This window comes from Pristis pectinata, chromosome 1 (assembly GCF_009764475.1).
Source record: "Pristis pectinata isolate sPriPec2 chromosome 1, sPriPec2.1.pri, whole genome shotgun sequence".
NCBI classification, from domain to species: domain Eukaryota; kingdom Metazoa; phylum Chordata; class Chondrichthyes; order Rhinopristiformes; family Pristidae; genus Pristis; species Pristis pectinata.
The window spans coordinates 94,696,648-94,985,005 of NC_067405.1; the positions used below are offsets into that span (position 1 = coordinate 94,696,648).

General features: G+C 43.3%; 1 protein-coding gene across 5 annotated transcripts; it reads right to left on the reverse strand.

Annotated features, from left to right (window-relative positions):
- Window positions 1-11,280: 11,280 nt before the first annotated feature.
- smoc1 (SPARC related modular calcium binding 1) lies at window positions 11,281-241,622 on the reverse strand. Of its 5 annotated transcripts, none has more exons than XM_052016872.1 (13): window positions 241,254-241,622; window positions 210,279-210,450; window positions 200,818-200,933; window positions 186,532-186,631; window positions 184,863-184,910; window positions 169,536-169,592; window positions 162,056-162,136; window positions 132,833-133,022; window positions 119,468-119,550; window positions 73,451-73,556; window positions 43,733-43,977; window positions 22,642-22,695; window positions 11,281-11,898 (listed from the first exon to the last, which is right to left on the reverse strand). In XM_052016872.1, exons 1-13 carry the CDS (start codon window positions 241,347-241,349, stop codon window positions 11,882-11,884), a joined length of 1,365 nt encoding a protein of 454 aa, XP_051872832.1. In that variant the 5' UTR covers window positions 241,350-241,622; the 3' UTR covers window positions 11,281-11,881. The 5 variants fall into 5 exon arrangements, with proteins under 5 accessions (XP_051872832.1, XP_051872824.1, XP_051872814.1 ...); XM_052016864.1 differs by having other exon boundaries at window positions 11,292-11,898; window positions 169,536-169,589; window positions 241,254-241,605; XM_052016854.1 differs by having other exon boundaries at window positions 11,292-11,895; window positions 169,536-169,625; window positions 241,254-241,605.
- Between the last annotated feature and the right edge of the window lie 46,736 nt (window positions 241,623-288,358).

Genomic DNA, 288,358 nt, shown 5'->3' on the forward strand with positions numbered 1-288,358 from the left:
GGGGCCATGACGCAGCAGCTCCAAAAGCTGCACCACTGTGCCGCATGAAGTGGCCATTCATGGCCCTGAGGCAGTGAAGAGAAGGGTTATCCCTTGGGTCAAAGATCTGAGTTATGAGGAACCATGAGAGACGTTTTTCGGCTTGGAACACAACTACTGCAGAGGAGAGCTTTGGTGCCTATGAGCCTAGGGAATGGTAAAAGTCTCCTGCAAGACACAACATTTGTTAACACAAGGGGCTTAGATGCTATGAAAACTAGACAACTTGTACGTCACAGTTGGTTTCAGTGCAACGACTTTCATTTAATCTGATAAATATTTAATCTTGTGTACTGCTCCAAGACACTTAACCACAGTATGAAAAACATCTGCATAAACGTGGTGTTTACAACCTCCTACTTAGCTGCCATAGTTTCCCTATTGGGTGGGTTAGTTTAAAGAAAAAGTTATTGCTGAAATATTGGGAGTGGTGGGAGGAAACTGGGGATGTGGACTCTTCATTTTAGTCTCTGGTCATTTATGAAAATTACCAAGGTTCCAGCAACTTGCACCTGAACTTGAATCTTAGGCCAGAGTGGATGCTTGAACGTCCGATCTCGGGTGTCACCAAATGGAACCTGCAATGAGGAAGGTCTTGGGCTGAGTAAGCTTGAAGTGTTCTTGGCTGGGGTTGGGGGGAGAGTAAGATAAGTGGTACTTTCTGCTTCCAGCAGTGTTTCTATTATCAATGAGGCCAGCTAACCCATGCTTCCAAAAGCAACGTCCTTCTTGTTGGTCACTGAACCATCAGCGGCAGCCATGCTGCCTTGTTTATCTTGCTTCCAAGCTCAACCATTCATCAGTGGCTACTGGAAAGCAATTGCACCATTGGAATAAATTGCCAGCAGGTGACAAATGTTCATGCAAGACAAATAGAGTGTCGTATCTGTTTCACTTTCCAAACAAAAATATTTGCATTCAAGCAAGACTTAAACAAATTGTCAAGTAATGGAGTAAAACAAAATATAAAGCAAATCCACACTGGTCGGACTGGTCTGACGCAACAGTTCTGTAGGACATGTTGTGCCTGAGAATAAGAAACTGAGCTGAAAGGTAATGATTCTCATTTGTACATAACGTACAACGTGCTGAGCAATTACTTAACTTGTAAAATAATTGCTTAATGTAATATTTATGAGTAAATTAGAAGACACAAGAAGGTATTTTTCATAATTTTTAGGTAAGTTAGCTTCAACTGCCTGCATAGAATTTTATATTCCAATACCACATGCCACTTCTATTATATTCCATTTCACATCTGTAAAACAGCTTGTCTACTTTGTTGAGTGCTGCTCCAGGAGATGTACTGTATCTGATTGAAGGTGTGTACAACCAGCATCTTCTGATTATTTTTATTGGTGTGGTATGAAATCTTGATGCTGCGGGATCAAAGCAGTACCTTGTTTTCTGTATTGGAGTGCTTTCAAGTCTATTTGTAATGGTTCATTAAATAGTAAGATTCCCTTAATTCCAATTTCAGGTTATAGGTCACTACTGCACTGAACATTGCCATTTCCCACATCAGCCATTGTTTTGGTGGACTATCTAAAGGCAAAGGCTGCTTCACTAACAAATTCTCACAGAAGTAAGAGACAAGCTGCTGGAGGAAATCAGCAGGCCGAGCAGTATCTGTGGAGGATCTTCCCTTGTGTCTTCAAAGCCCCACAGACATCTGCATTGACTGTCCAATTGGTGTAGTTTGGCATCTTCAGTTAATTGCGAGAAAAAATTTCAGCAACTCCTACTAGGCAAGTTCAGATCAGGATTTGCTGTTCCTGATTCTTCCTTACTGTCAATTCTCATATCCAAACTTCCTTGTTTGTCAACATGCCTCTGATCACTTGTGCCTTAAGCTTTTGGACCAGCCTGCCATGTGGGACTTTGTCAAAAGCCTTATTGAAGTCCATATAAACCATATCTACTGAGCTGCCTTCATCAAACTTAGTTAACTCCTCGAAAAACTCAATCATATTTAAGAGATATGATCTCCCCTGCTCAAAACCATGCTAATTCCTAATCAGTCCTTTCCTTTCCAAATGAACATAAATCATGCCTTTCAGAATCTTCTCCAACAACTTCCCTACCATGATGTAAGGGTCACTGGCCTGTAGTTTCCAGGCTTACCCCTACTGCCCTTTATGAATAAAGAAGCAACATAAGTTATCCTCCAATCTTCTGGCACCTTGCCCACGGTCAATGAAGGTGCAAAGATCTCCATCAGAGCCTAAGAAATATCTTCCCTTGCTACCCTTAGCATCCCAGGATAGATCCCATCAGGCCCTGGGGATTATCCACCCTAAGGTTCTCCAATATTTCTAACACTTAATCCTTCCTGATACAGACATTCTACACAATGTCAGTATATCCCTCCCTTAACTCTCCAGCATCACATCCTTCTTGGTGAAAACAAATGAGAAGTATTCATTTAGGATCTCGCATATATCCCCTGGCTCCACAAGAATACCCCTGATGGGACCTACTCTTTCCTTAGCTACCCTCTTGCTTCTAATATGCTTATTAAAGGTTTTAGGAATGTCCTTAATCCTACTTGCCAAGGTCATTTCATAGACCCTTTTTTCTTCTAATTTCTTTCTTAAGTTCTCTCCTATATCCTCTATAAGCCTCAAAGGACTCATTCGATACCAAATTCCTACACCTGACATCCGCATCCTTCTTTTCCTTGATCAAATTTTCAATATCCTTTGTTAACAAGGTTATCTTAGCATCTTTGCTGCTTACTCTTACTGGGACATGCTAACACTGAACTCTTACTGTCTCACTTTTATATCCCTCCCACATTGGAAGTTGATTTCCCCTCCAGTGGCTGCTCCCAATCTACTTCCACCAGGTCGTGTCTTACACTATTGAAATTCACAACCTAGGGCCCTATCTTGAGAACCAACCTTATCTTGTTCTATGACTATCTTGAAGCTTACCAAACTGTGGTCACTGTTCCCGAAGGGTGCCTGCACGTACACTTCTATCACTAGCCCATCCTTATTTCCTAAGATAAGGTCTAGTACAGCCTCCTCCCTAATAGGACTCTCTATATACTCTTCAAAACAAAACATCTTGGATGTGTTTTACAAATTTCACCCCACCTCAGTCCCTTGGACTGAGAGGAGGGCATATTGATAGGCTGAAAGAGATTACTGTGACGGGCAGGGGAAGCACAAAGGAATTTGAATACAAGAATTTAACCTGGAGGCCAAGAGTAGATGATGTTTGATTACAACCATAGGAAACTACAGCACAGAAAACAGGCCATTCGGCCCTTCTAGTCTGTGCCGAAACATTATTCTGCTAGTCCCATTTACCTGCCCCCAGCACATACCCCTCCAGACCTCTCTCGTCCATGTATCTATCCAATTTACTCTTAAAAGTTAAGAGCAAGCCTGCATTTACCACATCAGATCGCAGCCCATTCCATACTCCCACCACTCTTTGAGTGAAGAAGTTCCCTCTAATGTTCCCCCTAAACCTTTCCCCTTTCACCCTAAATCCATATCCTCTCATACTTATCTCTCCTAATCTAGGTGGAAAGAGCCTACTTGCATTAACTCTGTCTATGCCCCTCAGCATTTTGTAAACGTCTATCATATCTCCCCTCATTCTTCCCCGCTCCAAGGAATAAAGTCCTAACATGCTCAGTCTTTCCCTGTAACTCAACTCCTGAAGACCCGGCAACATTCTTGTAAATCTCCTCTGCACCCTTTCAATCTTACTGATATCCTTCCTGTAGTTCGGCGACCAGAACTGCACACAATATTCTAAATTTGGTCTCACCAATGACTTATACAACCTCACCAAAACATTCCAACTCCTATACTCAATACTTTGATTTATAAATGCCAGGATGCCAAAAGCCTTTTTTACAACCCTGTCTACCTGTGACTACTTTCAGGGAATTATGTATCTGAACTCCCAGATCCCTTTGTTCCTCTGCACTCCTCAGTGCCCTACCATTTACTTTGTGCGTCCTCCCTTGATTTGTCCTTCCAAAATGCAACACCTCACACTTGTCTGCATTAAATTCCATCTGCCATTTTCTGGACTATTTTTCCATTTGGTCCAGATCCCTCTGCAAGCTTTGAAAGCCTTCCTCGCTGTCCACTACACCTCCAATCTTAGTGTCATCCGCAAATTTACTAATCCAATTTACCACATTATCTTCTAGATTGTTGATATATACAACAAACAACAATGGCCCCAACACAGATTCCTGAGGCACACCACTAGTCACAGGCCTCCAATCTGAGAAACAACCATCCACAACCACTCTCTGTCTTCTCCCACTCAGCCAATTTCGAATCCAGTTTACAACCTTTCCATGGATACCCATTGACTGAACCTTCTGAACTAATCTCCCATGTGGGACCTTGTCAAAGGCCTTACTGAAGTCCATGTAGACAACATCCACAGCCTTACCTTCATCTACTTTCTTAGTGACCTCCTCAAAAAAAAACTCCACAAGATTCGTTAAACACGATCTACCACGCACAAAGCCATGCTGACTATCCTTAATCAACCCTTGGCTGTCCAAATACTTATATGTCCTATCTCTCAGAACACCTTCCAATAATTTACCCACTACTGATGTCAGGCTCACTGGCCTGTAATTACCTGGTTTACTCTTCGAGCCTTTCTTAAACAATGGAACAACATGAGCTATCCTCCAGTCCTCTGGCACCGCACCCGTGGCTAAGGACATTTTAAATATATCTGCCAGGGCCCCTGCAATTTCTACACTAGTCTCTCTCAAGGTCCGAGGAAATATCTTGTCAGGCCCTGGGGATTTATCTACCTTTATTCACTGTAAAGCATCAAGTACCTCCTCCTTTTTAATCTCTATATGTTCCATGACACTAGTGCTTGTCTCCCTTCCTTCCATATCCACGCTGCCAGTTTCCTGAGTAAATACTGATGCAAAAAAACTGTTTAAGACCTCCCCCATCTCCTGAGGCTCCACACATATACGACCACTGTGATCTTCTAGGGGATCAATTCTGTCTCTTACTATCCTTTTGCTCTTAATATACCAGTAGAAACCCTTTGGATTTACCTTCACATTATCTGCCAAAGCAGCCTCATGTCTTCTTTTTGCCTTCCTGATTTCCTTTTTTAGTATTTTCTCACATTTCCTATACTCTTCAAGTACCTCATCAGTTCCTAGTTGCCTATACCTGCTATACACCTCTCTCTTTTTCTTAACCAGCTCACCAATATCCCTTGAAAACCAAGGTTCCCTGTGCTTGTTACCCTTGCCTTTGACCCTGACAGGGACATACAAACTCTGCACTCTCAAAATTTCGTCTTTGAAGGCTTTCCATTTACTGAGTACATCCTTGCCAGAAAATAACTTATCCCAATCCACCCTACCTAGATCCTTTCTAATTTCCACAAAATTGGCCTTTCTCCAATTTAGAACCTCCACTCGAGGACCAGACCTATCCTTATCCATAATTATCTTGAAACTAATTGCATTATGGTCACTGGACCCAAAATGCTCACCTACACATACTTTTGTCACCTGACCTGCCTGGTTCCCTAATGGGAGATCAAGTATTGCATTCTCTCTCGTTGGTACCTCTATATATTGATTTAGAAAACTTTCCTGAACACATTTGACAAATTCCAAGCCATCCAACCCTTTCGCAGTGTGGGAGTCCCAGTCAATATGTGGAAAGTTAAAATCCCCTACTATCACAACTTTCTGTTTCTTACATCGGTCTGCTATCTCCCTACAGATTTGTTCCTCCAATTCTCTCTGACTATTGGGCGGTCTATAATACAACCCAGTAGTGTGGCCACACCTTTCCTGTTCCTCAGTTCCACCCATATGGCCTCTGTAGACGAGCCCTCCGGGTTGTCCTGTCTACGCACAGCCGTGATCTGTTCCCTGAGCAGTAATGCCACTCCACCCCCTTTCATCCCTCCCCCTCTATCACGTCTGAAACAACGGAAGCCCGGAACATTAAGCTGCCAGTCCTGCCCCTCCTTCAACCATGCCTCACTAATAGCAATAACATCGTAATCCCACATGCCAATCCACGCCCTAAGCTCATCCGCCTTACCTACAATACTCCTTGCATTGAAATAGATGCACCTGAGAACATTACTATCATGTACAAACCTTTGATTTCTGTCCATACCTGCAGACTTCGCATGATCATTTTCCTCCTCACTTTCTTCTCTGACTCTCTGGTTCCCCTCCCCCTGCAAATCTAGTTTAAACCCACCGGAGCAGCACTAGCAAACCTACCCGCAAGTATGTTAGTCCCCTTCCAGTTCAGGTGTAAACCGTCCCTTTGGAACAGATCCCACCTTCCCTGGAACAAAGCCCAATTATCCAGAAACCTGAAGCCCTCCCTCCTGCACCAACTCCTTAGCCACGTATTTAGCTGCATGATCCTCCTATTTGTAGCCTCACTAGCACATGGGACTGGTAGCAATCCTGAGATTGCAACCTTGGAGGTCCTGTCCTTTAACTTTGAACCTAATTCCCTAAACTCTCTTTGCAGGACCTCCTCCTTCTTCCTATCCACGTCATTGGTCCCAACATGGACCACGACATCTGGCTGCTCACCCTCCCTCCTGAGAACATCAAGAACTCGATCTGAGATATCACGGACCCTGGCACCAGGGAGGCAACAGACCATCCGGGATTCTCGATCTCTCCCACAGAATCTCCTATCTGTCCCCCTAACTATGGAATCCCCATCACTACTGCTCTCCTCTTTACCCTCCCTCCTATCTGAGATGAGGGTCCCGCCCCGGTGCCAGAGACTTGACCACTACAACTTGTCCCTGGTAGGTCATCCCCACCAGCAGTATCCAGAACAGTATACTTATTGTTGATGGGAACGGCCACAGGGGTGCTCTGCTCCTTCTGTCTAATCCCCTTCACTTTCCTAACAGTCACCCAGCTACCTGCCTCCTGACTTTTAGGTGTAACTGTCTCCCTGAAACTCCTATCTATGTCTGCCTCCACCTCCCGAATGATCCGAAGTTCATCCAGCTCCAGCTCCAGTTCCCTAACATTGCATTGGGATAGTGTAACGAAGAACATGGGCAGCAGAGTTTTGGAGAAGGCAGAATGGGACATTTCAGCACAACAAACATGGGTGACAATCCAGTGCTGTACTTGAAAGCCATCCTTTGGATGAATCATTTGAAATGAAGGCCACATCTGCTCTCTGGAGTGGTTGTAAAAGACTCGTAGCTCTACTGTGAAAAAGAGGAGAGGTCTCCCTAGTGGACTGGCCAATAATTATCCCTCAACCAACATAGTTAAAACATATCATCCATTCATTGAGTCATGCAGCAGGGAAACAGGAGCTTTGACCCATCGAATCTGTGCCAACCATCATGCACCCATTTACGCTAATTCTGCATTAATCCCGTTTTACTCTTCCCATCAACTTCCCCCTAGATTCTATCACTCGCCTACACACTGGGAGCAATTTACAGTGGCCAATTAACCCACCAACCCGCATGTCTTTGGGATGTGGGAGGTAACTGGAGCACCCAGAGGACACTCGTGGTCACTGGGAAAAGGTGCAAACTCCACAGACAGCACCAGAGGTGAGAATTAAACCCAAGTAGCTGAAGGTGTGAGGGAGAAGCTGCCCATTCAGATTATTCGCCAATTTCAAAATTGGTTAGGCAGGTTTTCCTATTTTAATTTCACAATTGGAAATATTCAGAACTGACTTCAGTGGCAATAAAGGAATGAATAATTTATCAGTCTCCAAACTCCAACACACTACTGCACCATTGTGCCATATGATCATTTCCTGTTTGCGGGAGCTTGCTGTGCATAAACTGGCTGCTCCTTTCCTACATTTATAACAGGTAGTGCTTCTTGGATTGTACAGCACTGGCAGATATCCTGAAGGCATGGGAAGTGTTAGATAAATCTATCTTTTGCCGAGATGCCTGCACGAAAGCTGTATGAAACTCCAACACTTTTATTTGAGTTTGGTGGCTACTTCATAAAGCAGCTAGAATGTCTAAGAGGCTTACAGCCACGTGGCACCCAGTCAGAATTGGCACCAATGGGAAGGAGATGCAATTTTACATTTAAAGCAGTACAAACCCTGGCAATACGGCCTTGTCTCATCAGGAGCTATCTGGATTTCAGCCAAGCTCATTCCACATGAGCCAGTGTAGACTGAGCTTCATGCCACAGTCCCTCCATGCTTCAGAATGTGGGTTGGAGATGGCCAAATGATGTGGCAGTGCAATGATGCACTTCCATTTCTGGGAATAGACAAGTTAGCCTCATTAAAATTGATGGGAGAGTTTCTCTCTATCTGTTGCATAGTTGCAATCTAGCAAGCAACTTTCAAAAAGGGAAATGAAGTTGTAATTTTAAAGCTTGCTGTGCAGCAGACTTTTGATTGGACATCTTCTTCTCTCCCCACGTCCTGCTCCGGATCTGGCATGAGACACATTTCCAGCAATGGCAAGTAGCCCAACGTACGTCAGTTGCCAAAATTGTGTGTCCAAAAACCGGCCATGGACAACTTCCACCGCAGTAATTTTTAAAATTTGAAACACCGTCAAAATGTTTTTCAACCTGTAGAAGTGTAAGGACTTGCAAATATGCAAAGTTCTGTTTTATGTCCATTTTTGCACATTCATTCAGGGAACCCAGCCAGAATACCAGGAAGATTTGATTGATGTGTGGCACAGTGATGTAAGGGAAGCCAATCTTGTCTTCATGTCCAGTACCAGCCCGATCCATGAAGATTAGTTGTTCTTTCCGTAGCAACGGATGTGAGTCCTTTCCTTTCTGGCTTGTCTGGCTAGGAGTTTTAGAAATCTCAATTCAATTCCAGTTTATGTTCTGATAAATTATCTTTATGTTCAGCATTTGGAGTGAATTGGTCAGCAGAGGAAAATGCCACAAAATCAAATCATTTGCTCCTTCATGCTTTAACACCTTGTGGCTTACAAGTGGAAAACACTCTTGCTTTTCCCTTTGCTATGAAATTTAACTCTGCTGAAATCAATTGATCCAGCTGAAGGTGAATCAACCCACATTGAGAACTCTGCACTGACCTGTATTGTTATTGTAATCAGACCCAAGATCCGAATTTTATATCTTTTTTGTTTCAAGAAGAAAATCTGACATCCTAATGGAACACTTGTTAAACACACACCCCATCAGATTGTGGACAATTTAGTTATGAATGCCCAGGGCCTGTAATAAATGCTGTCAGATTCAATGCCACTGGGCAGACTTGCAGCCAGGAATATGTTTTCACTGGCCTGTATCCAGTTAACTGAGATTTTGATCTGTGATGGCAACACAGAAACCCCTTATTACTTGTATTGGACACTAATTTCACCTACATTTTCTCACAATTGGGGCAGTGTACTTTTAGCACCTACACCTCAACAACAAATTGTCCTCCAGCTTCTTATCTACATGGCCCAATAGGCTAAGTGAATAATAGCCTTCTCCACTTTCCAGCTCGAGTTCACCATGCGGGAAGGCCTTGTTGGCCTCCATTCCTGGGTCAAAGGTTAAGTTGCCTTCGGGCCCTGCCCAACTCAAGCTACCCTCAACCTGTATTTAAGATGGGAAATTCTGGGAATTAGAGTAACATGAATGAGCCAGTTGATCTTAACTATTTAGCTTACTGATGGCTAAGGTTAAAATAGGCCATTGAGAATCGATCCAGACAGCTATCCCACTTGCCTTTACAAAGACCCAACAAAGAGGAAGGGGTTGCAACTGAGTGTTTGGTTTGGTGATTCCCAATTTCAGAAAACTGGAGGACATTCAGGAAAATGCGTAGGCTTGATTTCACTAGGCCTGTGATATTTCCTCTTTGTCATGTAATGGACAGAACTTGAGACTTCTGCTCACAATGTAAGCCGCAGACAGTGGAGGGTCTTCCTTAAACCTGGGACCAAAGTATTTGCGGCAACTGACACACATAGCGACTTCCTCTTGGCCAAATGTGGGCCCTGCTAGGCAGCTCTCTAGCAAGCAGTCAGCCTGAACCTTCAATGAATTTTCATGTCTCTTTTAAAAAAGAATGGAGATCAGTTCCTTTGTTAGTTGGCCAATAATTCCACTGGCAATGTTTGAGCCAAGCTTTGGATTTTCTGGCTGACATGAGCACATTGCTAGCAAAGAAGTGCCCAAAGTAATTTTGCCTGCCTATTTTGTACTAACGAGAAGTCCTCCAAGCTTTGGCAGAACCGATGTCAGAGAGTGCCAGCTTGCACATTTCTAGCACAATGCCAGGATCTCAAGTAAAAGAGTTTTGGGACCAAAGTTGTTGTATTGATCTATTTTCTAACACTCTTTTGTGCACAAATCTCAAGTGAAATCAACCTTTGGTGCTTGGGTCACTCCCATAAGGAAATCCTTGGGCACAGATGTCAATCAGGCTGCCACAGTGCTATTGAGAAAGTTTCTGTAGATAGGTAAAGGTTGTGTGAGCTGTCTAGTAGACTTGCTGGTCTAGATGGTGGAGGGAATCCATATTATTTACCAGTGGCTGATGTGTGACATTGCTCAAGGTGAGTTGAGAGATACAAAGCAAGTTTGTGAAAGGTAACAATATAAGTGGAAGTTCAAATTGAATCCTATCAAAATGTGCTGGGATATTTTTATTCAACGGACAAAAGTTTGATGCATGTCATGGTAGAAGCTGTTATGATAATTTCAAGTCATTTTCATTGCTCTATCTTGAAACTGTTTATGTTTAGCTCTACTCTAGGATTAAAACACACCGTAAACTAGACCAAAACATTAATTGGGTTACATAGGGCTACAGGGATCAAGGGGCATAGGGAGAAAGCTAGAACAGAAGGGTGAATTTGTATAATCATTCATGCTTGTATTGAATGATGGAGCAGGTTTGAACGGCCGTGTAGCCAACTTCTGTTCCTCTTGTCTCTGTATATTTCTCTCCTTGTTTAGCTTAATATTGTGACACTGAAGCTTAATTCCAAAATTTGGGTAAAGACTCTGTGCCACAAAGGCATTCAAACTAACTAAACCCACAGATTGTTTAATAATAAGGTCAGAGAACAAAGCAGTTAAGAAATGCGTGTGGTCATGTCTGATTTAGAGATAGGGTTGAAATGGCAAATTCTATACACCGTATTGCACTATTCTTATTTCTTGAAACATTTTCATCATAAAGCTTTCAGGTTCTGGAAGAAGGCACCATGTGGCTAATGATACAATCAATAAAACATTACAAGGTCTTTGTTCTATAGTTTTATTAGTAAATCAGTAATGCACTGTGTTTGGAAACAATATGCATTATATCTGTGATGAAGGAAAAAGAAAAGCCAGAGATTGAATATTTTTTTGTAAGCTTTGACATCTACAAGACATTGCTTCCATTAACCACTGGAGCAGGGCTCTCTTCTTTTCTAACAGTCTTTTTCACTAGTCATACTTTGTTCCTCAGGATGTGACTAAAATTAGCAACAAAGAATCTGTCAATGAAAAACCTGTTGATTATAGAAACCACACATACATTGTATGTGATTAAGGACATGGGCAGCACTAAATGCCACAGACGCAGTGATGCAACCAACTGTACATCAGAACTGTACATTTAAATATCTCCTCAAGTTTTGTTCTGTCCAAACCACTAAGGTTTAACTTTCTTTAAAAAAAAATCAGTAGCTGTTTAGAAACTTGCATCTTTCTTCTATAATCAATCTATAATGGTATACATTTTATTTTAAAAAGTGCAAACTTTTGGCGACACTTCTTGCATTCGGATTATTGCCATTTTGTCGTGCCCACTTATAGAAGCACTTGTTCTATCCTCTGTCTCCTCTCAATGCTCCACCGTATCCTTCACACCAAACGTCCTACTAGGAGCAAACAGAAATAAGAATGCATTAGTACTTGGTCTGACCTCTTGCCCCTCTACCACTCCATATAGGAAATGCTTACGTTTATACAGCACCTCTCAGGGGCTTTGCTGCCAATTTGTGTGCAGTACCCCAGAGGTGCATTGCCTGGACAGTATCAGATTAAACTGTTTCAATAATGTTGATTGAGGGGAAATGGCTAAGAATGGGAAAACAGGAAGAAAAAGCTTGAGGCAGGGCAAGATGGTACATTTTGGTTGCCTCTTAAAACGATCAGCAGCCTTTGCCCAATTCTAAGTTTTTGATCGGTTGATTTGGGCTGCAGTATTAAATAAATCAAACAAAGAGTGGAGATGTTGGAAATTTGAAAGAAAAACAGAAAAATGCTCAAAGTTAGGCAGCATCTGTCTGTGACCCATCGTCAGTACTGGCTAAGGGCTGCAGACCTGAAATGTTGACTGTAGCATTGGAATATGGTTGAGTGCAACCTTAATTCTAGTGCCCTCATCTTGGTGATGGGTACGGACAATACAACTGAGCTTCTGATGTATGGGTGTTGGAGTAAATCGCCCAGGTGCTGACAAAAGAACAAATTCTCCCAACAGTTTGTCTCCCCCAAGATTCATCAGTGTATATGAGAAGCGCAAACCTCTGTGGGTTGAATCTAGTCCTAGTTAAAGTTTCCTTAACAATTTGTAGGCAGCAGCAGATCACTGACCCATTCCAGGAAATTCCTAGAATGAACCCACCACTCGTGTGTGTGTTTTTTCCCCACTTGAAACAATGTTTTGATATGATTGCTGAAGCAGCATGTCCCCAGTGGGACATGAATGGACTCGGTCTGTTAGTAGCTGAAAAACTGGTAGCACAATTGGCATTTGGCAAGAGTGTATTTTGACAGAGATCAAATTGGATCCAGATGTTCCAGAGAAGGTGAACTTCTGGGAAATTTTGTGTAATGAGTAAATTGTACCCCGTAGAAATGTAGCAGGGAATAGTTTTCTAATCTATGCCATACTTTCCTTTTTAGACAATGGCAGCTGAGCATAATAAAATAAATATGTGATGAATAAAACATCTTGTCAGAAGCAATTACTTTCATGTTTCTCTTCCCCAGACACCTGATTCTGCCATGGCTGGGAAGCAGATTAACGACCATCCAGCCGTTCTAATTTAATATTATTAGCACAGTGTTTCATGATGCACAAAATTTGGACATTTCTTTCCCTCGTTTGCAAAGCAAGTACAAATTATTTGCTTTGAAAGAAATACTGTGGTTGCTAACTGCATTTCCTCATACTGAAGCTGGCTTGTGTTGAGTTAGTGAAGGGTTCTGTCTGCTACAGACATAATGTGTGCCCTGGTTTAATTATAATTTTACAGCACCAAGTCTGGCGTGCATTTAGAGACTCTGACCTGGGTTTGACTACCATTATTCCTAGTTTTGGAAAAAGCAGAGTTTTTTTTTCAAACTACAACCATTCTGAAGGAGAAATATATCTTGGCCTGTTATTGGCTATCTGTTCCATTCTCTTAATTCAGCAGCTGGAGAATTTAATTTCAAGTAATTAAATTCTTGAATGAAACACCAACAACAGTGATTACTATATTTAAAAAAAAACAAAGAACTCCATCTCGTTCATTCTCTCTTTCAGGGAAGGGAATGTGCTATCCTCACTGAGACTGGACTGAGAGTCCACACCTACCAAAGTGGTTGACTTTTAACTGCCCTCTTAAGTGGCCCTGGGAGGGCAATTAGGGATGGCCAATAAGTATTGTTATTGACATCCTCTGAATGCGTAATGAAAAAAATACAAAACTGGACATTGTGCAGGGCATTCAGTACATGGTCAATGTAGTGCTGTCCAGGATAAATTTCTCGCCTACATATCTGGTACTTCAGTTCACACATGTTCATTCCTATGTTAGTGAAATTTTGAATTTCTGGAAGTTTTATATTCAGAGCTACAATTCTTCATTTTTAAAAATTAAGTCATATTTATGCTCCATATTTCTTGATTTACAACACTCTACAAAGCTGGCAGAGCTTGGATTTGTAGTTTAGTTTGGCTCCTTTCTTCCTGAATGTATCTTTATCCCCTTATGTCATATACAGAAGGAAAATCTGAGCCTGATTTCTGAGGACGTAGCTGAAGTGGAGTCCACCAAACTCATTCAGAACCAATCATACAGAGGAAACGCACAGGGTTGGAGGGGGATATGGACGCATAATGTCACTTGCCAATCTCTAACGACTACAACCTCCTTTCACTGCGTTTCAGACTGTGAGCTTGTCCGAGTCTAGTGGATTTCAGTACTTGACCACCACTCCTTGATTGTCAGGACATATAAGACTCTACTGCTTATTTTATATATTTAAAAAAATGCAGCGTTTTAGAATAGGGAACAGCTGATTTGGCCAAATACTCTAATGTTCTTCCAATATAACTGAATTCTTGATGTTTAAAATAACTACTGCAATGCTTAATCTTGAGCACGAGGGTAGAAATATCAAAATTAGGAGTAGGTCATTTGCCATTCGAGCCTGCTCCACCATTCAGTATGATCATGGTTTATTGTCTATCTCAGTACCAAATTTTCACTCTCTTCCCATATTCCTTGATGTATTTTTATGTCTAGATATCTATCTTCTTAAATGTAGCTTGTGACTTGGTCTCCACTGCGTTCTGTGATAGAGTATTCCACAGGTTCACCATCCTCTTAATGAAGAAATTTCTCTTCATCTCAGATCTAAATGTCTTACCCAACATCCTAAAATGCAATTCCTGATTTTTATACCCCCAGTCAGGGGAAATATCTTCCCTGCATCCAGTCTGTACAGCCTTGTCAGAATTTTGTGCATTTCAATAGTATCTCCCCTCATTCTTCTAAACTCAAGCAAATATTAAACCCTATCTCCTTAACCGTGCTGCTTTTTTCTCTAAAGGTCTTAATGAATGTTCCTTGCTCGTTGAGTTGATAAGCACCTATAATGGAAACATCCACTTTTGGCGTATAGCATTGGTCTTGAGCATTCTAAGGTCAGTTATAATATACTTTACTCAGTTTTCTGTCTGTTGGCCTGGACAATGTTGCTATATTTATCACATTACTTTAATAAATCTTTGTTGAATATCCCACAATTTATCAATACTTAATAATTTGGTTATGATTTAAGGATTGAGAGTTGCCCCAGAGTTTGTAGACTGTTTGAACTACGGTTGGCTAGTTTGTCCTTCACTCCCTTCTTGAACAAAAGGTATTAAGTTGACTATGCTTCATTCACCAATAACTACACCCCTGCATCTGTCCAATTTAATGCTGTGACGAAGAATGAAAACTTCTGGTCAGAATCTCTGTTATCTCCTCTCTGACCATACAGTTGCCAATTGAGGTCTCCATTTGGGCATGGAAGTTTTGCTATATTTTCCCCCCCAAAGCTCTTCTAACAATCATTACATACTCTCCTTTTGTACATTTCCAGAGTAAAAAGTGCTGGGATGGGGAATTCATCTTTGGTTATTCATACTAAATGTGTTGGTTGCCAGTTGTATTCCTTCTGTACAGTCATGTTTCCGTGACCTCAAAGGAACTGATTGTGGAAATAATCACTTTTACTAAGCGTGCTAAGAACCATGACTGAAGATGAATTTCTCTCCATAGTATCAGCATTTCTGAAACACCTTCATCATCCACAACTCCAATGCTCCCATCATTCCGGAGGGCTTTAATTATTTTATTTCCTCTTCTTTCATATTACTGTTTCACTCTCTTCAACTAACAAAGCAGTGATTCAGTATTGTTTCATGTTTCCTCCTTTTAAAAGTTTAGTTCAGGTTTCATAGACCTTTCACTGTTTTGCTAGCTGAAGAGATATTTTGTCTCCTACTGTTAACCTTTGAATCCTCTTTTGCTACTTTCCTGCCCAATTAATTTGGGCCATTCATTGTCATGTGAAACTTTTCCATTTATGCTTCAATGGGATCACCCTCGATAAATGAATTGGTGAGTGATTATAATTGTTTGGAACTAAAAGTAGTTAATTAGCAGCATGGTTCCCTGGAACAGTTTGTCTTCCATAGAAGATTTTGTGTTGTTGTTATTTCCCAAGAATTTCCATACTCTTTTATCAGTAATTTGTTCTGTATTTAACAGACTACATCAGGTAATGCTTTCATTTGGTTGGAAAGTGATCTGAAAAAAACAACCTTGGATTCTTTAAAGAAAAAATATTCAATTTAACAGTACCTCTTATCTTGCTCCATCTATTCGATAGTTCACATAATATCAGAACTGAGGCATTGCTTAACTGAGAGGCAGTGTGAGTGGGTGAGCACAAAAGTGGCAAGTGAATGAGATGGAGCAAGTCAAGACATACAGGTAGTTTTGAATGACTCGGCGTTACAGGCAGTAAAATGTGAGAGGCCAGCCAAACAGGCTTTGTAATCAAAAGTTATGCTTAGATCCACTGAAACATTGATGAGAGCTTCAGCAGCACATGAAATGAGGCAGGGCTGGAGTTGTGTTATATTAAGGATCTGGAAGTGGAAATTTTGGAGTCAAGTATGATACCAAGGTTGCAAAGGCTTTGGGCTTCCCCATAAATGTCACCTGGTACAATTTAGAGCCTCAGAACTGTAATATGCATAATTTTCTTCTGCTAAAGTTAATAAAGTTCACTGAATTGATCGAAACTTGGTAAAATACAATGCCCCCTTTTCAAGCTGTCCTTCTTAACATTGCTTAGACTCCTGGGGAATGCAAATGACAAGTTCAAATCGGCTCTGATCAATAGTACAGTGAGTAGATCCAGGGAAAATCCCTACCATTGCTATATTTCACTCCAATAACAGAAGACGAGCCTGACTAATTTGTGTTGAGTTGATTAAATCTGTCATCACCTCTTCATGCTGTTAACAGGGTTAATTTTTGTTACATTTTCTTTCTTCAGTGCTTGGAATAGCAGCAGAAAACTACTGGGATCACCCTCGGTAAATGAATTGGTGAGTGATTATAATTGTTTGGAACTAAAAGTAGTTATTTAGCAGCATGGTTCCCTGGAACGGTTTGTCTGCCATAGAAGATTTCGTGCTGGTGCTAGGCCTCTCTTGGACTTCAGCATTCAGTTCATCCTTTCTGCTTCAATTTTTTATTTACTGATGGTTTGATAGGAAATGCATTCACTTCCAGTCTGCCTGCTGGTGTGCTCAAAGGGCCTCCTCCACATTGGCTTTATTTCAAAGTTACTACCTTAGTTTGTGTTTATTCATTGATTCTCAGGGTGTGGGCATCACCAGCAATGTTGGTTCATCCCTAAGGCCCTAAATTGAAGAGGCAGCTGAGAGTCACATTGGGACAAATTAAGTAAAACAAAGGTGGCAAATTTCTTTCCTGATAGGGATTTACAATAACTGATGCTAGCTTTTTATTTAATTCCAAAACTCATGCAATTACTTTCATCTAAGCCCCCAGTAGGATTCAAACTCACATCTTTGGATCACTGGTTAGAACCTCTGGATACCAGTCTACTATCTTCCCCTGTGCCTAAGTACTTCCTTGTAATTGCCAAGGTCACCATATCAGAATAAAAATTCACCCAAGTTCTATTTCCTCCACATTCTTTTCCATCAGAGAGATGCAAAATGTGTTTGTGCAGCAACATGGGAAAGTTCTAGGCTTCCTCCTGAATTTGAATGATGGAGATGGAGCTTGAAGGTGTTTAATTGCTTTAGCCTGGGCCTTATAACTTGGTAAAAATGCAGCTGTTGTCATTGTTTTCAAGGAATTAATAATCAGCTGGTATCTGAATAGAATATAAATTTTCTAAAATCATAATAGAAGTGATCACAAGAAAATAAGAGCAAGTGTTGGCCATGCAGCCCCTCAAGCCTGCCCCACCATTCAAAATGATCATGGCAGACCTATACTAGCCTCAACTGTGCCAACTCCCCATAGCCCTGGATCTTTCAAACACTTATCTATTTCCATCTTAAATATATCTAATGATCCTGGCCTTCACTACCCTTTAGCTAGGTCCCCTTGTCTGTGACTCACCCATTAGAATAGATATTGATATGTTTTCACTGTCAAGTCCTTTTAGGATCTTGTATGTTTGGGATAAGATCACTCATTCTTCTAAACTCCAAGGAACACAGACTCAAACTGTCTAGCCTCTCTTGACAGGACAACACTCTCATCTCAGGAATTAGCTTGGTATATCTCCTTTGGACTGCCTCTAATGCTACTATATCCTTTTTTGGGTAAGGGGACCAAAACTGTGCTCAGTATTTCAGGTATGGCCTCACCAACTCTCCATACAACAGTAACAAAACCTTCCTGTTCATGAACTCCAATCCCTTTGCAAAACAAAAAGCCAACATGTTTTTTGCTTTATTAACTACATATTGGACCCGCATGCTGAATTTTTGTGATTCATGCAGTGTAACATCTAGATCACTCAACTTCCAAAACTCCCAATATCTTGAGCAATGTGACAGAAAAGCTTCATGTCACATTTATTGTTGCCTTTAGTATCACTGGGGCAGGCCTGAATCACTTATTACTTTTTAAGTTACACTAAGTATTTTTCATAGCAACCATTACATCATAAACAGGACACTGACACACATATTGAAAATATATTTATGATTTTGACATTTTGGATCATAATCAAATATCAGCTAACTGTTTTCTTGAATGCACTGACAAATTGTATGGTCCAGGCCAAAATGCAATTCTCAAATTTGACAACATAAATTGATAGCTCAGTAAAAACTCTTCAACCCCCAGATCTATAAAGCACACCTCCTGCTGAATATTTCCCCCAAATTAATACTTTCAGCTAAATTATTCAGTTATTTTGGAAGAGAAAGATGGCTAACAGTTTGAGCTACTGATATATCCTAACAAGCTCTGCCCAGTGCACATGGCTTCGATTACATGATCTGGCCGCGCAGGGTCAGAACTCACTGTCTAAATAACAGTAAAGCTAATGGTGCTTGGTTATTTATGTGAAAGCGATACAACAGCTTCAGGCAACAGGCAGGTGCACAATTAAATGTGAGTATCCAGCAGTTGCTGAGTGGGTTGAACTGCTGCACTATTTATTAACTTTGCTGTCTGTCTCATCACTGAAAGTGTTGCAAATGGAAGATAGATACAAATTAAACTTGCCAGAAAGTTAGGTAAAGTAATTAGAACCTACTTAACAAAACAGAGTTGTAGAGCTGTACAGCATAGAAACAGGCCCTTCGGTCCACCATGTCCATGCTGCCCATTGTACCTACCAACACTAATTGCATCGACTTGCACTAGGTCTGCAGCCTTCTATGCCTTGGCAATTCAAGTCTCTGTCTAAATGTCATGAGAATACCTGTCTCCACCACCTCTTCAGGTAGCGTCTTCTAGACTCCAACCTGGAAAAAAATCTCCCCCCTCAGATCCCCTCTAAACCTTCTACCTCAAACCTATGCCCTTTTGTCTTTGACATCCTCACCATGGAAAAAAGATTTTTTACAATGTACCCTATCTGTCTCCTCATAACATTATATACCTCGGTCAGGCAATCCCTCAGTCTCCCCTGCTCCAGTCTCTGTTAGAACTGTAACGTTCCAATCCAGGCAACAACCTGGCAAATATCCTCTGCACCCTCTTCAGCGCAATATCATTCTTATTTGGTGGTGACCAGAAGTGGACATAATACCCCAAGTGTGGCCTAACTAATGTTTTATAAACATGATATTGCCAGCTCTTATATTCTATGCTAATAAATGTTAATTACTGCTGTGTAATTAACCTCTCTGACACTGAAAATTTTTTTTTAACGGCTGCATTCTCATTCCTCCAAGGATTAATTGTCACTGGAGAGTTTAAAGATTTTTTTAAAACTTTCCTTTCATTCTCACTCCTGTTTTGATCCTACACCTGGAATCAGCCTACCAGGTTTCAGCTGGCATGCTCCAAGTCAGGGATGCACTGAATCTGACCTCCTGATTAATTTAGAAAGGCCCAAGTTGGAGTGTACAAGGTGCAGCACAGGAGTTTTGTGATCAAGGTCCCAGAGCCCTGGGAACTTGGAGAGTCCAGGTTAAATCTGGAAGGTTACCACCTCTACTTACACCAATCTTCCTTTCCCTAGATCCAATTTGATATTGAATTCACCCACTCCAATTTACACTTCTCTTAGCCTTAAATGCAACCTCACTTCCCCCTCAGTTCTCATCTGGTGTTTAGGTTTTGAACCTAATTGTTAAGAGTTTACAGAAAAAAAAATTATAGCAACAATCGGATATTTCAATTTCTACAGACTCTGTCCTGTCACACAGGTTCCTGGGAAACGGAGTCAGACTCCAGCAAAAATGAAGCAGTAGGTTCAGTGTGATTGACCCATCCCTTAGTTACATCTTGAAAACAGATAATGTTGCAAATTTGTTTCCTATGTTGCTTTGATTACTTTGAACACACTGCAAAAAGATTTTCTGATCTTTAGTTTGATTAAATATATGGACACAGATGTTCACTGGATACACTGTCCCTATTTAGACCTCCCATCCTCCCAACTGTGCCTTACCATTGGACCTCCTGCATTCTGTTTCCCTTTGGCCGACATTGCACCTGTGACTAACTGTTCTCCCACACCACAATCACATACATTAACCTTTTAAGTCACCGTGTCTCTACTACTGAAAACTTTTAATCTGAAGTACTGCATGTTATCACTTGTCTCTCCTCCATGAAGCTCCTCCATAAATACAACACATTCTGATCTATCTTTATTTCCCCCTATACCAAGTATTTGCATCTCTTTAATCACTGTCCCCATTCTCCCCCGTGAAGTAAAACACGCTGCTGTCTGACATACGGTACAAATGCCAGCCGATACATCTTCATTGCAATGTAGTTTGAGACTAATCCTTTCCTCTGTGGACCTCATTGGAGAAAAAAATGCATTCTGCCCAGCTAAAGCTCACCAGCACCAGCAGCTGGCAATTTAGGAGCAATCACGAGAGCTTAAAACACTATCTATCTTGGAAAGGCTAAGAATGTGAAGAAAATACACCAGTACCATGCTTAGAACTCAGGATACTTTCCCAGAAACAGGACAGTGCTAATAGAACCAGCACCAATGGAAAGAGGTGCTGCTGAGCTGGGAACTATGGAAAGAGGTGCTGCTGAGCTGGGAACTTGGTTGAGGGCTCAGCTCTCTGCTGACACTCCTGCAGCAATGAAATGGTTAAGGGGATCAGTGTGGAGTCAGTCACCGAGGTAACATGTACTGGCTGCCTCTGGGCCCTGGTGTTGAGACTCTCAAGGATGGGTGGTGCAGCCATTCAGTGCTGTGGATCTTGGGGCTGCAATTGTTGACTGGGGCCCACAAACCACCTGGGTCCTTCCTCAGCAGCTTCCATCACATCCAACAGGAAATGATATCTTCAGGAAGCAGAAGGCAGGAGAACACACACCAGTCCTCATTGAAAGGATGAGCAGCTTCAAGTTCCTGGGCATCAACATCTCAGAGGGTCTATCATGAGCCCAACACAGTGATGCAATCACGAAGAAGGCACGCCAGTGGCTCTACTTCATTAGGAGTTTGAGGAGATTTGGTATGTCACCAAAGACACAAATTTCTACAGATATACAATGGATAACATCTTGATTGGTATGGAGCCTCCAATGCACAGGATCGCAAGAGGCTACAGAGGGTTGTAGACTCAGCCAGCTCCGTCATGAGCACACCCTCCTCACCACCGAGGATATCTTCAAGAGGCCGTACCTCAAGAAGGCAGCATCCATCACTAAGGACCCACACCATTTGGGACATGCTCTCTTCTTGTTACTACCATCAGGGAGGAGGTACAGAAGGCTGAAGACCCACATTCAATGATTCAAGAATAGCTTCTTCCCCTCTATCATCAGAATTCTGAACGGTCCATGAACCCATGAGCACTACCTCCTTATTCCTTTTTTTCTCTGCACTATATTTATTTATTTTTGTAATTCATAGATTCTTATATGTCTTTGCATTGTAACTGCTGCCGCAAAACAACAAATTTCATGTCATATGTCAATGATAATAAATCTGATTCTATCCCCTTGTTGTTTGGCTGTCCAACTCTTACTGATCTGGACAGTTCTCTTTGGTGTCAAGCTCAATGGTGGTCACTGGCCATTGAGCTTGTTATGACTTAAAAGCCTCTGAGCGGAGGGTGAGACAACAACTTCCATCACATCCAACAGAAAATGATGAGATGGACCTTAGGACGGGGGGGGGGGGGGGGTGGTCTGGCAACACAAGGAGCAGGAGCTGCTAGGTCCCAGCAATGGTCCACACTCAACCTCCCAGACCCCCACGTCTAAGCACATTAGCCAATAGCAGCCCGTACAGGCAGCCGCTGTGCATTACCTTGGTCGTTGACCCCACACAGAGCCCAAGCAGCAATGAGGCTCCTGTCTCATCGTGGCAGCACCAGCAGAAGTTCATGCCAGTTTCCTGGCACAGAGGGCACACCCCAATGGAATGTCTTTTTGAAGTACAGTGAGCGATTACACATCTGCAAGTGGTCAGTCTCTGGGACCAAGAGCTCCAAAACAAATCAGTGTTCTGCAGGGAGGCACTAAGCCAGGTACTAGGGCAACATTGGCTTTAATTCTGAGGGTTCTCCTTTGCACCTGTCAATCACCCAACCCTGGGAGTCAGATCCTAGACACCAGTAACTACAAGGTATGAGAGAAGCAGCAACTTACTGAAGGGGTTTGCTCCTTGTCGCCTTCCATTTGAGAGTCCTCCTGCACTGCTACCTGTGAAGGAAAAAGATGATAAATTCAAATGTTAACTGGTTAATGACAGAAGAGAGACAAGCATTGACAATGATGACTGGAAAGGACTGCAGCATCAATGTAGACCTTGGGCCAGAAGAGAGATCATCCGAGGTTCCTGACCGTTCCTAAGTTTGAACCTATGTTTGATGTTCATTATCAGGCCCTTAGATGAACAATGGCTGAATGCTGGAGGAAACAACAACAATGGAAGCTATATCCCAGAAAAGTACAGACAGTTCCTGGCATTTGCACAGGTACTGTAGCAGAGTAACTTTTAATGGACTGGTATTCAGAGATCTAACCTATTGATCTGGCAACCACAGTTCAAATCCCATCAGAGCAACCAGGGAAATTGAATAAATGGATAACATTGGGGTAAAAATGGTAGTTACCTTTTGAAAGGACTGCCTTGGCAGCAGCATCTTGTTACGCCCAAATATCAAGAAAAGTGGCGCACAAATTTTAAGGGTGAAATTTATCTTCTCAGAAAAGAGTGAATTAAAGCAAATCACTTGTTCTACACATTATGAAAGAAATGAATGAAACTCCATTCCTGCAAGAGGTTTTCTTTAAACAATATGGACAGAACATATTTTACTTGTCTGTTTGCCGTCAAGGCATTGTGCCATGTTTTACCAATCACTGCACAAATTGTACTCATTACTGATGATCAAAGTCTGAACACTTACAATAAAATTGTTGAGGAGAATTCCCATCTCTGCTTTACTGTTTTGTTGCCTGAAAGTGCCAAATTCAACTAACTGTATGAAATTTAATTAGCATCTTATCCTTTTACCACAAGGCCTAGACTAAAGCAATGTAAAAAAAAATAAAGCCAAGCAGTTAGTGACGCCAGAAACCTGGAGTTTGCCACAATGTTTTGCTCGTCCATAATCTGAAACACATTTCACATTTGTCCTGTCTACCACATTGTAAGATGCTTTTAGGTGACTACATGCAAAAGAATGGCATTTTACATTCTGGTTCATTTATAGCATTTGACCGCCGAGTTGTTTCCTAAATCGGTTTTCACATGTAATGCGTAAACAAGCATTTTGAACAACTTTTATTGGTGGCAGCAATGTTCCCCGACTAATTCCCTGGAGAATTAAGAATCCCGCCATGGCAGGTAAGGAACTTAAGTTCAATAAAATAAGTAGTAAATCTGGAATTTAAAATCTAGTTTCAATAATGTTGGAACTAGATCATCACAAAGACCTGCCTGGTTCACCAATGCCTTTCACAAGAGGAAATCTGCCCTTCTTTACCTGACTTTGCCAATGTGATTCCAGGCACACTACAGCATGGCTGATTGCTTTCTGAAATAGGACAGTAGCCCAGTCCTTAGTATAGGGCAGTATATGCCTTGCCATATCCCATGAAAGAACTTAACAATGTAATAATTTAAACTGTCTAAGCAGCAATATTTTGGTAAGGAGAATCAAAGACTATTGACTAGCCTTGACATAGTTCTTTTATACCACTGTCCAATCCCAGTATGTTGAAAGGTCATTCACCAGAAACCTTAACTGTTTCTTGCTCTACATTTTCTATGCAACCTGCTGAGTATTTTGCTTTTTGTACTGCCACAATTGCAACTGCAGTTTTGCATCGACTTTACACACACAAATTCCATGTACGTGCTGAGATACCTCAAAAAGGCAACATCTATCATCAAGGTTCCACGTCATCCAGGCCATGCCATCTCCTCACAGCTGCCATTGGCAGGAGGTACAGAAGCCTGATGTCTCTCACAACCAGCTTCAAGAACAGCTACTTCCCTTCAACCGTTCTGTTCTTGAACCAACCTGAACAACTCTAATCACTACCTCAGTACAGCAACACTATGACCACTTTACACTACAATGGACTTTTTTTTGTTCTAATTGTATTCTTTCTTGTATAATTTATGTTTTCCTTGTGAATGTTTTCTTTCTGATGCTATGTGCCTGTGATGCTGCTGCAAGGAAGATTTTCATTGCACCTGTGCATATGACAATAAACTCGACTTTAAGTATTTTGCTGAATGCAAGTCAACCAACATTTTAAACCCACACACCTCAGAGCATCTGTTCAGCACTGACATTAGCAAGGGAATGTTTCCTCTTAGTCTGGGAATAAAAGGTGCACTAATTAAAGGTGCACTAATCGTTAATAAAAATTAATGTTACAAAAATTTCAAAGTTACAGACTGTTTTTGAATTTTTAACTGACTAACTGACTTCAGATATTATATACTTACGTCTTCAATGGAGTTTAGTACATTTTCATCTTAGTGAATTGTTCTTAGTGATTTTCATCTTGGATAAATCTTAGTTTGGAAGATTTTCAGCACGTTAAAGGAAGCTCAACTGCTGATTGAAAACTGGAGTAGGAGCCACATTGTGTAAATAAGAGCAAGTCAGCCCTGTTGCATTTATATTTCAGACAGCTCAACTATTATTATAGTACATCAATCCTATTTTTCAACATGGTAACAAGACAAGTTAACATTAGGAGCAAGATGAAGCTGCCAAGTCCCTTGAACCTGCTCTGCCAATTAATAAGATCATGGCTGATCTGATTTGGGACCTCAATTCTGCATCCACCTACCCGCAGTAACCTTTCATCCCCCTTGCTCGTCAAGAATCCATCTACCAGTCTTAAAACATTTAAAGATACTGTTTCTGTGCCCTTTGAAGAAGAGAGTTCATCAACCCTCTCAGACAAAAGAAAAATCTGTTTTAGAAAGGGTGACCTCTTATTTTTAAATAGTGACCCCTAATTTTAGATTCTCCCACAAGGAAACATCAATTCCATATCCACCTTGCCAAGACCCTTCAGGATCTCGTGTTTCAGTCAAGTCCCCTTTCACTCTTCTGAACTCCAGAGGATACAAGTCAAGCCTGTCCAACCTTTCCTGGTAAGGCAGCTGTCTCTTTCAGGTATCAATCTAGTAAAACTTTTCTGAACTGCTTCCAATGCCTTAACATCCTCCCTTGAACAAGGAGACCAATAGTGTACACACACCTCCAGATAAAGTCTTACCAGCTCCTATATAATTTAAGCATAACCTCCCTACTTTTGTATTCAATTCTCCAGCAATAACAATGACATCTGTTGGATTTCCTAACTACTAGATGTACTTGTGTACCAGCCTTTTGCAAATCATGTATTAGGACACCCGTCACTTTGCATTGCCCACCACTGAGATCATGTAGTATTTTACTCCTCCTGCTAAAAAGAACTATTTCACATTATACTTCATTTGCCAGAACTTTGCCCACTCACTTTATTCATCCATATCACTTTTAGCCTTGTACCTTCTTCACAGCGTACTTTTCTCCCCATCTTTGTGTCATCAGCAAATTTAGCAACCATACTGTCAATGCCTTCATTCAAGTCATTTATATAAATTGTAAAATGTTGAGACCCAGCATTGATCCCTGTGACACACCAGTTGTTGTGTCCTACCAACCAGAAAAAGACCCATTTATGCCTACTTTCTTTCTTGCTAGCCAGTCAATTTTTGATGTTCGTTCCTACAAGGTGTTCTTTCACATTCCATCCTAACCTTACCAAATAATTTCTGAAAATCTAAATATAGATTGATATACAAGATACCCCTCTTTCCACAGCACATTTTCTGTCTAAAGACTCCAATAAATTGGTCCATCATTATTTCCAGTTTTCTGCTTGCCCTCCTTTTTTGAACGAGGGAGTTTAATTTGCTATTTTCTAACCTAAGGGATCCTTCCCAGGATCTGAGGAATTTGAGAAAATTAGAAGCTATTCACTTATTAGAAGCTATTAGAACTACTCACTGGCCACTTCCCTTCAGACCCAGGACTGAAGTCCATTTGGGCCAGGAGACTCGTGAGCCCTCAGCTCCAACAGTTTGCTCAGAACCACTGCCCTTGTTATTGTAATTTTCCTTGAGCTCCCCCCTCTCTTCCCATTTCCCTTTTCTGATTTTACCTGTACCCTCTATAGTAAACACAAAACCTCGGTTTCATTCATCTGTTATCTCCTTGTTTTCAATGATTAATTCCCCAAACTTGCTTTCTGTAGGACGAACACTTACTCTGTTAACTCTTTTTAAACAACTTTTACTATTTGTTTTAATATTTCTAGCTTAGTTTAGTTAAGAACCATAGAGTCATACACCATGGGAAGAAGGCCCTTCAGGTCACCAATAATCAAACACCCACTTCCTCTGATCCAAAACTATTCTCCCCATCTTTCCATCTTGCAACCGCTCCCCGCCCCCAAAAAAAACACATTTTGCCACTCACCTACACACCAGGCGCAGTTTACAGTGGCCAATTAACCTGAAAGGGGGAGTGTTGTAGAACAGAAGGACCTAGGAATACAAGTACATAGTTCTCTGAAAGAGGCACCAGGTAGACAGAGTGGTGAAGAAGGCGTTTGGCACACTGGCCTTCATCAGTCAGGGCACTGAGTGTAGAAACTGGGGCGTTATGTTGTACAAGATGTTGGTGAAACTGCACTTGAATTATTGTGTACTGTTTTAGTCATTCTGCTATAGGAAAGACGTCATTAAGCTGGAGAGAGAGTGCAGCACGAGAGGTAAGGACCGCAAAGGTATGGTCAAGGGAGGCGGAGGATCGTTTACAGGACTGCTTTGAATCGGTGGACTGGAACATATTCAGGGATTCATCTTCGGATCTGAATGGATATGCCATGGCCGTCACTGACTTCATCAAGACCTGTGTGGATGAGTGTGTGCTGTTGAGAATATACCAAGTTTTCCCAAACCAGAAGCCCTGGATGAACCAGGAAATTCACAGTCTGCCGAGGGATAGATCTGTGATGTTCAAGACCAGCGATCCAGAATCCTACAAGAAGTCCAGGTACGACTTACAGAAGGCCGTCGTGAGAGCGAAAAGGCAATTCCACGTGAAGTTAGAGACACAATCGGATGCACGACAGCTGTGGTAGGGTTTGCATGCCATTACTTCGTACAAGACAAAACCTAACAGCATTAATGACAGTGATGCTTCACTCTCTGAGAGCTCAACACCTTTTATGAATGTTTGAAAGAGAGAATAACACTACACCTGTGCAAATCCCCACAGCATTTGAAGACCCTGTGATCTCTGTCTCAGAGGCCGACATCAGAACATCCTTCAAGGGGGTAAACCCACGAAAGGCATCAGGCCCCGATGGTGTACCTGGCAGGGTACTGAAAATCTGTGCCGACCAACTGCTGGAGTGTTCAAGGACATCTTCAACCTCTCACTGCTGCAGTTGGAGGTTCCCACCTGCTTCTAAAGGGCATCAATCCAAGAAGAGCAGGGTGAGCTGCCTCAACAACTATCGCCCAGTAGCACTCACATCTGTGATCAAGTGCTTTGAGAGGTTGGTCAGAGCTGGAACTAACTCCTGGCTGAGCAAGGATCTGGACCCGCTGCAAATTGCCTACCACCACAACAGGTCTACAGCAGACACAATCTCACTGACTCTCCACTTTGCTTTGGAGCACCTAGACAACAGCAAAACCATACCATAGAACAATACAGCACAATACAGGCCCTTCGGCCCACCATGTTGTGCCGACCTTCAGACCACACCTAAGACTACCTAACCCCTTCCTCCCATATATCCCTCTATTTTAAATTCCTCCATATGCTTATTTAACAATCTCTTGAACTTGACCAATGTATCAGCCTCCACCACCACCCCAGGCAGCGCATTCCATGCACCAACCACCCTCTGGGTGAAAAACCTCCCTCTGACATCCCCCTTGAACTTCTCACCCATTACCTTAAAGCCATGCCCTCTTGTATTGAGCATTGGTGCCCTGAGAAAGAGGCGCTGGCTGTCCACTCTATCTATTCCTCTTAACATTTTGTATACTTCTATCATCTCTCCCCTCATCCTCCTCCTCTCCAATGAGTAAAGCTCTAGCTCCTTTAGTCTCTTCTCATAATACATACTCTCTAATCCAGGCAGCATCCTGGTAAATCTCCTCTGCACCCTTTCCAACACCTCCACATCCTTCCTGTAATGAGGCAACCAGAACTGGACACAGTACTCTAAGTGTGGTCTAACCAGAGTTTTGTAAAGCTGCAACATTCCCCCGACTTATGAAAGCTAACATCCCATAAGCTTTCTTAACTACCCTATCCACCTGTGAGGCAACTTTCAGTGATCTGTGGATATGGACCCCCAGATCCCTCTGCTCCTCCACACTGCCCAGAATCCTGCCATTAACCTTGTTCTCTGCCTTGGAGTTTGTCCTTCCAAAGTGTACCACCTCACACTGCTCTGGATTGAACTCCATCTGCCACTTCTCAGCCCAGCTCTGCATCCTATCAATATCCCTCTGTAAGCTTCGACAGCCCTCCACACTATCCACTACACCACCGATCTTTGTGTCATCTGCAAACTTGCTAACCCACCCTTCCACCCTCTCATCTAAGTCATTAATAAATATCACAAAAAGTAGAGGTCCCAGAACCGATCCCTGTGGGCACCACTAGTCACAGCTCTGCAATCCGAATGCACTCCCTCCACCACAACCCTCTGCTTTCTACAGGCAAGCCAATTCTGAATCCACACGGCCAAGCCTACCTGGATCCCTTGGCCTCTGACCTTCTGAAGAAGCCTACCATGTGGAACCTTGTCAAACGCCTTACTAAAATCCATGTAGACCACATCTACTACACTACCCTCATCAATCTTCCTGGTCACCTCCTCAAAGAACCCTATCAGGCTTGAGAGGCAAGATCTTCCCTTCACAAAGCCATGCTGGCTGTCCCTAATCAGTCCATGATTCTCTAAATGCTCACAGATCCTATCTCTTAGAATCCTTTCTAACAGCTTACCCACCACAGACGTAAGGCTCACTGGTCTGTAATTCCCTGGACTATCCCTACTACCTTTTTTGAATAAGGGGACAACATTCGCCACCCTCCAATCCTCCGGTACAATTCCTGTCGCCAACGAGGATTCAAAGATCCTAGCCAACGGTTCAGCAATCTCCTCCCTCACCTCACAAAGCAGCCTGGGGAATATTCCGTCAGACCCCGAGGACTTATCTGTTCTAATATTCTCTAAGAGCTCCAACACATCCTCTCTCTTGATATCTACATGCTCCAGAACATTAACCTTACCAACACTGTCCTCAGCGTCATCAAGGCCCCTCTCCTTGGTGAATACTGAAGAGAAGTATTCATTGAGAACCTTACCCACTTCCACAGCTTCCAGGCACATCTTACCACCTTTGTCTTTAATCGGACCTACCTTTGCTCTAGCCATCCTCCTGCTCTTCACGTACGAGAAAAAAGCCTTGGGATTCTCCTTAACCCTACTTGCTAAAGCCTTTTCATGCCCCCTTCTTAAGTTCCTTCCTTGCTACTCTGAATCCTTGCTGCTTACACCTTATGTATGCTGCCATCTTCTTCCTAACTAGTTGTTCCACCTCTCTTGTCACCCATGGTTCTTTCACCCTGCCATACCTTCTCTGCCTCACTGGGACAAATTTATCTCCAACATCCTGCAAGAGATCCCTGAACATCAACCACATCTCCATAGTACATTTCCCTTCAAAAATATCATCCCAATTTACACTCTCAAGTTCTCACTTTATAGCCCCATAATTTGCCTTTCCCCAATTAAATATTTTCCCATCCTCTTTGCTCCTATCCCTGTCCAAGACAATGCCAAAGGTTATGGAGCAGTGGTCACTGTCCCCCAAATGCTCACCCACCGAGAGATCTGTCACCTGACCCGGTTCATTACCTAAAACTAGATCTAATATGGCATTCCCTCTAGTCAGCCTGTCAACATACTGTGACAGGAATCCGTCCTGGACACACTTAAACTCTGCCCCGTCAAAACCTTTGGCACTAAGCAGGTGCCAATCAATATTTGGGAAGTTGAAGTCTCCCACGATAATAACCCTGTTATTTTTGCATCTTTCCAAAATCTGCCTCCCAATCTGCTCCTCGGTATCCCTGCTGCTACCGGGGGGTCTATAGAATACTCCCAGTAGAGTAACTGCTCCTTTCTTGTTCCTAACTTCCACCCATATTGACTCTAGAGAGGATCCTTCTACATTATCCACCCTTTCTGCAGCTGTAATATTGTCCCTGACCAGTATCGCCCCCCCCCCTTCTCCCCACCTCCCTATCCCTTTTAAAACAATGAAAACCAGGAACATTCAATATCCATTCCTGCCCTGGTGTCAGCCATGTCTCTGTAATAGCCACAATATTGTAGTCCCATGTACTTATCCAAGCTCTCAGTTCATCACCCATATTCCTGATGCTTCTTGCATTTAGGTAAATGCACTTTAGCCCATCCACCTTTCTACTTTTATAGCCTGTACTCTGCTTCTCCTTCCTCAAAGCCTCTCCACCTGTTAGATCTGACTTTTCCCCATCTTCCACTGACCTATCCCTCTGGTTGCCATCCCTCTCGCAAACTAGTTTAAATCCTCCCGAACCACCCTAGCGAACCTGGCAGCAAGGATATTGGCCCCCCTCTGGTTCGGGTGTAACCTATCCTCTCTGTACAGGTCCCACCTTCCCCAGAAGAGATCCCAATGATCCAAAAATCTAAAACCTTCCCTCCTGCACCAGCTTCTCAGCCACGCATTTATTTGCCATCTCCTCTTATTCCTACCTTCACTATCGCGTGGCACTGGCAGCAATCCCGAGATTACTACCCTTGAGGTCCTGTTCTTCAGCCTTCTGCCTAGCTCCCTAAACTCACTTTTCAGGACCTCATCCCTCTTCCTACCTATGTCATTGGTACCAACATGAACCACGACTTCTGGATGCTCTCCTTCCCGCTCAAGAACCCTGTGGACCCGATCAGAGACATCCCAGACCCTGGCACATGGGAGGCAACATACCATCCGGGATTCATGCTCACTGCCACAGAACCTCCTATCTGTTTCCCTGACTATCAAGTCCCCTATCACGACTGCCTTCCTCTTCTCCTCCCTTCCCTTCTGAGCTGCAGGACTGGTCCCAGTGCCAGAGACCTGGCTACTGCTGCTAGGTCCCTGCAGGTCATCCCCCTCAACAGCTTCCAAAGCAGAAAACCTGTTATTGAGGGGAACAGCCTCCGGGGTCCTCTGCTCTATCTGCCTGTTTGTTTTCTTTTTCCTTTTCTCTCCCCTGACAGTCACCCTTCTATCTACTTCCTGGACCCCAGAAGTACCTGCTCTAAGGGGGGGGGGGGGGGGGGGTGACTGTCTCCTGATGTACAGTATCTACATAACTCTCTCCCTCCCTGATGCTCCGCAGTGTTTAAAGCTGCAACTCCAGCTCATCAAGTTTGAGCCGAAGTCCCTCCAGCCTCAAGCACTTATTGCAGGCGTGGTCATCATGGACCACAGCAAGGTCCACGAGCTCCCACATCAAGCAGCTGCAGCACACCACCATGTCCTCCATCTGAACTAATTCTTTCCCCCACCTAGTTTTTTCCTACTTAATAATTTATAACAGATAACCTTACCTTTACTTACCAGCTACTCACCTGCGTTGCTCCTTTAAGCTGAAGCCCATTGAGCCAAAGCCCAAAACACTCTGCTCCCTCTCACTCAGCTGCCCACTCCGACGCTGCCCGCTGGATATGGCAGTCTTATTTTTAAACTGTGCGCGTGCTAACGACTGACGTCACGCGCCTGCGCACTTACTCCCCGCTATCCCCAAACTGATTAGAAGAAAAAAAAACTTCTCTTCGGAACTCCTCGGCTGCTTCCATTCGCTGGCCTCCCGCTCCTGATCGCAGCTTCAAATTCCTGGGTGTCAACATCTCAGAGGATTTATCCTGAGCCCAACACACTGATGCAATCACGAAGAAGGCACACCAGCAGCTCTACTTCATTAGGAGTTTGAGGAGATTTGGTATGTCACCAAAGACTCTTGTAAATTTCTACAGATATACGGTGGAGAGCATTCTGACTGGTTGCATCACCGCCTGGTATGGAGGCTCCAATGCGCAGGGTTGAAAGAGGCTGCAGAGGGTTATAGACCCAGCCAGCTCCATCACAGGCAAAACCCTCCCCGCCATTGAGAACATCTTCAAGAGGCAGTGCCTCAAGGAGATGGCATCCATCATTAAGAACCCTCACCATCCAGGACATGCCCTCTTCTCATTACTACTATCGGGGAGGAGGTACAGGAGCCTGAAGACCCATACTCAATGTTTCAGAAACAGCTTCTTCCCCTCCGCCATCATATTTCTGAACAGTCCATGAACCCTACCTCGTTATTCCTCTTTTGCACTATTTATTTTTGTAACTTATAGTAATTTTTAGCTCTTTATGTCTTGCACAGTACTGCTGCCGCAAAACAACAAATTTTACGACATATGTCAGTGATAATAAACCTGAATCTGAAGAAAATTTACAAGAATATTGCCAGGGCTCAAGGGACTGAGTTATAGGGAGAGATTGGACAGGCTCGGATTTTATTCCTTGGAAGATTCCTTGGAGACTGAGGAGTGACCTTATTGGGGTGTATAAAATCATGAGAGGCATAGATAGGGTGACTGCACACAGCCTTTTTCCCAGGGAAAGGAAACAAAATCTAAAGGACATACGTTTAAGGTTAGAGAGGAAAGATTTAAAAGGGACCTGAGGGGCAACTTCTTCGTGCAGAGGGTGGTGCGTATATGGAATGGACTGCCAAGGAAAGTAGTTGAGGCAGGTACAATAACAACATTTAAAAGACATTTGGATAAGTACATGGATAGGAAAGCTTTAGAGGGATATGGGCCAGAAGTGGGCAAATGGGACTAGCTCAGGTGGGCATCTTGGTCAGCATGGACGAGTTGGGCCAAAGGACCAGTTTCCATGCCGTGCGACTTTATGACTCTATAACCCTACAAACCCACACGTCTCTGGAACACGAGGGGAAACCCCCTTGGTCACAGGGAGGACGTTCAAACTCCACACCCACAGCAAAAAAGGTCAGGATCAAACCAGAGTTACTGACAGCTACACCTCAAGCTGCACCACTGTGTGGCCCATCCCAATTGGCAGATCCCCTAAACTGCCTTCAGTTGGCTCTGCTGTCATGCCCTCATAATTGCCCTTATCTATGTTTAAAACATTAGTCTTCATCTTGGACTCTGGGTTTTCCTTCTTTAATTGTCTTACAGTTATTACTCTATCACTTGTATTCTGTCCAATCTTCCGATCTGCCACCTAGCTTTGTGCCTTTTGTTTAAGTTTAACACTACCTTGTTTTACTTGAGCGCTAATGCTGGATTTTCCCCTTGATTCTTTTCCCCCTCACCCTTTAAACTGTATCTACTTTTTTTTCCCTGAAAGATGACTTTAAATGCCTGCCGCTGATTCTCGATTGATAGATCCCTTACGTTGCTAGTTCACTTTATCTATCTCTACAATGTCTTATAATTGCCCTTATTTAAGTTTAAAATACTAATCTTGAATCCATTCTTCTCTTCCTCAAACCGAACATAAAAGTCAATCATATTATAATCACTGCTATCCTGGGACACCGTTACTACAAGGTCCTACCTCATTGCACAGTACCAGGTCTAGTATAGCCTGTACTTTGGTGCATCTGGTTGGATGATGTGATACTTTAGTTTATTTTACTTCTGAATCTCATTCTTCTCTCTCACACACCACACACAACCACAGGTAACGGCAGCCTTGCAGATGTTGAGTAAAGCAGGCTAGTTGACTTAAAGGTCTTATCCCAGAACCCAACAATCTGCACTCTTTTGTCCAACAGACAAGCATAACTATCCCCATATCCCCCATTAGCTGTCAGAAGCCCTTACATTGAAACAGGGAAGCTAGTTGTTGCACCTACACCATCACTCAGGCTGATTCAGTACAGAGAGTGAAGCTGGGGCCTCCTGCCTATAATTTGAGGGCGCATTTAAAATTTACACTGTTTCGTTCCAAACTAAAGAAGCTGTGCCAACTGTAACAATAACAATCTGATAGGAGTTAAGAGATTACAAATCATCCAGAGGAGGAGCAGAAAGCAGTGGCAATGGATAATATTCTCATATGCAAGTCAATTAAGCCAATACTGTTGATTAGTAACTACAAGACTGAATTTGGGACTCTGCAATTACCCATAGTTTGGAATCTCCATGTACTCATTTGAACTCAAGTGTTCACGTGGAGAAATCTATAGTTAAAGCAAAAGATATTGGATTGCATTGATAGAACCATTCAATACAAATGAATGAATATCATTTTAACATGCAAGTCAGTGATCAGACTGCATCCGGGATGTTGTGCCTAGTTTTGGTCAACCTGTGCAGTGGATGAGAAAGTGGCCTTGGAAAATGTCCAGGGGAAGTCTACAAAAATGATACATAGTTTAATAAAAACCTGTGCCAGTCAGACAAAATCAAGGTCCCGATCTACTAAGAGCAAGCAAGATTTGGAGATGATTGATTTTGCTGAATTATTAACCTGTTTGCTGTGAATTGAGCTCTGTGCCCACCTCCAGTTCATTGCAGGGCTGTCCATAAATAATTTGAATGATGAAGGACTAGACTGCAGTTCTATTGATAAATAGATTAGTCCAGTTTGAAAAATGAGGACTTAGATACACATGTGGTAACACACTGGATACAGTTGGCCCTCTAACACAGAACAATGATGTTCCTCTTTACATTGCCTACTGTTGAATGCTTGGCTTACATACAACAAAGGGTAGCTAGACCTGTCCTTGACTGTGTCATGGATCGCATCGTACAGGAGATAAGCATTACTATCGGTGACACTGAGCCCCTGTGATTTCTTGGATTGATTTTAATAGCTTGCACTTAATTGAAAACAAATACATGGGCCTCATTCACCAGTCCCTGATTACATCCCTCCCCTTTTCTTTGAACCACAGCCACTTTGGTGATGAGCAAGGGAAGTACTTGGTGGGCAAATTTAATGATAAAAAACCTTATATATAATGCTTTAATGTGTCTTCCAGAAGCTTCAGAAAGTGCTTCATGATGAATTAAAGTGCAGTGTATTTTGTATTCTTCCGTATGAGAAAGGCAGATCTACCAATATGTAATGTTTCATAAAATTGAAAAGCCAGATAAGAATATCAGCTGCCAAGGAGCTTTGTTTTTCATATTTTTGTCTGTAAATGTGAAGTAAAACTTAATGAAGATTTTAAAAATTTGATTGAAGCACACAAATTCAATAGCCATCAATTCTCAAGACAAATTTGGACCATTCTGTAGCTGATTTGCAATCAAACTCATTTTGATACTTTAAGATCTGAACATTTTAAAAATGCTGTTACTCATAAATTTTGTTCCAATTATACTTGAAAAAAATCTTGCATACGTAACACTTCTCCTGGCAAATTGTCTCGTTTGTTCTCCAGCACTTATGAATAACTATCATCATTTTATCGTGGTATCAATCTTATTGTTCAGCATTTCTTGACATCTTTTGCCTGCTTCTCTCTATTGCCCCATTGGTAGTCATTGTGAAACAGTCCAACAGAAACCGGGCAGCATTTAGGTTCAAGGCCTGCCGCTTCTTAATTAACCGATCTGGGCAAAGATAACTCTAAGGTCGGTACACGTGGCCACAAATCGGTATGAAGTAGCCAGCTGCCAAGTGCATGACTGTTGAATTCAGACAATTGGGCCAGGCTTTGATGAACATTGTCATTTGGCCAACAGACATGTTCATGTGTGATAACTGGACACCTGGTTGGGGTATTGGACTATAAGACAGCAAGACACTGAGAGACTAACCTGGGAGCCCTCATGTAAATGCAGGGTCATTGTTGGGCACTGTGACAACTTGAAGTACAAGGAGCAGCATTTGGTAACTTGTACATATAACATTTGGAGAGGTTTAGAAATCTGAAATTGGACAAGGCCCTGGAGGAAGCAGGAAAGAACTTAAACAAGGGATCAGGAGGGCTAAAAGGGGTCATAAGATATTCTTGAGAGGAGAATCCCAAGGCATTTTATACATATATTTAAAGACAAGAGGGTAGCCAGCGAAAAGAGTAGGTCCACTCGAGAATAAAGGACGCAATTTATGCATGGAGCCAGAGGAAGCAGGCAAGGTACTAAATGAGTACTTCATATCAGTATTTACAAAGAAGAAGGGCCCATGGGAACATTGATGTATAGGGGACCTTGGGTGCTGTCTGTGTGGAGTTTGTATGTTCTCCCTGCGACTGCATGGGTTTCCTCCGGGAGCTCGGGTTCACTCCCACATCCCAAAATACGTGTGGGTTGGTAGGTTAATTGGTCACTGTAAATTGTCGTTAGTGTACAGGTGAGTGGTAGGATCTGGGGGGCGTTGATGGGAACGTGTGGACAGTAAAATGGGTTAGGTTAGGATTTGTGTAAAATTGAGTGTTTGTCAGCCCACCAACCTTTCTCACTCTCCACAATTCCATCATTTTTTTTGGTGTTGCCCGCAAACTCACTAACCAGCCCAAATCATTTGTGTACTACAAACAACTGAGGTCCCAGCACTGATCCTGGCAGAACACCACTGGTCACAGACCTCCAGTCAGAATAACACCCTTTCACCACTATCCTGTCTTCTATGGTCAATCCAATTTTTAATCCAACCTACCAACTCATAGTGGATCCCATATAAATTAAATTTTCGGATCAGCCTGCCATGAGGGATCTGGTCAAATCCTTTAGTGAAGTCCACTGCCCTACACCCATCAATCACCCTTGTCAGCTCCTCAAAAAACTCAATCAAGTTTGAGAAACAAGACCTACCCTGCATAAAGCCATGCTAACTATCCTTAATAAGTCTATGCTTTTCCAAATATGAATAAATCCTGTCCCTAAGAATTTTCCCCAATAATTTTCCTATCCCTGCTGTAAGGCTCACTGGCTTGAAATTTCCTGGTTAGTCCCTATTATCCTTCTTCAAAGGAACAACATTGGCTATTCTCCAGTCTTCTGGGACCTCGCCTTTGGCTGATGACGGTCCAAAGATCTCAGTCAAGGCCCCAGCAAACTCCTGCCTTGCCTCTCTCAGTGTCCTGGGATAGATCCCATCAGCCCTTGGGGGCATCCACCTTAATATTCATCAGGAGACCCAACACCTCCTCCTTCTTAATATCAACACGCTCTAGAATATCAACATACTGCTCCCTAAGCTCACTTTCATCCATGTCTTTCTCCTTGGTGAACACCGACATGAAGTACCCAGTACCTTGCCCACTTCCTCTGGCTCCAGGCTTTGTCTTTGAGTGGACCTACCCTCTCCCTAGCTACCCTCTTGTTTTTAATGTATGTGTAAAATGCCTTGGGGTTGTCCTTAATCCTACCTGTCAAGAGTATTGCATGGCCCCCTTTAGAACTTCTGATTCCTTGTTCAAGTCCTTTCCTGCTTCCTCTATATTCCTCAAGAGCCCTGTCCAATTTCAGCTTTCTAAGCCTTACATACATTTCCTTTTTCTTTCTGACTAAACTTACAACGTCTCTTGTCATTAAAGGTACCCGAATTTTGCCATCCCTATCTTTTACCTTCACAAGAATATGCTGATCCTGAATTCTAACCAGTTGGTCTTTAAAAGACTCCCACATATCAAATATATATTTACCCAACAACAAGTGTTCCCAGTCTGCTCCCCCCAGCTCCTGTCTCATACTGTTGTAATTAGCCCTCCCCAGTTTAACACCTTCTCCTGAAGCCCAGCCTTAAATTTATCCATAACTACCTTAAAACCTACAGAGTTATGATCACTGTTCCCAAAATGCTCCCCCACTGAATCTCCAGTCTGCTGTCCAGGCTCATTTTCAAATACAAGGCCTAGAATGGCCCCTTCCCTGGTTGCAGAATCTACATGCTGTTTCAGGAAGTCCTCCTGAATGCACCAAACAAATTCTGCCCCATCTAAGCCATTGGCAGTAAGGGAGTCCCAGTCAATACTGGGGAGATTAAATTCTCCTGCTACAACCACCCTATTGAATTATCTGTTCCTCTATCTCCCGCTGGCTATTGGGAGGCCTACAATATAACCCCAACATTGCGATTGCACTTTTCTTATTCCTGAGCTCTGCCCATATTGCCTTGCTGGATGAGCCCTCTAGGATGACCTCTCTAAGTGCAGCTGAGAAATTCTCTCTGATCGGTAGTACGACTCCTCCACTTCTCCAAGATTCCTCTTTATCACATCTGAAACATTTAAACCCTGGAGTGGCCAGGTACCAGTCTTGCCCTTTTCTCAACCAAGTTTCCGTAATGGCTACAGATCATAGTTCCATATACTAATCCAGGCTCTGTTAGGCTGCTTTACCCATTATAGTCCTTGCATTGAAATACACTTCAGATCATCAATCCCAATGTGTTCATTAACCTGGCCCTTCCCTTTCTACCTATTCAATTTCATTGACCTAATCTCTACCTTCCCCTCAATCCCTCCCACTTGCTGACCCACTGCCCTGTTCCCACCCCACTGCCATGCTAGTTTAAACACTCCCAAGTAGTACTAGCAAACCTTCCTGCAAGGATATTGGTGCCCTTGCAGTTTAGGCACAACTACTATTGTGGTTTAAACAGATCGGGATAAAGGCAAGCTTGTGCAGGACTGCTAATGTTCTACCAATGTTTAAGAAGGAAGAACGGGATAGACCTAATGATTACAAGATGGTCAACATAGATGCATCATAAGGGAGGCGCACCAGCGTCGTTACTTTCTCAGGAGATTAAGCTTGTCACCGAGATGTACTGTTGAAAGTATCCTGACTGGTTGCGTCATGGTCTGGTACGGCAATTCAAATGCATGGGAACATAAGAAGCTGCAGAGAGTAGTGGACTCTGCCCAATACATCACAGGCACATCACTGCCCACCATCAGTAGTATCTACATGTGACAGTGCCTCAAGAAGGCAACATCCATCATCAAAGATCCCCACCATCCGGGCCATGCCATCTTCTCACAGCTACCATCGGGCAGGAGGGACAGAAGCCTGAAGTCCCACACCACCAGGTTCAAGAACTGCTACTTCCCTTCAACCATTCCATTCTTGAACTAACCGACACAACCCTAATCACTACAGTATAGCAACATTATGACCACTTTGCACTACAATGGACTTTTTTTTTTGTTCTAATTGTGTTCTTTCTTGTAAGAATTGTGTATAATTTAGGTTTAATTTGTTTTTTCTTGTGAATGCTGCTTATATGTGCCTGTGATGCCACTGCAAGCAAACTTTTTATTGCACCTGTGCATACACGTACTTGTGCACATGACAATAAAATCTACTTTGACCTAAGCTTTGTGGTGGACAAATTACTGGAAAGAAATTCTTAAGGACAGTAGTAACTGTCATTTACAAAGGCACAAGTTAACAAAAGACAACAAGCTTAGACTGTTAAGAGAAGGTTATACGAACTCAAATTAATTGATCTTTTTGAGGAGGTAAGTGAAAAGGTCAGAGTATACTTTGCTTGTATTTTAGCAGGGTTTTTGACAACGCCCCATTGATAAAGAAACCAAGAGGAACCAAGGGAAAGTGCTAACTTGGATCCAAAATTGATTCGGTGATGGAAAGTAAAGGTCAACATGTGTTTGTGTCAGGAATGCCGTTACCAATGAAGTTCAGCAGGGCTGAAGAGGTAAGCCCCATGCTTGTAGTGAGATATATATACACATATCCATCAATGATCCCTTAATGGTTAAAACTGGCCGTGAGGAAGAAAACTGTACACTGAAGAAAGGTATCAATGGATTGATTACCCATTCTAATGTAGCAAAGAGAATTCAATCTGGAGAATTGCAGAATACATTTGAGGGAGGGAAACAAGCCAAAAGAATACATATTAAGTGGTAGTGTACAGATAAGTGTGAAGGTGGAGAGATAATGGACTGAACATCCTTTGCTTTATTGGCTGAGGCACAGTGTATAAGGGAGATTATGCTAGACTGTAAAGCACTAATTAAACCACAGAGCACTGTGTACAATTCCCATCCCAGCACTACAAGGAGTGTGTGATTGGATTATAAAGGGGCAGACATATAAGGATACTGCTATAAATGCAGCATTTTAACTTTGAGAAAAGGATTGACTAGGTTGGGATATTTTTCTGAAGAACAGAGACAACTGGGGGGGGGGGGGGGGGGGGGGAATTAAATTATGTTAAAATTACCTAGGCCTCTCAAGGTGGATCAAAAGGACCCCTCTCCCTTGGCAGCGTAGCCAATAACTAAGAGGTGTGGATTTGAAGTAACTGGTGCAAAGATGAAGAATGTTTTCACCCAGAACGTAGTGAGGCCTGGATTCCACCACGAGAGGTAGAAAACACAAACCAGAGATCAAAAATAAGACCACTACCTGCCACGACAAAGGTGACCCACTGCCATTAGTCATCTTATTCCATCTGTTATGGGCGGCATGTCTATGATTTTAAAAATGCTCTGAAATACAGTTCATGTGCTGTAATTTACAAAGTTACGTAACAAATGCTGGGAAATGGAATTAGGCTGGAGAGCACCATTAGTCGGTCTGGACAAGATGGGCCGAACAACCTGCCTGAGTGCCATAATTTTCTGTTCTCTATATCAATCCATTCAATTGTATTAGGTCACTGTGAAAAACCATAGCAAGAATAAAACTGGAAGAACTGGCAATCATGAGAAAGGCTTTTACAGTCCAGTCGATCTCACTAGTCTTCCTCACTCAGCTGGGGATGTGCCAAACAAGAGGACTGGCCCAGAGACCAAATGAGCAATAGCCCAACAGAGTCATGGTCCAGAACTAAACCTTCCGGTCAGTATCTCAGATTCCCCCATCAAGATGTCCCGCCGCTAGGGTAGACTGGGAGAGGCGAGTACAGTGAGGAGAAAGCAGTACTGGGAATCATTAGCATCGACTCTAGACTCCATGATGTCTCATGCATGGGGTCAAACAAGAGGAGGAATACCTCCTGATTAATAACTACTGTCCTCCCTCAGCTGATGGATCAAGGCTCCTCCATGTTGAACAAAACTCTGAAGAGACACCAAGGGTGTCAAGGGTACAATGTTCAACACCAAGAGTGGCTTGTTCACACCACCACCGAGAGAACTGACTCTGAGAAAAAGCCACCAGACTGGGCTGCAGCAGGTGATGACAGAAGCAATGAAGGTAAAGCTTACATTAATCTACTCTCAGTGACTATTAGTAAGACTGACCACTGCAGAGTGCTTGCAGAGACAAAATTCTACCTCAGCACTGAATAGGTGTATTAATGAAACTTCTGCAGACATTAGACCGGTTAAGAATTAATGGTTTGCGAGGAGGCACTTCTCTTCTTGAACTACTGAAGATCACTTGGTGAAGGTACCATCAGAAAGTTCCAGGATTTTGACCCAGGAACCACAAAGGGATTGCAATGTGGTTTCATGTCAGTAGTCTTTTGTGCCATTAAATGAAGCTGCCCTGATATCTACATCCTTGTATTTTTTTTTAATGACACAAAAACCCATTGAGCGTATGTGGGCCCTATTACCCTGCAACGTGTACTCTCTCCCCTGCCCATCAACTCCACCTGAGTTCTCATACTCCTCACCTACACCAGGAGTAGTTTACAATGGATAAGTAAATTAACATCTTTGGGATGTGAAGGGAAACTGCAACAACCGGGCAAACTGCACGCGGTCACAGGGAGAACGTGCAAACTCCACACAAATATTGCCTGAGATCAGGATTGAACCCAGATTCTGGGAGCTGTGAGGCAGCAGTAGTCCCCCAGAGCAATTGTGTCTCCCTTAAGACCCACGTCATTGGATTTCTTCATAAATCCATGATATTGGATATAATCGTGAACCTATGTTACTGGCTCAATGTTACTGTTCCTGTTCATGTTACTGGATCACTTATCTGCTCATAATGCAAATGGAAACCCATACTGATGGGCATCATAAGGCACACCATGTTCCCAAATTGAAGAGATATTGTACAAAATCAGCATAGTTGCAAAAGTGGGAGTATTGTACTGAAAGCACATGCTGTTTGAAATTTTGGTTTATATTTTCCCTTTACTTGACACGAACTCTTTTGGTCTGTGTAGTTTCTTTAAGAATACATTGGAAAGACAAAGTGGCAGTGCTAAAAGCAGGGGGAGGGCCACCTCCTGTAGTTTTTGCCAAGCTTAAAAATTGCTGTTCAGGTATAATTCACTGAGGAGCTTATTTATGGAGATATATCAGGCAATCAACATGCATCAGTTTTACATGATCATAGAATGAAAGGATTGATAAATTGGTTCAAATATGAAAAGAAACAACTGTAATATTACAAATATTTTCAGAAATGTCTGTGGTGTCAATGAACAAATTACAAAAATCACAAGTAATGAATCAGGTCCTTAAAAGAGAGAGAATATCTACATAATTAAGAACATTCAGCAGGGTCAGGCAGCATCAGTGGAGAAACAGAATGCTTCAGGTCAGTGACCTATCATCAAAATGGTCATCAACCTGGAATGTTTACTTTTCTCCTGTTGGGTACCTTTCTATTTTTAATTTCAGATTTCCAACATTTGTGATTTCTTTTGCTTTTTGAGAATTTCTACTGGGCTGACAGACAGGAGTTTTTATTGTAAAAAAAAGAAAATGTTGGAAATACTCAGCAGGTCATGCTGCATCTCTGGGAAAAGAGAGCTGACATGTCAGGTCAAAGACCCTTTGACAGAACTGGAAAGGAGACAAAAGCTCCTTCAGTTGCAGAGAAAGGAGGGAACATCTTTGATAGGGTAAAACTAGGGTGACCATGTAAACTGTAAAGAACGCTATCTGGTCAATGAATGAATGGGAGCAGTTAGAGAGCCGGAACAAAGACATAAGGATGTAAGAGTTGCAAAATGCAGAGCAGGGAGACAGGCCCGGGAGGTCAGGCTAGGCACATCTTCCATTCCCAGCAGAAAAAAAAGAGATTTTATTAGTTGGAATGCCAACTAATATCTAGTTCACTTGTATTACACCCCATGCTAATGTTGGAAAGTGCACTAGGTGATGGTTTGTCACTGTTACTGTACTGGCTTAGTGTGCAATGCTTGATCACTTCAGTTACAATAGTTACCCACCTCCTTCCTTCACTCCTAAGCATCCTTTCAATTCGTGCAGCGAAATGGTTTTGTCCTCATTCAAATCGCAGTAATCGGTGAATTTCCGTCCACATTTCTTTGGCTTGGCTTTCTTCCTCAAGAAGCGCTTAAAAGGTTTCAATTCCTTCTTGTGGATATTGTTGCTGCCGTTCTTGTCCAGCTGACCAAAGTACCAGTGCACAACTCGCTCCTCTAGAGTGTGGCTTGGATCGGGCTCAGGAAACCTACGTCAAAAAACACCAAGGCCCTGTCAGTTGTAAGTGGCAGCTAGCACAATGAATGGACATAGCTGAAACACTCTGTTAGCCCTGGAGACAACCGCTGGCTTTATATAGTTTCATCTTCATTAACCTGCCTAGAACAACCAAAATTAGTGGTGCATTGGTACTGAATGCAACTGACAATTAATACTCGAGAAATAAAGCTGCCTAGAGGAAGGCTTCGATGGTTTATTTTCCATTAAGCAAGTATCATGATTTGTTTAAAAACCTAGCTATTATTAAAGGCTTTCAGACAATTGGACGTCGACATTTGGGCTGAGCACCCCCATTCTGCAGGAGGAACCACAAATGCATAGCAAATTCAAGGACCTGAGGTAACCCAAAGCACTTCACTGCCAATGAATAATGTTTGAAGTTTAGTCCCTGATTTTTTGTTTGGGGGGAGGGGGGTAGAATAAACAGCCAATTGGTTCACCTTGAGGTCTCACTAATAGCAGTGAGATAAATGTCTAACTGGTGTTGGCTAAGGGGTAAACATTAGCCTAGGGACATGGGCAATGCTGTTGGACTTTTACCACTCACTCAAGCAGGCAAATGGAACTCTGCACTCAATTTGTTTAAACTGAGGTGGAGAACAGTTATCAGGCCTCCAATAGGATATCTTTATTAGTCACATGTACATCGAAACACACAGTGAAATGGATCTTTTGCATAGAGTGTTCTAGGGGCAGCCCACAAGTGTCACCACGCTTTCAGTGCCAACATAGCATGCCCACAACTTCCTAACCCGTACGTCTTTGGAATGTGGGAGGAAACCTGAGCACCCAGAGGAAACCCATGCAGACACGGGGAGAACGTACAAACTCCTTACAGACAGCAGCCGGAATTGAACCCGGGCTGCTGGCCCTGTAAAGCGTTGCACTAACCGCTACAAAGGTTGTGTGAGCCCATGGTACCACAAGTCGGTCCAATTTACATCACTGTGGGAAGCCAGCATTCCTGCTACTGGGAAAACGGCAGGCACGCAGATCAGACAGGAGACAATCCTGGAATTCCCACCTCAAATTCCTGAAGGGCATGGTGAGCACACAAATATGGTGGTCCACCATGATACAGGGCCTATTTATCAATCTACCTCTCAAGGGAATCATTGGGTCCTCAGGGCCACAGACATTGTAGATGGATACACACAAATACACGTTGATTGAAGGTTGATTTTAGCTGATCTGATGCCAGATAAGCAAATGCTTGCATTTCTTTGAGTGAATTAGTGAATCCACAAATGCGTGCCTCAGGATAGCAGAACTCGAGCTTGCATGAACCTTAAATTTACTTGGCTTTGCCATCACTGTCCCCTGCAAAAGAGCCCCTCATTGTTTCATGGCAATCTGCCAATTGTGTTGAGATCCTGCTGTTCCTGAGAGTAGGGTGCTGCAATGTAGAAGGCTGTCTCATCAGTGAGCCCAGGGACGGCACACATTTCCATGTTACCGGCACGAAGTCACATTGGGAAATTAGAAGGCCCTACAGAAAAATAGTTCACTTCCTCATCCACTCTAATTCTGAATTCAACTATTTCTGACCAGCCACTCATCTTTTACCCCAGCCTGAAACATCATCTCATCAAATCTATCCCAGCCTTATCCTGCCTTAAATCATACCAAGTCTTTCTGACTCATCACCCATGCTCACTAACCCTTGGTCCATGGGGCCTCTGAAGTTTTCTTAGCAGCATTCAAATCCCCTTCCCCTTGTCTCCCCATGGACCTTACCTTCAGCCTTCAACTTTCAAGGGCTCAGCACTTCCTCCTCTCTCGTTTCCTTCAGCCTACCGCTAACAATTTGCTCTCTACTGCTCTGACCACAAGCACTAATTCCCTCCACGACCTCTCCGTCGCTCTTTCCTCTCCCACATTCCAAAGACGTACCAGTTAGGAGCTATGGGCATTCTACGTTGGCGCCGGAAGAGCGGCAACACTTGCCGGCTGCTCCCAGAACGTTCTCAGTAACGCAAAACAATGCATTTCACTGTGTGTTTCCATGTACATGTGACTAATAAATATCTATTCTCTTGCACATCAATGATTCAGAACAATATATAAGGGGATGATTAAGTCAGCAAAGAACTGTCATGTGATTGATGGTGAGGATGATCACTGTGGACTGGTCAGCTGCACAGAAAAATGGCAAATAGAATTCAGAGTGGCAGCACGAGGTCATAGCATTCAGCAATGCTGCCTCACAGCTCCAGGGACCTAGGTTCAATCCCGACCTCTGGGCTCTCTTGTGCCGAGTTTGCATGTTCTCCCCATGACCACGTGGGTTTCCTCCAGGTGCTCCGGTTTCTTCCCACATCACACGTTTATGAGAATGTTGCCAGGACTGGAGGGCCTGAGTTACAGGGAGAGGTTGGACTGGCTCGGACTTTATTCCTTGGAACGTAGGAGATCAAGGAATGGTCTTACAGAGGTGTATAAAATCATGAGGGTCATAGATCAGGTGAATGCGCACACTCTGTTTCCCAGGGAAAGGGAATCAAAAACTAGAGGGTGTACGTTTAAGGTGAGAGGGGAAAAATTTAAATTGAACCCCAGGGGCAACTTCTTCCACACAGAGGGTGGTGCATATATGGAATAAGCTGCCAGAGGAAGTGCTTGAGGCAGGTACAGCAACAACACTTGAAAGACACTTAGACACTAACATGGATAAGAAAGGTTTGGAGAGAAATAGGCCAAACATGAGCATATGGGACTAGCTTAGATGGGCGTCTTGGTCGGCATTGACGAGTTGGGCCGAAGGGCCTGCTTCCATGCTGCGTCACTCTATGACACTACGTACAGGTTGGTAGGATAATTGGATGCTATAAATTACCTTGTAGTTGACTGGCAAAAGAATCATAGGGCAATTCTCGATGGGCATGTACAAAAAAACTAAGTCGCAGGGCAACCGGAAAGTAAGAGGAATGAGATTGCACTGAATGGAATGAAAATTCATTCAAATATCCGGCATAGTAAAGCTAATGGCACCCAGCTCATCACAGAGGAATGGGATTGCTCTGCCAGGAGTTGGCATGGACCAGATGTGTCAAGTGGCCTCCTGCTGCCTTGAGGTGGTAAGAAAGTGCACCCGGGAGGGTAAACAAGACAAGGGAGTGCACAGTAACTGGTAGAATTCTGAGAAGTGCATTGCAGGAAGGATGTGGGAGCATTACAGCAACTACAGAGGGAGTTTATGAAGATAGTGCCAAGAGAAGACAATTAAGGGGCATGTTATTTGGAATAAAACAGGTCAGATGGAAATTTAATTGAGGTGTATAAGATTCATTTATAGAGAGTGAATGGGAAGGGCCCATCTTCTGTGTCATAGAGGCTGATAATGAGGGGATGTTGATTTCAGTTAATTGGGAGGAGGATTAGAGGGGACCACAGGAAAACCTTTGTCAACAAAGAGTGGTGAGGTTCCAGAGCAGGCCACCTGAAGCCCTCGCTGAATTCAAAAAGTGACTCCTTGTGCAACTGAAGGGCCTTAACCCATAAGGTTTTAGACCAAAAGTTGGGAAGTGGGGTCAGATGAGCCAGCTTTTTCTTAGCCTGCATGAACATGCTTGCACAAGTAACAATTTACGGCACAGGAGGAGGCTATAGCTCCTTGACCAGGCTTTTGATAGCTGTCCTGATGCCTTGTATGAAGCAGTGTTAACTTTTAATCATGTAATGCTCTAGTGGGACATCTTGTCATGTTGGAGTTGTCATTGTTGCTGGAAATGAGTAGCCCATCCCCCTTTCATGTCTCGAAGTTTCACCCGATGATGGGATAAGAGTTGGGTGCCATTAGCTTCATTATTCCAGACATTTGAGTGAATCTTCATTCCATTCAGTGCAAGAATGAACAGTTCACTGCGGTCAGTACGCCATGACTGGAAGAACTTCGTCAGATTGAATCTGGCCACAAGCTCTTTTGAAACGCCACCAGCAAACATCTAAATGAATTGTTAGCAACACACACAAAATGCTGGAGGAAGTCAGCAGGTCAGGCAGCATCTATGGAGGGAAATAAACAGTTGACGTTTTGGGTCGAGACCCTTCATCAGGACTCCAGAATCTTATGTGTGTTGCTCCAGATTCCAGCATCTGCAGAATCTCTTGTGTCTCCTAAATGAATTGTTAGCCATGCCAACTTACTAAAAGAGGACAGATGGTATGAATTTTTGTCAACATTTCAGGTCGAGGTTCTTCATCAGTACTCAGCTTACACCCTACTAGCCTCTGCATCCAGCACCACAACCTTTGTCATTTCTGCCAGTTACAACAAGATCCCACCTCTAGCCACATCTTCTCCTCCCCACCCCTTCCCTCCTCTGTAACTCCCTGGCCCGCTCAACCCTCCCCATCCCCCCAACCCCTGGCACTTTCCCCTGCAACCACAGGAGATGCAACACTTGTTCCTACACCTCCTCTCTTACCACCATCCAGAGACCTAGACAGCCCTTCCATCTGAGGTAAAGATTCACGTGCACCTCCTCCAACCTTGTCTACCTCGCTCGGTGCTCCCGATGTGGCCTCCTCTACATTGGTGAGACCAAGCACAGACTAGACAACCAATTTGGAGAGAGCCACATTAGTGGCAAGGCCAGTGATGCTCACCCATGTGCACAAAGGCACAACCACCTTGACCAATGAACAGATGTGTGGTTAACAGAGAATCCACTGCAGGGGCAAGTCTGACCAACCATGGATGCCATTAGATTCTCTCCTGGAACAAATTCTAGGTCCATTCACTCAGTCCTGTATAGCACTACAGAAAAGATAAAGCTACCTGGTAACGAGGAGGAGATTTGTAATTATGTACACATATGTTTTGTTAATTCTGTTACAACCTGGCATGAACTCATTTAGGGGACATATTTAAAACGACCATCCCGTAGCCTCCTGCATTAGGGACGTGCACCTTAAGCTTCAGTGGGTTTGGTTGAATCCTGAGCTGAACTACCACATTAGGATCGATGTGCACTGAAAATCATTTCATACCTATGCAAAAATAGTAAAATATGTGCACCTTTAAATATCATTGCATACATCATCTTGTGACTCATTTCTTATTAGCAATTGCTGTCTAGCATGACGACCCTGCCAGCAAAAGAAACTAATAAAAATGGAAGAAAATAAACAGTGGTCAGTAATTGCTAAGTTTGTGTACATTATGAAGTGCAGCAGACTCCAGTATGTTCTAGGGCATTTACACATCTCAAGGCTGACATGCTTTTCAGGTCATCTCAACATCAGGATGTATAATTTTATGGCAATACCATCCAAACAGCTTGTTACTGAATGTGTGCGTCTAATATACTTATATGTACACACAAGCCACTCTCTCAGAATAATGCATTACTTCTGTACCAAAATCCAATGGTAAAGAAATGTGAAAAGCATTTAGAGTGATAAATTAATCATTCCTCTATTATTACCACTGAAGCCAGTCCCAAAAAATTTCCAGTTGCAAATTTCAAACAAGAAATCTGACTGATCTGTTTTGATTTTAACAATGATATTCTGAGGCATATTTCCCCTTGCATTCTTCGATTGCCCAGTGACAACATCCTCCCAAAACCTGCAGCAGCAGCACCAGAGAACTGAACAGTTATAGGCTGCTGGGAGTCCGATCAGAGACAACCCAAATGGACACGTGGCCAAGAGCAGGACTGAACAGGCGTGGGTCAGATCAGGGGTCCTGGACCCGAACCATTAACTATTTCCCCTTCCATCAATGTTGCCAGGCCTGCTGAGGGTTTCCAACACTTTCTGTTTTTGAACAGACACGACCTTTTCCCACACAGGATACAGGTTCCAAAGCTGCTGCTCCTTCCACTCGAACCCACATAAAGAATGCTGCTGGAATCCACTCCCCTAATTTAATTTACTGATCATTTCACATTGGATTTTTTTTCCCCTCATGAAAGCAAATGCATTTTTATTTGGTTTTACTTTCCTAGATATCCATAGCACACCACACCTCAGTGATGTGTTGAAATACAAAGTGTTCCCCTGAAAACCAGTGTCTCTTTAGTGCTGTGTTGAAACATTGAGAGGCTAAATCTGGTCCTCCACACAGGCTGCACTACTGCGGCACCCAGGAAAGGTGGGATGTAACATTGCATGAATCGGCGCCACAATGACGTGGTCCCTGCCACACTTATGGAATGTCATCTGTGTTTTGGGGATATTTATTCACTTCTTGGTCATCCCTAAAATAATGGCCTGCGTTTTCCTTCCCTCTGTCCACACCCCTCACTCACACTCCCAGTTGTCTCATCCACTTCCAATGTGTAGAGCTGAACTGTTAGCCAACACTAACCTGCAGCTGAGTTATGGCAAGGTCTTCAACCAAGGCTCACAGGCATGCCTAAACTCCCTGCCCACTAAACCATTCTCAAAACATTTTGCTCATGGCAAACCCCTCGCCCCCAGCTATGTCAGCTGTCAATGTGTTAAGAATTTTCCAACACTACTGAATGCCCCTGACATTCAGAAACATGTAAAACTATTATAAATGAAATGAATAATTACATTTTTAAAATCATTAAAGATCACCTTGAAACACAATGAAGAAAATCGAAGCAAATGCAAATAACTAAAAAAAAATCACTCATTACATGCTCAACACGAAACTGAAGCAGATCACACAAAACAAAAATCGGAAAATGCTGTAAAGACTCAGCAGGTTAGGTTTGTGGGAAGAAAAACAGAGTCAGCATTTCTGTTTTTAGGTATTGAATCCTGAGGGCTTCGTCGGAAGGTCTTTAACCTGAAACAGTAACTCTGTTTCTCTTCCCACAGATGCGGCCTGAACTGCTGAGTGTTTCCAGCATTGTTGGTTTTTATTTTAGGTTAGGCAGCATCAGTGGAGAGGGAAATTGTCATCACTTCAAGTCAATGATCCTTCAACAGAACTGGAAGAGTGAGGAACGAAATGAGTTTTAAGTTGCATAAAGGAGAGTGGAAAGAGCTACAATACAAAATTATATATCCCAGAGATGACCTGAAAAACAGGTCAATCCTGAGATGCTTAATTGCCCTGGAACATATTGGAGTCTGCTGCACTTACTTCGTAACATACTGAAGAGCTTGTTCCTGTGCTGTACTGTTCTAGGTTCTATATTCAGACACAAATTTAGCTATTACTGAGCACTGAATGTATGTGATGAGGTGGAGGTCAAGGTTATTCAGGTGACATTTATTTCAGTGCAGGCAGTTAGAGACAAAAGAAAGAACAGAACATATTGGTGCCAGATACTGTTGGAAGCATGAAACAAAACAGAATGCTGGGAATGTCCAGCAGATCAGGCAGCATCAGTGTAGAGAGAATAACTGAGTTCATGTCACAGATGGACGACCTTGCACTATGACTGGCCAGATCTGAGACAAATTGGAAGGTTAGTTACTTGAAGCTTTTGAATATTGAGTCCTGAGGATTGTGATGTGCTCAGAAGATGAGATGCTATTCCATGAACTTGTGCTGGAACTTTGTAAGGGGCCACCACAGAGAGGTAAGAGCGGGGTGGAGAATTAAAGTCAAGGGTGATAGAAGCTCAGGATCACCCATGCAAACTAAACAGATGTCTCAATGAATTCATGCCAGCATATGTTTCAATCCTCCCATTCTTCATTTAACTCGATTTCCTTCTTCCTCATGCTCATTCAACATCCCCGTAAATCCATTCAAAATATTTATCTCTTTACCCCAACTATTCCCTGTGAGAGTAAGTTCCACCTTCTCCCAGCTCCCTCAATAAACTAGTTTCAATGTGAACCTGGTGACTATTTTAACATGTTGGCTGCTAATTTTGGTTTACCCCACGTGCAAATATTCTGTGTTACTCTGTCAAAACCTCTTAATTTTTTTATACCATATCTGAATGTTTGTAACAAAGCACCTATGAAAAACCTTCATGAAAGCCTTTAAAAAGTTCATAAAGACACGTTCTGCCACGTTCTCTCATCTTTACAAGCAAAACGTAAATTGAAACTAATTTTAATATATACATGCTTTGATTTCCAAATATATGCATACTTTGACTACTTTTTAAATTATGAATTTTACAATGTTCCATCTCACATGAAAACACAATCTACACTATGGGACACTAATTGGTTATGTGGGGTTGGAAAAAAATTTCAAGCTGACATTTAATTCATGTGCTGGAGATACATTTCATCTTTTTTTTAAAAAAAACACTAAGCAGCAGGACTTTTGAGTGATTAATTGCTGTTTGAATCGAGAGCTGTGTCAAAGTTCCCTTTTTGAAGTTCTTCAGGTTTTCTAAGTTGATGGGTGTGGGATGTTTGCTGATAAAGTTTTTCCTTGAAAAAAATACCAAAAGGGAAAAGAAACATGTGTAATAAATATATCCCAAAAACTAGTATTCTGCCAGATAAAGTGTGGCTGCATGTACTAATGGAATGTGGACTACATAAAAAAGGAACAACTGCCAATATTTTACACTTCTTGGTGCCTGGAAATGCTTAAAATTTACAATTTGTTGGCGGAAAATGGGATGGTAAAGCTGCTGTTTAAATTTTCTTTTGATTCACTGAAGGATGCAAAACATGCCTTCAGTAATAGTTATAAATTGCAGATATTCCCCTTTGCTTTATCTGGCAAGTTTTCTACTTGAAGTGATTGAGAGGGGATTAGAATATACAAGGAATTCTGTGGGGAATTTGAGGTTTTTGCTGAAGTTTCTATTAGGGAACAGACTATTTTTCCTACATTTGCCTTCCAAGCATAGCAAATACTAGTCAGAGGGCAAAGGTGTCTCACAAATCTCTCTTAACCACAACCTCAGGAGGACACTTCTGTCTTCCAATGCAGCCATCCCTTAGATGTCTCAGAGCAAAACCACTTATGAATTATAGGTTTAAAGTAACAAATAAAAATGAAATAGAAGCATAAAATGCCCTTTGACGAAGAAAATCAAGACAGATTAATACTGTGTGGAAATACTCGGGCAGATGAATTTTGATGAATATTAGTCCACTGTTTTTAAGGGTCAATTCTTCTGATGGTTTTGGGTGTTTACTGTTTACACTTTAGTTCTGAATGATGCACCCAGGTCTGCAATGGCATCAGGTCCATTTCAGTAAGGGCCCTTGCATAGCTGGTGGGGAGATAAGACATTTGTCCCAGCAGTCACGTGGGTAGTAAAGAGATTAGTTTACTCCCTAATAACTGGGGGAGGTTAATGCATTTCAGGACTGTGGGCATCTTCAGAGCACAACAGAAGGAATAGCTGAAGAACCCGTGAGGCAGATTGGTCTGAAGGTAATCAATGATATGGACCTATGGCCTGATTGGACATTATCAGCAAGGAATGAGCCTTGCCATGAAAAAAGGGGCCAAAAAATATGGCCCTTACCCTGCGGTTTTCCAATGATTAACTTAGGTGGTTGGAAAATCAAGGTCAATGATTCCTCAATCAGCGCTCCCTGAAAGTGCAGCTCCTCAGAATAGACATGGTGGTATTTATCAGATCCAATCTTGTTCAGCAACCCACAGACCTCAGAAAGTCTTCGCTCTTCCAAACTTCAGTTATAAAGCAGCCAGAATCCAATTCTTTCAGTGCAGCATCACTGTTTAAGATTTGAATTTCTGTCTCTCTTTTTGTTCTGCTGTCTGGTACACAGACTGCCTTTTACGGAAGTGTTTTACATATACTGCACAGTTTATGCTGCAATGGATCGTTGCATTGTTAATAAACAATTGAGTTATCTTCCAAAACCTATTTTGCCTTTCCAATGTAATTTACTCCAACTGGAAAACGATTCCAGTGCCTTGCATTCTGTTAAGTCTCTGGCATGTTCCGTGTAAACATTCCTTTAACTTTTTTTTAAAAATTGGGCCCATGTTTAAATATTTTTCTTTTCTCCTCTTGTGATCTCCTACATCAGGCACCAGTCTCTGTAGTGTTATCAGAATATCCCGCAGTGCCTTGCCCGATAATTACCTACTCTCCCATGGGAAATCATGCCAGCTCTGCTCTGCATCTCCCCCTCCCCTGAACTACAAAGACAGATCTGCACAACATCAAACCCCATTCACAGGGACAGATATCAAGTCCGTGCAATACTTGTATCAGGGAGTCAGCAGCACACTGTATCTCTCATTATTTTTATTATCATCAATTTCAATGTGACTAAATGAGTCGATTTTTACTTCAATTTCATGAGATTCCTGGATTTTATTTGATTTTGGTGGAGTGGGGGAGAATTTGAATTCTGTGATTCTAACCTTTGATAATGACATTGGGCTCTGACTGGTAAAGCCAAAGTCTGCTCTAATTCTCAGATTTTGCACAATGATTCCTTTCTGAAATGACAGCTTTTTGCCATGTGAACCCTAGATTGGTGGCTTTGATTTTCTGTTCCGTACCTTAGAGGGAATCACGCTTCAACACGTTGAAAACCGGGCCACATTGTCGAAGTGAGCGCTTCAAAAGCGAGCAAGTCAAACTTTAAATGGGGGGCAGTAAAATAGCAACTCGGGCACTGCTAGGAGTTCCTTCCATCACCTGGTAGAATTAGTGTGCAGGAACCCCAGCCCTCCAGCCAAGTGGGAAAGTGCAGCAAGTTCTGAGGACTCCGTGCAACAGCCCACCACTTCTTCACCAGGGACTCATGTTGGGAGGCAGGATTTGCCAGGTAGAAGATTCATTTAAAATGCTAATCAGAGTCCTAAGTGATACTTTTGGACTGAGCGGGGCAGACCTATATGCTCCAACTAGCTTCAGGCAGATAGAGTCATAGATCTATCATATGATCTATGTATGAATCATAGAGTCATACAGCACAGAAACAGGCCCATCACGCCCATGCTGATCTTTTTGCCCATCTATACCAATTCCATTTTACTGCATTAGGACTGTATCCTTCTGTGCCTTGCCTATTTAAATGCCTCTCTAAAGATCCCTTAAACATAGTGATTGAATCTAATTCCACTAACTCTTCTAGCAGTGAATTCCAGATATCAATCTTTCTGTGTAAAAAAAACCTTTCCCCACAAGTCCCTTTCAAAACTCCTTCCACTCACCTTAACCCTATGCCCACTTATTTTCAATACCTCTCCCATGGGAAAATGATTCTGACTATTTGCCCCATCTATCCCTCTCATAATTTCATATCCTTCCACCAGGTCACCCTCAACCTCCTTCACTCCAGAGAAAACAAACAGAGCCTATCCAATCTCTCCCATACCTAAAGTCCTCCAATCCAGGCAACATTCTGGTGAATCTCCTCCACAATCTCTCCAGTGCAACCACATCCTTCCTAAAGTGTGGCAACCAGGATTGCCCACAATCCTCCAAGTGCAGGTCTAACAAGCGTTTCGGAAGGTTGCAACATAACGTCCCAACTTCAGGTATTTAAAGCTCTGTCCTGTGAAGACAAGCATGCCATATACCTTCTTCACCACCATGTCTACCCATATTGGCACTTTCAGGCAACTACAGACTTGAACCCCAAGGTTCCCCTGTTCATCAATATTCCTTAGCGCCCTACTATTTACAGTACATGTCCTACCCTTTTCACTTCCCAAAATGCATCACCTCGCACTTATCAGGATTAAATTCTATCTGCCAACACTCTGCCCAACTTGCCATCTGATTTATATCCTGCTGTAGCCTTAGGCAACTTCCTCACTATCCAAAGCATCACCAATTTTTGTGACATCCACAAACTTACTACTCACATCCAATTTGTTAAAATATATCTCAAGCAACAGGAGTCCCAGCACTGATCCCTGTGGTATGTCACAAGTCAGACTTTGAATCAGAAAAGTGTCTTTCCATCACTGCCCTCTACCTCCTATCACCAAGCCAGTTTTTGATTCAATTAGCCAGCTTGTCTTGGATCACATGTGCCTTAATCTTTCAGACCAGCCTACCATGCGGGACCTTGTCAAATCCCTTACTAAAGTCCATATAGGTAATGCCTACTGTCCTGCCATTTTCAATCTGCTTAGTTACAGCCTCAAAAAACTCAAATCAAATTAGCAAGGCAAGATTTCCCCTGCACAAAGCCATGCTGACTATCCCTGATCAGCCCTCGCCTTTCCAAATATACAGAAAACCTATCCTGTTGGGATTTTCTCCAATAATTTCCCTACCACCTACCCAAGGCTCACCAGCCTGAGGGGTATCCCTCCCCACCCAAAGATTCTCCCATCATTCTTGCTAGGTTTCTCCAAGCTCCAGTAGTCAGCCTACTACTGTTGTCACGAACAACCTGTCCTGGACAAACCACGTGGGTGCCATGGCCAAGAAAGCTCGCCAGCGCTTCTACTTCCTCAGGAGGCTAAAGAAATTTGGTTTGTCCCCTTTGACTCTCACCAACTTTTACTGATGCACCATAGAAAGCATCCTATCAGAATGTATCATGGCTTGGTATGGCAACTGCTCTGCTCAAGATCTCAAGAAGCTGCAGAGAGTTGTGGACACAGCCCAGCACATTATGGACACCAGTCTCCCGTCCTTGGACTCTGTCTTTACCTCTCGTTGTCTTGGTGTAGCAGCCAGCATAATCAAAGACCCCACCCACCCGGGACATTCTCTCTTCTCTCCTCTTCCGTCGGGTAGAAGATACAGGAGCCTGAGGACACGTACCACCAGACTTAAGGACAGCTTCTACCCCACTGTGATAAGACTATTGAACCGTTCCCTTATACAATGAGATGGACTATGACCTATGACCTCACGATCTACCTTGTTGTGACCTTGCACCTTATTACACTGCACTTTCTCTGTAGCTGTGACACTTTACTCTGTACTGTTATTGGTTTTTTTTTAACCTGTACTACATCAATGCACTCTGTACTAACTTGATGTAACTGCACTGTGTAATGAATTGACCTGTAAGATTGGTTTTTAAGACAAGTTTTTTCACTGTACCTCGGTACAAGTGACAATAATAAACCAATACATTGCTGCCCCTCCACCAATCCGGGCCAGCCCAAGAAAGATCTCCCGAGAAACCTACCCTCTTCTGCCCCATTTCTAACTGCAAGGTGTTGCCCTGATGCAGTCAAACTGAACTGAACTGAACTGGATTGGACTTCCCCACAGTGAGACTGCAGAGAGGCCAGTAACTGCATTCCACGGGCAACTCAGCACAGCTCTGTGCGGAGGAAATTCTACCCCACCATCATTTCATAGTGCAGTGGACTGAATCAGGAAACACTTAAGTCATTGCTTTTGTTCCTTTGTGGAAACTCATAAATAACATTCTTGAGAAGGGAATTTTAAAATCCAATGCATCACACTTCAGACAAGTCACACTCCATAACTCTCACATTCGTCCACCGTCTTCCAGCTGCAGCCACAGAAACATTCTGGGCTGGTGACCTTCCAGGAATGACACATTTTATATTCGCTGCCAATGAAGCTGCTTCCATTCTTTAAACTAGTGATGACTTTACACTGGCTGGAGGACATGTGCAAAGCATTATTTAACCGTGTGAGTCATGCATCTCCAAACAATGAAAGAACGATACTGTGTTCTACCCATTCTGTATAGCAGTTTTTAAATGTAATATTCCACCAGAGGGCACTAAGCATGAAACTATTTATCTGAATCTTCACTGATTTATTAACAAAATTAGAAGAATTTGCTATAGGAAAAGGCTATTCAACCTAATGGTTGGCTCCACTATTTATCATCTTGACTGATGAACAGTTCAGCTGAATAACTCAATGCATTCCCCAAAAACTGTTCCATCTATCACAGTCTCGAAAACTTACTGATTGCCACAGCATCTACAAGGCTTAATGAGAGTGTTCAAATTTTTATTGCACCATATTTGATCAATTGCTTCCTGCATAGACCAGCTCTGATTTTAAGATCTTGCCTATTTGTTCCCCATATCCCTACCAGAGGTTTTCCTTGCTTATCTTTTCAATATTTTAAACAGCTCTCTCCCAAATTCAAGGGCATGCAAGCTAAGTGGATCCTCTAATTAACTCTCAGTGCTCTGGCACCAATCTAGTGAATCTGTTCTGCAAACCCTGCAGGGTTAGAAGGTGGACACTGAAGTGCAGCATCAAGACCCAAAGACATCACCCCAGCTGGGGTCTCACCAAGCCTCCTTACAATTAAAGCATCACTTTGTCCTCTTGGTATTCCAGCTCCCTTCAGAAAACCCTGAAGCCTCCGACAATGTCCCTAAATTCTTCAAAGTATTCCAGATTTCTCTTCCTTTTAAGAATGATTTAAGTTGACTGTGCGAAGTGTCCCGTCCTTGTGTGCAAGCATCTGAATGCGTGTTATTTCTCAAACCAGCATAAAACCGTTTTCAAGATGGCTTTTGAAAGTGTTCCACCCCCAAGACATTTCTGTAAATTAAAATCTACACCAAACACATTGGGATGGATCATACTTGCCTTGACCATCTGATTCCGTGGGGCCCCGTCTATTTGTTGCCCTACAATACATCAGGCTGTGTGCCTATCTGGTCAAATACAGGAGCCCAGGATGAGCTGGAGATCAGACACCGGTACATCTCATCTCCTGATCTGCTGCTGGACTTGCCAGCTAGCCCAATGGTGCAACGCCAACGTGTTGAGGAGAGGGATGGTGATACAAGAGACTACAGATTCTGGAGCATCAAACAATCTGCTGGAGGAACTCAGTGGGTTGAGCAGCATCTGTGGGGGGAGGGGGGGGGGGGAGGGAAGGAATTGCTACAGGGTTTTGACCCCCAGATGTTGCTCGATCCGCTAAGTTCCTCCAGCAGAATGTTTGCTACTGAGGAGAGGGGCCAGATTCACTTCACAGCCAGGCCCTCAGCCTTATCTCAACAAGATTCATTTAAACATGGTCATGGCACGGTAGTGTAGCAATAGGGCAGGCACAGTAGTGTAGCAGTTAGCGTAACACTATTACAGCGCCAGCGACCCGGGTTCAATTCCCACCACTGTCTGGAAGGAGTTTGTAGGTTCTCCCCGTGTCTGCGTAGGTTTCCTCTGGGTGCTCCGGTTTCCTCCCACATTCCAAAGACGTGCAGGTTAGGAAGTTGTGCGCATGTTAAGTTGGTGCCAGAAGTGTGGTGACACTTGCAGGCTGCCGCTAGAACACTCTACGCAAAAGTTGCATTTCACTGTGTGTTTCGATGTACACATGACTAATAAAGATATCTTATCTTATCACCCACTCTTTTGGGAAAAGCCAAGCGTAACTAAGTGGATTTAATTATTTATTTTAATATTTATCATTATTTGCTAGCATTTTAATTTTTTTAAATAATTTTAATTCGGTAATTATTTAAATGTACATGGACAGTTTTAAAGCATTTCCGGCTATCATTGGCAATTCACAACTGTCCCAAAAGCCACACTGATGGCAGAGAGCTGTGACAGGCCATCAGGAATCGAAGGGCAGTGTCTAATGGCTTCCCACTGTACAGAGGCCAGCTCTGCCTCTCCAGTTCCAAGGGTCGGCCTTGCTTATCCAGAATGAGTTATTGTAGGTGGATGGCAAGTTCAGCCACTTGGCCAAATACAGGCCAGCTCTCTTAGAATCAGGGTAAACTTTACAGAAAGTTCTCACTAACTAAAACCTAACTGTTAGCCCATAGAGAGGTCAACTTGATGTCTTATACAGAACCATACAGCTGAAATCAATGAAATCAGCTCAAAACCAACTGAGGGGAAAGCCAGGGCAGCAGTTCAGCCCAAGCTGGAATTATTTTACTTTGGGTCAGTGGGGCAATTTCATGATATCCAAGGTCTGAAGCCGTCCTCTGATTATAATACAGAACACTCTAAGTAATTTGTAATCTATTGTCGATTTCATTTCCATTAGGACTAAGCCCAAAATGGCCAGGAATGTGTGCTGAAGCCGTTTGTTTTACTGAATCATACGTTTGTTTTTTCAATAATTCAACAATGTTATCCCATGACTGGCAAGTGTGGCTGGAGTTGATTCAAGCCAGGAATGGCAATTCCAAAATAAATACAGGAACAGTAATATTTTTTCCCCCCATATACAAAATTTTGGTCACAGGCACAGCCTTTCTGAAATTATGGAAGCTGCTGTTGTTCCGGAGTCTCTATCGCTTGTACACCGGCCTAATCTACAGCTGATGCATAGATATCAGCACATCACTGTAAGCATGTTGCACATTGCTTGAACTCCGCTCTCAGGTAAAATGTATCCTCGTGTTTTCCATCTCCAAAGCCTTTGACAAGGTTTGGCACGAATGCTGCTGGAGATTCAATATAATCTCAAATCACTGGAGCTGAGCTCATTTTCATGCTGGTTTTCCATTAGCTCAACAATACTATAAAGCTCTGTCCCCTCTACCGGCCTGTTTCTTCCCCGGTTCATAATCACCTTTTAGATCTCATATCTGCAAGGCATGCAGTTTAAATTCCACTTGCAATTCATTAGGTGCATCATTAAATCCTTCTCTACACACTGCAGGAGTGAGAATCTGGTTTCTTTTAAATCTTTAAAGGTGAATTTCACCAGTAATATAACCAGCACGGGTCTCCGAATATCCTTTACCTCATTAAATTCCTCCGATTTCAAAATGGAACTTCCATCAGCATCACTATTGCCCAGATGCTCTTAGTCTCCCAGACCTCAGATGCAATGAGCCAGTGGCCAGTTACAGAAGTGAGATCAAACACAAAGTAGCATCGGTTTGAGGTAGCCAGTGTCCGTTATAAGGACAACAGATAAGTTTCAGCCAGAATCAGTTACAGCAAGACCAGGACCAGTTACGGTGGGACTGTAGACTGCTGCAGAAGACTTCGAATCAGTTTCAGCGGGGCTGTGGTCTATTACAATGGGAAAGGCCTATTTTGTGCCCAACTCTTAATTCCTTACCAGTCAAAAGCCTTTCCAAAAATAATAATACTGCCCCATGAGTAACACTAATGTAATACCTCATTCAGAGATCAGAAGAAAAAGCTTAATATCTGATTTGTATTCTCTTATACCTGTTGCAATCTTGACAATATTTCACTGTTACTGCATTTAGTGTAAACTTGACATTTTAATATTACATGTTTAATTATATAATTGCATCATTTTCAATTATCTTTCTCCTCCCTCTATTCTCCCTGTGAGAGGGTCAAGACCCTTCACAAAGCTTCTTCCCAAAGTACATTTTCCTGGAACTCCGAACAGTAAAGCTCTATTCCTCATTCCATCCTTCAATCCTCCTGCACCGTGCAACCTCCAAACATTGTTTTAAGTTATACTAGAGCAGTAGACTGGTCAAGTTATAGGACAAGCAGCTAGAGTTCCAGAAGGTGTTAACCAGAGACATGGATTTAAATTGCAACTAATTGAAAAAAAAGTCTTAGTACCTGTAAGCGTGAAACTACCTGATTGTTGATTAAAAACCCATCTGGTTCACTAGTGTCCTTATCCAGTCCAGCCTATATGTGACTCCAGACCCACCAATGTGTTTGCCTCTTAACTGCAACTGTAACTCACAGGCAAAGAGAAGTTGACAATAAATGCCAGTGTTGGCCACCAATATCCACATCCAATCAATGAATAAAAAAAAGACTGAAATTTCCTGAAAAATCTGAAACTTAAGAAACTTGTCACCATCCAGCCAAAGCAGTCTGCCTGATCAGTAACCTATTCACCACATTAAGTATTAAATATCTGCCACCTTGGCTGCACTGTGTACTGTCAAAAGGATGCACTGCATCAACTTGCCAAGGCTTCTTTGGCAGTTACCCTCCTGACTTAAATCTTCAAATAAACATTGCAGGTGTTCCTTTAAGGCACGGTAGTTAAAACGCCCTTAGCTAAACATTTGCAGAGCTCTTTCAGTGTGGCACTTCAAAACCCCAACCTTATTTATCCTGGTCTTAAAATTAGCATGATTAATAAAAAAGAAAAAATATCACTTGTATTTACATAGCACTATTCACTGCCCCAAAAAAGATTTACAAGCAAAGTTGTATTATGTAAACGTTGTAATTTAGGGCAGCACTGCAGCCAAGCTACACACGGCAAGATCCCACAGACAGCAACAAGATGAGCAAGTTGTCTAGGCCCAAAGTCCTGGAAATCCCTCGTTTAACCTCTCGTGCCTTTAGCTCTTCTCTCTCCAAAATACTTCTTAAGAACTACCTCTTTGCCCAAAACTTTGATTTACTGCATTAATGATCCACCCATGATCCAAAGTTAAATTATAGAACATAGAACACTACATCACAGTACAGGCCCTTCAGCCCACAATGTTGTGCCAACATTTTATCCTGCTCTAAGATCTACCTAACCCTTCCCTCCATTTCTCTGTCATTATGTTTGATAATACCTCTTTGGCCATGTGACTAGAGAGATATCTTTATTAGTCACATGTACATCGAAACACACATCTTTGCGTAGAATGTTCTGGGGGCAGCCCGCAGTTGTCGCCATGCTTCCAGCGCCAACATAGCATGCCCACAACTTCCTAACCCGTACGTCTTTGAAATGTGGGAGGAAACCCACGCAGACACGGGGACAGCATACAAACTCCTTACAGACAGTGGCCGGAATTGATCCCGGGTCACTGGCGCTGTAATAGCATTACGCTAACCACTACACTAGCCTGCAATCAAAGGTCATTGTAAATGCAAATTTGTGGTGTTGTCCACAAATAGTCTTCCCGTCCCAAAAGCAACACACTCACTGCCTCCTGTCTCATTCTGCATTTGCCCCTGTAACTTGAAACTGGTTTTCATTTAGACCTGCATCCCCGCAACTTACATCCACAAAGGAAATTGGTCTGGCCTGCTTTCACCAAAGTTGCGGACAATTTTAACATCAGGTTTCCATGTCCTTTTGCCTTGGATGTGAAATTCAGTTCTGAGAGGTTCTTCCTATTAACTGAGAATTAACAATTACCTTGCCCAAATACTCTCCGATACACTACCAGCCTTTAACAGAAAAGGTGGCTCCTACTGTGCCAAATATTCTGAAGTGACAAAGATACTGCAGATACCAGAAACACAAAATAAGAACAGAAAATGTTGGAAATGCTCATCATCTATGCAGAAATGAAAGTACATTTAACATTTTAGATTATGAGGCAGGTCATAGATCTAAAACATTAAAATTTCTTTCTGCACACAAATGCTGCCTGGTCTAAAGAATACCGCTAGCATTTTCCCACTGTGATAAGACTATTGAACGGTTCCCTTATACAATGAGATGGACTCTGACCTCACAATCTACCTTGTTGTGACCTTGCACCTTATTGTCTACCTGCACTGCACTTCCCTGTAGCTGTGACACTTTATTCTGTACTGTTATTGTTTTTACCTGTACTACCTCAATGCACTCTGTACTGACTCAATGTAACTGAACTGTGTAATGAATTGACCTGTACGATCGGTACGCAAGACAGGTTTTTCACTGTACCTCGGTACAAGTGACAGTAATAAACCAATATCAATCTTTGGTTTGTATTCTATGTCCAGATTCACTAGCAATCCGCAGAGTTGTACTTTTCAGTGATAATGAGACTAAAGATGTACGAAGAGGAAGGATATTTGGAGGGTCAACTGCATAAGGCTACTCTTACACACTTCCTGATAACTAAAGGGGACCTGGGATTCAGCAGAGCAATGCAAGCAATCAGCTCACTGATGTCATCAAAACTGGCACTGGCCTCCTCTTCTCTACATGCTAATGCATAAGGTCGGTACTCCTGAAAGCTGCAAGTATTAGAAAAATTGTGTTCAATGCAGGCTACAAAATTTATGTATATCCTACAATCTGAGAAAGTGAGACGCCAGCTTGAAAATAATAATTTCTCAAGCGGTTGCCTCTTGGCCCACAATTAAACGCCGGCAGAATCAACAAGCACCGAGCTTCAGGCAGCAGACCATAAGATCTTGGCTTGCTACACTGCCCAATTAGCGAAGAATGTACAAGTGGGTAAAAATTTTGCAGCATGATGCTTCAGACTCTTTCCGGCTTGCTAATGGCAAGATAACTGAAGGTTTGCTATTGGGCTCTTAAACTACTACCTAGAGAAGGCGTGTTTTAGTTAACAAAATGGTGATCTCAGAGGTGTATAAAATCATGAGGGGCATAGATAGGGTGAATGCACACACAGTCTTTTTCCCAGGGTTGGGGAAATCAAGAACTAGGGGGCATAGGTTTAAAGTGGGAGGGGAAGGATTTAATAAAAACCTGAGAGGTAATTTCTTTTTCTGTTTTACACACACACACACACACACACACACACACACACACACACACACACACACACACACACACACACACACACACACACACACAGAGGGTGGTACATATATGGAATGAGCTACCAGAGGAAGTGGTTGAGGCAGGTACAATAACAACTTTTAAAAGACGCTTGGACAGGTACATGAATAGGAAAGGTTAAGAAGGTTATGGACCAATTGTGATCTGAATGATGCTTTACTGTGTGAATTGACACTTGATTCTAATCGAAGGTCAGGGAGGAGCTGGACTCAGTTTGTTTGAGGCAGTTATTGGGAACTCATCTCTTCCCCACAGCATGATATTCCTTGGGAATGGGCTGTAGTGAAGACAGATTCACTAAGAGTTGGACATACTTCAGGTTGGGGTTGATCTTGTTTAGAATTGTTCAGGCCAGGTGATAACCCGGACATTTGCATCACCAAGTTGCAGGGAGGGGAGGGGAGGGGAGGGGGAATGTTGAGAGGATTTTTCCGCTCTTGATTTGGCTTGGATCTTTAACTGGCTTTTTCTCCCTCCCTAGTCACTGCCCAGCTGTAGGGTGGGTGAATTCACAAGATCACAAGACAAGGGAGCAGAAGCAGGCCATTCGGCCCATCGAGTCTGCTCCAAGGGAAAGGGAAAAAGAAATGGGGAATGGGGAGGAAAAAAAACCTATTCTAATCCCAATTTCCGGCCTTATCCCCATATCCCTTGATACCCTGACTATTTAGATATCTATCTATCTCCTCCTTGAACGCCCCCACTGATCTGGCCTCCACTGCTGTACGTGGCAAGGAGTTCCACAAATTCACCACCCTCTGGCTAAAGAAATTTCCCCTCATCTCTGTTTTGAAACTGTGCCCTCTAATTCTAAGATTGTGCCCTCTGGTCCTGGACTCACCCACCAAGGGAAACAGCCTAGCCACATCTACTCTGTCCTTTCCTATCAACATTTTAAATGTCGCTATGAGGTCCCCTCTCATTCTTCTGTACTCCAGTGAGTACAGTCCAAGAGCCGACAAACGCTCATCATATGTAAGCCCTTTCATTCCTGGAATCATCCTCGTAAATCTCCTCTGAACCCTCTCCAACGTCAGCACATCCTTCCTAAGATGTGGGGCCCAAAACTGCACACAATATTCCAAATTGTGTGTGTATTGAAAATCACAAGGTATTACAATTCTATGGAAAAGGCTGGATAGCTTGAGGGTTTTTCCCCATCTATCATTGTCCACATGGCTGTATAATCCACCAAATGGGGGGGGGGGGGGGGGCCTACAGACTTCAGAAGTTATGACAAACTGAAATCAAAACAAAAGTAGCTGGAAAATATCCAATTTGGGTTAATTTTCAGATATCCAAATTTAGTTTGACATACTTCTGTTTCGAATTATGATGTGGACAATGTGCACTTGAGAACCATTTCATAGCTCCCTGCCACAACACTGCTGTGAGGTAATTGGGTAGATGGTAATGATCAGAACAATTCAGAGCTGAGGCAGGTTTGAAAGGGATTTAGTCATAGCAAGTCAACAGAAGGAGGGCATCCTTTGTTGCAAGGAGGCATTCATTCATCTTTGTAGTCAGGGGGCAATCTCGCTAACAGTTAAGGTTCCTGTCCCCGATTTAATTGGTATATTATTGTCACTTGTACTGAGGTACAGTGAAAAACGTGTCTTGCATACCGATCGTACAGGTCAATTCACTACACAGTGCAGTTACATTGAGTTAGTACAGAGTGCATTGAGGTAGTACAGGTAAAAACAATAACAGTACAGAGTAAAGTGTCACAGCTACAGAGGAAGTGCAGTGCAATAAGGTGCAAGGTCACAACAAGGTAGATTGTGGGTCCAGAGTCCATCTCATCATGTAAGGGAAGCATTCAATACTCTTATCACAGTGGGGTAGAAGCTGTCTTTAAGCCTGGTGGTATGTGCCCTCAGGCTCCTTATCTTCTACCTGATGGAAGAGGAGAGAAGAGAGGATGTCCTGGGTGGGTGGGGTCTTTGATTATGCGGGCTGTCGGTTTACTATCATCAGGCAGCCATGGATGGTAAATCAACTGATGCGTTCACAATGAGGGTAGAGACCCAAGGAGGCAAAGTTACTGAGAACCACAGTTAAGGGACGAGAAATTGTGTTTCAGATATTTCCATGGTTCATATGCTGTCGGAGGACTGGTGAATGACCCACTCTAGTTCCTGTAGGGTTAAAATTCATCCTTGACGTTATTAGAAAAGATGTGGCAGCAAATCACAAGTCCATAACATTCAGCTTTGTGCTGGAGCGAGTTGCATCGTGGCTGCAAGGTGAACAGGTCATTGCTGTTTACATCTCGCAGGCTAATACCAATTGTGTGACGAATTGAGTGGAAATGTCTGGAGGTGAACAGATAGTTACAAATGGATCCCTCCATTCAGTCACACTGCCAAGAAATCATTCACAGTTAGATTTGGTTGTAACAAGAATCATTCGTTTTCCTACCTGTAAATAACTTGAAGCCATACATGGTGAAGCAAAGGACTGCGAGATTACCTACAGGTACGTTCGATATATGATTAAGTAGTGCTTCATTGTTCTTTACCCCGGAATAACTGAACGGAGAGCCTTCACAGCATTATGTCAGACGTTGCTAAGTCTGCAAAATTACACTCAGAACTAACTCTAGAAAAATGTTTCCCTCTTCATGATAAAAACTCCTAGTTCAGGTTTCTTAATTTCTTCAGAATGTGGTAAGTACTTGGAATATACTGCCTGAGAGATGGAAGCAGAGTTGCCGACAGATTTAAGAATATCTAGATGAGCACTTGAATTGCCTAGACATAGGAGGTTACAGGCCAAGTACTGGAAGATGGGATTAATACAGATGATTGCCCACTGGTCAGCATGGATGTGATGGACCAAATGGCCTGCTTCTGTGCTGCATGGCCCTGTAACTCTCAGGAAGCAGGTCAGTCATGAACTTGAAGAGGCTGAAAACCTCCATTTTAACAAAATGTTTTTATTAAATCTCCTGCAATCTCGGATTCCTGGGATTGGGAAAACAATTGGCAGAAGAATGGAGGCACGAAGGTAAGGGTCTTTACATTAGTGCTTGCAGGTCAGAGGAGGAGGGTTGTTCCTCCTGCCCACTGCTCACCCACACTTCCCTTCTAAAGCCTCACAGTCACTGACCCAGTACCCTTAAACTGATGCACCCGCCTGCCATCTACTTGCCAAAAGCCCTCCAGCCTAACAGCCAGCCTCTGCAACTGACTCAGTGGGTTAGACACCTCATGAGACTGGCACAAAACCATAACAGTTAAGTCCACAAATTCTCTCTGTGTGCCTGGCTCTATTGAAGGCTCTTGAGTTAACATCAGGCTCATTCTTCCTGATTTAAGGGATGAAAATCATCGAGTGCAATCATGGCCCACACAGGTACACATTCAATGACAAACTATAGCTGTTGCATAGTTGAGGTAGGAGACAAGGATGTCATCTCTATAACCCATAGTGTCCCTTGCCTCCCAGGTACAACCTTACTGCTACCTAAAATGCTGATGAGAAACAAAAATAAGAGCAGAAGGCCATTTGGCCATTCAAGCTTAGTCTACCATTCAATATGAATATGGCTGATTCTTTATCTTAACACCATACTCCCAATCTCTCCCCATACCCATAATGCCTTATGTCAAGAAATCTATCTAGCTTTCTATCTTCTTCTTAGATATATTCGGTTACTTGGCCTCCATAGCCTACTGTGATAGAGTATTCCACAGGTTCACCAGGCCCTGAGAGAACCTCCTCATCTCAGTCCTAAATGTCTTGCCCATATCCTGAGACTGTGATCTCTGGTCATAGATGCCACGAGCCAGGGGAAACATCCTCCTTGCATCCATTCTGTCTAGCCCTGTCGGAATTGTGTATGTTTCAGTGAGATCATAGAGTCAGAGCACTACAGCACAGAAACAGGCCCATCGGCCCATCTAGTCCATGCCGGCCTGGTTTTCTGCCTAGTCACATCTACCTGCACCCAGGCCATAGCCCTCCATACCTCTCTCACTCATGTACCTTTCCAAACTTCTCTTAAATGTTACTATTGAACCCGCATCCACCACTTCTGCTGGCAGCTCATTCCACACTCGCACTACCCTGAGGAAAGAGGTTTCCCCTCAAATTCCCCTTTCACTCTAAACCGATGACCTCTAGTTCTAGTCTCACCCAACCAGAGGGGAAAATGCCTGCATGCATTCACCCAATCTATACCCCTCAATTTTGTATACTTCTGTAAGATCTCCCCTTATTCTCCTGTGCTCCAGGGAACAAATTCCTAACCTATTCAACCTATCCCTGTAACTCAGCAACATCCCTGTAAATTTTCTCTGCACTCTTTCAAGCTTATTATCTTTCCCAGGTAGGTGGCTAGAAGTGCACCCAATACTCTAAATTTGGCCTCACTAACATCTTGTACAACTTCAACATAACATCCCAACTCCTGTGCTCAATGCCCTGATTTATAAAGGCCCAAAAGCTTTCTTTACGACCCTATCTACCTGCGATGCGACTTTCAAGTAATTATTGATCTGTATTCCCAGGTCCCTTTGTTCCACCACAAACCTCAGAGCCCTACCATTCACTGTATAAGCCTTACCCCGGTTTGTCCTCCCAAAGTGCATCACCTCACACGTGTCTGCAATAAATTCCATCTGCCATTTCTCAGCCCATTTTCCCAGCTGGTCCAGATCACTTTGCAAGCTTTGATAGCCTTCCTCGCTGTCCACTACGCCCCCAATCTTGGTGTCATTCGCAAACTTGCTGATCCAGTTTACCATGTTATCACTAAATCATTAATACAGATGATAAACAACGGACCCAGCACTGATCCCTGTGGCATACCACTAGTCACAAGCCTCCAATCAGAGATACAATCATCTATTACCACTCTCTGGCTTCTCCCATTAAGCCAATGTTGAATCCAATTGACTACTTCATCCTGAATGCCCAGCGATTTAACCTTCTGGACCAGCCTCCCATGTGGGACTTTGTCAAAGGCCTTGCTAAAGTCCACACAGACAACGTCCACTGCCTTCCTGGTAACCTCATTGAAAAACTCTGTAAGATTGGTTAGACATGACCTGCAATGCACAAAGCCATGTTGAGTATCCCTACTCAGGCCCTGTATATCCAAATACTTATATATCCTGTCCCTCAGAATACCTTCCAATAATTTACCCACGACTGACATCAGGCTCACCAGCCTATAATTTCCTGGCTTATTCTTAGAGCCTTTCTTAAACAACAGAACAACATTAGCTATCCTCCAATCCTCCGGTACCTCACTCATGGCTAAGGATGTTTTAAATATCTCTGCCAGGGCCCCTGCAATTTCTACACTGGCCTCCCACAAAGATCCAAGGGGATATCTCGTCAGGCCCTGGAGATTTGTCCACCCTAATTCGACTCAAGACAACAAGCACCTCCTCTTCTGTAATCCGGATATGGTCTATGACCTCGCTATTATTTTTCCTCGGTTTTATAGACCCTGTGTCTGTCTCCCAAGTAAACACAGATGCAAAAAATCCATTTAAAATCTCCCCCATCTCTTTCGGCTCCACGCATAGTTGACCATGCTGATCTTCAAGAGGACCAATTTTGTCCCTTGCTATCCTTTTGCTCTTAATATAGCTATAGAAACCCTTTGGATTCTCTTTCACCCTGTCTGCCAGAACGACCTCATGTCCTCTTTTAGCCCTCCTGATTTCTCTCTTAAGTGTTCTCTTGCATTTTTTATACTCCTCAAGCGCCTCATTTGATCCTGTCTTAACCTGATATGCACCTCCTTCTTTTTCTTTACCAGGGCCTCAATATCCCTCGATAACCAAAGTTCCCTAATCCTGTTAGCCTTGCCTTTTATCCTAACAGGAACATAGAAATTCTGTACTCTCAATATTTCACTCTTGAAGGCCTCCCACTCACCAAGCATCTCTTTGCTGGAAAACAACTTATTCCCAATCCACACCTGCCAGATCCCTTCTGACGCCTTCAGAGTTGGCCTTCCTCCAGTTTAGATTCTTAACCCTATGACCAGTCATATCCTTTTCCATAATTATCTTGAAACCAATGGAATTACCCTTACACTCACTTCTGTCATCTGCCGTCTCATTCCTTAAGAGGAGATCCAGTATCGCATTCTCTCTCGTTGGGACCTCCACATATTGATTAAGGAAACTTTCCTGAACACATTTGACAAACTCTATCCCATCCAGTCCTTATACAGTATGGGAGTCCCAGTCAATATGTGGAAAGTTAAAATCACCTACTATCACAACTTTATATTTCCTGCAACTGTCTGCTATCTCTCTATAAATTTGCTCCTCCAAATCCCGCTGACTATTGGGAGGTCTATAATATAGTCCCATTAATGTGGTCGTCTCTTTTTTATTCCTCAGTTCCGCCCAAATTCCTCGGTAGTCGAGCCCTCTAGTATGTCCTCTCTGAGCACTGCCATGATGAGTAATACCACCCCTCCCCCTTTAATACCTCCCCCTCTATCATGTCCAAAACAATGGAACCCCAGAACATTGAGCTGCCGGTCCTACCCCTCCTACAACCAAGTCTCACCAATGGCTACAACATCATAATTCCATGTATGGATCCATGCTCTAAGTTCATCTGCCTTACCCACAATACTCTTTGCATTGAAATAGATGCAACCCAGAACATTAGTCCCACCATGCTCAACCTTTCAATATCCATCTTTGCTTGTAGTCTTTACATCTGCTTTCCCCACAGCCTCTCCGCTTGCCATCCTGCCACTCTGGTTCCCACCCCCCTGCAACTCTAGTTTAAACACCCCCGAGCAGCACTAGCAAACCTTCCTGCAAGGATATTGATCCCCTCGCATTCTAAACTCTAGCGAATACAGGCCTAGTCAATCCTTTCTATCCACATACACAAATCAAACTATCCCAGGAATCAGTCTGGTGAACCGATTCTTTGGTAAAACTGTACACAATATTTCAGGTATAGTCTCTGTGTAGTTGAAGCAAGACATCCTTGCTCTTGTACTCAAAATCTCTTGCAATGAAGGCCATTATACCATTTACCTTCTTAACTGCTTTCAGTGACTGGTGTGCAAGGAGACCCAAAGATCCTTGTACATCAACATTTCCCTATCACCAATTAAGTCTTTTGATTTTTCCTACCATAATGGGCAACTTCACATTTATCCACATTATATTACTAATGCAATTGTTTGCTCATTCACTTGAGTTGTCTAAATCACCTTGTAACCTCATTGCATCCTCCCCACAACTCATAATCCCACAGTTTCATGTTTTCAGCAAACTTACAAATATTACATTTGGATCCCTCATTAAAATCATTGCAAATAGCTGGAGCCCCAAGCACTGATCCCTGCAGGACCCCACTGGTCACCTCCTGCCTTCCTGAAAAAGACTCATTTCTTCAGACTCTTTTTCCAGTCAATCAACCAATTTTCAATCCATACCAGTATATTACCCTCAATCTCACATGCTGAATTTTAGTAAAGGCCATGAAAAATTACAATAGACCACATCCACAGAATAAGATGGAGCAGGCTCAGACTGTGGTTCCATCATCCTTCCAGCCAGTGTCGTGATGGGAAAGAGTGAAAACCCACAATACATCCAACAAAGCTCCAGTATTCTGCTGTTTACACATATGTTTATGGCCTGAATTTTCCCAATTTTTGCCTATTACAAAACCCACCCCAAGACCTACTTCAGAGTTCAACTTCCACTTTTAGCTCTGCTAAAACTCTGACAATATCTTACAATGTCAACCATGAACTTTGCCTGAAGAATGCTGGTCTTAAAATGCAGATATTGCACAAAGACTACTGACCAACCACATTTGCTTGTGGGCACATGACATACTACTCTGGTCAGTGATGTGACCCAGGGGGTAAAGCTAGATTAATTTAAAACAACAGGGGTTGGAAACAGATGATTTTGAATGTGCAGATTTTATTTACTGTTAATAATTTAGTAAAAAGTTATTATAAAATCCAGAAGTTGATGCATTTGCCCAAAACCCTGAACACTTTCATGCCAAAGTAAAGACCATCGCCCCTTTTGAACCCTGGATCCACTGCGCATGGAATGAAATGCTTTCAAGTGGCAGCTGTAACCCAGTGGGCAGCTCTATCGCCTCCAATCAGAAGGTGGAGGATTCAAGCCCCGTTCTAGAGACGCAAGCACAGAAACCTAGGCCACCTTTCCAGCAGAACGTTGAGGGTACTTGGTATTTATTTTTATTAGTCACTTGTACATCAAAACACACAGTGAAATGCGTCTTTTTGCATTACTGAAAATGTGCTGGGGGCAGCCCGCAAGTGTTGCCACGCTTCCGGCGCCAACATAGCATGCCCACAGCTCCTAATCCGTATATCTTCGGAATGTGGGAGGAAACCGGAGCACCCAGAGGAAACCCACGCAGACACAGGGAGAACATACAAACTCCTTACAAACAGCAGCCGAAATTGAACCCGGGTCGCTGGTGCTGCAATAGCATTAAGCTAACCGCTACACCACCGTGCCGTCCAGGGTATCCTGTCTGGTGGAGGTGACGCCTTTTCAATGAGACCTTGGGTGGAAATGGCACATCTCATAGAAGATGGTGGCACTGTAGTTCACGGCTCCAGGGACCTGGGTTCGATCCTGACCTTGGGTGTTGCTGGTGTGGAGTTTACATGTTCTCCCCACGACCGCGTGGGTTTCTTCCCACATCCCAAAGACATGCTGGTAGATTAACTAGCTGCTTTATGTAACCCCTATGTGTAGGTAAGTGGCAAAAGATTCAAAAGGGGACATTGTTGGGACAGAGCAATTCCATACTCCTCCTTATCCATTACCCCTGTCCATCGGGACAGGACGGGCTGGGTGGCCTTCTCCTGTGTCATAATAAGTAAGAAAGAGCAGGGGATTTATCACTGGAGTGCTGGGCAATTATTATCCCTCGATCAGCATCTCTTTAAAAAAAATGGTCAGATTATCCAATCATTTATTGTGCACAAATTGTAAAAAAGCATTTAAGGTGTAAGCACCATTGTAAAGTACTAATTGGCCAAGAAGTGCTCAGGGACACTGAGAAAGGAATGTAAAAGACACGCCATCCTTTGAGTTCGCCATGTGGGATGTGAAAGTCCACCCAAATGCCTGTTGCCCTGGAGGTGACCAGGGTCAGTGCTCTCCATCTCTCCCCACAGTCAGTAATTGGGCACATACCTTCCTCCTGCGGCAGGTGCTGGCGAGTTGATTGCTTGCACCATGTCTGTGGTCAGGGCATCCAGAACACTGGTTATGAACTCCAACTTCTTCGCTCCCGGGCAACCTGCAGAAGGTGAGAGAGGTCAATAGTAATAACTGTAATAGCAGCAAGTGTGGCTGAAAAGTAGAGTTTTTGACCTTTGGCCTGCCCAGTAGAGCTGTGATTTATTTGTCATCATTTCCTTTCCAATCAGAAGTGATTTCTGTGGCCCATATGGCCTAGGGGAAGGGGGTGAAAGGGTCAAGCTCGTTCCACTCAAAGAGTCAGCTTATTCCCAATTAAATCACGCAACTGGGTAGTACAAATTGCCCGTAAACTATGAAACAGAACCCAGTTATAACATCAGAAACATAAGTGACTTGCATAACAAATGTTCTTCCGGGAATCTACTTCATTGGATAAACAGTTGACATCTCAACAAGAGGGCCGCGACACATTTCTCATGCACACATTTCTAAAGTCTGCTTGTTGCCATCAACTTCAGCATTCAAGGAATTCTCTCTTAACAGAAACCTGACTGATAATTTAAAAGAATACTTATTTCCTTCTCTCCTCATTGCCACCAAGGTGAAATCAGCATCACTTGCACCTATGCACTTTTTCCTCTGAGGAAGAGGACCTGTGGTTACTTAGAGCTTCGAATGCAATGAAGAAACAAACCAAGTCTCATGGGAGAAAACAGGAGAAATGTCCAAAAGCTTGGTTAAAAAGAGGTAGTTTTTAAAACACATCTTAAAGAGGAGGGAGAGGGAGATATTGGGGGGGGGGGGGGGGGGGGTTGAATTCCCAACTTGTCTTGGCAGCTACCAGTGATTAAATACAGGAACAAACAAAGAATTAAAAAGAGTGCAGATATCTCAAAGGGTTACAAGCCTGGAGGGGATGACAGAGTTCAACAAGGGGGAGCATTGGAGTGCATTGAAAACAAGAAGAATTTTGAAACCTTGCTTTACTTGCAACTACTGTCACAAGCACAAGGGTGATGGGTGGTCGGGACTTGGTGCAAAGTAGGATACAAGTAATAGTGCTGGAGGGTGAACTTACAGAAGGTAGAATGAGGAAGGCTGGGGGCAAGAGTTTCAGCAGTAGACAAGCCAAGGCAGAGGGAGAAGTTGGGAGGTGGAAACAGTTGGTGTGAGGGATGGCTTAACCTGCAGCTCATCTCAGGAGGAACGTGGCAACAAGATGGAGAACAATCTGGCTCAGTCCCTGATCCCGGGGAGAGGGATGGAGACATTGGGTAAAGAAAGAAACTTGTGATGGAGGCCAAAGAAAATGGCTGCAGGCATCCCAATATTTATTTGGTGGAGATTTCTGGTCAGCCCGCACTGGAAGTCAGACAGCAGTCCGTCAATTTAGAGGCAGTGGGAGCGGTGGTGGGAGCCAGCAGTGAAATTGAGCTGGGCGTCAAAAGCCGAGAGGCAACGTCCTTAATCATCATCATTCCCAGAAGAAAGTGGAACAGAAAATTGGTGCTGTTTTTGTACACCAACTACAGGGGCCACTGGGGCCAGAAGACTGACACCACAAAACTCACCCACAATTAACAACACCCATTTCTATCGGTGAGCACAGCTACACACAGTGAGAATCCAGTTTCGAAGAATTTTCATATTTTGCATGAGAAATGAGGCCATTCAGTCCATCCTCTATGCTAGCTCTCAGAACAATCCCAACAGTCCCATCCCCCCCCACTTACTTTTCTTGCAATCTATTCTCTCCAAATATGCCCACCAACTCTACCCTATTCTCCCACTACCCACCAACACCAGAAGTAATTGACAGTGACCAATTAACCTACTGACCCACACTTCTATGGGATGTGGGAGGAAGCTGGAGCACCCAGAGGAAACCCATACGGGGAGAATGTGCAAACTCCGCAGGGGGGCACTGGAAGTCGGGATTGAACCTAGGTCACTGGAGCAGTGAGGCAGCACCATTTGCTGCACCACTGTGCCACCCTCATGTTGCTTACAGCTGCACGGTCAATCGCCTCTGCCCCTAGGTATCACTGCAGGAGATCCTCAGGACACAACCTGGCTACGTCAAAGTTGGGGTTGCTGCTCGACGACCACAGTGTTCAGTTCCACTCCCAACTCTTCACATAATGAAGTTCACACCCACATTCAGCAAGAATTAAACAACATTAGAGCCACAGAAGTGGTGAGCAATGACCATCTCCAACCATAGATACTACTATTTTACCTAACATCACCAAATTCCCACCACCAGTTCTCAAGAACCAAAAATTGACTAAAACCAGTTACATCAATTCAATGGCTAGAAGAGCCATTTAGTGGCTGGGTATCGCAAGCCAAGTGACCCTCCTTCTGACCCCAAAGCCTCTTCTACCATCTACAAGTCCGGATGTGATGGAATACTTTCCAGTCACCTGGATGAGCCTAGCTCCAACAATGTTAAAGAGTCAATACCATCCAAAGCAAAACAGTCCACTTGATTGGCGTCCCATCCACCACCTGAAACATCCATTCCCTCCAACAATGGCACACTGTGGCTGCCACTTGTATCATCTTTAAGATGCGTGACGGCTTCCTTAACACCACCAGCCAAACTGTGACCAGTACCATCCAGAGAGATGAGGTCAGCAGAGGCATAGGAACAATGCCATCTACAGGTTCCCCTCCAAGTCACCCACCAATCTGACTCGTAAATCAAATCACCATTTCTCCTTGATTACTGGGTTAGAATTCTCAAACTCCTGGGCAACACCAGAGCAGGAATTACCTACACCTATTGAACTTCAGCCGACCACCATTAGCTCCAGACCAATTAGGGTTGAGCATGAAATGCTTGATTTGCCAGCAGAGTGGAAAAAACAAAAACTGGAGCAAATTAAACCTTGTTACTTCTTCCAACCTGCATACTTGTAATAGGTCTGCGCGCTAAGCAAATAAAAGGCAATGTCATCATGGGCTTGAAGGGATAATAGTCTGTCAGTGACATCATTAGCTTGGCAATAGAACACCTGGCAGAAAGCCATTTTGATTTTTTTTATTCAATTTATCCTTTTGTTCAATGGAAAAGAAAATCAGGATAAGGATTTTTAAATAGTAACGTAGAAGGAGCAGTTTAACAAATGAAATGGAGTTAATACACACAGATCAGAGGAAGCTAGACAAAAACACACCCCACAAATCTTACACATTAGTAGTATTACATTACAATATGTAATGTGTTTTATTTACAAGGCCTTTAATCTTCAAAGTCTGTCAAGCGCAATAAATAATACTGTGGAGGTCACGGAGCTACTTCTCCGGTTTGGAAAAAGTACTTGATTGTCTTATGAGGATAGGTTGAGTGAGCTAGGGCTTTTCTCTTTGGAGAGGAGGATGAGAGGTGACTTGATACAGGTGTACAAAATGATAAGAGGCATAGATCGAATGGACAGTCAGAGACGTTTTCCCAGGGTGACAATGGCTAACACGAGGGGACATCATTTTAAGGTGATTGGAGGAAGATATAAGAGGGATGTCAAGGGTAAGTTTTTTTTACACAGAGAGTGGTGGGTGCGTGGAACGCACTGCTGGCAGAGGCTGTGGGGGTAGATACATTTAAGAGACTCTTAGACACTTGAATGATAGAGAAATAGAGGACTATGTGGGAAGGAAGGGTTAGATAGATCTTAGAGTAGGATAAAATGTCAGCACAACATTGTGGGCCGAAGGGCCTGTACTGTGCTGTAATGTTCTGTGTACATTTTAATTCTGACTCACTGGTTACAACATTTGTATCATCATAATCTCAGCACCTTATCAAAAGCTCTGCTTGCTCGAAGGGATCTCTTTGGTTGGTTAGATCTTAGAAACTACAATTTTCTTTTAAAATAGTATACAGCTACGAGTGGTACAGAGGTGCAGCAAATGGAGCTGATGTCTCACAGCTCCAGCAACCAATTTCAATGTGGACCTCTGCTTCTTCCCTTGACTGCATGGGCCTCCCTTGACTGTTCCCATTTCCTCTCACCTGCCAGAAGATGTGCCGATTGGTAGGTTAATTAGCAACTGTAAATTGCCCATGGTGTAGCTCAGTGATAAAAGATTCAGGGGTGAATTAATGGGAAGGTAAGAGAGAATAGGTTACAGGGAAATCAGTACAGATTGACGGAATTGCTCTAAGGGCCAGCATAGATTTGATGGCTGAATGGCCTCCCTCTGTCCTATGGGAAAGATGAATATGAAATAGTTTCTAAGAGAAATCTATATCCCATCAGGGCACCTTCAATGAACTCACTCTAAATGAACAAGCATGGTGATATGTTGTATACCAATCTTACGACACCAGCCAGATCACGTTGAACCCACTTAACTGGGAGGCTTCATTTCACAAATGGGTTTCTGTGGCATGAAGTGGCTGATACTGGCTCACTCAGGAAATAGCCAGATGTTGAGATAGGACATTGGTGGGTTTGGTGTTCTGAAAGGACTAGAATGAATTAGCTGCTGGTCCTATCCCAAGCATGCTGTGGCTACTTTAACTGAATTTCTCCTCCTGAACATGGTTCCTTTCATTCCCTGCCTACGCAGCTGGCCATGCGTTCTCTACACTGACACATGACTCCTCATCTCACACTGGGTCCTTCCCACCAGCAACACCAGTCACATCTTGTTTCTCCCTCCCTAGTGGCCGATGTTCCCTCCTCCACATGGAAACACACAACTCATTCCATGCTGCACATTCTTCAATGCTATCAACATCCACACTAATTTGCAACCTCCTCACATTTCATACTCTTCGTCTTTAGAATGCAAAGAGCAGGATTCAGCCAATCAGCCCTTGAGTGTGCTCTGCCATTCAATAGAATCATGGCTATTGCAGTCTTGGCTTCAACAATACTTTCCAGCTCTCTCTCTCCATATCCCTCAACTTTAATGAATGTCTATCATCTTAAAATCACCATCAATTTCTATAGGTTATCAATAATGTTTACCAATAACACTTTCAATATTTTATTGCCAGACTTTTCCCATGTTTAGGGTATGTGTACATTAGCTCCATACATTGATGCAAGTTAGAGACTATTGTCTTGTTTCCCCAGAAATGCACCAAACTCCGTGACGAAACAGGAACAGAATTAATCAACGTCACGTCCATAAGATCAATGGGCGGGGGAGTTGTATGTTGACAGACTGCAGCCCATTAGAAAGTCATACACAATATAACAGGACTAGAATCACTGCTCGCACTGATGGTGTCCCATCTTTTGTGACAGGTCCCCGCCCATCAAATAGTGGAACGTTCATCACAGAAACAGCAGCTGGTGGTTTCAGTCACAACCCAATTCACCCTACCAAACGTATGTGAAAATGATACATGATTATGAATAAATACAGGGAATGCTCCTTCCTCCATGCCCATGTAACTTGGATAATATTTTACTTTCAATCAACAGTACAAAACTGGATCCAATCATAGACCATATTGCTGTTTGTGGGAGCTTGCTGTGCAATGTATCTGCTCCATTTCCTACATTTTACCAATGGCTATTCTTCAAAAGAGCATCATTGGCTAAGCAGTACCCGAAGCAACTCAAGACCACGAAAGGCACTAATATAAGCTTCCTTTCTTTACAGCCAATGAATATTGAAGAGTAATCACTGTAATGTGGGAATTGCTGAGCACAAATTGGGCACTGCAAAGCCCTACAGACAGCAATGAAATAAATAACCAGTTTATTTATTTTAGCGATGCTGCTTCAGAGTTAAATATTCTCCAGATCAGCAGGAATAATTCCCTTACTCAGTTTTGGATACTACACCACTGGATCTTTTACACCTACAAGAGAGGGTAACCTATTATAGTGCATGGATAGACCCTCTGACAATGTAACACCTCGTCAGTACTGGACTGGCAGCATTGGCCTACAGTTTATCCTTAAATCTCTGGAGTGGATCTGTAATGGAAAAGGCTGAAAGCTCCCAGCTTTCCAAGTCACGTTCAAAGACCCAAATTAACAGTACTTGGTTATTAAATACAAGGTGGAGATTTCAAATTGAGTAAAACCACAGTCATTTTTTTATATAATACGTCAGTTTCTGCTACAAGGTGAAAAAATTACAAAAAGTCAACCACAAAAAATATTACAGAAAAATATATAATTGGAAAACATGAAATACTTTGAAGAATGAGGGAAGATCAAAAGAGAAAGACTTAAAGAATGGACACAGAAGTTGAATGTATGTATCAGGAAGGACCTATTACAATGCAGGTCATGGAAGAGCAGAAACATTTTCACTCACACATTGCACTGAATTGCACACATTCATAAGACCGATACGGTGGTTTTCTAGCAGTAAGTTTAGAACAAGTCCAGATTTGTAGCTGAAGCATCAATGCTGCTTCAATACAACGATTCATGCTCAGTTCAAGCAAGCATTAGTTTCCTGTCAGCTCTGGGGCCATCAAGCAGCACCTGTTTGAGAAACTGCAGCAAGTAATTTCTACTGAATTCAGACTTTGTCTATCAAAGTACAATCAGCTCATTACTGCAAGACAAACAAACCCGAATGTTGTAGCACGCTAGTGCTGCACAAAGAGCTCGCTGCCAAGACCTTCCCTTGAAACATGTCATCTGTACTAAATCCTCTCTTGTGTTTTGCCACGCAAGAGGAACACTCCACAATGAGTGAGCTTTCTTATCACGTTTAGCTTGAACGAACGCAGCTGGTGGAGAAAACATCAACTAATACAACATCAAACAGATGTGGCTGGGCATTGTGTTGAGAGGACAATTCTGAAAAGTGCACCTGAACAAACTGACCTGGGCACAAATGACAATTCTGTTCAGCAAACTCTCTTGAACTCACGCTGAACAAACCAAAGGGATAAAGAGGCACAATGGCCGCAAGATATTGGAAAGCTGTAGGTGAGGCCCTCTCTTCCACCCCCCACCCAGCCAACTCCCCACACTCAATGTGTGATTTCTGCAAGAGTTTTTTGTTTAGTTTTCCCAAATAAACTTTGAGCTAAACATTTTGAAGTGATTTCCCTGGTTTGAATGCTGGGGTACTGATATACAGCAGAGTTGGCAAATTAATTGTTTAAATTTAGCCAGGTTTAAAGAGTTTGAATGGGTAATTGCCCTCATGCTCATGTTATTCCAGTTTAACATGGAGCAATGCAGGACATGTTGCACTAATCACGAACCTTCTCATTCAGCATTGCCAGCTGTAAGTTCCACAAACGTCACACAGGCAGCTTTATTGTAGAGTTCTCCACACACACTAATTGTAAAACAACCCAGTTTTCTCAGTTTCCCAGATTCCACTAGTATTTTTTTTTAATCCATTCTAAATGTGTACAGGATACTGAATTAGAAAGTAATTGATGGGTCTGCATCTGTTAAATTTCTGTGAATTCTTACATCGAGAGTGTCTGAGTGTTTTGTTCTCATAATAGAGCTTTATGCGCCATGTGTAGAGTTTATAACCACATCCTCCTTAATATATCGTGTGATACGATCCTTAACGTTTTGATTGTGGATTTATTGGCAAACGAGGCAACAACTAAAAGTCAGCAAAAAAATCAAAAAATATGAACGATGGTCCAAACAAAATACCTGCAGATGCTGGAAACCTCAAACAAAATATAGAAAATGCTAGAAACACTCGGTAGATCAGGCAGCATTTCTAGGAAGAGAAACAAGAGTTAATTCTTCAGGTTGAGGTTCTTGTATCAAATTAAAGTGGCAGGTGGCTGGAAGCTCAAGGTCACCCTTGCAGAGTTTATCGAGAAACAAAGGACTGCAGATGCTGGAATCCAGATGGAAAAGCAACAAGATGCTGGGAAGAGTTTACTGAGGTGTCCTGCTAAGCGGTCGACAGACCTGTATTTGGTTTCTCCGATAAAGTGGAGACCACATCGTGAGCATTGAATACTGAACACTAAACTGGAAGTATTCCTACTAAATCCATGCTTCAGTTGGAAGGAATGTTTGGATCCCCTAATGACAGGGGGAACAGGGGCAGGTATTGCATCTTCTGCGCTTGCATGGTAAGTTGTGACAAGAAGGGGACAAGCTGTTAATACGGATGGAAAGTAGATACAGCATTGTGAAGGAAACAGTTCCTTTAGAGTGCTGAAAGGAGAGGGGGTGGCGAGTGTGGTGAAGCAGTCATATGCTTGAGCTTCCAACTTAGTACTCTAAATTCAGTGTTTACCTAGTAACGGTCACAGATCGGAGTCATGCAGCACAGAAACAGGCCCTTCAGTCCACATCATCAAGGACCTATCTGTACTAATCCTTGACAATAAGAATATGTCTGTCAGGATGCTGTTCATTGACTACAGCTCAGCCTTCAACACCATAATCACAACTAAACTCATAGACATTGGCCTTGGGGGGCCCCCATCTGCAACTGGCTTCTTGACTTCCTGACTGGCAGACTGTCGGTTGGAACTGGTCAGAACATTTCATCCACCCTGACCCTCAACACTGGTGTTCCTCGGGGTTGTGGACTCAGTCCCCTGCTCTGCTTCCTGTATACCTATGACTGTGTGGCCAAATACAACACCAACTCGATCTTCAAGTTTGCCGTGATATCGCTGTTATCGGCTGGATCAACAACAATGATGCGACGGAGTGCAGGAAAGAGGTCGCAAACCTTGTGTCAGAACAACAAACCAGCCCTTAACATCAGCAAAGCAAAAGAGTTGGTTGTTGACCAAAGGAAGCAGGGGTGGAGGGGATGAACACAACCCTGCCCTCATCAACAGAGCTGCTGTAGAGATGGTGGACAGCTTCAAGTCCCTTGGCATCCATATCATTAGCAACCTCACCTGGTCCCTTCACACTGATGTGATGAGCAAGAAAGCACATCAGCATATTCACTTTCTTAGGCGCCTGCGAAGATTTGGCACGCCCATGAGGATTCTCTTGAACTTCTTCAGATACACTAAAGAAAGTATCCTGACAGGTTGCATCTCAGCCTGTTATGGCAACTGCTCTGCTCTTGACTGACTGAACCTGCAGACAGTGATGAACACAGCCCAGTTCATCCTTCCTTCCATCCAGTCCATTGCCATGGTATGCTGCTTCAGGAAGGCTACTGGTATCGTCAAAGATGCCTGCCTCCCTGGCCAGTCCCCCTTCTACCTTCTGGGAGAAGGTACAGGAGCTTGAAAGCCCAGACATCCAGACTTAGGAACAGCTTCTTCCCCACTACTGTCAGACTGCTGAACCAATCACCTCTTTCACACTCCGTTCTCAGTGGTGCAGCCGTGTACTCTTAACTCTACTTCTCTCAGTTATTCCACAAATGTCACTTCAGTATCTTTTTCTTTGCACTACTTCAGGTTGTACCATGACTTTTGCACTATTCTGTTGTTTTGTGCTCATCATTGTATTTATTGCTAGAGTGCATCTGTTTACTCTGTGAGCTCATACGAACAAAGAATTTCATTGCATCCTGGTGTATTTGACAATAAACTAATCTAATCTAATCTATTCCCATTTACCAGCACTTGGTTCATAGCATTCTATGCCTTGGTGATATGTGTGTTCATCTAGACACGTCCTAGATGTTGTGAGCGTACCTGCCTCTATCACCCACTCAGGCAGTGCCTTCCAGATTCCAGTCACCTTCTGGGTAGAAAAGATTCTTCCTCAGATCCCCTCTGAACCAATTACCCCTTACTTTAAACCTATGCCCTCTTGTTTTAGATATGGGAGATGCTGTCAGACCAGTGAGTAACTGCAACGTGTTCTGTGCTTGGTACACTCTGTGGCCTCTGGAGGGGAAAAGGCTTTAAGTGGCGGATACTATGTCAGTCAAGCAGGCTGCTTTGTTCTGGGTGGTCTGGCCTTAAGTGTTGGAGCTGCACTCATTCAGAGAGCATTCCCAGCTCGTGCATTCTGGATGGTGGAGAGGCTCAGGAGGAGAGTCACCTGCAGTAAGATTCACACTCTCAGTCCAGAGTATTAATATGCTTGCTCCAGTCAAGTTCCTGATCAATGCTGACTTGCAGAATGTTGACAGTAGGACATCTCGGCAACAGTAATGCTGTTGAAAGTTGTGCTGATGGTTGTTCTCTCTCTTTCTCTCTCAGAAGAAGTGATCATTGGTTCAGCACAGGTGCAGGCAATGTTGCTTGCTATTTATCAGCTCCTATCTCAGTGTTCTCTGGGTCTTGCTTTGTGAAACCATGGACAGATTTATTATAATAGTAGTGTGAGAAAGATTCCAGACTGTAAGGCTACAGATTCTGGTCAAACACAGTTGTGCTGCTTTGATGGCTTGTGGCACCTCACAAATGCTGAGCTACAACCTGCTACATCCGTTTCTACCCCACTTGGCACTATGGTAGTTCCACACAATGAGGGTGGGTGTCCTCTACGTAAAGGTGGACTTCTCCATCAGATCTATGCGGTTGGTCACTCCAACTACTACCGTTCATGGACAGATGTATTTGTTCCAGGTAGACCAGAAAGTTTGAGGTCAAGTAGGTTTTCCCTCTGCAGACCTGGTCTGACAACTGTCTCCTCAGGACTCTGCCAGCTTGGGCAGTGCTGGTCTACTCAGCCACTGTTGGAAGAAATGGAAGTCACCCACCCAGGGTACATGCTGTGCCCTTGCTGAGTTTTGGAGTGCTGTCCAACATATCAGCACAGGAATTGTAGTGATATCAAAAACAAGAGGGGTATAGCTTTAAGGTGAGAGTTAGGAGATGTAAAGGATGTGATTGCACTGGAGACAGTGCAGGGGAGACTCACCAGCTGTTGTCTGGATTGGATGACTTTAGTTCTGGGGTGAGATTGGAGAGGCTGGGCTTGTTTTCCCTGGAGCAATGGAGGCCGAGATGTGACCTGACAGAAGTATATAATGTTGAGAGGCGTAGATAGTCAAAATCTTTTTCCTGTTGTAGGGACATCAAAAGCAAAAGGGCATAGGTTTAAGGTGAGAGGTGGGAGTTTTAAAGGGAATCTGAGGGGTAAAAGTCTTTTACACGGAGAGTGGTTGATATCTGGAATGTGCTGCCAAAGGAGATGGTGGAATTAGACAAAATTACCATGCTTAAGATACATTTAGACAAACACTTAAATAGGCAAGGCATTGAAGGATACGGACCTAATGTGGGCAATTGGAAGCTGGGTATTATCAGTGCAGCACCCAATTTTCTACTGTTTCCTCGCCATCCCACTGCAAGGTGGAGAAGCACATCAAAGCAATCCCCATTTCACAGGAATTCTTATTCAATAATTAACTAAGATCAGAAGAAACAAGGGAGAGATCTGACAGCATGAGGGCTAGACTTTCTATTTCTGCCATTCTCCTGCCTCAGAACCCAGGAGATGTTTCTCCAGAGAGTGTTCCTGAATTCCCAAGTGACCTGGCCTTTGACTCAAGTGGCCCCAGCACCTTACATTCGTAAATACACCAGTGCATTGACTAAAGTCACAATATAGGTTTTGCTCTACTTACAACTTTCACTAGAGCGCCATTAACCCCTCAGGGTAAGTGTCTTCAGTTTACAATTTCCGCTATGACCAATCACGTACTGCTCTCCACGTATCACAATACACTGTACTAAAGTTCCCACAATGTACTAAGTCCAGCTAAACAAAACACTTTAGAAATTTTCCATCAGCTTCCCTTCCAGACATGCCAGGTGAGAACCTTTTACACAAGCTGCAGTAGAACACGGAATTTCCCTATGGTTTTGGAAGAGCTCCTACAAGCAAGGAGTTATATCGTGAAAAAGCAATTAGGTTCACGTGCACAGATTCTGGCAAGGGTGGCAGTGTGCGGCACGTAGGGTGGGATCGCTCACTGTTCCCACCTGCTATGTACACCAACAGAAACTTTCTTGAACTTTCTCAGAAGCTTCACCCATGATTGTAGCGATAGAAACATTTGGAACTGGTGGTGAATCATAGAACAGGACAACACAGGAACAGGTCCTTCAGCCCACAATGTCTGTGCCAACCATGGTGCCAATCTAATCTGCCTGCACATGGTCTATATCCCTCCATTCCCTGCCTGTTTGTGTCTGTCGAAATGCCTCTTAAATATCTACAGTAACAGTAATACCAGCAGCTAGGAATATTATGCCAGGCTTAAACTACCCCAGCTCAGTAATTATAAGTATCTTACCACAATAAGATATCTTTATTGGTCACACACAGCAGCTAAATTGAGCGTTCTAGTTTGTGGTTAAATCCAATCTGATTAGTAAACAGGGTCTGCCCTCATGAACCCAATAGAAGCTACCACTGCACATTTAATTATCTAAAACAATGCTGGCAATGGATATCTGCTGGCAGATATTGGCAATGATATCGCTGAAAAGCTCTTTAATGACTTTTCAATAGGTACCATCCAGAGAATGGACTGATAAACAAGAAAATGAAACAGTCATCTGGAGTATCAACTGATGTAAGTCTATAGTTTATCTTGCACTGTTATTAATGTAGATCAAGAAACTGCAGATGTTAGAAATCTGACATAAAAACAGAAAGATTAGGCAGGATCTGTGGAAAGAGAAACAGAGTTAATGTTTCAGGTTGAAGGCACCTCCTCAGGGTATCTGACATGTGGTCTTTGGCCTGAAACATTAAGTCCGTTTCTCTTTCCTGGATGTTACCTAATTTGCGGATTGTTTCCAGCATTTACAATTATTACTGTATTTAGGGCATCACGATGTAAAGCTCTTGGTGAGTTATTGGACTAAGTGATGTGGCACAGAGACAATTAGATTTTTTCTGCCCATGTTGCCAAATAATCTGAGGAGTGGAGTGGTCCAGGGAGCTGCAAGACAGTGCGGCCAATTGCAGTTGGCCACTGCAAAATTCTGACACATAAAGAGAATTAAAAGAGCACTTATGAGAATTAGAAGGACAGCTATGAGCATAAAACTGGGATAATTAAAGCTTTCAAGATTTAAATCGCTAGGAGTCATGCTAGGTAAGGTTCCAGAACAATGTACAACTCCTGTGTGTGACATGGTGGAGCAGCTAGTCGAGCCACTGGCTCACAGTCCAGAGACCTGGGTTCAATCCCAACCTCGGGCACTGTCTACGTGGAGTTTTCACGTTCTCCCTGTGACTGTGTGGGTTTCCCCTGGGTGCTTTAGTTTCCTCCCACATCCCAAAGACGTGCAGATTGGTAGGTTAACTGGCCATTGTAAATAGCCCTTAGTGTGCAGGTGAGGGGATGGGAATGAGGGGAGAATAAAAGAGGAATTAACGTAGGCTTAGTGCAAAACAGGTACTTCATGGTGAGCTCAGATTTGGTAGGTCAAAGGGTCTGTTCTGTGCTGTATGACTCCAAGTCAGATGAGCATTGACCTGGTTAAATGACGCAGCAACCCTTCATGGCCAAATTATGCCAATATCTAGCAATGGAAGCACACACTCCACCTGATAAATCAGCTTCATGATACTACTCGTGTAAAAAACAGCAACAAACTATAGATGCTGGAAATCTGAAACGTCTTTAAAAAGCAGTGGGATACTCAGAAGGTCAGGCAGCAGTGTTAACATTTTAGGACAATGATCTTTTCTATATTGGTAAATGTTCCAATGAAAGTTCACCAGCCTGATATAGAAGAACAGAAGCAGGAGTAGGCCACCAGGCTCCTCACACCTCCCCATGGCCATTCAACATGATCGTGGTTGATCTGCCCCAGGCCTCAACTCTCCTTCTGCACCAATTCCCCCACAGCCCTTAGTTCGCTGACCTTTCAAATGCTCTTCTTTAAATATCTCCTCTAATCTAGCCTCCAGAGTCCTAGGTAGATGCCTCCAGTCCTCCTAGGTAGATAGCTCCAGAGGCTCATGACCCTCTGTGAAAAGAAGGACATCCATAGCGCTGGACAAATCAGCTGCCTGCCACTCTTGCCTGTGAACCATGCATGATAAATCGGGATAGACTAGAGAATAAGCCTCTTATTTAAGTCAATTTGTGGATTTTATTGGCATCAGCCATAAAATATGCATGATCCTCCTGCCACTAGTTCACTCAACTGATAATTTCAGCTCCATAAAAAGACTGAACAAGATGCCAACACAGCAACCAATTCACACTGTTATTCGTATCGTAAAGAAAGGAAGCTGATCTCTTCAGGTAAAGCTCAGACCTTTTCAATTTATTTTGGTAATAAAATTCTTTCAGACCTCCCCAATTCTCCCATCTTTACCTTGCTTCCACTTTTACTTCAGTCAGTATTAAAAATAAAGATCACTTTTTACTTTCTAAACAAAGAATCTGGAAACTTAAGGACCATGTGAATTTGAGTGCAATAGCCAAATAAAAAAGAAAAAAAAACACTGTTTGTGTTAGTTGGGCCAGTGCCTTAAACTCTTAAGAACAGGATCTTACTGCAAACAAAGACCCAGCTGATGTGACTGCCAGTCACAGTAAGCCTCTGCTGACCAAATTATTAACCAGAGTCTTGCTTCCTTTCGAATCTTTCGAACACTTGCAAGTACAGATCCTGAGAGTACAGCCCCCAAATCCCCATTCTGCCGTGCTTCAAATCAAGACCCTCATCTACTGGTGGGTAGAAAATGAGGTCTAATGATGAGTCCACCAAAAATACAGACTTCAAACATTGCGTAGTCTTAGCCCTTACATTCAACTACAGCTGCTGTCATTACCTCAACTACCAGAATGACACAGTAACTGTCTGCTCTACGTGGCTGTTGCTTCGCATGAAATTCCTGAGCGGGTTTGAGAGATTTAAATGCGGACCAGCAGATTCCTCTGTTTGGGAGGGTCCAGTACTACGGAACTGTCTCAGGATAAGAGGTTAGCCATCTTTGACTGGAAGAGAAACATCCTGGACTAAAGTCATTCCCAAAGTTATTTGTCTAGGTAAGACACACTGTTGCATGGGTTGTTTTATTCAAAGAAACTGCATTTCAATTTTATAACATTTCTCTATTAGGAAGCAGTACAAGGCATTACTGAAGACAAGGGTGTTTCAGATTGACCTGTGTGACTCTACTAACATTCCCACAATTCACCTACTTGTGTGATTTAGCTCAGGCAGCAGTTGAGCTGTACATTACACCAGGGAGGGAAGTGCCACACAAAGTGTGTTGTTCACAGCATAACAGTTACTCCAACCTGGTCAAACATGAGTGAAACAGAGGATTCAAAGGATGCTAACTCCTGTTCCTATCTCCACAAATGCCAATTGACCTGCTGAGTATTTCCAACATTTTCCGTTTTTATTTCTGATCTCCAGCTTCAGCAATTTTTTTTTTTGCTTTTTGACTACTGGATTCAAAATGACTCATTTTAATTTATTCGCCTGCAAATTCTAGTTTAAGAATTTAAATATGCTCCAAGAACCCAGTGTTCCAAAAATTCAATCGTTTAGCATAACTATTTTGTGTTCTATGGAAACCTGGCTGCTAAACACGTTGGATAACTCAGGCATGTGCTGTGCACTCCCAGGAATATGTTCTGGATCCCCTCTGCCCTGGATGCAAAGAGGTCTCCCAGGCATGCTCATTAATGTTGAATAGCCTGGAAAGTAGGTTTTTGCTATCGTTAGCACAGAATTCCAGGAAGATTATGATAACGTAAGCAAGGCTTGGGCCAATTGCAGCGAGGCAGACCATGTCCTGACATCCCCTAGGACTGACCCCTCTAAGTGGTTCTCTTAGTGTTTGCCACCCCCATTCCCCAAAAGATTCTCTCTCAGATACTTAAATTTATTAAAAATCCATCAGAGCCCTTGATCCAACTCCTCACTGCCACCCATGGTATCCCAACTGATCCTGCCCAGTATAACCCAACCTCCATCCAACTGGCCAGCAGACTGACAACATCTCAATGACCACCACCACCCCCAGCACTCCATGACTCTCAATGTTCCCAACTACAGCCGCTCCAGAGCCAGGATTCTCCCAATCAGAATTGTTGCAAATTTAAGGGGCTACACAGGAACATTAAAGCAGCACTGCAGAGTTGCGTGCACTGCTCAGCGACAGCAAAACTCTCTCATGTATAAAGCCCAAGGCCCCCGTGCAGTGTAACAGAGCTGCAAAAATCCTGACCATACCCCACCTTCACGACCTTTGGCTTATCCAACCCTCTTCACGGGCTCTGCTACCTGAGAAAAGGCCGTTAAGTACAAAAAGAACACCAGTTCTGTTACACTGCATGGGGGCCTTGGGCTTTATGCATGAGAGAGTCTTGCTGTCACGGAGCAGTGCACACAACTCTGCACTGCTGCTTTAATGATCCTGTTTAGCCCCTTAAATTTTCAGCCTAATGTCACTAATTATTTTTGAATGCTAACTGTATGTCATATGAAAGCTTGTGACATCAAAGGGTTGTTTAAAGTGCTCAATACCCCATTCAATTGGAGGGAATGCAAAGAATTAATGACCATTGAATACAAAGTATTCTGATCCATGCAGAAATGGCCATCACAGAGTGTCTGTACCTTTAATAGCATTCAGATTATGCTCAGAGCTGAATCACAGAGACTAATTGGAACAGAATGGATCTCAGTGATTAGACAGATTCCCAGGGTCCACAAGTGGTCTCACATTACTACGCATGGCATTTGGAAAGTTAAAACCTACCTCGAGGTGGAGGCTATTAAGATATAGCTTCTAGATTTGGAAACATATAAGTGAATAACTCAAAATAATACCTGCGACTCCAGCTTCACAATAAAAGATTTTGTTGCAATGCTATAACTTGCTACATTTTTTCACAGTAACAAGTGCAATTCCAATCTCAATGCATTCTCACAAGTGAACTTAATATGGACAGAGTGGTCAGAGATACTGCCAGTTTTCTAGCTGACATTAGTATTCCGTACACCAAATAGAACCAAAAGCTCCCTGACCTGCTACCAATGATAAAGCCACCATACATCAAGTAACAAGACCACCAAAGCTGTTGTGTCAAGCTCTTTCAGTTAAACATTAGAATATCTTTGGAATGACACTTAACATGAAAAACTGCTCTGTAGGTTATCTGCCAAGCTTTTACTTTTCTAGATAGTTCGATCTATTTTATTTTGAGAAACTTCAGCAATATCCTTCATTATGGAGAATGGGACATCAAAGTCAAACGTGGCAGGATAGAAGGTTTCAAGTCTGACAGGGTAAATGCTGAGGGTAAACGTTTCATCTAGCTGGAGAATCTCAGGACAAGGGGTCAGAATTTAGGGCTGAGACGAAGGGGGTTGTGAGTCTTCGAAATTTTCCTCACCTTTAGCCCAAGTCATTGAGTCATACAGCATGGAAACAGGCCACTCAACCCACCACACCCACACCGACCAGTGGGCACCCATCCACATTAACCCCATCTTCCAGCACTCGGCCTGTGTCATTCTATGCCTTGGCGATTCAAGTGCTCGTCTAGATGCTTCTTTAATGCTGTCGGCGACTCTACTTCCACCGCTGTCTCATGCAGGTACTCACCACCGTCTGGGTGAAAATGTTCCCCCTCGGATCCCCTTATGCCTTACCCTAAATTTATGTCCTCTATTTTTATCTCCCTAGACTGAGTATATTGAAGACTTGAGTCAATAAATTCTTTGGCACTAAGTGACATGGAAGACCATAAAATGGAGCTAGTGTACAACTTAGCCATGACCCCACTGAATGAGGAAGCAGGTCTGAGGGATCACATACCTTACCTTAGGAACACAAGGAAGTGGAGCTGGGCAGCTCGTGGTTCAGTGGCTTCAGAACCCAGGTCTGATTTGAAGAAAACTGAGGAGACTTGACTTTATAGTTTTGGTACTGCCTCAACAGCACATATTAGGGAGTACCATAAAGAAGTTTAATGATGATACAAAAATTGGCTACGTGGTTTAGAGTGATGAAAACTGCAGAAAGATTGGTTAGGCAAGAGAAAAAGTCTCAACTGGACTTCATTCTGGGAGGTGAGAGCATTTGGGGAGCCCAAACAAGACAAATAAAAAATGCTGGTGCAGTGGTTCGACCTGAAGTGTCGACAATTCCTTCTCCCATTCCCCCACCCCACCCCAGTCCCCCACAGATGTGTTCGACCTGCTGACCTACAGTAGTTTGTTTTCTTTTGTTTAAGGCAAAGAAAAAGACAAGTGATAGGATACTAAGTGCGGACTGACAAAGGGAGCATGGATGCATGCCTACAGATCCCCGAGGAGCAGTTCAAGCAGCTGATAAAGGGAGTCACAAGAGAAACTTTCCTTTATTGGCCAAGACAAAGAATATAAGAGCAGGGAAGTCCTACATAAACTATAGAAAACTCTGTCTAGGTCATTGCATGAGCACTAGTCACCATTTTACAGTAAGGGTGCAATGGCATTGGGGAAGGTACAGAAGGATATTATGGAGGTCGTTACAAAGGATGGGTTGGAGAAGGTCAGTTACGAGTTTGGCTAGGCTGGAATCATTTTGGTTCTGAATGAAGGGCCAGGCAGAGTGGATCGGGAGGAGTTACTTCCGCAAGCAGAGGGGTCAATAATTTAGCAGTGGAGGAGAGGGGGGGATAGATAGTGCAGGAATAAATATTTAAAATAATTGGTAGCAGGATTAGGGAGGTCTTAAGAAAATTATTTTCACCTAGAGGGTTGGGGTGGTGGGGGGGGGGGGGGGGTGGGGGGGTGCGGTGTTGTTCTGGAACACTACCTAAAAGAGTAGAGGCAGAAAATGTCACATTTTAAATCTACTTGAATAAACACTTGGTTTGCCGTAATCTACCAGACTGTAGACTAAAATGTGAGGAGGATTGAGCTGAACAGCAGTTCTTCAGCCAGCATGGACTTAATGGGCCAAATAGCTACATTTTGCACCATAACCTTCCATGAATATAACCGTTTTCATGCAAATCCCATGATGACTCCAAGCATTCAACACTCCCTTATAAACAAAATTGAAGCTAAAGTCTCTGCCATTTTTTCATTTACCCAAAGACAGGTTCAATTATTAACTCCCATCACAGTACAGTACTGATGGAGAACCCCACTAAATCTTCTATCACCTCAGGTTTCTATATAAAAAAAAATCACTTTGCCACATCATTTTCTGATGTGTAAAGTATTGTCCAGATTTATCACACAAAGATGATGATGTCCAGCACAATTATATTATTTAAGAACTGGAATCATATGTTAATCCATCCTTTTCAAAATTCTACCTAGTTATGATCTCCTGGGTTTTAAAGAGTTAAAACTGCTTTCTCTTGCTTTAGAGCATGATCTGCAGTCACTCAAAAGTCAGAGTCATAACTGTAAGTTAGCCACTAATAAATCCAATAAATAATTCGGGAGAAGCTGCTTTGTAACAAGTGGAGAGAATTTGGTACTCACAGAGTAGTTGAGTGTACATACGTTTAAGATGAACTTTCATGTGATCAAACACAAATAGACAAGGCAAGATGGGAGCCTTGTGTGAGATAAAGACACTAATAGGACCAGTTGGGCCAAATGCCCAGCTGCCATGTGGTAAATGTTCTCCAATTCTATATGGAACCATTCTACATAAAGCACATGGGCACAAACATCCCACGAAGTCCGGATTTCAATGTTATGGCATGAAACTAGTGACCAGACCTGCAAGATTTAGCTGTAGAATACCATTCAAGGTGCTAAAGCAAAGAAAATATTAACACTGCACAGCCAGGCCAACACTGCCAGATTGACCTCCCACAGTGGTGTTCACGGTTTCACGTGAAACACAAAAATTAAAATAAAAAAAACTGCAGATAATGGAAATCTGAAACAAAGGGTCTCAAACCCAAAATGTTCATTGCTTCTCTTTCCACAGACACTACCTGACCTGCTGAGTTTTTCCAGTATTTTACGTTTTTTTTGTTTGAACACAGAAATTACATGTCTTTGTCGTGGTGCATATAATTTGGACATTAGCTGAAGTTTATGACAAAATCTTCTTTACTATTAACTAACTAAAGAACAGAACCCTGCCTACTTCATGCAGCAGAGTTTGTAATTGATTACAAAGCACTCCAGGACATACTGTAGTGAGCACAGGCACTGTGCAAAAACAAGTCTTTTTCTTTCTCAGAGGTCCCGACGGCTGAAACAAACCCACTTTGCAATATTTGTGAAGCAGTCACTCATACATACAGGGTTCCTTTTTAATTTTATCTGTCTTCCATTTTATACTAAGGAAAGAAAAAGCATCTCATTTTAGACCTTACTTGAAGGCAGCAGTTCCCCTTTCTCACATCCTGTTTGTATTTGAACACATTTGGATTTGTATTTGAACACACTCTCAACATCCACAGCTTTCACTGTTGGTGAAATCAACTGTTGCTGCAGCCTGGATAATCTCATCCACAGCAGAACTAACTACATCTGGAAACACCCAATCCTAGTCATAACAAGCCAACCTAATACCATATTTTCTCTGCTCTGTTGCTAAGCAATGTCATAAAAAAGTTGCCTCTTTTGTATAAGCACCATCACCTTTAAGGGAAGGGATATGAAAACTCAAGAAATGCTTTGACGACTAATATTGCTTCAAAATTCATCATCATAATCCCTCCATGTGACACCACTTGTCAAAAATAATGCACAGTTCATGATCTTCGGGGAGAGGGAGGGGCGGAGGAGTGAATTCTCCCTCTTCCTTCCCCCCCAAACAAAAGGAAGATTTTCATCAAATGAGGCATCTGGAAGTTTGACCTTTGTATGTTATTTCTGGGAAGAAATAGATAATTTGGCTTTAAACTCATGATGTTTATGGCTAACACGAGGGGGCATAATTTTAAGGTGAATGGAAGAAGGTATAAGGGGGATGTCAGAGGTAAGTTTTTTCTTTACAGAGAGTGGTGGGTGTGTGGAACACACTGCCAGCAGAGGTTGTGGGGGCAGATACATTAGGGACATTTAAGAGACTCTTAGATAGACACATGAATGAAAGAGAAATGGAGGGCTATGTGGGAGGGAAGGGTTATATAGATCTTGGAGCAGGATAAAATGTCGGCACAACATCGTGGGCTGAAGGGCCTGTACTGCCCTGTAATGTTCTATTTAACACAACTGACAATTTTTTGGCTGCTCTTATCACCTTTTTCTTTTTCTAACATCAACCCACCGCACCACTCATTCATTTTGCTAAATAACCTGGGGACGGCGGGGGGGTGTTTACTGCTCCACTGGGTGAGATGTAGTGATAGTTCTCCAAAAGTAATGCAACGTACCGACTTTCCTACCTACATTTCAATGCCATGCTGAGATGTACCAGTGTGCAACTGAACTACCTGCCTGTTTGTGATGAACCCCTTCTCTGTAATGAAAATTCGGCTTGGATGACACCAACTGCCATTTTGAGATTTAAGTGGAGATCGGTGCCCAACTTTACCCAGCGGCATAACCAAGGGAGAATTGAACCTGCCTTCTGTAGGACCAGGTGAGGCAGGATACACTGAAAAAGGAAATGTTGGCCTCTGTCACCCTCAGCAACATCACTCTCCACACGCATCTCCAAACTGACCCTGCCTTGCACGATGTGCAGGAAGCAGGCAACACTGGCAAGTGTGGCCAACCCTACTTGCCTTCTCTTGAACTGCTGCAGTCTGAAGATTCTCCATTGGCACAGTTGGGTAGGGAGGTCCCAGGATTTATACCCAAAAGGAACAGCAATGCCTATGTCAGGGTGGTGTGTGATTTGGAGAGAAAGCTGCTGGTGGTGGTGTTCCCACGTGTCCCCTTCTTGATGGCAGAGGGGTTTGGGAAGAGCTGTCAGAGAGGCTCTGGCCAAGCTGCTGTGCTGTCTTGTGGGTGGCACACACTGCAGCCATGGTGCACCTGCAATGGAGGGAGTGGGTGCTTAGGATTGGCACAGGATGCCAATGAAATTGCCTTTGTTTTGGATGGTGTTGAGCTTCAGGCGTTCTTGGAGCTACGCTCAATCAGGCAAGTCAAGGGTGAAAGGGGGAGGCAGGGAAAGTGAATCACTCAGCACAGGATACTTAGTCCTTGAACTGCAGCAGTGACATTGCAGAGTTCAGCAACGACTTTGGTCAATGGTGACTGCAGGATGTTGATGGAGTCAGTGATAGTGGTGCATTTGAAATACCAAGAATCAGTCGTTAAGACTCTTTTTATGTTGATTACACTCACTAATGAAACATCTGTGGTGTGAATGTTACCTTTCACAAATCAGCCCTCGCCTCAGTATTGTTTAGGGTAAGCTGCAGGTAGGCATGGTTGTTTTAGTTTCTGAATTTTGCTTGCCAATAATGCACTGGCGCAACACCCATTTGGCATCTGGATGTTGGTCCTGCACTCTGCCAGTCAGCCACCAGGTAGCTAAGATGTAGCCCAACATTTTTCTCGGCTGCCCTTCACCTGCTTTAATTCAGGTCACAATGTCGACGATTACATGGCCAGTTAGTATGGGTAGAACACAATGTGTAAAACAAAACAGACACATGTACTCACACCACTCCTTTCCATTCTGCTCTCATCGCTTGATAAACTGCTTCAGGCACTGGGGCAGCTGTAGCCCAAAGACAAATCCAGTTTTTACAATTCACAAATATATCTTTATCAAGGGTGATGGCCTAGTCGATTTACCTCAGCTAAGTCTCCACCTATTGCAAATTAATAAATATTATCATGGTGGAACACGTCTCGATTTATTGTTATTTGTTAAACAGTGGTTTGCTTTAATAAATTTAAAATCATTCCACAAAAAAAAATCAATCATTGGGTAGAGCTTTAAATTCCCACATTCCAAACCTGCCAATGAATTATTTGGATTTTTCATGTATAAAAGACGAGACACTGTTCAATCCTTAACCTCAATCCTTGCTCTACTGGTAGTAACTGTTCCTGGCAATGGCCAATCCTGCATTTGCCCATCACTTTAATATGAGGTCACATTGCCCAATGGCACTCATTATTATGGCTCAAAAATCCAGGTGGGATACGTTCACAGTAATTAGTAGGATTAGAAGGGAGCTGGGAAATTGTTTTCACCCAAAGGGTAGCAGGGATCTAGAACTCACTGCCAGAAAGGATGGTAGAGGGAGAAACCCTCACCACATCTAAAAAGTACTCAGAAGTGTACGTGAAGAGCCATTATACTGACCTGGTGCTAGAAGGTGGGTCTTTGGTGAGTAGTTGTTTTTCAACCAGCACTGACACAATGGGCTGAATGGATTCCTTTGGTGTGATTCTAAATGGGATTGTCACTATGGAGCTACTTGGTAACATCAGCCTCATACCTGAATAAAGCAGTCAATGTCTCAGAATGGAGAAGGGGAGAAAAACAATGCAGAAAATCAGATCAGTAAAAGGGAGCACTGTTAAAATGACACCATATTACAAAGTCTTGGATGTGCTTTAAATCAAACTGCTTTCACCGTCCTATCAGTTTGGAAATGTCACAGTGTATTATTAAAAAGAAACTCGAACAATGCCACAATATAATCTGTCCTTTATTGCACGTAGGATTTCTAAGGAACTCCCACAAGACTTCCTTGCTGATCTGTGTGGAAACAGTATTACATATGGGTGGTTTATATATTTGGTTTTGTTTGTCCTGTAATACTAAATGACTATTGTGCTGATGTGCGGGCAGTGATTGCCCCAAAGCTTTGATGAAACCTTTGCTATCTATATGGCAGCAAAGTTATCAGCAATGCACTTTCCTGATTCCACATTCCTCAAGCAAAAAAAGGATACAGTGACAAGTATTTCTTTCCCAGACAATGCTGGATTGTTAAGTTGGCTGAAAGACAACTTCTACAGGTGCACATTTGCTTCATCTAATTCGGCGCTATAGAACATAGGTCTTGTCATGCACGAGTGTGGGATCTCTGCCCTGGTGTCCAAGTGACTCGTTAGTTGTACGTGGACAGGGGAAGGGACCAGTAGTGGGCATCCTTTCGTGCCCATCTGAACCACTCATTACCAAAGGCACCCTCTGACCAATCTGCAAACAGATAGAAACAGAAAACACTGGAAACACTCAGCAAGTCAGGCAGCACAAGTGGAAAGTGTAAACAGAGTTTATATTTCAGACTGTAGACCTGTCATCAGAACATTAGCGACTTTGTTCTAAAATGTTAACTCCACAGATGCCATCTGACCTGCTGAGTGTTTCCAGCATTTTCTGTTTTTATTTCACATACAGTGGCATGCAAAAGTTTGGGCACCCCTGGTCAAAATTTCTGTTACTGTGAATAGCTAAGCAAGTAAAAGATGACCTGATTTCCAAAAGGCATAAAGTTAAAGATCACACATTTCTTTAATATTTTAAGCAAGATTACTTTTTTATTTCCATCTTTTACAGTTTCAAAATAACAAAAAAGGAAGAGGGCCCGAAGCAAAAGTTTGGGCACCCTGCATGGTCAGTGCTTAGTAACATCCCCTTTGGCAAGTATCACAGCTTGTAAACACTTTCTGCAGCCAGCTAAGAGTCTTTCAATTCTTGTTTGGGGGATTTTCGCCCATTCTTCCTTGCAAAAGGCTTCTAGTTCTGTGAGATTCTTGGACCGTCTTGCATGCACTGCTCTTTTGAGGTCTATCCACAGATTTTCGATGATGTTTAAGTCAGGGGACTGTGAGGGCCATTGAAAAACCTTCAGCTTGTACCTCTTGAGGAAGTCCATTGTGGATTTTGAGGTGCGTTTAGGATCATTATCCTGTTGTAGAAGCCATCCTCTTTTCATCTTCAGCTGTTTTTTTTTTACAGATGGTGTGATGTTTGCTTCCAGAATTTGCTGGTATTTAATTGAATTCATTCTTCCTTCTACCAGTGAAATGTTCCCCGTGCCACTGGCTGCAACACAAGCCCAAAGCATGATCAATCCACCCTCGTGCTTAACAGTTGGAGAGGTGTTTTTATCATGAAATTCTGCACCCTTTTTTCTCGAAACATACTTTTGCTCATTGCAGCCAAGAAGTTCTATTTTAACTTCATCAGTCCACAGGACTTGTTTCCAAAATGCATCAGGCTTGTTTAGATGTTCCTTTGCAAACTTCTGACACTGAATTTTGTGGTGAGGACGCAGGGAAGTTTGGAGAAAAAAGGGTGCAGAATTTCATGAAAAGAACACCTCTCCAACTGCTAAGCACGGGGGTGGATTGATCATGCTTCGGGCTTGTGTTGCAGCCAGTGGCAGGGGGAACATTTCACTGGTAGAGGGAAGAATGAATTCAATTAAATACCTGAAAATTCTGGAAGCAAACATCACACCATCTGTAAAAAAGCTGAAGATGAAGAGAGGATGGCTTCTACAACAGGATAACAATCCTAACCACACCTCAAAATCCACAATGGACTACCTCAAGAGGCACAAGCTGAAGGTTTTGCAATGGCCCTCACAGTCCCGATCTAAACATCATCGAAAATCTGTGGATAGACCTCAAAAGAGCAGTGCATGCAAGATGGCCCAAGAATCTCACAGAACTAGAAGCCTTTTACAAGGAAGAATGGGCAAAAGTCCCCCAAACAAGAATTGAAAGACTCTTAGCTGGCTGCAGAAAGCATTTATAAGCTATGATACTTGCTAAAGGGGGTGTTACTAAGTACTGACCATGCAGGGTGCCCAAACTTTTGCTTCGGGCCCTTTCCCTTTTTTGTTACTTTGAAACTGTAAAAGGTGGAAATAAAAAAGTAATCTTGCTTAAAATATTAAAGAAATGTGTCATTTTTAACTTTATGCCTTTTGGAAATCAGGTCATCTTTTACTTGCTTAGCTATTCACAGTAACAGAAATTTTGACCAGGGGTGCCCAAACTTTTGCATGCCACTGTATATAGCATCTGCAGATTTTTTGATTTTCATTTAGCAGGAACAGATAGATCCTCATCCCATCGAACTCTCTACAGGCAGTCCCTAGGTTACGACAGTGTTCCCTTCCCAAGAGCTATTCATCACCCGAACTGTTCGTCAGTTGGAAATGAACAAAAGTGGTGTGTGGGAGAGGATCACAGAAACAACTCTGATGGGAGATCGAGCAGGTGCGGGAAGAGTGGCCGCCAGCCAGCCTCACTGATGCAGTGAATGAGTGAGTCTGCTCAGCTCGGCCCCGTCCCGTCCCCAATGGTTGCAAGATGCGGAAATGCCCAGTTTCCACCCGACAGAAGATGCCTGCAGCCCCACATCAGCTGGCAAATCCATCCCCATCCATCCTGCCGGTCTTCCAAACAATCGCTCGTATGTACAGCGTGCCCATAAGTTGGGTGTTTGTAACCCAGGGAGGACCTGTAATTGAAGTATGTACCAAAGTACCTGCCCTGCCCCAGTTAACCTAAAACCACCAATAGCTAAATGACATTGACCTCAGTGAAGTCAACATCAGCAAACAGCTCTAATGGTTCCACGGTATACACATCATCACCAAGTAGCCTACAGTACAGAATGTACTCTACTTCAAACTGCGCCAGTATGAAAGCTCCACAAAATCCATTAAAGAACATGGAGCAGAAATTCATCCTCCATGGTATCCAATACTTCCACAATACAGTAACATATGCACATTGAACTGCTCCAAATTTGGTTCCATTAACATCAATGGGAGAACATTTCAGAAGCATGGTTCAACAGACATACAATTAAGTGCCTACAACAAGGTAGATTTCCACACATAGATACTGTATGTTATTTTTTAAATAATAGTGGATATACACAGATCAAGATTTTAAAAGAGCTTGAAAATGTATAAATAAAGAAAACTAGAAAAATAAGATTTTCTCCCTGTACTCATGTCATGACCAATTACTTGCTTTCAGATTCAGATATAGGGAAAAAGGCAGGTCGACATCGTAGGAGAAAGGCTAATGAGACAGACTTGAAATGTGCTAATGTAATCCTGTTGATTTCCCATTAGGTTGAACAACTGTGAGCTTTTATGCATTGTTTGAATCACATCTCACTGTGTAACAATTCTAAAATAATGACCAATGAAAACATTGTACTAAAATCCCCAATTCACCTAATAAGAAAAGCTTGTTGAATTCTACCGTTACATACCAATTGCTGAGTTACAGGCAGTGTAATCATTGATAAGGTCAGAAGTTAGTCTTGCCAAAAACGTTTGGGTAAATATCTTTTTAATTTGAGTTTCAAATGGGGGGAGAAACAAAAATCACTTGGTGTTGAATGATATAGAATCAAAGAAAGCTTTTTTAATTAAATGTTTAACTTGATGGAATAGCAATTATATGTAACGAGAGAGAACATATTTGATAACAGAGTAGGAGTTATGTTAATCTTGTTAGCTCTAAGGAAAAATATTTAGTTATTAATAAAGCTTATTCACTGAAGTTACTGAAGAGGTTTGAACAAAATTTGATTCTCCACATAAGGAGCTGCATTTCAACCCCTGGTAATCAGACCAATAATAATATTCCAGTGGTTGCCAATGCTCCAGCAGCCTTCAGGAATAACTACATTTAACATGGAGCACTGCTGGAAATCCTGAGAGAAGAACAGGAGGGTCATGAGAAATTAGTGTCTTCTTTCAACTGGTTCTTGTTATAAAATTATTGGAGATGGGGGATATAAATGGCTGAATAACAGTCAAGAATCAACTAATTGGATAACAGAGACCTTTGCTTTCCAACTGGCTGGGAAGGCAGTGAGCAACCAGCGGTGGGACTGTGGACATGGGGAGTAAAAGGATGAAAGTTGCAGATTGCCTTGCATGTAAATACATACTAAAAGCTCAATATTTGAAAAACCTTACTGATTTGATGGAACAATGAAACAATCATAAATAAAACAAAACAAAAAAATGCTGTTAGAACTCAGCCAATCAAGCAGCATCTGTGGAAAGAGAAACCAGTCAATGGTTCAGATCAGAGACTCTTCCTCAGAACGGAGATCTATGATCAGAATTAAAAATAAAAAGCAGTCTCCAACAGTTGGCATCCCAGGAGATTGGGCTGTATTGCTTCAGTTTACTATGGGAAGGAAATAAGTCTCGCAACCCAGTTTCAGTGATAGCCAGGTTATGCTTCAATTTATCTATTTTCTTTTCCATCATCTCTTCCCCACTCCAAAGCAGGCTTCAAAACCCACCAAGTAGTTAAACACCAGCATATTCACCTCAGCATCCAATTCCCAGAAAAACCTTAGGATATGTTTTCTATTTAAAGGTGCTGTATCAATATCAATCAACAGTCTCTTCCAACAATGAAGGACATAACCTTAGCCTGCACTTAATAAAATTGTCATCTCCAACTTACTCAGTTAAAAGTGCTTCCCTTTTCAGGCCAAACTTAACCATTTCAAATCTTCTTGGTCTGCACTTTTGTCGAGAAAGAAGTGAATTCACTTAGCTTTCCATGGTACAGTATTTCTTACACTCTGTATTAATCTACTGTTTCTGGACCTTTGATGTCACTGATCTGCATGATGAGGGCACAACCAAATCTTACACACAAGACAGAGACACTTTGAACAACAAAGCCTTCTACTCGTAAAGAAATGGCTTCTTAAAAAAAATTGGGAAGACATTTTACAAATCCATTTTTGAAAAAAATTTTTACTCGAAGATACCATATAAAATCACAAAGTCTCAAGATAGATTGGAACATTACCTTGAAGGTATTGTATAAAATTGAGGATAATTTACTGTCGGGTTTAACTTGACGTTACAAAGCCTGGGTTTTTTTTTCAACAAAATTGCAAAGTCATAAATAGAGCAGGGTTTATTTCCACAAGGAGGTAAAGCCTTTTGAGTTAACAGCTAACTGCTTGACTGCTGGCCAGATACGTCAATTACAAAGCTGTGTCTCTGGAGTAAATCTCATCCTATCTGTTTTTAATACCAAGTCAAGAGTCTCCTTCAGTCTTTCCTTTTAAGATGTATTCAGCTTCCTAATCCTAACATAACAAAGGAATGGAAACTTTTCAAGGCTTCAATAAGAGAGCAGCAGCCAATCCAAATTCCTTATTGGCAGCAAATCTAATTTCAACTTAAATGCTTCTTTAATTCTGACCTCCTTCAGCATCCCCCACTCTCATTGCACCACCACCGACTGCACCTTCAGCTGACATTCTGAAATTCCCTCCTCAAATTTCTCCATCTCTTTGCTTCTCTCCCCTCCTCTCAAGCACTCAAAGACTTAACCACTTTGACTAAGTGCTAGTCGCTGTGCTAATTATGGCCCGTTATGAAAAACCAGTTGCCGACACTCCTATGAAGCACCTTGGGAATGTTGGAGGTGCTGTTTAAAGGAGAGGTGTTGTGGGGTGGAATTAGACTGTCTTGCCATTTCTCAAGACCATCAACAGCTCAAAACAATCTCTGCACACAGTGCACATGACCACCTGCACTGAATCAGAAGCCGACACTTGTGACAGTAAAACTTGAAGTGAAATTTCTTGGCACCATGTCAAAGCCTGAGTCGCTCATGGAACACAAATGACCTTAATGGAAGTAGAGACACCAGAACACAGCTCGAGAAATTTAGGGCATCAACTGCAGGTTCTTACTATTGACCAATGTGCTTTATGATATTTCACAGGTGGAATCAGTGTCCTCAAAAGAGAACTAGAGGCATATAAGGGAAAATAATAAGGGCTACAGGGAAAAAGTGAGGGGCTGAATCTGACAAGATGCCTCTAAAACAGCCAACATTTACTCAATAGGCCAAATTACTTCCTTCTGAGCCGTAACAATGCAATGACCCCTACTTCAGGTTCATTGTTGCCATGTCATCACTTAAATGACCATCGTGGAGAAAGGTAGTGAAGGTAAATGGAATATTTCTGATGGTCAATTGGACTCACTTGTTAAACCATTCCCATCTTTGATATTCCCTAGGTCCCTGCAGCTTCCAAATGCATGGGAGGCCATGGACCAAGTGCTGGTAAATGGGTTTAGTGTAGATGGGTACTTGATGGTCAGTGTGGACATGGTGGGCTGAAGGGCTTGTTTCTGTGCTGTATCATGCTATGTTTTCATGACTAAGTGAAAAGAAGCAAGCAGAAGACAAAGGTAAATTGCGAAGAAACTTTTCCATCTCTGACAATGATCAGTCACTCCATTTCACCAGCCCTACAACACTCCACAGTATCTGCACCCCTCCAATCTAGGCGCTTGAATTTTAATCCCTCCTCTACTGGCAGCCGTGATTGCAGTTTCCACAGTCCCGGCCTCTGCAACTTCCTTCCTAAACCTCACTTCCAGAAAATACTCAGCAGTTCAGACAGCGCCAGAGGGGTGACACAATGATGCAGCTGGTGGAGCTGCTGCCTCACAGCTCCAGCGACCAGTGTTCAATCCTGACCTCTGGTGCTGTCTGTGTGGAGTTTGCACATTCTCCCTGTGACCATATGGGTTTCCTCCAGGTGCTCCCACATCCTAAAATCATGCAGGTTGATACATTTATTGGTTTCTGTAAATTACCCCCCGTGTAGGTTGGTGGTAGGAGTCGGTACACATATGTGAGAATAGACAGCAGAGAAATAAGTGGGAGAATAGGATTTCTCTATGAGACAGCACAGAATTGATGGGCTGGATGGCCTATCTTGTAACAGAATGTTCCGTGAGAGGGGTGAAGGTGTTAATGTTTCAGAATTGGTCATGAGTCCTGATTGACAAATGAGTCTAAAAGGTTACTTGAAGAAAATTTTATGCAACACAGGTTAGCATTTGAAAAGCACACTCCACTATGGTGATAAATGATGGCAGCCACAGTAGTGTAGCGGTTGGCGTAACACTATTACAGTGCCAGCGACCCGGGTTCAATTCCCGCCGCTGTCTGTAAGGAGTTTGTATGTTCTTCCCGTGTCTGCGTGGGTTTCCTCTGGGTGCTCCGGTTTTCTCCCACATTCCAAAGACGTACGGGTTAGGAAGTTGTGGGCATGCTATGTTGGCGCCGGAAGCATGGCAACACTTGCAGGCTGCCCCCAGAACACTCTACACAAAAGATACATTTCACTGTGTTTTGATGTACATGTGACTAATAAAGATATTTTATTTTAAATATACAGTCAATAGCAGATTTCAAAATACCTGGAATGGATGGGTTGACTTATGAGGAAAGGTTAGACAGGCTAGGATTGTACTCACTGGAGCTTAGAAGAGTGAGAAGTAATTTGATGAAAACATACAATTTACTGAGGATGGATATGTAAAGAATGTTTCCTCTTGTGGGAGAATCTAAAAAAATAGGGGTCACAGTTTAAACATAAGGGGTCATTCATTTAAGACATACGGGGTAAAGTTTTTTTCCTATCTGAGGGTCCTGAGTTTTTGGAATTCTCCTCCTCAAACAGCAATGAAAGCAGAACCTTTGAACATCTTTAAGGCAGAAGTAGACAGATTCTTGGTAAACAACGGAGTGAAAGGCTATCAGGGCAGGCAGGAATGAGGAGTTGACGTCAATCAGATCAGCCCCCTATTAAATGGTAGAACAGGCTTGAGGAGTAACCTACACCTGCACCCAATTCATATGCTTGCATGTAAATAGAATTGGACAGAAACTTGAACAAATAGAGAGAGCAGGGGATCAGGACTAAGTAGATTGGCCTTTAGTATGGGCCATACGGCTTCTCTTTGTATTGTACCTTCCTACCTACCTTCCTTTAAAATGCTCCCTAAAACCTCTCTTTGATCAAGCTTTTAGTCATTTGCTCCAATGTCTCCTTCCAAGTTTTGGTGTCAAATTTTGTTTCAGAACATCCCTGCAAAGAAACTTGGTACCTTTTCCTGTAGTTAAAGGTGCTACATAAATACAAATTGTTGTTGAATTTCTCTACAGTATTTCCATAGCCTCCATTGTTGCTTTCTATCACTAAATCACTGATCCTTCACTATACGTTGCTGCATCATCAGTATTTATTCCTTTGTGATTTGCTTCTCCACTTAAACACTACAACAGAGTTGAGCAATTATTCCTTTCCACTTCAAAGGATTTATTTTTATGATAAATTTCCCAAAATTTGTGTTTTGCAAGTGGAAAGCTAATTTAAGAGTAAAGTTGTATTTTCCCCCCCCAAACCATAAAATATTTGATGCCAATGCAGCCTCTCTGAATTGCCTGCAAGTCAAGATCAGCTTAAGTGGTTACAGGAGAGCATTCTGGTTGAACGCAAAACCTTCAACCTAGGGTCAGTTCCCTCTGCCAGGGCGAGGAGTAACAGGGATATTGTAGCAAGCAGCAGAGGGAAGCAGGATTAAGGTAATGGGGGGCACAGGAGGGAACTGTAATTCCTGACAGAGGCAGCAGGGTGAGCAAGGTCCCTGACAGCAGATAGAAGGGAATGTGGCGGAGGACATTTTTCCTACTGCTTCCATCCAAATGCATTGGGTAATGAGGTATTAATATTTTCTTTTAAAATGATGGATCTCCCATAGGTAATTGGTGGTGTGCAGAATAACGATGACTCGTTGCTAACCTAGCCCAGTGGTCACTCCTCTAGCCATTCCTGTGGAGAGCTGGTCTGAACCAACGTAACCAGGTAAGCGAGTGCTGCTTAGAAAATCCCGAGGTCAGGCAGAGGACGACGGAACTAGATTTTTTGGCTCCAATGAAGAAGAATCCATCAAAAAAACCAGAGGTTTTTGTTCCTGTTGTTTGTAAAACTAACAAGTGTTATGCCTGGAGTGTGATGGATAGAAGCCAGGTGTGAGCCTTTCTTTGCATAATAAAGGATCTAACGTGGCCTGATGCAGTGTGTCAAAGATGTTTTTCTCTTGCTTGTCTGGGTCTTCTTCACAATGCTGTCTCTCTCTACTGCTTACATTTTCTCCAGCTGCCTCTGGTTCTGGTTTGCAGTCTCTCTTCCTAATGCCTCATTGATAGTCTGCATTACCCCTACCCCTCAACCTACAATCTCTCAATCTTCCCCTATCCCCATGGCAGCGTGGTGGTGCCTCACGGCTCCAGTGACCCAGGTTCAACCCTGACCTCCGGTGCTATCTGTGTGGAGCTTGCATGTTCTCCCTGTGACTGTGTGGTCTTCACCAGGTGCTCCAGTCTCCCCCCACATCCGAAAGGTGTGTAAATCAGTAGGTTAATCGGCTACTGTTAATTGTGCCTGGTGTAGGTGGATGCAAAATTGATGGGCATATGAGAGAATAGATTACAAGGAAATGTGGGGGAAAGTGATGAATGGGATTGCTCCAAGGGCCAGCATACATTTGATGGGCCAAAAGGTCTCCTACGTCATGAGGAAATGAGAATGTGCCACATTCTCCCTTTTTTGCCATCACTAATGCTGATCTTATCTCTTTTAAGATTTCCTGTAAATGTAATTTACTCTTTAAATTTCCTGCTAAATGCTCTTTAGATTTGGTCTCCGTTTGTGTCTTTTAGTTGCTCTTGCCTTGTGTTTCTCCCCTCGTTTTTCCTGCCACTGTGGGTTGATGCTAATGGGGGCTGGTACTTTGGGGTTGTGAGGGAGGAGGGGCAGAGAAGGCCGGGGGGGGGGGTGGTTTTGAGTCCCAGACTGGGGAAAACATGGTGTAGTATGTCACCAATAAAGGAAGGAACCAGCCAGAATAACAGGCAAGCTGACAGTGACAGAGGGTCAGACGGAGTGAATGTGTTCTGGGCAAAGCTACCCTTGTAAGCTTAGAGATGCAGAAGCACCCAGTCAGGACCAGAGTCTGGGGCTGGGAGGACATCGTAAAACAGACAGTGCTGTGAAGCACAGTACTGAGACACACTTTGTCATCAGGAGGAATAAATGGAACACGAACTTTGCTTTCCTGCTTTAAGTCAATCATTTGAGAGTGACAGCCAGACACAAGGGAAATAATGAGACAACGAAATGGCAATACCGAGAGAGAATCTCAAATCTTCCAGCATGGTGTAGATCAATACATCTTTATCACTTGTGTTGCGACAACAGGCAGATAAAACTTCATGAACACTTTGCTATCCTCAAGCAGTATAACAGCACCTACTCACCAAGGGTAAAAAAAGTGTAAGTGCAATTTTCTGTGGCCCTGCCTAAAGAGTAATCTTAACTTTAAAGCTCATGTCAGACTTCAGCTACTGAAGTTTCATTGGGTGAATTAATTGAATTTCCTTGGTTTTTGGCAGTACTTGTGTTCATGATGCTGAAACATACCAAACTGAAGAACATAAACTGATTAATAAAAGGTGAACCCTAGTATTAGTCTTTCTGCTGGTATGAACCAAATAAGAAAGGCAAGAAGCTTTTAAGGTAACAAATTATAGTAAGATTGGACAAGTGTGCACCAACAAGATGAAAACCAAAAAAAACCGCAGGTGCTGAAATGAGATGTAAAACTTCTCCTTTCACCTCTTCCCTTCCCCACCATCTAGGCGCCCAAAAAGCCCCTCCTGGTGAAACAGCGATTCACTTACATTACATCCACTCTAGTGTACTGCAACCAATGCTCACAATAGGGTCCTCTCTATACTGGAGAAACCAAGTGAAGTTTGGGTGACTCCCTTGCGAAGCACCTGCATTCAGTCCAAGGGACAACACTGAGCTTCGGGTTGCCTGCCACTTTAATTCTCCATCCCACTCCAACCTCTCTGTCTGTGGCCTCCTGCACTATTACAACAAGGCCCAAGCTCAGGTTTGGACAACAGGCCTCATCTTCCATCTTAGTGTGTTGCATCCTTCCAAACTCACTGTCAAATTCCACAACTTCAGGTAACTCAGCTTCTCTGTTAGTGTCTGGGCAGTTCTCCTGTAGGTCATTCAACCGTGACATTGGCTCAGTTTTTCCTCTCTCCATTGGCACCACCTGACCTGATGGGCATTTCCTACAGGTTTACGACTCACATCTTTCACATTCTTTTGTATTCTCTCTCCAACTGCCCTTGTTAACCCATGAACCGGATGATTTCTTCCACAGCTTACCCCCATGGAAACTTTGGCCTCACCCTCCCAGACATATTAGAATCATAGAGAGATACAGCATGGAAAGAAGCCCTTCGGCCCACTGAGTCAGTGCCAACCCATTGTTACACTGATCCATCTCTCATTCTCCCCATATTCTCATCAACTGTTCCAGATTCTACCCCTCACCAACACACGAGGGGCAATTTACAGCAGCCAATTAACCTACCAACCTGCACATCTTTGGGACATCTGAGGAACCCAGAGCACCTGGAGGGCACAGGGAAAATGTGTAAATTCCACACAGATAGCACCAGAGATTGAGATCGAACCGGGGTCAGCTGTGAGGCAGCTGCTCTATTAACTGTGCCACTGTGTTGCCTTTTGTCTTATCCAACCCTCCTCTACCATGCAACTTAAAACCAACTTGTTTCCTCTCTTTCCACAGAAACTATCTGATCTGCTGATTTGCATCATTTTCTGTTTTTATTATCCTGACAAGGTAATCAAAAGCAGAATTGGGAAACAGGCAAGAGTACACTTCTATTGGTCCGTTCAGACATCTTAAAGTTATCAAAAGATAATACTCAGAACACTGTTGCTAAGCATAACGTTATGGCAATATCATTGCCTAGTGGTTGACTATCTTATGATAAGGATGTGCAGTCCTCACTCCTGTGGTTATAATGTTGCCTGTCAGCCAAGGAAGGTTCAAGTAAAAGCTGAATGGGCTCCTGAGTGAGTATCATCACATTGCTACTGTGTGCGACTTTCCAAGACTAAGCTGCAGGTTTTCCAAACTGGACACCCAGAAGTCAGAATACATCCTCCGCTCAGAGTCTCCCACCAGAAATGGCTAAAACTGATTTTAGAGCAAGTGGTTTATGCACCTTACCCAAGGTTGGGAGAATTTTGGTGCATTATTGCTGTTAGCCAGGTGGTGAAACTACCCCACTCATTGGGGATCACATAGTTCATTATGTGACTATTACAAGCTAAACTATTCAGAGCTCTCCTGAGGAACAGGTGCTGGATTACTCACTTCCTACGAGGCTGTTTGCTGCTTTCATGTTTAGCAATTAAAATGCAAAGTTGGTTGCCCTGATGGGTGAACTGATTGACAAATTGCCAGACGAGTACAATAAGAGGTCAAGTGGTAATCTGACGGATCAATAGCATTAAATATGGTTCATTAGTTATCTGAATTTATCTGTATATGCATGTTTTCTGCTGGGGGCAACATGGTATCTTGCATTTTACATGCCAAGTCTTCGTCATGTTTCCTTATTTAAAATAGTTATGTTGTTTTTCTAAATCGAGCCACTTGATAATCTAAGTTTATTGGAAAGAGCCATAAGCTACTGATTTCTACAATTTGGGGGGGGGGGGGGGGGGGGTTTGTTTAATTAACTCTCATTATCCAAAGGAAACCTATTGATTAAATGTGCAAATCTACAGCCCTGCCCCAAACCTCTGTCCTTTCCCGTCTCGATAGCTGACCGATGCTCAGTGCCTGAATCTTTGCCTCTCATGCAAATTCCTAAGTGGCCTCCTGTGTCAACTCTGCTCGAACTGTCGCTGTTTCACTTTGCCAATATTCTACACAATGCCTATTCCTCAGCCAACAACAATGATAAAGAGGTTGCCTGCTGATCATCAGAATGCAATTTTGTGGGATCTTGCTGTGTGCCACCGAGTCACTGCATTTCCCAGTTACAAGCTGCCACCATCTTCTGAAGGGCAGTTGGAGATGGGCAATGAACGACCATATTCTGTAAACAATTTTTTTTTCTTAACAAGTCTACTTTATTGGTTGTATGGTTCCAAAAAACTGCAATATGAATGCAAGTCTCACTGTCCTGTTCTACAATCCATGGCAAAGCTTTTGTCTGTCTTTCCTTCACATTCTGAAGCATTTCCTAAGCCCACTCCATTTTGCCACATTGCTCACTTCCAGGCTCCCCTGCCAAGACGGGCATTGGGCTTTTAATCCAGCTTCTTTCCCTATTCTGGCTTCATGCCCACCTCCTTGCCCTTAACGTCCAGGAGACACTTCATGGCCATCAAAATATTGAAATAAAGGTCTCTCTTGCCAAAGCACTGCCATTTTATTTTTCTTTGCTCACATCGGTTATATTTTGGAAGGCTGGGAATGGGATAGTCAAAATGGAAAAGGAGAGATATGGGGAATGAAGGGGTTTTGACATCATACTAATAGACAACAGGAATCAATAGAGAGTAAGGCCCCTGGCTTGGGAATTTAGGAACTACAATCAGTATGAATGGAGATTTTAAAAAAATAAGGTACGTGAATCAATTTTATGAATGCCTAGATAATATCATTGGAAAAATTATTAAACAGCAAGTGCAGTTTGTAGCAAAGGTAGTATAGTAATTGAGAATATTAAATATTCATAAGACAGCAATTAGAATTGAATAACATATTTTGGAGGATGAGTTAATAGAATATTTTGCAAGATATTTCTCCAGGAAAATGTGTTGTGGAACCAACCGGGGATCAGGATATTTCAGAAATTACCTTGTGATGAGATAAGGTTAATTAGTAATCTCATTAGTAAGGGACGAAGCAATATGGTAGAATTTTACACTAAATTAGCAGATAAAGTCAGAGGCTGAAGTTTTAAACATGAGTCAGGTTGTGGGGTGAGTTGGCTAAGAAAATCTAGATTAACAATGGTAAACATCTGATTAAAAAATTCCAAATTCTTAATGATTACACATTCTTTCGAGAAATAAAAACCACAAGAAAAGTGATCTCTGTGGCTAACCAAATAATGCAAGGAAGAGCATTGGATTCAAAGATTCTCATAATGTTATCTAAATAAGTCACCCTGCAGACTTGGAGGGATTCAGAAACCAGCAAACAACGACAAAAGAGTTATCCTCCAGAATTCACTAGGTTTTGGAATGGTCCCAGTGAATTGGAAGACTGGAAGTGTAACACAAGAAAGTAGGCAGCAGGAAAATAGGGCATTACAGTAGTTTGCAAAATGCTGTCATCTATTACTAAGGACCTGGTGAGCATGCACTTAGAAAATCATAAACTGCCAGAAACATTTAGCAAGTCAGGCAGCATTTGTAGAAAGAGAAACTACTAAGTGTCGGTGTTCAAAGGGAATTGGGTATCCCTGTAGCATGAACCACTCAACGTCTCAATGCATGTGTGGAAACCAACTAGGAGCTGATGTTGCAAGAGATTTGAAGAACAAGGGGAAGGATATCTTGCTGGAATTGTACAGAAAACCAGACCTGAAGGATTATGTATAGGTTTGGTCTCCATGTCTACAAGGAGGAGATACTTACCTTGAAAGTGATGCCACAGGGCAGGCATGGTAGTGCAATGGGCTAGCATAACGCTATTACAGTGCCAGTGACCTGGGTTCAATTCCGGCCACTATCTATAAGGAGTTTGTATGTTCTCCCAGTGTCTGCGTGGGTTTCATCCGGGTGCTCTGGTTTCCTCCCACATTCCAAAGATGTATGGCTTAGGAAGTTGTGGGCAAGCTATATTGGCGTGGAAAGCGTGGCGACACTTGTGGGCTGTCCCCAGAACACTATGCAAAAGATGCATTTCACTGTGTTTCGATGTACATGTGACTAATGAAGATATCTTATCAAAGTGAATCTAGATAAATTCATGGGAATGAGAGGGTGTGGTCAATTCCAAGAATATTGGAGAGGGATCAAGTAAGATATATACTCACTGGCACTTAGGAAAATGAACAGTGGTCTCAAAAAGACATGTTGGGCAGATCTTCCAATGTCATGCAATTTGCAAGCTCACTGGTCATCAAGAGTACACAGCTTCTAACAGTGTCTTTCCAGGTAGCTCCGAGGGGATTGGCAATCTGAGCATAGACCAGGGCTCTTCCAACCAGAGGTGGCCAGCTGTGGCCTTGACTTCTGACCAGCCCCCATACCTTGACTCAAACTGTTCTTGAAATAGTCTCTCTTCTGGGCTTCTGCCCCCAATCTTCATTCTAGATTATCCCCAAGTGCCTTTTAGGAAGCTCTTGATTAATTTCACCTGTCAGTTTCCGAGCCAGATAAATAACAGCCTTTGCTATTCTTTGAAATAGCGTCTTGGGATCTTTTATCCACCCTGGATTCAAAGTCTTATTGAAAAGAATCATTGACAGCACTCCTCCGGTAAATTGACCATACAGCAACTCCAAACCATCTCAAACACCAACTACAAATCTCTATAACATTTAGCACACAATGCCAGATCCCACAAAGCATAGCTGGCCAGGAAACACATATTGCAAAAATCCTTCTAAAGGCCTTTTCCAAATTGAGAGACCTATCACCAAGTTTATAAATTAGTATGAAAAGACAGTTTTGTTTTCATGTACCAGTGAGAATCATTCCACATGGACCAATACACTAAGCAACATTTACTTAAACAAGGCCAACTACAAACTCCACCTGAATTGCTCTCACTAAATTGTGGATTTTTCAGGCTGCTCCCAGCACAGCTCCATGCAGGATTTGGAATCAGCATGGCACAACTTGCCAGAGATGTCCCATTGCTATTCCTTCCACACAGTGCAAGCCCAGGTCACATTTCTAAATGTCACTGAACCAATAAGTAGGTTAAACCCCTATCACACATTTCTTTTTGCTATAGCCTTCACCCTCTGCTACACAGTAACAACATTTTGGGGTTTTATTTTCTGGCTATGACAAGTTCTGTTTTAAACAAAGACGCACTTGGAGTATTATATGCACTTCTGGTTGCCACGCTATAGGTAGGGTGTGATTAAGTTAGAAGAGGGTCCCGAAAAGATTCACAGGAATGTTGCCTGGACTGAAGGGCTTGAGTTTTAGGGAAAGATTGGATTGGTTGGGACTGTCTTCCCTGGAGCAAAGGAGGCAGAGGAGTGACCTTATAGAGATTTATACAGTAATGGGGGCATATATAGGGGAGATAGTCACAGTCTCTTCTTCAGGGTAGGGCAGTTTATAACTAGAAGGCATAGGTTTAAGATGAGAGGGAGAAGATTTAAAGGGGAATTTGAGGGTCAAGTTTTCCCCACACAGAGGGTGATGGGTGTATAGAACAAGCTGCCAAATGAGGTGGTGGAGGCAGGTACAATTACAACATCTAAAAGACATTTGGACAGGTACATGGATAGGAAAGGTTTAGAGGGATATTGGCCAAACACAGGCAAATAGGTTTAGTGTTGGTAGGCATCTTGGTCAGCATGGATGAGTTGGGCTGAAGGGTCTGTTTCTGTGTTCTATACCTCTCTGAATCTCTAAGACATAAAAGTGCTCTTCAGCATTCAGGATCATGAGGGGATGCATTTTGCAAACAACAGCAGGAAACAAAACCTGCTTCATTTCACCGAAGGCACATACGTAACTATTTAATACAGTCGAATAAGATACTTGCTGCTGTCAACATTGCAATGTTCCCCGGAAACTGTGCACTTCTTAACTATAAGTGGCTCATTGTCATTCAGGAAGATCATAAAGATGGCATGTTAAAAAGGAATGGAACATTATGGACATTTTACGGTGATAAATTGGGGCCTGTGATGGAGGTTGTGAACCTTCCTCTCAGGCAGCCCCTCGGAATCAAGGGCACACTGCTTCCACACCAGTTTTGTGGGTTACGAGGTGGCTGATAGGGGAACCGCAAACTCTTCCATAGATGGGACAGTGGTGCTTGCGAGGGTGGGAAGGTGAGACACTGCACTCCTCCTTCTGCTTACACAAGGCTTCTGCACTGTCCCACTGCTCCGCCTCGACCTTCTAAATACCATCCTGAATGCTCCTCCTCCACTGCGAGTGGACACAGGGTAAGAGTCAGCCGGAATATTGCAATTTTTCCCAAAGATGCTTTGACCATATCCTTGAATCTTTATCCCTGTCCACCTGGTAATCTCTTCCTGTGACAGAGCTCAGAATAAGTCCTGCATTTTATTGTATTTAACTCTGTGTTCTGAAGAAGAAAGGAAAAGTATTCGACACTCATGACCGCAGAAAGCAAATGGGCAGAAGCTGCAGCAACAAAAATCGACAATAGCTATAAATGTCTGGTGAAGTGGGCACCAGTCAAAACTTTGCCATCTTGAATATGGAAGTTTAAGTGTGTTCCAAATTACTCATCAACAATCCACATTGATTAGAAAGGCAGCAAGTTCAGTGCTGCAAGGATTGGCGCACTCAGAGTGACCCCTGCCATTGTTCTGAAGTCTCTGAGCCTGCCCAGCCTTTAATGTGGTTGCAGAATTCAGTCTGGAGCAATTATTGTTTCCCCAGTTCTGATCTTTGGCAAATGGGAGCGGTATAGGATTTCTCACTCCATGGCTGGATGGAGTAAGTCTTAAAAACCACGGACGACCATAAAACAGCTATTCATCAAATGCTATTAAACGTGGTGGAGCCTGTCCCATCTAGCATGGGCATTTTGTCAAAAAACTGAATGGATGGTTGCCAAAAACTACACAACATACCACTAAATCTACAGTTCTAATTCAACCAAATAAATACAGATATTAAATGCATCTTCAGATTTTAAAGGAATTTCCTTCAGAGGGGACACTTTGTGCTGCAGATATTAAATCAACTAATAATTACACTGTAAGGAATGCTTATGTTCAGAATCAGAATCACTGTCACAATTTATGCCTGCTGTTAATTATTTATGTGTAATTGAATTTTCAAGGGATTGTTGTCAGAGTGATGGGATTGTTGTCTAGGTAGCAATGAGGTCAGCTGTGAATGCACAATCCAGGCCGTGGAACTTTTTTTGCTCAAAGTTTGCCTATTTTCCAACTCTCCCCAGCAGCTGGGGCACTTCAGGATGGCAAACGGACTGGCATCCTTCTAGTTCACCAGCAGCATAGAGAGTCAAGGTGTCAAGTAGGGTGGGGTGGAGAGTGGAGTGGGGCCCCAAGGGACAGCCTGTTGGAGGATGTTTCGCACTTAAAAGGAACCCACCCAAAGCTGATTCACAGCATTGGTCACTACAAGCCAGGACCCTGCACGTTTCACCAAAGCAGCCTGACGTTTGTTGCCTAGGTAACTAAGAAGACTGAGGAAGGCAGAGTGATCAGGAATGTAAATTCTAAAATCAAGGCATCAGTGGATTGGATCAGTGGGCACAAAGATGATGAATGAATAGGAAATGATGCAGAATAGGACACAAGCTGCTAAATGTGGGCAGGTTTATGATCGGCCTGCCATTAGAACATAGAACAGTACGGCACAGCACAATACAGGCCCTTCGGCCCACCATGTTGTGCCAACCTTTAAACCTCACCTAAGACTATCTAACCCCTTCCTCCCCCATATCCCTCTATTTTAAATTCCTCCATATGCTTATCCAGTAATCTCTTGAATTTGACCAACGTACCTGCCTCCGCCACCGCCCCAGGCAGCGCATTCCATGCCCCAACCACTCTCTGGGTAAAAAAACCTTCTTCTGATCTCTCCCTTGAACTTCCCACCCATTACTTTAAAGCCATGCCCTCTTGTATTGAGCATTGGTGCCCTGGGAAAGAGGCGCTGGCTGTCCATTCTATCTATTCCTCTTAATATTTTGTACACCTCTATCATGTCTCTTCTCATCCTCCTCCTTTCCAAAAGTAAAGCCCTAGCTCCCTTAGTCTCTCCTCATAATGCATACTCTCTAAACCAGGCAACATCCTGGTAAACCTCCTCTGATGCTGCCTGGTCATTAACCAGATCTAAATCAGGTCATTAACCAGATCACAACAATTGTATGCTTGGAATTTTCTTTTAAACCACAAGAATTATGGATAAAAATAAAAACAAGTCACTTCACTCCTGTCCTCATTCAGAGGATGAAAACTATGACCATGTTCAGAGGAGAAATAAAAATATCCATTGTCTGCAAAGCATAAATCTCTCTGAAGGCAAACTGAATTCAGATTCAAATATAGATGTTATTTAAACCATCACAGCAGTAAAGGTCAACAAACCGTACAGTGTTCAAAGTATAAATGTGTCACATTTTTATTCTTTACATTTTCTGTTGCAGCTCTCATTAAATATATTTTAGTGTTTTTTTTGGTCAACTTTTTAAAAAAATTCTGGCATTGGTTGTTGAACAATAATGTGATTGAGAAAAGGACACAAGGAATAGGAGAGAAATGTTACCTGGTTGCTGATGTTAAAGGTGCACGAGCACGAGCCGTGCGTGATACTGCCCTCCACTCAACTCAATGGAACTGAAACAGTGGCACAGCTAGGAGACCCGCAGCCTCACGGCACCAGAGACCTGGGTTCAATCCTGACCTCCGGTGCTGCCCGTGTGGAGTTTGCACATTCTCCCTGTGACTCCATGGGTTTCCCCTGGGTATTCTGGTTTCCTCCCACATCCCAAAGACGTGCGAGTTGGCAGGTTAATAGGCCATTTTAAATTGCCCCTAGTGTGTAGGTGAGTGGTAGAATTTGGGTGAAGTTGATCAGAATTTGGGCTTCATACAGGTTAGAGTAAATGGGTGGTTGATGGTCAGTGTGAACTTGGTGGGCAAAAGGGCTTGTTTCCATGCTGACTCTCTCTATTGCTCTATGAGAAGGGCTTCAGCATACCTAGTGGCCAGTACTCTCACACACCTTTAGTACTACCAACCAAGAAATTCTTCCCACCCCCAAAGAACATGCATGCCTTTCATGTACTTGGATAGGAAAGGTGTAGAGGGAATACAAGCAAATGAGATTAACATAGAAAGGCATCATGGTCAACAAGGACAAGGTGGGCCAAAGGGCCCATTTCTATGCTGTGCTTGAACCTGTACTTATTCTCAACCACACTCTCTTTCAAGTGTAGTCAACCAATTGGTGTATTGCAAGCTCCTACAAACAGGGATGAAGTAAGTGGGTAATTAATCCATTGGTTCAGGGATACATTGTGGCCAGGACACCAATGAGAATCCCGTGCTCTTCTCTGAATGGTAACGTGGGATCTTCTGTACAAGCCTTGAAGGATCCATGGGACCTCAGTTTAATGCTTCACCCTAAAGCAATGTCTCCAGTGGCACTAGTGTTTTAAGCTGGACACTGGAGGTCCTGCCTGAATGAAACAGTTCAGTAGTTACTTCCTGCAACTAATGCTCTTAAATGCAATTTCAAATTTGGAGTAGAAACAGCAGGGCTGAGAAACTAATTGCAGGTCAGTAGCACAAAACAATATTTATTCACCTCAGTGCACTGTTCTCTGAAATGCATGGGGTTCAGAGGGAGATTTTCAAAGTGCTGTGCTACTATAAAGCGCATTTAGTAACAACAATTGGGAATGAAGCAATCGAAGGTTGTGAGAAGTGCAATATAAACAAACCTCTCTCTTTTAATGCTGCCATCGTCTACACCACGACATCAGAAAGTTGCACCACTTATACCATACAGGCTGTAGGAAGTCCATAATGTTCTGCAATTGAAAACTGGTAATAAACACTCCTAAACCTAGCATTCTGCCTCTCTCCAGAAATCAGACTGTGCACAAGTCACCTTTGCTGTTCTAATGTGAGTTCTGCATCAGAGCGGAGGACAGGGTCAGCACTCCATTTCAAGCATTACATGGGAACCTAGATCACATTGTCCTGGGAATAGCCATCAAAGGACACCATCAGAACAAGTAGGTCTTCCCACCGCAGCGCTGGGCCAAGTTAGTTGGTTAATAACTTCCAACCCTTGGATCCCCACCCCGCACTAACCTCCCACCACCACAACTACCCAAATTGCAACTCAGGTTGCAAATCTGCTGTACAACCCACCCACCACCACCAGCAGAAAATTGTAGCTCCCCCCAACATCTCCCTCGCATCCTGCTCTATCTAAACACTGATGGTCCTTTGGTCCTGCAGCTGTCTCCCCCTGCTCCCCTCAATCACCACCACTACTCCAATCCAAATAATGCCAGGCTCCCAATTTCCACCCACACTTTGCCCACCACTACCAAATCCAATTGGACCTGTGACCACAAAGTACCAAAGGGCAGAAAGCATCCCAGTCAGCTTCAGCCAAGGTGAAAGGGCAGTCTGCAGCAGGGGGCTGGCAACTACAAGGGTTACTGGTGTGCTGCTGCTCAACCCAACCAGCACACTCCTACTTCCAGCCATATCTTGCATCACCAGTGTGTTAAGTCATTCCAGACACCTCACAGAACACAGTCTCAAAAGGAAAATATTAGAACAGACAATCAAAATCTTGATCAAAGGAGATCAGCTTAATGGCAAATAGCAGACCCATGTGACAAACAGCATCTGTGCAGGGAGACACTGATAAATAATTCCATGTGATTAAGCAGCTAACTGATGAGTGGCAATTTTTAAGTAGATTTGAGATCTACTTCACAAATGGGAATACTCATATTACATGGCTAAATAGGGCATCATCTATCGGAAAATTGATTTTCAACTGAATTAAGCTCATTTAACTTCAAATTTTGTCTTTGCCTTGTGGCTCAGAGAAATTTAAAGCTGCTGTGTGTTAAACCTGCAGAAATATCAAAAGGTAACCCACCCCCCCCCTCAATATTAAAGTCATAACTGAATATTTCTCACCAAGGCAGGAGGTAGACTTAAGATATCCCTGAGCTATTGAGGTTTTACTACGTTCACTAGGAACAGTTAGACTACTTAGTTTCAAATATTCTTGCACACAAATAATTTGTTTGACAGACCACCTTTGTGTCCACTCACCTCTACAGAATCTTTAAATACTGCCTCCTATTCAACACATTCTTCAGTAATGATGTTTCATTATGAAACACCACAGTTTCATTCCCTTATACTTTCACAACTGTGTTCTGGGAATTTCTTGGCCCATTTGGATCAGTACCAACCAATAAACTCATAGAGCAAAGGCTGATATGGTTTCAAGGATCATGCCTCCAAATCTGAGCAGCTCTGAGCTGAGTTCTGTACCATATACATTAATTCTTTGTGCCATTAATAGATGAAATTTTCTTTACATCTATTGTAAAAAAAAGACAAGGGATCAAACTTAAACACCGGCAGAGAAGCAACATTTCATGTGGAGAGCTCTTATTCTCTTGTAATTAACCATCAACATTTTGGAGAGTTGCATCTGCAACCAATTAAATGTCAATTAGTCAAATCACATGTGGCACTTGTACAGGGCAATCATGCACAACTGCTCAAGGACTGCAAGATGTGGCAGTGGTTTCCCCGCAATAGCCACTGATCGCTCCCTGCTGTATTGGTGAGGAAATGAAGACATGGCTTACCTTGCAGCTCCTTGTCCTTGAATGGATCGTCGCCCTCGATGAGCTTGGACCGGGCATTGCTGTCACAGTCAGGCGTTTGGTATCTGGAAGAAACACGGGCAGCACTTAGAACGCATTCCAGAAACCTGTGGGCCTGATGCCAGCCTTCTTGTGATCCATTACTAATCTGATTATGATCTGGTCACGGTTGCTAAACCACTGCAGCTCCAGAGCAAGACAAGAGTGGATCCCCATCTCGGCCATCTATGAATTCAATCGTGTCATCGTACACAACCTAGTACCGAGCAGCACCATTACTGGTCTGGTCCTCCCCTTCACTCCCCTCCCCAGGGCCTTTTCTCCCCTACCTTCCATGGTCCTTTCCTCTCATGTCCTTCCACTCTCCTGGTCCTCCCCCTCCCCTTCCCACGGGAAGGCTAATAATCCTGACAAAGGGCATTTGACCTGAAACGTTAACCCTGCTTCTCTTCCACAGATGCTGCCTGGCCTTCTGATTGTTTCTGGCATCTTTTGTTTTAATTTCAGACTTACAGCTTCTGCAGTTTTTGATGTTCACAGCAAATGATCTTATTGGTTAGATCAGTATCTGTCTTCACCTTCCCTGCCAATGTTTACAGTGAACTCCTGGGCGACCACCTCTGCCAGTAAACCAGGATTATTCTTTTCTTTTAATGGATTCATTATTTGGGGGTGTGGGCAAAGTGGGACGCGGGTGTTTACTGCTTCATCAGAAGGAATTGTCAGACCATCTCAGAGCCAATCAGACCACTGTAGGTCAGGAGTCATAAGAAGGCAAAATAAGGTGCAGGAGTAGACCAGTCAGTCCTTCAAGCTTGCTCTGTATTCAGTGCCAATCTGACTGTAACCTCAACCCCACATTCCCACCTACCACCTGAAAGGGTAGCAGATCTTCTCCTGAAGGGCATTATGAACCAATGGGTTTTTACAACAATCTGGTAGTTCTGTGCTCATTGGTACTAATGATTAGTCTTTTTTCTAGAATTCCAGATTATGAAATGAAGCTACTGTGGCAGATTTAAATTGAAATTTTCTACCCCCTTTTTTTCTCTCCTTACCTTTGACCCATCCCCTGGTGGATCTGCTCTCCCCTCCTGCCCCACACCTGCCTATCACTATACCTTACCTGCGTCTACCTATCACCACTTTGTGTCCACCCCGCCTCCCCTCTTTTGTCCACCTATCACTGCTCTGCTTTCCCCTCCTATATATTGGGCTTCCCCTTTTCCCATGTTCAGTCCTGAAGCAGGTTCCTGACCTGAAACGTTGACTGCCTGCTTTTCTCCACGGATGCTGTCTGGCCTGCTGAGTTCCTCCAGCATCATCGTGTTTTTCATCCAGATTCCAGCATCTGCAGTCCTTTGTTTCTCTTAAATTCGGGTCTCTGGATTATTAGGCCAGTAATTTAACCACTCGACCAACATCATACCCTGATGATTCCCATACTTTTTATTATTTGAACCATTACTACTGTCAGAGTTCTATGACATTGCAAATGACATTTAGTTTCCATGGCTCTTGTGGTTCATGGTGAGTGGTAGTTTTATGGTTTTCCCTGATCCACGCTGGTGAGTCCCTTTGCTTTGACTGGGAAACCACAACAGTGATTGCACCACTTGAACTGAGAAGCTATTTTAACATTCTTCCTTTGGCACAATCAAGGACCCCTCCCACCCCGGTCATTCTCTCTTCTCCCCTCTCCCGTCAGGCAGAAGATACAAAAGCTTAAGAGCACATACCACCAGGCTCAAGGACAGCTTCTATCCCACTGTTATCAGGCTCTTGAACGGACCTCTCGTATGCTAAAAGATGGACTCTTGATTTCCCAATCTACCTCATCGTGGACCTTGCATTTTATTTGACTACCTGCACTGCACATTCTCTGTAACTGCTACACTATATTCTGCATTATTGTTTTACTTTTAACTACCTTGATATACTTATGTATGGCATAATCTGTCTGGATGGTACACAAAACTATTAGCTTTTCACTGTATCTCGGTGACAATGATAAACCAACACCAGTGCAACAACAACCCAGGCCACCTGCAATTCTGCTGTCGTAGAAACATTTCTTCTCACTGGGTATGAGCTGGTCCCTATACAGAGCAATACAAAGCCACTGCGACCAAAAGAAACTGTGAAGTCACTGAGTGCATCACACTGACCTAGCACCTCGTGAACTTTCACCGACTCCTGTGGGGCCCGGTGTTATCACAAAGCAATGTGACATCAGGGTGAACAAAGCATTTTGGCACCTGTAACAACATCTGACCAGATTAAGACACAGCCAGTGGGTCGCAAATAATTTTTCATTAGCAGCAGATTTCAATTGGAAAACACTGCTTAAATACACTCCAAAAAAAACTGTGGAGCAGGGAGATGCAAGCAGAGCAGAGAGGCAAATAATATTTATACATCACCCTATTTCCACTTAATCCTCACAGTCCAGTACAGCTTCCACTTTTTCATCGTGCACTGGTTTACTAAAGGCCTGATGAACTCTGAAGTACAAAAGATGTACCATTGCTACACTTCCCTCTATATTCCTTAAGGCACATAGGATCCAAGGCAAGCTGGCTAATTGGATCAAAAATTGGTTTGGTGTAAGGAGGCAGAGGGGAGCAATGGATGGATGCTTTTCTGCTTGGCCTTGTCTCTGATATACGTATATTAATGACTTGGATATGAATGCAGAAGGCATGATAAGTTTGTGGATGACAAGAAAATTGGTGGTATTGTGGACGGTGAGGAAGATTGTCTAAGGCCACAACAGAATATAGATCAGATGGAAAGCTGGCCAGAACGTTGGTAAATGAGATTTAATCCTGACAAGTGCATGAGGCATTTTGGGAAGTGAAACAGGGGGTAGGACAGATATAATAAATGGCAGGGCACTAAGAATTGTTGATGAACAGAGAAACCTGGGGGGTCCAAGTCATAGTTCCTAGAAAGTGGCAAAACAGGTAGATAAGGTGGTGAAGAAGGCATATGGTATGCTTGCCTTCATAGGTACGGGGACCGAATATAAAAATTGGGACATTATATTGCATACAAAACAGTGGTTAGACTGTACTTGGAGTAATGTGTGCAGTTCTGGTTTCCACATTATAGGAAAGATGTGGCTACGCCGGAGAGAGTGCAGGCACGGTAGTGTAGCAGTTAGCGTAACGCTTTACAGCGCCAGCGACCCGGGTTCAATTCCCGCCGCTGTCCGTAAGGAGTTTGTACTTTCTCCCCGTGTCTGCGTGGGTTTCCTCCGGGTGCTCCAGCTTCCTCCCACATTCCAAAGATGTACCGGTCAGGAAGTCGTAGGCACGCTATGTTGGCGCCAGAAGCGTGGCGACACTTGCAGGCTGCCCCCAGAACACTCTACGCAAAAAATGCTTTTCACTGCGTGTTTCAATGTACATGTGACTAATAAAGGTATCTTATCTTAGAGGAGATTCACCAGGCCTGTGCCTGGATTGCAGGACTTTAGTTATGGGGAAATATTGGATAGGCTAGGTTTGGTTTTCCGCGGAGCAAAGGAGGCTGAGGGGTGACATGACAGAGATGTATAAAATTATGAGAGGCATGGAAGAGATTAAAGCAGGAGGTGTTGGAGACACCAGCACTTGATGAGAAAGGTTAACATGCTGGAGCAGAACCTTCATCAGGTCTCTGTTTTAAGGTTAATCCATCTGCTGTGTATTTGGAACATGACAGGAGACTTAGATTTGTAAAGGAGAGATCTGAGTTTGCTACTTGGGCCTGACCATAAATATTGATGTTCAAGGAAAATGTTCCTCCTGCTGGTCTCGACACTGGGGGCAAATTTAGTTTCTGTTTCCTGCTGCTCAGGGGAGTATCAGCTTACAGTTGTGCTGGACTCCATGTGTTCAACTCCACTGATTTCAATAGAACCAGATGTTGGGAGGCAAGTACTCCACTAGCATCCAATGCCTGCACCCCACAGACGGAGTTCTCTTTCAATACATCTGGGAAGAGGGGTAATCAGGAAAGGGGAATATTTTGACTTTTATGAGAAATAAATTTAGCAAACACAGGAATGGATTGGAAGGGAGTAGGCCTACAAACATTTGGTATAACAGAGGTAACTGGACATTATTCAACACAGAAAGATACCACTTTTGACTGCAGGAGTCCTCTTGTCGATCACGCCCATACAGGCTTTTTGTAAAGGTGAGCCCCTTAACTGCTTCCATCTTTCACCACATCCTGTGTTTTTCAATCGTTTAACCTCATCCCTTTCGAGGGGTATAATTCTGCTTTCACTGAAGTTTCTGGCAGGACCTCCAATTCTTTTGAATTCAATCTTAATGTCATGCCCTCTACTCACAAACCCACTGAACAAAGAAAAATAGATTTGCTGAAGATTTCTTATTCCCTGGTCATTTCTAAAATTTTGTTCAGAAGGCTGTCCCAAATGCATCCCATGAACTCGTACTAGAGTTTGATTTACCTGGTCCAAATGAAGATTAAAATCCCTTATGATAATTGTGTTATCTTTACCACAGACTATTCTTGTTTCTAATTCTCCCTCCAACTGTTACGGCTGTTGAGCGGCTTCCTCACCACTCCCACTAGCGTGTGTTTGTTATCCTTTATCTCCACCCATCCTGATCCTATCCTTGTCGCTGGACTAAGATAATTGCTCACTGATGCCACTTCAGATCTACTCTCACTCCCTTTCCGTCTTTGTGTGATCTAGGGTCTGTTCCCAAGAACACACAGTGAGTACAACGTCAACTGCTGCTGGAAGACTATCAACTGTGGTCTGCCCAAAACGTGTTGGTCTTCCAGTGCAAGGAGTTGTCCATGACGGAATGTGGCCAACTATCACATTCAGGACTGCATGCCGAGTTTTGCCCTGAAACTTGGTCCAGCCACCGCAAAGGCTCCAGTAGGGCAAGGTCAGAATATAGGGCTCTCCTGACAGTGCACACTGAGGGGCCAGGACCCATGTAACAGCTTCTCAGACTTATTCCTCATGAAATATATGTGGAAAAAAAAGCTGATATAGAACATAGAACAGTACAGCACAGGAATAGGCCCTTCAGCCTATGATGTTGTGCCAAACTAATTAAACTAGTAATTAAATACCTAACTAAACTATTTCCCTTCTCCATATCCCTCCATTCTCTGTATATTCATGTGCCTACCTAACAGCCTCTTAAAAGCCTCTATCGTATTTGCCTCCATCACCACCCCAGGCAGTGCATTCCAGGCACCCACCACTCTCTGTAAAAAAAACATTTCCCACACGTCTCATTTGAACTTACACCCTCTCATCTAAATGCATATCCTGCTGATGTACTGTAAATCTTGTTAAGAGAAATACGTATTGCATTGTGAATGATGACACATGAATATATGATTGTGTATTGTTTTTATATATATATATATTGGTAATAGTTAAAATAAAAATTGTCATCTCTAGACATCAGTTACCCTGGTATATGAGTTTAGAAGAATGAGGGGTGAACTTACTGAGACATATAGGATCCCGAGGGAGCAATGACAGGGTAGATGTTGAAATATTTGCACAAGTGGGAGAACCTCAACTGAGAGGAAATGGTTACTAGATCAGGAGATAGTCATTTAAAACTGAGGTGTGTAGGAACTCCTTCTCACAGAGGATGTCAGCCTCTGGAATTCTCTATCCCGGATAATTGTAAGTATTAAAAGAGGAAGTGGATACATTTTTGAAAAATCTGAGAACTGAGGGCTGTGGGGAACTGGCACAGAAGGTGAGGCCTGTGGCAGATCAACCATAATGGTGGGGTAATAATGAATGGTGGGGTAGGCTTGAGGGGCTGAGTGGCCTACTCCTGCTCCTATTTTCTGATGTTCTTTTACTTAGTTCCCAACCTTGATCACCATGTATACCACATCGATGCAATTGTTATTAGAAACAACTCATTTGTTTCTATTTGTTTGTCCTGAAGAAGGGTCCTGACCCAAAACGTTGACTATCTGTTTTTCTCCACGGATGCTGCCTGGCCTGCTGAGTTCCTCCAGCATCTTGTTGTTTTTTTCATCTAGATTCCACCATCTGAAGTCCTTTGTTTCTCATTTGTTTCTACTAATTGGTTAGTCTATTTTGTTCCAAATGCTTCTTCCATTCAAATACAATACATTAACATTTTTCATGTTTTACCAGTTTTCCTTGAATTGACCTTGTTCACCGGTCCACTATTACTGGTAAACTCTCTGACATAGAAGTTTCTTTGTAGAGCCCTGGGAGAAAAGTTGTCTTAAGCCTGAGTTGATCAGAACTGCATCCAATTCTGACCCTCCTAGTGACCAATGGGAAATCTGACCGCTGACTTTACTACAGGATTTTCTTTATCGCTGGAAACTTATTTCCAAATAAAACTCCCCAAAATGATGTCAACAACAGTGCAATGCCAAAAATTCATCTACAGAAATGATTCTGAAACTTGCTAGTCTTAAGGACAACTATTCTTATTTAGATGAAAAACACTATGATGCTGGAGGAACTCAGCAGGCCAGGCAGCATCCGTGGAGAAAAGCTGCCTACCACTATCTCTTACCTGCATCTACCTATCACCACCTTTTGCCCACCCTGCCTCCCCTCTTTTGTCCACCTATCACTGCTCAGCTTTTGCCTCTTATATATTGGGCTTCCCCTTTTCCTATCTTCAGTCCTGAAGAAGGGTCCTGACCCGAAACATTAACCATCTGCTTTTCTCCACGGATGCTGTCTGGCCTGCTGAGTTCCTCCAGCATCATCGCATGTTTCATCTAGATTCCAGCATCTGCAGTCCTTTGTTTCTCTCGCAGAAAAATCATAGCATGGGCACCAGACAACTCCAGGAATGCACCCCAGTTGTGCTTGTTGGGGTGTAAGCCGGGATAGTGAGCTTTTGCGAGACTATCCAGCCACAGGAGCCCAGCAATGCCCCCATCCATAGCCAATATTCGTCACGCGCACGGCAATTGGAGCAGCTAGTTGTAGGTCCATGGGGTGGTTTCAGGAGAGAGACAGCAGCATCCACCTGGTCGTAAGTAAAAATGGAAAATGCTGGAAAAAGTCAGCAGCTCAACGATTCTTATTTACTTGTGAAGAAAACAGTTTTTACTAACCCCGTTTCTCTGAAACTTAAAGGGCCAATGCTCAAACTGCACTCTCTATCCACCCCAAGATCTGTGACCTCAGACGTGTCTGGACTGCCTTGCCCATGGAGATGAGGGTCACAGTGACTCTCAGCTTCCTGACCTCAGGATCATTGCAGCCTGCTGCTGCCGATGATCTTTGTCACATCTCACAGTCTGCTGCTCACTCCTGCATTAGGGAGGGCACTTAAACATACTTAAGGAGAGTAGATCTCATCTGGTGTTTTTTCAGCCCGGAGGAACTGGAAGAGCAGGCATGGGTATCTGTCTGTGATGTAGGCTTTCCCAAAGTGCTGACACTTATAGACTGTCCTCCGGCAGTAATAGTCTCTGCAGAGACCTTCATATCAACCTCTGCCAGAAATGCCTGGCTGTCCCCCAGTACAGTCTCCATTGCACCTTTAAACAAAGATACGTCTCTGCACCCACTGCTCTTCACCAGCTCATCCCTCTGAGACCCTGGGAGCTATCTGGCGCCGCCTCCAATCACGGCGGTGTTTTTTAAGCCGCAGCTCTCTCCAGTGGTTGGAAGAGTGATGCTTGCATTGCGGAATGTAAGGACTGGCATCCCAGCTCACAGCTGCTGAGCCAAGTGACAGCGACTGAAGTTTTACAACAGATCAACTCTGAAACTGACACAGCAAATTTTGCACAGAGAAACCCAATAACACTGCTCTGGGAACCTTACTATTAAAGATCATAATGTCTAACAGACATACAGAAACAGCATTGAGGTAAAACGATGCTTTAACTTCGTTAAGATGTAGTCAAGCAACTTCCAGTCTTATGTTCCTTCTTGTATCCCAATGCTTTGTTCCTTTGCCCTGACCCTTTCCTTTAAATCGCTAACCTTTCCCCAAGATGAACCCTGCCCTTCCATTCTATTTACTTAAAGCCAGTCCTAGTTAATCACTCAGGTTCCAGCCTGGTTTAATTGGAGCCCATCTCAACAGAATAGCTCTCTCTTCCCCAGCACTGGTTTGTAAGTGAAATGATACCTGTCCAGACAGAAGGAAACTTGTATCATCAACACCAGGCCCTGCCAATCTCCATTGGCCATTTAACACAAATTCTATTGGTAACAGTTACCAAAAACAGAAGAGGTTGGTTATGTTGTTAAATCAGTTCTTCAACCATCCTGAATTTATTGCAAACACCTTGTCATCATTCAAAAGGCTGGAATGTGTTCAGGATAATTCTGCAATAGTTGGAACTTTAAACTTCTTTTATATATTTTGTTTAAATTTAGCTGTTGAATACCAACAGAAGAGATAGTGTCTCTTTAAAGCGTGAGCTCATTGCAGAGAATGGAACCTTATTCATGCAGCAGACATTACATATTTATTGGGCTGAATCTTGCTGGAAAAGTAATGCTGTGTTAACGATGCAGTGCAGGCCCGAATCAGTCAGCAAACTCGGGTGATTAGCAGATACGCCGTAAAATGTGAATTTCCAGAAATTACAGGTTGATTTACACTGCATCACATTCGGCTTTGCACATTCAGCAATATGCACTCAGCCTTCTAGTTCTTCAAAGGGACTTTCTGAATTCTGTAAGAGGCCCATTAAACTCAAAGCAGAGAGTTAAGTCTGATAATTTAATGATGTGATAATTGTTAACCTCACCAGGCCTGAAAGGGAAGAATTTAAATTGTTAAATCACTCAATTTCATTTGAGTGTGCAGTCATTTGTCTGCAACGTTACAAAGGTCAAACCAAAATGCTACCATTTAATCTTACTTTCCCTTTCTGTCATTTTTCCCTCTCTCCATTTTAATCCAATCTCCTTTCTTTTTATGTGTTGGGTTTTAGCATTTAGAAACAAGTGGGTCAAGAATAGATCAGATATTTAATAAGTTAAAAATCTGGAACTTGGAGCTCATTTCACTCACTTCCAGTTTTACCACAAGCAAGGTAAAGTAGTGGGTGAGGAGCGTGCTACAAGAAAAAAAGAGATATCTTTATTAGTCACACGTACATCAAAACACACAGTGAAATGCATCTTTTGCGTTGAGTGTTCTGGGGGCAGCCCGCAAGTGTCGCCACACTTCCAGCGCCAACATAGCATGCGCAAAACTTCCTAACCTGTACGTCTCTAGAATGTGGGAGGAAACCGGAGCACCCGGAGGAAACCCACGCAGACACACGGGGAGAACGTACAAACTCCTTACAGACAGCGGCCGGAATTGAACCCGGGTCGCTGGCGCTGTAATAGCGTTGCGCTAACCACTACGCTACTGTGCCTGCCCTCACACTTCCACGCCTGCCCTCTAATTTAATGGTATACCCCGGTTAGCTGGGCTTCCGAGGTTTGAGGAAAGCTGACAGCTGAAGGCAGGGAAGATTAGCTTCAGAGAAAAGGGAGGTACTGTGGATAGTATGGTTAAAGGGGCGAGGACAGCAGATGTAGCTCCTCAACCTCCACTGCCCCTCAACCCACTACAAAGGCAGAGATCGGACTAATCCTAGTGTTAGTGGTTGGAGCCCATCCATGCATATAGCCAGGGAACAGACAGTGCACTCCACTCCCCTTCACACCCCCATATACCCACCTTTACTCGGCCTGTTACAAAGTCTTTCCCACCCAAATGGAAACAAAGCCTGTCAATCAGGCCGACTAAGGAAACCTGGTCAGTCAAAAGATGTTCCAGTTTCCCATATAAACTCTCAACCCCCTGTTGGTATTTGTGTTTACTTTTCAAGATCTGAGCCTCGCTGGCAAGAGCAGCAATAGACCAGAAAGGATTACTGGTTAGTCATCTCCAATGAAGCTCTGCTGATTTGCACCCCATCCTGCCTGGCACAGAGTCACAAGAGATACAGCAAAGAAACTGGCCCTTCAGCCCACCATATCCATGCTGACCATTGAGTGCTCATCTATACTAATCTCATTTCCAAGCCCTTGGCCTATAGCCTTCTATGACCTTGCTTTTCAAGTGTTCATCTCGATACTTCTTAAATACTGTGAGAGCCTCCACCACCCTCTCAGGAGGTGTGTTTCACCAGATTCCAACCACCCTTTGGGTGAAAAAGTCTTCCTCAGATCCCTCTAAACCTCCTACCATTTATCTTAAACCTATTCCCTCCAGTTTTGTATATCTCTGCCTAGAGGAAAACCTTTTTACTACTTGCCCTATCTATGCCCCTCAGAAAAAAACCCAGTCAATCCAATCTCCTCGTAACTGAAATGCTTCATCTTAGCAACATCCTAGTGAATCTCCTCTGCACCCTCTCCAGTGCAATCACATCACTCCTATGGTGTGGTGACCAGAACTGCACACAGTGCTCCAGCTGTGATATAACCATTATTTTATAAAGTTTTACCATAGACTCCCTGCTCTTATATTCTATGCCCCGGCTAATGAAAGCAAGTATCTGGTATGCCTTATGAACCATCTAATCAACCCTGTGCTGCCACCTTCAGGGACTCTTGGACTTGAACACCAAGATCCCTCTGTTCCCCAATACTCCCTACCAATCATTGTATATGTCTTAGGCTTATTAATCCCCCCAAAATGCATCCCCTCACACTTAGAAGAATTAACTTCCAGCTGCCAATGTTCTGCCCATTTTACCAACTCATCGATATCCTTCTGTAGCCTACAAATACCCTCCTCACTATCAACAGTATCACCAATCCTTGTATCATCTGAGAATTTACTAATCATAGCTTCAATTATTCACATCCAAATCGTTAATATTTATAACAAACAGCAAGAGTCCCATCACTGATCCCTCTGATGCACCACTGATCACAGGCTTCCAATCACAAAACCGCCCTCCACCATCGTCCATTGCCCCCCATTACCAAGCCAGTTTTGGATCCAATTTCCAACCTGCCCTTGACTTACAGGCCCTACCCTGGCCCAGCACAGACCTGGGATTAAACCCATCAACTTCCAGGTATGAAAGGCTTTACCTTCCCACTGTGGAACTTCAGGCACGGTAGTGTAGCGGTTAGCGTAACGCTATTACAGCGCCAGCGACCCGGGTTCAATTCCGGCTGCTGTCTGTAAGGAGTTTGTACATCCTCCCCGTGTCTGCGTGGGTTTCCTCCGGGTGCTCCGGTTTCCTCCCACATTCCAAAGACGTACGGGTTAGGAAGTTGTGCGCATGCTATGTCAGTGCCGGAGGAGTGGCGACACTTGTGGGCTGCCCCAGAACGCTCTATGCAAAACATGCATTTCACTGTGTGTTTCGATGTACATGTGACTAATAAAGATATCTTATGTCAATTTCAAGCAGTCCTGGATCAGCTGATGCACAGACCAGGCTCAAATTAAAGCACTTGCAGCTCTGTCCACTCGACAACTTATGACTTTTATACTGAAGGAGTTCCCTTTTGCCACACCAGTTCTCCACTTTGAGCAAGCTTGGTGCCAGCTTGGGTTGAATTACAGGCAGCCCATGGTGCAAAACTATATCCACTGGGGAAATCACATGACCCGTCCAAAATCATTTTACTTTGGATCCTAATTGTCAACCACAAGAGAAGATTTTCCAGTCTGGAGCAAAGTCAAACCAAGCTCCCAGAGGTGAAGGGAAAGCGTTCCAACCCCGAGTGTCACCCAGGCTCTATTTATGCTGCTTCATAAAAGACTTTTATAATGCAACATCTAGCTCACTGGCCATCCAGCCACTGGAGCCACTGTTGGAATAGCATTTCAGGCTTTTCATGCTGAGATATGACAGTAGCAAAGAATGAAGCAGCTCCACTTTGTGCGTGGTCTCAATACTCAGCATTGTTAGAGTGGGCGAGGTTTAGTTTGGTATAATCTAAACTTTGAGCTCCCTGCCTAGTCATGACAAAGCAGTACAATCTATTCCAGTGCTATCCAGCCTCTTGCTTTTAATATAACCATGGAGTGCACTGGCTGGTGCAGAAAATATGTTCACAACCGATTCTGTCTGTGACAGAACAGACTGTCTGGAAGTGTCTCTATTAAAACACTGCATAAACTTGGGGTCTAATTAGAGAACTATTTCTCAAAGGAAGCATGTACTAAACATTGTACATTAATGTGAATAAACATAGTCACATATATGTGTATATAGTCACAATCCTGGAACACACACACACAGTGACACACACTCTCTCTCTCTTTCTTTCTGTATGGGAGCCCTATCTGGTTTGATTCCTTCTTTGCTGAATGTGGGTACACTGAAGCTGAGATTGAACCTTTGTCTACTCTGAACTGTATGGCCCAGCTACTCAACGCCAATCTTTGCCTGGTCATTAAGGAAGCTTAGAAAGGTGTTTGGTTGGCAGGGTAAACAATGGCTGGCTGTGGATAAGGCTAAATTTGTAACCCATTTGATAGGTGATCATCATGTTATGAACAATGATGGTGAAATTCACATCAACATCACTTAAATGCAAAGGTTATTTGCCATCTTTTAATTACACCATTATCCACTATCTTTCTAAAATTCTGCAATACTCATGACGGTGTCTGGTTCAGTATGAAATCTTTTAAAACTATAACAACCACACTGACAGTCAGTGAGGGCTACAGCATCCCACAATGCAGACGTAATTTACCCTGCCCTTGACTATAAAGTTACTGAGGGTTCCTTGAGCTACAACCCATGGTCAGTTTCCAAGAAACGCTCATCTCACCCATGTATATTTTGCATGTGTAGGCAGTAATAAGAATGAGTACCAACATAAAAAGGGGAAGAAAGTGCCTATTCAACAGTACATTAATACTCCAGCTACCCACCACCCCTTCACATAATGCACACAGCCCAAACAATTCAACCGTTGCTTCATGTGACATGGTGGTTCACTTTCAAACTTACAAACTTCCTTTATCTGGATTCACAGTTTGAGCTGCAACTTACACTTCAAGAGGTCAAGGTTTTATTTCTCGAAATAACAACAGTCCTAAATGTATTGGCCACTCAAGAGAGAAGCAGATGCAAAAGTATAAGGGAGGCACAAGAGACCGCAGATGCTGGTATCTGGAGCAACACACAAAGTGCTGGAGGAACTCAGCAGGTCAGGCAGCATCTATAGAAGGAAATGGACAGTCGACATTTTGGGTTGAGACCCTTCATTTGGACTGTATAACAAAAGTATAAATATAGGTAACTGGAGCCACCTAGACAAGACTCGTTCCAGCTCTGTTTTACTCACCTGAGATCCCTCCCCATCAACTACAGGGATCTTTCCCTCCACCTCCAGAGGCAATGTACACTCACCTGGTGGAGGTTCCAGGAATCGGGCGTCCAATATCCACCAAGACACACCAGCAGTACCCAGTCGACTGGTGGCACTGCACTGGCTTATAGAGCCCTGCCCCTGCACACTCTGGAATGAAGATGCCATCTCGGGGGTACTGGCGAGTTTCCTCCAAGGCCGTTTGCCTCTCTTGGTCACAGGAGGGTTTCTCTATTCAGAAGAAGCAGAGAAAGAAAATTACTCATAAAATTCCTTTTTTTTCTTGAGTTTACATCCCACTTGCCAGGTTTAATCCCATTTTAGTGCTTTTGGCTAAATAGCTTTCATGTCAGACTAATTTAATTTTTATTCCTTCCAATAGTTACAACATTATGCTGGCATATACACAGTGCTTTGAGCCTGAAAAAAACAGGTCCATTGTTCTCCATATTCATAAAATGGCACAGTTCAAGAAGCTTTGTTGCAATGTGTATATCAGTCCAACTGCAGAAATGAATGGCAGAAACATGAGCTCGCTCTTTCCAGCTGCACAGGGCAACTAGCTCAAATTAATGTCAATCTCAACATATTTTGTATATAAATTTTGGAATTTGTTTTCTCTTCTAAGACCGGAGTCATATTAGAGAATGCCAACATGATACTAATTAGAAACAGTTTATAGGGAACTTTGCAGCATTCCCAGAAGCATCCCAGCCATGACTTTGCTAGAACAGAGCATTTTGCAGTGTGCACCCCTACCAGCATTGGACAGTCTTGTTCTGACACACTTAGGTTGCAAATCATTTTGCAAGGTATTGCAATGAATGCAAAGGACACTTAGAGTCCTGATGACCAGAACTGCATCCAATGTACCTCCTCAGCCCAGGAGGCTAATGGTGGAGAAATAAACGACGGGGAAGGAGGGCGAATTAGACAGGATAAATTCAAAATCAAAACAGGTGTAAAAAAAAAGAGAAATAAAGCGAAGGAAAGGAAGATTAGGAGAGAGAGAGAAAGGCAAACAAAAAAGTGATTCTCCTAAAACAATACACAACTTCAAGAAATGAGACTCCGCAAAGGGTTGCTCAACTTATGGGCGAGGCATGTTCAATTGCAGCCCTTAAAAATTTTTGTGCTACTAGAAGACAACATGCTGTTAATTATGAGAATTAACTTCCTGTGGTGGGGCTTAATGAGCAAGTAATGGCCAAAAGCAGCAATTTCAAGAAATTCCAGAGTTAAGGGTGAGCTCCCAAAACTTAAAGTAGAGCAGCGTAGCTCGGCGAGCTACGTAACGAATTGCAATTCGCACCATCTCTCTTCTTACCACGAGTCACTGGACAACTTTGATGTCAATAACAGCAAAATCCGGTGGATTTTTTTTGCATAAGTAGTTAAACTATTACTCAAACTTAATGTATACTAAATTGGAGAGTACACAACACATGGAGCAGTAAATAAATACCGATGGAAGTGTTGCATTGTCTTTCACAAGCTTCTGAGTCTTGCTTAAAATGAGTGATTCTACTTTGAAAGAGGATGTAAAGGTGGGGAGGGAGAATAAGCTGGGCAGAGGGTGTTCGGACCCAGCTTGCTTGCCTACATTCGATACAGATGGAAGAGAGAGTCAGAAGGTTGAAACCAATATACAAGGCATATTGTAACTGGGCAGGGGCATTTAGGGGCAAAGGTAAACAAATCCATTCCCCGTTATTCGAAATCCAAAATCCATCGGGTTTGGGGGCTGAGAGAGGGTGGTTGGAGACTTGTGTTAATGAAGTCATAGCTTATTAAAACATCATGTGACTGTGTGATGCAGCATAAAGTGGAGTTGTAGAAACACTGTGACCAGTCAGAACAGGGATCCAGCGACCACTGGCCCTTGAAGCAATATCTGACCTCAGTGCATTGCGAGGTGCCCATTGGTCTTGGCATCGGCTTGGACATTCAGTTTACAGCTCTTGGAGCATGTTACTGAGACCACCATAACCTCCGGCTGGAAATGCCGTGGAGATCAGCCAATTGTTACAAACCCCTGTGCATTTCGCACAGCTATCTGAAGGAAATATTATTGAAAATTCACCCTAGAGTATAAGAGATTGGGGGGAAATAGTTGAATCCCTGACAAATAAGTAACGCAGGCACAAGGGACCTTGATTTACAATGTTCAATGAGTTTCCACAAGCTGTGATTAAACTTCTACTGTTTACAACTCACCCATGAAAACAAAACCCACATAAAGCACCTCTTTTACAAATAATGTGCCCTTTATAAAGAATTTGGAGAACTTTCAAAGGAAGTGTTGTAAATGGGGAGGGGATCTATTTAATTACCAATTTCTGATTAATTATGCGTTTTTAATTTGACAGGCAGAAGGAAAACAACCCTGGGGCCTCATTCAAGTTGTGTTAACAGAACAAAAGGATTAGTTCAGAAATCCAGACTTCTTTTGTGCTTCTAAAATATGGGAAGGTTTCTTTCTTAATTGATAGTTAAAGCAACAAGGGCTCACAGAGAGGTAGGGTGTAGCCAAGTATTGCTGTCTGCCTGGGTCCGAACATCCTCTACCCAGCTTATTCTCCCTCCCCACCTTTACATCCTCTTTCAAAGTAGAATCACTCATTTTAAAACATGCCAATTTGCACACAGCAAGATCCCACAAAGGAGGCAAAGGATGGTTAATCTGATCTTGGTGCTGTTGGTTGGAGATAATTGTTCATCAGGACACTTTGGATAACTGTCTGAATTTTGAGGGATAAGGTCAAGGGATCTTTCAAGTACAACTAGGCAGACAACTGTGGGCTAACAGGACAGAAAGCTATTGGCTGAAGATTTGGTTCAGAGGCCTGCTGTATTTTAGAAGGGTGAGTCAGGAAGAAGGACGGTTAAGGTTGCTGTGGGTAAGCAGCTGACACAAATCTCTTGCTGAGCCCTTTGGTTAACACCACAGAGGGCAGGCCACCTTTTCCTTATTCAAGTCCTTTTTGGGCACTTGAAATTGGATTGCCTAGTACATATCAAATGTAGTGCATATCAGAGTGTTATCCAATCCAAATTCAATGACAAAGAAACTTTATTGAAGGTCAGGGATTTTCAACTGCACAATGTCCCCAATTTTCACTGTGGGTCCCTCAGGTGACTGATGTGCTAATTCACAGAAGACCCTGGATTTGCACAGTGGAAACTTGGACATCATAGCTGTAATTTTGAAATGCAAATACACAGCAACACTATCTGTACGTCCTCATTTTTTACAAAAATACTTTGGTTTCGTAGAAAATACACGTGCATATATATTTAGTACTAAAAGGCAACTAAAGGTGAATACATGTGTACATTGCACCATGCAGTGAATAGCTTAACTTTCATTATGAAAAGAGCACTCAGACCATCCACCAACACACTGTGTGTAAATAGAGAAACAAAGGACTGCAGATGCTGGAATCTAGTTGAAAAACACGATGATGCTGGAGGACTGCCTTTCCTATCTTCAGTCCTGAAGAAGGGTCCTAACCCAAAATGTTGACCGCCTGCTTTTCTCCACAGATGTTTCCTGGCCTGCTGAGTTCCTCCAGCATCATCGTGTTTTTCATCACTGCATGTAAATGTTTAATAGGGGTGGCATTAAGCAGTTGCCTCACCCCTCCCGTACGTCCTTTGCATGGATCAGATTTTGCTTGAGCACATGCAAATACATCCTACAGCACTGCTCCTGAGCCTTGCACAGACTAATTGGCAACATGTGATCCTGGACAACTCCTTCTGCTGGAACACCAGCAGGCTTCAGTCAGAGCAAGGGGACGCTTTCACCGAGTTGATGGTCTTCCAGCAGCAACGAATGCAGCCCTGGGAGCAGCCTGTACGTTATCAAGCTGCAGAGAATGAACTGGGACAGAGAGCAACAGATCTCCCTCCACACCTTCTGTGCACAGGGGCAGTGCAGCAGGAGGTGCTGATGGTCTCATCCTCTTTGTAGCTTCAAGGCCAGTTCACTGGGGAGGGGGGGGGTGACAAATTTTGAAGGAAGTTGGAAGGACCACAGAGGGAGGGCTACACCTCTCTACCACTGAGGCTACACCCTCGTGCCTGCAGAACAGTTCTCTTGCCAAAGCATGATAACTAACCGTTCAAGCAAAAACCTAACTGGGCCCAGTCTCTCCTCTCCCCTCAACACTCCAAGCACATTCTGGGCTGACCATTCTATTGGCAGCCATCTGTGCAGAGTTTGCACATTCTCTCTGTAATCCCATGGGTTTCCTCCGGGTGCTCTGCATTCCTCCCACATCCCATAAAAAAGATTAATTGGTAAACTTCCCCCCAGAGAGGTAGAATCTGAGGGGTATTGATGAGAACGTAGGGAGAATAAAAAATGGGATTAATGTGGGATTCATGCATACAGGTGGTTGATGGTCAGGGTGGATTCGGTGAAGGGCCTGTTTCTGTGCTGTACCTCTCCCTGACTCTAGGATTCCTCCTCAGCACTTTCTCCACCGGGCAGAGTTAGGGAGTGATGGTCTAGCTCGCCAGGACATCCCGTCTTGCTTGGCTTCCCTTGTAAGCCATTCACTCTGAAGGAAGCTCCCACAATGTCTCTGAGGGCTGCATCTGCGCAACTTAAAGTGGCAAACTAACCCAGGCAGAAGAGGTGGGAACTTACCCAACTCTCCCTTGGAGCTCCCCATACCACAACAACCCAACTCCCATGGAGCCACTCCAGCAGCACCCCCAGCCCCTTCCCAGTTTGCAAACCTGACCTGAACCACCCCACTTCCCCCCCCCCCGCCATTTATCCTCCTGCCAAATTTGACCACCCCCAGCTCCATCCAACAACCAACCACATCCCAGCATCAACTCATCACATACTAAACCTGTCCGAGATTACCAGGCCTGACCCCCTAACAACCAAGACAGGCCAATCCCACTTCCAAGCACATCTGCCCCGCACTCTGACCAACAACCCAACAGCATTTCTATGAGCCAATCTTCACCTCTCTAGCTCTACCCATAAACTGGTATTGACCATCCCCTCACCCAACAAGCCCCAAATCTCTCTCCCCCCCACAACCTCATCACCAACCAAATCCAGTCCCAATCCCAGACCCTGCCGAAGAGATCCCATTTTCCTTTGCACTCCCTGTAATAACAGAACATTAAGGCAAAGGCCTTGAGTTTACTGGCACCCATAGACAAGTTTCATTGGCCCGCTGCGAACCAGCTAACACCACTTTAAAGGTACCAACCAATTTCTAACCACGGGCATTTGACCGTCCGGAGTAGGGTTTGGAAGGGAGCCAGAAATTTGGACAAAATTCCCACCAGCCGTCCTGCTTCCCTATTTTAAATACAACCTACTTTTCCTTGGTCCTTGTGGCTTTTTAGTTTTCTAATTAACCCAAGCCAGGATGATGCTCCAAATACTGAGACTTCAGACAGCAGTAAATGAGCTAAGTTATCTTCTTCCCCACTCATCTTCCCCACAGGGGAACAGACAAGGTTCAGCAGCACAGGAACACCACAACAAGATCGGCCTTTCAGCCTCTCAAACCTGCATAATCACCGATCCATAGCTCAAATCCATTTACCAGTTTTTGATTTACCAACCCTTATTTTACAGAAATCTATCATTATTAGTATTCACAAACAAATCTGGAGAGCCACCAATGTGAGAGAAGGCAAAAAAGTTAAGCAAGAGAGAATCTGAGGAAAAACTGTTGGTTGAATAACACAAAAGAAAGCAGTAACAAATGGGCTTTTTTTAAACGTATTTTAAAGAACTTAGAATTGATTTCCCCTATTACTTTCTCAATGTAACTACAGATGTAGCAAACAAATATAGATCTCAAAGTGGGATCTCATAAACTGAAATAAAATGTTCAGTAATAATTATTTTGAGGAGTTAAGGCTGGTATTCAATCACATTAAGTGTTTGCATTCCAAAAGGCCACACACTCAGCAAAGTTACTCTGCCCCACTGCAAAATCAAGCCTCGTCAAATGATACTCCACATGTTATTCAGTCATGTGTTTAGGTTGTACAATAAAACTACCTACTTCAGGCATGCAGGTATCTTTACATCAACCCTAGAGTAATGAAAGTAAGAGGACAGAGGTAATTTAGCAAGAATCTTTCAAAACCTCTTTCCAAAAATAATATTTTATTTTTCCATTATGTATTTTTTAAGGAAATGATAACAAATAAACATTGTAAATAACTTTTCAAAAACCTGATTTTCTGCAAGTTATTACCGCTGTAAGTTTCATTGGTTATTTGAAATTAGTACCCTGTATCTGTGCAAATCAACCTTTCCAAAGCATACTCTCATCATAAAGATAATCTGCAGGCTATAGCAGATCACAAGCAATAAAGATCTCTAATGTTGGCAATAAATCTCAGCTGATATTTAATGCTGCAGTTCCACATGCATTACATGTGTCTCAGTCAAGTATACCCTGTAGCCTAATTTATCAAGAAAGACAACTGCAGTTCAAATTTGGTCACAGAAGTTAACAACTTACATTTTACACAATGCCTTTAATATAGACCAGAAATCCCAGTTTGCATCCCAAAATCAGCATCAGAAAGGAAATCAGCACCAAGCCAAAAAAAATGATACTACTGAGACAGATGACCAAAAATATTGTTAAAGAGGCAGCATTTAAGGAGGAAATGAAAATAGAAAAAAAATATTGCAGATGCTGGAAATAAAATAAAAACAGAAAAAACTGGAAACACTCAGCAGGTTAGGCAGCATCTGCAGAAAGAGAAACAGAGTTTCAGGTCCAAGATGCTACAGGTTGGGATATGCCTGGAAACGAAAATAAAACAGACAGATAACATATTTCCACCAATGGTAAGGCATTGGAGATGGGAGATGCACAAGGAACCAGAATGAGGAACACCAATAGTTCCATGGAGTAGGAAGGATCTTGCAGGCTGGGGGTGATCATATGAGTAGGGCTGGGAAGAATGCGATGGGCTTCAAACACAACATGAAGACTAAATGCGTGATGCAATTCACAAAGGAGCTGGAGGAATTCAGCAGGTCAGGCAGCATCTATGGAGGGAAATGAACAGTCGACGTTTCGGGTCGAGACCCTTCATCAGGACTAAATGTGTGATGTTCGGGGGGCAGTAGGCAATATCAGCAGGAAAGGCTGGTGAGCAGATCTTAACACAGAATTGGGTCATGACCCGGAGGACAGCAGACAGGCTGAAGGAATCGATGAAGGATTCGGCACCTGATGAAGGGGGAGAACAGGTTCAGCGGTGGAGCAAAACCACACAGGTGGAAACAAGCAGTCCCTGGACGTTATGGGCCTGGCAGCTCAGCCCAAAGAAGAATAGGATACTGGTTCATTGTGAGGTGGTGATCAAGGAGTTGTATCAATAGTGGCAAGCTGCAACATGGGCAAGCAGACTGAAGTCCAATGACACAGAGTACAAGAACAAGGTCAGGGATCCTCTGCCCTCTTGGATGCTATTCCCTTCCAGCTAGAAGGCATATGAAGTTTTTAATGATCTCCCGAGTGCTTCCAAAATACAACAATCTTTGGAAGACAAGTTCTACTCTTCAGAATTCCTCCATTATTCATGTTTTATTTCAAGAATTAACAACTGTTTCTGTGCATTCCTTTCAAACACTTCATAGCATTTACAATCTTAGAGATCTACAACCAAACTGACTAAAGCACAGGGACTAGAGAGCTCTCCAGCACCACCCAAGCTCACCATCGGTCCCAAATGGTGTTTTCACTTGACAAACCTGCCGATGGAAATGGGTCATTTAGTGCCACGGAATCTCAACTCCGAGCAAGCTGCCAGAGCATGGCGTCAGACACATGAGCTATCGTTGATTGAGCAGGGGTTAGCAGACTTCTTAATATGTGGGTTGTTGGGTGGAGAATGCGGAGAGATGGAAATACTTTCATGACGGAGATTAGCAAAAAGGAATTGGCTGATGCACAGGATAGTCTGAGCAATTCCAGGCCATGGATACCACCAAGACAGGATAATGCTGTAACATCTTGCTGTCCACCTCCACATCCAAACCCCCACTCTTTTTTCACCCTCACTTTTCTCTCCACCTCCCCCGCACCACTTTGCCCTTCCCTTCTCTGCCCCCAACATTTTACTCTCACCATCTCTCTCCCTCTCATACTTTTCCCTTACACCTCCCCGTCCTTCTCCCTTTCTCTCACCACATTCATTCGCCCCTCCTGGCTCTATCTTTCCTTTGTTCCCTCCCTCCCATCCTCCTCGCCACACTCTCTTTCTCTCCCCCCCCCCCCCACTCTCTTTGTTTCCACTTTATCTTTATTTCTCTCTCACCCCTGTATCTTTCTCTTTCTTCCTCTTTGCTGATCCCTGCCTCCTATTAAACTCCTCTAATCACTTCAGGTTTGCATGTTCATGGTTTTAGCAAAAATAATGTTCACAATGGAACTCATGTTATACATTTGGTAAGTTTGGAAAGGTAATAGTACTGCAAGAGATTTTATCCTGGGCAAACAGGAATAGCTTAATTCTGCGGCAAACACCTTCATCAATACAACTCCATAAGGCCTTGCTTTACAGATGCACACAACACATGGAACACACATACAGAGCAGCAATTGAATCCAGGTAGATAAAGCTATAAAATATCCTTAAAGCAATCTGGGATTTTAAAGAGGCAGTGAGTACGAGACAAAAAAGCCTGTATTTCTATAAATAACATCTTTCAAAACTTGGAAGATGCTTCAAAGTGATTTAAATCTAGTATCTCCAACTGAGCAACCACTGTAACGTTAGATATCTGGCAGTAAGTTTGTGCAAAGCAAGTCCCACAAACAGGAACATGATAAAGACTAATATGATTATTTGTAATAATTATTACTGTAATATGATTAAAGGAATCAGTCAGGGCATGAGGGAGAGCAACCCACTTTCCTTCTAAATGGTGCCATGGAATTTTTCTTCTATTCCATCCGAGAGAGAATGTTCCAGATTCCAGCATCTGCAGCATCTTTTGTCTTCATACCAAAGTGTTGCTGATTTGTAAAGCCAGCAGGCCAGGATACAGTATACAAATGACAGAGAAAAAGGAAGAGAAGGATGGCAGGCAAAAATGGCCAGTCCTGATACAAGCAGAAAGAAAGAGCAAGCTGTCTAAATATGGAGAATTTGATATTGCAACATACAGGCTGCAACATGCCCAGACAGAAAATGAGATGCTGTTCCTCAAGTTTGCATTGGGCCTCATTGTAACAGTACAGGAGGCCACAGACAGAGAGACCAGAAAGGGAGTGGAATGGAGAATTAAAGTGATAGGCAACGGGAAGCTCAGGATCGCTCTGCAATCTGCATTTGTTTTTTTTCCCCAATGTAGGGAGCACTAAGTGCAGCACGCTAAATTGGAAGAGGTGCAAGTAAATCGCTGCTTTACCCTTTACACAGATGCTGCCCAACCTACTGACTTTTTCCAGCATTTTCCATTTTTATTTACGACCAGGTGGAGGCTGCTGTCTCTCTCCTGAAACCACCTCACGGACCTACAACTAGCTGCTCCAATTGCCGTGCGCGTGATGAACACTGGCTATGGACGGGGGCATTGCTGAGCTCCTGTGGCTGGATAGTCTCTCAAAAGCTCACTATCCCGGCTTACACCCCAACAAGCACAACTGGGGTGCATTCCTGGTGTTGCCTGGTGCCCATGCTATGATTTTTCTGCGAGAGAAGCAAAGGACTGCAGATGCTGGAATCCAGATGAAAAACGCGATGATGCTGGAGGAGCTCAGCAGGCCAGGCAGCATCCGTGAAGAAAAGCAGGTGGTCAACGTTTCGGGTCAGGAACCTTCTTCAGGACTGAAGACAGGAAAAGGGGAAGCCCAATATATAGGAGAGAAAAGCAGAGCAGTGATAGGTGGACAAAAGAGGGGAGGCGGGGTGGGCACAGGGTGGTGATAGGTAGATGCAGATAAGAGATAGTGATAGGCAGGAGGGGAGAGCAGATCCACCGGGGGATGGGTCAAAGGTAAGGAGAGAGAGGGGAAAGCAAGTAGAAAAAATGAGGCTAGGAAAGGGAAGAAGAGGCAAGGTGGTGGGGGGTGGGGTGGGGGGTGGGATTGTAGGGGAGGGGGGTGGGGATTACCTAAAGTGGGAGAATTCAATGTTCAATTTTTCTGCGTTACGTTCCCAGGAGAGGGGAAGAGGGGAAGATAATTAGTATGAAGTGCAAAAAAAAGCAAGCAGCCCGATGTCAAAACCAAAAAGAGGATTATTTGCAGTTCGTAATTGTGGACAGAACAGCGGGAAACGCAACACACCTGTATAAACAGTGCTCAAGCCACATAATTCAACCGTGTCTGCTAATCTCCCAGCTGACAAGTGGGCTGGTAAATAATGGGCTGCAGTTTTAAAGGTTTATACTGCTAATTCCCACTTCTTCAGGTATTTAATCACAGCCTGCTCTATGAATTAATTGGAATGCCAGGCATTTATGCAGATTTACAGTTCCCTCTCATACAGTAAATGGAGTGCTTTTTTTGTTAAACTGACCGTTAATGAGATGAGTATTCTAAGGCAATGAAGCAGCACTTTGTGATTAAGCCAAAATTCCCATTGATATAGACCACAAGCCACTTGCAAGTCTCTGGTTGCAAGCTTCAAGATGGGGTTTGAGCACATGGCCTTGGCTGCTGTTCTAGGGAATCAGCGAAGGGCCGTACTGTTACAGAAGCTGGGTTGTGGCCGGAATCTTCTGCTGACTGGCAAGGCACCCAGGCTTACTCGAGTAAGTCCTCAAGCACCATCTTCCTCCAAGAAGCCAGCTGATCAATGGGGTCGCATGCAGTGCACCGCCGTTCTGATCCAGAACTGCAGCACAATGGCACGGCTTGTAGAGCAGCTGCCTCACAGCTCCAGCGACCCGGGTTCAATCCTGACCTCGGCTGCTGTCTGTGTGGAGTTTGAATGTTCTCCATGTGATCATGTGGGATTCCTCCCACATCCAAGAGGTGTGAGAGTAGGTAGTTTAACTAGCCACTGTAAATTACCTCGAGTGCATGGGTGAATCTGGGGACAATTGACGGGAATGTGAGAAGAATAAAATGGGATTAGTGTAGGATTTGTGTAAATGGGTGCTTGATGGTCAGCATGGACTTGATGGGCCAAAGAGCTGTACAACTCTATAACCATGAAACCCCCTTCCTGGTTGTCAAGGTGACTGAACATCTCCAGCACTCAAATTCAAAAGCTATTACATTTTAAGTATTTTAAAACTAAATTGAAATGCTAACACTGGAAAGTGAGTATATTTAAATCAACTCAATTAAATAAGAAAAAGCAGCTTATATTTGTGCTCCAATCACAGCTGCTTTTTCCAACTTCCAGCCCTGCTGGATACGCCCATTTACCATACAGACTTTCCAGCCAACGGCCTGGGATAAGTGTGGAAGTTTGCGCTTCCTCCACTGAATTCCACAAATCCCAAATTTCTGCCCAACTACGTAGCTCCGAGTGTGACCACCAGCTTTTAACAGTAGGTGCAGAGAAGACTTTAACTTCAGGGTATTGAAAGTGGTGTGCGTTGTGGTCACTCCTGAGTATAAAATGGATGCAATGCACGCCAATTTAATAGTAAGCATGTCTGTTTACGGGAGTCAGTCCCAAGGCTATGTTAATGGGGCCCTTTTTGATTGGGATCCAGGTGAACAGATTGTGGCCCCTGACAGGCTCTCCAGCCTCAGATGTACAAGTGCTGCAAGATTCTCAAATGCCCAAGAAATTATCTCAGCAGAGCAATGGCAGAGAGAAAAAGAAGAACAATAAACACATTAGAGCCAGAGTCATAGAATTATACATCATGGAAACAGGCCCTTTGGCTAAATTTGTCCATGCTGACCAAGACGTCTGTCTGAGCCAGTCCCATTTGCCTTTTTTTGGCCCATATCCCTCTAAACCTTTTCTATCCATACCTGTCTGAATGTCCTTTAAACATTGTGATTGCACCCACCTCTACAGCTTCCTCTGGCACCTCGTTCCATATACCCACCACCCTCTGTGTGAAAAAGTTTCCCCTCAGGTCCCTTTTAAATCTTTCCCCTCTATCCTTAAATCTATGTCCCCTGGTTTTAAACTCCCCTATCTTGGGAAAATGACTCTGACCATCAACTTTGCTCCTCATGATTTTATACACCTCTATAATGTTAGTCCTCAGCCTCCTACACTCCAAGGAAAAATGTCTCAGCCTATCCACTATCTCCTTATAACCCAAGCCATCCAGTCCCAGTGACATCGTCATGAATATTTTCTGCACCCTTTTTGGCTAAAGACATCCTTCCTTTAGCTGAGATACCAGAACTGCACACAATACTCTACGTGTGGTCTCAGCAACAACTTGTACTGTTGCAACATGCCGTACAACTCCTGTACTCAATGCACTGACTGAAGAAGGCAAGCACGCCAAACGCCTTCCTCACCACAATGGCCCAACTCCAAACTACACAATAAATGGCTTGGATCTTCGCACAGTCAGAAAGCATGGAAACAGGCTCTTCAGTCCACACTTATCACCAAACATCCATCTACATCAAGCCCATTTTTCCACTGGCATCTCCATCGCTCCCTCCTACCCACTCTCTGCCCCCAATTCCCCTGCCAATCCCCCACACGAGGGGCAACGTACAGTGGCCAACTGAGCTACTAACTCTTCGGGATATGCGAGGAAACCGGAGCACCCGAGCGGAAACCCACACAGTCGCTGGAAAAAAATACAAACTTGACAACGGACAGCACCAGAGGTCAGGATCGACCCCCAGTCGCTGGGGCTGTGAGGCAGCAGCACTAACCACTACACCACTGCTCCAGCTGGAGAAAGGAACAAGATACTGAGCCATTAGTGGTGGTGTATGGAGGGGACACTGGAATCCTAACCACCAGGGTGGACTGCAAGGACTTTAAAGGAAACGGCAAAAATACAGAAGAATTTAGGAAATGAATCCAGAGTACATGAGCAAGACATTTTTATTTCTGAATTGGCCCAGAAGAAGTAGTGGGTACAACGTGAGGAACAATGGAACCCAAAGTGGTTGCAAGGCAGAGAGGAGCAAGCTGGGGTGGGGGTGCTGGGGGGGAGGTCTGTAATGGGCTGAGAGCTAATGCTGGTTCCATCCCTCGGGCAGCACTCCTGTTCCTCCCACCACCACTGACTTGCCTCCTGTTGCACACCCGCAGAAAACCCCTAACCAGTTCTGAGGCAGAGGCAACAGTCCACAGTCTATCACAGGGCCTTTCAGAAGTGACAAAGCCTCCTCAGGCAGCTGGCGTTTCAAAGCAGGCTCCCCTTCTATGCTCCCACTAAAACCTCATATGCGAGCCAAGCTGTAGGAGGCAAGTAAACCCTCTCACCCGTTCCAGTAACAGCCTGCTGTCAGTTGGAGAGAACTCCAGTGCTCTGCTCCTGGTGCCTCCGTGCACTCGTGCTTTGCCCGGTGAGACTGAACACGAAGCGCCGACAACCAGAAAATGGTAGCTTTCACATTCACTGACAGGTGAAGTCCCGGTGACTTTAATCGCTCCAGTCTGAGCAAAAGTGAGAGGACCTTCCCAAGCTTGTCTGCGTTCCTTTCTTATTGTTTAAAGACCAGTTCAGCCCGAAGGCTGGTGTTTTAATTCAGAACAGCATAGAGTCTGCCACCTTCATCCTTTCTGCTTTCTGACCCTGAACTACATTTCATTCAGATGAGAGCCTGGCACCATGGATCAGACTTCTCATCATACTTCAATGCTTTCTCATGTGTTTTACACAACCTGTGCACTGGACACGTCCCGCCTTCTACCGGGAGCAGATAGCGGAGATTAGGTACCTGCCCCTCTTACACTGGTAGCTGTCAGCCTTTGTTTATAAAATTCAGCTCAAGTTAGCAAAGGCAGTTCCACTCTGGATGCGTAATTCATTTCTGTGGTTTTTTAAAAGTTCTCACGTCAAGAGAGAAGTCTTCATTGGGGCGTTTGATTTTAAAGCAGGATTCCTGCAGTTTATCACTGGTGACATAGTAGCCTGGAATTTGGGTGCCAGCATAATATATCGTCTGGCAGATAAGTAGTAAGGTTTGGCTTTACTTGGTGTTCTATAAGGGCGAGTTTTCCCACAGGTCAGGTTTCAGAGCTGGAGCCGAGTTTCTTTTCCTTTTTTAGCTTGAGCCACCAGGGTCAGTCATCACCTGCCCATACTGGCCCCTGCCAGCCCTGTCCTGAGGCTAGCCTAATAGGAGGAAGAGGAGGCGGACTCCTCAAGCCTGCCCCACCATTCAACGTGATCATGGCTGATCTGCCCCAGGCCTCCTCTCCTCTTCTGTGCCAATTCCCTGATCTTTGAAGAATTTATCTACCTCCTCTTTAAACACTCCCAGTGATCCAGCCCCCACAACCCTCCGGAGTAAAGAACTTCAGAGGTTCACCCCCTTTTGTATGAGCAAGTTCAGTTTTTCATGACTTCCCCCTTATCTTCCAATGTTGAGTGAAAACATCTCAACATTTACCCTGTCATGTTCCAAGGAGGTATTTTTCAATAAGATCACTCCTCATTCTTCTGAACTCCAAAGAATTTAGATCTGCTTCCTTTAACCACTCATTATGGGACAATCCAACAGTGACCTGAGAGTGAACCATCTACTCTCCTGTGTAGATTTATACCACATCAATCTGGATCCCCATTCAGCGGCCAGTGGAAGTGCAGGCATCAAGTCACTGATCCTCTTGACATACTGGAAGAGGACAACGAAGTGGCACAACTGTTAGAGCCAATGCCTCGCAGCTCCAGCGAGCCAGGTTCAGTCCTGACCTCCGGTACTGTCTATGTGGGGTTTGCACGTTCTCCCTTCCCCCTCCCAAAAACTTGTGAGCTGGGAGGTTAATTGTGTAGGAGAGTGGTAGAATCTGGGGGAGGAGGGTGGGAGGTTTATGGAAACACGGGAGAATAGGGAAAATTAGTGGAGGAATGGGATTGTTCTGTGAGCTGACATGGACTCGATGGACTAAAATGGATGTCTTTTATGTTGTAAGGAAATATGGAAATAGTGAAACAAACACTGAATTTATTCCTGATCGCTAGATATAAAATAGGGTTTTAAGTAGACACTCAGCAAGCTAAGGGCAGTTGTGATGATTCCCCTGTTAGTAACTTCTCCAGAAACTTTCAGCTACATAAAAATCACCAAGTCTTGGGTTCAGTCCATGCTGGTGTTGATTCAGCATGTCCATATTGGACTTAAACCAGAAAATAATTGGATCTGTTAAAAGGGGTGAGGCTACAAAGTCAAATGGAGTTCCCATTCCTTAACGCTAATCTGTGAAACCAATGGAAAGCAAAGCTGCGGATGTCATATTGAGTTACCTGTCCTGTAATAAAAATAAATCATTTGTCTATTTGTCATAAGCTTCTTGAATTCTGTCAATTAAGAGTTAACGCTGAATACCATTCACAGAAAACAAATTAATTCAACATAACCTGGATGGTTTGCTTGGTTGGCATGCAGTTTGCTTCAGGGAGAAGCAAAAAAAATGCAAGTATGCTGTAGTAATTCCAGTAATATATGACCAATAGGCTGTTATTTGAATTCACCGGAAATTGGCTTAACACTTTCACGATTATTGATCACCATTAAATCACCTAGACTGACTTAAAGCTGTTGCAGTGAGGTTATTTGACTAGATTCTCTGTGTAGGTTAAGATACGACAGACATCCTCTGTGATCCAAGGATGTGATCCAGGGATGTGATCCAAATTAATTACACAGAATCAAACAGTGCAGCAGGCCAATCAGCCCAACGTGTCAGTGATGACTATTTGATAGTGCTGTCTGATAGTCCAACCTCTACCACTGCCCTTTTCCCTTTACAGATATATCTCCAATCCACATGAAACCACTGTAATCAGTACTGGCAAAACATTTATTATATTTCATGCAGAATGATCTACCATTAATGACAATTACTGCAAATGTTTAGAATCTGATTCTGGTTGCAATGACGTACTCTATTGCTTTTGAATAAAGTTACTCAGCAATTGAAACTCAAAGTGTGGTAGTAAATACAGAGATGCTGGAAATACTCAGCAGGTCAGGCAGCATCTGTTGAGTGAAAAACAGTTAATGTTTTGGGTTCTGATGAAGGGTAAATGACCCAAACGTAATCTCTGCTTCTCTCTCCACAGATGCTGCCTGACCTGCTGAATGATTTTTGCCTTAATTTCAAATTTGAAGCATCTGAGATTCTTTTTCGTTTTGCAAAGTGAAGTGTGGTGCTGGTCTGCCACTGAACATTGACAAGGCCAATGTTACGGTGACACAGGGCAGAATCACTAACCACGGGAATCTAAAGAACAGGAAATGCCGGTCAGGCAGCATCTATGGAGAGAGAAACAGATTAATGTTTCAGGTAAATGACCTTTCAACACTCTGGAGTGAAGTTTAAACCCAGAACAATTTAAAATGAAACATTAACTCTGTTTCTCTCTGTATAGCTGCCACCAGACCTGCTGAGTATTTCCAGTATTTCCTGTGTTTAGTTCAGATTTCCAGCATCTGCAGTTCAAAATGTAAAGTACTTTATCCAGATACATTCTTAAGAAGGAAAGAAACCTAGGCTCATCTGACAGCATTGCATACAACGTAAATCCTTCCGATGTAAAGTATTTTTGCAAGAAAGTCCCCAGATTAAATAATACACCCTTTGTCCTTGTCCTTAAATAATGATCCTTGTCCTTTGAAGTAGTAACCAGAGTCTGCAATTTTAAACAAAGTTCTAGTAAATTCTAAAAGCTGCCATTCACATATTCAACTAATTGAAAAATTTTTGTGTTTTGAATTTACTCCTTCCGCCAACAAACTGAACAACCGATCCACCAAAGCAATGTGGTACTGGATTAATTTGATTTGTTGGTAAAATAGGCTTCATTTCCAAAAGGGTGGCACAGGTAGCAAAGCTGCTGCCTCACTGCTCCAGTGATCTGGATTCATTGGTGAACTCTGATCCTGTCTGTGTGGAGTTGCATGCTCTCCCTGAGACTGAATATAGAACATTACAGCACAGTACAGGCCCTTCAGCCCACAATGTTGCGCCAACATTTTATCCTGCTCCAAGATCTATCTAACCAATGTAACTGCACTGTGTAATGAATTGACCTGCACAATTGGTATGCAAGACAAGTTTTTCACTGTACCTCGGTACAAGTGACAATAATAAACCAATACCAATACCCTTCCCTCCCACATAGCCCTCAATTTCTCTATCATTCACTGCATGGGTTTCTTCCAGGTTCTCCAGTTTCTTCCCAGATCCAAAGGACATTAATTGGCAGGTTAATTGGTCACTGTAAATTGCCCCTAGTGTGTCGGTGAGTGGTAGAATCTGGGGGAAGTTGAAGAGAATGTCGGGAGAATAAAAAATAGGATTAGTGTAAATAGGTGCTTGCTAGTCAGCGCAGACTTAGTGGGCCAAAGGGCCGTAAGTGCTGTACAACCCTGAATGCTGAGAAAGCATCCCAGCATGCTCTTGAGGTAGAAGGTTCAGGGTTCAAGTCTTGCTTCAGTCTTGCGCACAGAAGTCAGGCCGAGACTCCAGTGCAGGACTGAGGAAGGGGCCCCCCATCAGCGAAGCTTGGTTTTGGATGAGATATTGAACTTACGAGTGCGCTGCTCCCTCAGTTGGAAGCAGAAGATGCCATGGTATTATTCTGAAGAGGAGATATTTATCCTGTGTCCTGGCAAATAATTAATATCATAAAGCCATTCAACTCACCATGTCTATGCTGACCACCCAGCACCCATCTATATTAATCCCATTTACCAGCATTAGGTCCACAGCCTTCTGTGCATTTGTGATTCAAGTGCTCATCCATATACTTTTTTTTAAAGTCCTTAATTTTTTGAGTCCTCAATCAACATTCCTAAAGCAGGCTGCCCGGTCACTACCACATTCCAGATTTCGGGATCTTGCCATGCACAAAGTGCTGTATTTCCTACATTACAACAGTGACTGTAAGTTTGAAGTGAAGTGACTTAGGGTGTTCTGAGAGGGGCAACCGAGAACTTGAAGTCAGCCACTGCGTTCATGGATCTTCTGTGGTAGCGCCCACAGGGTCAAGCTGAGAACAGCTGGAGCTGCTTGTCGGTTCCTGGCTCCAGGTCAGAAGAATTCAGCATGAAGTCACTGGACTTCATTACCTAGTGCAGGACTGAGGGGGCCCAGCCACACTTCCAATGAGATGTTAAACAGAAGCTCCGTCTTTCGAGAGACATTCTAAAGATGGTATTCAAAGAGGGGGCAGTGTCCTAATTCTTCTTTCGCATGATGCCAGACAACTGCTTGTGGGATCTTGCTGTGTTAAATGGACTGCTGCATTTCCATTTCTAGCAGTCGTCCTCCTATGTGAGGTGTTGATAGGGTTATATGATCAGACAGGGTTTAAGTTTTATTTTTAATATGTAAGGACATCTGAAAGGCAGAAAGCTTGTGTTGAATGCAATTGGTATTGGTATTGGTTTATTATTGTCACTTGTACCGAGGTACAGTGAAAAACTTGTCTTGCATACCGTTCGTACAGATCAATTCATTACACAGTTCAGATACACTGAGTTAGTACAGAGTGCATTGAAGTAGTACAGGTCAAAAAAAACAATAACAGAGTACAAATTGCTGTATTCTGTACCATAAACCAATTCGGTACCATAAACCAATACCAATTCAAGCCATAGAGTTGTGCAGCAAAGAAACAGGCCCTTCGCCTGTCCATGCTGACCTTTCTACCTATCTGTACTAATCCCATTTGCCTGCAGTAGGACTGTATCCTTCTATGTCTTGCCTATTTAAGTACCTGTCTAAATGTCTCTCAAACGTAGTGATTGTGTCTGATTCCACCACCTCCTCTAGCAGCGAGTTCCAGATATCAACTGCTCTCTGTGTAAAAAAAATACTTTCCCCTCAAATCCCTTTCAAGCTTAAACCTCTGCTCTTTTGTTTCTGATACTCTTAACATGGGAAAAAGATTCTATCTACCTGGTATAATCTAAGCCCTAGTATAATCTACAGCAAACGTAGGAGCAGAAGGGACCGCTAATTGGACTGGGGTGCACAGACATAATTCAACTGGGACAATGTGGTGATGGCAGGAGGTTGTAATTAGTGAGACCTGTCGACACAGGGAGTTTCCATTTTATATGGTGACAAAGGAAGTTATAAGGATAGGGTTCAATCCTGGCCTTGGATACTCTCTGAGCAGAGTTTGTACGCTCTCCCTGTGACTGCGTGGGTTTTCTCCGGGTGCTCCAGTTTCTTCCCACGTCCCAAAGATGTGCAGGTTGTTAGGCCGCTGTAAACTGCCCCCAATATGTTGGTGAGTGGTAGAATCTGGGAGAACTGATGAGAATGTGGGGAGTAAAACAAAAAGGGACTAACATAGGATTAGTGTAAATGAGTGGCTGAAGGTTGGCACAGACTTGATGGGCTGAAGGGCCTGTTGCCATGCTGTATCTCTCTAGAACTCCAAACATTGGCAGGAATGGAATAGATTCGCTGAAGCTGATGTCACAGGACCACGCCCTTCAGCCCTTGGTGCCCATGTCAGTCATCTGCCTGAGCTCACTCCCACGGTCTGCAGACTTGCACGTTACGCCGCATCCATATGCTCCTGAAATGAGCAATGCACAGAAAGCTGGAGGAACTCAGCGGGCCAGGCAGCATTTGTGAAGGGAAATGGACAGCTGACGTTTTGGAACGAGACCCTTCATCTGATCTGGCAGTCCAGATGAAGAGTCTCGACCAAAAACGTCGACTGTCCATCTTAAATCCAAGCTACTTAACTCTTGGCTTCTCTGACAAGGGAATTAGAACCTGCCTATACTGTGGCTGTGTTTTTGAGCACAATACCCTCTGCATTAGGGTTTTCAGATGGCTGCATTTCATTCCCAACTGGGTCTCTAGATCGGAAGTCAAGCTAAGTATTTCCTCTCAGGTAGGTGTGTATGATCTAGGGCACCATTCTGAATGAGCAGGGTACCCTGGCTGAGATTTATCTGCAAATCGGCAAAAAGTAAAGCCCATCTAATTGTACTTTAGGGGCCTCATTATGAAGTACTTTTGGAGTGTAGTTGCTGCAATGGAGGAAACAGTGGCAGCTCAACCATACACAGCACATGCTCCCAGAAGCAGCAAAAAAGACCAAATGATTTGCCTTCCTTAATGGAGAGATAAATCCTGGCAGAGAATAATCCCCCTACTCATACTTTCTTTATGTCCCGTTGAAAGAGCAATTTAAAGCCTCACCTGAAAATCAGCTCCACCCAGCCCTGCCTCAGTACCACACTGCGCCATTGGCTGAGGTTTTTGTCCTCAAGTCTCCAGAGCGGGATTTGAATCCACATCCTTCCACCTCGGATGCTACCCACGGACAAACCCAAGAGGACAATTTACCCAAAGGCTGCCTCCAACAGTGCATGGATCTCTGAGAAGGAACCATGTACGATAGGGAGGGCAGGAGTGTTAAACTGCACCTCCAAACCCTTCAAACAGTTTTGACTTGACCTTTGCAGATGTGAGTGCTCTCATTTCTCAGCGTTTTCTGTGCTGAGAAGTTCCTCTACCACATTCCGAAGAACCTCTGCTTCATCAGCTCTCTAAATCCAACAGATAAAGCTTTACGCTCATTCACAATTTCAGCCTTTACTAATATCACCCTGGACCTCTTATTACAGAATATTCCAATGGCTGACAAGCTTCTCTCAAGTGCACATCTGTGATATAGCTAAACTTTGGTGTGGGATTGAGATGAGACTTCATTTATACTGACAAGTAGCCCAATTTGAATTCAGTTAATGTGCCCTGTGTAATCCAAAGCAATGTGATTTGGTTACTTTGGAATTTGACCAGGAACACAAGTCTTTCACTTCTCTAGCCTGCCTGCCCAACTGTGGGCTGTTTGTTTTAAATTAATTTGCAGCAACCTATCCAACAGTTCTACAAATTCCTTTCAGTGCTGTAAACACTGAGATTGGGACAACCTAAATCATTTTTATAGCAGTTCACAGGCAGGTTATCTACCCAGCACTTATGCACCAATTAGTTTTCCTTTAAGATCCAAGCTGTTTAAAGGGCCCCATAAAATGACCTCCAGTTGGATTGTAATTGCCAGGTTTGCCAACAGTTTGTGAGAGTTTGTTTTATAACCAAGTGTTTCGTTGTAAATAAAGCAATTATCTTCACCGTACGTCAACTTAAGCAAGTGCTATGCATTACAAAGGAAATGGCTAACATGATGTTTCTATTGCTCTGCTTGATCTGTCAAAAGCCCATCCCGCTCCATCTCCAAACAATACAAGCATAACAGTCCCTGAAGTGTTATCATTTAACATTCATTGTGTGAACGTTGGGAGAGCCAAGATGCCGTTGGACCCACGAGAGTAACAAAACAAAGAAATCTGGATATAGCTTCAACGCAGTGACTGAAAAGGTCACACGTTTGACTGAGTGCCAGTTACCACCAAGGACAGAACCTCAGGAGGCCATAGGTTCAAATAGCAATGACATTCACCAAGAGGAGACCCAAGGCAAAAGGCTTGACTTGCGGCCCATATGTCAATAAAGCCGAAACGAAAACAAAGTTTTGGAAATATTCAACAGGTCAGGCAACATCAGTGAAGAGAAGAGCAGAGATCCCCAGCCTTCTCTGAATTTATTTCAGATTTCCAGCATCAGCAGCTGAGATTGCAAATCAGATCATTAAAACCAAAGCAATGAGTGACATTGTTCAACCATTCAGGACATCTGACTGGCACAGTCCTAGCTGCAGGACCAAGTGCGAGAGATGTGCTGAAGCTCAGTGCAGCCACTACTAAGGCTCTACAGGGAACAGCCACAGTGTAGGTTCCGCCCACAGAGGGGCTGAGCCTTGAGTAAAAACGTCTCACATTATCCCTCATGTGGAAGAAAAATTGATGTCATGCTGATATATGCGGAAAAATATATCCTGTGCTGTGAATGTAACATATGAAAGTACCGCATCATTAACTTGCAAGTTTTATGAATAAAGTATACTTTTGAAAAAAAAATTCATTCAAAGCATCAAGGTGCAGCCCACTGCCCCAACACAAACATGTTTCAATCAGAATTTCTACACAGTTACCCATGTCTTCTCCAGCTTTCAGATACTGGAAATAACTGTAGTTACCTGTCTGCAGTTGGAAATCCTTCCTTACAAGTCTTATAATGCCAATGCAACCTTTTGGAGAGGCGGAGGGAAATGGAAACAAAGGGAAAGGAACTTACTCTAGTGATCTCCTGAAACCTCCCCCTCCCAGTGCAAACTGCAGGCAGGTTATTATAACAATGCAAGGTTCATCTAATGAGATTTTCACCTGGGTTAACAGCCATGGATCATTTTCAGTTTATTTGCTCCCAAGACCTAGCTCTTTAAAATCAGCTGCAGGATCCTTTGTTGTGAATCTCAGCTTGGTTTTTCATAACCTATCGATATTGGGTGACATAATTGCATCATCACTCAAGTTTTCCATCCCGTAGCCACTAATTGCTAAACAAACACATTAAAAGGGCCAGTCGCACTTCTGTCACACTGATATATTTACACATCACTGGACAGCATGACATAATGCTTGTTTAACAGCCCCACAAAGCTGGGCCTTTTAGCACATTTCCTTCCTCCATCCCTCCCCCCCCCCACCCCCTGCGCGCGCGCGCGCACACACACACACACACACACACACACACACACACACACACACACACACACACGTACTTTAACTGCATTCACTAAATTGAGCATGAACAGATTTTAGATGAGAATTACAACACTGGTAAAATTACTGTGATGTTAGCTGTGGCTCACTTAGTAGAACTGTCGCCTCAAACAGATGGTCATGGATTCATGTCCCAACCCAGAGACCTGAGCATAAGGATGTTTACCGTTGGTCTAGCGCGATATTGAGGGTGTGCTGCTCAGTCGAAGGTGTTGTCTTTCAGATGAAAAGTTAAGCTGAGAGCCTGACTACCCCTTCAGGTATAAAGGATCCTGGAGCACCATTTTGAAGGGCAAGTGAGCCTTGGCCAATAATTATTCCTCAACCAGCATCACTAAAACAGAATATCCAGTCATTCTCACATTCAGTCATTCTCACATGTACATCAAAACACATAGTGAAATGCACCTTTTGCATAGAGTGTTCTGGGGGCAGCCCGCAAGTGTCGCCATGCTTCCGGCACCAACATAGCATGCCCACAACTTCCTAACCTGTATGTCTTTGGAATGTGGGAGGAAACCCGAGTAGACGCGGGGAGAACGTACAAACTCCCAACAGACAGTGGCCGGAATTGAACCCGGGTCGCTGGCACTGTAATAGCATCACGCTAACCGCTACACTACCATGCCCGAGAGCTTGCTGTGCACTTAAATGGCACTAATGTACATTGGGATTTCCTGAGATCAGGGATGTATCAACATGAATACAAATATTTTATTTTTACTTGAATTTCTTTTTCACTTGATTTCTTTGTGAACCCATCAAAGACACCATCCATCAGAAATTTGTTTCAAGTATTTTGTGTGGCCCTGAATTATGAACACATTAAAATAATATCCCAACCCTTTTAAAGATGCGATTAACCTTGTAAAAGAGAAAACTTGTCTGGGATTTATGACTTCTAAGTGGTGACGCTCATCAGAAATGTGCTATATGAAAGCACAGGATCCCACTGTTGCTGAGCAGATGTCTGGATGTAGTTGGTTCGAAACAATATCTGGTGTGAAGGCCAAATCACCATGGATTGGACATGTCTCACATACCCATGGGTTTCATGGACAATGAGGTGAATGTTCTAAATAATGCCAAGCCTGGGATTTAAAAGCTTGTAGCTTTCAAGAGCTGGAAAGATCTTCAGAAACAGTGCCAACGTTAAGAGGTCTTGGGAACGAAAGTACGATAAGGGGTCAGTCTAATGAGTCATCAGTTAGAACAGTGAGATCGATGATGGAGCTAGCTTTACCCAACAGGAGTGGTTAAGTCTTGAGACAGGAAGGGGGAGGTGAGCCGAGGGCTGGAGGAGAGGCTTAGGACCAAGATGGGACATGCAGATCAAAAACAAAAGACAAAGATGGGTGTTGGAGACTAAGGAGTGCAAAATTGGGATGGACGTCCAAAGTCCTCCTGCTTCAGAATGACAGCAGTGGGGAGGGGGCTGAACGACACTGGTCAAGAGATGTGTTGGCATCGTGAAGCCCAATCAGCTCTGCACCAGTGGAGGGAGAAGAAGACGGTGTGTTTACAGTTTGAGAGAAAAGTAGAGAGCAGCTATAGCCATGCAATGCTGCAGATTACATTCAGAGCAACTTTCTCCATTTCCCTAAAACTCAATACATTCTCGGACGTGGTACAAAAAAGATACTTTTATTGAAAAACACTGAAAAGTTGTGTTTGGAAAGAAACTTGTTCTCATGGGAGCAATGTAATTCAGTACTGCTCAGACCTGCAGCCCTGTGTTTGTGGTATTTTGGCCGCACTCATTGTAAACCTATCACTACCAGATTCCAACCTTGTAAACACATATTGGTAATTAGCTGAGCCAATCACAGACAAGTTTATTGCTGATTTTGGAACAAAGATATCTCGAATAATTTTTAATGATGTAAATGACATGGAATTTTTTTTTCAATGCCAGTGAAACTGCTTCAGCTCTCCAACTGAGAAAGGATAAGCTTCTGTTCTGCCAAAGATCCACGAGGCTAGTTATTGCAGTGGATTAGCAGACAATCCTTTCACCTCCAAGACCTTGGAACAGATCCAGCCCAGACTGATGGCAGGAGAGTAGCCTTCTCTCTCTACTTGACAGTCAGGGGTCTGCATGAAATGAACCAAGTTCCCAATTGGGTTAAGGCTCAGCACAAAATGAGCCGTAAATCAGCACTAAATTGACTGTTTTGTCCAAGAGGTCATAAGGACATATTGCAATCGTTAACATGCACCAAGCATGAACAGTATAAGTACTGCAATGCTTTTACCATTGTTATTCCCAGTTGGAGTGCGTGACTTTATGAGATGATGCTACAGCTAACAGTCTGCATCTGGCGGTTCCAAGGCATGGGTTTTGCTGGGATTTCTGGACACCAGCAACAATAACCAGTACAGTAACTATTGTAACGATGCACTGGCTGTTGCCCTGATGCACTGGCTGTTGTGACAGTGCAGTGGTTGTTGCCTGTAGTGGACCTGATAATTCCATGCTGCACTGGCTTTTGATGCATTTATTTCCAATTTGGATAACTGGCATCATCATCGAAAACTCCATTATGAACAGGGCATAAAAATAAAGTGTAAATTGTCCCAAACTTAAAGGGAACTTGTTAAAATATGATTGTGTCGAGAATGCACCTCAATCATGAAGTGCATCAATGAACAGCCCTGCCTCCCTCTCAAAGGACAGCACTGAATGGCCAATGCCCTAACCAAGTCACAGTGACCTTTGTCATGTCAAAGCCATTGATGGAATGGTGCTGATATTATTTTAGCAGAACCAAAAAAAGAGCTATTTATCGATTACAGCTCAGCATTCAACACCATCATCCCCTCAGTACTAATCAACAAGCTTCAAAACCTGGGCCTCTGTACCTCCCTCTGCAACTGGATACTCGACTTCGTTATTGGGAGACCACAGGCAGTGCAGATCGGTAGTAACATCTCCTCCTCACTGACAATCAACACAGGCACACCTCAAGGATGTGTGTTTAGCCCGCTGCTCTACTCTCTCCACACTCATGACTGTGGCTAAGCACAGCTCAAACGCCATCAATAAATTCGTCGATGACACCACTGTTGTTGGCAGAATCTCAGATGGTGATGAGGAGGCATACAGGAGTGAGATAGATCAGCTGGTTGAGTGGTGTCACAACAACAACCTCACACTCAACGTCAGCAAGACCAAGGAACTGACTGTGGACTTCAGGAAGGGGAAATCGGGAGAACACACACCAGTCCTCATTGAGGAGTCAGTGGCGGAAAGGGTGAGCAGCTTCATGTTCCTGGGTGTCAACATCTCAGAGGATCTATCATGGGTCCAACACATTGATGCAATCATGAAGAAGCTACACCAGCAGCTCTACTTCATTAGGAGTTTGAGGAAATTTGGTATATCACAAAAGACTCTTGCAAATTTCTACAGATGTACAGTGGAGAGCATTCTGACTGGTTGCATCATTGCCTGGTATGGAGGCTCCAACGTGCAGGATCAAAAGAGGCTGCAGAGGGTTGTAGGCTCAGCCAGCTCCATCATGGACACAACCCTCCCCGCCATCGAGGACATCTTCAAGAGGTGGTGCCCCAAGAAAGCGGCATCCATCATTAAGGACCCTCACCATCAAGGACATGCCCTCTTCATGTTACTACCATCGGGGAGGTGGTACAGGAGCCTGAAGACCCACAGTCAAAGTTTCAGGAACAGCTTCTTCCCCTCCGCTATCAGATTTCTGAACACTACCTCGTTATTTCTCTTTTGCACTATTTACTTATTTTTTTAACTTATAGTAATATTTATATCTTTATGTCTTGCACAGTACTGCTGCTGCAAAACAACAAATTTCATGACATTTGTCAGTGTTAATAAACCTGATTCTGAAAAAATCAACCTAATCCTCAACACCAAGCCACTGGCTGGTCCACACAACAGCAAACTCAAGCACACTGCATGTACATAGGAATTAGACTCTTGAAGTACTTACAGAAGACTTTGCAGCTGACACCTGAAGAGTGGTTTCAAAGGGTTTCTGTGCTTTTCAATAAAGCTCTCTCCACAAACAGCGTCATTCCATCAGCAAGGAATTACCAGGACAACCACTTAAGGACAAACTGCGCCTGGTGCCGTCCAATTCCATTCACTACAACATCCAGGCAATTCTATCAGCAGAGCTCACAGGAGCACCTCTGCATGAAGTTTGTGGGCTCAAGCCCTGCTCCAGGGACCTGGCCATAATGTGAGCTGACCTTCCAAAGTAGTACGCGTGAAACACTGCGCTAGTGGACGGGACTGTGAAACAGGTATCCATTTCCCTCTCAGGTGGATGTAATAAGACGTTGGGCACAAGAGATTCTGCAGAAGCTGGAATCTGGAGCAATACCTAAAAAGTGTTGGAGGAACACAGCAGGTCAGGCAGCATCGACGGAGGGAAATAAACAGTCAACGTTTTGGGTCGAGACCCTTCCTCAGGACTGGAAAGGCAGAGGGCAGAAGCCAGAATAAGAAGGTCAGGAGAAGGGGAGGGAGAGAAGCACATGTTGCCTGACCTGCCGAGTTCCTCCAGCACATTTGGTGTGTGATGTAATAGACATTTGGCTCTTGCTGGGTAACCTTGTACCAACATCATTGAAATATGTTATCCAGTCATTATCTCATTGCAGATTTTGGGTCCCAGCTACGCTCAAGTCGGCTGCCCTTGCCATTTATAGTGCAGCATGACTTCACACACAGTGCTACCACATAGAGGCTGACAAACTGCTACAATGGAATTTTGGTCCCAGTTGAAATGTTATCTTCACGACGGTAAAACTCAAAGATCTTCAACCGTTGGCATCATTCACTGAAGAGGATGTGATGGGGATTCGGACAGGAGAGGGCCATTCCACGTGTCCCATCATTGTCCCATCATTCCAGTAGCACATGCCCCAGCTGTACCTCAGCTCTATTCACCCACTTTGCTCCGTATTCCTGTGCCCCCTGAACCTAACCTACCAAAAAAATCTACTTTCCTCACTCTTGCACCAACGTCCAAACCCAGTTTGGCACAGGTCCAGATGTCTGTCATCTTTTGTGTGGAAAAAATACATTCTGATTTTGCTCTTGAACAACCTGGGGACAGGACTGCTGAGGTTACTCTGAGAGCCAGCATAGACTTGATGGGCCAAATGATGTCATGAGAAAATATGAAAGTACGAGCCAGATTGGGCAAACCAGATGGGTTTTTAAAGAACAATCCATCAGTTTTAAGATCACTGAAATTATTCCAAATTTACTTAACTTGAATCTAAATCCCTCACAGTGCGGCGCACTGGTGCAGCTGGAAGAGCAGCTGCCTCACAGTGCCAGAGACCCAGGTTCAATCCTGTCCTTGGGTGCTGTCTGTGTGGTGCTTTCACGTTCTCCTTGTGACCGTGTGGGTTTCCTCAGGGTGCCTCAGTTTCCTCCCACATCCCAAAAAGGTGTTGGTTTGGCAGGTCAATTGGCTGCTATAAATTGCCCCTAGTGTGTAGGTGGGGCGAGGAGGAAGTTGATATGTGGAGAAGAGATTACAGGGAAAATTAGTGGGGGAATGGGATTACTCTATGGGCTGGCGTAGACTTGATGGGCCGAATTGGCCTCCTTCTCCGTCACCTGGAAATTGCAATGATAGGATTCAACCTCATCCATCCAGATCAATAGTCCAAACATCTGGATACCAGAGTCACCAGACTACCATATAATGCACTGCAAAGAAACAGGCCCTACTGACTAATGACACAAACCTCCTCCCTCCTTCCTCAATCTCTCCCAATCACCCTAAAGAGGCTCTACTATGTCAGCAGTTTAGGCAATAGAGCCAGCATAGTCAAGCCATCCTTTACACGCAGAGTCACTTATGTATTCAAGAGAAAACATTATCCTGTGTTTACCTCGATGGAAGAAATATAAAATTTACATGGCAATTCTGCTTAACAACTGTCCCAGCAAGAAAGGATTCATCTTGCAGCAAGTTTACAAGTTGTAAAGTGGCGATGATGTCCCAGTTGCCATTGACAGCAGTCCCAGGTGACAATCTCAGACAGCTAACCCTACTCCAGACCAGAAAGAGCTTCACAATGTGTAACTGTCCCCCACCCTGACCCCTATAACAGTGAGGTAACCCTTAGTATGTGTTCTGCAATCTTCAACCACTTCCCAGTCCAGGTTTGTTAACAGCAGAAAATGCTGGGAACACTCTCCAGATCAAGCAGCTTCTTTAGAGGGGCCTAGTTCTGATGAAAGGTCACTGATCCACAAGCACTGACTTTGCTCTCTCGACAGACGTTGCCTCACTGACTAAGTATCACCAGCATTTCATATTTGAGATTTTCAGCCTCTGCAGCATTTTGCTTTTAAAATATGAAAAAAATTGTTCCTCTCATGAATAATCTCTTTCCTTAGCTAAGCATCAGTGACGGCTTGCTAAGATAACTAAGAGATTCTGCCACCTATGTTTTTTAGGAAGTTTCACTTACCTAGAATCCTCATGCTGGAGCCATTATGCTTGGAGTCTTTACTAACTAATTGCTTTATCCAAAGGGTCGGCGCTGTAATCTCTGAAACAGAACAAAATAAAGTCGTTTACACTTGAGCTGCTGTCCTGGAAATTCATCTTTTAAATTATTTACCATCAGAAATTTAAAATGTCATTTGATTCAACTTTCAATCAGAGTTAAGCCTAATCTGCAGTCTGTTAAATCAGAAAGTGATAAAGCTTCCTGGTAATTAGAGACTCATTGTGCACAAGCATGCCATTATGACCCTTGTCACCAGGGTGTTGAAGCCAACTGGTGTCTAGCTTGACTAGGGCCTGATAAAGTAACATGTACTTACAAACTTGGGGCCTTCTGAGCACACAGTATCAAGCAGGGGGACGTTCTTAAGGGGGAATACGTGAAGAACTAAATCACTAAACATTCTGCATTCTCCAGGTGAACATTTATGTAAATTGAGATAACCAGCACATCAAATAGAAGAGTGACTTGAGGAGAACTGGTTCAGGATTGTGCACTGAATAATTGTCCCAAAATTCGTTTAATGGGTGGTAGTGTGTAATTTGGTTTACTAAGTTTATTGCTTAGTTAAGGCATTTAGCACATGGATTCCTACCCCTATAAAATTACAGTAAAAAAAAGTATAACAGAGTCTATTGTAAACTTTGTTAATCTAATATCTTTTTATAAAACTGATCTTCAGCACAAAGGAAATGTGCTGGAAACAAAGGATCCCATCCAAAGCTGGTCTGCACATCTTCAGACAAATTGTGCATCACTTGCTTGTTTCCTTTACCTGCTCCTGCCTCTCAATGCAATCTCTCTGAGGCAAAGATCAGGGCCAAGAATTTGCAATGCAGCTGAAAAGATGCATTAAAGCAGTGTCACTTGGGATTAGCTAGTTTTGTGCAAGGCCTCTCTGGCAGTGAGATTCTAACCTACACTGGGGCATGAGAACAGCCATGGAGATGAGATTAATTAATTTTTTTAAATTTTATTTACAGCATGGTAACAGGCCCTTCCGGCCCAACGAGTCTGCGCTGCCCATTTTAAACCCCAAATTAACCTACCCGTACGTCTTTAGAATGTGGGAGGAAACCGGAGCACCCAGAGGAAACCCACGCAGACACGGGAGAACCTACAAACTCCTTACAGACAGCGACAGGAATCGAACCCTGATCGCTGGTGCTGTAATAGCATTGCGCTAACCGCTACGCTACCATGCAATCTCTAAGAAAGAACACTTAAAGGAGATGGGTGTCTCAGACCCACCGTGCAGCCTTACATACAAGGGTCAGGCCCTTTAAGTAGCCCTGAAGCAGGACACAATGCTCCAATACTCCAGTGTGCAAGGCCATTGCCATTTGCCTGACACAGTTGTACACGAGCGAGGTCAAAACGAGCATTCCACAGCATTAAGTTTCGCTCTATGCACTCAATATGCAGGTCACATGGATAGAGGACCCAGATGTAGTCTCTGCACTGCGAGCAAACTGAGTACCCAATCAAATTTAAAGTTGGGTATTTGATAAGATTCTTTCACCTGGCACGCACAAACATTGTGCCACACAATAGTATTTCTAAGAGATTTAATAAAGTGAATTCGAAAAAAAACAACCATGTACGGGTACTTCAAAGACCCCCTGCTTTGTATTAGAGACAAAATAAATAACCAAAAGATCAATAGGGTTAAAATTTGCCTTTGCACTAACATGCCATATGGAAGGGGCTATGACTAGCTTCCAAAATATGGCTGCATCAAGTTTAAAGGAACTAAATTTCAGAAGTTAAGTACAACATGCAGCCCCTTCGACAGGTGGGTGCCCAGCACCAAGGGAAAGTCTCAACTTCAAATTACGGACTGAGGGAGTATCCCCAACAGTGACTTTGGGAGGTAATGCAAATAAAAAGATACGTGTTGAGTTCTCACTCTAAGTAATAAAAGGGATGCAAGGTTGGCTGTCCACATCTCGCTCCCACATCAGCTAAGTGATGAGACAAGTGAGTAACAATGGCTGTACTGGTTGCTACTGTCGCTAGTTCTACCCCACAATATTCTTCACCAACATCACTCCAGTTATCTTCACCAATCTCCTCAACTGGGTAAGGGTGTGCCTGTATTGGGCAAATAAGGGCTTTATTTTCTGCAAGAAAACATAGGTCCCTTTCTGTAAACCTGAACAACTCAAGTGCTCCACCCAGCCAAGATCTACCCAGAGGCAGCAAAAGGATCCAAATCATTGCAAGTTGTATCAATTAAAATTCTCCACAACACTGACTCCAGCTCAGTACCTTAACTGATGGACGTTTCAAATGGGGAATGGGATGAAGGCCATTTAAAAATGAACTACAATGGGAACATTGTAAAGCAATCTGTGAGACGTGTTGCAGAATACACAAGTTGTGACTGTTGTTATCCACTTGTTGTCAAAAGCAATAATTCCCCAAGCATCTGTCCCTGTTTCACTGACTTGTAGAACTCCTCCACTCATCTCGAGGTTCACTTGTCACAGGGTCTGTACACGTGACACTTTGATGATGTGCAGAGCTCCATTAATCATAGCCTTAATTCTGCAGTCAAGAGCAGCACATTTAAATCCGTGTCCAGGTGTCTGACAACACTTACCGTGGCCAGGCTGGGAGCAGTGCCGCCCCAGATGCCTGCATAACTTTCCCATGGACAGAGAAAGTAAATTATTCAAGGGGAATTTGAAACAAAAACACTTATTGGGAGATCAAACAGAAGCAGAGTCTGGGAAACAAAGCTACTCCTCCACAGCCCTCTGCGTCCCTGTGTCGTGGGTGGATGGTCAGGCATCCAGCACCAGCTCAGGGTCAAAAGTAGCGCTCAATTTCAAAAACAAGGTTTTTTTTCTAGCAGCCCTCTCTTCTCCCCCACTGAAGGCATTGACTCAGATTAAATTCTGTTCTGCCATAACTCACTGGTCAGTGTCAGCAGGCTCACCAACCACAAGGGTATTAAGCCACACAAACACACACACACACACACAGAAAGACAGACACACACACACACAGACATATAGAGACATACACACACAAACACATGCACACGCACACATTAAGACAGACTGACACACACAGACATACAGAGACACCCACACACAAACATAAAGACAGACAGACACAGACAGACATACGGAGACTCACACAGACAGACATACAGACACACACACACACACAAACAGACACACACACTCACATAGACACACACACACACATATATATACATAAAGACAGACACAGTGTGTGCCACACATACTATGGACACACAGGCATACACACACTTCTTCCCCACCCACACACATACAGTGTGTGTGTGTGTGTATATATATATATATATATATATATATATATATATATATATGTGTGTGTGTGTGTGTGTGTGTGTGTGTGTGTGTGTGTACACATATATACATAAATATATATATATATACATACACATGCTGCCAACATCACTGGAAACCAATCCAGAGCAGAAAACATTCAGATGAATTTTCCCCATCCCAGTGATCTGAAGGTCAGTACCAACATTTCCACCACAGCCTTGTTAGAGATTATCAGCATTATTGGAAACTGAGGATCAAATCCTAATTGCTCCTGTTTTATGTGAATTTATGTCACTGTATGCTTTCTAACACCATGCCAGTTAAGTGAGTGTGTATAATGTCTATATTGCATTACATTAGGAAAGTGCAATGTGGGCAAGAATAACAATCTTTTTTAAACTAAACACAGTATTCTAAGAGCTCATTAAATTCAGAGACATTATTAACTGAAACTTGGCAGAATATTTTTCTGCAACAGTGCTGACTTCTACCATATTACTCTACCACTGTGGATTGTTCCCATCTTTTATTTAAACAAAACAACTCCATCATAGTTTTTGAACCACAGAGGTTTTTCCCTTAGAAGACTGTACACCTCATCATGTTGCTTATGTTTTCTCAAATGTAATCCTTTCGCCTTCCCTCTCTCCTCTTTGTCCAGTTTAGCCTTCATTACAAAAGGGGAATAAAGAAGTCTTATTACAATTGCATCGGATCTTGGTGAGACCATACCCGGAGTTTTGTGTAAAGTTTTGGTCTCCTTATCTGAAGATGTTCTTGCCGTAGAGGGACTATAGCAAAAATAGATTCCAGGAATGGTGAGTTTGCCGTATGAGGAGGGATTGAGTGGACTGGTATTGTATTCTCTAGAGTTTAGAAGGGTAAGGGGCGATCTCATCAAAACTTATAGCATTCTTAAAGGGTCTGACAGGCAAGATGCAGGGAGGATGTTTCCCCTGACTGAGGAGTGTTGGACCACAGTGCACTTTGAGAATAAGAGGTAAGCCACTTAAAATTGAGATGAGGAGAATTATCTTCATTCAGAAGGTTATGAACGTTTGGGACTCTTGACCCAGGAGGGCTGTGAGGCCTCAGTCATTGGGTTTGTTCAAAACAGAGACTGATAGATTTCTGGGTATTAAGAGAATTGAGTGCTAAATGGACAGTGCTAGAAAATGATGTAGAAGATCAGCCACGATTTTGATGAATGGTGACAAGTCCAGATGGCTTGCTCTACTCCCATTTGTTAAGTTCTTACGTAGACTATCAACACTAATTGTCATGGCCAACGTTTGGGCCACAACCGACTGTCTACACCATGCCAGCAGAGATTTGTTCCCAGCACAGAGTCAATGCCATTTATTTCTTTTAATGGGAAACACCAATGGATCTGCCTCCATCTCTAGCACAGTGAAATGCAGAGCTGCAGACTGCACAAAACCTTTTGGTCAATAATGTTCCCAACAGAAGTTATTCAGTTGACCTCAAAATTCACATGTCCAAACCACACCATTAGATGCTGCTTAAAATAAATTTTAAGTTGTCAATACTTTGCAGGGGCTGCAGAAGCTGATTATTAGACATGTGGGGGACTCATAAAACTGATTGTGTTTGGCAGTGATGTTGGGACAATGAATTCACTAACTCGCCCCTACACACCAACCCAACCTCGCCACCCTTACATCCTGGGACACTGTGATCCCCTAGTAAATTTCAACTGTAATTCTTTTTGGTTGCTAACATATCCTACAGGGGTTCCAGCCTCCTGAATCGGCAGTTTAATCCGCTTTAACAGAACCTCACTCAGACACACATATCTCAACGAGACTTAGACTTGCGAATTCATTATTCTGCCTTCTTGGCCCGAGGTTCAAATCTGCAGCTTCTTTTTCTTCCTGCTGACAGACTTCTGATTTGCACTGACCTCCCCTGAGCTGACCGTAAGCCAGCACGTAGAGATGGGAGAAATGCTGGGAGATCACACCCATTCACAGAGTGAATGCCCAATTGTTTGTTTAATCAATAGCGAAACTAAATCTTGATGCTAAGCTCTCAGTATCAAAAGGTTTAATTTCACCGCTGACTAAAAAAAAATGTGAATATGGTAGCCGGTGGGTTAGGGAAATGCCAAGTGGAGGGGGAAGGGTTGACACTGGAAATGTTCAGCTGCAATATCTATTGGCCAGAATGCTGGAAGTCCAGAGATTGGGAACGTTAGGGACTCGTTCAACACTGATCATAAAGTCATCGTGGAAACCACGCCTCCACTGGTTCTGGCAGAAGTATAACAAGTTATAGGATTGGCTGAAGCACTGGAAAATGAAATGATCAGGCTGTAATAAGAAAGCACCAGTCTATTATAGCTAAGCCAGAAGGCTAGTGGGGAATTCGTCTGAGTTGTTCGTGCTTTATGTTATTGAATAGGAACCATGCGGAACTGGCACAGAAGAGGAGATGAGTCCTGGAACAGATCAGCCATAATCACATTGAATGAGTGGACAGGCTTGAGGGGCCAAGTAGGTCCTGCTCCTGATTCCCTGAGTTCATTTTTATGACATAAGCTGCTCACATTTAATTTTTACCTCTTTTTCTCCCAACCTCCTCTATATCCTTCCAAAGACAAGTCCAAGTGTTCTGATCACTAAAGTTCAACATTGAATGCAAAGCTTTTTTAGGTAGTGCAACTTCACTTAAATGAAACAGGACAGAACTTATGTAAAGGCCGAACATTGATTTTGTGCCTGAGCAACACTCACTGTACAATCTACCCCCCTGTCCAACATTTCACCCGCACGACCTGGGAAACTTATTGTGCGGTTAATGGTTCTTGTGAGTGAGTTGGATTCACCTCATTTACTTTTAATATTGAATTTGCTATAGAAAGTAGCCATTCTGTAAGGCGGGGGAGTGAGCAAAAGACACTCTGCTTGGATATGCGAGTCAAATGAAGTATGCGCAGTACCAATCCCTCGAGCCCTGGCACCAGAGAGGAGGTTACCCCATTACCCCCTGCTCTTTTCAGCCAAGTCCACAATATTTGAAGGTGGTCTGCGCCATTAATTAATAGTTTCATGGCACAAAACAGCAATTAGAGGCATCTTTCACTGCGACCATTACTTTGACTTCTTTCTTTCTTTCCACCCATTTCATTGTTTCCCTTTTATTTTACATATCTGGCATGGAACCTTGCCTATTACAAGGAACAAGCATTAAGAACCAGTACCATGCTGAGTTACTTAAAAATAAAATCCTATCATAACATCAGTGTCCCTCACTTCATAGTTTTGCACAAGGTGAGACTTCGACCTCTTACCTCTACGTCATGGGATGCCCATTTGTACACGATTCACTCAAGGCTTCAGAAGTATACCTCCCACACAGTGCCATATTGGTCAAAGAAAACACCACTCTGGCTACTTAAAACCCTACTATCACAGCTTTAAGATGATGGTCAATGTGACAGCAATTCTAAAACTGTACATCATTCATCAAAGGGAAGGACATTGAGAGATAGAGACACAAAGCCAGAGTCATACAGCACGGCAACAGGCCCTTCAGTCCACTGAGGTCTCACTGACCACCAAGCACACTAACACCACTTTATTCTCCCTTCATAGCCTTCAATTCCTCCCCCATCCTCTCCCACCCCATCCTCCTGCCAGCCACTACACCAGAAGTAACTTATAGCAGCCAACTAACCTACCAGGGCACTGGGACACCTGGGGGAAGTCTATGACATCACAGGGAGAAGGTGGAAATTCCACATGTACAATACCAGAGGTCAGGACCAAACCCAGCTCGCTGGAGCTGTGAGGCAGCAGCTCTGCTAGCTGTGCGCCTGTGCTACCCCAGGTGATGTAAAGCTAATGCTATTAGATCAACAACAGAAACAGGGAGAAATTAATCACTGATATAATATTGTTCAACTTGATACTATCCTCCAAGATTGAAATTCGCCCAAGCTGTAAATCAATTTCAATTTTCTTTCCCCATTGAAAGAAGAAATGGTTTCTCAGAAAGAAACATATGATGGTTACCAATACTCTGCCCCCCTCCCCATCAAACATCAATAAAAAAACACCAGGTCAGAAAAAGATGGTCAAAAACCAACTCACCGTCTCCGTCAAACACCGGCTGGGTTTCCGCGGTTGGCGTGGGCTTCGAGACGTCTTCTGAGTTCAGCGTTAGAAAGAATTGAAAAGAAACTACCATTATTGAGGTAAATACTATCTACTCTCCAGCACTATTGAATGATGGGATTTGCACATGGCCCGGCCACTTGGTGAACAGAACAGAAAGAAAAGAACTAAACCAACAGAGAGAGGAAGCGCGCGGTATACAGAAAGCCAGGACAGAGAATCATCTCAGGAAACACATGCAGAACAACACAAAACACTTCCCAGAGTCAGCCGATTATAGGGACAGTGAGACAGACACAGAACATGCATTATACAAGATGGAGATTGAAATATAGATGAAGAAAACATCTCATTATGCCACTCTAAACAAGAATCAAAACCACCTAAAAATAAATTCAGACTGGAGCACACTGGAACTTGAAGGAACAACCTTTCAACTTAATTTAACTGCTTTTGTTGATATGAATAAATAGTTGGTCAGCGCAAGACAGAAGTTCTGACCTTTAAACCAAATTCAGGCTGAAGGGGTTAGGGGTTCAATTCCTTCGTGTCTTCCAACAGATACTCGGGTTGCCACACTTTGATGGTGGATGAAGCATTCTGGTCTTCTGGCGATGACTATGATCCAGTCAAACTGAGGATTCAGTTTGTGAGGAAACCCCTTACAGTAAAGCTACCCTTGATGGTGGCAGATTCTTTTCCCATTAGTTTTGTGGGTAAGGGTACCTTTGTGAAACCAGACCATAGGAAGGCTATTCCTGCTCCGAAGTGGTAAGGAATCCCTCTCCCCATGGTACAATCTGCAGCTCAAGCAGACCACGTCAATCCCACCTGAAGCAACTTAGCAAGTTTCATCTTCAGCCGTTGGATCACGTAAAGGGTTACCAGTGTTCCAGGATTATCCCAGAGCCAACAGAAAATCAAATTTTAATCTCCTGAACACCACTCCAAGCAATCCAGGAAGAAAATGACACAGGTATTTAAATAAAGGCATTAACTCATTTTCCTTGAAAAGTTTAGCTTATGAATTATAAAAAATATTGAGTAGCCAGTTGGAAGTTGCAAGATCACACGATGAAACCTCCAGATATATGTCCAGCTAGAGCCAGTGACTCTATTTCCCAATACAGTGACCACTATGATAGAGGCCATAAATTAGTGGGAATAGACAAGATGAGCCTCAAATGTGACAGCTTCCAACCAATACTTGCCCACTGCCAGTCAGAGGAGAATCCAGGTGAACCAGAGGCCACTGCCTTCACCCTCCCACATCAGCACCAAGGTGGAAGTGGGGTCAGAGAGGGCTCTGGCTTGAAAAACCTAAGACAGGAGAATGGGTGGCACAGTAGTGTAACAGTTAGTGTAACGCTTTTACAGTGCCAGCAACCCGGGTTCAATTCCCGCCGCTGTCTATAAGGAGCTTGTACGTTCTTCCTGTGTGTCTGTGTGGGTTTCCTCCAGGTGCTCGGGTTTCCTCCCACATCCGAAGACGTACGGGTTAGGAACTGTGGGCATGCTCTGTTGGCACGGGAAGAGTGGCGATACTTACGGGCTGCCCCCAGCACATTCTCAGTAATGCAAAAAGACGCATTTCACTGTGTGTTTCGATGTACATGTGACTAATAAATAAATATCTTATATATCAAGAGGAATAAAATTGGACCAGACGTGACCACAATGAATGGCTGAGCAGGCTCGAGGGGCCAAGTTGCTGATTCCTGCTCCCAAATGGAAATATAAAAACATTGTTTTTTTAAAGAAAAAGACAATTGCCAAACAAATGAATGAAATATGAAATAATACTGCAAGGGGTGCCAGTGGGATAATTTAACACCATGCAATGGCAACGAATGACATTTCCACCTCTTGATTTTTATTTCCATCAGCTTCAAAAAGGTAACTCAGGAGGGACACAAAGCTGTCTGTGGATTTGCCATCACCTGCTTTACCGCAGCCATTCCCGGCTCACTTTAATCAGCACCATAGACTTCTCAGGTCTTTTTAAAATCCAGCTCCTTCCCAAGGTGATGAGTTCCCGCTGTGTTTCTGCCATCCCGACATACACACACAGCTTGTGAGTTGCAGGGTACTCCACATAAGCCATTAAAATTGCAGAGAGTCCTGTGTGATGGCTGCAGAGTAAACCACAGATGGGTGCATGGATCAGGGAATTCCCATCTCCTGATCCGCTGAAAAAGCCTGTTGTTATTCATCCGCAAAATTCCATCCTTTAACACAAGCTCCACTCCCCGAGAACTACCCTTAACTCATGCTATTCAGCACTGCCACTTGCTGGGTGATTGCTCAATTGAGTCAGTGTAGAAACACCTTATGCCTATTCTGGGATGTATTATCTCTCGCCTTACTGTTTAGTCTTCAGGCAGTCGAGTGGGTTTTCGGTTTGGCAACAAAAATGCAGCAGAAAGATCAGAAAAAAAACTGCAGATGCTGGGTGTCTGAAATAAAAAGAGAAAATGCTGGAAACACCCAGCAGAGCAGGCAGCATCTGAGGAGAGTAAAGCAAAGTTAATGTTTCAGGTTGAAGACCCTTCATCAGAACTTTCCTAGCTCCGATGAAGGGTCTCAGACATGAAACATTAATTCTGTTTTCTTTGTCACAGGTTCTGCCTGACCTGCTGAGAGCATCCAACAAGTACTTCCACACCAAGTATTAGAAGCAATATATGTGCAAGTAGATGCAGATTTACTGCAGCCATTGGGTTGCCCAAGCTGGGGAGGGGTTAAGACCTCACCTGCCCCCATTTCATGTGATTCGAAAGTAGCACTTACCAAGATGGCAACAAGTCTGAAATTAGTACACCAGGTAAACCTGGAGGTGCCCAAACAACCAGCTACAAGTGGGAAGAGGATGCAGTTTCTCCAAGCTTCTGTCTCAACAGGAGAGCCCAACTTCATTATGGGAAGCCAGCTCATTATAAGAAGGATGTGGAAGCTTTAGAGAGGGTGCAGAGGAGATTTACCAGGATGCTGCCTGGTTTGGAAAGTACAGTATGCCTTATGAGGATAGGTTGACTGAGCTAGGGTTTTTCTCTTTGGAGCAAAGGAGGATGAAAGGTGAATTGATAGAGGTGTACAAGATGATAAGAGGCATAGATCAAGTTGACATTCAGAGACATTTTCCCAGGGCGAAAATGGCTAACACAAGGGGGTATAATTTTAGGGTGACGGGAGGAAGATATAGGGGGGGTGTCAGAGGTAAGTTTTTTTTTTAAACACAGAGAGCGGTGGGCGCGTGGAATGCACTGCCGGCAGAAGCGGTGGAGGCAGATACATTAGGGACATTTAACAGATTCTTAGACACATGAGTGATAGAAAAGTGGAGGGCTATGTGGGAGGGAAGGGTTAGATAGATCTTAGAACAGGATAAAATGTCGGCACAACACTGCAGGCCCAAGGGCCTGTACTGTGTTGTAATGTTCTATGTTCTATGTTCTATGCAGGCATCACACAGCAAGCAGCCAATTGGAGAGGAGGGAAGAGGGTGTTAAAGAAATGCCAGGTGAACTCCCGGCTTTGTTTTTACCCGGAGGACAGGCTACACAAGCAACGTTGTCAGGAATAGCTTGAAAAGGGAAAAGAACCTCTTTTGCAAAAGTCGTGTCAAGGAAATAATTTCTAGGATATTACCAAATTCTACTGTTGCAAGCAGATTCATTGCTGCATTGTATATTTCAACGAAGGTATTCTGTTTAAAAGTTCCCACAAAATGCTTTAAATATAAAAGGATTCCAGCCAACATCTGATTTATGTTCAGGCATAAATTTTGTGTTATGAAGTGATTAGAGTTTTCTGTTTAAGAACTAGAGGGGCCACCAACTGAGTTAAGTGCCTTGGTAATCATAATCCATTTTTGGCTAGTGCTTGCAGACAAACTACATCAGAAACCTGCAACATTTATGGGACTGGGGAATTCACACTCCAAGCAAAAGTATGTATTTGTATAGCAGCCAGCTCATCCAACTGGGTCAGCAGTTGTGATCAACACAAAATGACTGCTGCAGCTGGCATGGCAAACAGAAGGTTCAGAAATATTCAGACACAACTCATGGCAAACAGACAACTTAAAACCAACTACCCTACTGCAAAAAGGAAAAAAAATCCAGGCCCTTCAACAAATAGACAATTAGTACTTCTGTTTGTTAAATCAAAGCCACAAGACGTCCATTTGTTGATTTAAACGGAGGTGGTACAAAATAGAGAGAACTTTCCAACTTCATTTAATGCTAATTCGGTTGTGGAGTTTAGAATCACACTCCATTGTGTGGCTGTGCACTTCCATGTCGTATTCCAATGAGTGTGTGATTGTGCTCACAATACCTGCTGTCGCTTCATGATAGTCAGCATTTCACCACTTCTGATCATTTTTCTCTGCAATATTTAATGGTGGATAAATAACTACAGACCAGCAACTCGTTGCACTCCAAACCCTGCAACCTTCAAAATCATAATCTCAAAGAATAACCAAGCACCTGCATCTGAAAACACACAGTGTGCACAGCGATGTCCATGTGCCAATCGTTCATATCCAACACTGGCTACCGTGACACTGGAATAAGGGAAAAGAGAAATTAGCCATGTCTTCCATGCCTGAAGCCCTCATTGGGAAGTGCATGGGCAAGGACAAATTTGGGCTGCGATGCTCATGCTGGTTTACCAACCTGTTGCCACCACAGTTGAGGCCCAGGCTCTTTGTAATCAATGCCAGTGACCTTTAAGTCCCTTCAGGAGAGGTGGGTGGCAAGTGAGGCAAACAAATGAAATGCTCAGGTGCCCACTTACTCTCCCCTCTTCTCCCTGCCCCTGGTTGTACGGAGGCATTTGCTTATCCAGAGCCATTTGGAAGGATCTTGGTTGGGGAGGTGGTTCTACCCCTTTCAATGGTGGCTTCACTGCTTTTCACTTTCATGTATTGGCAGGTGTTCTCAGAAGAGCAGCAGGACTGCCGAAAGCCCATCCTTGGTCCCAGGAAACAGAAGTTGGCACCAAAGTGCAGGAGTGCACCCCTTTTAAACATTTACATGGGCTTCCCCGAGAGAGAACCAACTGCACTTTCTCCCAGCACATTTGTATACTGCCCAAACATGAAGGCCACTGTCCTTGCTTTCAGACAGTCTCGGCCCAGATGCCAGGTCCAGATGCCTTGCCCATTCCCTACCTCCTCTTTCTCCCACCATCCCACCCTCCCCCACAAAGCGAATCACTCCCTTCTGTGAGGCGCACCATACGGGGGGAGACTATGACGGTCACTGAGCAAGGGACACAAGCTGGCTTGAATGAAAGGTGAGAATCCAGGAGACACCAGAGGAACCACTTATATCCCATTTCTCCTTCCTCTCAACCTTTGAGTGAATGTGCTGCTTGACTGGGAATCTGTGGAACTGTATGATTTATAAGAGTTGCAAAGTGATTGGCTCCCCTGTGATTGGCACCACAGAAAGAGTACTGTTGAAGTCTAATTATTAGACAGAATTTTAGAGTATTTTAGTCCTCTTTCCTGAATCTGAAGTGAAAAAATGAGCAATAGAGAACCAAACATGCAGCTGAGTTGGGACCAGGCGCACAGAGAAAAGCTCAGATCCTTTAATGCTAGACTATTATGTGTGGCCCTGGGTCATTAGGATTATATAGTGGTGTAGTCCTGGACCATGGCAGCGATTTGCTATTACAGACTGAGCAACTGAGACAGCATTTGCTGCATTATCTTCTGAGTCTCATGGTAGCAATGGCTTCACTTAACATGGATTGCTATTCCCCATTACTCCGAGAGCTCAGCGACAGAATGGCAAAGTTCTCCGCTCTTTGCTGAGCGAGAAAAGAGCACAATTAACAGAGTGGAGCTCAGTCATGTCAGGGATCACCATCCTCCTTGGCACTTCCACCAGACAGATGGTGACTTAAAAGTGACTATGAGCTGACCCCAATCAAATCCGAGACCATGAATGTTTGGAGAGGACTTTGAAAAGCAATGTTCAGCTGTATTTTTACTAATTCTGTGAAATACTTAGTTGTGGGGGCAGATACATTAGGGACATTTAAGAGACTCTGAGACACATGAATGATAGAGAAATGGAGGGCTATGTGGGAGGGAACGGTTCAATAGATATTAGAGCAGGATAAAATGTCGGCACAACACCGTGGGCCAAAGGGCCTGTACTGTGCTGTAGTGTTCTATGTCCTATGAACACAACGAGTAGGCTGGGCACAGAAAAAATGAGGAATTTTAACTGTGCAAGTGTAAAATGTGTGATAGTAATCTGACAGCCCATTTGACATCTCTCCCCATTTTGATTTCTATTGAACTCAATGGGACGATAAGAAGCTGACACCCATTTGCACTATCATACAATCAAAATGCCTGTCAAACCATCAGGCCTCAACTAACAGCATCAGGGCTCAATAAGCAATGCCCAAACACCCATTATATGAACAATCTTACCCTTTGTGTTGCAGCAGATCCAATAAACGTGCATGTTTCAGCTCGGTTGCACGGTTGGTATCACGGCTAAACCAATGATTTATCCCAATGATGATTATATATTGATCAGAAGAGCAGCAAGACAGTGATTTTGAAAATGTTTCCTTAAAATACACTTGTGCTGTCAATATCTGCAGCTAGTGGAAACTTAAGTATTGATAATACTATAATGTGTGTGAAATTGAATGTGTGGCTACTTATGAAGGACAGCAGATGTCATGATTAATGTTTCTAACAGAAGTGCATGCTCATGTACATAAAAAACTGGAAAGAAAACCTGCCCATTGCTTTACTCTGAGATCAGCTGAATCATGCGCCGCAGAGGTTTCACAGCTCTCGTTGGCCATTGTCTCAGCCGAGCACAGAATGCTGGACCGTTTTCACATGGCAACCCCATGGCTACGGCGGGTGAGCCTTGCAGGCCGACTTTGCTTGATGGCACTAAAGCTCCACTGCAGCAGTGGAAGGTCACCAACCATGTTACATAGAACATAGAACACTACAGCACAGTACAGGCTTTTCGCTCCACAATGTTGTGCCGACATTTTATCCTGCTCTAATATCTATCTAACCCTTCCCTTCCACATAGCCCCCTATTACTTTATCATTCATGTGACTATCTAAGAGTCTCTTAAATGTCCCTAATGTATCTGCCCTCACAACCTCTGCAGGCAGTGCATTCCACGCACCCACCACTCTCTGTGTAAAAAACTTACCCCTGACATCCCCCTTATACCTTCCTCCAATCACCTTAAAATTATGTCCCCTCGTGTTAGCCATTGTTGACCTGGGAAAGATTCTCTGACTGTCCACTCGATCTTTGCCTCTTATCATCTTGTACACCTCTATCAAGTCACCTCTCATCCTCCTTCTCTCCAAAGAGAAAAGCCCGAGCTCACTCAACCTATCCTCATAAGACATGCTCTCCAATCCAGGCAGCATCCTGACAAATCTCCTCTGCACCCTCTCTAAAGCTTCTACATCCTTTCTATAATGATGCGATGGAAGCTGTGACAATCAGCTATCGGAGACTGCAGCCCCAACGGTGCTAATGAGGCTGACCCACCACAGCCAAGCTGGAAACAATGGATCCCAGCAGGCAACCCTTTTAATTTGACCACTTTTGGAGGGATACATTATGCACGTGCGCATGTCCTTAATGTGCATAGTAATAGATGGGGCTGTCCCCTTGTGAGTCACCCCACCCATCCCTGAATACTGCACACACAGCTCCTCTCTTTTCCCCATCACCCCCCTCCCACCTCATCTCCAATGTCTGCAAAATGTGGGTGTGGCAAGTCGGTGCCAGACCCACTATTCTGTGCAACAGTAATTGGCTTCCCCACGCTCCAAACATTTAACTGTACAAATGCGCCAGTCACTTTTCACTGCCAACCCAATCAAAGTCTTCATTGTGGAGGTCAAGTGCAACCCTTGCACCCCACCCCTGTGACAGACCCCTCACACCTGGTGACTCAAAGTGGTGAATGTCTGGAGGGTTGTGGAGGATAGATCACTGGAGGTATTTAAAGACAAGGGAGATAACATTTTTTGAAAGATCAAGGAATTGCAGGGATACAACACTTCTCTCCAATTTGCATTACCACCACAGTGTCTGAAAACCATGGAACCCATCCTGTCCTGCACTGGACCTACCTTTATGGTTCCCCAAGTCAGCTTCACACTTAGAAAACTGCCAGCACCTGTTGCAACCGAACTGCACCTCCCTTTTAAGAAGTGCAGGCCAGCTTTAAGCATTGCAAGGTGACTATAACTTGCCCCTCACTGTATTAGTCCTGTGCTGAAATGCACAATGCACAAACAGCACAGGTAACACTACCTGGACACTGCAAACATTATAATTAGCAGGGCAGCATGCTGTTGGCATCATGCTTTCATTACACTGAAGGCTTAATCCCAGGCCTCATACCCTTCACTTTAGTCCCCGTAGCCTTTCCTCAATAAATTCTTTGCTAAATGTAGTCATTCCGTCTTTAGAAGAATATTCTGTTTCCAAAATAAAAATATGGTTCCCTCTCCTTGTTACTCAATCATTGTGGCTGCCGTGAATTAATTCTCACTTTAATTTTTATGTCAGTGAACTTTAACCATCATTAAAGCTCAGCTACGGCTGGGATGCTTTTTAAACTGCCCTTCATGTTGTTCACAAGTCCCCATTTTAAACTCAAGCGAATGGTGCTCGAGAGTCAGGCGAGCCAGGCGGTACTGGACATGACCCACAAATGATCTTGTCAGGAATGAGGAGTCTGGCACTGTAGATTGACCCCAACTCCCACAAGGAAAAGAGAAATAGGGAATCCAGAGCTTTCCCCACTGAATTGCCAGCCAATGAACCCCACTAGCTGAGTGTCTGGGGATATGAATCAGAAAAAGCAGGGAAATAATATGTTGGAATTAAAATTAATGCAAATTTGATAAATGAATGGCATCAAAAATGGTGAGAAAGACAAAACTGGTTGTAGGGCTTAGACTGCGGACCTTAATAAGCGCTGACAACTCAGTGAGAAGCACATCAGACAATCTGCACTCAAAGTGTTATTCTAGTAAAAGAAACTTGTACAGCAAACATGCCTCTCACTGCCAAATCTCGCTTACTGAAGTATGTATTTTATTGTCCCTCACTTGAGCTCCAAGGTATAATTAATGAGCTTCAGAAAAGAAGTGAAGGGAAAAAAAATATTGTTGCCTCCCTCCTTTCTGCAGGTGCAGTCAGATAAAGCAGCACTGTCTCAACGATGATACCCACCCCCCACTCTTGCCGCAAACCCAGATCCTAATGTGGGCTGTGCAATTGTGACTGGCGGCCTTTCCATCCCACAGGCTGCCTACGCATGCAGCTGGGAGGCTCTCCAGCTCCCTGCGATCAAAATTCAAAGCCTCTGTCTGCCTTTCAGATCTGATTGACAAATTCACTGTTACAAGGAGAAAAAAAAAGTTAAAATGTGAACAATGTTGATCTTCACCCCTATTATTGCTGACTTTTCAGAGTTCCGTATGCTAGCACTGTGAAAAGAGCCTGAGACACAGGGAGAGAGAGGGGTTGGTGGGGGGGTGGGGAGGGGGGGGAACTGCAGCAGCTTTAAAAGACGGCAGTCAATAGAAGAGTTAATTGTCTGAGGTGCACAATGCTTTTATTCTGAAGACAGAACAAAGAGCCCCCTCTCTTCACTGCCTCTGTGTGCTCTGTAATTCCATGTGTAAATACTGCTCAAAACAGACCATCTTAACCTTGCCACTGCATTGCCTCGTAACGTCTATGGCTATAATATGGGCACAGGATTACCACAGCCAGGACAAGATGTTCCATTATGCGAAGGGGTTTTGATAGATTAAATGGTGAGAAGCATTTTCCACTGGCAGCAGGGGTTGGGGGGGTGGGTGGTGCAGAGAGGGGGTTACTAGACAGCAGAGCTAACTGATGAAAGATCCCAAGGGTACCAAGGGGATATTACACAGGCCAATGTTATGATCTGGAACAACTGGCTGAAAGGATGTTGGAAGCAGATTTAAAAGCAACTTTCAAAAGGGAATTGGATGTTGACCTACTTGTCTGAGAAAAGGTGCGGGGGGATTAGGGAAGAGGAGATAACAAGCCAAATCAGATAGCTCATTCTCAGAACCAGCACTGGAATAATGGGCCAAACGGCCTCCTCCTGTGAAGTGCAATTCAACGACTATCATACAGCACAAGTGAGTACGGTGCATCATAGAACCTCTTATCTCCAACTCCTCAGCACTGAGAACCCTAATGAAATTTGCTTTGAAGGTTGAGCAGTGAGTAAATGTTGAGGTCCTCTCACCCTGTGCTGAAGAGTGTCCCAATCTCCACCTCTTGTTCCTTTGAAGAGCAAATATGTATCTCACAATCTGCCCTAGTTGTATAAAACATCTGGTGTGACAGGCCATTCGGCCCAGATGGTCTATGCCAGCACTTATTCTCCTCAGGGCTGCATTTCATCTCACCCTATCAATAAAAGTATAGAATGTTCTTCTATACCCTTCTCCCCCCACCCCTCACATGTTTTTATCTGGCTTCCTCTTGCCCTTTGCAGATTAGCGAATCAGAGCACCGACCTCCTGGTGGGTCTACCCGGAACAGGGGAGAAGGGGGACTGTTTCTGCTCATCAGTGTCTGAACCCAGATGAGTGTCCTTCAGTCAGAGGCCTGATTGCTATCAAGAGGTGGGTGAACTGGGAAGGAATCAAAAGGATTGTTAAACAGAACAAAAAGCAGGAAGGTTTGTTGGGATATGAAAAGGTACAAAGGAGGCTCATATGTATGATGCAATGGTATTCACTTCTTGGCTGAGTCACTTGGCACCAAGCAGAGGTAAGCCATCAAGAAGAAGAAATTGGAGATCCAACTACTGCTCACGTGCCTCCCAGCCATGTGGGGTGAGAGGCAGTCGCTTTCTGAGGGGAGCCGATACTTGCTTGCCAGACTGACTCTCAGCCTTAGGGCTGATCTCATTGTCTCCAAGTCCATACGTGTCGGATTCCAGTCCAGCATCAGAGTCCTGGCACATGGAGCCCAGACTTTGGAAGTCTGTTTTTGGGTTGCTTTGGGTTGCAGGTGTTGTGGCACTTTCAGTTTTACCCCCTTTTAACACTAACCCATCTTCCTTCCCCCCCCCCCCCCCAGCCACTCCAGTAGGGTTACAGGGAAGGAAAGCTCCCTGCAGGATTGATACTCACAAGGAAGACTTTTCTGCCACAAGGTAAGAGGGTGTCGACTAATCCTGCCTGTCCTAACAAAGGAGGAATGGGATGCAGGATGAGAAGAAACCTTAGAGGACGGGTAAATGAAATATTCATTTAACCACTATACTTTGGAAATCAAGTTCAATTTTGTTCTCCGCATTGTGCTGTTTCTTCTGCTTTTGGTTTGCTCAACCAACCATGATAAACAAGTGAAAATTCCGAAACATATTCCCAGTCCATTTCTAAACAACACAAACTTCGAAAAATGAAAACACGGGTAACAAATAGACTTAGCCTTGCCTTTATCAAACTGTAAAGAGATAAAACCGTACACAAATGAATTTTTAGAAACATGAAGATGCTGAGATTAAGAGCTTCAGTGCAAAAAAAAGTAGAACCACCGATAAAGCAAAAGGGGGATAAAAAGCAGCAATTAAGTTTCAGCTTGCTGGATGAGATGGAGATTCTGCTGGCTGAAAGCTGAAATGTTTGTGCAATTGGCTGTCAGCCACAAGGTCGTTCGGCTCCAAGAGCTGGGGATGCCTGCCAGTCACATTCCCTTCTTCTGCACTAAAGGGGGAGGATGGGGGAGGGGTGCAGATGTGGCCCAGGTGCCAGCAGCCAGATGTTGAAGCGCCTGACTCTTGGGGGGGTAAGCGGAGGGCTGCAACTCCGTCTAAATGCCACACCAACAGCTAGGCACCGGAGCTAGGGAAAACGCAGAAGGAAACCATCTCACTTTCTCGCAGACCGCAGGACATCGTGCAGCTGGGAATGAAAGGAGAGTGGGCAGGGACAACAGCTTGAAGGAGGGAGGAGAAAATGGTCAAGGTGTGAAAAAGCCATCATCACCAACAAACAGCCCCAGGAAAGGTCTACTAAAAGCAGTGAGCAGTGTTTATACAGTCTCAGCCCAAAAGGTCTCAGTGCAGTACACTGTACAGCTTGTGAAAGATATTGTAAAGTAGCACTGGAGGGTATTTGGCCCATCATTTCTGTGGCACTTCTTTGGACTAAAAAGAGCCAATCGATTCTTTCCAACAGAGATGAGCTTTTTTTTTCCCCAATGAAGTATTCATGCAGTTTCTCTTTTAAAAGTTACAGGATCTGTTTCCACCACCTTTTCAAGCAGTGCATTCTGTGTCGCAAGATCTTGCTGCGTAAAAGTAGTCACCTCATTGGCATTCTTGGACCGTGTCCCAGTCACCAGGGTAAATGGCTTCACACCAAATACTCTTCTGAAATAAGTGAGAATTAAGGAGGTAGTATTTATGAATATCAAACTGGTTCATCTGTGGAGAAAACTACAGTCAACATCAGTCTGAGGCAGGAGAAGAATGTGTGGTATAAGGAAACAGTTCATGCAGATCACTATCCATGACATGAAATCCTTGTTATCCACTGACTTACTATCTGTATATTACCAGGAGCATGACTGGAGCTGGAGTCCAGATATGGGCCAAGTGTACAAACAGAGCAAGAGTCAGGAACTCCCAAGGTCAGGAAGACGGGCAGGTTTGCAGAACTGACACTTACATAGAAGTTGTTTTATATCCATGAAGGGGGTGACCGCTATAGGTCATGGCAGCCTTGATGTCATTGCCAGCATCCCTAGCGGTATCCATGCTTTTGTACTATCCACGGAAGCCTGTGCCCCTATCCCTCCCGAATAACGAAGACCAAGTGTGGTTACTGTTGGGGAGCTTCCACATGTGATCAGCAAAGAAAGAGAGCAAAAGATTTGGCTGTCAGGTCCTCCACATCCATGGCCTCCTCGCACATCACAGCCAAACCTTAATGAATGGGACAAGGCGCATTCAAGCCAATGCCACTTGAGCAGCCCATCTCTGTAAGATGGCCTTGTCTTCACAAAGCCATCTCAGAGCAAGCAAATTGTCTGACACTTCCATACATTCTTTGCCCTGTGCCTTGCTCTCCTGTATTTAGTCTGAGCTGCTGCAGCACCATGTGGAAATTATTAACAACCTTTACAAAACCTGGCAGAAAGTTGGAGAACAGAGAAACATCTGGGGTTCCTGATAATTTACTGCATTATTACCACAAAAAGAGCACCCTCACTGTTGTCCATTTCTTTGCTGGGTTTTATCTTTTCAGATGAAGATCAACAACAAGCATTTAAAATGCTGGCCAAGTCAATGCTCAAAGGGGCTAACTGTGGTAAAAGTGCCCTTTAAATGTGGTGAATGCTGATTTTGTTTCAAAAGGATTTGAATATATGAATATATATTTGGGGGGTGGGGTGGAGAACAGCAGGAGTAAGGGCAATGCAATGGGCCAAAGGAGCGGTTGTCTAAGTTACCTTGTTCTGTGCAATAAGATTTTAAAAGGCCAATTTTCATCACATGCAGAAACTAAATTGTCCAATAACAATACGTAAATGGCAAGTATCAAAACTATTGGTGCCACAACCATTCAATTCAACCTCAATGAAACAATATAGTCATGGGAGGGAAGAACTTTAGGGTACTTGGCAAAATGTTAAAGGCAAGCTAGGAAAAAAAAATAAATGACTGCAAGTTGATTCAGATGTGGATGAATGAGCAACACCTTAACTGGGTCTCAATGCAAGGAATTGTGCAGAACAGAAGCAGGATCTTCGGCCCATCTTCCCTGTGCAAGCACAGAGAAAATGGACCAAAAGGACCTGTTTTAGTATCGCAACAGTCTCTGGCAAGTCCTTTACTGGCGAAGGGCAACATCATTATTTCCCATTACTTTCCCTACTCGCAGTCCACTTACCATCAATAAATCTCCAGTCAGGAGAATGAAATGGTCTGAACAATGTACAGTTATTGTCAATCCCTGCTTCCTTATCAATAAGGAGTTTCAACTGAAGCAGGATGCAGTTATGGAGAGGACAATGCATATCGATCTGCCACTCAATATACCCGTTGCTGGTACAGGAGAGTGATGGATTCACCCTGTCGCACTGACAGGAAAGGGCAACCTCCGGTCTTAAGTCTTGACCCTCGAGCTGGATCAGGTATCACATTCTGGTTGACCATTTTGAACATAATTTGCAATGTATACCAAAGTATTGAATTTAATTCAGCACACTTACACCGGCACTATTGAATAAAATTGTTAACTGGTTCATGCAAAAGCAGAACTGACAGTTTGTACAACTGGTCACGTTCTCTTCAATATTTCTCATCGCACCTGGAACAGATATTTCCCATTTAAGTGTTAGCTCTACTGGCACTTAATATAGTGTCATCTGGGGCCATTGGAACTCCATTGGGAAACAAGAATCCCGCCAAACCGGCCTTCTGCTTATGTCAGAGAACAGTTACAAACCACCCCCCCCCTCCCCCAGCTGTCAAGTCAGATATCCTGGGATAAGCACAGAAACTGCCTGACAGTTTCTTTTAAATTTTGCTCCCTCTCTCCCTCATGCCAAGGAATGAGCTCACAACCTGCCACTGTTACTGCACTAAGGCAGATGATCTCCACAGCACAGGAAATATCCAGCTCAGCAAGATCCCAACACTTCTCAGAGGGCATCGCCTCTGTTCTGTCAGGTGGCAAATACCAAACATTTCTGGTCACATGTCACTTCTGACCGTAGTAAAAGGAACCAATTCCCTGGCAATTATTAAAAACATGCTTATGCAGAAACAGACAAATTCACATTATGTACACACACACACACACACACACACACACACACACACACACACACACACACACACACACACACACACACACACACACACACACACAAATTCATTTCAAACTCATGTCACCATACAGGTGGGCTGTATTCCAGAAAGAAATAAGTCAATAATCTTAGTTACAGTCCATACATTGGCTGCACAGTAGCTTCTCCACCAGATATTGAGTAGTCATGCCAACCACATACACCAAAAATCATGCAACCAACAGTTAAAGGTTCCATTTTCAGAGCCATGACGCAAGGAAGGAATACCAGTCTGTTGTCACAGTTTGTGGTAAGAACAGCAAAACCCCTTCTTCTTGCACAACAGTCTAAAGAGTGCCTTAACATGCATTGTAAGCGGGCAAGAGAAAGAAAGGCTGAGCCGAATCAAAGAAGTTCAACTCACCTTTTCTGCCTGAACTGCTGGGGCCCGAGGGCTTGTCAGTTACTGAACCTTCGAAATAAAAAGAAAAGATCAACTTTTATAAGCAGAGGTTGCAAAACAGAACAAGAATAAACATAGGGCATCATAATCCTCACCCAAATACAAACAACACTCAAAAGGAGAGAGTAAATACTCTATAAAAAAAATTCCTGCATTTAAACATCAACACATCATCTATTATACAGTATATTAAAACATTATGCTCACTTTGAGAAGTACTAAGGTTTTTCCTTAGAATCCTAAATAACACTTTGGGAACTGATCTGGGGGTGAATAACACCTTTACATCATATTTCTTCCTTCTTCACAAAAGATATTAATCCAATTATTATACCTTAAAGAAGTGAACATCACCCTTAAAGTAAGTTAGAGATTCTGGTATCATAGTCTCACAATGCAATTGCCACATTTTTTTTAAAAAATGCTTTGTTAAATATGTAGAGAAGCCAAACATGTCTTCAACAACCTGAAGCAGAAGGGGGAAGCCAACGGTTTGTTGATGACATTTAATCCATCAGTCAAACACTTCCAGCACTGACTGTTATCAGCAGCTCTGCTAAATACCTTTTCCCACCATTTCAGGATGTGCGTTCTTTTTCTGGTTCATAAACTTCTGTGTTTTATTCATTTGCTAACAGGCAGAGATAGCCATTCAGCTCATCATCTTTGCAATGGATAAAGGAATAATCGTGCTTCATCCCACAAGGCCACTTTTCTCTGCAAAGCTGTAAATTCCTCATTCCACAATTACTCTTAACATTTGTGAAATCAGCTTTCTAAATTCAGTGGATAAGAAGTCTCCCCTCACTTCCCCCACTGAATTCCCTGCCAATGACTTTAGACCAATAACCTTTACATACTTACTTGTTAAGCAGAAGGAGTAGATTTTCTCTATCCACTCGATCTAAACCTCTCAACGTCTTCTGAACATCTCTCTTACATCACCTGTCAGCCTTCCAAGAAAACAGACCTAACTTTTCCAACCTCTCCAGGAACAGGAGGACCAGAAGACATTAGAGCTAAAAATAAGAGCTCAGCTTTCAGGAATCAAGTTAAGAAATATTTCCACATGCAATCAGTGGCAGAAATTTGGAAGAGCTATTAATTCTAAATCTGGAATTGTTAGGTTTTTGCTTACCTAAGGTATCAGAGTTGGAGTATGAAGGGTGATGAGGCAAAGATAGTAAACGAAAATCATTTTGCATAATGTGGGTCAAACCTTGTGGACATAAACATCATTTATTAACAGCCTCAGTGGGAAGACCCCATCTTGAGCATTGTACCTCATACATCGCATGGCATCACAAAACTGGTTCCTCAAGAGTATCTCATGACATCTGCTCCTGTGCATGTTAAAATATGCTGAAAACGTTTAACTGTTGAAGAAACCGAATCAGCCAACAGTGATTTTCCACACTTTAAAAGCAAGCACACTAAAACATCTATACAAATGAAAGTTAAAATCGTTACAGAGCAACTGATGACAATAAATGCAGAGATCTATTGAAATGGACTTTGAATCACCCTGAATGGAACTGTTCTGAGTTTACCAGGACAGAATTTAAGCATATACAGACATCCATTATTCCTTGAATAAGTGATGGTGAACACTCCAGCAAATGCACAGTACCTGAACACACTGGTGTTTGATTTTTAACCGAAGATCCACTCACTGGTTTCCCGTCAGGAGTAACACACCAACAATACCCTGTGAATGTGTGGCACTGCACCTGTTCAGACAAAGGGGTCAATTCAGTTACTGCGGCAACAAGTTTGTACCTTGACCACTCTGCACAGATTTGGCGGGGGAGGGGAGGGGGGGTTGCAGAAAAGGAAACTTCAAACTGAAATCAGCTTGGCACTACAGCCGACATGTTCTCATCTTCAATTCCAAACCTCTCCAAGGCCTCCCCTCTCTCTCTCTGCATTCTCCTGCAGCCCTACAAGTCTCTTGCGAATTAAGCATTTCTCCACAACTCTGCCACTATCAACATCCCAATTTTCACCTTCCTCATCCCATCCAAATTACATCTGACCCCACTTACGCCAGTAACTCCACGCCTTTCCTTTGACAATGCTGTGGACAAGGCTAGTACACTTTACACACATACAAGATGGGCGGCACAGTGTGGCGCAGCAGGTAAGGCTGCTGCCTCACAGCTCCAGGGACCCAGGTTCAATCCTGATCTCCTGCACTCTCTATGTGCAGTTTGTACGTTCTCCCTGTGACCCGGTGGATTGCTCCCAGGGTACACTGGTTTCTCCCCACATCCCAAAGACATGCTGGTTGGGAGGCCACCGTAAATCGCTCCTTTTGTAGGCGAGTACTCGGATCTCGGGGGAGCTGATGGGAATGTAGCAAGAATGAAATGGTATGAATGTAAATGAATGCTTTATAGACAAGGCTCCCATTGGGTGCTTGCACCTGGACATTCATGAGGCAGGGTGTGGCCCAAAACACCCATGCAGCCAGCCACCAGGCTTTTTGGTCAAGGGCTGTACATCAACACAACCACTGGAGTGAGGTATTGCAGGGCTGCAGTGCCTAAGGCACCATAACTCCACCACAAGGACTCTGCTTCAGGAAGAGGAGGGGAGAAGATTCTCAACTGAACACGGTAGAATAAAACACATGGTCAGATGTAGCCATAGACAGAAAATGGCAAGAGATCAACCTTTTATTTCGCTGTGGATGCTTCTCAAACCATTGCAAGTATTCGTCATAACAGACACTATTCTCTGATTGCATTGTGTACAATTAAACAACACCCCTATTCCAATGAAATGTTTTGACTCAAGTGATGTTGCCAGGTTTAAGAGGAGACTTAAGGGTGCTGGTGTTTGGAGTGTGTCTTGACCAAGCAATACTGGGAGAAGATTTAAAGCATTATCAGTACCGTGGCCTAAAAGCACTGGAAAGGAGGGTCTCAGGACAGAGAACGTTACAACACATTCTGGGAACAGAAAACACTGGGAATTCAGGTAAAGGGTTTTGTGGATTTCGAGTCACAGAAACAGGCCCTTCAGCTCAACTCTTCCATGCCAACCAAGGTGCATGCCCGAGCTAGCCCCATTTGCCTGCATTTGGCCCACATCCCTCCAAAGCTTTGTTATCCCCAAACCCGTCCAAAAGTCTTTGAAACATTGTAATTGTACCCACCTCCACCATTTCCTCTATTTGTGCACGAAGGAAAGAGGAGATGGGATGATATTCCTGTGGAATAGTAAGACTGAGGCAAGAGATCCAGAGAAGCAGAGCAGAGGTCAGAGTGTGCCTCTGGGATCCGATGCTCAGTGAGAAGGGGAGTCAGTATCATGCAACAGCTAGAGTCCCAATTTGAACAGTTGGATTTCCATCTCCACTTCAGTTCCATTAAACCTCCATCTTCAACTGGTGTCCACCAATCTACTGCACCTTCACGGTAGGCACGGTAGTGTAGCGATTAGCGTAACGCTATTACAGTGCCAGCGACCTGGGTTCAATTCCCGCCGTTGTCTGTAAGGAGTTTGTACTTTCTCCCTGTGTCTACGTGGGTTTCCTCATTCCGAAGGCATATGGATTAGGAAGTTGTGGGCATGCTATGCTGGCACCAGAAGCATGGCGACACTTGCGGGCTGCCCCCAGAACACTCTACGCAAAAGATGCATTTCACTGTGTGTTTCGATGTACATGTGACTAATAAAGATATCTTACCTTATCTTATCTTATTTCCACCACACTTTGCATCAGACTAAAACCTGCCAGCATCCAGCAACACACATTTGGAGCAACACACAAAATGCTGGAGGAATTCAGCAGGTCAGGCATCTATGGAGGGAAGTGGACAGTCAACGTTTTGGGCTGAGACCCTTCCTGTATTCCAGCATCTGCAGTCTCTTGTGTCTCCAACAGACGTTTAGAACCCACCAATAAAACAGAATAAACCTAATTGCAGTGGACCACTGCTATTTGAGAGTTTCTGAACTCATTAAGAAGCATGACCACTTTTCTTAAAAAACAATTAACCATGGTCAACAGGAGAAGTCAGAAATAGAATCAAACTAAATACAAAGGCTTACAGAAATACAATAAAAGATGGAAGCCCACAAATCTGGAAGGTCTGGTAAAAGCCACAAAGGCGATGCAAATAAGGTTGAAAAGGGGAACATGAAAGAAACAAAATAAATATTAAAATTAATCTACATGTAAATATATTTACGTAAAATATGTAAATATAAAAGGGAAAAGTGGGCCCACTGGAGAGAGCAACTGATGATGCCATCTAGGTTCAGAATAAATGTTACACTAATACTTGTTGCAATGGTACTTTGAATCCATTTTCACCATGCAAAAAGAGGACACAAGTCCAGCTCGACAAAGATATTTGAAAGTCAGAACGAAGAATTCTAGAATTCAAGCAAATTTTAAAAAATGACAGTGAAGAAAATAATTGAACTATCTCCAAGCCCTGACTGGGCTATTAAATTAAATAAATGAGGAAATCGCCGAAGTGTTAGACATAATATTCCAAAGTTCTCTCAAGTCAGAAACTGTACCACTGAAACTGGCAGACTGAAATTATCCTGGGGATCCTTATGAAACAATATTACAGGCCAGCAGACTTTAGTATTGAAAGAAGATACTTCAATCTGTAATGAAAGCAATTGAGCTCTCCATTGAGCTATAGAGACGTATTATTTTACAAAAGAGCTAGTACGAATTTGGTTTTTGAAGTGAACACAAGCACTATCAATAGAGAACTATCTATGGATGTTGTCTATTTAGGTGATATCTGGCCAGGTTCCACACAAGAGATTGTGAAGAATGAAAAAGCACAGAATTAGGGATAACTTTGCGACTTCGGTGGAGAAAAAAGATTTCATTGGCTGATTGGTGGGATGTAACAAGTCGTGCCCCTGGAAACTTGTACTGGTTCTGAGGAAGGGCCACTGACCCCAAACGTTGACTGATTTCTCTTTCCACAGATGCTGCTTGACTGGCCAAGTTCTTCCGGCATTTCTGTTTTAGTTTCAGATGCCAGCATCTGCAGTTATATTTGTTTCCCATTAAGTGGCAAGGGACTGGCTGCTGCAGAAGATCAATGGGATTCAGGCATTCAAATCCACCAAAGGCAACTGAATGGGTAACCTAAAGACAAAGTGAGATGTTGGCCTTCAAATCAAGTGAGGAAGTAATGCCTCAGTTGCACAAATCTTTGGTCAGCTCCCATCTGAGGTTTTCGGGTTTGTTTTGGGCACCAAACCTCAGGAAGGATATGGTGGCCTCGCACAAAGAGACAGCCCAAATATTAGCAGAATTCACAAGATGATATAATGAAGAAGGGACTCACAAGCTTTGAAAGGAAAGCTGATCAAATGGTAAAGGGATTCAGTGAGACAGTTACAAAGGAAAAGTCTATTTCCTCTGCACCAGAATAAGGAAATAATCCTAAAATCTGAAGCTTTAAAACACCCTATTCCTTTCTGCTCCCAAATGACCCAACTCAAAATTTGGGACCATGCCCCATAGTCCCCCCCCCCCAAACCCAAAAGTCAATGGAGATAATTTCCCTTTATCTGCCCTGTCAGTTGCCCATAATATCTTGTTTCCAATGAATCACCCCATTGTCACCAGTCACCAGGGAGGCACATTTGACAGAGCTGCTGCCTCATGGTTCCAGTGGAGAATGCACACTGTCCCTGTGACCAGATGGGTTTCCTCTGGGTGCTCCAGTTTCCTCTCACATTCCAAAAACATGCAAGCTGGTAGGTTAACTGGCCACTGGAAAATGTCCATGTCGGTGAGTGGCAAAATCTGGGGGCTGTTGATGGGAACGAGGGGAGAATAAAGTAGGATTTGCGTAAGTGGCTGATTGATGGCCAGCACGGATTCAGTGGGCCGAAGGGCCAGTTTTTATACAGTGTGACTGTATGTTCCGTGACAGTCTTCAAGGGAGGAGGAGGCCAAGCTGGGCAGGAGATTTTACTGTGGGGAGAACACACCTTTAATAACTGTTATGTAAAGAAAGACAGCAGAGGCATCCATACCTACACCCAGTACTGTTAGCAGTACAGCCAAGAGCATGGAGTGATTTCTCAGCGCTCCCGCCTAGTGAAAACAAGGACAGTTGAATCTGAAAATAGACACTGGACAGTGGCAGGTGCTATTTTGCCCCTATTTCTTCCAAGCAGACACTGTTCTCCTTCACCCAGGAATGTTCACTGCTTCTGGATGGCTGGAGCGCAGAAAGTGTTTTCCAACAGCCTGCAACTCAAGCGAATCATTTAAAATTGAAGAAAAGGTGCAGAGGAGGTTTACCAGGATGCTGCCTGGTTTAGAGAGTATGCATTATGAGGAGAGACTAAGGGAGCCAGGGCTTTACTCTTTGGAGAGGAGGAGGATGAGAAGAGACATGATAGAGGTGTACAAAATATTAAGAGGAATAGATAGAGTGGACAGCCAGTTTTCCCAGGGCGCCAGTGCACAATACAAGAGGGCATGGCTTTAAAGTAATGGGTGGGAAGTTCAAGGGAGAGATCAGAGGAAGGTTTTTTACCCAGAGAGTGGTTGGAGCATGGAATGCGCTGCCTGGGGCGGTGGCGGAGGCAGGGACATTGGTCAAATTCAAGAGATTGCTAGATAAGCATATGGAGGAATTTAAAATAGAGGGATATGTGGGAGGAAGGGGGTTAGATAGTCTTAGGCAAGGTTTAAAGGTTGGCACAACATTGTGGGCCAAAGGGCCTGTATTGTGCTGTACTGTTCTATGGTTCTATGGTAAATCAGGCAGCCTAAGAGAGATGTTCACGTAGCCAGTCTTCACCAAATTCCAGTAAAGTTGTCAGACTCCAAGCAAGCAAAACTCACTCGAGTGACTCATATTGCAGGAGCTGGAACTGCCACTGGGGTAGTTTAATTGATTATATAATAATTATTATACCATTATTAATAATATATTATTTATATATATATATATATATTAATAATACTAAATAATAATTAAATATTATTAATAATAAAATTAATAATGATTAACAATTCATGCTCCATGAATTATAAATAAATAAATAGATAAATAGGCGATAATGATGGTTAATAATAAATACATGATTATAAAAAATTATTATTATTATTATATAATACAATAATAAACAATGAAGTGTGTTGTAACCACTTTGCAAAAGCCATGGGGATGATTCAGGATGGAATATGAAACCCAAGTACTTGGGAAAGACGGACTGTCAGGTGTTGAGTGGAGCACTGCAGATCAACAGTTGGACTCTTGTTTCCTCGCTGAATACAGACAGCACTAAACCAGGGAGAACGAATCCAGAGGTGGATTTAGCCCTGTTATTTATTGAATTAGCAAATTAGAGCCGTAGTAATGTATGGCCTGAGGGAGTTAAAAAGGAAATGAGCAATGCGTGGAATACAGTTAGCAGAGGGCAACTTAGGTCGGGAGCAGGACTAACTGCAATCACTGGGAGTGGAGGAGCAGCTTAAAAATGGCTTGGGTCCTGGCCCATGGCAGCTGAGTTCAAATTCAATCCTGTTTAATGCTTGACAAATGGCAGCATGGTGTCGTGTAAATCTGGGAAGCAGGAAATAATTACATACCCACATTGGAGTCTTCAAGGACTATTCCTGACCTGGGACTGCTGTTGCACACCGAAATTGAGGAGAGTGCCATTTGCCAGCATTAGCTTATCTCCCTCAACATGGGTATATTACAATTTGGGGCAACACACACAAAATGCTGGAGGAACTCAGCAGGTCAGGCAGCGTATATGGAGGGAAATAAACAGTTGTAGCAACTCACCGCCCGAGCAAGCGAACCGGCTGGGTCGCGCGTCGTCAGAGCGGCGAGGCCCAAGATGGCGTTGGGCCTTCGTCTTCCAAGAGCAACGGGGAGAACCCGTGCGCGGGAAAAGTTTGATGACGTAGCGCATACGTCATTTCCATTTTCGGTGGGCGGGAACCGTTCCTCTTAAAAGGCCCATGCAAGGCGGGAAAAAAAATCAGTTTTTGTCCTGCAGCCCACCGACTAGTGTCTTGCTTTCACATCGCGGTAGCAGCCGCTACACAGTCAACATTTTGGACCAATACACAAAAAGTGCGGAAGGAACTCAGCAGGTCAGGCAGCATCCATGGAGGGAAATAAACAGTTGACATTTTGGGCTGAGACCCTTCATCAGGACTGGAAGGGAAGAGGGCATTTCGGGTTTGGAATTTGCAAATGTAATTTGGGGCAGTGTTGGGTATCAACTATAAGAGGCATCCATACAAGGTTTGATGAAACTTTGTCAGACATCGGTTGGAACAGATTTGGTACATTATGCCCAACTTTCCAACCATGCTTCAATATGGACATGTGTGATTGAAGTGTGCACAGCAAGGGTAACTTGTATTTTCTGGAAATTAAAAGGTTAAAGGATCATTCAATGGAATGCTTGAACTAAAAGAATATGCAATAGGGTAAATCCAATTATTTTGTCTGCTGAGGAAATCCAGAACCAAAGGGGATATAAAACTTAAGAGGTAAACCATTCTACCCTGCACCCACCCCCAATCCAAAGGTTATTAGGGATATCAACTCCCTCTCTCGATAGGCTGCAGATGTTGGGAATCCATTGACATTCTCAAGATGCAGCAACAGCTTTGTTTTAAATAGATTATGTCATGAAAGAAGTGAATCACCAGGGTAAGTGAGTTGGAGGTGGAGATCAGTCCACAAATGGCAGACAGACTCAAGAGGCTGAATGGTTTTATCCTGCTCCAATGTTCCTTCACATGAAACATAATGAGGGAAAGGGAATATTACACATGCTCTTTAGTAAAGAAGTAAAACCAGATATATAACAATAATCAATATCCAAAAAATAAAAGGTAACCTCTGAAATATTTAACATTCAATCAGGAGAATGCAGACTGAAATATTTTTTTTAATAATCTTAGAAAATACTTTAGTCAATATTCATAAATTTTCATGAGATCCACCAAGTTTGGTTAGTGGACTATAAACCTCTAGGGAACTGAATGCTGGCGATTATGTATGAGATTAACGAAATCTTTGGTCTTAATTTTTCTTGTGTACTTGAGACACTGGAAAAACTCATTCCCTCTAACGTGATCTAGTCAGGGTTGTTTATGTGAATCACTCACTGGCATAGCCAAGAGGACATTAATACTTTGAAATACTCCAGCTAAAAGCTGTTTTTTCTCAAAAGCGCACAGTAAAAATATCCAAAAAAAGTCTCCCCAGGATTTGAGAAATATGAAAATGTTAACTAGAAATGTCAGCTAATTGCACTGACAAATTAAGGTATCTAGTTTCACAATCTTGAATAAATTCTGGCAAGAGCCAGCAGGGCAATGCCATTTTAAAATAATCTTCAAATTCTTCGTACATTGATCAATGTTCATTCCCAGGACAACTAGATCAAACAGACAGCTGAAAGACAGAGAAAAGATCATATTTCTCATCACTCGTGTGTCTAGGTTAACTCTGTGGAGGTTTTAAGTGTGGTGATGAAGCAGAATGGATCCTATTCCATTACCTCCTTGAGCTCTACAACCCTGCAAGGTAACTGCACTCTTCCAATTCCAGTCTCTTGACTGATCTCAACAGCCTCCAAATTTAATTGTGTCTTCAGCTGCCAAGGCCCCAAGTCCCAACCTTTCCTCCTTTCTTCTCTTTTAAGATAAATTTCAAAATGTTCTTTCTTGAGCAACATTTGGCGACCTGCTTTACTGTTTCCTTATTTGGCTTTGTCTCAATTTCTGTCTGATAAAGTTCATGTACAGCACCTCATGACATTTAGCTATGTTAAAAGGTGCTTGGCAAACACTGGCTGTTATTGTTGCCACTTCAGTGCAGCGCCAGTCATGTCCCAGGCATGCCAGACTAATACAGCATGGAAACAGGCCCTTCAGCCCAACTGGTCCATGCCAGTCCCAGTTACCCGCATTCGGCCCTTAACCATCCAAGCCCCTCCCCTCCATGTACCTATCCAAATCCCTCTTAAATGTTGCAATATACCCGCCTCGACCACTCCCTCTGGCAGCTCATTCTAGGCACTCACTACCCTCTGTAAAGAAGTTACCTCTCAGGTCTCTTTTAAATCTCTCCCCTCTTATCATGTATCTGTGCCCTCTAGTTTTGGACTCCCCAGTGCTGGGGAAAAGACTATGACTGTCCACCTTATCTGTACCCCTCATGATTTTATGAACTTCTTTGAGGTCACCCCTCATTCTCCTACGCTCCAAAGGATAAAGATCCAGCGTGGCCAACTTCTCCCTATAACTCAGGCCAGACAGCATCCTCATAAATCTCTTCTGCACCCTCTCCAGCTTGACAATGTCTTTCCTATAACAGGGTGACCAAAACTGTACGCAGTACTCCAAGTGTGGCCTCACCAATGACTTGTACAACTGCAACATAATGTCCCTACTCCCAGACTCAATGTCCTGACTGATGAAGGCCAACATGCTAAATGCCTTCTTCACCACCCTGTCTACTTGCCCGGCCGCTTTCAGCGAACTGTGCACTTGTTCTCCCAGGTCCCTCTGTTCCACAACACTTGTCAGTGCCCTGCTGTTCACTGTATAATTCCTACCCTGGTTTGAATGTCCAAAATGCATCTCCTCACACTTATCCAGGTTGAAAACCATTTGCCATTCCTCAGCCCATCTCCCTAACAGATCAAGATCTCTTTGTAATTCATTGTAACCTGCTTCACCATCAACAGACCCCTTAATTTAGTTATCATCAGCAAACTTGCTAATCGTGCCACGTACATTCACATCCATAATGAATAACAGAGGTCCCAACACTGACTCCTGCAGCACCCTACTAGTCACAGGCCTCCAATCCGAGAACTGACTTTCAACCATCACTCTCTGCTTCCTATCAGTGAGCCAGTTCTGAATCCACCTCACTAGCTCCCCCTGAATCCCTGAGACCTAACCTTCCAGATCAGCCTGCCATACAGGGTCTTGTGAAAGGCCTTATTAGGGTCCATATAGACAACGTCCACCTTCATCTATACCCTTAGTTACCTCTTCGAAAAACTTGAAGCGGAAAACTCAACTGCCTTGAGTTGTTCAGACCCAGTTCAAATTGCACGATCTCTCTCTCCCTCTCTTGTGCTCGCTCGTGCTCTGGGTAAGTGCCTTTTAAAGCCAAGTGCAGGCTGCTTCAAGTGGACAAGCAGTTTGTGCCAGAGAATTCCACATAATTCACCCTTAGCTGAACAACTATTTTGGCCTCTGCTCCAATTCTTTGAGATTACCTTAAATTTCTGACCACTACCATCCCAATTACCAATGTGAGCATCAGATCACTAGTCATTTGATCACAACACTTCGTATTCTTTTTGCCATCGACTTAATCTTCAGTGCTCCAGTGAAAACAGCACTGCCTTCTCAAATTTGTCTTCAACTCCTTCTTTCATGGTAACATCCCAGTTACATACACAGCACATTTTTAATTTCTTTGACATCACCTGACCACCAAAACCATAGACAGAAATATAACTATGGCCTACAGTCGAGCGCCAGTTCTTGTAACAACACTGTAAACAGCCACTTAGCCTACAGGGTCCATACCCATGGGGAAATCATACAGTAAATGGCAGGACCTTTAACAGCATTGATGCACAGCATAGACCGCACTTGAAGTATTGCGTGCAATTCTGGTTGCCCCATTACAGGAAGGATGTGGAAGCTTTGGAAAGGGTAGAGAAGAGGTTCACCAGGATGCTGCTTAGATTTGAGGGTATGAGTTATAAGGAGAGTCTGGACAAACTTGGATTGTTTTCTCTGGAGCACTGGAGGCTGAGGGAAGACATGATGGAAGTTTACAAAATTATGAGAGGAATAGATAGGGTGGACAGTAAGAATCCTTTTCCCAGTGTAGAAATGTCAAATACCAGAAGACATGCATTTAAGGGGAGTGGGGAAGTTTAAGGAAGATGTGCGGGGCAAGTTTTTTTCTCCCCCCACAGAGAGTGATGGGTACCTGGAATGGGCTGCCAGTGGTGGTGCAAGCAGATACAATTGTGGCATTTAAGAGGCCTTTAAACAGACATGAATATGCAGAGAATGGAGGGATAGGGATGATGTGCAGGCAGAAGAGATTTAGTTTAATTTGACATTGTGTTCGGCACTGAAGGGCATGTTCCTGTGCTGTACAATCCTATGTCCTATGTTCTATGTATACCAGCTCCCAGGGAAGCAATCCCATTAGCCGTTTTCTTACTTGCCTGCATCTCTACAATTCATTCCATCTCATGGATGCCCACCAATTCCCTTTGAGTCTTTGCCATTAGCCTACACTAAGGGATATTTTACAGCGGTCAATTAACATACCAGCACCTGGAGGAAACCCACACAGTCACAGAGAGAACACACAAATGCCACATAGACATTACCAGAGGTTTGGATCAAACCCAGGACCCTGGAGCTGTGAGGCAGTGGCACTAACCGCTGCACCACCATGCTGTCCATTCATTGCTTCCTTTCTTTTGTAACTGTAATTGCCAATATCCCTCCAATGCAATAGGCAAAATCTAAGAGCACTCACTTGGTGACAGCCTTACCCCTTTTTAACACTGGATTTGCAGGACACCTTGCCACACTGAGGTGAAGAGTGCACTGGCTGGTATCCAAGATCAGATCGCCGTCTGCCCAGCCACTTCAGTGGGAAGATCAGTGCAGAAAATAACAATGGGAAATAGCAAGGTTGCACACAATCAACATTTAGTGATCACTGAGAAATCATGGTGCAAACTGTCCTCATGTAGCTCTAGAAATCTATTGGCTGACCCAGAATGCACTCCCCTGACATTCCCAATCTTACCATCCTGCATCACATAAAAGAATCTCACAGCAAAACATCAAAATGGCCCAGAGTACTGCATTACGCAAAACTAATTCTTTCTATATCACAATGTGGCAGAACAGACAGGAACCATTTTTAAATATGCCTCTCAAAAACAAAGCCCATTGCTTTATTGATGCAGAACTTGTATGTCAGAGTCCTCATCACTGTGCCTTGCTTACAACATGCTTGTAGCAGTAGTGCATTCCTCATAAATAAAACTGTCATTCACTGTTTGGCTGTTGCCTTCCTTTCCCATGTGTTTGCAGCATTTTCAATCAAACCCCTTACTGGCAAATTATCCTTAGTATTAAAGCACAAGACAAACTCTGGCTCTTTGAAACTATGCAGTCAGAGTTTAGCCAATAATATTTTCTACGGTCCTACAGGTTCAGAAGTCCAGATGTTCCCATGACTGCAGAGTCCTGTTCCATTTGCTTAGGATAAAGATGCTGCTCACGCCTGCACGCACCAAGATCTGGACAACATGCAGTCTTGGGCCAATGGAGTGGCATGTGTCACACAATGGTCAGGCAGTAACCTTCACCAAAAGGAAAAACTACAGTAAACGCTGGAAAGACTCAGCAGGTCAAGCTGTATCTGCAGAGAGGGAAACAGTTAATGTTTCAGTGCAATGACATTTCTATCTGATTAAATATTAACTGTTTCCAACCAGCTTTGTATTTCCAGCATTTTCCAGTCCTATTTTGGATTTCCAGCATCTGCAGTGTTATGCTTTCCAAAAACTATCAGATAAATACAGTGGCTACAAAGCAGCCTGGGTATTCAGAAGCACTTCCTGACCCCCTAAAATTTTTCCCATCATCTTCCCTCCCTACCTAATGCCTCAAGAAGGCAACATCTATCATCAAAGACCTCCACCATCCGGGCCATGACATCTTCTTGCAGCTACCATTGAGCAGGATGTACAGAAGCCTGATGTCCCATACCACCAGGTTCAAGAACAGCTACTTCCCTTCAACCATCCAGTTCTTGAACCAACCTGCACAACCCTAATCACTACCTCAGTATAGCAACACTATGACCACTTTGCACTACAATGGACTTAGTTTTTTTTTCCCCAAGGTTCCTTGCAGCCTGCAGCCTAACAGCATGAATATTGAATTCTCCCACTTTAGGTAATCCCCACTCCCCTTCACCACAACATCCACCCCCCCCCCCCCACCCCATGCTTCTTCCCTTTCCTAGTCTCCTTTTTTTAATCTCCTTACCTTTGGCCCATCCCCCGGTGAATCTGCTCTCCCCTCCTACCCCGCACCTGCCTATCACTATCTCTTACCTGCATCTACCTATCACCACCTTGTGCCCACCCTGCTTCCCCTCTTTTGTCCACCTATCACTGCTCTGCTTTTCCCCCCTATATATTAGGCTTCCCCTTTTCCTATCTTCAGTCCTGAAGGAGGGTCCTGACCCAAAACGTTGACTGCCGTCTGCTTTTCTCCACGGATGCTGCCTGGCCAGCTGAATTCCTCCAGTGTTTTTCATCTAGGTTCCAGTATCTGCAGTCCTCTGTTTCTCTCTTCTTTGACAGCACCTCTTATTCCCATAACCTCTAGCACCCAAATGATCAAGGGCACTAGGTACATGGGAGTACCACCACCAAGTTCCCCAAGTCATGCACCATCCTCAGAAATATCATTGTTCCCTCAAGCAGAAATCCTACTCGGGTGGGCTACCAAGTTCAAGAAGCAAGCTCACCACCATCTTCTCACAGCTTGTTAGGATTAAGCCTTAACGTTTGCGCACTCTCCCTGTGACTGTGTGGGTTGCCTCTGGGTGCTCCTGTTCCATCCCACATCCCAAAGATGTATCGGTTGGTAGTTTAACTGGTCACTGTAAATTGCCTCGGATGTGTAGGCGAGAGGTAGAATCTGGGGGGAGTTGATGAGAATGTGGGGAGAATAAAAAATGGAATTAATGTAGGATTATTGTAAATGAGTGGTTGACGGTCGGTGCAGGTTCCGTGGGGAGAATGGCCCGTTTCTGTGCTGTATGACTCTATGACTCTATGACTATAGGAAGTTACTGTTGTTTCATTTAGCCTTGCCCGCATCTAATATTTTCTCACTAATGCACTTCTTCAGGCCTGACACTTGCACCAAAGTGGCCACAGAAATGAGTTGATATCAACTCAGTATAAACACCCAATCCTCCTGCCCTCTGGTTGAAGTGATGGACCCACAGAGCTTTTCCCTGCTCTTGACTGGACCTGTGGGTTCATATAACAGAGCATACCCTCACAAAACAAAATGTGTTCTTCCTGAAAGCGATCTTCCATCTTAAAGATCTAACCAGCATTATCCATCAACCGACTCAACAAAGGTTAGCTGATCACTCATCACATTTGTACAGGACTTAGAAGTGAGGAATTGCTCATGGGTTTTGCCTTTGTATTACCAGTCATTACACACTAGTGCCACTTAATATATAAAGACCTTTACTCAGAGTGGTCAGAATCGGAAATTTGCTACAGTTGAAAGAGTTAAGAGTTAACTGGCAGGTAACTCCTGAAATAGTGAAGTTGTGTTGACTTTGCTGATTACGTCGCTATCTGTTTCTCACAGCCCAGTTAGAAACATCTGGTAGGTTTTAAATTGGAGTAAAGCCCTGAACGTCCTGAACTTTCATTCCTCAAAATCAGTGGATAATTTTTATGGCATTGGCAGAAATAAAATCTTCATCTTCTTCCAGTGTACTGATATACAGAAGGGAAGGGTGGTAGTGGTGGTTGGGTGAGGTCTCAATAATCTCCCCAAATTGTCCTTCAATGGTAAGAGGAAGACACAATAGATCAGGAAGAAGTAATTAACGAGAACAGACAAGGTAATCACACAAATACCGAGAGCCCCATGGGAACCATAGCAATTTGAATTTGTAGGTTGCTGTGATAAAACATCAAGGTGCTCATCAGTCCACGAAGATAAAACTGATCTACTAAATGATGTTTCTGATGAAAGTTCATCAACCCAAGGCATTTAACCCCGTTACACTCTAATATGTGAAGAGGCAAGCCTCCACTCTCCCCGCTACATTACCTGAGCGAATGAGCCATCCTCGTTACATTCTGGAATAAAAACCGGTTCCTGTGGTTTTTTGGCCTGTTCTTGTGCCTGCTGTGCCCTCTCTGTCCGACACTTGGTTGGGCCTGCCTCTGTAAAATGAGAGTAGATTTTATGACTGTTGTATTTATGGAAGATAACTCTGAGCATTATCGTGATTCATCAGGACTCTTTCAGCTCTTCTCCAACCAATCTTGCATGAAACCTTGGTCTCAGTCATGGCAGTGGTAAAATCTTCTCCATTAAAATGAGAAAGAGAAACTTCCATCCACCTATGAAAAGAAGCTTCAGAACAAGTGCAAGTCAGAGCTATTTCCTAAACATTGCTTATGTCAAAAGAACACACAATGAGGTGCTGAACAGCCTCAACTCAGTTTGTATTTCTGGACTTTTGGTCCAGGATCTTGAACTTGTAGGAATTGGAATGTCACTTGCATTAGCGGCCACCCAGCTCCAGTGCAAAAACATACTTTGTTGTACAGCCCTCGGCACATTTCTTCTACCTTTTGAGCACATCCCTTCCTATCACTGAAGGTATTCAAGCCAATAAGGTGGTTAGATTTATAGCAGTGCCAATGGCAAGTCAAAGACAAACCTGTTAATGAGGAAATGCAATAATTGGCAACCTTCCTTAGCTCAAATTCATACAGAGAATGAACGTCCAATTGCATCAAATGCACAATGTGCACAAATCCCTGGGAAGCACCAGTTCAGGCTCAGATTCCCAAGAGACTAGATGGCACACAGCAACAACGCTGCACTCTAACCCCTCACATCCGAGTCACAATCCTGCCCCAGGCAAGTAAGTCTCCTTTTTAAGAAAAACAGCTGTCTAAAGCGAAGGATATGCAAGCACTCATCTGTCAATTCCAGCTCACCACCACCAGGAGTCCAGTGGTTATGGACACAACTGTAAATGGCACCTGAATCAAGAGGGTGATAAATGATATGTCACTGCAGTTATGTTGCTGTTGAAATATAGAGGAGTGTCAACTGCGGTTTACTTGATCAAAGAGCAAAATTCTCCAACTTCATTGGAAGGACAAACAGACCAAGGTCAGCATCCATTCTCAAGCCAACACCCCCAGCATTGAGGATGAAGTTACACTCAGCTGGTTACATTGGGCAGGCCACATTGTTTGCATGACTGACAGCAGACTCCTGAAACAGACATCCTATTCTGTATTCTGTCACTGGAAGAGACTACCAGGCAGACAGAGGAAATGATTCAGGGGCATGCTCAGAGTTTCCTTGGAAAAGGCAACATCCCTACTAACGTCTGGGAATCTCTGGCCCATGACCACTCAGTGCAAAGGAGGAGACTCAGGATAGTATCGAGAATCGAGTCCATGCACTGTGGGCACAGAGGCGCCCTGTGCAAGTGGTGGGAGGAGCAGACCACTTCAGAAACTACTCGCCTGCCCCATCTGTGGAAAGATCTGCAGTTCCAACAAAGCTGGGATGGAAGCAAGCCATCCTGGATCCCAAGGGACTGCCTAAGAAGACGGCAGTAACGTGGGTAGGAAAGGAGCTACAGCACAGAAGACTGGAAGTGGTAGTGAATTGATGTTTTTCTGATAGAGGAGAGGCACGTGGCGGGGTTTCCCATGGGCCAATATTAGCAGCTTTGATTTTTTTCTGTTTTTCATATAAATGACCTCTACATGCAATTTCAATAAATCATGACAAGACAGTAAGTTGCCAGTATGACAGCAGCAGTTTTCAGGAGGACAGAAACTGGTGAAATAGGCAGACACATTGCAGGCATGACCCAATATCGAACTGATACTCTTTGGGAGAAACAACATGTTGTGGCAGCAGGTATAATGTAAATGATTTAAGACCGAGTAGCATGCAAATCCAGAGGGGTCTAGTCAAGAATGTAGCTAAAAAAGCATTTGGAATATATTTGATATTATAAACCAGTACACCAGTACAATGAAGCTATAATAAATCTTTTTTTCCCCCCTCAAATAATGTACACATACAATTGTGGGCAACTCACTTTAGGATGTCAAGTACTTGGAGAGGGAACAGAGGAATTTTATCAGGATGAGCATTTGGATTGGAGTTAATGTTTGTGGGCAGTCTGGAGAAGCCAAGATTGTTCTCCTCAGATGCTAGAAAGTTAAGGGGAGTATTCAAAACAATGAGAAGTTTAGATGGAGCGCAAGTAAGTAAAAATAGTTCCTCTGACATGCAGGTTGATAATCAGAGGTTGGAGGTTTGAAATAGTTGGCAAAAGCACCAGACAGGAAATGAGGAAAGGTCTCTTTAAGATCTGGACATCTTACCTGAAAGGTCAATGGAATCAGATTCAATACAAACTTTTATAAAGCAATTAGTTAGGTACTTAAGAAGATTAATTTGCAGAGAGATACGAGGAGAAAGCTAGGGACCAGGACTAAATGGGATGGCTGTAACAGAGTCAGGGAGGTGCCAGAGGCAAATGGGCTCCCTATGGGCTCCCTATGGGCTGAAAGATTCTATCGTGTAGAAATTCATCAACTCTATTTTTGGAGCATTAAATAATCATTGTGTCTTGCCCCTGTGATATTTGACTCCTTGGATTATGATCTTATATCACGATCATAGGGCAAATGCGTAAGCAGAGATTTTTTTCAATGAGTAACACTGCCATATATGGGAAGCGGCAGAGTCACGATGTTTGCTGTGTGAATTTCAAGCAGCTGCCAGCAGTTAACCAAGCAGCAATGATGGCAGGGTTTCAGCCCTTAAAGGGACACTCTCCATGGCAACCCAATAGCAGCCGCCCAGCAGATATGCAGGACTGCTATTGGAGGAAAGGGAGGCCACAGAAGGACTGGAGCAAGCGCTAGGATTCGCAGGCTGCTACACTGAAACACTGGTAGAGTAACGTACACTGGGCAACAAGGACTACCATCAGGAGAGGGTGGCAGGAGGGCTGGACAGTTCCAGCAGAGGAGCAACAGCCCTGGCTCAGTGCCAGAAACTAATGCTGTGATCTCAATAGACCTGGCAAGGTAAAAGTTTCAGTAAATAAAATTTCTCCTCAAGGATACGGACTTCGGCTGCAGCATTCAAACATTCTGACACACTTGCACACCTGTACATGGAGCACTAATTTAGGAACGACGCTGGCAGATTGTAACCTCGGCCTGAACGACGTGCAGAGACAAGTAACCGTTGAGGGGGGCAACCGGTCAGGAGGCAGAGCCCTCTCCTTTTCAGGACCTTACGGCTGTCGAAGGTGGTCCTCCTCACAGGGCAACTGGGCACCCCAGGCCCAAGCCAAGGCCAGAGCGAAGGAGGGCACGAACATCCATGGTGAGCACATCATTTGATATCCCCTCTTCACCAATCCATTCTGCTGTGAAGTCTCGGATCAATCTACATTAATCTGTAGGCACACTGGTCCATTCCCCCCACCCCCCCCAGAAACCTGGACACACAATTACTTGCGTCCTGCTACTCCATGTAACATTGCAGGATTTCCCGATGGAGCTCTAATTTCTCCTTGCCCTTTACTCCAAGCTCAACCACCTGCTGAGGAGGCAGAGAGAGAGGGAGGTGGGACAGGACGAGGAGGAGGAAGAAGAGTATATTACATAACTGCAGCCGTCTGCTTTGCATCACTTCAGAATACTGGCAGAAGGAAATAGGTTGGAGAGCTCACTGGACACTAGTGGGCTGCAGTCAGGCATGACGCTAAGGGAAGTGAGTGTGTCGCTTGCTGGAAGGGGAGCCCACGGAGTGGCTCCGCCTCAAAAGACTAATGAGGACAACATGGAGACATTGACGAGTGGTGCAGATGCAAGGGAAATGGTTGCTGTATGGTCCACCGTGCCTGAAGGAATAGAGAAGATGGTAAGCAGTGTAGAGGACTCCACCTCCCACCTCTCTCAGGTTGTGTGGAGCCAGGTGCTCATTCTACAGGTGGCATGTACTTCAGACCAAGAATCAGCAATCCTGTTACACAGTGGCCAGTGGGTCAGGGGTAACTGCCATGAGGCTCAGGGCAATTAAAGCTTTAGTGCCTTCATCCAGAGTCAGGGTGACCTCCCTAGCTTCCTGTTTTCTTAACAGGTTGCTGAGCTGCAGTGACAGAGAAGTAACACCCATGAACTTAACCCCCTCATCCAGGTAGGCCCAGTGTTAGATTGATCTTGACAGGAAACAGATTGCTCATCCTCCAGAAAGCTGACTTCCTAGAGAAGACTTAAGATTTCAGGCAGCAGGGATGAGGAGGCTATGAGATCTGGTAAAGGTACTGAGGTCACATGATGGAGTTACAGTCTGGGTCACAATGATCTGGCAGCCATCCCAGACCATGGCATCACACAGCAGGACACAGCAGTCCAAAGTTAACCCATCATGGGCAAGTGCGCATCGTGAACGTCCATCTCGAACATCAACAAACTAACGGAGAAAGACACATCAGCCTGGCTCCGGGCAGGAGGGGTGAAGAGGACAAAGTTTCCTTTCAACCTTGTGATGTTTAATTTCACATTAGAATAAAAGCTATCTTAATTAATGAGCCCAGACTGGGAAGGTACTGATCAGAAATCGGGTGTTGTGCAAGGGCAATTGGAAAGTCACCTTCTGCACTCATTCAGTTGCTTCCTTTCACAAGAATGCTATTAATGTGAACACCCTGTGCAACTAACACAGTGGATTCTTTCTCAATGTAAAAAAATAAATTCACAAAGAGAGGGTGCAGTTCTCTTCACCCCACTACAGGCGGGATGTGGAGGCTTTGGAGAGGTGCCTCAGGATGTTGCCTGAAGTGGAGAGCATTAACTATAAGGAGAGGTTGGACAAACTTGGATTATTTTCTCCGAAGCATTGGTGGATGAGGGGCAACATGATAGAAGTATAAAACATTATGAGAGGTATAGATAGGGAAGACAGTCAGAGCCTTTTACCCCAGGGTGGAAATATGAATACCTGAGGGCACAGGTTTAAGGTGAGAGGGGCAAAGACTAATGGAGAAGATTTGCGAGGCAAGTTTTTTCTATATATATATACTGTATATACACACACACACACACACACAGAGTGGTAGGTGCCCAGAACACACAGCCAGGGGAGGTGCTACAAGCAGATACAATAGCAATGTTTAAGGAGCATTTAGACAGACACATAAACAGGCAGGGAATAGAGGAATTTACACCATGTGCAAGCAGACGGGATTAGTTACATTGGCATCATGGTCAGCACAGACATGGTGGGCTGAAAGGACTGTGCTGTACTGTTCTGCGTTCTAAATGCTGTAGTGCAGCAGAAGTTGTGGGTGAACATACATCTAGACAAGGAGACCCTCCAGCTCGTCACCATCTCATTACATCATAATTAGAGAAGCTCCACCAATCAATCGATGGCTATTAACACTCACACAACCTCAGCTGTTACTACAAAATAAAGCCTTTGCAGTATCTTCATGGTTGGCCATTCTACATATCCACTGCTGCAACAATGATCTGCAGGACGACCAGCAAGGGGTTAATCTGAACATAACCCTCAACACCATAACGTATGCACCCCTGTGGCATTTACACTACATACCTATGAATGACTATTGGTCATGTTTAAATACCAGAGATCCAAAGTATGATGATCCACTGGTCAAGTTAGCACTGCACAACACTCTCACTCACCAGAGAGACTAGTGCAAAAACAATGAAATCCCCAAAGTACTTAAGGATCATGTATTAACAATGCCCTTTTCAGACAGCTCTAAGCATTCACTGAAGGTCCACAAACATTGTTCATCTTCACTGCATTAGCCCAGGTGAAGCACAGTAAATCTGACTGGTGTTCCACAGGGAGTTCACTCATCAGAAACACATGATCCAATTACCCAGGGATCCTTGCACAACCTGGAAATGCATCTGATTAGTGGAAAAATTATTGTGCTGAGAATGGTCTTTCAATTAAATCATTGTTGCCAAATATGCTCTCAGCTGACATTAACTGGAGCAATGACTTTATGTGATGCTTAACTTGCTTCATAATGAGAACCCCTTGATAGTCGCTTTTAAGAAGCCGATCATCTTTCAAGAAGCCAATCATATTTCAAGAAAGGAGCTATCTTTGCGGGTTAAACAGCTATATTAATGGAATTAGTTAATTTATCCCAATTGAAAGTTGCCAAGGACTGCAGCTACTATGGGTTTACTGTGATGGGCACTGATATAATGTGTTTTAGAACCCTTTCAGCCAAGACATTCCCACTATTCAGGATGTACTGAATCAAATAACAGATTTTGTGAGCATTAAGAAACTTAGTGCATTTTGTGAGCATTAAGAAACTTAGTTGTTGCTGCTTACAATATGAGCAGTCCTGATTGTTTGACCTTCCTGCTTATAATTGTCCCTAAACATGGACTGTATTTGAAGGTAATGTTAACTTGGGTCTGAATATAATTTCAGCTTCATCATTTATCCATTGTACTTCATTCACCGAACTAGCCAAACAGCAAATTCCATGAAGTGCTGTGAGAATATACTGCTCATGTGAATCTTCTGACGTAGAGTCTCCAGATAAAGCCTCCTTCCTGCAGCGCCTCACGTGCTCTGCATTATCTGACACTGCTTGTTTCTGATCCTTGGACTTCTCTTATTCCTCTTTTGGATAATTCTCCTCCCTGAAAGTGGCATCACAGGTAGGCAGGGTGGTGAAGAAGGCTTTTGGCATGCTGGTGTTCATCAGTCAGGGCACTGAGTATAGAAGTTGGGATGTTATGTTGCAGTTGTGCAAGATGTTGGTGAGGCTGCAGCTTGGAATGTGTTCAGTTTTTGGTCAGCCTGTCATAGGAAAGGTGTTGTTCAGCTGGAAAGAGTGCAGAAAAGAGTTCTGAGGATGTTGCCAGGGACTCGAGGGGCTGAGTTATAGGGAGAGGTTGGGCAGGCTAGGGCTTTATTCCTTGGGATGTGGTAGATTAAGGGGTGTTCTTAAAAAGGTGTATAAAATCATGAGGGGCATAGATAGGGTGAATGCACACAGTCTTTTTCCTGGGGTTGGGGAATCAAGAACTAGAGAACATCGGTTTGGGGTGAGAGGAGAGAGATTTAATAAAAAGTTGAGGTGAAACTTTTTCACACAGAGGGGTATATATATGGAACTCAATACCTGAGGAAGTGGTTGAGGCGGGTACAATAACAATACTTAATAGTCATTTGGATAGGTACATGGATAGGAAAAGTTTGGAGGGATATGGGTTAAACACTGCAAATGGGACTAGGTTAGATGAGAATCTTGGTCGGCATGGACCAGTTGGTCCAAAGGGCCTGTTTCCATGCTGTATGACTCCTTGCCTTCCAATGGCTCACTCCTCCTCTTACTGTGGTCCTTCAGACTAGGGTTGGACTTTCTCATGTGATATCATGCAGAATTCAGGAGACCACGGCAGGGTGTGCAGATCTGCTTGGAAATGTACGGCAGTGTACTCCCAGACCACTGTAGACAGTGGAAGCTTAAGTTGAGAAGGCAATGGCGTGAAGTCCTTCTAGTGAAAGGAGAGGTTAGTCCTTAATCACCCAAGATTCCAGTGCTAGCAAAGTAGGCTCCCACAGAATGAAGCAGATATTCTCAATCAATCTACTCTGGTAGGTATCTGCCACTAAATGTGAGAATATCCATTTTGTGGTCAATGACTAGGTGCCATTGCAATTCATGAGGTGTTCCTGGTTCTGGAGGGAGGCCAACACACCTAGCAGGTGAAGACCACCATTGCCCGAACATTGGGAATGCAAGCTGTGCCAGTGCATCCAGGTGCTCACGAAGCCACATCCTCATCACTGAAGGAAAAGTGGAGGAAGTCACTGCTCCTCATGTACAGAGCACCAATGTCCTCCATAATGCTACAGCGAGCAACAAACTGTGATGTGGCATGGATTGGCTGCGGTCTCCTGGAATGATCCTGAGGCTTAGAAGTTGAGAGTGACGGTGACCTTGACCTTGTGTGCAGTGGGGTGAGGACTGCATGGCAGGAGTGCTGATGCAAAACACTGCCTCTCTGTGACATTTGCCTTGGTAAACTGGAGCCTGTGGAGATATTGCTCTTCAGCAAGATCAAACTGAGAATGTGTGACCCTGTAGGCTTTGTGGGGATAGGGTCCTCAAATACAAGTGTGCTAATTTCCAAGCATCCAATTCTAGTTTAAAATAATCTGGACACCCCCCAAAAGATTATTAACCGTAGCAATCGATCTATACAAGGGGGAGTGAGGTGGATGGGGTTGGCTGAGGAACGCTATTGCTTCTTATCATCATCCATGTTGTCTAGTTTGATTCCTTGCATGGTGCAGAAATGTACAATCATGTCCACAGTTATTTGAGCAGAGAGGGGGCACAAGAGACTGCAAATGCTGGATATCTGGAGCAAACAATAAACCACTGGAAGAACTCAGCAGGTCAAGTAGCATCTGTGGAGGCAAAGAAATGGTTGACATTTCGGGTCAAGACCCTCCACATGGACCAGGCAAGAGAAGTTTCAGTCGTGCTTGTACTGGCAACTTTTGTTTACTTAAGTTGATAGGGATATTAGTGGTACTTAAGCCAATGGCCATGTAGCAGATGAGTAGATCCATGTCCCAGATCTGAAAGACAAGAGCTGGGTTGCAGGGACTGAATAGACTGGGCAGGCAAGCTTATAACCTTCAAGTTACTGATTACATCCATCATTCAATAAGTGAGAAGCATAGCCATATTTGTGAATGAATATCCAAATGAAACTGAGGGTAACGTGAATAATGGCAACAATCAGTCTTAGCACTGACTTAACTTGCAAGAATAACACCAGGGAAGAAGGGCTTTGGTTATGTGGAGAGACTAAAGAAGCTGTGATTGTTTGGGAAGGTTAGTTGGAGATTTTTTAAAAAAAGGTATTCAAAACTTTTGTTGGAGCAGATGGGGAGAAACTATTTCTAGCTGCAGCAGAGGTAGTACCTAGAGGACAACAGTTGTTAGATAAATGGGGAATAAAGAACCAGGGATTGGGAGAATGTTCTTATTAAAATAAACATGTGTTCCAATCTGGAGTCAACTAAGAGCAATGAGAGCAAATCCAGTTGTACCTTCCAATAGGGAAATAGGTATATACTGTGGAAAAACATCAGGGCTATGGGGAAACAGTTAAACAGAGTGAATGAGTAACTTATTAAACATTCGTTCCAGGTACTACATGAGGCTATAATGTTGCGTGTAAAAAAGGCAGCAAATTCAATGTCACCCAAATGTCCCAAAGTCAACACAGACCCAAATGATCTCCCTGTTCCAGAGAAGTTGCCAGTGGAACCTTTCCATGAGATGGTCTAATCTTCGGTATTACTTTACAACAAACAGCTATTGAATTTTTTTTCCATTCACTTTCAGTATTTGAGCATTGCTGGTAATTACTGACCATCCCTAGTTGCCCCTGACCAATTAGGTAGGGGAAGAGGAGGTGACGTACCTTTACATCTGCCTCGGTGTGTGATCTCTAGTGTTGGATCCCGGCACTTGGCCCTCAGGTAGTCACACCTTGATTCGTATGTCCTGCCATCGGACACGCAGAGAGGCTTCAACTGGGAGCCAGAACAATGTACATTGCACTCCAGGTCTTGATCACGATCTCCTATTAAAAACTGATAACAAAAGAATTCTGTATTATATCAAAGAACCAAATTGTGACATAAACCCTACATAAAATGAGCACACTTATTTATCTCTTGACAAGCTAAAAGTCCCCCAACAACAGTGTTATAATACAGTAGCTATGAAGGCCAAGAGCATCTTAAAATAAGATCAGAATGTCTTTTCACAGATGGCACGATAATTTCCAGCAAAAGATGCCTGTAGGAGTTTCTGTCAATCAACACTGGCCTGTAATTCAAGACTCTCCAAGCACCTTTACTGGGAAGCAGGGACGGTGGTGCACTGTTTACTTTGGAGCAAAGCACGGTGTTGTACGCTGTAGCTAAGACTTGCAATGCAGACATGTCAAATTTTTTAATAACTTGGATGACAATTATTTGACAGATAGGTCAAAACAAAATCAGCTTAACATAGATAGGAATGTTGATACAGCTGCCATCCCGCTGCACGAGGAGAGCTGTGATTTTTAGTCAGTGTGCCGACACCAAGAACCAGCAGTGTCAGACCCAAGTTCTATTTGATTGGTATTTTAATATTATAATCCTGAGACCCTGCCCCCCACCCGCAAGTCCCACCATCCTTCCCTTGCACTTTAGGAATAGTCCAGGAAGCCAAAGCAGCATAAAGGAGAGGCAGCTGAGGAACAGCACAATGAACGTTTCTTAGGAATATATTAATCTCATTAAATAATAATATGTTTTTAAATGAATCCATGGCGAAGAATGCTAATGGGATCCACCACCACCTCCCATCGATCGCTCTGCAAATGGCTGTTGGATTTTTATGTACAGCAACCTTTCTATAAAGTGCAATGAATTTGCTCCCTGCTTCCCTAATTTCACAAGAAGACTGAAATAAAAGAAATGATAGGAGTTAAGGCATAAGGCTCCTCCATAGCAGCAAAACTCTCATACTCTAATAGCCTTGCAATAAAAGGTAATGAACCACTTGCCTTCCAAATTGCTCAGTGCTCCTGAATGTTAACTGTGTACCTCATATACAACAACACCCAGATCTGGGGGACTGCCATCATTTACCTGCTTCTCGCTATTGAAAGGCATTCTCATTTCTATTCTACCCGTTAAAATGAATAATCTCACATTTCGTCAGATTGTACTCCATCTGCCCAGTTCCTGAACTGACCCATGTCTCATTATAGATTCGCTGCATCCTCCTTACAGCTCACATTCCCAGTCAGCTTTCTATTGTCACCAAATATGGATACATCCTACGTTGTCACTTCGTCTTAATCATGAGTATAGACTAAATGACTGAGGTCCATCCTTGTGAAACCCCACTAGCAACAAAAGCAGAAAATGCTGGAAAAACTCAGCAAGTCACGCAGCGTCTGTGGAAAGAGAAACAGTCAATATTTCAGGTCTGCAACACTTCATCAGAACCTTGTAACCCCAACTAGTTATAGCCTACCAACCTGAAAATCACTGTGTATTTCCATTCAGTTTTCTTGAACCAGCCTTTTAACACAGTAATATCATTGTCTCCAACCCCATGAAGAGGTAAATAAACATTTAAATATTCAGAAAACTAAGAGATGTGGGGTTAGTGCAAGAAAGTGGTGCTGAGGCAAAACTTCAGCCATGATCTTATTCAGCAAGCACAAGGGTCCAAATGACTACTCCTGCTTCTCTTTCTTTTATTGCAATGCGGCCTTAATTTATGCAACCAGCTCTCATGTAGCCCCTTTTAAAAAGTTCCCTGAAAATTCAGATGTCTTCCATCTGTTGATTCCCCTTTATCTACCCTGCTGGTTTACAGTCCCCATCACATCAGTATCCCCTGATGGAAAAAGACAAAGCGAGGGCAGAATTGGGATGGAAGGGCCTGTTTCCATGCTGTGTAACTCTATGACTATGAGAATCACAGTCAGCTGTATTCGCATTTGTGGTCAAACATCCTGACAACACTCAAGAGTGATATCTAAGCAAAAGCAGAAAAAAATCATGAGCACTTCTCCAAAAGCAAAAGACTGCTGATGCTGGAAATCTGAAATAGAAATCACGGGAAATGCTCAGGGGCTCTTCTTTGGCGAGAGAAACAGAGCTAGCATTTTACCCCAATGACTTCACATCAGTTTTATTGTCAGAGAGTCACAGAGGACAGCAACAGCCCCTTCGGCCAACGATATCCATGGTGCCTACTTATACTAGCCAATTTACGTCACTTGATCTGTACCCCTCTATGCCTTGGATATTGAAGTACTCGTCTAGATACTTGTTAAGTACCTGCCTCCACCATCCACTCAGACAGATTCCAACCACCCTTTGGGTGAAAAAATTCTTCCTCAGATCCCCTTTAAACTTCTTAACCATTTCCTTAAAGCTAGGGCATTTCCTTGAAGCATTTCTAGAGCAGGCACGGTAGTGTAGCGGTTAGCGTAACGCTATCACAGCACCAGCGACCCAGGTTCAATTCCGGCCACTGTCTGTAAGGAGTTTGTATGTTCTCCCCGTGTCTGCGTAGGTTTCCTCCGAGTGCTCCGGTTTCCTCCCACATTCCAAAGATGTACAGGTTAGGAAGTTGTGGGCATGCTATGTTGGCACCAGAAGTGTGGCGACACTTGCAGGCTGCCCCCAGAACACTCTATGCAAAAGGTGCATTTCACTGTGTGTTTCGGTGTACATGTGACTAATAAAGATATCTTATCTTATCTCTATGTCCTCTACTTTTTGATACCTTTCCTATCTACCTATCTATGCCCCTCATAATTTTGTACACTTCTATAAGGTCACCCCTCAACCTCCTTTGCTCCAAAGGAAACAAACCCAGCCTATCCGGTCTCTCCTCATCACTGAAATGCTCCATCGGCAACATCCTGGTGAATCTCCTCTGCACCCTCTCCAGTGCCATCACGTCCATCCTATAGTGTGTCACAACCAGCTCTGAAGAAAGGTCATCAGCCCGAAACATTAAATGAAAATCAAAAAATTTGCAGATGCTGGAAATCTGAAATAAAAACAGAAAATGTTGGAAACACTCAACAAGTCATGCAGGCATTTGCGGAAAGAGGAACGGAATTAGCACCTGAAATGTGAGTGTCAGAAACTCTGCTTCTTGCTGAGTGACCTGCTGAGCATTTCTACCATTTTCAGCTTATTTTTGTTGGAGGTTTTCTATCTCTATCTCTCGCTCTCTCTCTCTCCAGCCAATAGGATAAGGAGACCACTTTAAACCAGAATTCTGTTGACACTGGATGGATCAAAACCCCACTGCTGCAATTTTGTAGCCCACCTGTAGGGAGAAATCCCACTCTGCATTTGTCATTTTCCCCAGAGATCCCCATGGTATCCTGAATCTTGGCGCACGATCACTCAGCATGTTCCTTTGTGCCCTGGGCCATGATGAGTATTCTTCATATAAAGTCTTTCCTAACTATCTCTTCTTTCTCCTATCTACTGAAATTTTATTCTTTTGGCTCTTCAAGTTTTAGAAGGGGCAAACAAAGGCTTCCTGGGGAAAACAAAACTATTTTTCAATTGTTTGCAGATACATGAAGGTGTTTGGTAAAAGCCATCAGCAGATGCATTTTGGCCCAGGGTTTGTTGGTAGATGCTAGATGTTCCCAACTGAACTGTCTATACCTATCTGTTTAACTGCAAACAAGTCAGGGACTTCTGCATTTGTTATTAGACGTTGAAATCCCAAACTTACTGATAGCTTCAAAATGCTATCTGTTTGCTCCATCAGTGAACTCCACACAGGATCCAAAACCTATCAATTTCAACGGCTGCAGACGCAATGTAAGAGAAAAAATACTTTTTTCCCCAATCTTGTTTAATGTTTTTAATTATTTGCATTTTTAGATTAATTTTAAAAGTTAACATTTAATCATTAATTTAATTTAGAGGTCAGAGATACTTAAAAAGTGTTAAAAATCATTTTTAACAGGCAGCATAGCTGGAGGCGGAGCTTTGCCAGCTGTCAGGCATGTCTTGGATCCAGGGCTTCTTCAGTCCCCAGGTGCAAAACCTCCCCTGGTCCAGATCATACTGCTAGAGTGCAGAACTGTGTGGCTTGCAAGAAAGGTCCTCTGCATCCCGGACCTGGTAAATACATGTTTGGGGACACTGCCAACGGTAGGTCCACCCGTCAGGTACCAAGACAGCAAGACCTGGCCACCTATCACTGCAGCAAAATAAACAATGAAAAGTTTTTCTCTCTCTCTCACTAAACCAGGTTTCCAATGGAAACCTATGCCAACTTAAACTACAGTGGCCACCAGTTCACCAAACAAAACCCAGATTCCAACTTGCACTGGAAAGGTCGGTTAGAGTTGATTCACTTCAGGAGTAATGTAAACATACCAAAGCAAGTACTAGGAGCAGAAGGCCATTCAGCCCCTCATGCCTGCTCACCCATTCAATAAGGACATGGCTGATCTGATTGCAAGGTCAACTCTGCATCCCCATTTATCCTCATTAACCTTTCACCTCCTTGCTTATCAAGAATCTGTCTCTGCTTTAAAAACATTGAAAGATTCTGCTTCCACCGTCCTTGGAGGCAGAGACTTCCAAAGATTCATGACCTTCTGAGAGAAAAATATTTCACCTCATCTCTGTCTTATATGGGCAACGCCTTATTTTCAAACAGTGGTGCCTGGTTCTAGGTTTTCCCACCAAAGGAAACATCCTCTCCACATTCCACCCTGTCAAGTCCCGCAGGATCTTATTTGTTTCAATGTCTCTAAGAATATTTCCATGTGTGAGGTGCACATTATGTACAGAGACAAAAGGTTCTCAACTTTTAAATGTCATTCTAGAGGCATATGTTACACAGGAACTGGTCAACTCTAACAGGTACAGACAAAGTATCACAGCAGTTCAATACAGATGTAATATGGTGCTTACCCACAATGTGTCACTGGGCTCAGTACTTTGTAATAGCTACATAGATAATAAAATGTGCCATGAAAAATCTTGTGCTCTTCCATTAAACATTACTGTGTTAGATTGGCTATGGCACTGATCAAGTTTTCATGGGTAGATCATCCGCTATATCATTTTTTTCATGGCACATGAGTTTATGCTTGAACTAACTGACTGAATTATTTCCATGAAAGAAGCTTGCTGCTCTTTACTAATTCTATTATACATCTCCACACTATCTTATACACCTCTTCTAAAGAGGCTTTAAAATGTCTTCAATGAATTTTATATCAATTGAATTTGATCTATTTCAGCATTCACATATACCAGGCAAACTAAATATTTATCTGAACTCACACTAATTGGGGCCATTATTGTTTATTTTTAAAATGTGATGTAATTAATCATTTATTAAATTATATTAGAAATTATGTGCGACTGTATGATTCTTGATTGAAGAGTGACATTTCTTTCATGGTGATGGATTGTGTGCAAATGATACCACCGTAAGTATTGTTCTCTTCTGCTGCCTAATCAGTCTTCACTTTTCCTTGCTCCTCGGAAGACTTTGATAGCTTTCTGTTCCACATATTCTTGTCTTCCAAATGGGTGTCATTGCGAGAAAAAAGGACCAATTGTACAAGTGGATGTCTGCGTGCCATTTCACTGGGGTCACAGTCACCCTCAACTGTGTCCTCACCCAATTTTCATGTGTGTGCCTCATACAGTGACAGAGGAGAGGATAATAGATTGCAAACAAATGCCAGGGAACTTGTCCAGTTTGCCGCAGGGGAGCCTTCACTAGATAGGGACTCATCGGCAACGTACTGTTCAACCCGAACTGCCTCAGAATTGAGAAGGTAATTAAGACTGAACCACATTGGGACAGAGTGGGAGGGGAGATCTGGCATCACACATTGGCCAGACTGGATAAGGACAGCAGATTTCCTTCCTCAAAGATCATTAGTTTCATGGTGACCTAGCACTAGCTTTAATCCAGATTTATTTAATGAAATTAAACCAAGGCCTTTCTGGTCTGCATGTCAGCTGCAGTCTGAGAGACTCATTGAACTCAAGAAACCTGTCTCACTCTGTCCTAGGTTGATATTCTCTGGTTCTGCAGTAAAAATGTGGACTTGCTACAGCTCTCTTAAGTATTGAGGGAGACAAGGTCATAACTCTACAGATGAAGGGTTCTCGGTTTTTCTTTGAGAACATCAGCATGAGAATTTGTCATAAACAATATTAGCAATAAAATGAGTCACCTTCAAATGTGCGCATCATTCTTCAGGTAGGAAGGCACACTGCCTGATAAATCCTGTCAAGTGAATAAACTTTCTCTTTAAGGTCGCAGAAAGTATTTGCACTGAGAAATGGGATGTTAACCCATTCAAACCAAAAAGTCACAGGTTCAAACCCTGATTGGGACTGTGAGCTAATGCGATTCATACAAACATAAGAATAGACCTCAATTAAAGATATGATGTTTCAGTTCCTGACCTCTCTCTACCTTTCCTTGTTAGCAAGTGGGCTTGTGTAGACGGTGGTGAGGAAAGAGCCAGTCCATTCCCCCAACAACTAAACAGCCCAGTGCCTGAGCCAGCACATGAAGAACAGTCAGTTAAGCAAGGTTCCCACACATTACATACTCAGCAAGAGGTTTGAGGAAGGACAAAATGCAGAAGTCTTTTTTCTAAAAAGCATAGTAAGTCTACAATTAATTGTGATTCAAGGTTTTGGCCAGAGGTCCCAGCTTAAGGACCGATATGAAATGATACAACTGAAGGTGATGTATTTCTTATACTTGGTTCCCATGCTGTGCAAGGTTTGTTTTAATTCTTCCATGGGATACAACCAACAAAACCTCTGGGATGTCTTCCCTTTTAATGCAGAGAAGCATAAAAGCAGCGTGTTTGACTTTCATTCCAACAGTAAATTCTGAAGGAACTTTACGACTATCCAGTTAAAAGTGCTACTTTGGTTGAGAGAGGAAGAATTTTCACAAAAGTTATAAGAATACTTTGAATCGTTTTTCCCCAAAGCCATTAACATAAAATATTTCTCTTCATGCTATTATGAGGTAGAATTGCCTCAAAAATACTAGAGTAACATTAAGCTGAGCTTGCTGGGAAAATATTACACTGGTATCCCATATCCCATTGCTCATGGTCCCAGTGTCATACCTTTCCAACATAATTCTCCGCCTATAGCAACCGGACATGGTGCAGACTCAGCATAGCACCCAATCCTGGTTCGCCAGCAGCCAGGTTAAATTAAAACCGCCACAGCGAGCCTAGTCCTGTGCATCGGCTCAGCTGACATCACAAGATAAGGGGGACTGGACCCAGTCACTGTCACACTCATCTTAAAGTGCTGCCATTAATTCAGCTGTCCTGTGGGATGGATCCTGACACCTATTAGATCAAGAAGAAAACCTTCAAGCTCAGCTTTTTTTTAAGTACCAGGGTGCAGAAATATATGTATTGAAGCTTAGTGTAGCCACTGTAAAGGCTTTGTTGGGGAACAAGCAGAGTCGAGGGTCCTGCCACCACTAGACACTATGGGGCTGGATCCTAGGTTACAACCCCTCATACAGTTGCTATAGGCAGTTCTGACACATTGCAAGAGAATGTATTGAATTAATGGTACAGTAAAACTCTGATAATCCGGCATGCCCGGGTACCTGATGGGATATTTTCTAAACTATTGGAAGTTACTTCCATTAAGATCCCAAAACAGTTTTAATTCACTTTCTTTCTAAGATGTTAGATATTATTAATAATAAATTTTAAGACCATAAGACATAGGAGCAGAATTAGGTCTTCAGCCCATCGAGTCTGCTCTACCATTCGATCATGGCTGATTTATTTTTCCCTCTCAACCCCATTCTCCTGCCTTCTCCCAGTAACCTTTGATGTCCTTATTAATCAAGAACCTATCAACCTATTACTTTAAATATACCCATTGACTTGGCCTCCAAAGCCGTCTGTGGCAATGAATTCCGCAGATTCACCACCCTCTGACTAAAGAAATTCCTCCTCATCTCTGTTCTAACGGAACGCCCTTTTATTCTGAGGCTGTGCCCTCTGGTCCTAGACTCTCCCACTACTGGAAACATCCTCTCCACGTCCACTCTATCCAGGCCTTTTAATATTTGGTAGGATTCAATGATATCACCCGCATCCTTCTAAACTCCAGCAAGTACAGGCCCAGAGCCATCAAACACTCTTCATGTATTAACCCTTCCATTCTCAGCATCATTCTTGCAAACCTCCTCCGAACCCTCTCCAAAGCCAGCACATCATTCCTTAGATATGGGGCCCAAAACTGCTGCAAGTTAACCTTTAGGGAATTCTGCACTAGGACTCCTAAGTCCCTTTGCACTTCCGATTTCTGAATTTGCTCCCCATTCAGAAAATAGTCTCCACCTTTATTCCTTCTACCAAAGTGCATGATCATACACTTCCCTATGCTGTATTCCATCTGCCACTTCTTTGCCCATTCTCCCAACCTGTCCAAATCCTGCAGACTCCCTGCTTCCTCAACACCACCTGCCCCTCCACCTATCTTTGTATCATCTGCAAACTTGGCCACAAAGCCATCAATTCCATCATCCAGATCATTAACATATAACATGAAAAGTAGCAGACCCAACACCGACCCCTGCGGAACACCACTAGTCACCCAGCAGCCAACCAGAAAAGGCCCCCTTTATTCCCACTCTTTGCCTTCTGCCAGTCAGCCAATCTTCTCTCCATGCTAGTACCTTTCCTGTGATACCATAGGTTCCTATCTTGTTTAGCAGCCTCTAGTGCGGCACCTTGTCAAAGGCCTTCTGAAGATCCACGTAAACAACATCCACTGACTCTCCTTTGTCAATCCTACCTGTTACTTTCTCAAAGAATTCCGACAGATTTGTCAGCCAAGGTATCCCTTTAAGGAAACCATGCTAACTTCGGCCTATTTTATCATGTGCTTCCAAATACCCCAAAACCTCATCCTATATAATGGACTTACCAACCACAAAAGTCAGGCTAATTGGCCTATAATTTCCTGTCTTTTGCCTCCTTCCCTTCTTAAAGAGTGGAGTGACATTTGTCATCTTCCAGTCCTCCGGAACCATTCCTGAATCTAGTGATTCTTCAAAGGTCATCACTAATGCCTCCACAATCTCTTCAGCTACCTCTTTCAGAACCCTGGGGTGTAGTCCATCTGGTTAAGGTGACTTATCCACCTTCAGACCTTTCAGCTTCCCAAGCACCTTCACCTAAGTAATAGTGACTACACTCACTTCTGCCCCCTGACTCTCTTGAATTTCTGGCATGTTGCTGGTGTTTTCCACAGTGAAGACTGATGCAAAGTACTTATTCAGTTCATCCGCCATTTCTTTGTTCCTCTTTACTACCTCTCCAGCATCATTTTCCAGTGAACAAGGCAGGTTTAAAGGGAACTGGGGCTCCAGTTAGTGGGATGGGAGCGTGGAAACTGGGGCCCTGGTGAGTGGGAAGGGAACATGGCAAACATCACCTGGTGAGCAAGATGCCGAAACTCAGAGAATTCTGAAGAGTTGGCTAACAGATTATTGGAGTTATACTGTACAGTGAATGTAGATAAAATCATGTCCTGATAGTATTTACTGTGTATATGAATAAAATATATTTTTTGAAAGAAAAATAACCTTAAGTTTGTCCAATAAGATTTCCACCTTAATCAGTCGCCAATGCAATCAGTTGCCACCCCCAATCTGACGTATATTAATGCCATGATACTTTCCCACTCATATAACAGAGGAATCAAATAGGGGCTGAGAAAGCCCAACTCACTGAGAAAGTTTTCTTCCAGTGTTGGCCTGGAGTTGCCACAGTCTCAGCTGTGTGTGGGCTTTGCGTGCTTGTGGCACTGACCTCTCCTGCTCATGTGGACTCACTGCCAAATGTGATGCCAGGACTCTCGAGAGCATGCACAAGCCTTCCCTGTGTCCCAAGGCTGACCCCAAATGTCTTCCTGCCGGATGGTGCCAGGAAAGGAATGCCTCAGCAGGTTACTTTGTACCAGGATTGGGGGGGGGAAGATGGGGAAAGGCAACTGGACTGAGCTATGCAGAGCCATTCCATCAGAATGCACCAACTGAGCAAGGAAACATTTCCCAAAGAAAGCAAGATTGTGGCGCAAAACCCGTTTCTCAAAATGGTCCAAGTGTTACTGTTACACTGTATTTAAGAGTGAAGCAACAAAAAGACTTGGCTCATTTTCCCAGTGTATTGTATGTCCTCTAATCCCTTCAGACAAACAAAGATGACTGAACTGAATATATGGTCTTGCGAAGTAAATAGCCCTGGATACAAAGTAAATAACAAAGCGTGTGACAACACAGGAGCAGCAGCTGTAATACACAAGTAGCACAAAAACCCTTTGCCTGCACCGCACAGCAAAATGATGTCACACTTCTGCTCAGGCTAATACACACTGTGGCCTTTCAGTTTGTACCTGCAAGAGCTCTATAAACATGCAAATACTTCCCCATCATATGTAAGCTATAAGATAATAGATAAACCTTAACTTTGCACAACAGTGTACAATGGATGAAAGCAGATCAGCAGCACTTTTACTTCTCACACAATTTTTATTTCCAAAAGAGCTGCCAATTCACTATCACTTCTCGTATACTACTACACAAAAATCAAAGGTACCCTCACAACTAGAGATATCATTGGTATGTCCAGAAGAGGCATCAGCCATAAAGTTTCATTATATGCTGATGATTTATTACTTTTTATATCTAATGTCGAAGCCTATGCTTTCTTTACTTTCTTGCTTTAGTCATTTTTCAGGAAACAAATTGAACTTACATAAGAGTGAACTTTTCCCTCTGAATAACTTGGTACCATTTGATATTAACATTCCTTCTAAAACTGTAAGAAGTCATTTTACCTACCTGGGGGTGTCAATTACTAAAAATTATAAACTGTAGCGACTCACCATCCGTGCAAGCAAACCGGCTTGGCGGTCGGGGCACACGTCGTCGCAACAGCAAGGCCCAAGATGGCGCTGGGCCTTCGTCTTCCCCGAGCGACGGGGGAGAAGCCGCGCGCACGAGAAGTTGATGACGTAGCGTGTACATCATTTCCGACTTCAGAGGGCGGGAACCGTGCTCCTGAAAAGGCCCGCGGAAGGTGCAAAAATAAATCAGTCTTGTTCAACAGCTCACAGGTTCACATCTTTATTTTTGCATCGCAGTAGCAACCGCTACATTGGTGACCCCAACGGTCCAAACGGATTTTGGACCCACACAATGAATGACAACACAGCAGCCAACATAGTGGCACTCAAGCTGCCCACCTTTTGGATGCTTCAGCCCTACGTGTGGTTCGACTAGGCTGAAGCCCAGTTTCAACTGCAGCAGATCACCTCCGACTCCACACGGTACTAGCACGTGGTCAGCTCTCTAGACCAGGAGACAGCCACCCAGGTCGGAGATTTCATCCAATCTCCTCCGGAGGAAGATAAGTACCCAACCTTCAAGGCCCTTCTCCTTCGGACCTTCAGCCTCTCCCGTCGTGAGCGCGCCGCCCGCCTGCTTCACCTTGACAGCCTGGGGGACAGATCTCCATCGGCCTTGATGAACGAGATGCTGGCTTTGGCTGAAGAACACAAGCCCTGCCTAATGTTCAAGCAGGCCTTCCTCGAGCTGCTGCCCGACGACATTCACCTGTTGCTAGCCGACGCCGACTTCAGCAACCCCCGTGAGGTAGCCGCCCGGGCAGATATCCTGTGGAAGGCCAAACGCGAGAGCGGTTCGTCCGTCGGCCAAATCGCCAGACCGCATGCCCAACGCCTACCTAAACAAGTCCCAGCAGCCAAGCAACACAGACGACGACACTGACGACCAGCTGTGTTTCTACCATCAGAGGTGGGGCGCGGAGGCCCGTCGATGCCGCCCACCCTGCAAGTTTTCGGGAAACGCCAGGGCCAGCCACCACTGATGGCTACGGTGGCTGACCACCAACACAGCCTCCTATTCGTTTGGGACAAGCAGTCCGGCCGTCACTTCCTCGTTAATACGGGAGCAGAGGTCAGTGTTTTGCCCCCGACCAGCTGCGACACTCGTAGCAGGCAACGGGGTCCCGCACTCAAAGCCGCAAACAGCACAACGATTCGAACTTTCGGTACCCGTACGATCCAATTACAATTTGACGACAGCCATTTTACCTGGAACTTTACCCTTGCCGCTGTCGCCCAGCCACTCCTGGGAGCCGATTTCCTCCAGGCCCACAACCTGTTAGTTGACCTACGAGGGAAATGGCTAGTGCACTCCAGAACTTTCCAGACTTACTCTCTGGGAGAAACCAGCCTACCAGCCCCGCGCCTGGACTCCGTTTCCCTGTCTGGCAATGAGTTCACCAAGCTCCTAGCCCAGTTCCCATCGGTCCTGGCACCTCAGTTCATGAATTCGATGCCCAAACACGGGGTGTGGCACCACATCACCACAACAGGGCCACCCCTTCCTGCTCGAGCACGACGACTCCCTCCTGACAAGCTCCGCCTGGCGAAGGAGGAGTTCCGCCGCATGGAGGAGCTAGGGATTGTTCGCAGGTCAGACAGCCCCTGGGCCTCCCCCCTGCACATGGTCCCCAAAGCCACCGGTGGGTGGAGGCCCTGTGGCAACTACCGCAGACTAAACGATGCCACCACCCCAGACCGCTACCCCGTCCCTCATATCCAGGACTTCGCAGCAAATCTACACGGGGCCCACATCTTCTCCAAGGTGGACCTCATCGGGGGATACCACCAAATCCCAGTCCACCCTGACAACGTCCCCAAGACTGCGCTCATCACTCTATTCGTCCTCTTCGAATTCCTTCGGATGCTGTTCGGCCTTAAGAACACCACGCAGACCTTCCAGCGGCTGATGGACGCGGTAGGCCGCGACCTGGACTTCGTGTTCATTTATTTAGATGACATTCTGATCGCCAGCCATAACTGCCAAAAACACCTTTCCCACCTCCGCCAACCGTACTCCCGCTTCAGTGATTTCGGCCTCACTATCAACCCAACCAAGTGCCAATGCGGACTCGACTCTATCGATTTTCTCGGCCACAGAATCACCAGCAAGGGAGCAGCACCTCTGCCCGCCAAGGTAGACGCTATCTGCCATTTTGCCTGTCCCAACACGGTCAAAGGCCTGCAGGAGTTCGTTGGCGTGGTCAACTTTTACCATCATTTCATCCCTGCAGCAGCCCGTATCCTGCGCCCTTTGTTCTCGCTGATTGCTGGCAAGGGCAAAGAGTTCACCTGGAACGACGAGGCCGCAGCTGCCTTCGTTATGGCCAAACAAGCCCTAGCAGATGCCGCGATGCTGGTACACCCCAGGACAGACATCCCAATTGCCCTCACGGTGGACACATCCAGCACTGCGGTTGGTGGGGTAGTAGGACAACCAATCGAAGGCCATTGGCAACCCTTGGCGTTCTTCAGCAGGCACCTTAGACCACCCGAACTTAAATACAGCGCCTTTGATTGAGAACTACCAGTGCTGTACCCGGCAGTCAGACATTTTCGGTACTTTTTGGAGGGCAGACCTTTCACCGCTTTCACTGATCACAAGCCATTGTCTTTCGCCTTCTCTAAGGTCTCAGATCCCTGGTCGGCCCACCAGCAGCGACATTTGTCCTACATTTCCGAGTTCACAACAGATATCCAACATGTCTCCGGAAAGAACAATGTCGTTGCTGACGCGCTCTCCAGACAGACCATCCACAGCCTGTCCCTGGGTGTAGACTATGCAGCCCTGGCTGATGCACGGCAAGCCGACGACAAGCTGCCCAGCTACAGAACCCCAGTTTCAGGCCTGCAGCCTCCAAGATTTCGTAGTCGGCCCAGATCAACGGACCCTCCTGTGCAACATCGCAACAGGTCAGCCCCGCCCGATAGTCCCTGCAGCCTGGCGGAAACGCGTTTTCGACTCGGTACACGGGTTGGCGCACCCATCCATCAGATCGACTGTCCGACTAGTCGCTAGCAGGTTCATTTGGCATGGCCTGCGCAAGCAGGTCAGTGATTGGGCCAAGACTTGCCAGACATCAAAAATCCAACGACACACCAAGGTCCCACCGCAGCAGTTCGAGCCTACCCGTAGAAGGTTCGACCACATTCACGTTGACCTCGTCAGTCCCCTGCCTGTTTCAAGAGGGGCGCGGTACCTCCTTACCATCGTGGACCGCTTCACAAGGTGGCCAGAGGCAACCCCCTTCTCAAACATCACGACCGATTCCTGCGCCCAGGCGCTGCTCACAACTTGGGTCTCGCGTTTTGGTGTTCCAGCCCACATCACTTCGGACAGAGGCACTCAATTTACCTCCAGCCTATGGTCTGCATTAGCAAACACGCTAAGAACGCAGCTGCACACCACCACGGCCTACCACCCTCAGTCAAATGGGTTGGTAGAGCGTTTCCACCACCAGCTGAAATCAGTCTTGATGGCCCGCCTCACAGGTCCTAATTGGGTCGATGAACTGCTCGGCATACACACTGCCCCCAAGGAGGATCTCCATGCTTTGTCAGCTGAACTTGTGTACGGTGCGCCCTTGGTCGTCCCAGGGGAGTTCATACCCGCCCTTAGGGGGCCAGAGGAACAACCTGCGGCAGTCCTGGGAAGGCTGCGCGAGAGGCTCGGCAGCCTGGCACCGATTCCCACTTCGCGACATGGTCAGTCCCCATCATGTGTGCCCAAGGAACTCTGAGACTGTAAGTTCATTTTCGTTTGCAGGGGCACACCACGGGCACCATTACAACAAGCATACGAGGGGCCGTTCCATGTCGTCAGAAATAATGGGTCCACCTTTATTTTGGACATTGGGGGCAAGGAAGAAATCTTCACAACGGACCGCCTCAAACCGGCCCATTTGGACCTACAACAACCGGACGAGGTCCCGGCATCGCGACGCAGAGGCCAACCACCCAAGCAACGGCTAGCGCAGCCCGTGAACTTTGGGGACCGTATCGCTGGTTCTGGGGGGGGGGGGGAGGGTGGTTGTGTAGTGACTCACCGTCTGAGCAAGCAAACCGGCTCGGCAGTCGGGGCACACATCGTTGCAACAGCGAGGCCCAAGATGGCGCTGGGCCTTCATCTTCCCCGAGCGACAGGGGGAGAACCCATGCACGCGAAAAGTTGATGACGTAGAGCGTACGTCATTTCCGAGTTGGGACGGCAGGAACCGCGCTCCTTAAAAGGCCCGCGGAAGGCGCGAAAATAAATCAGTCTTGTTCAACAGTTCACAGGTTCACGTCTTTATTTTCGCATCGCGGTAGCAACTGCTACAAAACATTTATTTAAAGAAAATTTTCTCACCTTATTGCTCTATGTGAAAAGGGTTTTATCAAGCTTGTCACCTCTTTCTATATCACTGATTGGCCGAATTAATGCTATTAAAATTAATATTTTACCTAAATTCATATATCTATTTCAGGCTTTACCTGTTTTTATTCCTAAGTCTTTCTTTGACTCTCCTGATTCAATTATATCTTCTTACATATGGAATAATAAACATCCTAGACTAAATAAAGTTCATCTTCAGAAGCTTAAAAAGAATGGAGGTTTAGCTTTACCTAACTTTAGATCTTACTACTGGGCAGTCAATATACGAAATCTTACATTTTGGCTATATTACATTAATCAAGAGGCTCGTCCAGTCTGGGTTTCTTCAGAAGCTAACTCTGTTTAAAAATTTTCTATTATTTCTCTGCTTGGTTCTTCACTCCCTATATCATTAAATAAATTAACAGATAATTTAGTAGTTAATCATGCTTTGAGGATTTGGTTACAATTTAGAAAATATTTTGGTTTATTGAGTTTTTCTCTGTCCAGACCCATTTTCTCTAATTATTTTTTTAAACCTTCTATGACTGATGTAGTTTTTAAACAGTGGGACAAATTAGGTATTACTTGTTTTCAGGATCTGTTTGTTGGAGGAAACCTTTCTTCCTTTGAACAATTATCTACCAAGTATAATTTACCAAAAACTCTTTTTTTTAGATATTTACAAATTAGAGATTTTCTTTGATCTCAATTACATTCTTTTCCTTTGAGTCCTGATAAAAATTTATTAGATGTAATTTTTAATTTGGAACCCTTTCAGGATGGCTCAATATCTAATAGTTATGGCAGATTACTAGGAATGAGTAATGTGCCAGTTGATAAAATTAAAAACGCTTGGGAACAAGATTTGCAAATGTCAATTTCTGAGGAAACTTGGAATGAAATTTTCAAGTCAGTTACTACTTCGTCATTGTGTGCTCGTCATTCTCCCCTTCAATTTAAAGTGGTCCATAGAGCTCACTTGTCTTAAGATAAACTATCCCGTTTTTATTCCGATATATCTCCTTACTGTGACAAATGTAATAACAGAGTGGCTTCTTTAATTCACATGTTCTGGACATGTCAGAGTCTTAAAAAATATTGGACAGAGGTCTTTCATACTTTTTCTGTACTTTTCAAAATAAATTTTAAAGTTAATCCTTTGACTGCACTATTTGGGATCGTTGGAGAAAAAGACATAACTTTGAAGGCTTCTGATTTACACATTCTGGCTTTTATTTCTCTTATAGCCAGGAGAGCTGTATTGCTTAAATGGAAGGAAGTTACTCCGCCTACTCATGCTCAATGGTTAGGGGATGTTATGTAATACCTGAATCTAGAGAAGATTCACTGTTCAGTTTTTGAATCTAACTTAGACTTTCAAACCTTGTGGGGACCTTTCTTGAATTATTTTCAAAATCTCTGATTTGGTGTCTAAAACGCAGATATTAGCTGACACTGTTACACTTTTTAAGGGTTTTTCCTTGTTTTTTCCATCAAACTGCTTCAGTTTTTGGTAGTGTGAGTAGATTTTTTTTATAATAAAATATTTCAATTTTTTTTCCTTTATTAACTATTATATGTGATTATTAATTGAGAGTATTGTGATCGTAAGTATGATTTAACACCATGTATTCAGTAGTATTTTTACTCTCTTTTTTGATGCATATATTCTGTATTTTTTTTCATGGATTTAATAAAAATATTGTAAAAGTACCCTCACAGAATCACACAGCAGTGATTCACTCTCGGGACCACAGGCTAGGGTTCTGCTGCCACCGGACATTGAAGGGCTGGACCCTGTGTGACAGCTTCCTCAAACACTTAACTGTTGAATGTTTAAGGTTGAAAGATTAGTGGCACTGATGTACTGTAAGGGAACATAGAATCATAGAGCAATACAGCATGGATACACATGTTGAATTGCTAGGTACAATTAGTATAGATAATGACATGTCCTGATTGAATTTGCAGGCTGTCATCAGGTAATGTACGGGTTCCATTTTTACAGACATCCTTACATTGATTTTGTCCCCAAGTCGGAAAATACACAAAACAGAATGGTAAAAGGGATACAGTAACCATATCTCCACAGAATTGTAATGAATGGCATCAAAACTGATAAGATAAAATTGATAAAGCAATTACTAAAAGTGGAGAGAGGGAAGTAGTTCCAACGCTCATAGGAACAAATGTGTGTAGGTACATCAGACTTTTGAATTTAACAATTTTATGGGAGCTCGTTTGTATGTAGGGGGTGTCCATAAGTCGGGTGTTCATAACCTGGGTACAGCCTGTACTGTATTTAGTGTGAATAAAGTATTTTTTAGGGGAAAATAACTCATCAATCTATTGATGAACCAGATTTACGGAACTAAGCCATCTATTTCTTAATCTCCAAACAAGATACAGAGTTGGCAAGAAGGGCAAGAAACCAGTCTTGAATGCAATACCTCTCATACTCTTAGGTCAACCCCAGGTGCTTCACAGCCAATTGCATACTTTTGAAATGAAGGGAAATGTAGCAACCAATTTGTACACAGCAGACTTCCAATAATGACATTGAAATATCACCCATGCTGCTGTCTTTGTGAGGAATAAACATTGCCCAATCCAGAATGGTTACAGCATGGAAGGAGGCCATTGGTCCTGTTGAGTCGATACCTGCTCGATATAAAAGCAGTCCAGCTGGTCTCACTCCTCTGCCCTCTCCCCATGGCTCTGCAAATTCTTTCCTTTTGGTGCTTATCCAATTCCCTTTCAAGCACTCCAATTAAATTTGGCCCTAATGGTACCCCAGTGCATTTCAGACCCTAACTACTTGCTATATGAAAGGAAGGTTTTTAATGCGTTTGCAAAGCACATTCATTCTCCGTCTGCTAGTACTTGACCCCTCTGCCGTCGGGCATAGTTTCCCTTCCTTTCGTCTGTCTATAGACTTCATAATTTTAAACACCTCTATAAGGTCCCCTTGCAATCTCCTTAGTTCCAAGGAGAGCAAACCATACTGTCCAGTCTATCCATATGACTAAAGTCCCTTCTCCCTGGAATAATTTTAATAAATTTCTTCTGCATCCCCTTCAAAGATTTTTGCGTCTTTTCTGAAGTGTGGCACCCAGAACGGAATACAATCCTCAGTCGTGGTCGAACCAGCATTTTATGAAGTCCAAAGCCACTAGAAAACTTCCCCGCCCCTCTCTGAATGGCATCAGCTTTATTTTTTTGCCGGAGATGCAGCCTAGCGTCTCGTCCAAAAGACAGCGCCTCCAATAATGCAGCACTCCCTCAGCGCTGCACTGGAATCCCGGCTGAGACTGTGCACACCAGTCTCTGAAGCCACTGTTCGGAAGCAAGTGAGCTACCCACCAAACACCATTCCCCTGCAATACACTTATTTAGGGCAATTGGACAATCCAAGTTAGATGCAATTAAGTGAATCAATCATCAATCAGCCGATAAAACACCAGCTTAGTATCAGGCGCAGTAATACAGTTGCAGCCACACCAACATGCATTCAAAGATCAAGGCAGAACAGAGTGCATTTCCAAACCATACAATGCAGCACTAACTTTGCAGTCTTCAGCCCATGTGTTAAGGTCCTAGCACCCTCTTTGGAACATCCTGCTCCGTAACCTGCAGCTTGTCCAAAACCCACACTCTCCTCCTGCCCTGTACCAAATCCTGCAGATCCATTACTCTTGCTGCCACTTCCTAACCTCCGACACGTTCAGAATCTCAGTCCTCGATCGCAAGGTGCTCCACTATCTGATCCCGTTCTCCCTGCCATCCCCTCCAGTTCTAAATCCTTTCCCCAAGACTGTTACTCCAATTCCAGCTCTGTGTGCACGTGCTTATTTCCCCACGTGGTAGCAGAGCCTTTGGGCATCAGAACCCACACCCTCCACCCCCACCACCACATGCTACTTACCTGATGCTATGTGGCTGTGGTGCTACTGTGAGCAAGTCTTTCATTGCAGCTGTGTATACTTGCACATATGACAGTAAACTCAACCAGACTTCCTCCCCAGACCTCCTTGCCTCAGCACCTTTGTTCCCACCTTTCAGAACCTCCGCAAAGCCCATCACTGATTTTGCTTTGGATTAATCCACCGGATCTCCCAGGCTGGACATTTCGTCTCATTGAAAATATTTGCCAAAATATTTGCCAAAATTTTGGCTTTTTTTAAAAAAAAGCACTAAAGGCACCGCACTTTGTAATTTAGTCTCTATTGTTAACTCCAATTTCTTTCATGGGTAACCTCCACCACAATGGAAAGACCATTTCCAAGTGAAGAGGTCACACATAAAATACTGACATTAAGGTGCACCTCGTAATCAGTACTAGGTTTTCATGACATTGCCTTTATTAAGTCAACTTAGAAAGGGTGACTTAGTCAGGTTTCATACACAAGTTGCAGGCCATTCCTGAGGTTTCAATCCAAGTACCAGGCTTAGGAATGAAAATTTCACACCTGTGTTGACTATTGGTTTTGCCTTCCAAGGTGCAGAAGAACAAGGGAAATGCAAAATCATACATTAAATACCATTACTAATTGTTATTTAAAGGCCAGTGAAAAGTCCAAATTGAAAAGGATGCAAGAAGAAAAATGAAAATGGAAGCAAGGAAATGCAAGAGAAATCCATCATGAAAAAAAAATTAGAAAACTTAGGAAAAGATTCCTGTGCATCCAGTAACAGGCCTTGAGGATTATTAAAGGGAGTGCCCATATACTTTTCGTGGTCTACCTACTGAACACACAGTGCCAGTGTATGACATGCCCATGGTTGTTATTTTAACGTATCAGTAACAGTAACTTCCAGGTTACAGGAGAACACCAATGTATAACCATGGGGGAAGCTGATGTAAAACAGATGCATTTTAAAACCGCATGTGAAAGGATTAAAATGGGAATATTGCCACAGCACTGGCCCTGTGGCCCTCAGTTGTAAATGAGTGCCATCTGGTCTGAAGTTGGGACAGAGCCCAGTTACACTGATTTTCCACGCCTTTTTCTATCCATCACAATTTCCTGTGGATTTTGAGCAATCATAAGACCAGAAGATGTAGACACAGGAGTAGGTCATACAGCACCTTCAGCCAGCTTTGCCATTCAATAAGATCATGGCTGATCTGGTGGCTCAAGTCCCCTCTCCCACCCAATCCCACTTCTTTCTTTTTCAATCTTTTTTATTAGTTTTCAAATTAATACAGATTGATATATAGCATCAATATTTATACACGTAATACAAAGAGATCAGGAGAACAATCATAGCATAGATAATCATAAAGAACAATAAAATATAAAAAAAACTGTAGATCCAACGATCTCTTAGTAAATGAATATAATATAAAAGAAAGGAAATAAAAAGATTTATTACGTAAATTTAAAAAAAAAACCAAATCAATAAGAAAAATTGTAAACAATATAAACTAAACAAAAAAATTCAAAACAAAACAAACAACAAAACAAAAAGAAAAAAAAATGGGCTAAAATTTCTCAGTAGAAACAGAGCAATATTATGTCGTCAACTCCGTTCCTCCAAGTTGGAAAGTTATTGAAAGGGGATCTACATCATTTGAAAATATTGAATAAATGGACTCCAAATACCTTCAAATTTAAGCGAAGGATCAACAGTACCACTCCTAATTTTTTCCAAGTTTAAACATGATATAGTTTGAGAAAACCATTGAAAAGTAGTAGGGGGTATTGGATCCTTCCATTTAAGCAAAATGGATTGTTTGGCCATTAATGTAATGCCCACTTCTTCTGATTCCCTCACCAACTGGCCATCCACAGTCCACTAAGGGTCAAGAAACCCAAAGATGTGCAATCCTAAATATGTGGCTCTTTTCCTTATCTCTTTCCTCCTATGATTGCCTCATACTCCAGCCTGAAGCAGCCTCCTTTCAACATTTCCCCTCTCTCAGAACCTTGTCCACCTCAAAGAAGTCACCCCTCATTCTCCTAAACTCCAGTATCAGCCAATCTTTCACAATCGCTCCTCATAGGACAACTCCCTTCAATCTAGTGAACACATTACGCTGACACCAAAGCAAGTATATCCTTTCTTTGGTGCAGGGATCAAAATTACAGCCAGTGTGCAGGAGTTGTCTCCTGATACCCCTGCCCCAAACTGAATAGGTGTCACACAATCTATTCTGCTAAACACCAAGGAAACCTGTGGTTTGAGCCAAGTCCTGCTACAGATGTGAAAGAGCTGGTTTAGGCTTTAGAAATATCGGCATCCCAGAAGCAACCAATCCACAGGCATCCAGAGAAAGCAATGGGATGGCTGTTTTTGAGAAGCAAACAGAAGCCACACAGCAGCCCACTTGCTCCACTCCTCTCCAATCACCTGTTCTCCCATCCCTGGTGTAGCTGCCTCCAAACAAAACACAGAAGCCCTTTCACCAAGATTTTAGACATTCCACCCCTTAAAGCTGTGTAGAGGTACTGCCACCTCCAATAATAGTTTCAGAATTAATCCTTAACAATCTTTCTGGAACCTTGCTTCAGCAGGAACCAGATCCATCTGACCCAGGAAGAGAAACATTCATAGTACAGACACTACAGTGAAATCACACTAAAATTAAAAGAATACACCTCCTTTCTGGGAACTGACCAGCCATTGTTAACAGTAAGGAACCATGAACATACTTTAGCAACAGCTTTTAGTCTTCTGGAAAAATTGAACTTTTTTAAAGAATTTTTAAAAGACAATATAGTGCTGTATTGTGCAAGCAAACGTTGGCATTTATTTATTTGCAACTGTGACTACACTCAGGCAGAAAAGTAATCTGTAATTAATTACAAACCAAGCATAAATAATCTCCAGTGGTTTGTTCAGTTTCATTTGTCTTATTTATCCTTAGGCTTCAGGCAGCACAGGTAAGGCCCACCCTGAGCAGTCCTCAAGTGTAAAAAGATTATCACTTAGCACGGGACTGGACTCAGATGTCAGTCAGACTACCTAAGGAGAGAGGGTCCAATCCCATGTGAGATCAATGAACCACTTAATATTTGTAACAATCCAGCAGAATTTTGCACTTTTTATTTTCTGTTCCTAGATTTACTACGTTCATTTCCCACAAACAGCCGCAAGGGGATTTGAAGTGCTAACCTCCATGACACAGGACAGCACAAAGACGCAGCCGGAAGAGCTGCAGCCTCACAGCTCCAGTGACCCAGGTACAATCCCAACCTCTGGTGCTGTCCGTGTGGAGTATGTATATTCTCCCTGTGGCCATGCAGATTCCCCCACCTGGACGCTCTGGTTTCCTCCTACATCCCAAAGACATGCGGACTGGTAGATTAATTGGCCACAGTAAATTGCCCCTAGTGCGTAGGTGAGTGGTAGAAGCTAGGGGGAGTTGGTGGGAATGTGAGGACAATGAAATGGGATTAAAGTAGTTTAAGTGTAAATGGGGGCTTGAAGGTTGGTACAGGTACAGCGAACCTGTTTCTGTGCCATATGTGTCTATGACAAACCATTTCCAAAATCACTACAAGACCATACCCACACTTTATGAAAGAACTTGCCAGGATTGCACTCTACATCCATTCATTGGCAGGACTCATTAGTAATAACTACTTGGTATTGCTTAGAATCTTAAAGCACAGAAACAGGCCATGCTAGTGTTTACACTTCATACAAATTTCCTCCCATCTTACTTTATCTTTTCAACATTACTGTCTAGGAATTGGGTTATTTTGCACACTGTACAATCCAATTTCAATGAGAAATGAAAGATAATTGAAAAAGAAATCAGTGAAGGTTTTCAATCCTGTCCTTTGTGCCCCTGATAAGCTAACATATGTAGGACAGCAGATATGCAGAGAGGTTTCCAACCTTGCTTCTGCACATTTTCAACTGTATCCTCCATGGGTCCCTGGCACAAAAGCAGGCCTTCACTGTGCATCTGAAGCTTGCATTTGTGAGACTTAAAGGGGACCTGCAAGAACAGGTCCCAACCAGTGTTTATATCTTTACTCGGGTAGGTTCCCTTTTAAGATAAGCACTCACCTGGCTCTCCTTCAGGAACCAAGTTGGACTGAACAGCATTTAGTTTCAGTTCAGGTGCACTGCGAGCTTTTACTCACAAAGGTTGACTTTATATTTTAAGTCTAGGTCATTCCAGTAGGACTAAAGGCTTTGGAGGATCCATTACCTCTGTAGTCTCCAGTACTACAGAACTCTGACTGACAACTTAAAGAACTGGTGTTCTGTTTTGTCTGATTTCCTCTTAACTCCTCAATGCGAAATGCAATATTATGGAATCAGAAAAGGAGGAAACTAAAGTGAGCGGACAGAATCACCAGGGAACACTTGACACAAGCCAGGTAATTTTTTTTTCAAAAAACGGCCTTTAAAATAATTACTGAAAATCACATGTTATTCAAGCATCTGAACGGTTCCAGGCACCACTTAAAGATCCGTGATGTTTTTAACCCATGAGGCATTAATTCTCTGTAGGATTTCTCAGTTTTTCATTTTAACTTTACATTATTAATTGCCTGGTGTCATTGTACATTACATATAGTTTGTCGTCATTTTACATTGTGTGTCCCAGTGCGTCTGTAGCCTCTGTGGAAGCTCTCAATCTCATTGCATTTTATTTCCTGCTCAGAAAACCGTTATACTTATTAACAACTAACAAACAAAACACTTAACATTACAGCTGACCCAGGAAGAAAATAGTCATGCACTTGGCTCAAAGGGACAGCTCTAGGCCATTCAGCCCCACAAGCCTGTTCTGATGTTCACTGAAACCGTGGCTGATATTCATTCTCAACTAAGACAATGTAAGTTGGAGACTTAACTCTTCTCTCCACCTTTGAATGTGCTTACTTCAGTGGGAAGAATGCCTTTGTTAGGAAAGCTACAAACCAAGTGAGGGATAATGGGATTGGTATTTTATTGCTGGCACAAATACAATGGGCCAAAGGACATGTTTCTATGCTGTATGACTCTGTGGCATTAGACAGAGTACTGAAACACACTGACGTGGTTCATCTCCTGGTACGGAGGGATTCATAGTTTTGGATGTCTTGCACTACTATACACTTTTAAACTGTCTCTTCCATCACTCTATGTGGTATAATGTTGTGAAGGTGAGGTGGTTAGGTAATAGAGTCCCCTGGAAAGCACTCCCCATTTCAAGGTAAAGAGCCTCCAACTGAACCTTGACAAAATATCCTTAAGTAACTAAAGCTCATGGTCCCCTGTAGAAAGGCAGCACATGGAAGAATGGGGCTATCAGGATTATTTGGAAATACAAGGATGAAAATAAGGCAAATAAATCATTTTTTTGTCAAAGAGAGAAACTAATTTCTGGAGGGATGAAAAGAAGAATACCAGCAGGGTTCAGTTGGCAACATTCATGTAAGAACGTAAGAAAATAGGAGCAGGAGTAGGCCACTTGGCTCTTCAAACCTACCCCACCATTCAACATGACCATGGTATATCTGCTCCAGGCCTTATCTCTTCTGTGCTAGTTCCCCATTGTCCTTAGTTCCCTGATCTTTCAAAAATGTATCTAACATATCACAGAACATGGCAGCAGCCCTATATACATTAGATCACTTGTGTAAGCTCTGTCCCTGACCTAGGAGAACTTTTCACCCCACAATAACAAAGGAAACACAATTAGATACTCAAAATTAAATACAGTCTCAAATTGATTCTTTTGCAAGATTTCTGAAGGAAAGTCAAAAAGTCAAAAGATTTGCCTCGAAAGATTTAAATTTCTTACAGTCATCCACTAACCATTCTAACAGAATCAATAATGCAGCTGTAATTGCAGTTTTGTCCTGAATAAAGTATTTTTTCATATTAGGATGCATTACTGTTCAGAAACAAAAATTAAACCGTTATTACATTGCAGGTTATCAAAGCTAAACAGCAAAACTGATTAATTCTTAAGCAGATATAAATGATCAACTTAATTGATCCACATAATTTATCAACATTTTGAAATTAATGCATCAACAGTTCCAACAGCTATGCAAGTGATTTTAATTTATGGGTCAGACAAGCACAATAAAACAGCAAGTTGGAAAAAAAATTTATAAAAGACTTTCCAAATAAGTAAAAGGAAATGTGATTCTGTTAAAGAATTAATATATCAACGAGTACATCCTTGATTAATTTAATTCAGTCAAATTGTATCAGACACACAAATAGATAATTTAACATTTTACTTATTATCTATGCATTAGGTAGGTAATGAATGATTTTATTGTCTGCTTAGATATGTTGCCAGGTATATTTTCTACAAAGACTAAACAGCAGTTTGTATTTCTTCTCCAATGTGCTGATGTTTCCTATGAAGACAACTCAAGAGTACTGCTAATCTCCAATGTCAGCGAGAGAATTCTTGATCGCAAAACGGAAGGATCTTTTTACTATGAGCAATCTTAAAAGGGACTTGTATAACACAATGCTATTCTGAAAAGACACTGAGCAGTCTTGTTTTACCGTGGTGCTTCTAGTAACAACAGATCAAAAAGTGCTTTGAGCAAGTCTGGGTTGAGTTGAAGTCCAGAAAAGCTGCAATGGTGAATAAAGGTTGGAGCGGATTCCAGGCAGTTACAAAGTGACAACCAAATGGCAGTGAGGCAGTTCAGGCACATGAATGCCAGGCCAGACTTATTGGAAATGACAATCAAAAATCCTGAATTAAACTTCAGAAAACACAGTGGGATCTCACAAACCCAGCAACCCTCCCTCTTAAAGATGCAGAGAGAGGAATGAAGAAATGAGCCAAAGGCCACTAAACAAAATAATATTCAAATATGGAGGATGTTTCCAACTTGATTTATGCTCTTCCGTTGTTTGACAAACCAGAGCAAAGGGAGCTTGAACCATTCCATGATCAGATTATAGAGTTAAAACACAGACATTATTGAGGTCAAGGTAGTGTTTTCATCAGTCACATCCACCTGATTCAAGCCTCTCACTCACCCAGAAAACCGTGCACAGGCAGTCTGACTTTCTGATGCAGTTTATTAAACATTGAACATATGGCCAGGAGTGAGCCAATAGCTGACAAATCTGCTCCTTGATTCCATGAGATTCTGCTGATTTGTGGCCTAACTCCATTTTCCCACTACTCTGAATAACTTTGGTTTGCAAAAATTTACAAAACTCAGAAGTAAAATTAACATTGACTGACCTATAATTACATCAACTGTCTATTTCCCTCCACAGATGCTGCCTAACCCACTGAGTTCCTCCAGCAGCTCTTTGTTTTTGCTCCAGATTCCAGCATCTTAAGTCTCTTGCGTCTCCTGATCATTAATTATCTTGTTTGGAGTACACTCCAAACTTCTTCACTCCAGAAAGACCTGACTCCAGTTTTCAAACAATTCATCCCCATGATCCTAAGTGCGCCAATCAATGGAAACAGGTTTTCACTCCATCCTTCCCCCCCCACCCAATATCACAAAATCTTTGATCATATTACCCCTCTACCAACCATATCAACTAAATTCTAATCAATTTTCACACTTGTTTCATATTCTCTTCCAACATAAGAGGCCAAGTGATGCATCGAGGCAATGCTGCCTCTGAGAATATTTCTATTAGTCCAAGCCCCCCTCCTTACTTCTCTCCAGCATATTCTCTCTCATGTGCCCCAACCATCCATCCCCCAAACAACTCTCCTGCCACACACTCACACTAGGGCCAATTTACAGTGGCCAATTAACATACTAGCATGCCTTTGAGATGTGGGAAGAAATCAGAATATGCAAACTCCACACAGGATCGAACACACATCACTGGAACTGAGCAGCAGCAATACCACCTGCTGCGCTAGTGTGCCTCCCTAATCTCACTCAGTAATTTAACCCTGGACACCAGCAATCATTTTGTATGTTTGCCCTGATCTCCCTCCAATACAACAGGCCTGACATTACTTGACTGCTGTGTAGCTGTAGTGTTCCTTCTAGCCATTTCTATTCTAGATATGGTGGCCAGTATTCCTTTTGAATTGTGTATTATATACTCTTAATGATGCTTTAATGATCTTTGCACATGAACCCCAAGTCTGTTTGGGCCTCTGGCTCTTCACCCTTTAGAAAGTATCCAGTTCTATCCTTCATAGGTTCAAAGTGGAAATCTTACCACTTTGAAATGCATTTGCTGTCATTTTACCCATTTGTTTAATCTATTACTATCTCTCTGTAGTTTACACCATTCACCACTGCACCTATCTTGGATCTGCATCTTTCGTTTCCATCTGCTAGGTTATGCCATGCCAAATGAAGTACAGGCTGTACCTTGGATAAGAATACCCGACTTATAGACACCCCCTACATGCAAACGAGCTCCCATAATATTATTAAATTCAGAAGTCCTACACATGTTCATATGTTTGTTCCTACGAACGGCAGAACTAGTTTCCTCTCTCCACCTTTAGTAATTGTTCTTTCTTATCAGTCTTGTGCTTTTGATGCCATTCGTTACAATACTGTGGAGCTACAGTTACAATATTGAGTGGTTTTGTGTATTTTCCAATTTATTAACAAAATCAGATTTTGGACGCTTGTAAAAACAGAACCCATTCGTTGCCTGGGGACAACCTGTACCTGCTATTCAGTCGATTTCCTCGCCAGTCTAATAATTTGCCCTCAGTTCCATGAGCTTTAACTCCAGATATCACTGTCTACTGAGACTCTATCAAATGCCCTCTGCAGTCTATGTGAACATCAATCTTTCCACTGTCTACTACTTTCAACACCTTTTCTAAAAGTCAATCAGATTTGTCAGTCATGGTCTACATTTTATGCATTCATGTTGGTTCTAGTCTGCTGAAAGTTAAACCAATCAGTCATTCTATTCTTAATTATAAATTCTAGTAATTATTTGATAAATATTTGACTAATTAGTCTATAATTCAATAGTTTCCTTCCCCCATTTTTCTTAAACAGAATAACATGCAATTTTCCAGTCTAAAGCAATAGCATCTGAATTAGGAGTTCTTAAAGATTTTAATTAGGCCACCTGCAATGTTCTCACCTACTTCACTTAAAACCCTAGATTGAAATGCATCTGGTTTTGGAATTAATGGCAATATGGTGCCAGTATTTTCTTCATTACTGTTATTTTGTTTGAGTTAATCTTGGCAAGTGCTCAGTATTACTTTCCTTGGGGTGTCTTCCCCCACTACATGTACTGATGCAATTTGTATTGATTTCAATATCTCTTGCAAATTATTTCATATACCCTTTTCATAGTCCTTAGACTTAGACTGTGTTCTTTACATGTCCCAGATTTTTTGCTTGGTTGTACGCTTTTCCTTTGGTCTTGTTTATCCCTTACCTCCTTAGCCATCTAAAGATGAGAGGAGGTGGCAAGTAGAACTCTTTCCTCTGTAGGTATATAAACGAGTGCTGTGTTACATTAAATTCTTTCTCCAACATCGCTTACCAGTCTTCTGTTATTTTAGCCATTAACAATCTCTTTGAATTCTTTCTTCCCTACATGTGGATTCTTAATCATTTTGCATTTCTCTTTGCTATTGAACTTTATCCTTCTGCAATCTCTAACAGAAAAAAATCACACAACTTTAGGCTGCTAATTAAGGTGGTCTCACTACATATTCATTATTAAATCTAATAAGGCTTGACCCCTCGTTGGTTCCGGGACATCGTGTTGCAGAAAACTATTCCGAGGGGGGCACAAGAAATTCTCTACCTTTCCAACTTGTGCTTAGCCCAAACCAAATAAAAGCTAAAATCCTCAAAACTTTGCTAGATGCACTGATACATTCCACCACTTTGCAGCTGGCACCAAGGACCACTACACAATCTTAAATCCTTTGCAATATCTTAATTCTACCCGTAAATGCCTCTTATTATAACCTTTCTCATCAATAAAGTAATTTCATGCTGAAACCCACAGCTACTGTTCCCTCTGTGTTCTGTGGTCCTTATAAACTGGAGATTTGCTCTCCAGTCCTTTAAAATCTTCCAGCGTACAACAGAAATGACGGGCATGCCATTTTTTTTAATTTGCACCAGCAATTCATTCAATTTGTTCCTTGCACCATGTGCATCTGTGTAAAGAAAGATTATTCGGGCCACACACCCAAATCTGTCCCCTTACTCTGATATATTCCTCTCACGTTCATTTCCCTCTTGGATTTACATTTTTAAAACGGATATCTGTAATTATCTGCATCAATAATTTCAAGCGAAAGACATCAATGAGAACACACTGGATTTTACGGTGTTTTTCATTTTTTATCCTGCTGCACCCCTGGGTTTATTAAACGATTTTGCAAAATTACTTTTAGGTGAATGTCCTCTAAGTGAGTGTCCCGTCCTAACCCTCGTTTCACACAGAATGAAGTTTAACTGATGAATCTGCTTTCCAGAAGAGCTACATCATTTCTTTTGTCTTGCCTGTGTGTATTTTTAAAATAAACACACGATGACCGCATCGCCACAGAGCCCCGTTTAAGAGGGTCTAGCCTCTTCGCTTACAGAACGCTCTTTCCAAAAGCAACTGTGAGTCACCTAATAAAGAATGCGGAACATTTATCCAGTATTTAAACCACCGTCTTTCATTCTTGGTATTGTTAGGAGAGCCTTGGGGCTAAAAGAGGCTGATTTTCGATCATTAGTGAAAGAAGTCTAAGTTACAATTTTTTTTCTGTTTTGCGCGCCCAGGCGTGGTGGTTATTTGTTGACTTTGATGTCAATTGAAATTGTGGTCTGGTAGATCGCATCATTGTGTCATACTGCCCGCTTATGAAATATTCCAAAACAAGCAATGAATAAGTTAATTCCCGTCGGGAAATGTTGGGAAAGTGACCCTTCCAAGAAGTATATGGGAGCAGGATGTTTGTTTGTTTAAGAGTTTAACTTATCTGGATGTGTCGAGCTGACTGGTTGGCTTGAAGAATGCGATGCTGAAAATTACTGCCATTCTCTGAATCCCGGTACCAGTTTGGTTAACTTCACCTTATTTCTCCTTCCTCTCGGGGGTATGTTACCGCCCCGCTTCGGAGCCGAACCGAACGGGACGAATGAAATGCCTAAAGAGAAAGGGAGGAATGGGGGCGGGGGAGTGTTCAGACACCCACCACCCCCCACAGCCCAGCTCTACCCGAAACCTGATTATCGGAGGTAACACAAGCATCTTCCATCAAGCCTTCCGAGTTCTGTCCCGGTCACAATCTGTCTTAAGTCCCAGCACACGTCTCCTCCTCAGTGTTCCTTCAGTCAGTTACCATTCCTTCTCTGATCATAAGACAAATATAATCAATGTCTGTGACTTCTGCGCTCGGTTCCCACTGGCTCCTGCCCCCTCCAACCCTAGAGATCTCTGTAACTTCTTGTCCTTTGCTATTTATCTGTGTCCCCTTGGAAGGTCGACAGGTGTCATCAGATGGCAGACTGACATTTGAAGTGTTGGATACATAATGAGTAAAAGAGGGGCAGACTGCGCAGAGCAAAGGGGAAGAAATGAGGAAAGGAAAACAAGAGTGGTTTTCTTTTTTTAAAAAAAAATGATGAAAAAAAACTGTCAGACTAAATGCACTTACCTTTGGTCCACTCGATCTCTGGGAGTAGGAGAGTGGTAGAGCCACGAACAACAGCATAAAGTATGAGAGGACGATAATAGAAAACTTTCTGAACATTTTTTTTAAAGTTCGCACAAGCCCTTCTGTGTAATGTCAATCAGATTCCCAGGCTCGGAATCCCTTGTTGGGGATTTACCAACGCTGCCAGTGTTCGAGACTAGTTTTCTCGGTTTTCTGAGCACGCCAAAAATGTGTTAAGCAACCACTCATCTGGTCTTTTCTTTCCCCCACCCCCTGCGGTGAAATCTCTTAAACGTGCCCGCTCCTGGTAATAAAGCGCACAAACTTCCATGCGGTTCCCGTTATAGGCACCTTCATCCCAGGCAGAATGACACACGGGGGTGACTGGCAGCGCCGTCCACCAATCACACGTGTCGTGGGCGATCCGGTTTCCAACAGAGGCATTAAAGTGAGCCAATCAGCGTATAGGCAGGCGGGACTTCCTTATAATTTCATGAATAGGTTATTTCCAATTGCAAGAAAAATAACAAATGATCCATCAACATAACAAATCACTTGGAATGCCGTATTAGTCGCGTTACTGTTTCAGTCTCGATACAGTGTTTTACTGCAATTTATGCAATTGCAGTTTAACTTTGACATTTTAAAATGTTTGAAAAAGTTGAAGAGTGTTTGCATTGAAACATTTTTAACTGATCTCAACTGTGTATTTATTTTCCTGGCGTGCGTATGTACTTTATATTTCAACTGCTTTTGCAAAACTTCTCTGGAGACAACGAATTTCCCTAGCATTTCTTCACTCGTCTCCAGTTGCGCTTTTCATTAGTTTCTCGCTTTGGAACAATTTGTTGAAGTTTCGGTAATATTCGCATATTGCCCCGTAGATGGGACGAGAAGGAGGGGTACCTTAGGAACGCCTTGCCCTCGTTTTCTTTCTGCACAGATGTTGACGCACTAGCTGTCTTTGTGTCTGGTAACCAGAAGTTGATCTCGCTTTGCAGGTGTGATGGAGGAGGAGGGGTGGTGAAGCTGGCTTCAAACTGTGACCAAAAGGTGCTTTTGAAGCCCCTGGTGTTACATTCTAACTCGATAGACAACCTTCTAAAAAAGTGTAATCTTTAAAAAAAATCCGATAGAAAACATTTTACCAAATATTTGCAAACTGCCTGTGGTTTATACAAGTACTGCAGCACAAGGGGGAAAGTGGGCTTAAAGACAGTTCGTGTGTTTCAGGCTACAATTAGGCTGGAGATTAATGATTCCTACATGTGTTTCTTCAAGGAGTAAAGTTTTTACTAGCAAAGGAGGGGGTGGCATTTAATGAACTAGGAGAGTGCAATTTATCTCTACATATGGGAATGGGTCAGGGAATGTTGTGAAATGGAAGAGACCGTGTCAGCCAGGCACACAGAGGAGGGACTGGATCACGTTATATAATTAAAATTAGTAACGATTCGAACTATGAAACGAGAAAAGTAACAACGATAAAGAAGCGTCGGTTTTGCAAAAACGGCGAACGGGGACGGTTAGCAGATTCCCTCGAGATGATCTCAAAATGCACCCGCGATCTCAGTTTGAATACGTTGTATAATTTGTCTCAACTCAAGTCGCTCCCCTGCTGCCACACCGCAACAGAGTGGCATGAATGCTTATAAACCCAGGCGCATACAAATATATATATATATATACACACACAGGAAAAATTCTTTGTCATACAAATCCTAAACACACATACCCATCCCCAAACGTAAAAGAAATTCTCAGATCTCCGACATATTGCATGGTTTACTCAAAGAACATTATAAAATAATATAACCACTGACAGAATCTAGACCGACTTTCGACACTCAGAAATCCATCAAGGCAAAGGTTGCATTCGCTACTGCAGGCTTTATTTCCAAGAGGTGCAAAATACCCCCAGATGCATTAATTGATCCACGCTTTTTAAATCATAACTAGTTCGTACAGTGAACAGACGGCTGGACATTACTAACACCGTTTGCTCCCCCCCCCCCCCCCCCATTTTCCATCTCAGCAGACTATCCTGCTTTAAGGTTATGACCTCCAACAAATTGGTAGCTGCCGTTCTTTTCTCCCCCCTCTTTCCTTGACGTTTTCCACCTTTCCCCAGGGGCGCGGGGAAACTTTGTACCAGAGCCGCTGTCGCAATGCAAAAAAGAATGTTAACTTGAAATGTTTACTTTCCAGCTGTCAAATGCATTTTTTAAACGCACATATTTGCCCTCCGGACGTTTCACAGAAAGGGCTTCAGCATATTAGCCGTCCTTCAAGTGGGTACGAATTAACCGCACCCCCAAGGAGTATATGTTTATTTGTCCCAGAGGACCAGTCGCGGTTGTTGATGCAGGTGTACAAACATTGTTGCAATTGGAATCAAAGCGATCGCTCGTCCAGATTTGCAGCAGGTTCGGTGCTCCACTGGGTAGCCTCTTTGCCTGCTTGCTTCATATTTAACTGCAATTTTTAACTAAATAATAATGCTATACTTATGTGCCCCCTTTTAGGTGATTCTGAAGGACTTTCGCCCTTGCAACACGAGAGCATCTGCTTTCAATTTAAGGTGCCACAATTTGTTTTATGTTATTTGGGTTGCCATGGTAACGTTTAATGGCTTAACTTTTTTTTACACCTTTAGTATGAGCAGCTCTCCGTGCAGGATCTCATAGTAAAGGGGAGCGCGCTATATTTGCACGAGTATTCATTTTATTAATGCGCTGGGGTGTGCAGTGTTTGGAATGAGTTAGAGCGTGAAGGATTTACTGTTCTGCTAGCATTAAACCCCGGGTAATTCTGATCAGTTTCTTCATTACTGAAATGCGTTAATACTGGAATGCAAGATTACCTATTCATTTATTTATTTAAGAAATAAATCCTATTGGTTAAAAAAAGTTCCCTAAATCTGCCAAACAATTAAAGGTATAACTCTCACCATCAGTGATTCTGTTTTATTTCAAAGGTGTTTTACGAGGTATCCCACCAAATGCGCGAATACATAGCGATTGTTATTAGAGAATTTCAATGTCACAGCCAATTTAGACTAAAGAACCGCTACTGGCTTCTCTCTTATGGCAGAATATCTGCGATCTCTGTATAAATTAGTAAATCCCAGTCACTCTACTTTTTAGCATACTCTGTTTATAAAAGGTGGTCCAAAGAGCACGATTTCCATAACTTCGATGTCCAAAATCTAATGCTGTATATATATTTTTTTCAGGATAATCTTTATTGTGACTTGCACAGAGATTAGTTTGAGGGAAAGCAGGGATCAACTAGATGCTTTGGGATTTATGAGGGATTATTTTTATAACTTTCGGGTAGTAGGTTAAGAGAAGTCTTTCCACAAGAAGCTGGTGGCGAGAGCCAACAAACCCTCCCCAATGTAACAGGTCCAGGCATTGTCCCTCTATTGACCGATTCAACCCTCTCCGCTGGACCGCCGATGAAGTGCGAGGTGGGTAGACGCTTTATGTTGAGCTTTGCCCATTTTTTATCGGGGAATGAAAGGGAGCATTTCTTTCCGTCTGACGGCAAGTGTGAATGTTTGCCAAGATCTGACACCAGCGCTCGGTGTTGACATAAATCGATCTGAGGAACAGGTCATCGGTAAAAAGTGAAACTCGTGTGAAAGTTCCTCCCTCGCAGGACAAGCCGGTAGCCTTCAATGCGGCACACCTGCACCCGCTATTCTTCTCCGCTGTTTACACTGTGTCATAGGAAATTAATTCTTTACTACTCGGGCCATTGAGGGTCATCCTCATTGTACAGAGGGGCCCGCGGCTCGACCCCATCGGGAGCTCTTGTGCCGGCTTAATTGAGCGTCCGGCGTTTTATTAAGCGAGTGTATGGTGCAAGGGGAGGGGAGGGGGCTCAGAGCTCCGAGCCGAGGTGCAGAGCGCGGAGAGGAGGGGCCCCGCTGCGCTCGCCCTCGTCGGAGCAGCTTGAACCAACCTGCACAACCCTAATCACTACCTTTATATAGCAACACTGTGACCACTTTGCACTACAATGGACTTTGTTTTTGTTTAGTTCCAATTGTGTTCTCTTGTATAATTTATGTTTATGTTTTTCTTTAATTTTTTTTAAATTTTATTTACAGCATGGTAACAGGCCCTTCCGGCCCAACGAGTCCGCGCTGCCCATTTTCAACCCCAAATTAACCTACCCGTACGTCTTTGCAATGTGGGAGGAAACCGGAGCACCCGGAGGAAACCCACGCAGACACGGGAGAACGTACAAATTCCTTACAGACAGCGACAGGAATCGAACCCCGATCGCTGGCGCTGTAATAGCGTCGTGCTAACCGCTACGCTACCATACTGTGTCTCAGATACTCAGATGCTATGTGCCTGTGATGCTGCTGCAAGTTTCTCCTTGCATCTGCGCATGCATGTACTTGTGCATATGACAATAAATTTGACCTTGATTCCGTCCGCCCGCATTCACAAGGACGGCAGCCGCGTCCCTGAGACCGCCCAAGCCCCCTTCCCCACAATACTGTCTGACCCCCCCACACACCGCCGCCACCACAACTCACCCAAATGCAGCACCCGTGCCAGGAGTCTTTTTTTTCTCTCTGGTTATTTTGTTATGCAATGAGCTCCAGTTTATTGTAAGCTTTGCTCTAATGCAACAACTTGAAACCTCACCCTGCTTCCCTCTCCATAGACGCTGCCTGATCTGTTGAGCATTTCCATCTTCTTCTACCTATCTTTTCAGATTTCCAGCAACTGCAGTATTTTGCTTTTGAACCCAATTTACTTATTGTTCGATTACTTAAGAAAATTCATAAGGAAAATTATACTGGAAATGCTTTACAATTCAGATGTAATATTGGTATTGGTTTATTATTGTCACATGTCACCTGGACTTGCCTATCATCTGAACTTGCCAATCACCTGCCTGCGTGTGCTCCTCCCCCTCCCCCCACCTTCTTATTCTGGCTTCTGCCCTCTTCCTTTCCAATCCTGATGAAGGGTCTTGGCCCAAAACGTCGGCTGTTTATTTCCCTCAATAGATGCTGCCTGACCTGCTGAGTTTCTCCAGCACTTTTTGTGTATTGCTCCAGATTCCAGCATCTGCAGAATTTCTTGTGTCTCCGTACAGTGAAAAGCTTTGCTTTGCGTGCCATCCAGACAGATCATACCATACATGATTATATCAAGGTCGTAAAAAGAAAACAGAACTAGAACGGAGAGAGAAAGCGAACCATTAGGTTTTATGAGCTTCCATCAGGCTTTAAGCATTCACTGTATTTTGGTTTTGCTTTTATTTATTGTTTAGAGTATTTCCCAATCACAGGAGAAGAATTCCTTTTAATTCTGTAAACAAGCCATTTCGTTTGAGCATCATTTGTCATCACATTTTGGTAAATATTTTGTAAAAAAAAGGGAAATGATCCAATTAAGTATTTTTCCTCTGCAAACAAGCCAGCCATAAAGTGAAAAGTCGATTTTCCCCAATGTTCAAGGTTTTGGGATGTTACTGATCACACATCAGATTTCCTTGTTGGGAAATTCTTTTCATGCAGTTATTAACAAATGGTGTGTTTTGGAGACTAGATAGATTGATAAGACTATTGAACAGTTCCCTTATACAATGAGATAGACTATGACCTCATGACTTCACGATCTACCTTGTTGTGACCTTGCACCTTATTGCACTGCACTTTCTCTGTAGCTGTGACACTTTACTCTGTACTGTTATTTTTTTTACCTGTACTACATCAATGCACTCTGTACTAACTTGATGTAACTGCACTGTGTAAAGAATTGACCTGTAAGATCAGTTTGTAAGACAAGTTTTTCACTGTACCTCGATCCGAGTGACAATAATAAACCAATACCAATGTTATGTATTAAAAGGGGAAGTATTTGTGTTCATATAACTTTTCAAGAAACATCAGGAAGGACTTTACATGAAGTGAACTATTTGAAAATCCAGTAATTAATTATCTAGGTTAATGCAACAACCACTTTGAAAGAAGATCTCAAGAAGCAATGACCTCAGTTTGGTGGCATCGGTTGAGGAAGGAAACCATGGAGAATCACAGCACAGAAACAGGCCCTTCAGCCCACCATGTCCATCACCATGAAAGGAGAACTTCCTGATCTCCTTCAGGAAGTGCTGGGGATGTCCATCAGAAGCCAAAATATCAGATAATCAAGTAGTCTGGAGGGCAGCACCATCAGTAAGGCAGTGTACCTCAGTATTGAACTACCAGTCAGTACTTCCCCTGTACTTCTAATGTATTGATTCTTCTCAAGCAATCTCTCAGACTGAGGATGATTAACTACAGGCAGACACCAGGTTATGTCATGGTTCCATTCCTGAGAATCGTCCATAAGCCAATTTCTTCGTAAGTCAGAAGCATTCATTTTCTATAGTAACCCATATCATATTGCTCTACATACACATGCTATAATTCTTTAATTTCATTGAATAATCACCGTAACATTACCCATAATTAAACTAATTGAATATATACTGTATCCAGTCTTTAATGAATACAATGAAACATTATTATTATTACTGACTTGGAAAAATGTTTTAAAAATGTATGGGAGCATTTGCATAAAGTTGGATTTCCATAACTCAGGTCGTTCATAACCCAGGGAGCCCTTGTATACTGGAGTAGTATAGTATGAGTCCAAAATGCACCCAGGATCCAGAATGGAGATTGACCTCAAATATTCTAATCTAGAAACAACACAATTTCTTGTAGATAGCTAGGAATTTACCAACAATAACATCCATGACAATACAGGTATCTGTTCCAGAATAACAAACTTTGAAATTTTCCTGCATTTAAAAGTATATCTGTTTCAGTCACAAAAGTACTCATTACACAATCCTGATTTGCAAACATATTGCTATCTTTCATTGTTCCTGGGTGTCCGACAAGGGGCACAAGGATCCTAACTCAACCTGTACAAGTGTCAAAATCAGATAAGCAACCTCCAGAAAACCTGATTACATAGTCTTAATAATGGCAAATTCAGGGTTAAACATCTGAAGTATTTTTTTCCTCGTGGCTAAATCAACATGCAGTTTTGATTTTCAGTAGTCACTATAATGTATTCCTAGGTTTTTGCTCAAGCTTTTAATGCCTGATGCCAATTCCCCACTTCTCACCCCATGAAATCTGTTTCACATATATTTCTAATAAATGCTTACGGCCTCTTTTGTAAATTAATGGCCTCAGCTTGCTCTCAAGCTTCATTGAAAATGTAACAATCAATTTGCACACATAACAGTCCCTTTGATATGATATAACCACTGCTGTATGTGAGGAATAAGAAGGAGAGAGAGAAAACTAAACACCTCAATCTTTTCCTCCCTCCTGTTTATTTGTATTTTTAATCATCTTGACATTTATTCTCGTCCTCTCCATTGCGAAAGGTGTTGACTCTTGCTAGACATTTCCCTGGATAACAGCCGTAGTCGAGTTCTGGGCTCCAATAATCAAGTTACTTCACTACTCTGGGTCTTATTCTATGGGTCAGCATCCCTAAGAACAACGTGGAGCCTTGCTGCTCTGTCTGGCTCAGTACCACAGAATGACCAACTGAGCCATAGGGGATGGGGGCCTCAGCCGCCGCCTTTCATTTTGTAAACCAAGGGAGCATTCAACTAGAGAAAGACATTACGATCATGAGCAGCGGGGGATGAAGTTCGGAGTACGCCTAAACCCTGCTATTTCAGTCAGTCCTGTGGGTGCTCGATACTGGTAATAAGCACAAAGCACTAAACAAAGAATGAGCTGCTGGAGGAACCCAGGGTAAGGCTGCATCTGCAGAGGCAAATAGATAGTTGATGCTAGAAAGGATGTGGAAGCTTTAGAGAGGGTGCAGAGAGATTGACCAGGATGCGACCTGAATTGGAGAGCATGTCTAATGAGGATAGGTTGAGTGAGCTAGGGTTTTTCTCTTTGGATCGAAGGAGGGTGAGAGGGGACTTGATAGAGGTGTACAAGATGATAAGAGGCATAGATTGAGTGGACAGTCAGAGACTTTTTCCCAGGGTGACAATGGCTAACACGAGGGGACATAATTTTAAGGTGATTGGAGGAAGGTATAAGGGGAATGTCAGGGGTAAGTTTTCTACACAGAGAGTGGTGGGTGCGTGGAACGCACTGCCTGCAGATGTTGTGGGGGCAGATACATTAGGGACACTTAAGAGACTCTTAGATAGATTCATGAATGATAGAAAAATAGGGGGCTATATGGGAGGGGACGTTTAAGAGACTCTTAGATAGATTCATGAATGATAGAAAAATAGGGGGCTATATGGGAGGGAAGGGTTAGATAGATCTTAGAGCAGGATAAAATGTCGGCACAACATTGTGGGCCAAAGGGCCTGTACTGTGCTGAAGTGTTCCATGTTCTATGCTTCATGTCGTGACCCTTCATCTGGACTGAAAAACAGAGGGGAGGTAGCCAGTATAAAGAGGTGAAGGGGAGGATTGAGGGCAAGAGCTGGCAAGCTATAGGTGGATCCAAGTGAGCAGGGGGGTTGGTTGGCAGATGGAGTCAGGTGGGGGAGGGAAGGGTGGAGATAGTGACAGAGGCTGGGAGGTGATAAATGGAGAACACGAAGGGCTGCAGATGATGGAAATTGATAAGAAAGGAAGGCGAAGAGTGGAACCAAATAAGGGAGGGAAGGTGGGCAGATGGGGCCTAGAGGGGGAAGAAACAGGGGACCCAGTGGGAGGAGTGTGTGGGTAATGGGCAGGTGGAATAGGTGAAGGAGGAAAAAGCAACTGGGCGACGGGACAAGTGGGGGGGGGGGGTTGGAAATAAAGAGGTGTGGGGAGGAAGCCACACTTCCTGAAAAAAGGAGGACATGTCAGATGCCCTGGAACAGAAGGCCTCATCTTGAGAACAGATGCAGCAGAGAAGGAGAAACTGAGAGAAATGGATGGTGTCCTTACAAGAGATTGGGTGGGAGGAGGTGTAGTCTGGGTAGCTGTATGAGCTGCACATCTCAGTGGATAGTTTGTCTCCCAAGACGGAGACAGAGAGATCAAGAAAGGGGAGAGAGGTGTCGGAAATAGTCTAAAAACTAAACACCTTTTGAGAAGAGGGATTTGTAAAGTAGAAAGCTGGCATAGGTAGTTTTGATTGTGTACAACAGACTGTGTAGGACCAGTTAGTTATACATTCCAGCCAATTTTCAATTCAGGTCAGATGGGATGAAAATTGGGAAGGATGTGTAATGACTGACCAGGCCAATGTCACCCATCTTATACAATCATCCACTCCCTTCACAGGTTTCCAGTTTATTAACCATGAAATGTCAATGTGTTTATTTGATGAGTGAGCAGGAAAATAAAACCAAAGGAGCCAGGAAAGGTCAAAATGTACAAACAAAAAGCATGTCCATTGGGAAAGACAGCAAAAGGGCACAAAATGGTTGGATATTGTTGAAAGAACTGTGGCCAGACCGCATACTTTCTTTGAGAAATCCTAGGTAAAGGGCCAAAACCACTGTTGCGGACACTGAAGTTATAAGAGCAGGGGAGAAGGTGATTAGGTGATGCCAAACATGTAGACCACAGGAGTAAAAGGAGACAGCTATACTTTGCAGTTTATTCAAAATTTAATGTAACATGCCCCGCATTCATAAATATTTTACAAGTACTATATTCTTTCTGGCAAGGAAAAGAAGAACATTCTCTTTAATATATTTATCTTTGGCTTCAAGCAAAAACATCTCTGAATAACCATGGCTTTGGTTGCCAAACAAAGTGTGTCATCAACAGTGTGTTATTTTTACAGTTACTTTCTGCACGCGTGAGGAAGCCATAAATCCCGTGCTGCATTAGAGTTCACATGTCTCAGAAAATCAAGAGGTTATTATATTCAGTAATACTTCATCTCTCAACTTTTCAAATTCAACATGCTTTGGTGGAAAAGAAAATAAATACCTGTCACCATAAAATTTCTTTTCTATTGTTGCTTGGAGTTAACAGAGATTAAATTAATATACCCCAGCCCTACCAATTTTGTATCATTCAGTTTCTGAATCTAATATACATACCTTAGCCTGCTTCCTTTTCGCGTTCTAGAGACAGGTGTGAATCTACTCCTGGGCAATAGCATTGAAAGATCCTCGTGCACTGAGTGTTAAGGTGAGAAGGCAAGTTTAGTGTAACCTGTTCTTAATCTTGTTTCCAGTTGTAAGCAGCCCTTCAGAGTCAAGGATGACTTGGTTCCACTCTGCTGCAGTTGTGGGTTCTGACATGGCTGACGAGGCCAATGCGGAACCCACAGATTCTGCCACATGCAGGGCATGAAATGCCTAACAAGGCGGGCAATTGGGCGTTTTGGGAAGTAGTGCGCCATTCATACTGGGCTTCTATGTGCTCCCAACAAAGACGCTCGATGTTCTCAGTGCTATCCTGAATGCCCCTTCTCCACTTTGAGCAATCATGGGTCAGGAATTCCCATGAATTAGTGGGGACTTTACGCTTCCTCAAAGAGTCCTGGTATTGTTCCTTCGTCCACCTGGGAATCCCTTGCCAATGATGGAGCTTGGAATGGAGTGCGTGTTTTGGGTCACACGTGTGGACGACATGCCTGTTAGTCAGAGTCAGCTGAGTGTAATCAGACAGAGAAAGCAAATTACCCAAGGTTGTAGAATTCGATGTTGAGCCCAGAAGGTTACAACATGCCCAGATGGAAGATGAGGTGCTGTTTCTCAAGCTTGCACATCAGGCATCGCTCTAACAGTGCAGGGGGCCACAGACACATCGATCAGGGAATGGGATGGAAAGTGAAAGCTGCAGGCAATGAGGGAAGCTGTGAATCACCCCTGCAGATTGACTGGAGTACGGGTGACCTTGGGTCGGGAGTGGAGGTGCCATAAATTGAACAATTTCCCCATTTGTCTTGTAGATTAGCTTCACTCTAGAGGAAAGCTTGTTGGAGGTAAGATACAGCAGCACAGTGAGGAAGATTGAGAGAGTATTGGAACAATGAGGCAGTCTTTGATGGCATCAGTTTGCATGGAGATTGGGTCTGTAGTGGAGTGTTATGTAAAGTCACACCCTGCATGCTATAATGTGGCAATCGTAAGATGGAGATGAATTTCTGCAGCTGGCCACGTTTGGCACAGATGCCTCACAGTCACTCTCCGTTGAACTTTTGTAATGTCACAAAAGGAGAGATGTAGTGGTTGATGCTGCTGCCTGCATTTCTCTTGGAGTTGAATCGATACTGCAATTAGGGGAGTGGATCTTTGATCTCCAGAAGGAGGGGGATGAGTTTGACTGTGGCATGACTTGTCCTGTGGCAGACAGGCAGACCCCTATGTGGTTACCACAATCAGATTTGCCTCTGTTCCTGAAGTTGGTCACAATAATGCCGTCTCTGAGGTCCCCTAGTATGTGAGGAGAAAAGATTGTGAATTTGTGTTTATGGCATCTCTCCGCTAAGCTTTAGGACTTCAGCAGGGGTGCTATCTGCTCCCGAGGCATATGGCCTTCTCGACATCTTGTCAGTCAGAAGTGGCGGCAAACCTGGACTGGATAGTTTTCTGTGGAATGAAACAAAGACATTCATGTCAAGGATAGAGGTGCAGTTCAGGAGGCCTTCAAAATATTCCCAGAAGGTGCTGACTGCCTCTCTGCCCTTGATAAGCTTTCCTCCACTCTTGACCCTCGAGTTGGCTGTGACCACACCATGCTCTAAGCACTTAGTCAAGAGGAGGACCCCACTGGAGATAGCTTTCTCTGCACCCTCCTTGCCAATCATGCCTTTTGAAGGCTTTGTGTCCTGTCCAACCTGGCACAAAGTTGCCCAGGATGATTCCCTCTAGGACAAGGGTCAGGGTTTCTCAAGGTCGGAGTAGAAATTTCCCTCAACCTCAGCCATAGCTTCCAGAGTTGGGGTGTATATGCTAACGATGGCAGTGTGCTGGTTCTGCATTAGAGTGAGCCGGACAGTCCAAAGCATTCCTTTATCCACAGGAGGGAATTGCTAGAATGTCAGACTAGCTCATTTTTAACAGCAAAGCACAACCCATGGAGACTGAGTTTCCTCTTTCGGTTTACTCCTCTGGGACATGGTGTACCCACTGCTTTGATCTGTCCATCTCTTTCCCGTCATTCCTCACTCAATCCAGCGATGTCAATGCCAAAGTGCCAGAGTTCCTGCATTATGAGAGCAGAGCAGCATTCAGGTTTGTGCTGTTGTGATCACCCACAAGGGTGTTGACACTCCAGGTCCCAACCTTCATATTGTGGTGTGGAAGTTGCCTGGGCGTGGTTTCTTTTAATCTGGGATAGCCATTGGACATCAGCTACCACACAGTGTTGATCCTTGATCCAAGACAAGGTGATTGGAGACCAGGTTCTGATCCATGACGCTGACTTTCTTGAGGTAACACTTCTTTTATCATGACTATTTTGGGACTCGGGTACATGACACCAAGACAACAAACACACACACACACACACACACACACACACACACACACACACACCACACAGACATGTGAATAGACAATACATTTTTGCTGGTACCTCAAGTAACGTCTAGAAACAACAGAGCAAGACCATCAGAGTAAGCAGCAATTGGTGTTAACGGTACCCACTATTCATTTTGATTGCAGGTGGACTGAGCAATCAGTCTTCCCCAGACACTTACAATGGCCCACTGTCAGAGGTTAAAGTCTTATTTCAAACAACTGAGGATGCAGTGTTTTTTCTGTATTACAGCGGGTGTAATTGAATCTGCCCTGCATTCTAACTTTAAAATTACATCCCCTGACCTTCATCTCACCCAACCCAATTCAACATGAGCACAATTTTCCAGGACGGCAAGGAGAGTGGAAAGCATACATTGTGTGGGATGGATGGGGTTGGTGAGATGGGGGTGGGGGGGGAAGGAAATGCTTTCCAGAAATGTTTAAATGTCAAGAATTTGAAAAACAAAAGCTCTAAATGCACTAAAGAGAAATAGTTAAGTTAATGTTTAGAGCAGAGAAAGAGCTATCGTTTATAGAACGTTTCATTCACTCTAAATATCGTAAAGTGCCTCAAAGCCAATGAAGTACTATTGAAGTGTGGTCACTATTATAGTCACATTTCCATCCAAGCGGCAATGTGATAATCTGCCTTAACCAAGGAATAAATATTTTGCAAAGATACCAAGACAATTGTTGCAAGGACCCCTCTGTCTGAGAGGGCACACACAATTTTAGTTTCACATATCATCTGAAAGGCTCTCTCAGAATTGCAGGACTAGATTATATTATCCTGTTTCTAGAGTGGGACTTGGATCCACAACATTGACTTAAAGCTGGTACTTTCTTCAGATGATACTCTGTCAGGGTGTATAAGGAACATCTAGGAATGTTATTTCTTTGAGCTTGAAAGCATTTGATAATGATCCTCAAAGGGACCATTATCCAAAGTTGAATGTGGTGGAATCAAAGCAAAGTTATCTTCCTTTTCCCTAGGCAGTTCCTTGGAGTGGTGGATGACTTGTTTCCATGCCTTTTCTGAGGACTTGACAGAGCAAGTCTTAGTCCAGTGGAGGTCCATTTAGTACCATTGTATATACTGAATGACAATGGCAGCAGAGTGAAGTGCCAAGTTATTATCAGATTAGGAACAGCAGGAGACAGAGGGGAGAAACTTTACATGAGCAAGATAGATTAGTGGTGACCACAAGAATCTGTTTCAGGGTTACAACAATTGATCATGATTCCATACAACTTAAATGATAAAACAGAAGACCATATATCTAAGTTTGCCAGTGATTCAAAAGGCAGGTGGTATTATAAGCAGGGTAAATGAAAGCAAATATTTAAAAAATCAATATCAACAGATTAAATAAAGAGGCAAGTTTAGTTTATGGCAAATGTGAAGTTGTAACCTTTGAACTCTTGTCTGTGACTCCATGGCAGTCCTATCCAAAATGGTGAAAAACTGAATGTATTGGAGATCCAAAGAGGTTCAGAGCTGTATGTAGATCACTAAAATGTCACAGACTGCTTCAGAAAATTGATTAATGGAAATGCTGGCCTTTATATCTGGAGGACTACCATAGTATTAGTATACAAAGTCAAAGGTCGAGTTTTTTGTCATATGCACAAGTACATGTATGCACAGGTGCAATGAAAAACTTAATTGCAGCAACATCACAGACACATAGCATTATATAAACAGCATTCACAAGAAAAACATAAATTCAACATAAATTATACACAATTTTTATAAGAAAGAACACAATTAGAAAAAACAAAATCAATTTTAGTATACAAAGCCCTGGTTAGACCATCCCTGGCATATTGTGAATATATCTTATCCCAAGTTTTAGGAAAGATATGGGAAAACATAGTGAGTAAATTTTCCGGTATGATGCCTGGAATTTACATATTAATTGTAAGAAGAGATTCCACAAGCTAGGATTTAATTCCCTGGAATATAGAAGGGCTAAGAAGCCCTAATAGGTTATGTATAAAGACACAACTTCTGCTCCCTGAGCAATGTTGAACCTTGGGGTATAGTTTAAAAATTAGAGGCAGGCCTTTCAGAAGTGGAGATAGGAAACCCCCTGTGCACAAGAGGCTGATGGAAGATTCAATGCTCCCTCACAAATGATAATTGATGCAAAATCGGTTACTAACTTTAAAGCCGAGATTCTTGTTGATCAATTACTAAGGGATATGGGGCAAGGAAGGGTATTTGACACAAGTCAGCCATGATTTGTTGAACGTCAGCACAGACTAAATGACCATCCCTTGTTCAAATGTTACTTTACGCTGGCAAATTCTTTTACATCTCGCATTAGCCAACCTTTGGGTGTTTGCAAATCATTGAACAAAAAGTTTTTGAAGAATCCATTATTGATGGTGACTATTTTTACTTGACAAGCTGAATAACAAAGAAATAGAAATATTTCTTTTCTTCACTAGTTTAGTACAATACATTCTTAGAAGCTCAGCAACCAAGATAGCATCTAATTTTTCTCAGTACTGCTTTAGATTTCTTCCCCTGAAAGAAAGATTTACATGTTTCAAGTTCCTTATCACATCTTTTAGAAGTGACCCAAAAACATTTCATGTAAAATGAATTACTTTGAAGTCCAGTGACTGTTGTTATGCAGGCAATCTCATTTGGTGTTGTTTTATTTCTCCTTTAGTTTTTCCCTCTGTCCCCTGAAGCGATTAATTTATGTTGGGTTCCAGTTCCACAGGTGCCAATGCCCTGCAGTACTTCACTCTTGTAGCCTTTATTCATGAGTGGAGTTTGACACTTGGGTCTATACTGCTATTCTCCCTCTCCATGCCAGAAGCATACACTGCAACACTACATGCTTCCAGCACACAAGTTAAATGAGAATCAGAATCAGATCTATTATCATTGACATATGATGTGAAATTTTCATCTTAATGAGGGTGAATCATAGGGTAAATATGAAAAGTGTTTGTGATATGCAAAGCAGGGAAGCTCAGGAAGTATGTAAATGGTATCTAGCCTCTTAATTCTGATCAGCAGTTAGACTGTAGTCAAAACACTCGCTCAGAGGCTGGATTGACCTCTGCATGTGGACTTTGCACCAGAGCAATCAGCAGTAAATCCCAGACCAGTTTTTCTACTGCCTGGTGCAGAGATACTGAGGACAAATTTATAAAAATACAGTAAATATTTGGACAAGGTAGCTTTTACATTAGACTCAGTGGATTCCAACAATATCAATAAACTTAGCAGGATCTTTAGTAGAATATCACCCTGCCATAAAAGCAGGTCCACCAGAAGTCTTGAGCATTGCACAGTATTATTAATGAACTTAGGTTTGAAATTCTTCTTTCCTCTAATTATTAAAGCAGTCACTTATTTAAAAAATGGAACAAGTGCCTTTATTAAAATGACATTAAACACATTTTATAAGAAGGTTTGGCTCAGTGACAAAGCAGGCAGTGCTGCTGTCTCACAGCTTCGGCGACCCAGGTTACATCCTGACCCTGGGTGCTGTCTGTGTAGAGTTTGCATGTCCCACCCCGTTCCTCTTGGTGCTCCTGTTTCCTCCCACATCCCAAAGGCTACTGCAAAGTACCAGAGTGTAGGTGGTTGGAAGGAGAATTGTTAATAAGTTGCGAGAGAATTGGTTACAGGGAAATGGGACTGACGGAAATGATCTGAGAAGTGGCATGGATTCAATGGGCTGAATGGCCTTCTGTGCCATGATAAATATGAGAATAACAGAAAAATATTCATTTCTAATACCATCTGGGCATTTTTTTCTGTTTTGGAAGAGAGAAACTATATTGATTCTTGCAAATTTATAATCATATCATCTGACCAAATAAGAAGTAACATTGAGTTCAGGCAATGCTTAATGCAAATAAGACCACCATCTAACAGTAAATTAAATAAAGAATATGCATGCAAAGAGTATTCATGGAATTAATTATTGAATATTTATTTTCTGGCTGTTCTTTCTAAGTTACGTGGATACCGAAATAATAAGTATGTCAATTGAAGTTTAGACCTTTCCAACTTTGATTTTCTTTTCAAACTTTTTCTGGAGCTTTGTCTTTGCCAACATTGAACTAGCAGGTGCAAGGACCCTGGGGAGACTACAAAGCCCACAGTAAGTGCTGAAGGACACAGGTGCGCTGCTGCACAGCACCAGTGCAACCCCGTCTGCCCTTTAAGCACACATCAGAACAAATCAGCAGCAGCAACAGACATCTTCACAAACCAAACATTTGGTTTAATTACTAACAGCTGAAGGTGCATCTCATCTCATTAGCAAGGTCACTGTTCCGACATATTCCCTGATCTGCTGAAAGAACACTTTCAGCTGTATCCAAACACTGGATTATTGTGATGTGAAGTAGGAATGTCAGGCTTCCCTGAGGTTTTTCTGTTTAACATTCACGATGTTTCCACTGCAGATCTCAAGAGACACCAGTCCCCTCTGTTTTTTTCTGTCTGGCCTATTTAACTACTTTGCAATGGTACTGCTTTTCCTTCATTTAATGAGATATTCACTCTTTGAAATGCTCAATGTACAAAATGTGACATCTAACTTTGCATTAACCTACTCGCTGTATACATTGAACCATTTGTTTGAAATATATATAAACAGGCCAAAGAAAGTAACTTCCAAATGTCTGCAGGTGTCTCTCCAGAGAACCACAACTTAATTTTTGTCAAAAAGCTTTGAAAGCAGTACTCATTGCCCTGTCTCAGAACCCAGTCCATTATTCCCACAGGGTTGCCAGACTAATTCTTCACATGAAGGATGTAGTAAGTCTTCAGAATTCTCCGCTTCACAAGGCAGTGGTTGCTTCATTGTGTATTCACGGCTGATATCATAAGATTTTTGGACAATATTGGAGTCAGGATGTGGGGTTCAGGCGATTAAATGGACGAGGCACTGAATCAGCCAGCATCTTATTGAATAGCAGATTAGATTTGAGAGGTCCCGTGGCTTCTATTTCTTGTTGAGTGCTTTATCTCACTTTGTCTTGACTATTCTTCTCACAATTCACATGGTTTTAAATCCTAGACAATGCCCTCTATCCATTACTTATTGCAGAGAATGGAGGAATATGGACACGTAGGCAGAAGGAACTAGTTTAGTAGGCTCTTAATTGCTAGTTTAATTAGTTCGGCACAACATCATGGGCCGAAGGGCCTGTTCCTGTGCTATGTTCTACATTCTACTTGTACTTGGCCTCACATTCTCTCCCCTTTTCTGGTTTTAGTTGGGCACAATAGGTATATAGGCCCCCAGCACAGGTTTGCAAACCACATACCTACCAATCAGCTGGCTATTCACTCTCTTTCTGCAGTTCGAGTTGGTTGATTTCGGTCAGAGAGATGTTGTAGTATGAAAGGCCATGGCTGTCAGATGACAGTGACAACACTACTGACCCCCATGGTCGGATGATAGCATTGCCCATCGGGTTGGAAGCTACACCACTGTCAATCAAGGGTTCAGCTCCGCCCCACCCATTAAGAGCACACCTAAGGATTGGCTTGGTAACACACCTTTGTTCTTGACCCTGAATCATTGGCTTGTTTGAATTACCTGAGCGGGCTCCACGCAGTTCCAGCCCTATAAAACATGGTACACATGGGCAGCTCTTTCTCTTTTCCAATTGCTTCCGGGGTCGAGACCACAGGTGAGGGGGTGCACTTGCACAGGAGCGTCCTAAGTAGATTCCCAGTAGCGTAGAGCCGTTGTTTGCCCAGATTCAGGGGGTTCAGACAACGTATTTGTTCATTCCCTGATCATTTGTACTACTTCGTTTTGTGTGTGTGTGTGTGTGTGAGCGCGTGTGCACTTCACCCCGTTGCAACTCCTCCCACGTTTTGCGATCACCCAAGTGCGAGTGTGCATTTGTTCCTTCTCATTCTGTTCCCGCGTCTGTCTTTGTAAATAAAATTCTCCTTTTTAAAGTACAAAGACTATGTGTCCAGATACCTCTATCTTTGAGATCCAAAAGAACCTTTCTCATAACAGATGTGGAATGGTTTTGTCCCATGGAAGGAGGGAAACCAAAAAGGGTAAACATGTGAATACATTTGGTTAAAAAGCTGCAACTGAAGCTGAAGGACCAAATGAGGTGTTGCCATTCATTTCCAGATAAGCACAAAAGCTCAAGGAGATGTTAAATTTATGTGGTACATTCTTGGAGTACGGTGTGCGGTTCCAGACTTCACACCACAAAAGGATAATAGAGTCACTAAATAAAATGTGGAATAGATTTCCAGATGTTGTAAGAATTTAGAGAACTGAGCACAGAAGACTGAGCATGTTGTAGTTTTAAAGACTCAGAAGAGACCTCATAGAACTCTTCCCATTCTGAAACGAATCTGTGGTGTGAATATTGGAGAAATTGCTTCCAATTGTTAGGTATAATCTAATAAAACTACAGAAGCAGAAAGAAAACAAAATACTGAATCAGATACTAGTTGCTGGATTAAAGATATATCTACCAGAGGATGACTTTTTAAAACTTCAAAGGTTCTGAAACACTTTAACCCTTAAATACACACCTTAGCATGGTGCTACTCGTGGGGATTGTGGCTCTTGTCTTGGCGGTCTTACATTGTCTTGTCTTACATTGCACTCCACCTCCAAGGATGTGTGCATGTTTAAAATGGTACGCCTCGCCTTGCCAATTCCTGTACAGATCCACCCCAGCTTACAAACGGCCCACTTATGTACAGCCCAGACATACAAGCAAGCATTTGGGAGGCCGGCAGGATGGATTTGCCGACTGTTGCGGGGCTGCAGGCATCTTCTGCTGTGGGGGAGCTCAGCTTGCAGCCGCATTTCTGACTTGCAAACTGTTCCGGTTATGGACAGTTCACGGGAATGGAACCCTGCCCTAAGCTGGGGAGGGCCTATATGTTACTCCCTAGTGATACCACACATCCCGCCCAATACCACCCATCTGTTGGACTGAACCAGCAGGAAGTGATGCGGGGCTCCAGCTCAAAGAAGATCCAAACATTGCAGGTAGTCACTGGGGATATTTCTACCTGGTCTATCATTGTGACCTCAAGGGGTCATCCATTGGGTGGGGAGTAGGTCCTCAGATTTAATGAGAGTAACTTGGGCAATGAGAGCAACCTCACTGAGGTCAAGAGCCAAAGGCCTGTGCTTTTTACCAGTAGTGCCAGGAGGTGACTGTGAAGACATGAAGTGACATTAGCAGATCACCAAAGAGACTGATGCCAGGAGTGAATCATGTGGACTTGGTCCTAGTGTTGTAAAGCATACAGCATGCTCACAAGTCTGGTCAACGTTAGTGCACCCACCTAACATCAGCACTGCAATACACATAGACACACACAAGCATGCACACACAGATGCATGCAAAGGCACACGTGCTCATATGCGCACACACATAAAAACACATGCACAAAGACACACATGCGCACAAACATACTCACTCAGCTTTTATATCATGGCAGACATCTCCTCAGTGACAAACACTGACCAACACTGATTCAGAAGACTATGATGGTGACCACTATGGGGCAGCCTGAACAGATGCAGCTGGCGATGTTTGATGTATTGACCGGATTACTGAACAGAGCTACAGGAGATATCAAGATGCACAAGATGTAAGATGTCTGCCTTCAGCTTTTTGCAGGGCTGATGATAGAGGTACCAAGTCCTTTGCAACACAATCCTCATGCTGCAGTGCACGTTTGGACACTACCATTAAAACATCCCGGGCTCACTCTGCTGCCCTCATAGCCCTGGGTTTGCCTGTTAACACAAGCTTGGAGGCTGCAATGACAGTGGTGCAGTTTGACCTTCACTAAGCTCCTCTGATGTCCAGCACAGGAGAGCTGTGGGTCTTCCCATCCTCAAGGTGTCAGCACCTGTCATCACGTCACCAGCACCCTCACAGCTGCCCTTCGACCAGCTGGCCTCAGCTATACAGCCCACAGCAAGCCTGGCCGTTTTAGTCCAGTCTGCTCATGGGTGACCAACACAACCATCTGTTGTCTCTTTAGTTGCAAGGGAAAAGCCTTATGCTGTTTTGGAGATTGGGGGGTGGCAGGTGGGGGCTGGAGGACTAAGATGGAATTTCACTCTTGGAAGGCACTATACCAAGCAAAGGCGCTTGGAGAACAGGCACAAAGGGAAAGCACTAGGGGGGTGAGTTGAAGTTACTGATAATTGATGAACCTTTCATTTATTTGTTACTCTGATTTTATTTATAATAACTGATTTGAATATGAAAACCTTATTTTATTTTTTGTGATCAAGGCACCTCTGACAAGGCCAGCATTTATTGCCCAACCATAACTGCCCTTGAGAAGTTAGTGCTGAGCTGCCTTCTTGAACCACTGCAGTCCTTCTGGTGGAGATGCTCCCTCTGTGCTGTTGGGTTGGGAGTTCCAGGATTTGGATGCAGGCACGGTAGTGTAGCGGTTAGCATAACGCTTTACAGCACCAGCGACCTGGGTTCAATTCTGGCCGCTGTCTGTAAGGAGCCTGTACATTCTCCCTGTGTCTGCGTGGGTTTCCTCTGGGTGCTCCGGTTTCCTCCCACATTCCAAAGATGTACGGGTTAGGAAGTTGTGGGCATGCTATGTTGGCGCCAGAAGTGTGGCGACACTTGTGGGCTGCCCCCAGAACACTCTACGCAAAAGGTGCATTTCACTGTGTGTTTCGATGTACATGTGACTAATAAAGAAAGCTTATCTTATCTTATAATTAATGGCAATTAAATCCCAGGTCAGAGTGAGAAGAAGCTACAGGTTGTGACGTACCCATGTGCCTGCTGTCCTTACCCTTGGGTAGAAAATAGTGCCGTCAGAGTAGCTTGGGTGAGTAGCTATGGTGCATTGTGTGAAGGGTACACACTGCAGCCACTGTGTGCCAGTAGAATGAACATTTAGAGTGATCAATAGGGTGCCAATACAGCAGATTATTTTGTCTTGGATGATCTTGAGCTCCTTAAGAGTTGTTGGCATCGAAGGTAAGTGGCGGGTATTCCATCACGCTCCTTCTTTGAGTAGATAGCAGAAAGAAGGTGAGTCACTCACTGCAGGAGACCCAGACGCTGACCTGCTTGTGTAGCCACTGTATTTATGTGGCTGTTGAACCTGAGTGGCCCACAGGATATTGATGGTGGGGGGGGTGGCAGGGTGGAGGCTCTTAGCAATGGTAATACTACTGAACATCACAGATACGTTGGATTTGCTCCTTTTAGAGATGGTCATTGCCTGGCACTTCTGAGAAGCAAATGTTTCTTACCACTAATCGGCCCAGGCCTGAATATTGTCTTGGTCTTGCTCCGCACAGGCATGGGTCGCTTCATTTGCTGAGGAGCTGTAAATAGATGTCGATGCCTTTACTGATTTTACCAAAACATTGGATAAGACTGCATGCTCCTCTACTCTTTTCTGCCTCTCTGTACTTTCCTCTACTGAGTTCAAGATTCAGTTTTTCACATCACTCATTCTTGCTCATACTCATGCTTTCCCCAGGAAACCTCGCTCACTCTTTCCTTCTCTCCGCAGTCAATAAGCTTTTACAAACCAGATGTAGTGTCAGCTAACCACTGTTACTTCACTGGTCTTCTCTCCCATTCATTTTAACTTTGGTGGTGTCCTGTGGTATGAGCCTTAGCTGGATTTCCAACTGAGGGAGTTATAGTTATGGTCATATGTGCAGAGGCTAAGGCAAAGGGATTAGTTTTCAACAGAACTACTAAAATTGGCTAAATAACAGGGGAGCACATTATGGCATCATCAACTTAGCAAAGGTACAACTTGCTGTCTCACACTGTACTTCACCAGAGCAACTGAAACAACACCACGTTGAGGTAATTCTGTGCAGCTAAAAATTCCATGAAGCAGGAATATGAAGCTATGGACAAGATGAGATCACCGTGGCAACTCCAGCTGCTGCTCAAAGTTTGTGATATCGATCTTTCCACAAATATTTGGCTGATTTATGTGAAATAAGTGCGAGATATTTCCATTATTTATAGGCTAACATTTTGTGGAAAGTTGTAGAGCAGTGCTGAGTAAACACAAGTTAGTCACAGTGAGCTCATCCTGCCCATAACACACGAGAAGCAGGACAATGGCACATCTTGCCTTGGTTCCAGACACCATTGTAAGCCACAGGAAGTCATTGAAAGATATTTGCAAACATTTTATTTTGGTAATACAACTATTTAAATAACAGAGAAGGGAAGCTAAACTTGCCTGTCAAACAGAATTCTGGATTTCCTGCATTATCTAATTTTGTTTAATAAAAGAAATTCAGTTCACAAAGTGACACCGAGAAACTCGGTGATGATACTGCTCAGGTGCCAGTACTATTGCTGTATTACTGAAATATGCATTTCAAATTCAGTGCAGCCCTGCATCGTTAGAGGTGCCATCCTTCAATGAGAAGTTAAACCAAGGCTGTGTGTGTCCTCTCACGGAGAACTCCCTGGCTGATCTCTTGAAAATGAGCAATGGATATCTCTTGATGTCCTATCGCATGTTGGCCCCTCGACCAACACCTAAACTAAATGACCACCATTGGGCACAGCCTTGAATCATGAACCTAAAGTTATTTACTCTACAGCTTGTGAAAGCTTGTCACCTACTTTATAATGGTGTCTGCAATGCAAAGCACTTCATCGGCAGTAAAGCATTTTAGAACTTGCTACATAACTACAAGTTCTTTCTCGTTCTTATTTGAAAAAGAAATCACAAAAACATTAATTCTGCACACACCCCACATGTTACTTCTTTTTAGTAAACTACTGCTTGCTTGAATCCTCAGACAGGCTGACAAAAGACCATCTGTTTTAAGCAAAGGCCCGAGCATTTAATAACAAAGGATATTTATGAAGAGCAAAGGATATTTATGAAGAGAAGTCTCTTCTCTCTGCCCTTACGGCTGCATTTTGCACCTCTGATATGGATTGTGGATCCTTCCAAAAATGCTTAGGTCACCAAGGTTAATCCTGAGAATCCCTGCAATGGATGGCTTATTGCAGGTGTAGGAGATTCTTTCATTTAAAAGAAACACAGCTGCCTTAAAGAGCATGTTTTATTTCAGAAGAGGCAGCAGTCCAGGGGTTAATTTTACTGGCTCAGTCAGACTCATGAAAATAAACTGTATGGGAGGCTGGAAGGAGAAATATTGTACTTCCACTGAAAAAGCATAGGATTAGGAAATGTGGAATAATAGTGTACATTCACCTTTTAGCTGGTTACATTCTGGTAGACTGTCCTATATCAACTCCATGTTACTGTCCACCAGGAAGACCACAGAGTTTATAATTCATTTTGTTATAATATGTAATGTTACCGGACTATTATACAAAGGCCTGGAATATTGATTCAAAGTCAAATCTCCATGCAGCGGCTGGAGAATTTAACATCAAATAACTAAATAAATCTGGAATTTAAAAACTAGCATTTGTAGTGGTTATCATGACACTATCAGAATATAATAAAAAAAAGAGCAACTGGTTAATTAATGGCAGGGAAGGAAATCTGACATCCTTACCTTGTCTTCCCTGTACATGACCACAGGCCACCAATGTAGTTATTTCTTAATGGCACTCTGAAATGAAAATAAAAAAAAAGACTGCAGGCACTGGAAATCTGAAACAAAAAGACAATGCTGGAAACACTCAACAGGTCAGGCAGCATCTGTGGAAGGAGAAACAGATTCTCTGCTACTGAAAACTAGCTTGTTTTCTCTGACAAAGGGTCTAAGACCTGAAATGTTAACTGTTTCTCTTTCCACAAATGTTGCCTGACCTGCTGCATGCTTCCAGCATTCCCTGTTTTAATCTTGTTCTCTGCAATGTCCCAGTAAACCAGTCATTTCAGGGTGCAATTAGGAATGGACAATAAATACTGGCCCTGTGAACAAGTCCCTGTGAACTTGCTCGAGGCACCATTTCATGGACTATCACTGGGCATCTTGAACTTAGCACTAAATCACAAACCAAAGGGTTAGGCTGTACCCTCACTGTGAGCTCATTCAGCTCTGACTCAGAGGGTTGTGGGTTCAGCCTCGAGCCCATTGCATGTGTTCCCAGCTAACTCTCCACTGCTGTACAGCACAGGCTGCCTTTTGCAAGGGATGACCTCAGTTAGATGGAGAAGAGTTGGAGGAATTGTCCTGGCCAATATTTAGCCCTCATCCGATGTCACTAAAAGAAGACCCAGTAATCTTTTCTCTTGCTGTTTGTGGGATCTTAACATCTACAAAATGGCTTTGCAATCCCTACACTGTGGCTATGCTGCAGGTTATATCTTCAGGTTATGAAAGGTGCCACTAAATCAACACATTTCTTTTTATCAAATTTAGATGGCTCTGTTGAGGTATTTTCTACAGTCACTCCCAAGGCCAGCAGTGAAATCTTTTCTTTGGTTTCCAGTAGGCTGAACCCTCAAGCCAGCAATGCCAGATATTGGGCCCGAATATGCTGCAAAGGTGACATCCAATAAAATACCATCATGATCTGATTGGATTGAAGAAAAGAGACCCTGTTGGATTGTACCCGCTGGATGTTATTGGATGATTCATAGTGCTCTAACATTAGCTTCAACCCCAAACTTAATGGAGCGTTCATTGTTGCTGCATTTGGACAATAGCTGCCTATTAAACTTACCGCAGGAAATTAGGTCGTTTCATTGAAAGTGTAAGTCCAGCTTTAACAATATAATATTTTTTTGTAAATGCCAATAAATTTCTGTGGCCAGAGAATGAATGATTGACAATATGTTGACTCATTTAATCAGGTAATGAATTGTTGTTGGAGAACTTAAAATGCCAATTTCAAAACAAATGTTCCTGATTATATTTATCTGAATTTTTTTCTTCCTCTTGTCTTCCTTTCCCCTCTTTGTTTTTTTCTTTCTGCAGCTGAATTATTCACTCCATTTCATCCTCCTTCAGAGCTTCCTCTGTATATTAATCTATTCTTAAATCTCATTGGTTATGGAGGTGCTGTGTCCATTTGCTGTTCACCAACATCAAAGATGCCTTGTTTCCCTTTGATGCCGTAATCAGCTTGTAGTTCTGAACAGATCAATTTGAGATGGTGCAGGAATATGTCTAAATAATTGGGCATATCATACAAGGACCATATAGTGCACCAATTAGTATGCAGCAAGGTCACTTTCCAATCTTAACCTTTTATTGACAAGGGACATTAGGGTATCAACAATGGGATGTTCATATAGCTGAAAAAGTTATCCTTCTCAATAACTCTTAAACCTTGTGCAACTATGGCATTAATTTTGCTTCCTATATCTACAACAAAACTTCCAATCTCAGTTTCCCAATGGTTCAGACTGCTGGTCTTTAGTGGTAACAGATTGTCCATCTGTTGAGATCTAATAAAAACCAATGGTACCTTATTCCTAAAACTGCTTGGTGAATAACTGGTTAGACAACACTTCATAAATGATTGGATAGATTACTCACATAAAAAGATGGTTAGCCATTGCCAGTGAAAGATTGGATTGACAGGGCTTGACAAAGGCTGTTTGGACATTGCTTGGTAAGGGATTGTTCAGACATTGGTCAGTAAAGGATTGGTGGCACCCAGTCAGTTCAGTTGGCAGACCACTTCATTTGCAACTCCCACATCAGACAGCAACACACAAAGTGCTGGAGGAACTCAGCAGGTCGAGACCCTTCATTAGGATATTTCAGCCCAGAAACGTCAACTGTCCATTTCCCTCCATAGACGCTGCCTGACCCGCTGAGTTCCTCCAGCGCTTTGTGTGTTGCTCCAGATTCCAGCACCTGCAGTCTCTTGTATCTCCCACCTTAAGAACCCTCCTTTGAGCTCTGTCACGGGAAGGGATTACAAGGTGGATGTGGGCAAAGGTTTAAGAATGTAAAGACTCATTGGAAGGATGCAACATCGCCAATGATTCCTGGGAACCCCAGACACATGACTATTCAAAGTGGAGAAACATTCGAGATGGTATTGGGAATTCCACATCTGAGAATCAGGAGCACACAGAGGCCCTGCATAAACAGTGGAAGGAGTGCACCCCTTCATAAACTACCCAGCCACCCACCTCACCAGGCATCTCCTGCCCCATCCACAGAAAAGTCTGTGGTCCCATAACCACCCCCCCCCCCCAATGGTCTTACCAGCCATGTCAGAACCCAGAGCACCAGAGTGGAAGCAAGTCATCCTCAGTCCCAAGGCACTGGCTGAGAAGAAGATGAAGACATTGCTCCATTAACTATTGGAAAGGCCACACACGGTAAAGGATTGGCAGGACAGAGCTTGATAAAGGTTAGTCAAGTTCTTGGAGACACAAGAGAGACTGGAATTAAAACACAAAATGCTGGAGGAACTCAGCAGGTCAGGCAGCATCTATGGAAGGAAATGAACAGTCGATGTTTCAGGCCGAGACTCTTCATCAGGACTGGCTGAAGGTTCACAATCCTCTGAGACAAGAACTTCCTTCTCATCTTGTCTTCATTGGGCAACCACTTATTCTGAAATGACACCACCATGTTTTAGATTCACCCACAGGAGGAAATATCCTCTCAGCATCCACCTGGTCAGTCCTCTTCAGAATCCTGAAGGTTCGCCCAATCTGCTCAAACTTTCCTCACAAGATAATCCCAGATGCAAACCTGTGAACTTTCCCTGAACTGCCTCCAATCCAAGTCAATCTCTCCTGAAATAAGGAGGCCAAAACAGTGCTGCGTACTGCAGTGTGTTCTCACCAGAAGCGGCAAGATTTCCCCACTTTTATACTCCAATCCTTTTGGAATAAAATCCAACCTTCCACTTATTTGCCTAATTACTTACTGTACCAACACACTAATTTTCTGTGTTTCATGTACAGAAAGGACACCCTTACATTCTATAGTCTCTCTCCATATAAACAACATTCTGCTATTTCTATTCCTCCCACACAAGTGGATAACCTCATAATTCCCCACTGCCATGTTTCTGTTGATAGCCCTTTCATCTATTTAACTGGCTGATGAAGTCCCAGTCCTGATGAAGGGTCTCAACCCAAAGCGTCAACTGTTCATTTGCTTCCATAGATGCTGCCTGACCTGCTGAGTTCCTCTAGCATTTTCTGTGGTTAAGTTCTTGGTTCTTTGCTTTAACTATCATCCAGTTCAAATGAACAGTCCTGTTGGAGTGGCAAAGACAATTTCTTCTCAGCCAGGCAAACTCATCACCCCTTAGATAAATACCTGGTGGAATCTGGGTTTTAACATTTGAAGAATGTTAAAAATTGCTATCATGCTAGGCATGTTGTCCTGCTCCGCATTTTGCAACCCCCACATTCTTTTGCCTTTGTTCTTTCGTCTATGTTTTCACTCTCTAACTGCTCCATTCACTCATTGACCAGATAACCTTGTTTACAGCTTATTCCCGTGGTCACCCTGGTTTAACCCTATCAGAGACAACCCTCCCATACTTCACCCTCCCTGCAGCTTTGCAAGCGTCTTTTGTCTCCTTTTCAGGTCTGACAAAGGGTCTTTGACCTGAAACTTTGACTCCATTTCTCCCCCCACAGATGTGGCCTGACCTGCTGAGTATTTCCAACATTTTCTGGTTTAGTTTTAGATTGCCAGTGTCTGCAGTTTTTTTTTAAATTTTCATTCCCATTTTCTACTCCCCTCTTTTGTTTCTTCAGCCATCACCATTCCCTTTTGCATTTCACCATCAACTCTTCCAGTCATTTAATCTCTCTGGCTTTCCACCCTCCTTTTTGTTCTCTCTTCCCTTCCACCTTTCCCTGCTACTGTACTCGTTTAAAGCTTGTATCTCTAATCTCGTCCAAATGTGATGAAAGGTCATCGACTTATTCATTCTGTTTGCTTCTCCCTAGATATTGTGTCGCCTGATGAATATTTCCTATAATTTATTTATGGTGTTCAATCTCAGTCTATTCAATCTTTTAGCTCAGCTAATAGCTAAGACCAGCCATGCTTTGAGCACCTTCAAGATCTTGTCCATTTTCTCTCACTGCCATCATTTCTTTCATTGTCCCTGCAGTGTGCGGCTAACTAAATGCCACAGTTTTTCTCTTGCCTCATTTCCCTTTCTCCGACTTCCACTTGCTTTCATTATTGATCCTACACCACACAATTCAATCCACCTGTTTCAAAGGTTCCATCAACTTCACATTATTTCTACTGTCGGTTAAAAAGAACCATGTCTAATGCAAAACAGCCCAAACTTCTGCTTAGCTCAGCTGGTCCAAGTGGATGGAGAAACCATTCCACCCGCTAAAGAGACTGAAACTCTTCTTTTGATATTCATAAATGGTTCCCACAAGTAAGTACTGCTTGGTTTCCAAAGGACTGCTTGCATTTGGCCATTTTCCAGCAAGAGAAACTAGTCCGCTATCACATACCCCCTTATAAAGTGCTCAAAATACCAAATATAAACCAATCGAGGACAAGTTGGACAGTTATGAACCAGTTGCAGTTATGAACCCGATTTGATCTGGTGCAGGCCCCATGCAGAATTCTTACTGTGATCTTCCAGCCAAGATTTCATCAATTGTGCTGATAATCACCTTGGTGCATTTTCAAAGGACACTGGTGTAATGGCGAGATCCAGTTCTATTGCAAATCGAAACCATGCCCGCAGCTTCTTAAGGGGCAGTGTTTTGTGGCTACATATAGGATGGAAATCCTTCCATGAGGCTTTGGATCTTACTGGAACAAAAGAACATAAGGAATAGGAGCAGAGGTAAGCCTTGTGGCTCCTCGATCCTGCTCTGCCATTCAATAAGATCAGAGCTAACCTGATCTTATCCACAGCTCCACTCTCCTGTCTGCTCCCCTTAACTCTCAGTTCCCTTATAGACCAAATACCTGTACCTCTCAACCTTGAAGATATTCAACGAGTCAACCCCCTCAGGTCTGTAAGGCTGAGAATTCCAAAGGTTCACAAACCCTCTGAGACAAGAACTTCCTTCTCATCTTGTCTTCATTGGGCAACCACTTATTCTGAAATGACACCACCATGTTTTAGATTCACCCACAAGAGGAAATATCCTCTCAGCATCCACCTGGTCAGTCCTCCTCAGAGTCTTGAAGGTTCACCCAATCTGCTCAAACTTTCCTCACAAGATAATCCCAGATGCAAACCTGTGAACTTTCCTTGAACTGCCTCCAATCCAAGTCAATCTCTCCAGAAGTAAGGAGGCCAAAACAGTACTGCATACTGCAGTGTGTTCTCACCAGAAGCAGCAAGGTTTCCCTACTTTTACACTCCAATCCTTTTGGAATAAAATCCAACCTTCCACTTATTTGCCTAATTACTTGCTGTACCAACACACTACTTTTCTGTGCTTCATGTACAGAAAGGACACCCTTGCATTCTATAGTCTCTCTCCATATAAACAACATTCTGCTATTTCTATTCCTCCCACACAAGTGGATAACCTCATAATTCCCCACTGCCATGTTTCTGTCGATAACCCTTTAACCTGTTTAACCTATCCATGCAACAAACAAAATACCAGAGGAAATCAGCAGGTCAGGCAATATCTGTGGCAGGAAATGGACAGTCCATTTCCTTCCACAAATGTTGCTTGACCTGCTGAATTCCTCCAGCTATTTGTTTGTCGCTCCAGATTCCAGCATCTGCAGTCAGTGTCTCCATTAACCTATCCATGTTTCTTTACAGATTCCACGTGTTCTCCTCATAACTTGCCCACCTACCTTTGTTTGGCCTGCAGATTTGTTTGAGACATTGTTGTACATCGCTTGGATGTTGAGGGAGTGAGATCTCGGGGACTTTGGTGATGTGAGTACAGTCGCTGGCTCCTGGCACAAAGTCTATAATCCGTAAGAATCTCTGCACGGTAGCGTGTCGGCGGCATAGTAGTATAGTGGTTAGCATAACACTATTACAGCGCCAGCGACCCAGGTTCAATCCCGGCCACTGTCTGTAAGGAGTTTGTACACTCTCCCCATGTCTCCGTGGGTTTCCTCCGGGTGCTCTGGTTTCCTCCCACATTCCAAAGACGTACGGGTTAGCAAGTTGTGGGCATGCTATGTTGGTGCCAGAAGCGTGGCGACACTTGCAGGCTGCCCCCAGAACACTTCGCTAAAGATGCAGTTCACTGTGTCTTTTGATGTACATGTGACTAATAAAGATATCTTATCTTGCATTTGCTTGATGTACCACGCAGGACAAGATGAATTTCACCCTCCTTGACTGCAGCGTTTCTGTTCCCTCCCCAGTGCAGTGCCAACTGAGGGATTTCCCCATCAGCAGCCTGGAACAAGCCAAAGGCAGAGGAACCCAGGGTGACGATAATCTTCATTGCCACAGTCGAGGTGGCTCTGGCACTAAGCTGCAGCTTCTTCCGCATTTAAATGCTGGGCTCTCCCTGTGTGCTTTACGTGTGGCACCAGCTCAAGATCCAGTTTGCCAGTGCAGGTTTTCTCAGTTTAGGATCGTCCCACTCTCCCAGATCCTGGCAGGTACTGCAGGCTTCAGAATTTGGCATGAAAACTGCGTGCATGCATAGCCGGATAAAGTCAAGCCCACTTGGCACCGGTGACACAGAAACAGTAGGTGTTGTGGAGCCCGCATCCATAGCCACGTGCCTGAAAGGCCAGATCTACACACTCTGCAGGGAATGGAGGAACTTGGACTCAGGGAACTGAAAGCAAGGTTGAAGGATTATGGTGTTAGGAGGCACAAATTAACACCTCTGCCGGTTGAAATTAAACTGTATGGAATTACCACCGAAAGCAGCCATGACCTGAAACTCCTTGATTTGCTGTCTCAGTGCATGCACCGATGGCCTGGCTAAAATAATGGGCAAAGAACTGTGAATGAATGCGTTACCATGTCTGTTGTCAGTAGAGCCCAAAGCAATTTCAACCCACCTGTTTAAGAGGTTCCACCAACTTTACATAGCTTCAAACCTGTGTTTGTACAAGACCATATCTAATGGAAAACAGCTCAGCCTCTCTTGGGCCCAGATGGTGTACTTAATAGGTGCAGAATGCATTCAGCTTAGCAACAAAGGCAAGATTCCCCATTTTCTTTTATTTATTTCCTTGTGCTCTGCCCTCCCTCTCTTTCTGAGCGTCCTTTCAGTTTAATTAAACTTCACCTTCTGCTTCCTTACGTTCCTCACTTTGCTCTCTGCGAATTTTCACATTTCTTACACTGAGACGGTGACCATGCTTCAAAAATGCTTCACTTGAAACATCAAGAGGTCATACAAGGACTCTATAAATTTATTTTTTCTTCATCTTTCGTCATCATTGACCCCAGAAAAGACCAAATCCTGTAGAGATTTTAGGAGACTGATTACTAAAGTGAATAGTTAGAGCACCTGAGAGCAGTACTGGTACACAGCTAATATATGGATCCATTACATCTATTATTTTTTTCTTTTACAACATGCATTAAGTATACTGAGTCAGACTAAAAATCTTTTCTGAAGTTCAAACAAAATTTAAAGAGAATTTTTAACAGAAATATATCTTTTTTTCTATCAATCTGCCGCCCAATAACTATCCTCATAATCCGTTGCATATTTCTTTCTTAAGCAAACTTGCCAAGCTTTTAATCCTAAATGAAACAAATCTGTCTCTCTGTATTTACTTCAAATCCATCCATTAGAGGCATCAGTCAAACTTGGAGTGGGAGCAAGAAGAAATATTTGGCCTCTTTAGACATTTGGGGGGGGGTTGCGGGGTACAGGAAACACAGGAAAACGTTTCAGAGTTTGAGGGTTAAAGCATGGTGTTCGGTAAAGGTTTGATGTTTGATTGCATGAAACTAGCTGTACAGCTGGCTCCAATGTTTGGCCTGGCAATGATTTGAAGGCACTCCGAGAATTTGTCTGCATTCACTTTTTGACAGGGATCACTGTACAACCTAGCTCTTGTTGCTGGACACCTGTGAACCTCATTTTTCCACATTGTATGCTGTCAGCAACACTACACAAAAGAGCCCGTTTTTATTAGCTGTTTATTATACTATCTTCTTAGCTGATGAAATGTTGACTTTCCTTTGAGAAAACCTTGACAAATATATCTTGTCACTTGAAGGACTCCAAGATAAAAATTGATGCAACTTCTCAGCTTGTCATATAAGGAAATGAACGTTTTATGGGAACATCGTCTAGATTATTGGAAAATTAAGAACTAGTGCAGAAATACACAATCCGTATAACAAAAAAAAATCAACAGGTGTTTCAGTAACTCCTACGAAGTGCTGGCTTAGCTGATTCTGCAACCTTAATCTGTGAAGATCTGAAAACATTCAAGTGCAAAACTGTCCCAGAACGTGCAGTTTGTATGGTTAATCCTCCCTGCTCCAGTTACTCAAATATCATGAATTGGAAGTAGGTATATACACTCACAATGAAAATTGAGATCCCCACTATCTCATTTGTTATGCACAATCCTCATGGAGATCTGAGACTCACTAACTCACACACACTGAAGCACACATTAACACACATACTCAAAATGACAAGCACAGAATGACACATACATTCACCCTAATACATACACTAATGCGCTCACATCAAAGATTAACATTCTCTTTAATGTTTATATTAACACACAAACGTGCAGACTCACACCAACAAATGCACAGATTAACACGCATAATCATACTGACAAACACAGATTAACACACACAGTCACCTTAATGCACACATTAACACACATATTAACATACACATGCACAAAGGTGTCAATGCATACATTAACTCACACAAACATTGCACCAATGTAGATAGACATACATTAAAATAAAAAGTCTCACAGCAACATCCACATATTAATATACACACACACTTACAAATGTACACATTAACACACATCCTAACACACATTCACACTAGTGCATACGTTAATTGTCAATAGCCAATAATTCACTGCCTCTGGGAATTTTTGAGCATCTTTGCCTCTTCCAGCTCCCAGATTTCCAAATCAATATTCAAATTCAGGAAACCAAGTGCAGCAACAGTAAGCTACAGATCATTGAAGAGAAATCTTGCTAAACAATGTAAGACATTTTGGTTCACACTGCTTTGAAATGTAAACAAAAACTCTTGTTACTGTACCTGATTGTGTATCTCCATGGCTTTAATTAATTAGGATGAAAAAAAACTTGAATAATCAGCGCCACCTTCAGGCAACAGTTTGCTGAATGTAAACTGGAACTCATGCTGTTGCCACAAAAATTTCTTGCAGTAAAAAACATATTAATAGTTTAAGTGCTGGCTGAGATATCATCAACCATATTTTAGGAGTTTTAAAAGCTCGGGAATTATCCTTGACTATTTCATGCTGAATTTATTGTATGTTCCTATTTTTGAGTAGGATTTTTTTTCACATTTCGCTCTCACTGTCACTGAAAAAAACATGGACAGTGTGAAAAAGGCAGTGTTTACACTGGTTTTAGAGAATTCTACAATGGACAATTTGGCCTGTCACTCCAAGGAGTTCTCATTTAATCCCATTCTATATCCACTGCTCTTAATTTCTTTTTCATTTGCACGTTCTATTTCCATTTTGTAATGTATTGCACAATCTTCCTTCTCTGTAGTTTGTGATGAAATATTCTACGTCCTAATGACCCTCTAAACAAATCATTCACCCATTCTCCCTTGATAATTTTTCTAAATTTATGCCTTTATAATTACCAGCGGAAAAAGTCTTTCTCAGTTTAACTCATCAAAATCTCTTGCAATTCTATCAGATCTACGAGTAATCTTCTTTGTTTCAATGAAGAGTAACCCAGAAAGTGGACAAGGGACTGCAATGCCCATTTAACAATGTGGACAGTGCACCAGGTTTGACCCATTATAATGATTTCAGCTGCTGGGAACTGTACTGACCCCAGGCTGGATGCACCCACAGAGAACCAACACTGCAGGTCAGTAGAACCAGTTAGAGCTAACCTGCTCTGCTTGTAGTTAGCTGCTCTTCTTAAGGACATGGGCAGACTCTGGTAGCCACGTTAAAACCTGCCAGAATGCCTATGTCCTGTGTCAAAGGGCATCAAGTTGGCGCAGGATTTTGCAAAGAACTGAGGCCCTTCTTTTCAGTGCAGAAGTGACGGCCAACCCCATTAGCCCATTTGTTAGCCCAACCACAGTACATTGTACCGTAGCCAGTATGAGAGTTTCCACTGCAATGCAGCCAGTAGCCAGCCTGTACCTGCATGCGTTGGACGATCTGTCACCTCACCACCATACAAGCTGAGCCCACTGCCCCTTTACAGTATCTAGTCTATCACAGCAGTCCTTCGCCTGGCATTGCAAGGTTCGCTGAGGTGCTGCCCCAGAGGAGCATGAGTTGCTGTCCTCTCTGTGGAAGAAAGCATTCATCTCCCCAACTCTCCCACTCCACCATTGGCTTGCTGCTTCCCAGCAGCCAGCCATCCCATGCCGGGATAGTGCAGTTGCAGCCAGACCTCCAACACCAGGAGCTGTTCAAGGTTGTTCTCCAAGGCCGACAACATTCTCCTTGCCACCTTTACCTTGGTAGCTTTGGCAATGTGGCCCTTGCCTGCTCTGAAGTTGCAGTTGTAGCTACGGTACATGGCCACTTTCATTGAGGACCTATTTATTTAAGGGTAGATGTTCTCGCACAATGTTCCCTGCTGAGGTCCAGGTGAGGGAATTGTTCCCTGAACATCTTGGGTAGATGTTGCTGAGAGGTCTTCTCCTCCTCCTCCACTTCTCCTTCTAGTAGCTCAGTGCAGCCCCTGCCCATTCTCCCAGTAATGCCGAATCTGGATGGTGAACCCATGTTCAGGTGTGAGAGTCTACAGGAGATCATCGACAGGAGCATCGAGCCCCGAAATGGCAGCACTTGTCAAATCAGCCCTGCAAAGTTGTTGCTATTTTAACCTGCATGTTCTGCATGTTTCAAGCGAAGTTCACTACACAGTCCCTAATGTCCAGCTCAATAGGGCATCCAGTACAATTCACCACAGAACTATAAAGGCACTGTACTGGCTTCAAAACATGCAATACCAACCCATCTTTGCCCTCTACCCAGCTCTCCAATCTTCCCTTGGAACTAGAGGCTGGGTATCCTACAGTCAGTGACTCATTTTCCTTACAATCCAGATCCTGTCCAGCACCAGCAAGGCACAAGTCCAGAGTGTGATGGAATACTCTCCACTTGCCTGGATGGGTGTAGCTGCAAGAAACTCAACACCATCCAGTACAAGGAAGCCTGTTTAACTGACACCTAGCCCGCCATTCTGAACATTCACTCGCTTCACTGCTAGTGCAGTGTGTGCCATCTACAAAATGCACTGCAGCTATGTCCCTAGGCTCGTTAGAAGAGAATGGTAGATGTGATTGATGAATTTCGCTTCCAAATGTTCTGTGGTGCGACAATAATTTGTGCTTATCCAACACGTTTGACACATCCCACGCTGCTACTGCCAAACAGTGGGATAAAAATTTGGAGCACAAGTTGAATGTACAATTAGGAGGATAAAGTGCAGATAAGCCCTTGAAGGTGGAGAGAAAAGCAGCATTGCAAAGAAGTTTAGGGAGGGCTCCAAAGGGTAGAACCTGGATGACAGGAAGATTCATGACCATATGCGGGATATTGAGGGAGCGGTAATAAAGGTGCAGGATGCAACTTGGGACATGGGCCTCCAGAAGGTTGCAGAGAGCGGGACAAGACTATAGGGTTTTTTTTCTAAATACAGACATTGAATTCAATATTTTAGAGGGCAAGGGAAGCTAAGCCCATGGAATTAGTGTGGACAGGATGTGGCTAGTAGACTTCCACAGACTTTGAGGTACAGATTCATCCCTAGCCGCATGTGCAAGCCATGCAATAAAGGCATAGTCTTTAACAAAATTAATGGAACTGGATTTGGGAAGCAGTGTACAAAATGCATGTCGCCACATCACATGTTTAACATACAAGACTGAAGACAAATTTCCATCCCTTAAATTGTACCATTTTAGGCTTCAAGTAACACAAAAGCATGTGTAAGGAATAACAAGTGCAGTGAGGGTTGGTAGCAGTGGAACTTCATGGTGATTTCTCGGTGCTTCAAGCTAGCAATGCGCAGTCAGAAAATGATTCCCATTTGTGTTATTTATTAAGGGTTATGTAGCCAACTAGGCTTCAAAAACCAGCCAATCAGGATTTGGGCTCTATGATCAAAAGCCTGTTGTTGGCTCCAGGTTCAAAGGAAGTTGAGGGGAGAAAAAAGCTTTGGAATAAACCAGTCTACATTGAATAAGTGAGCTGTCAATTTGATGAGCCATACGTGAGGGATGCTTTGGAGTTTCCGAGGAATTTATACTGAATGGTTTGCTAAGCATAACATAATGCCTCTCCCTTGCTCAACACTCTGCACAATCTTTCTTCTCTACTATATCACGGCCCTTGTTATTAGTATCAGCTCTTGCTTCCTGACTGTTACAGTTTACTGTCTTGTAGTCTCTTTCAAGTCAAATCAGACGGGCAAATTGAAGTAACGTTGAACCGTAATGAGTGCACTGATGTTACGGATAAAGCCCATGTCATTATGTTTTGTGATGGGTAAATGAACAGTCAGGGAGAACAGAGTATAAATCTTACATTTAATCTCTAACCTCCCTGAAATCATCTGTCCCTTTGAAATTCAGACACAATGTTCCTATTCTGCACTTATCATCCAACTAAACATAAGTTTCATGAATGATGGAATTGCAGCCCATGTTTTCACACAGTAGGGACAATCTGAACAAATACTCGTGTGAAGGCCCAGGGACCATACGTCAACGGAAGGAAGTCATTCACTCCACCACTCCTATCCCAACTCTTGGACAGAGCTATCCAATTAGTCCCACTACCCCTGCTCTTTCCCCACCATTCTGCAACATTTTTCTTTGAGTATATGTCTGGTTCCCTTTCGAAAGCTATTTTGGAATCTGTTTCCATAACATAGCTGTCGGCAAGTTGCAGCAGACAGCCCAAGCCAGCTCGGATGGATTTCTAGACAAGTTTCTCTGTCAAATCCCTTCACAATTATGAGCACTTCTGCTACTCTTCCCTCAACCTTTTCTCCTCTTAGGAGAACACCTCACTGTTTCTCTGCACATAACTTTTACAGCTTTTGAAGGAAATGGAATAAGATCATTGCAGATATCTCAAGTATTGTCTTTCAAATTCCTCGCAATTCAGGAACCATTCCTTTAATTTGGAAAATTTCGCAGGTCACTGTGCTATTTAGCAAAGGTGAGAATGGATGCCATTGTAAGGACATCACTTGAGCCCATAATAAAGGTTGAAATGACTGAACAACTATGACCATTTTCTATTGATCAACCAGAATTGGTAAAGGGATGGTAAACCTGCCTGAATTTTTGAAGCAGTGGTAAAAGTCTGTGCATGTTTATTTATATGAACTTTCAGAAGGCATTTAATAAATTCTTTACAATAGATTGCCAGCTGAAACTGGAGTTTATGAAACTCGAGGTGAATTAATGGCCTGATTAGGATAATACTTGGAGCATCCAAGATAGTAGGGCAATGGGCAGTTTCTGTGGACTGGCAGGATATGATATGCAAGAATCTGTGTTCTGTTGAAAGTATTCACCTTTTCCATTACAGATCAGAGGTTAGAATAGAAAGCCATGTGTCCAAGATTATCAATAACTCAAAGGGAGGTGTCATTGTAAGCAATGTAGATGGAAATATCTTTGTATAATTTAAAAGATATATGAATGGATTAAGAAAATGGACTAAATTGTAGCAAATGTTTTCAAGAGGGCACTTGTGCAGTCATCTAGTGCGGAGTCTAAGAAGAACAGAGAACTCACTAAATGGTGGAAGTTAGCAGAGGAGGTTCAAACGAGACACCGGAGTCTATGTGCATAGATCATTTAAATATCATAGGCTGGAGCAGACACGAAGGATGTGGAGGCTTTAGAGAGGGTGCAGAAGAGGTTTACCAGGATGCTGCCTGGAATAGAGGGCATGTGCTATCAGGAGAGGTTGGACAAACTTGGGTTTGTTTTCTCTGGAGTGGCAGAGGCAGAGGGGAGACCTGATAGAAGTTTATAAGATTATGAGGGGCATAGATAGAGTAGACAACCAATATCTTCTACCCAGGATCGAAATGTCCAATGAAAAAACAAAGGACTGCAGATACTGGAATCTAGATGAAAACACTGTGATGCTGGAGGAACTCAGCAGGCCAGGCGGCATCCGTGGAGAAAAGCAAACGTCAATGCTTCGGGTCAGGACCCTTCTTCAGGACTGAAGATAGGAAAAGGGGAAGCCCAATATATAAGAGGAAAAGCAGAGCAGGATAGGTGGACAAAAGAGGGGAGACGGGTGTGGGCACAGGGTGGTGATGGGTAGATGCAGGTAAGAGATAGTGATAGGCAGGTGAGGGGGAGGAGGGGAGAGCAGATCCACCGGGGGATGGGTCAAAGGTTAGGAGAGAAAGGAAAAAAAGGTAGAAAAGAGAGATAGGCTAGGAGAGGGAAGAAGAGAAGAAGCATGGTTGGGGGGGGGGGTGGGTAGGGGTGTGGGGATTACTTAAAGTGGGAAATGTCCAATACTAGAGGGCATGCATTTAAGTTGAGAAAGGGTAAGTTCAAAGGAGAGAGGTGGGGTAAGTTTATTTTTTCACAGAGCAGTGTGTGCCTGGAATGTGCTGCCTGGGGTGGTGGTGGAGGCAAATATGATAGAAGTGCTTAAGAGGCTCTTAAAGAGGCACATGAATTTGCAGAGAATGGAGGGATATGGACTTGTGTTGGCAGAAGGGACTAGTTTAGTTAGGCTTTTAATTACTCGTCTAATTAGTCCGGCACAGACATGGTGGGTCAAAGGGCCTGTTCCTATGATGTACTGTTCTATATTCCAAAACAAAAAAGGGATAGAAGCTGTGAGCTGTCCTGAGCAGCAGACAATGACAAGGACACACTGGGCTTGGAGGGAACATGTTGTATATTTACCACAACAAAACCTAGGCTCTAAGGGTTAAATAAAATTATAGATTGCACAAACAAGGATTTATATTCCCTAACATTTAGGAAATTATTTAATTGAAGTTTTCAAAATAGTTTAAGGGAAGCTGAAGGTCAGGAAACATATTTTCCACTGGCTGACATGTCTAGGAATGAGGGAATAGTCAATAAATCAGAGCAATTCTTTCAGGAGTAACATTGGGAAAAAGTTCTGCATGCAGAAGGTGATAAATGTGTAGAGTTCTCTCCTCAAAAGTCAAGTGCTGTTAGGTCAGTTGTTAATTTTAAATCAGAGATTGATGGATTTTTGTAAACCCAAAGGTATTAAGTGGTATGGGGCTAAGGCTGGTATGTGGGGTTAGGTCATAGATCAGCCATGATCTCATTGGCCGCCGGTCCAGGTTCAAGGGACTGTGGCCTACACCTGTTGCTTTGTTCTCAACTGAGTTTCAGCAATTTTAAAACTCATGATTCAACAAAGTGGTAACACAATTACTGTGGTGTGGGATTAGATGATTAGGTGCCTGAACGGGTGAACGGAACTATTCAAAATCCTGATAACAACACGTTAAAGTATGAGGTGAACTCAGGAATTTAGATATTTTTGAAACAATTCAAGTTTACACAAAAGCACACACTAATCAAGTGGTTAGGTTCTGAAAAATAATTACGGCTTTACTCATTTTAGTTCTGAGACTGTCGTTCAGCTTTTCATTTATGTTCATGTCTGTTGCTAGTAATCATCTATTATAGAGACAATGAAGGGTAACAGACAGCAGCATTATAGCAACGAGTGCGCTCAGATATTACTAAAATAGATGAAGTTCAATCATGTAATGCAACGATGAGCTGAAACCCACCATTTTCTTACGGCACCAGCAAAATTAATACTAAGTATCACTTGCGTTTTATTTCTCGAAGTCCTTCTGGTGCAGATATTTTACCAAAGCTCCTATTGTCTGTATTGACAGTTAATATACTTTAACCCAGAATTATCCTTATGCAAGTTCTTGACATGTTTATCTTGTTGAGAATCGTGTCCAGAAGCAAAATAAGAATGAAGAGGAGCTGTTACCGCAAACGTATCTCATCAGAATGGTTGTGTTACTCCAGCGACTGTGCAAGTAACCAGAAAGTATTCAAGGATAAGAAAATGTTCAGGACATGCATTAAAGTGAGAGGGGGAAAGTTTAAAGGAGATGTGCAGAGACTGGTAGGAAGCAGATACAATAGTGGTGTTTAAGAGGCTGTTAGATAGACATGAATATGCAGGGAATGGAGGGATATGAAACATGTACAAGCAGAAGAGATTTAGTTCAATTTGGCATTGTCTTCGGCACAGACATCATGGGCCAAAGGGCCTGTTCCTGTGCTGTTCTATGTTCAATGATCTGCAGGATCACAGTCAAGCTAGGAATCATTTTTCCAAGAAGTTGTCCACCATTTGTGGTGCCTAACTCCACCAAATCCCCAAACAGTAAAGTATTTCTAATGTCTGGGGAGGCGGGGGGGGGGGGGGGTTAAGAAAGGACAAATTTATAGAAAGGCTAAGTTCTCCGAGCTTTGAAGAGAACAATATATCACACAATCGTGGAGCAAGTCATTTCTGTCCTTCATACTTGAAATCCTGCACAGCATCAGAGGAAGCTTAATCCGAGGAAGCTTCTCAATCTCACAATTTAAGATGGAGGAGAATTAGTTAGAGTAGGTGCCAGTAAACTGATGAAACATTCAATGCTGTGCACTGTTATGGCACAGAGTAGGAGTCTGAGCACACACAACAGGGAAGGCTCTATTGGTAAAGGTGCAAAAGAGGTAAGTTCCCCCACCAGAAGCAAGTGCTGAGGCCTTACCTGTGCCCGTTGGGGACATCAGATCTGTACATGGTGTTCTGTGCAACATTGGGTGGCTTGACTACATCTGGTGGTCACACACACACCTCGCCACTACCTATCTGCTGTCTCATTCTGCTGTCCCCTCCATCTCTCTCCCAAAACCCGAGGCCACTGCCAACAATCCTGAAATTAGAATTCCTAACCCCCCCCCCACCCCCCAGCCTTCCAGCTTTTGTTACTAGTCTCCAGAAACCAGAAATTTCTCTGCACCCTTCACTTGGTATTGCAAGTATCACTACTAGTTACAGGTCATGATAATGGACTATAACAGATATTACTGTGTTACAGATATTCCATCGGTGAATTATTATTTTAATGTTGGTTATAATGAGACTTGGAGTGTTATCTGACTGGTTGCATCATGGCCTGGTACAGCAATTCCAAGGCACAGGAACACAGGAGGCTGCAGAGAGCAGTGAACACAGCCCAGTCTATCATGGGCACTGCCCTCCCCACCAGGGAGGCTGGCATCTATCATCCAGGATCGCCACCATCCAGGTCATGCCCTCTCCTTGCTGCTACCATCAGGTAGGAGGTACAGAAGCCTGAAGTCCCACACCACCAGGTTCAGGAACAGCTACTTTCCTAGAGCCATCGGGTTCTTGAACTGACCTGCACAAACCTATTCCTACTTCAGCAATGGAACACCACAAACCACCTCTGGCACGATCATGGACCTGTCTCTGATTGTATCTTTTTCGCACTAATGTCTTGTTTTGCACAGCTTTTTTTTCTTCACTGTCTGGTATAATTTATGCATAATTATGTAATGTGTGTTGTCTGAATCTACATGCCTGTGATGCTGCTGCAAGCAAGTTTTTTCATTGTACCTGTACCTCACAGTACTTGTGCACATGACAATAAATTCGTCTTGACTATCATAATACTATTAGTTATTAGTGAAATTTCAATGATTTGCCATTAGTTATTGTTGGATTCAAAGTCACCCCGAGCACTGAAAATCATTCCTCCATCTTTATTACACCCTATTCTTCAGTTTCCTCATTTTGCCTCCTGGTTCTGGGAACTTCTTGGACACCAGGTACTGATGCTGCCACACACAGCTGGATATGGTGGTATAATTTATTGGACTAGTAGCCGGATTTTAGACCCATAGTATCAGTTGAATCCCACCATGACAGCTGGGGAATTTAAATTCGAGCAACTAAATTAACACTAAGTGTTAATAACAGCATTCATTTACACAATTGTTCATCTGGTTCACTAATGTCTGTAAGCCACCCAGGCTTACCTGGTCTGGCCTACCCATTGCTCTAGGACAACCAATGCGACTGACTTTCAACTACTTCCTCCGCTCATGTGCGATTCAGATGGACAGTAAAAATTTTCTTCATGACCAGAGATGTCCGCATCCCTGAAATATATAAAACAAAAGTCATGTGAGCAAGTGACACATGACTGGACACCACAAGATCATTATATTATGTGATCGTCATGGATCTAACCTCCAGGTCTGTCTCTGACCAAATTGGTGAAGCCTATTCCAAAACTGAAATTCAATACATTTGAGCTTGCCAGGTAGCTATAGGTAGGGCTGAGGGATAATACTGGAGTTATTTTGTGGCTACCCGCTCTGGCATGGGATTCGTTCCTTGGTGGATTTTCAGTCGTCGAATCTTGTGCCCTTTCCTCTGGTTGGTTTTCTCCCCAGCTGAAAAGGCTGCCTTCTGTCGCTGTATGAACCCACTGGGACCACCACATGGGGCACTGCCAGCAACGCCAAAACATTCCACTAAAATTTGGATTTATTGGTGTCTTTCTCAGTCACAGCCTTTCCAACACTCGGAGCAAGTACCAGCACCTCAATCAAACCCTGTTGGCAGCCCAGCTGCTGCATGTTATCTGCCCCCTCTCAAAGGCAAGTTCAGTTACTATGGGAACGTGTCTTCTCTGACTTATAACCAACATTTTTCTCGGGACCTTCTGACTGCATTAATAGTCGGCCTTGCCCCCGAGCAAATTACTTCCATACGCCATTTCTGGGCACTTTCCTGCACCTTTGACTTCAGGGAGTGACAGCTTTTGAGTTCACACCATGAACTGATTCAACAATGGAGAGTATATCAACGAGGCCACTGCAAGTGTATGGTCTGTCCATTTCTTGAGCTATTTGTAAACCAGTGCTGCTAAAAAAAAATACACACTGGAGGTTTTACACATTGCTGCATCCTGGATCGCGTAGTCAGCAGCAAAGGCATAAAGTGGCACAGCAAGGGAATTGGCCCTTCAGCCCACCGAGTCCACACCAACCAACAAGCACACATTCACACAAATCCCATTTTGCGTGCTAACATTTGTCACTGCCGTCAAAGAAAGCCCGGCACGAAGTTTGAGCAATTTGCACGGCAAGAACTTCCCCTGTTCTGATGTCTCTTGGCTTCTGCTTGAGGAAGCCACAGTATCCAAGTAGCCAATCACATCAAAGATATAGATAGATATAGATATTTATTTATTTGTCACATGTACATCGAAACCCACAGTGAAATGCTTTTTTATGCGTTATTGAGAATGTGCTGAGAGCAGCCCGCAAGTGTCGCCACTCTTCTGGCGCCAACATAGCATGCCCACAACTCCTGTACGTCTTTGGAATGTGGGAGGAAACCGGAGCACCCGGAGGAAACCCACGCAGTCACAGGGAGAACGTACAAACCCCTTACAGACAGCAGCAGGAATTGAACCCGGGTCACTGGCGCTGTAATATCGTTACACTAACCACTACACTACCATGCTGCCCCTAAAGAATCGCCACCGATAGCAAACCAGGAAGCACAAAGCACTAATTTTAATTATCTGTTTAAACATTATACTGAGTGCTGAATAAAGTTTGGAATAAACTCAATTTGATTAAGGTAGAAGTTAGAATATTATAAACAAATATTAAATCACTTAAAAATCTATTCCACTTGGAAATCTTTATGTGACAGAATTGTAATAGATATCTAAATATTTTTTAGGGTCAGAGTTTTCCAATCAGAGATTGTGGCCAGTAATTATGGATTAGAATGACATTATACACTTCATAAATACACTTCACATTATAGGCGTCATGCCACAAAGGGCAACATTTTAAGGGTATTTCACAGGGTGACCACATGAATAGCTGAAATGTACATTGATGAAGTGACCCCACCCCCCCCCCCCCCCCCCCCCCCCCCCCCCCCCCCCCGCCCCCAGGATTCTGCTGCAGAAGTCAACAAGCCACTGGCCTGTTCAGGAGGCCTGAATCTCTGACACAATGTTTGGATTTCCACCTCAAGCCCAGATGAACGGACATCCAGAAGTTGTTGTCAGCTTCACCGAGTAATGATGACAACCTCCAATGGTTGCACCACCACCATTGCTGCCTATCTGCCACTGCTTATGGAGAGCACGCTCAACAAACGCTGCCCTCTGCTGGAAGTCCTGAAGTACTGATCTACCTCTGTTTGTGTGTGTGTGTGTGTGTGTGTGTGTCTGTATGTGTCTGTGTGTGTTTTTGTGCGTGTCTTTGTGTATGTGTCTGTGTGTGTGCATGTGTGCATGCACAGAGAAAAAAATGTTTAACTTTCTTCAATGGGTTTAGATGTTCTGGCTGTACTTAATCTAATTTCTTCCCTGAATTATGTTAAGATGAAGTCCTCTATATTTCACTCAAAGGGAAATGGTGAGTGTCAGCGTGCTATTTGATCTTGGAAAGCATCACAGCAGTGCCAGATTCTATATTTATTGAATCTAATTTTTTCCCTGATGTTGGGATGCAGTCACGCAGACATCATTCAAAAGGACATAAGAACATAAGAAATAGGAGCAGGAGTTGGCCACCTGGCCTCTTGAGCCTGCTTTGCCATTCAATAAGATCATGGCTGATCTGGCCGTGGACTCAGATCCACTGACCTGCCTTTTCCCCACAACCCTTAATTCCCCTACTGTACAAAAATCTATCTAACTGTATCTTAAATATATTTAATGAAGTAGCCTCCACTGCTTCCCTGGACAGAAATGGTGAGCAAGAGCATGGTATTTGAATCTGGAAGGTATCACAGCTGTGCCAGATACTATATTTAACCCCACAATATTCTAGATAGGAAATACTTAAGGCTCCATCTGCATGTAGTAATTATAAGTTTGAGTTCGATTAGTATTCAGGAAATGTATAATCTGAGCCTCAAATAATCAAAATCCTTCTCTGAAAAATGGAAAAGTAGGGTTTGGCTGCTTTCAGCTATATCATTCTGTGAAGCCAGTCAGTATATTAACTGGAAAGGTTTAGTGTCGAAATGAACTAGGCATATTTCACACATATTCATTAGTAGTCCAGCCTTGTACAAAGACATACATGGCAGGGAAGCCAGCTCTCACCGCCTGCACCCCTCCGCTTGGGGGTGTTGCCATGGGCAGGAGAAAAAAAGATCCCCATTTATATGGCGCCTTTCACAACCCCGGAATATCCCAGAATACCTTACAGCCAATAAGCTACACCTGAAGCATGCTCACTGCTGGAATGCAGCAGCAGATCAAGGCACAGCAAGATCCCAAAGTACCAGGCAGACAATAACATACATCTGAAGCGTGCTCACGGTTGCCATGCGGCAGCCAATTTGCACACAGCAAGATCCTAGGATACCTTAACAGCCAGCGAGGTACCTTTGAAATGTGGTCACAGGAAAGTAGCGGGTGACTAGGGCACAGCAAGATCCCAGGGTGCCTTGCAACCAATAAAGTGCACTTGAAGTGGGTCCTCTATTGGAACGCAGCAGCTGATTTCGACACGTCAAGGTGCTTCAAACCATGGTGTAGTATGTGGCAAGACAGTCTGTCTCAGATTTGGTTGAAGGATAAATGCTGGCTTGCACACCAGAGGATCTTCCCTGCTGCTCACTCGCCACTGGGCCCCTTACATCCATGAGAGGGCGCACATTGCCTTGCTTTAACATCTTAGCTGGAAGACCTGAACTCTCTCACATAACCTCAGACAGTGCAGCATTGCCCTGCTGTGTTGGAGCATCAGCCTGCATGGTGTGCTCAGGTCTTGGAATGAGACTTGAACCAGCAACTTTCTGCCTCCAAGGCAGGAATGCTACCACACAGCCTCAAGGGACAGTGGAGGAGTTGGGTGAAGGGGCAGGTGGCAATGTCAAACAATGTAGGCGCGAAGCATGGTCACAGTGCTGCCCCAGTCGCTACCTTTAGGCTTCCCAGTCCTTCATGCTATTTCAAGGCCATGTGTTTCCTCAAAAGGCAGAAGTTTGAAGGCTCAAGCGTTATTTGCAAAAGCTGAGCACTTAATCTAGGTAATACGAATGGAATGTTGCCTCACTAGAGGTAACTTCTCTCAGTTAAACAGCAGGTTCATCTGCCCTCTCAGCAGGATGTAAAAGAGCCCATTACACCATTGGAAGGACGCAAGGACTTCTCTGTCTTGTCCTCTGACCTTCCTAAGATTGTGTAAATGCAAACATCCCTCCCGTGCACATGAATAGATAACCTTTCAGTCTGTAGCCCAGATCCCTGTGGGTGGATGACTCCAAAACTCAACATACCTCCCAGCTCCTACAAGTAATCCAGCTAAATTTGTTTCCTATTCTTCATGAAATGTCTGTCTGGCTGTCTCTTGGGCTGGGGAGGGGTTAGTGGAGATGTATTGGTCTACCTTCTTTGAAGCTGTGTTTTATTTTTTTATTCCAGCGACTATTTGCCCAGAGGTTTTTATTCATCAAGGGAAGAGCAGGCTGCTGTCTCATCTGCCACTC

Coding starts and splice junctions, on each gene's coding strand:
- smoc1 (XM_052016844.1), bottom strand. CDS start 241,349: ATGTTCAGAAAGTTTTCTATTATCGTCCTCTCATACTTTATGCTGTTG. Junction 186,632..200,817: donor AGGATGGCTCATTCGCTCAG/GTAATGTAGCGG, acceptor TTGTCTGAACAG/GTGCAGTGCCACACATTCAC. Junction 169,626..184,862: donor CAGCAGTTCAGGCAGAAAAG/GTGAGTTGAACT, acceptor CAATAATGGTAG/TTTCTTTTCAATTCTTTCTA.